This window comes from Plectrocnemia conspersa, unplaced genomic scaffold (assembly GCF_051122295.1).
Source record: "Plectrocnemia conspersa isolate PC_06_02 unplaced genomic scaffold, ASM5112229v1 ptg000008l, whole genome shotgun sequence".
NCBI lineage: Eukaryota > Metazoa > Arthropoda > Insecta > Trichoptera > Polycentropodidae > Plectrocnemia > Plectrocnemia conspersa.
Window position 1 is genome coordinate 83,306 of NW_028277172.1, and position 282,226 is coordinate 365,531.

The 282,226-nt window shown below is 29.7% G+C and overlaps 3 protein-coding genes and 1 long non-coding RNA gene across 5 annotated transcripts; 3 read left to right on the forward strand and 1 right to left on the reverse strand.

Moving 5' to 3' along the window:
* Positions 1–8,295: 8,295 nt before the first annotated feature.
* Positions 8,296–9,291, forward strand: LOC148232634 (uncharacterized). Its single transcript, XM_088190656.1, has one exon. It carries the CDS (start codon positions 8,296–8,298, stop codon positions 9,289–9,291), a length of 996 nt encoding a protein of 331 aa, XP_088046782.1.
* A 924-nt stretch (positions 9,292–10,215) lies between these two features.
* LOC148232635 (uncharacterized) lies at positions 10,216–12,087 on the forward strand. Its single transcript, XM_088190657.1, has one exon. It carries the CDS (start codon positions 10,216–10,218, stop codon positions 12,085–12,087), a length of 1,872 nt encoding a protein of 623 aa, XP_088046783.1.
* A 4,466-nt stretch (positions 12,088–16,553) lies between these two features.
* Positions 16,554–225,637, reverse strand: Nrx-1 (Neurexin 1). Of its 2 annotated transcripts, XM_088189849.1 has the most exons (27): positions 225,396–225,637; positions 185,045–185,571; positions 175,922–176,055; positions 162,222–162,366; positions 123,209–123,344; positions 84,470–84,619; positions 81,022–81,182; positions 71,799–71,825; positions 41,862–42,020; positions 35,834–35,986; positions 32,507–32,614; positions 29,010–29,202; positions 28,713–28,904; positions 27,416–27,559; positions 27,132–27,349; positions 26,950–27,058; positions 24,313–24,906; positions 24,048–24,248; positions 23,194–23,310; positions 22,937–23,115; positions 22,649–22,820; positions 22,310–22,536; positions 22,057–22,248; positions 19,695–19,810; positions 19,215–19,624; positions 18,995–19,137; positions 16,554–18,348 (listed from the first exon to the last, which is right to left on the reverse strand). In XM_088189849.1, the coding sequence occupies exons 2-27, from the start codon at positions 185,363–185,365 to the stop codon at positions 18,205–18,207; spliced, it is 4,845 nt and encodes a 1,614-aa protein (XP_088045975.1). In that variant the 5' UTR covers positions 185,366–185,571; positions 225,396–225,637; the 3' UTR covers positions 16,554–18,204. The 2 variants fall into 2 exon arrangements, with proteins under 2 accessions (XP_088045975.1, XP_088045974.1); XM_088189848.1 differs by lacking the exon at positions 225,396–225,637 and having other exon boundaries at positions 26,941–27,058; positions 185,045–185,514.
* On the forward strand, positions 171,839–175,417 carry LOC148232637 (uncharacterized). The gene is made up of 2 exons (XR_015810393.1): positions 171,839–172,033; positions 172,099–175,417. It is a non-coding gene; the product is annotated as an uncharacterized LOC148232637 (long non-coding RNA).
* Positions 225,638–282,226: the final 56,589 nt, after the last annotated feature.

Genomic DNA, 282,226 nt, shown 5'->3' on the forward strand with positions numbered 1-282,226 from the left:
CGAGTTTTTTGGTATATTGACAGGGACCCCAAACGAGCTTCAATGCGACTCTGCATCAAAAAAAGGTTTTGTAGGTCACCCATGTAGGTTTTTATTAGCTACTAAATTGTACAAATTACGTGACAACGATTTATTTAAATTATTGGCCGTAATTCTGGAGAGAAGTTCACAGATAGTGCTGGATGGCCAAAATATCAGCTGTTCGGCTCGCGTTCCAAAAGGGTTGATCTTAGCTCGGCTCTTGCTGTGGTGGATGCTCTTTGCGGACGTCCAGGGGTTCTGCGACAGGATGAAGTTCCAGGCAGGCGTCTCGTAAGTCTTCGCTGGCGTAGGGTGGACTTCAGTGAGGCTGCTTGTTCCCGTGCCGATGGCAAGAGTGATATGTCTTTGTCTGGAAACTCCAACCCCTTATATAGTAGACTTCCGTTAATATTATTGCGCAATATCGTCCTGTTTCCCACGGTTTTTGGTCCTCACGCAAGTGTAATTTTTCTCACGATCGTCTTCCTTGCAAGGTGCAATATTCGTCATCCTGGATTTTATTATAAAATAATCCGTGACATATTAAAATTAAGATGTCGTTTCCCTTTTTTAGTGGGATTGTCGGTTTCACACTAGTTTGTTTATTTTTAATCCAGGAAGACGTAAAATGTTATTGCTCTGTTTGCAGATTCCCCTAATTTTGGTCGCACTTGATTAGCAGATCCGTGTGTGGGCGAGGGGTCGATTAGACATAGGAAACTGTTTCATCGCCTTGTCTGAAGAATATTTTAATTAAGACGACTTAAAATAACGGTTGTTAATTTTTATATCGCTGTTCCCGAAAGCTCCCCTATTTCTTTGTCGCGCTTGATTAGTACATCCGCGACGCGTCGGCGAGGGGTTGATTCGATATGGGAAGCTATTTTATTCTTCGATTCCATATCTGTATGTGACCGTAAATATGTGGTCCCCACAGTTTTTTTCTTCAAAACACGTTTAGTGTTATAAGTCGATTGACCCACAATACATACGCTTATAAAATTGGCAATATAGTTAAGGTCAGTGTGAGCTTATTTATACATATTTAAATTTAAATTTTTGTGACAGTATAGAATTCTTAAGCATCCTGTGTATGTTTGTTAGCAAAATCCATTGTGTCAATTTTTTGCAAAATAGCGACAAGTATGAAAATTCAATCACTCATACCTCAGTATTGGTATATTTTAACAAAAAGGTATCTATACATGAAACGTTGAGAAGCCTAAAATACATCAAAATAAAATATAAAAAATATAGATTTTTGCTTCAAAACAAGCGATGTATCAGTTCGATCGTACCCCCATACTAGCCATATTGAGACTTATAGAAGAGTAAACGCTCTTAACTGCTTGGTTTTCAAGAATTAAAATTAAATTTTTAGTACAGCATAGAACTACCCTGCACCCCCTATACGTTATGTTTTAAAAAAATATATAAATTTGTTTTACAAAATGGCAGCTAATGTAAAAATTAAAAGTGTCACAACTTTGCAAAATAATATTCTACTGAAAAATGTCTTACGCAATAAGTGTTTAGAAACCTAATTTGCATTTAAAAACAATTTTTAATTATTATTTTTTTTGATAAAAACCGAGTTTTTTTGTATATTGACAGGGACCCCAAACGAGCTACAATGCGACTCTGCATATAGTTTACTCTCGTATTTATTTACGATACAGTTTAGAAAAATTAAAAAATAATCAAAAAAAGGTTTTTTTCTTTAAAACACGTTTAGTGTTATAAGTCGATCGACCCACCATACATACGCTTATAAGATTGGCAATATAGTTAAGGTCAGTGTGAGCTTATTTATACATATTTAAATTTGAATTTTTGTGACAGTATAGAATTCTTAAGCATCCTGTGTATGTTTGTTAGCAAAATCCATTGTGTCAATTTTTTGCAAAATGGCGACAAGTATAAAAATTCAATCACTCATACCTCAGTAGTAGTATATTTTAACAAAAAGGTCGCTATACATGAAACGTTGAGAAGCCTAAAATACATCAAAATAAAATATAAAAAATATAGATTTTTGCTTCAAAACAAGCGATGTATCAGTTCGATCGTACTTCCATACTAGCCATTTTGAGACTTATATAAGAGTAAACGCTCTCAACTGCTTGGTTTTCAAGAATAAAAATCAATTTTTAGTATCGCATTGAACTACCCTGCACCCCCTATACGTTATGTTTTAAAAAAATATATAAATTTGTTTTTCAAAATGGCAGTTAATGTAAAAATTAAAAGTGTCATAACTTCGCAAAATAATAATCTACTAAAAAATGTCTAATGCAAAAAGTGTTTAGAAACTTAATTTGCATGTAAAACCAATTTTTAATTATTTTTTTTTTGATAAAAACCGAGTTTTTTGGTATATTGACAGGGACCCCAAACGAGCGTTAATGCGACTCTGCATATAGTTAACGCTCGTAGTTATTTTCTATTTAAGATATTGAATAGAATTTTTTAACAAAAATAAAGCTTTTGAATATACTAACGATACAGTTTAAAAAAATTAATAAATAATCAAAAAAAGGTTTTTTTCTTCAAAACACGTTTGGTGTTATAAGTCGATCGACCTACCATACATACGCTTATAAGATTGGCAATATAGTTAAGGTCAGTGTTAGATTATTTATACATATTTAAATTTGAATTTTTGTGACAGTATAAAATTCGTAAGCACCCTCTGTATGTTTGTTAGCAAAATCTATTGTGTCAATTTTTTGCAAAATGGCGACAAGTATAAAAATTCAATCACTTATACCTCAGTAGTGGTATATTTTAACAAAAAGGTCGCTATACATGAAACGTTGAGAAGCCTAAAATACATCAAAATAAAATATAAAAAATATAGATTTTTGCTTCAAAACAAGCGATGTATCAGTTCGATCGTACCCCCATACTAGCCATTTTGAGACTTATAAAGAGTAAACGCTCTTAACTGCTTGGTTTTCAAGATTAAAAATTAAATTTTTAGAATCGCAAAGAACTACCCTGCACCCCCTATACGTTATGTATTAAAAAAATATATAAATTTATTTTTCAAAATGGCAGCTAATGTAAAAATTAAAAGTGTCATAACTTTGCAAAATAAAATTCTACTAAAAAATTTCTTATGCATTAAGTGTTTAGAAACCTAATTTGCATTTAAAAACAATTTTTAATTATTATTTTTTTTGATAAAAACCGAGTTTTTTTGTATATTGACAGGGACCCCAAACGAGCTACAATGCGACTCTGCATATAGTTTACTCTCGTATTTATTTACGATACAGTTTAGAAAAATTAAAAAATAATCAAAAAAAGGTTTTTTTCTTTAAAACACGTTTAGTGTTATAAGTCGATCGACCCACCATACATACGCTTATAAGATTGGCAATATAGTTAAGGTCAGTGTGAGCTTATTTATACATATTTAAATTTGAATTTTTGTGACATTATAGAATTCTTAAGCACCCTGTGTATGTTTGTTAGCAAAATCCATTGTGTCAATTTTTTGCAAAATGGCGACAAGTATAAAAATTCAATCACTCATACCTCAGTAGTGGTATATTTTAACAAAAAGGTCACTATACATGAAACGTTGAGAAGCCTAAAATACATCAAAATAAATATAAAAAATATAGATTTTTGCTTTAAAACTAGCGATGTATCAGTTCGATCGTACCCCCATACCAGCCATTTTGAGACTTATAGAAGAGTAAACGCTCTTAACTGCTTGGTTTTCAAGATTAAAAATTAAATTTTTAGTATCGCATAGAACTACCCTGCACCCCCTATACGTTATGTATTAAAAAAATATATAAATTTATTTTTTAAAATATCAGCTAATGTAAAAATTAAAAGTGTCATAACTTTGCAAAATAAATTTTAACTAAAAAATAGTAAATGCAAAAAGTGTTTAGAAACTCAATTTGCATTTAAAAACAATTTTTAATTATTTTTTTTTTGATAAAAACCGAGTTTTTTTATTATATTGACAGGTACCCCAAACGAGCTTTAATGCGACTCTGCATATAGTTAACGCTTGTAGATATTTCCTATTTAAGGTATTGACTAGAATTTTTTAACAAAAATAGAGCTTTTATATATACTAACGATACAGTTTAGAAAAATTAAAAAATAATCAAAAAAAGGTTTTTTTCTTTAAAACACGTTTAGTGTTATAAGTCGATTGACCCACCATACATACGCTTATAAGATTATCAATATGGTAAAGGTCAGTGTGAGCTTATTTATACATATTTAAATTTGAATTTTTGTGACAGTATAGAATTCTTAAGCATCCTGTGTATGTTTGTTAGCAAAATCCATTGTGTCAATTTTATGCAAAATAGCGACAAGTATAAAAATTCAATTACTCATACCTCGGTAGTGGTAAATGTGAACTAAAAGGTCGCTATACATAAAACGTTGAGAAGCTTAAAATACATCAAAATAAAATATAAAAAATATAGATTTTTGCTTCAAAAAAAGCGATGTATCAGTTCGATCATACCCCCATACTAGCCATTTTAAGACTTATAGAAGAGTAAACGATCTTAACTGCTTGGTTTTTAAGATTAAAAATTATATTTTTAGTATCGCATAGAACTACCCTGCAACCCCTATACGTTATGTTTTAAAAAAATATATAAATTTGTTTTTCAAAATGGCAGCTAATGTAAAAATTAAAAGTGTCATAACTTTGCAAAATAAAATTCTACCGATAAATGTCTTATGCAAAAAGCGTTTAGAAACCTAATTTGCATTTAAAACCAATTTTTAATTATTTTTTTTGATAAAAACCGAGTTTTTTGGTATATTGACAGGGACCCTAAACGAGCTTTAATACGACTCTGCATATAGTTAACGCTGGTATTTATTTACGATACAGTTTAGAAAAATTAAAAAATAATCAAAAAAAGGTTTTTTTCTTAAAAACACGTTTAGTGTTATCAGTCGATCGACCCACCATACATACGCTTAATGGTTGGCAATATAGTTAAGGTCAGTGTGTGCTTATTTATACATATTTAAATTTGAATTTTTGTGACAGTATAGAATTCTTAAGCATCCTGTGTATGTTTGTTAGCAAAATCCATTGTGTTAATTTTTTGCAAAATGGCGACAAATATAAAAATTCAATCACTCATACCTCAGTAGTGGTATATTTTAACAAAAAGGTTGCTATACATGAAACGTTGAGAAGCCTAAAATACATCAAAATAAAATATAAAAAATATAGATTTTTGCTTTAAAACAAGCGATGTATCAGTTTGATCGTACCCCCATACTAGCCATTTTGAGACTTATAGAAGAGTAAACGCTCTTAACTGCTTGATTTTTAAGATTAAAAATTAAATTTTTAGTATCGCATAGAACTACCCTGCACCCCTTATACGTTATGTATTAAAAAAATATATAAATTTATTTTTCAAAATGGCAGCTTATGTAAAAACTAAAAATGTCATAACTTTGCAAAATAATATTCTACTGAAAAATGTTTAATGCAAAAAGTGTTTAGAAACTTAATTTTCATTTAAAACCAATTTTTAAATTTTTTTTTGATAAAAACCGAGTTTCTTGGTATATTGAAAGGGACCCCAAACGAGCTTTAATGCGACTCTGCATATAGTTAACGCTCGTATTTATTTCCTATAAAGATATTGACTAGAATTTTCGAACAAAAATAGAGCTTTCAAATATACTAACGATACAGTTTAGAAAAATTAAAAAATAATCAAAATAAGGTTTTTTTCTTCAAAACACGTTTAGTGTTATAAGTCGATCGACCCACCATACATACGCTTATAAGATTTGCAATATAGTTAAGGTTAGTGTGAGCTTATTTATACATATTTAAATTAAAATTTTTGTAACAGTATAGAATTTTCAAACATCCTGTGTATGTTTGTTAGCAAATTCCATTGTGTCAATTTTTTGCAAAATGGCGACAAATATAAAAATTTAATCACTTATAACTCAGTAGTGTTGTATTTTTACAAAAAGGTCGCTAAACATGAAACGTTGAGAAGCCTAAAATACATCAAAATAAAATATTAAAAATATAGATTTTTGCTTCAAAACAAGCGAAGTATCAGTTCGATCGGACTCCCATACTAGCCATTTTGAGACTTTCAGAAGAGTTAACGCATTTAACTGCTTGGTTTAAAAAATTTAAAATTAATTTATGATTATCGCATAGAACTACAGTGCACCCCCTATACGTTATATATTAAAAAAATATATATATTTTTTTTAAATGGCGGCAAATTTAAAAATTTAAAGTGTCATAACTTTGCAAAAAAAATCCTATAAAAAAATTTTTGAGGCAAATAGTGTTTAGAAACCTAATTTGCATTTAAAAACAATTTTTTATTTTGTTTTTAATAAAAACCGAGTTTTACGGTATATTGACCGGGACCCCGAACGAGCTTTTATGCGACTCTGCATATAGTTAACGCTCGTATTTGGTTCCTATTTTAAATTTTGACTTGAATTTTTAATACAAAATAGCGCTTTCGAATATACTTACGATATCGTTTAAAAAAATTAATAAAAAAAGGTTTTTTTTAAAACACGGTTAGTGTTATGAGTCGATCGACCCACCATACATACGCTGTTAAGACTTGCAATATAGTTAAGGTTAGTGTGAGCTTATTTATACATATTTAAAGTGCAATTTTTGTGACAGTATAGAATTCTTAAGCATCCTGTGTATGTTTGTTAGCAAAATCCAGTGTGTAAATTATTTGCAAAATGGCGACAAATATAAAAATTTAAACACTTTTTTTAAATTGTAACGAAAGATGGTTATAGATGAAACGTTTGAAAGCCTTAACTACATCCAAATAAAATATATAAAAAAAATAGTTTAATGCTTCAAAACAAGCGATGTATCAGTTTATTTGGAACCCCACACGAACCATTTTGAGACTCCCAGAAGAGTTAACGCCTATAATTGCTCGGTTTTAAATATTTAAAATTAGCTTTTAGTATTAAATCGAACTTCTGAGCAGCCCCTATACATTCTGTATGAGAAAAATATATAAAATTTTGACAAAATGGTGATAAATGTAAAATTTATAATTAATATAACTTTTTAAAATAAAATTCTATTAAAAAATATTGTATTAAAAAGTGTTTAGAAGCTTAATTTGTATAAAAAAAATAAAAAATAGTTTTTTTAAAAACAAGATTTATGGTAAATTGACTGGGTCCCCATACGTGTTTTTATGTGACTTGACGTATAGTGGATGCAAGTATTTGTTTCTCTTAAAGATATGGACTTGAATTATTGATTTTAAATGATGCTTTCGAACACTCTTATTATATTGTTTAAAAAAAATTCAAATTAAAAAAAATAGTTTTTTTTCTAAAACACGGTCCGTGTTATGAGTCGATCGACTCACCATACATACCCTTATTAGCATCGCAATATAAATAAGTAAGGTCAGTATAGGTATTTTTATAACGATTTAAAGTTGACTTATGGTGATAGGGTAGAATTCTTAAGCAGCCTGTATATAATATGTTTGCTAGAAAAATCCAATGTGTCAATTTCTTGCAAAATGGCGACAGTAGGTTAAAATTTAAACGAGAAGATTGCTAGATATGAAGCTTTAAGAATTCGTAACTTAATCTAAATTAAATAAAAAAAAAAAATAGTTTTTTGCTTTAAAACAAGCGATGTATCAGATGTATCGAATCTCTATACAGTTTAAATTTTTATATATTAATTTAATTTTGGGTATTAATATGTAATTTTAAAAGTTATGAATGGGTTAAGATTCTGTTAATAAATAATCTTAATTTTTAGAGGTTGTAAAATCATTGTTCCGACAATTTTACATATATTTATGCATGGCCGAATAAAAGTGTGTTATGGCCGTGCGTGGTTTTTTGTGTATAAATAACCTGAAGACGCCTCAGCTGTCACGGCGTGTGGTCGTGCGTCAGCAAGGATTCTGAGGATGTAAACTCTGATAATAAAGCATTTCTATGGTTAGAGGCGTTTAATTCCGTCGAGAGACGGTGGTCCTTCGAAAAGAAAAGACGGCCATCTCCAAAGGGGAGAGGTCGCAACATTTGGTCCTACGAGCCGGATGGACCACCAGCGCTTCGCTGAGGAAGCATTCGGGGCAGCAGCAGCTGAGCAACTGCGGGGCATCATAGGGAAGCCGCCGGGTCGAGAAGCTGCGCAGACGGACGAGATGACATTTAGGTTAGTGGTTAGCCGTTCCCCACTTGTTATTTCCTAACCTCAAACTTTTCCCTCGAGTCAATATGTCGAAACGCGACATACTGAAGCGTTCTAGGCTGCAGTCGCAGCTTAAGCGATTTGCCGACGCTGTTGAGGGCTGCGTGTCGAGAGGAGACGCGTCGGGTCTTCAAGTACATCTTGATGACGTTGTGGATGTCTTAAGGACCTTTAGGCAGCTCCAGGAGGACATCGAATACACCATAGGTAAGGTGGATGATGAAGCTACCTCGGCGTTCGAAAGGGATTATTACAAAGCCATTTACGCCGCGAAAGAGTTAATAGTGCGATATGCACGGGGGCAACCCCCCCTTCCAACAGTCGCACCGCCTACTAATGTCTCATTACCTGCTCTTCGGTTGCCTTCATTTGAAGGTAACTACAAAGATTGGCCTCATTTCTCTAGCCTTTTTCTAAATATTGTTTGCCGAAAGGCAAACATATCAGATCAAGAGAAAGTCCATTATTTGTTGACTTCGGTCAAGGGAGAAGCCGCTGAGGTCCTTCGCGGTATAGAGTCCGCAGGTCAGTCATTTGACTTCGCATGGGAGTTGTTGCGATCACGGTTTGACAACCCGAAAATTTTGGCCACTGAGCACTGGAGAGCACTGCTCAGTATTTCGACGGTTAGCGCCAGCTCCCATGTGGGGTTAAGGAAGCTGATCGATGCGGCTACGTTGCACGTAAGAGCACTGGAAGGTCTTGGGCTGCCAGTGCAGCATTGGGATTTTGTCCTAGTGCAGGTCATCGTGTCAAAATTGGCAGTGGTGCTGGCCCGCGAATGGGAAGCGACAGCACTAACAATCAAATTGACAACGTTCGAGGCGTTGTTAACATTCCTAAAAACGAAACAGCAAGTGTTGGAAAACACAATTATCCCGACTCAGGTTCCTATTAAGGAGCCTAAAGTTGTTCACCAAGTGAGCCATCAGCCGTTGCGCGAGGTATGTCCTCAGTGCAAGGGGACTCACAAGTTGGGTGAGTGCCACAGTTTCAAACAATTACATGTCCATAAAAGGTGAGTCATCGTGAAACGAAACGCACTATGTTTTAATTGCCTGCGGAAAGGTCATAGTGCTGGTAATTGCAGGGGCAGTTGCTGCTCAGTGTGTGCAAAAAGGCATCACTTTCTGCTCCATGAAGATAGGGATCGAGCAGAAGCTCCAAAAGCGACAATGTCCGCTGTAATGGCCTGCCGGCCAGGTCAAACCGGTAAGGTAGTATCGCAAATAGCTTTACTTTCGACGGTAAAATTATCCATCCGGGGTCGAAATGATTCCACGCAAGTCTGCCGTGCCCTTCTTGACACTGGCGCTGAGACGAACCTTGTATCATGTGCACTGGTTGACAGGCTGGGTTTGAACATCCGCAAATCCAGCGCCAACATAGTGGGTGTAGCAGAGTTTGTGGCTGCTAGTCAAGGCTCTGTAAAGCTAAAAATAGCGTCGAGGAAGGAAAAGCAGTGGTCGGTAATTGACGCTATGGTCATGCCGAAATTGACTGCAAAAATTCCAAGCATGGCCATCAGCAATGTACGTAGGGCCATCCCTAGATATATCCAACTGGCAGACAATGAATTTGACTTGCCGGGAGAGGTGGATGTCATCCTTAACGCAAGTTGGTTCTTTGAATCAATGCGCAATGGGCGCAAAAGAATCAAACTTGAGGATGGGTCAGTAGTAATTCTGGAAAATTCCACATTTGGGTGGATAGTGTCAGGTAGAATCTTAGCACCGGCCTCTAAAGATCCTGCCTGCAATCTTAGCTTGGTGCAGATGGACAGGCAGTTAAAAAAGGTCTGGGAGCTCGAAGAGGTCCGCACTTTGGGTGTATCATACGAGCCAGCGCTTAAGCGTTTCCTTGCTTTAGAAAGAAAGCTGGCGAAGTCTGTAAAGATTCGGGATGAGTATACTGACTTTCTTAAAGAGTATATCTCTCTTGGTCACATGTCTGAGCTTCCCACCGATCCGTCCATAAGGGACGAGGGTTACTACATTCCACACCATGCTGTGATAAAGGAAAGTAGCCTCACAACCAAGCTCCGAGTGGTTTTCGATGCATCGTTCAAGTACAGCAACGGTGCCTCGCTCAATGATCTACTAATGGTTGGTCCAAAACTACAGCAGAATATTTTTGTCGTGTTGATTCGTTTTCGTCGGTTCACGTATGTCATTACGGCTGGCATAGAGAAAATGTACCGGCAGGTTCAGGTTCACGCCTCCCATAGGAGATTTCAAAAAATCTTGTGGCGATCTGACCCACGGGACGACGTGAAATCGTTCCAGCTGAACACATTAACGTACGGGACAGCTCCAGCTTCATTTTTGTCGGTGCGTTGCCTGCATCAACTTGCAGCTGAGGCAGAGGTTGATTTTCCTGCAGCCTCTGCAGTCATAAAAAATGATTTCTATGTTGATGACCTGCTCACCGGAGCAGATTCCATTGTGGCCCTTAAGGCATTACGGTCTCAAATTGACGTCATATTGAGAAAGGGTTGTTTCACCCTGAGAAAATGGCTGTCAAACGAGCCAAGGGTGATAAGCGATCTCAAGGAGGACGCAAAGGTACAGATCTCTCACCATATCATTGAGACGAATGAGTCAACGACACTGGGAATGGGCTGGGAAACGAGAACAGATAGGTTCTTTTTTATGGCAGCGTTCCCGGAGACAGTCCCAGTGACCAAAAGGGAGATCCTCAAGTCGATCGCACAAATTTTTGCTCCGCTGGGTCTAGTCAGTCTCGTTGTTGTAATATTAAAAATATACATGCAGCAGTTGTGGAAGGAGAAGCTTGGCTGGGATGATAAAATCCCCAGCTCTTTATTCAGCTCCTGGCAATTGTTGTACGGGGGTTTAAATGGCCTAAAGGCAATAGTTGTCCCACGCCATGGGTTTGCGCAGTGTCTGTCTAAGATCAAATTGGTCGGATTCTGCGATGCGTCCATCAAGGCATATTGGAACCGATCAATGGTGAAGGGCTATGTGTGTGTCTTTGTGTGCTTTGCGACAAAGGCAGTGCACCTGGAGGTTGTCACGGGACTCACTACAAATGAGTTCATGAACACCTTGAGACGATTTATCGCGAGGAGGGGCAAACCTGCCGAGTTGCACTCCGATAATGCCACGAACTTTGTGGGAGCCTCTCGTCAGCTAGGAAGGCTTCTAAGATCTGCCGACTTCAAGGAAGTTCCGGCTTCGTTAGCTGAACAAGGGATTAAATGGAGATTCATACCACCACGGTCACCGCATTTTGGCGGTCTGTGGGAAGCGGCTGTCAAATCAGCCAAGCGACATCTGGTAAAGGTAGTGGGAAACGCGTTCTTGACATATAAAGCCTTCAGTACCGTCGTTGCGCAGATCGAGTCAGTATTAAATTCGCGTCCGCTCACTCCAAGTTCCAATGATCCAAATGACCTCGTTCCATTGACTCCTGGTCATTTCCTTATCGGCGAGCCACTAACTGCTTGTCCCCAGGAAAACGTGCACGACGTGCCGGAGTCACGGCTGTCTCAGTACAGACGTTTACAGCAGCTGGTGCAGCACTTCTGGGCCAGGTGGTCCAAGGAGTATGTGACATTGATGCAGCAGCGCAGCTTCAGATCGGGTTCCTCCAATCCTGACATTGGCGACATGGTGTTGTTGAGGGAGGACAATCTGCCTCCTCTTCAATGGCAACTTGGACGGGTGATCGGGTTGCAGCAAGGAGAAGATGGAGTTGTACGCGTTGTCTCGGTAAAAACGCCTAGCGGCATCACCAAACGTGCAGTCAGCAGGCTAGCATTCTTACCAGTGGAGCAGCAACAGGACACAGTGTAATAAAACAAATGTGCGTAAACATCGCTCAGGCGATGAAATTAGAAAATAGTGAGTTTACAAGTATCGTTTCAAAATAAGATACAAAGCTACTTGAAGCGTAGGGAGGAAAAAATGTTCCAAACATAAGTTTTTGCAATGTTCATATGTTACGATGTTTGTACGTGTTATCTGTTCTGTATACTTGTGTATTATAATTTTTGTTGTGTATACTTTGGTATTGTTTTTCGGTTGGGAATACTCATGTGTTATAATTTCTGCGCCTATGTGGCAGAGTTTTTATTTAGCCGAGTGGCTAACCTTTTTTATTGGTTTTTATAATTGCGTTCAGCCAACTGTTTTTCAATAAGTTTGTTCAACTAGTGTTTTGAAAGAACAATACTTCTCCCTTGTTCAAAGTATGTACGTTCCTTCAAGGGGGGAGAATGTTCCGACAATTTTACATATATTTATGCATGGCCGAATAAAAGTGTGTTATGGCCGTGCGTGGTTTTTTGTGTATAAATAACCTGAAGACGCCTCAGCTGTCACGGCGTGTGGTCGTGCGTCAGCAAGGATTCTGAGGATGTAAACTCTGATAATAAAGCATTTCTATGGTTAGAGGCGTTTAATTCCGTCGAGAGACGGTGGTCCTTCGAAAAGAAAAGACGGCCATCTCCAAAGGGGAGAGGTCGCAACAATCATCAAGGATTATAAAGTAAATTTTTAATTTCTTTTGCTTACCGACGTCAAATAGTAAATTTATATGCATGCTTTAAATTAACCTTAATGATTTTGCTGTACTATTTTCACCTGGTTCAAAAAATGAATAATGAATCTTTTTCCAAAACACTACACAACAGGAACCATGATTTTTGATGTTGAAACTCGGTATTTAGTATGTTTTGCAACTTGTCTACGGTGTAACCTTTATTCTGATCTCTACTTAGTATCGCAGAGAAATAATTTTCTTGTCGCAGGTAAAGATTTCTTTATAAATGGTTTTCTATTGTTTTTGAAAATTAATATAGAACAGACTTTAAAACATTGCCTTGGGGATTGTCCATTTTTTCACCTCCTTAATGGCATCCAAACAGTGGCGCAGCTACGGTATGTGCCGCCCAGGGCGATCCCTAAAATGGCCGCCCCCCCCCCCCCCATACATTTTTTGCAGGGTCATAAAATCAGCATTTCTTAAAATAATAAATTGATTATTATTAAGCTGTTGGTATTCGTGGATTTATATATGTTTTAGTGTATTCAGGGCTAAGAACCGCACTAGACGATTCCATCGCGAATATGCCGCCCCCATGCAAGTGCCGCCTGGGGCGGCCCGCCCCCTCCGCCCCACCATAGCTACGCCACTGCATCCAGACACTTTCACTGACTTATTTTTAGGATTAATATTGCAATTACATAATTTTTTGAACAAACGACTCAAAGTTAAACGATTGCCCTCGCCAAATTGCAAACCGATTTTTTTTATTTTTAACTTGTACCAAAAGGAATATGTCTTTTGTCGTAATTAAAATGCATGAGTGCCTAGAAAAAGAAAAAAAAAAAATCTGTTGGCTAGTGTTAAATAAAATTAGAAACATAACACTCTTTGTAAAATAAATTAAAAATATGGTTACTTACTACAAACGTATTGTATCAATCATAATCCGTTCCAACTGATTAAAATTCTGCTACTTATGTAGGTTGTTTTTAAAATCTTCGGTACTTGTCCTCGAGCGTGTGTCATGTTTAATAAAGATGATAAGGCGTAAGTCCTTGTAGCGAAGTAGTAGTCCAAGCATGGAGGCGTATAGGTTCAAGTGTGTCTAGTCGTTCGAGTAAGCCGTATCGCCACCCGTGCGTTAAAGGGTATTGTAATAATGCGGGTGTACTATTCGATGGCTGCTATGTCCGCGGGCACCCTGACGAGACTTCAGACGCGTAAGTGCAGTGTCTTTCAACTTGTGTTACATATAAGGTGCTACATATAAACAACTTAATATTATAAGAATAATACTCTTATATCAAATTGTATTTTTTTTATTTTCTCTTTTTGCGTCCAAATAAAATAATAATTGCAACAATAGTAATCGTAACATTAAAATCTATCAGAATAATTGATTTATTAAATTAATTGATCATCATCATATATATTATCATCATTATTGCGATAATTTCAGACAATAATAACGATAAAAAATGCAAATCCTCTTCCCTTGAAACAACGGTATACACGCACACATATATACGTCCACTCGCATATATACGTTATTATAAATTTTTACCTGTATATAACTACAAATTCAGCTATGCTACAGTTTGTTCGATCTGTGTGTGTGTTTTTCATTTATATATTATGTATGTATATATACATATATATGTATATATATATATGTATATATACATATATATATATATATATATATATATATATATATATATATATATATATATATATATATATATATATATATATATATATATATATATATATATATATATATATATACATACATATACATATATATATATACATATATAAATATATTTATATACATATATAAATATATATATATATATATATATATATATATATATATATATATTTATATATAAATATATATATACATATATATATATATATATATATATATATATATATATATATATATATATATATATATATATATATATATATATATATATATATATATATATATATATATATATATATATATATATATATATATATATATATATATATATATATATATATATATATATATATATATAACTATATATAGTATAAATTTATACTTATCAGTTAGGTATTTACGAATACAGTAACATTTTTTAAGTTATGTTTTACAGTTTATAGTTAAATAGTGCAAGCACGTATCTACATCGTTAACACGTTAACAAGTCTCAAATATTGCACAATGAATCGTGTGAAGGCAAAGATTTACATATTACGACGACATATGGAACTAAACATTTTTTTTGTATAATATTAGTTGTGTTAGATGTATATATACAGAGTTAATTCATGTTTATATATTATATACAAATATATATAATACATTTAAATGACCGCAAATCAGATGTATATATCTAAATTTTATTATAATATAAGATCACAATTTAATTGAAAAACGTCGAAGGAAATACAGATTGAATATTACATTTCAAATCATTCAATTAGCCTGTAAGGGAATTTTTATCAATATTTAAATACTTTGAAAGAATATAACAATCAATATATAAAGTATTTTACTATTTGATATATATTATATTAGAAGTACGTAAAGATCTGAGATGGAAACGAGAAATATAAAAAAGATTCTATATAACGTATTGATTAGGCTTCTAGGATGAAATGTGATTGTTTTATGATACAAGGCAGACCAAAAGATTGTAATTTCTTATGTTTAAAAATTATCATCTCCTGGTTTGCTCATATGTATATTAAATATATGTATTATTTAGAACAATGATTTGTGCATATTTTAGATAGACTAATATATATGTATATATAAATATATATATATATATATATATATATATATATATATATATATATATATATATATATATATATATATATATATATATATATATATATATATATATATATATATATATATATATATATAAGAACTAGTCAAAAGTTTATACATACAATTGTAAACGAGTCTTATGTACATCGATATGCATTTTTACAGTTGGCAAGCGCTTCGTTTAACCCCTTAAGCGCCTCGCAGCTCTCATAGGAGTCAATCGCTTTAAATTACATTTAAATTATATTTAGAAATATTGCAAATGCAGAGAAACGTTTTAGAAACTCCGATATTCTAACAGATAACATAATCAATAATTGAAAAATTATATCATTACGTCCTTTTTATGTGATTAGTTTATAATCACTACACGAAAATACCACAAATGCTTCGTTACCTATGATTTGTAATTTTTAAATTTTAGAATCAAACTACTCGTTATAGAGGGACCATCTAAAATCATATATTTGCACAAGGCTCGATAAGAATACAATGAAATGCACAATCGGGATGTACTTGAAATGTATTGTTAAGAAATAATAAATTATTACTTTCATTTAACGGATCACAACCATGTGTTAAGTATATTAGGTTATGTTTTTTAAAATCTACAACCCTGATACAAAGGTAATAATAGATCATGACATTGTAGCGGTGTGGGAAAATTCACTCTAATTAGACTATGGCAACACTCTGTTCCATCCCGCGTGTGAATGACTTCGTCTTCTTAACAATCATTTTTATGCATATTACATTTTTGGATATGTTAAAAAATTAATTAATTACAATTATAGCTCTTTTCAGTCAATATATTCAATAATATTAGAAGTAAACATAAACCTAATAATCATTGACTCTTAATTGCACGCATCAAGTGATTTATTAAAAATAAACATGGTAGTAAATTAGTTTAATTAATTGGTTAAGTTCACAAACTTTTTGATTTTTTTCTGTGATTCGTCGCTCAGACTATATATTTTTAATATTATAACCAGCGCATTTCTCATCATCAATGCATATTGCATCAAAGCTAGCGCGATCGACAGTTTCTCATTTTTTTCTGTTTAAATTAGCCTTTGAATTATTGTATATTACTTCTACATATATTGCTGATTTTACCAGTAAAATAAAAGAGTCACATGCCTGATGAGACGTGATTCAATATAAACACATACCAAATAGCATAAAATACGATGCATAAAAGAAAATTGCATTAGCTATAAAGTAGTTTAGAATTCCAAACTCAATAACCTTGGCAACATTACAATGAAAAAGTAAGAATGCCAAGTTCTTGTACAAGGTAAACTCTTTTGTTACTTCAAACGTTACCATGCCATATTTTTACAATCGTCTTGTAAAGAACATTAAGCAAAAGTTCCGAATGAGACTTTCAAAGCAGTCATTGGCAGCGCCGATACTTGAGTTGTATTAAAAGCATGCTGTCAAAAGCAAGCAAACAAGTATAACGGGAATTTTTAATACTTGGCATGATTATATATTACCTAGTTATTAGTCGCATTAAAACATATTTTAAAGTAAAAAGTAAAGAAACCTTGTTATCTGCTTTTTTAAGTACTTGTGATGGATCGTTAACAGGAAAGAATCAATTTCTTAGTGTAAAAATAATAATATTAATAAAAACACATTTCCATGTATATTACATCATATTTCCAGACATACTAATGCATTTGCTAAAACATATAACTCATATTTTATAGTTGTACATGTTCTAAAAGTTACTAAAAGAGTAGAGCAAAATATTGAAAGTTGACCAATATTAAATGTGTTTAAATAACATGTGCTAATAAATAATCACTAAAACATATGTAGATGTATATAAAAATATAAAAATTAAAAAATGTGTTGGAAGCACCCATTTAAATAAAATCCACAGAGAAAAGCATTAATCTTTCATATACACTTCCATTTTAAATATACAAACATATACAAAAATACCACATTTGTATATTTATTTGATCGACACGTACATAATTTAGGTTTATGAGTATCAATTGTAATATAATTTTGCAAATGCATTGGAAATTAGCTCTACAGTGTTTCTTCATTGATTCTCTAAGTTCACATACTATTCATTTTTCTATAAAAAATATATAACACTCACTTTTCTATAGTCACGTAACACAACTCAAAACAAAACTCATTTTTTAAACATACAAACTAATTACTCTTCTTCGTCCATATAATTCCCTGTTTAATGAATTGACGAGTCCTAAATAATCACAATTTTTGGGATTTCGGAACAGTAGTAAAATAACTTTTTTTCAACACCGTTCTCGTGACGTTTACGATACATGGCTCGGAGGTACGCTACGTCCTTACTTACTAACTGCCGTGCTTACTTAAACTAAACAAACGTTACAAGTGTCCACTTAACAACTGATTTTTTTACTAATTATTATTATTATTATTACAATTTCACTAATGTTATTATTAATTATATAAAAAGCGTTTTTGTTGTTATATTCACTCGCACCAATGACGATCTGGTCCGAATACAAAAACTATCACACCTATATATTTTATTATATTGTACGACTGTTAATGATTGTTTATTCACTTTTTTTATTTACACGTACCACTCCTTAATATCTTTACTGTCTCTTTTTTTTCCGTTGGCACCGTTTCTCGGTAACGGTGCCGGAGCCATATTGTTTCGTTGCATCGCTGCACCGTTCATTTGATATCCTAAATTAGCTTGACTTGACTGCACCTAAAACAATCATTATCATTATATAAAATATCTATATTTACCTATATGGCACATAAGCTGTAATATATTTATTTTATTAATTTATTTTGTTATAGTTTTATTTTTGCGGATTGTCCTAGGAATATTATTATATAAATTAACACCGTATATAATTTCCCTAGCCGTACTCGTTTTCTTATACCTAACTATCCTTAAATTTTCTCTATTTCTAATAATAAATTTATGTACATCTTTATTTCTTATTAAATACTTATTAAAATATTTTGATAACATATTATTTTCTAATTTATATATAAATACTAAAACATTGATCTTTAATACTTCTTGAACATTTAACCATTCCAATCTAACAATTATACTTTTACAACTAGTAAATCTATTTTATTTAAGACTACCCTCACTGCCCCATTTTGTACTTTTGCAGCATTTGTTTATCTAATTTATTTAACATATCTAATATTGTCGCACAATAAGTAAAATAGCTTACTAATGAGAAAGATTAGCTCTGTAGACAATTTTTTGTATGTTGTTTATAAAAATCAAATGACAAAAAAATAAATTAAATACACATGTTTGGTCCATATAGTAAAAATGCCATACCTCTCTTGTAAGAAATAAATAACTTCAATAAAAAATAATAAATTACCTGATTGCCTAACAAAGCAGCACTAGCACCTTGTTGAAACGACTTATCGTCTTCTACTTTGTACGACGGGTCCGTACTTGACTTTAACTTAAGTATGAGCAATATTACTAAAATTATGGCAATCAAAGCACTAGCCACGATTCCTAAAATCAAAACAGTACAAACATATGATATAATACATAATTTAAAATATTAATATCTTGACAAACACCAATCAAACCTATGATCATCGCTGTATATTCAGACGCTTCCGAATTGATCCTCTCCCTGTGTTTATTCCTGGGCGGGAACGGCGTTGGTGGATACGCCTCAATGGGTGGCAGTTGAACCGGTGGCAATCTCTCCGGTATGTGAGGATACATCGGCGAAGACTCTTCAACCGGACCCCAAGTGAATATTTCCGGACTTGTGTGCGTCGTTTGCGCCGGAGACGTCTTCTCATCTTCTTCCTTTGCCGTAGTCTCCAGTTTGGTTGTGGAGGATTGATCGGTTCTGGTGTGAGTAGGCGTATTCCAAGGAGTGACCGAATGACCCAAAGTTGTAGTTCCAGCAGAACTAGAACCGAACGTGCTACTCGGTACATGAGATAAAGACGTTTCGGTATCGGCCGTGCTCGTTCCAACACCGATACTACAATTTATAATAGTTTTATATAAACACATATGATAGCAAACTAGTTATAAATACAAAAAAATCATACCTTGGTGTTATAGTGTGATCTACTTCAGTAACAATTTCACCTGTGGATCCAGATCCTTCCAAACAATCTTCATCGTCACACGGTTTCTCCAGTTTACCGCTCTTTCTTCCTTTGTCCTGTAAAATGATATTAGTTTCTGTTTATATGAAACAATACTCGTAAGTAATATATTATTCTTTAGTAAGAAAGATTGACATAAATAACATAATGCTATAAATATTGGTAAAACCATTAAGTTGTCGCTACATCCTACAGTTACTATTTACAGACCTATTTTATGTTTGTATGTTTAAAAGCGGTTTTAAAATTCAGCGCATAGAATAAATCTTCCCTAACTCCTATTCTAAGTAATAACAAGCAATCCCTTTCGTAGTATATGTATATTAATTTGATATTTTCACTTAAGTAGCTATGAATTTTTTTAAATCAAGTTAACCAATCAATTGAAAACCTAATATAATATGAAAAAGTTCCAATGTCCACTTTTTTATTACCGAAATGAATAGTACTGAGCATTCTATACAAGCTCCGTTATGGAAAAAAATCGTAGAACAACCATTCTCACAAAAAATGGAGTCAAAAATATCACTACTATTGGAAAAACAACCAATTTCCAAACATTTTGTGTGAAGAACTACCAATGTCCAGAACATTAGTGGTTCTTTATATCAAACTGACTAAGCAATGCGTGTATAAATTTTTAAACTTTGAATGATAATTAATATATAACTCCTTCCTTAAAATTAAAAAAGGTTAAAATAAGCAATAAAATATTTTTTCTCATTTTTCATATAGTTTCGTTTCAAAAGTATTATATTACTCGTTTTTATCAAAAGTTAGTTGTTTACAAAAAAAAGAATGATATATGTATATCTAATTCTAGAAACTGTCGACACTTCGTGACCCTTTTTTACACATGAGGAATGAGCAGCTTATATTACAAAAACGCCGCAAAAACACAAGAGCATATGCATCACGTGCATACACAGAACATGCATATTATGTTTATTTAACATAAACAAAATTCCGTTTTCTTAAATGTCGAAGGAATACTAATTTATTACAGCACTCAAAAAAATAAAAAAAATGTGCAACATGTACAAATAATCTCTGATATTTGTATTTTAAATTTAAAAAATACATACAAAGTTATTCGATTAATATATTTAATAAATTAAAAAAACGCATTATAAATAAAAGTAAACGAGAGTTAATTCAAATAGCAAGGGTGAAAGTAAGTTCTCATAATAATCATGTGGGTGAGAATATTCTGACAAAAAAAATTGCAAGTGATTGCAGGTATTCAAGTAACATTCATATTTAAACAGTGAAAATCTATTATTATGAAATATGAAACCATGATGTTGAAATGTTTTTTTAGGTTAAACTATTGGTAATTTTGCAATAAAATCTGAAAAGTTAAGATAGAAAGTTGTAAAGAAAATAGCATAACTTTCGTAATGAAGGTATTTTATAGAATAATTGATTATCACTTGATTTTAAATCATTACCTGACTGAAGGAACAAACACAAAAACATACCTTTCATTCTAGAAAAAGCTGATATTAAACATTTTTTCCAATGAAAAATATTCTAAAACCATATTTTAAAGCTTCTGTAGTTAAATATTTCAAACTTAGTCAAATTCAAATGTACAAAATTGATCATTCATTAAAAGGGAGTAACTACGTCGATACAATGTTTTTAGGCTTTGTGATCAATTTAAATTACTAAAAGTATTAACCTTCCTACTATAATAAACTTTTTGCTAATGGACCTATTCCATCGAAAGCTAAAATAAATGTGATTTATTAAGCTTAACAAAATACTTCCAAGATCCTGCCAATTCATATTTCTATGAAAATTACTGTAAGATAATAATACAGTTACTATATATTTATAAAATTGTTATTGTATCATTTTCTGCTAATATTAATATTTTTTATTTTTTCCTATTTTACATACACTTTTCTTATTTGTTTTAGTATTTTTAATGTATGCATGCATGTAAATATATATTCAATAATGTTAAGCTTAAGCTATACATATGAGCAAATTAAAAAAAATACAAAAAAAATAAAGTTTTATTGGAAAAACAGCTAATGTAAAAAAATGCCACAAAAAGGAATAATGTCCAAGTTGATTTTTATTTTTTATCTTTTTTTTGTGTGTATTATTTTATTTCTAATATAAATTTATTATGTTTTAATATTTAATATTTATTTTTAAAACGTATTAATCAAAGTATTTCCTTGTAATCAAATATTAAAATTAGTTTTTACTCTCCTGTAAAAAAATATTTTTGCGACAATGATTGTTCTTCAAATAAGGTCTTTAATTTTTATTTAACTATTTAACAAACCTTATCCTTTGTACTAGAAGTCGGTCTGGGTTGTGGTGGAACATACACCGGAGTAATTAAATCATCTCCTCCAGAGCCAGCTTCTGGCGCTGGTAAACATTCATCTTCATCGTCATCACGACATCCAGATCCGGCTCCGGAGAATACTAACTCATCCAATACTCCTACACCTCCATATCCTGATGCCGGAGTCTGCAAGTTCAATATTCACATCACAACCAATAATAATAATAGCTTGTCATAAATAAATTACTTGTTGCATCCTATGTAGCTCGTTACGATCCAATATTCCAGTCATCAATTGAGCGTCTCCTCTGACTGATGCTCCTGAATCCTTCTCTGCGGCCAAATCTAAGACTCTAATAGCATTCACTACTAAACCAGCTATCACTCCGGTGAATCCTCGCTCGATTCTCGATTTGGCTTTGTTCCATTTACCGCCAACATATATGGCAGATTGGGTGTTGAAATAATCGGAACCTATATTACAACATATATTTAATTACATACATATTCTTAAGAAATAAATTAGAAATAATATTTTAAAAAAATATTTGTATACAATTAAGCCTAAATATAAGGGATTAACCACCTTGGGGATAATTGACTTGTACGTTGAAGTCGTCGACTTGTAAAGTCGAATTGGCTCCGTGTCTCGTGAATCTCACAACGTGATAAGCATTATCGTTGACTTTGACGTTGATATCGCCGAGAGGATGATCGATGCCTCCAATGTTGTATACCATAAAAACGTTTCCTTCAACCTAAAAGAATTCCATTGTTAAGAATCAATCAAAGTAAATTATTTGTAAGCCTTTTATAAAATCAAAAATCCGAATTATCACTTGATTTAAGGCTTTATATTAGAGAACAAACTAACAATTTCCATTTCCATATAGTTTTGCGTTGTTGAAGATTCAACTCTAAGTAACACAGCATCAGAGTGGGATGTCACAAAACCTAAAGCAACGAGATCTTGTTTGGTATCGCCAATCCTCGACGCCGGGAATACGTATTGAACCATTCCTCTATTTGGACCGAACTCATAAGCAATTGATTCTGTAATTTATATTATTGCTTAATATATTACATGCTGTAAATATATGTATATCAGTAGTAAAATATAAGGATATATACCGTCATAACAAGTCGGTCCTGTGAACGACGTCATATCGCAATCACAAGCGTAGGTATTCCACTGTTGAACACAAACTCCTCTGTTTGCACATGCATTGTGACTACATTTTGTTGGACCTGTTATAAATAAATAGAATACTATAATATATCCTGAGGTTTTGAAGATTTTTATTTATTGGTTAGTTGCTTTGAGAGGTTTATGAGTTTGTAACACAACTATGCTTTTAAAGCTGTAATTAGAACAGATATTCTTAATTATGAAACAAACATATTAGTGAAAAATTATGTTACTAAAATATATGAAATTGCTGCTCTATAGTAACACTTAGGGCATCCAAATACCGTCCAAAATCATTATCCGGTTCTCGGGTATTTATCTTTAAAGGAACTGGGTAACCGGTTCGGATCCGGGTAATTTTTGTCCACTACTATATACTGAACTAGAGCTCAAATTTACGAATATTATATGTCTTGGATTTTGAATTGTATCTTGAATTATCATGAATTTTAATCATAATTTATTTAACCTTTTCGATACCCCGATTATCACTACCTACTCTGTATGCAGCTGTGATTTTAACGGAATTTTTGACAGCACCGAATATCGTTGCCCGGAAAGGTTTAACTAATCTCAAAATTCGTTTTGAAAAATAGAAAAAAAAATTGGAGAATTTTGCTTCTTTAAAATCGTGTGACAACAGATGTTTAATTTAAAAAAATGAAACATTATATTGAAATGAAAAGAACCGGGTACCCGTTAAATTTATCCGGTTCTCGATTCCTATAAAAAACACGCAGGTACCCGCGTGCCTTAGTAACACCCCATTCCAGCCTGCGGTTGAATGTTCACATACCTTCACAACCAGTCAATAATGAACTGCTTGGCACAACGGCATCGTCGATCAATGAAGGGCTCTCTCCGGGAAGATCTAAGCTAGCTAAGCATCCTTCAAAGCCTTGTCTTGATACAATACCAACTCCTAATCCAGCATACATATCTTTCATCACACCTCCAATATACAAAATACTGTCTAACTCAAATGTCAACACAGAACCTAAAAAAAATATGATGTATTATAGCACAACTTTACATAGAACATATTATCAAGAATAGCCTACCTGTACTACTAAATACTTCAAACGTATCGTCTACTGTTAAAGTATGGATCTTAGGAGCTGGTCTTCTTACTGAGATTGAATGCCATCTATTATCGTTTAACGGTGCCTTAGCTTTATCTTTGATAGTGACGACGCCGTCTCCCAAATTAAACACGTAGTGAACGTGTCCGCTGACCAGCTCAATAGCGATAAAATCTTGTTTCTTACCACCGTTGTACAATAATATACCGTTCGGCTCCAAAGTTTTGAAGTAAAAGTCTATGTAAACGTTCGAGTATGCTTTCAAAAGCGGCAGTCCCACATACGTGTGTTTCGATCTGAACGTGACGGACTTGTAAATGTTTGGATGATCTAATTTGGTAAACTTTCCGGTGACTTTGATCTGTGGATACGTAGGTATTAGATTGTTCGAGCCCAACCCCATCGTCTTGGCTAAGTCGATGAATCTATGTCCGTTAAATACAAATCCTTGAAGGTATCCGAAAAAGTTGGGTAACGTAGTAGTCATCTGGATTTCTTCTTCAGCGTGGAACAATCCTCCCAGATGAATGGTGGTAATCTCCAACGTGGACGCTTTCCCCAGAATAGTCTCAGCTAAATTTTACAATAACAAAACTCAATCAATATAATGCAATGATAACGTTTCAAACAGAGTTACGACATCAAGAATGATAATGGCAAATAAAAATCAATCATGATAGATCGTTTTAGAAAAATAAGGAGACAGTAAATGAAAAAGACTCGAAAGCGTAAAGCGTCATCAATTTATAATCCATGAATCGTTTCATCTCACTTATTTTTTATCAATTTACTTTATATTTTAATTAAATCACATGTTATTTTATAAAAATGTTATGTAAAATTTAATAATAAAATCAAGCACTATTCACTAACATCTAAGAGGCTCAATGTTTCATTATTACACCGTTTATGTTTATTTAGCTCACACCTAAGTTCACTTTTAAGATCGTTCGTTTTATTATTTATTTAATATGAAAAAAATACAATAGAAACATTCACATACACTAGTTAGGAGCAGGCACAGTGAAAAATCACTCTATGTAGAATGAAAACGAAATCATAATGAGAAATTGAAGAAAAATAAAGCAAAACTCAAAATGGGTAACCAAAAATATAAAGTGCCCACTAGTAATGAAAACAAAATTTTTAACATATGGAAATATGATCAGATAATTAAATTTGCTTATATATTATTTTTTGTAACTATAACTTGAATATTCTGTTTTATTTATTAAATGTATTTTTCATATATGCAAATTTATTTAAATCTAATTTGTCACACCGCAGCATATATTATAAAATATTTAACTGTGTTAAAATAGTTTGGTTTAGAATTAAGTTAATCTACATAGAAATAATTATAATGGCTATAAATATTCAATAAAAAATCATTTTTTTTATTATGAACAATATTACTAAATTTCATAGAAAAATTATTGTACTATATTATCTATGGCATTAATTATATTATATGCTGCAGTATTTTATATGTACTATCATTTGGATTTACTTAAAAAAAATTGCTATGGTTTATTTACTTATGAAACCAATTAACAAAAGTTGATTGAATTTAATTATTTATCCACTTAAATATTATTTCTTATTCAAAAATATTTTGGGTTTTAGAAAAAATCAATTATAAAATTAGGTAAAAATCAAATATATTATTTAATACTTTTTAAATTATTAACTGACAAATTATAAAATTAATTTGTGCGAGTTTTTTTGCAGTGCAAATTGGATTCTAAAACCATATCTTTATTTTCTCAAAATAAAAAATAATAGCACCATCTATTGGCGACTAACGATATTAAATACTTTTGACAGGTTAATTGACTACTTTGTGAATGAGTCAAATTTTAATTGCTGTTAAATTGCAACACTAAGAATCTTAAAGTTAAAATTTGTTTGCATTAAAATCGTTTTCATAAAAGCATTTAAATTTATTGTATCTTTTTAAAAAACATTTTTTTTAAGATCTAATGTGTGCAGAGAATAGAAAGATGTTTTTTATTTAGATAGGCACATATTGATCCTCTCATATAAAAATAAATCGAAAGCTATAACACAAATGTACATGTTCTAAACAAGTGTTAAGACATGAATAATGATTGTTCAATTTGTTTGCAAATCATTTTAAAAGAATAGTAAAAAAATAATCCAGATAGGCAATAGTTTTGTTAAAGAATGTCAAATAGGAGAAGGTACACATAGATACTTATATTACTAATTTTTACATTATTTATTAATTATTACACTCTTGTTTTTTAGTAACATAAATTATTACAACGTAGTGTTTAATTAGATAAGTTAATTTCAACCAACATACACTTAGTCTCCTTGTATTATTACTAGTTCATATCTTTGTTTTTGTAAAGAAGGTAATAGTGACTTTAAGTTCAATCCAAATAAAAACATATATTTTTATTGATAATGTTACAATCATTGATGACGTTCCTCTTTTGAAATGAATATTTTTATTTACTTATTTAGTTTATTTAATTATTTTATTCTTTGTCACCAATCAGTGCACATGATCTTTGTAAATCATACAACATTTAAGGTAATACAAATATAAGTGTGCGCGGTGGTGTGCCCAATACATACATAACATACCCCTCACGGGCACAGCCGAGTCCACCTGAAGCTTCAAGTTTGATGCCCTTCGCGAGAACCTCACTGTGTGCCACTCGTTATCGTTGACATTTTGACCGGCTAATAAGTTCTGGGAATCGAATTATCATTAAGACAAACATTCGGGTGCCATTATGGTATAAGACCAAACCAAACGAGCAAACCTTTTCTCGGTCACCGAGACGGACGCTGGCCCTCACCCTTCCGGCAACTACAGCCAGCTCCAGACGATCGGCAGCACTTGAAGCAGTTGTCAACAACAGCAAACCTAAAGGTCTCAGAGTGCGGAATCTAAGTGCCAGCTCTTCAGTTTGGGTCAGATGTTCTGGACCAAGGGATATTGATATGTGTTGACTTCCGTTGAGTAGGACAGTAGCAGATTCTAAAATTGTGTATAAAATGGATTTTAATTTTGATGCTTATACATACAATAATTTGATAGTCTTACCTCTTCCACACGTTGGTCCGGTATAGCTGGTTGCTGAACAATCGCATAATGGCCGATTCCAGCCTTCCGAACAAGTTCCACCGTGCTGGCATGTCGTTGGTGTACATTGTGGTGATAATATGTGACAAGATGGTCTTACTGATCCTGGAGTTAAAATTTGTATAAGGCGAAATAAAGGCTAAATCTCGGAATGAAAGTAATAAAGTTGAAATTTTGCATAAACCTTTGATTTGACGTTTTAAAGACAGGCTCAAGATATCAAAGGTATCGTATTTTTGCAAATATCTCGTTTCCTACACGACGCATGTCATTAGATGTTTTACAATACTTATAGAGCATATAATTTTCTACAGGTTTGGTAAAATGCAATTCTTTGTATGATTAATGGTTTTTGAGATATAAGCGCGAATCCGATTATGGGATAACGCTATATAAACTACTGCGGTAAAAAAAATGCTTCCGTATCACGCAAGTGGTTGCTTTCTTTGTACCAAATCGACACATTTATACCTTCAATATATGATTTAATTGAAAGAAACAATGGATAAAAAGACTTTTGAGAACTTTGAAAACGGATTCTTCATAGAAAGTGCTACTTTTTCAGAGAATAACCGTAAACAAATAGTTTGACGATCATCTTAAGGAATATCTACAAAATGAATTAAAATTTTATTTAATATTGTCTCATAAATATGTTATTTATCAATAATAATGAATTAATAATATTTTTATTATATAATTAACTTTGTAAAGTGTACTATGTACTAATAGCGTTATCCTATAAACGGGTGCGCGCATTGTGCGCGCTTCCCGCTCTCCGCGCTATATTTCGAAAACAGTTAATCATATAAAGAAATGTACTTCTCAAAACTTGTAGAAAATTTCATTCTCTACAAGAATTGTGAAACATCTAATGATACCCAACGTATAGGAAGCGAGATATTTGCAAAAAAATACGATTTTTATGACCTTTGACTAGCGGACACTCGATCTTATGAGACTATTTAGCACGTCTTAAGAACGTCAAAACAAATATCTGTTTTATCTTTCATTCCAAGGTTAAATCCGTATTTGACTGGACTATAATAATATTTATTATTAGACGTATGAACTAAAATCCTGCTACACCACTACGATTCATCCGTAATAGACAACGGCGCCTGACACTAATACCTGATCTATATATTATTATTCCCCAAAAACATATACAAGAAAGATTCATAAAGGGACTGACAAGTCACACACACTGAACATCATAAACATGAATTGTATATTGCATTTCATCTTTTAACGATACCTGTATCTTGCAGTCTTGAATAACTCGTCAAATCAATCGGTTTACTGTTCATCACTAGATCCCGAATGCAACCGACGAATCCTTGTTTTAGAGCTGCTGTCCATAAAGCAGGTGGAGTATTTACAGAAGAATGTGTAGGTCCAAGACCTCCGAGATACAACGGTCCATCCAACTCCAATTGATTTGATTCTCCTTAAAATATCAAATAATTTTTATAATATCATTACAGTACTACTAAGTTTTTTCGACAGTATTTAAGATACGTTCTAAAAAGCATTATATAAACTTGATATAAACCTGGAGTTCTAAACTCAGCTGAAGCACCGTCAACAGTGATACGTCCATCTCTACCACTTCTCCTTAATGTGATATCGTGCCACTGTGCGTCATCAACTCTTCTTCTAGACGCACGAACTCTGACACCACCAGATCCTAGATCCACGTGTAGGTATATATGGCCGTTGAGCAATTCCACGGCAAATAGATCAGACTGTTGAATCAAAAGATATCAATTAGTTTATTTAATAAAATACATTGAATTATAACTGCAACAGTTAACGAAAACCAATCAACTAAGCGTTAAAACACACAAGGAATAAGTTCATTGAAATATTTAATGGGTAGCTTAAACCTTAATTAACTTAATGAGTCAAAAGTTATTAATATATTTCTATGAAAATATATGAGTATGACTTTGCTATTAAAATGTACATGTGCTGATTGTGCAAAAGCAAAATTATTAAAGCATACAAGTGATTTGTGAAAGCTTCTACTTTCAGTGTTAAGTGATGTATTCTAAAGGCCAAATAAAATATTTGCTGTAAGCTTGAGTATAATATTTTTAAGTATAATATTAAAAAATAAATCAATCAATACAAAATACACGGACGACAACACTCTGAAACGCAATTATTTGTAACTTTACATTTACATAGTTTTAATGTCATGAATACACAATATTTTTAACTGTAGTTTTATAATAGTCGTACTTACAGCATTTTGTTGTAATAAAAATTTTGATTTCCTAACACTGAATCGATGAACTCGTCTTCGGCATCGCAAAATGATTAAGATTAAATTGTAGTGAATTATGATCTATACATATGTATATAATATACATAGAGATGCATCAAGTTAATAAGTCACAAAATCGAATAGATTAAAGAGCAGTAATGAAACTATTTTATGTATACAAAATAATGTCAAACTTGATACAACTCTAGTTGAAAAAACAGAATAGGTCAATAAAAATTATGAGATTTTTATTTTATTAAAATATAAATTGTATTTTAATTTATTTGTTGCATCATAACATACATTAACCTAATGCGTTACAACGAAGTAAACACAATCAACAACTACTTAGTAAGTAGTGAGATATCAGACTAAAATCAAAGTCTGTCAATTAGTGACATATTTATACAGCTTACAGTCAATAAATTTCACTATGCACGAACTAGCTCGGTTTTATCTTTTTTATTCTTTACAATACTCATTCGTAAGATTGGGAAAATCTAAAAAAACGTGTACTGTAATGGTCGATCGGAATAATACTTATATAATAATAATTAATTCTAATTGTAAAACACTAGAATTTATAATATGGAATTTGAACCTAGATCTTTTAAGTATATTTTAGGCAGAAGTATAGGAAGCTGAAATACTATATTACTATAATACTAATTGTCCGGGGCGAAGTATTTATTGTTTTTGCAGATCCAAATACAAACAGAATTTCTGAGATATTTGTATAAGAAGAGAGTATCCGTATTTGTATCCCAGTACTTTTTGTTAGGAGTATAAGGATACAATTCATTGCATTTTGGCAGTAGCATCTTCTTAAAGAATCACTTTTTGAAGTTTCTAAGGAGCGCTCTCGATAATCTGTCAATGGTCGGTGACTCGGTTGCAAGCTTTAGAGTGCATTAGAGAGTCGCAATCGCGTCCCTTATTCTTGACCGTTGCGGCCAGAACGTGAGCGCTTCTTTCACGAGTCATTTAGCTTTTCAACGAGCTTGCCAAGCACAAAGATGCTTTAGAGTTGGAAAAAATATGTGGGTTTGTACTCATATATTTTAGATGTGCACCATAGCTGTTTATTATTGTTTTATATAATAGCCATCATGAGCCATTGGGAAAATATGTCTAATGATGCTCAGATTTATAATGAAATATAAAAAAATAAATAAAGTATTACGCATTATATTTATTATTAGATTAAATGTACAAATTTATATATTTGTAATAATAAATGTAATGGTAATAATATTTATATAATAAATGTAATAATAATTGTACAAATTTGTATTTAATTATTTCAACATTTTGAAAAAATAGCATAAAAAAAAATCGAACTTAAAAGAATTAAAATAGTATTATGTACATATTATATAATAAATTAAAATAAAAAATATCTTTTAAGAAAAAAAATAATAAAATTTGAAGAAAAGAAAATAACATAAATTTCGAGTAAAAATTAAAATAAATCCAGTAAAATAGTTTTTCAAATATTATCACAAAATAAATTATGTACTTTATTATAATTCTTATTTTTAGGTAAATATTTGCTTATGGAAAATTAAAGTAAGCAATTTATCGAATTAGAATGGTTTGTAGTTTCGTAAAAAATAATTAATTTTACTATTTTATAATTATTTAGCAAATTAAGTACATATGTTAGACTTTTTATGAGATTGTTTTTTTATATAAAAAAATCTATACATTTTTTACCTTTATCTACGAGATTAGACAATTAGAACATTCTTTAATTTTTCAATGTAATTTCCAGAGAATTGTATGCCTTTAAATCACTAATTTTGTCCTGAATGTTGATAGTAACCTTAAGTATGCAAATATAAATTCCCTTCTAAGTTGCACCAAAATTTTAAATTTAAAATATTACTTAAAATTTCAATCATATGAAGTAGCTGATTCGTAGAGTTTAAAAACAAAACGACCGTTAAATTAGTAAATATTTTTTTATCACTTATAACTCACAAGGGTGTTCCTGATTTTTTAAATTATTAATAAAACATTAAAATGTTTTTCTTATTTTTTTAAACCATAATACAATACGCTGCTAAGATAAGATTTAAATTGAAACGCAACAAGAAATATCAATTTAGTTTTTGGAGAAGTTAATGCTAGCCATAGAATAGTTTGGCGTTGGCTTAAGGAATTTAGCAGGGGCGACATTAATCTTGAAAATGAACCCCGAGGAAGACCTCCATTTGTTGTTAATGAAGAGCAATTGAGAGACATTGCTGAAACTAATCCACAAACAACTGTCCGGACATTCGCAATTGACTACAAAAGTTTCACTAAATTCGTATGTCATCAGTAAAGTACCTAAATGAAAAATATATATACTGATGCAAAAAGTGCATCGTATGGAATTATTAAGAACTTACTGTCGATTCTAAACCAACTTAATTACATCCCCCATGAATCGCTAACCGATAACTATTTTATAAGCAGGACGAACATATGGTAGAGCCCAATACATTATCAATGATGATATTCTAAAATAAATTTCCAATTCTCACTATCAAGTCTCAATATGAAGAAACCTAATATAACATATAATAGTAATACAAATAATTTTACAAATTTACAACATTTTTTTATTGACGTGTAAGTGATTACCTCCAGCTTCTTCTATAAAAATGACTTAACATAAATGTGAAAAAAATGATTCAGATTTCAAAATGTATGTATATTCATTATAAATGTATACCTTGTTTTTGTTTTGGCAAATGATTGCGTTTCTAAGCGTTGCTTACCGTACAACCTACCCTTGGCGGTTTAGCTCCTGTGTTGAAAGCAATCAATCCGTTCGGTTCATTGGTTCTGAACTTGAAGGATATCGTTCCCATCTTCACAGCCTCCCACGGCGGAAGCACCTGAGATTCGACAATAATTAAACGTTAGGCAACAAAATGACTTGATCGAAATTCGTTAACGTACTGTTTGTCGAATTTGCGGTCGGTGTAGGTATTTAATGAAAGCCGGATCGACTGAGCTGTGTGTTGCTGCCCAAAGGGCTTAATAAAGGTCTTGTAAGTTAGCCGCAAACAATAACTCTAAAACTTTGCTTTGCCGTTAAATACTATTGTAGTTTATAAATTAAAACGTTATGTAAATGTCAAGAAAATTATGAACAATTGAATAATTTATTTAACAAATTTTAAATTAATTCAAATAGTCGTTGATTTTTAATTATTAATCAAGTTATTTAATTAATATAATCTTACTATTTTACAAATTATTTTCAATACCTCAATAATCAGGTAATCGAGGTATATGTTAAATTACAAGGTATCGTATTGTTTTAATTTGCTCTTATTTTATAATATTGATTTTTTTCCACATCACTCAGTTTTTAACCTTTGTTTTCATATTTTTAAATTCAAAAAAAAGATAATGTTCTATATTATATGGTACAATTTTAACTTATTTAGGTCAAACTTTATAGAAAAAATAATTCATATTAATATTTTTTTTAAAAATAGTAACTCGCAAAGTAGGTTTTAAATTAGCTTGATTCACATATAAATTGAGTCAGTTTTAAAAAAACAATACAAACAAATTGCTTAAAAAGTATGCTAAAAATATGGATCAAAAAAGATTTTAAAATTAACTTATAAAATATAAAAAGTCAGTAACTCAAGAGCACGTACAAGAAAAATGCGAATATGACATACCCTAATAAACCATACATAAGAAGCAAAAATATGATATTAAAACTTGTTTTATAAATTAAAAAATAATTTTAAGTAACATTCTTAAAATAATGAAATATTCACAGCTTTATTTTTTATTAGCTACTACAAAAAATATTTTATAAATAATTAAAACCTCTTGTATATGATTTATTGTTGTCCTTAAAATTCCTCACAATCAAGATAAGAAAATTCCTGAAATATGAAAGATAGAATAGGGCTACAGGGCCGCAGGTGGACCAAGAAAATCTGAAATTGGACGCTGCAGGAGCACTCTAAGATGGGGTGATTTATCACTGAAGGGGCGAATTGCGAGTGCCATTAAGGTATATGAGTGATAGGGTAATATATTGCAATATTAACATTAATAGATGGTTAGTTACCTATGAAATTCTAGTACACGTTAGGCAGATAATTAATTTAATGATTATAATGGTAATTAATCATTTCAAATAGGTATATATAATATATTAATACATACAAGTCTATTAATATTGAATCAGGTTTTGCTAGCTCCCTACGACACATTACCGTAGATTTGCGTATTTTCTTCTTACTGTATAATATATTATGTATATTATTTATAATAATAGTAAGCGTACTATAAACATTGAGGCCAAGGGTTCTTAATCTGCGCAGTACGTCATCCCTTGGGAGAAATGGACAATTTTCATGTCCTCTTGATTTTAAATGGTTATATCTGTATATACTAATACAACTAAATGGCAAAAAATTAATATTATATATATACTTAAATTTTAGTTTAACGTTTTTTTTTTAAATATAATCAAAAGACTTCAACGATTTTTTATTAAGAAAAAAGCTTTCGGTACAACTCCACTCATTAGGTTGTTTTATAAAATTATTAAAAACTCATTCAGGCCTTTCTCTTGCATGTATGTATATTAAAAAAATAAAGGTTAAACTTTTCGCGTCCTTTTTGAACTAGGCGTTCCTCTTAGTTTGGAAACCGCTGAACTAAGATAACCATGTTTTAACCATGAAAATTTTCATTTTTTAATAATAGTATAACATCAAAAATATCCAGACACCCTAAAATTTTCGAGGCGTACATTGTAAGTTCTTTCCAAAAAATAGGTTAGAAAGCAAACAGTTAAATAGCTACTATTATAGGTGAATAGTAATTAATGGTATGAAATTTATCACATTGATAATTTTTATATTGCTACGCAGCATAATTGGACATTAGAGCAAATCTAATGCTTGCACTACACTCTCTGGAAGTTGTCCGAACCGAAGTTCAACTGAAGTCGGCCAAGGTCGACGTACGTAATGACGTCCGGACGGCGGCTTCCGTCACGTACAGCTGGCATATTTGCGCGCGTTCGAAAAATGTGCCAAATAATCGCAATTTTTAAATTGTCATATTAATAAAATTACGCTACTGATAATTATAAAAGTTTGTGTGGGCACTCACCAATACAATATCAGTGAAAACTTTTCGGTCGTAAATATTCAATTTACGTAAAATCTTTATCGGCTTTTGCAAAATGCCATAAGGCATAAAAATGATACTTCAGAATACGAACACCACATCTGTGACTATCCTAGAATTTGTCGCCATCGATTCTAAATAAGAATTCGTTATGGTGTGGCATTTATATAAACCGATCTAGGAAAATACACAAGAATATTCGAAACGATTTTTTTTAACAAAATCAAGTGTCACTAATTATTTTTTAATTATTTAATTTTATATGAAAAAAAATATAATAACGATATCTTTAAGAAGAATATACTATCAAAAATATAATTAATCCCTTTTGGTGCGCTAAAATATTCAAAGATGTCAGTAAGAGTCTGTTGAAGTCCCCGATAAGCATAACTTGACCACGTGACCACGATGCAGCGCTCGACGTGCGTGTTAACCATAGGACGCCTGTGCGCATACTGAAATTGAACCGAGCTACACGTTCTTTCTCAGTTTTCGAAAAACCATATCATTATCTCTCTCACTCTCGTCACTTAACACGCGAGAGAGCGAAAGAGGAAGTATCTCACCGCTCGCGCTCGAAAGAGCAGCTCCGACTTCGGTCCTTTTGCCGACAATGTTCGGAAGCGTTCGAAGTTGGCCACGTCCACTGAATTCCCCTCACTTTACCTCCCGTTCTCGGTAACCTCGGACAACTTTCGAGAGATTTTAGAGCGGGCCGAACCGAACTCGACCGAAGTAAGCCACTATATTCTCCGTCCTTGGCCAACCTTGGCCAACTTCCAGAGAGTGTAGAGAGTGATTTATGCTATTAATCGTTTGTATTGTTATCTGTTGCATTGTACCACTCAATTCAATATGTATGTAGAAATATAAATGTATATAAAAAGGAGTTAGGAGTACCTTAAAGTAAAAGTATGTAAGTAATACAAAAAAATATATAGTACCAAATGAGAGTCCCTGGTGGTGAATGAGACAGGATCGGCAGTGTCTCCAGAAGAACACGCGTATTCTACGGCTCCGGTGACGCTGATCAATTTGCTTCCAGTCCTCGCCAAGTCTATCAGATTCAGCCTCAGGGTGTCAGCCGAAAACTCCACCTGGAAAATCACCAATTGGTAACAATTGTAATTGCGAAATTGGTTAATCCGGGCCATTAAGGCCGGTACGAGGCATTAATTATGAGAGTATAATCGCACTCGGGCTTTGGATACCATGTGGTGCTTAGCCCGGTTGTTCTCAACCTATTAAGTTGCTAATTAAATTCAGTTTTTATGTGTTATTTTTTAATCAGTTAAGAAATCATTTTTTATAACACTGTTCCACGGTCGTAAAAAAATCATTTATAAAAAATGTATATATCAGTGATGTGCGATGTAACGCATGCCTTAGGTTTGTAATACTGATCTAAAAAATACATATTTTTATATATTAAAAATATATTATTCTACATAATCAAATTCATGTAATTTTAATTAAATACATTAATTGATATCAAACTCAATTGTATTTATATAATTCATATATGTACATTTAGCAATAGCAAAGCATTGTCGGATCCGCTAGTATAATAATAAAAGTTACCTATCCCCATCCACAAGACGTACACCTCGTGTCAAATTCTATCAGCAAAGTCACAGGGTTACATAATCGATAATGCCATTTTTTTTAGCTCCAACTTGCCCAGAGAGAGTCCCAGCTGTCTGCCGAGGTTAAGAACTTGGACATAATATCCGCATCGCTCAAGCTTACAACAAAGGGCTTTTGGGAGATCGCGCACTCCCCGAAGGCTCGAATCTTCCGGATGCGGAGCTTATACCGTCATATTTTTATCCGCATAAAGTTACACCCATGACCGGGATGCGAAAACGGGAATCACCTGCGAAACAAAACCTTGAACATCACACACGCACAGCGTACAACTTCCGGATCGATTTTGAGAACGTTTCGTTTAGGATTAGGCCGCAAATCCGAAACTGATGAAATTCACTCTCGGTTTCCATCGGAATTCAGTTAGGAGAATTAATATTTATAAACGGATCGTTGGCTCGGGTATCCTAGTTGCTTTGTATGTATAAAGGGTGTCTTAGATGTACATAACTTTGAAAAAGTAAGAAGGCATGTCTTATATTATAGATATAACAAATATAGAGACAGAGGCAATTCTTGTGGAGACTTAGCAGCTCTGAGTCTAGAAAATAAAGGCTGTGAAGAAGAAAACGAAATACGTACTGAAACAACTTTTAATAATTAAAAAAATCGCTTAGTTTTAATAATAATAAAAAAATATGTGTTGATATTTAAGATCATCGAGAGCGAACTTGGGCACTGAGAAAACAATGATTCCGGGGCTCATGACGAAAATGGCATTTAATATATTTTTTAACGTCGTAATATAATTTCTTGAATATATAATAATAGGTACGATCATTAGTAAGCTACAAATAAATATAAAAAAATATCCACTTCACTTTAAAATCATACTTTATGCGAATTATTTTAATTAAGCAATAAAAATATCTACTCAAATTATTTTTCTGATCATTATTCGTTTTTTTATTGCTGCTCAAAGTTGCCACATAGTGAACTTCTCGTCCAGGCCAAAAGCAATAAAATTGTGTCATCGCTGTGAAAACATGTTTATATTAAGACTTTTTAAAACAATATTATAAGTGAGAATCAAATAAAGCATATTTAAACCGAACTTTGCCCAATAGGAGAGCGCAAAAACAATTATCCCTTGTCTCAGTGGGAACGATCGTTACCGAGCGTTCCCACTGCGACAGCACCGACACGATTTTATTGCTTTTGACGTGAATTTTTACCTTCTGAGAAGTAATAATTGTTTTTGCGCTCTCCTATTGATCAAAATTTGGTTTGAATATATTCCAATATAGTTTTACTCATATAATATATTTTAAAAATTATTTTTGGGATGGATTCGAGACAGTTTTTTAAAGATTTTATTTTAGGAATAAACACATAAAACTGAATGTAATATATATTTATTTTTTGCATTGAATCTAGCTGTCAATTTACTGATATTAAAATATATAAAAACATTTAATATGTATAATTTAGATGGTACTGTTGTGGATTTTTCGTTATTTCTTTGCTTCTTCCTTAGTTATTCGATCTGAAAATTCAGATCGAATACTTAAATTAACTGCTACTAATTTACATTTCTTGAAAATTTTCTTCATGTCTAATATTTTTAAACGTTCAAAAATAATTTGCAAACAAATTTTAACATAAACAGAGCTGCGTCAAAAAACTACAATCTATCCCTTTGAATAATAATTATGTTTATTGTGAAGGTACTATCTAGAAAGTAAAAGAAAACTTTTGAAGGCAATGTTCCTCTCCTTTTATTTAATATATAATATTTTTAAAAATGGCTTAATGAACTTATATCTGAAATATATCAGTATATATGTATATCTCAAAGGGCCTCCCCCCTTTTGGTGTACCTGGATGTATGATTATGATATCGAAATAAGAGTCCATTTATATTAGTATAGTACGTTACAATTTTTTTACAATGAATATTATTTTCCAGTTTCATGCAATTTTTGCGAGGCATTCCAAAATCAACGACTAGAATTGTATGCAACTAACTTTTGGATTTTACAGCACGATAGCGTAAAAGTTCACACTTTACTAAAAATACGTGAATTTTTTCAAAATAGAAGCACTGTCGTGACACAGATAAAAAGGACATTAAAAGGACGTTTTGATACCTCAAAAATCGCAAAGACAATGATTTACGAATTGTTGTTCTAACGTTGTTATATATGTACATATGTTATGGGAATATTTAAATAGAGAATATCAATATTTAAGCTAAAATAAAAAAAAATATAGCAGTTATAAAAAATAAATAATCTGGCTTTAATATTTATTTTAATGAAAAGCCTAATTCGCAAATAACGAGTAAGATAATTGAAGATTTACAATAAAAATATATTTTTGTAATATCGTCTTACATCACCCACTCTTCGTTTTAAATTTACATATTACATTTTAATGACCAAATAAAATATAACGTTACATAAGCTGTCTTTATAATATCAAATTTTGTTAAATATTAAATTATGTATCTTTCAAAATAAATTTATACGTCAAAATATTACATAATGTCTCTCAGAACGTTCAGTATATATACTCTTGGATAGGCATTTCATATTGTAACGAAATACTAAATAAAAATATCAAATCAGCTTGAGTAAATATTATATAATAATATATAATATACTATAGCTAAATATATTACCAAGTGAAATGTATTGGTTTATGGCAAATTTATTATATATATAGTATGTGCGTAATTGAGGCGAAATTGCTACTCGCGCGGCATGTACAATAATAACATAAACAATATACGTATTGCGTTACCAACGGAATTTATCTTTCGTATAATCAAATAACTCTGATCATTTCCTCGTTAGAAATTGATTTTCCTGCGAGTAATACTTGAAGAAACAAAAGGTTCCAGAAACGAAAAACAAATTTACTCAAGCGTTAATCTTTGCTAATACTCAGATAAAGAGGTCACTTTCGGTATATAAGAAACGATATAAAACGTATTATGAAGATGTAATAACATTGAATGCATAAAAATTAGCTGTTGAAGCCTTTAAATTAACCAAATATTTTTTCTTAATTCGCTCCCTCACTGCTGAGACAGGATAATTTTATTTTGCGCTCTTCTATTAAGCAAAATTCAGTTTAGATGTGCTTTAATTTATTCTCACTAGTAATATTGTTATAAAAAGTCTTAATATATATAATTCTTAATAAAGCTTATAATCGAGCGTTTTCACCGCAATGGCACGATTTTACTGCTTTTGCCCTAGACTGGTTATTCACTATATGGCAACACTGAGCAGCATAAAAAACCACGAATTATTATCTCATAATAATTTTTAAAGCCTAATTAAAATATTTCGCATTATATATGATTTCAGAAAATATTTTATTTCCATAGTTTGATATTATACTATGTATTAAAACTATCTTTACCGATACTACTATGAACTTCTAATATAAGTGGGCTGATCAAAGTATATTCAAACCGAATTTTGATCAATAAGAGAGCGCAAAAACAATTATTACTTCTCAGAAGGCAAAAATTCATGTCAAAAACAATAAAATCGTGTAGGTGCCGTCGCAGTGGGACGGTGACGGCACGATTTTATTGCTTTTGCCGTGTATTTTTGACTTCTGAGAAGGGATAATTGTTTTTGCGCTCTCCTATCGGGCAAAATTCGGTTTAAATATGCTTTATTTGATTCTCATTCGTAATATTGTTTTAAAAAGTCTTAATATAAACGCTTGAGCAACAAATAAAACACGACTAATTATCAGGTAAATATTTTGATTAGATAATTTTAATAATTTTTAATGCCTAATAAAAATATTTCGCATAAAATATGTCGCAGCGATGGCTAATTTTTATATTTATTTATTGCATAGAAGGGGTTAACTTCTACCTATTATTATTTATTTAAGAAATTATATTACGAAATAAAAAATATATAAAATGTCATTTTTGTCATGAGGTCCGGAATCATTGTTTTCTCAGGGCCCTGGTTCGCTCTCGGCGGTCCTGCATACACCAAGATTTCATATTATTCATTTAAAGCGATTATAACTCGACAGTAACTTTTTCATGTTGCTATTCTTGTTTAAAAAAATAACAATATTAGATTTGTGGCGACCACATTTAAAAGGGCAATTGTCTCATTGTTATTGACTATGACCAAAAACGTTTATTCATTAACAATGAGACAAATATCATGGCACAAGAGGGACTTATTTTGACCACACAACACGAGTCGTGAAGAGAATCGCTTTGTGACAAAACTAACCCAATAAATCACCACATTGCAAACCCTTTCCGAAGAATTCGAAAGTCTGGACAAGCAAAAACTTGCTTTCGAAAAGGCACATCCGAAGCGACTGCAGCGATTGGTTAGGAAATCGATGTACAATCGCGATTGGCCAGTAAGCGTGCAACTTCTAAAGGATGAGGAGAGGACAGACGGTCTGAGACACCAGACAAGAGACGGGCAGAGAGCCAGTGACGCAGACGATCCACCTAGCCAGAGAGATAGAGACGATCTACCAGCAGCCATAAAGAGAAACTAGCCACGCGCTCTCACTGATAGACCAGAAGATCACATCTGACACTCACCGCACGCAGCCACAAGAACCCTGAGAATCATCTACGTACATCACCACCTGCGCCACATTCACGGCAGTCGGAAGAAACGTCACGCCGTTAATCGTCCATTTGTCACATGTAAATATAATTTAATAAAGAGTTCATCTAGATTCACACAAGTCAACCACCCCTAGGGCTGCGCCCCCTAAAGCTTCGGGCCTAAAATATCAGTTGAAAGTGCTTCGAGTTATTCGCATAAGTTGCAATTTCCCTAATAAAAAAATTGCATAATTTTTGCTAATTGCTTGATATGCTAGGCAGAAAATCTTGTTTTCTTTCCATTTTCACAGCAGAATTTAGGGTTTGAGACAGTGACTCTTTGTGTGTGGTTGCTACAGTTTCTTTACCAATTCGCTCTCTGAAAAATTTGATAACCTGCAATTGTTACTCAGATTGATTAGATTGGCTTTGAAAACAGACAAATCCAGATTTTAGTTGTTGCAACTACCTTTTCTTTATTTTAAAATTAATTGAATAATTAATTAATTAAAAAAAAATAAAAATATTATCCGTTAATATTTTAAGAGATTTTGCATTGAATCTTTCCTTGAAGCAATTTTATTTTTCAAAATTTTTTAATTGTCATGAAGTTTCAACACAACCGTTGACTTTATCTCCTAGTCATAAAAATCATTAGCTCCAATTAAGATTTAACATTTTACTTTCATAATGAGTTCCATTCTTAATTAAAAAATGCGGTACGTGTAACTAAGAGTTATTATATACGATGTAGTGTGTTTATTTTTTACCTTTTTGAGACATCCAATGAAATTATTGTGCACTCGAGATCCCCGCAAAGCTCTGGGATTCAACGAGCCGGCAACGTTTGCCCTGCTGGATGCCAGCATGCTAAATTGACCTGCCACGTGAGAGTGTTCTGCGTATACATCATCCACCACAACCGAGACCTGTAACAAAGAGAAACATCGTTATTGTCATGGCACACATAGCTATGGTAATAATCTTCCATAGTTTTAGAACGATCTTCGACAAGACAACGAGGCCCGACAGATTAATTCACGGCTAATACATTAACGCAAGACAGCTCCTGAATGATTACCGAGGTAATCACTCTCGGCGAGCATCTGTTGTTTTGAGCAATGCGCTAAATACAGCGCCCCTTTTCGCAGTCTCGTGTTTATTAGCTTAAAATTTCAAGGATTTCTTCGTTAATCAACTGGCAACATTTGTCACGGACGCAGAGTAATTATTGTAATTTTTTAATCTCACTTTATCTTCATTTATAATACAACTATAATTGCTAAAATCACATGATCGATGTTCGACTTTATGATGAAAAAATATTATTTAATAAAAATGTATTTATATTTGGGGTTACGAATATTTTTTATATCAACACATGTTTCATTGTAATGTTTTGCGCGTCTTTTAGCGTTCTCAAACTCCGCCCGTTTCGCGTCCAAGGCTTCGTGTTTATTAGCTTAAAATTTCTCTGCGAATCCCTTCGTTAATTAACTTCCAACATTTGTCACCGGCGCTAAGTAATTCCCAGCCTTTTTTTATCAGCCGCCCAGCGCGAGTTGGCAATAATTTAAGTTTTATAACCGCCGCGCCGTTTCTCCGCGTGAAACCTTAAAACTTTTCGTGTTTTGTACAATTTACGAGCGCCTGCCCCTCTTCGGACTTGAAACTTTTCATTTTGTTTACACACTCACACATTAAAGTATGTGTGTTTTTATGTTTCAAAAAAATATAAACCCTTTACGGGCGACCTAATTTTTGAGACCGCTAGAGTGTCATATGCCTTAATTAAGACGTCGCTTCTGGCGTTTAAATTTAACGAATGTTTTAACTTAAATTATTACACACTGTATATCTACGCTGCGGTGAATTTATGACTTTAGTAACGCAGAGTGTAAAGTGTCGCGTTAAAATCTCATTTTATATTAGCTTCTATATGTATGTAGTTCAATTAATATATATTTAAGGTTCGCCTTTTTATTGCGTCAGATTCAATTCAATATCATGGGATGACGCACGAAAATTACTACGAAATTAAAGGCTTTTCTTAGATTTACACAGTAATACACACTTAATAACGCAAAAGCAGTGCAAATTTAATGAGCTGAAGTCTTAAAAGTTCAGTAAAGATATAATAGAAATAAATCACGATCTTTTCTGTTTGACTCATAAGCAGTAAACAAAAATCTTTGTTAACATAATAACATATAAATTGTGATTCACATAGAAATTTTATGAAAAAAGAAAAATCCAGATAAATTCGCAGTCAAAGAATTTGACGCTTTTAGAATTGCCTATACAGTCACCAGACCTTATTGCAATAGAGCATTCATGGGCAAAATTAAACTAAAAGGCTGCTCAACACAATTGCAAATCAAAAATTACGCTGCAAGAAAAGTTGTATATGGAATGGGGAAAATTGTCTCCATATACCTGCAATTCATTAGTTGATAGTATGCCATAAAGGGTTGCAGCTCTAATTAAAGCTAAGGGTAGGCCTACTAAATATTACAAATAAATTTAAGCCTTGATCAGATTTTTATTTATATTTTCACTATTTTTTAAGATATAAAACATTTATTGGGATACCCCATTATTGTGGCCAAGCCTGTATTGATGTTGTAAGTATAATATATCCCAAAAAAAAATATTTCAAAAGCATTTATTTGTTAAAACGTACTGTTGTCCGACGAATAAAAAATATAGCAGATCACTACACTTTCTGGAAGTTGGCCAAGGTTGGCCAAGGACGGAGAATATAGTGTGTTACTTCGGTCGAGTTCGGTTTTTCCCGCTCTAAATTCTTTCGGAAGTTGTGCAAAGTTACTGAGAACGAGAGGTAAAGTGGGGATAATTCAGTCAACTTGGCCAGCTTCGAAAGCTTCTGAATATTCTCGGCAAAAGGACCGAAGTCGGAGCTGCTCTTTCGAGCGCGAGCATTGAGATAATTCCTCTTTCGCTCTCTCGCGTGTTAAGTGACGTGAGTGAGAAAGATAATAATATGGTGTTTCGCAAACTGAGATAGAACGAGTAACTCGGTTCAATTTCAGTATGCGCGTAGGCGTCTTATGATCAACACGCATGTCGAGCGCTGCATTGTGGTCAAGTGGTCAAGTTATGCTTATCGGGTACTTCAACAGACTCTTACCGATATCTTTGCATATTTTAGGGCAGCAAAATGGATTAATTATATTATTGATAGTATATATGTCTAAGAGATATCGTTTTTATATTTTTTTTATATGAAATTAAATAATTAAAAAATAATTAGTGGTACTTGATTTTGTTAAAAAAAATCGTTTCGAATATCCTTATGTATTTTCCTGGATCGGTTTATATAAATGTCACACCATAACGAATTCTTATTTAGAATCGATGGCGACCAATTCTAGGATAGTCACAGATTCTGAAGTACCTTTTTTATGCCTTAAGACATTTTGCAAAAGCCGACAAAGATTTTGCGTAAATTTAATATATACGACCGAAAAGTTTTCATTAATATTGCATTGGTGAGTGTCCACGTATACTTTTTTAATTATCAGTAACGTGATTTTAATAATATGATAATTTAAAAATTGCGATTATTTGGCACGTTTTTCGATCGCGCGCAAATATGCCGGCTGTACGTGACAGAAGCCGCCGTCCGGACGGCATATGAAATTTGCGACAGTGTGGTCGCTTACTCGTAGTCGTAGTTCTCGGCCGACTTCAGTTTTTATTTAGTTCGAACCACTTCCAGAGAGTATAGTACAGGCATAAAAACAGTTTCAATTGCTTTAGATAAAAGTACGGATGCGTCAGATACTGCACAATTAGTGATTTTATATCTTACAACAAAATCTGTGTTAAAATTAAATAAAAACATTAATAAGTCGCGTGCATCTTATCACCTCCAAATTAAACAGTATCTGTCAGATCTGTTTTTGGAATATAAAAGTGTTACTGTGAAGTAAGATGGAGGCGATATATTGAAACATTTGTATGATTTAAAGAAAGACATTGCATTTATGTAAATTAAGGGATAGATAATCGAGGATTATAAAAGTGATCAGTGAATATGCGATTTAGCATTTTTTGTAGAATTACAAAAATAGGGACAATTATTGCAACAGTTGTATAATATATATATATATATATATATATATATATATATATATATATATATATATATATATATATATATATATATATATATATATATATATATATATATATATATATATATATATATATATATATATATATATATATATATATATATATATATATATATATATATATATATATATATATATATATATATATATATATATATATATATATATATATATATATATATATATATATATATATATATATATATATATATATATATTAAATATGTAAATGTAACACAGTACTTTATTTAATTTAAATATTTTCTCCTTCATAGTATTGAGTTGCGGTTTATGACTTTCCGCACAAAGGAAAATATGTACTGTGAGACTATGAGCAGCGAAACGAAAAACATAACCGTGATCGTAACTAAACTTTGCTGCAGTAACCGCTGTAACATTTTCTACCTGTATTTTTGACGCTATATATCTAAAACTTTACTAGTATTAAATATGCACAAAACATATATAATATTTTGCTAACTTTTTGTCGTTTTCCATATATAATATTTGCGCTGACGGATTTTTTGCCACGTAAAAAGTATATACTATGATTAAGTCAGTAGACTTTCATTGTCCAATCAAGACATTAGCATAGAATTAATTTTTTATCTATAAAAAAAATCGTATGCATTTAACTGTATTAATCTAATTTATAATAATCAATATAATTATTAATTCAGATGTAATTAAATTGTTTTAAAAGCTACATGTAAAATAAGTGCTTTCATAGATCTCTGTGTTTTTTTAATATCCATAGACGTTTTTAACTACAACTAAATTAGTGTATCTTCAAAAACATTTTCTACAGTATGTTTTTAGAATGAAGCTCTTAAGTAATTTAAATATTAATACTAGGACCTTTTTTTTTAAAAACTACGGCAAATTTGATTTTTTAGAAAATAATGTAAATGGTCGTGCGTTGCCAAAAAAAGTACCCTGATTTTTTTTTAATTTTGCATTCTGGGTGCAATATAAATATGAGTACCCATCTAAAGTATATTTACTACAAAACCAGTGATTCAAAACGTGCAGCACGTCTGACATTCGATTCGTACGTACAGAAATTCTGAACAGGATTTCCCACTCCCCGCCGGATTCCGGGAGCATTGTTAAGGTCTCGCCAGTGGAACTCGTTAAACAAGCTTAGTTATGTGTTCAATTAAAACTTGGCGCCTGAGACGCGTTGCTGCACACCGAACTGAGGGGTCCGTTTGACCTCAATTTGGCGACCACCGACATATTTACCGAGGCTCTATTATGAGCTTTTCCGTTTATAATGGCGAGCCGAGCCAACGGGAAATTTTTACGCGGCCGTAAAGCTTCGAAAAGAAAATGAGCAAAAGCTCGACTGCTGTGTGTGTGCTTTTTTACGGTCGACGTGAAAAAATACGCAAAGCTCGGATTAAAAATGGTCCACGATCCCGTCGACGGGGAGCTTTTACGCGAGGACTACGCGTGTTGTGACAGTGTAAAATTATCTTATGTCTTTATTCACCGCGGAATAGTGCCTTCTGAGTACGAATCTCGAGGATATATTAAAAGATATAAGACACTTGAGATATCTCTATAAAAAAGCTTTCGAGTTTTTGTTGTTGCACTGCCACTATAGCACTACAACACAGATGCCATTCGTACTATTTTATACTTATATTTTCTAAGCAGGTATCTTCATCTACCACACTAATGTCTCTTAAATGCAATATTTTATATGTACATTTTAAAATAACTGCTTTTTTCTGCGCAGCAATAAATATTTAAATAATTATTGAATGCAAAAGTTTTCCCTCTATTTAAAATTTATAATAAACTAAACATATTTAAAATCTATACTAAATTTAAAATATTTGAAGTCCATAATAAAATAAAATTTAATTTTTACACTTTGGGAAACACTGCTCTACGATAACGTTAATTTTGTTCTTAAGTTGTTTAAATTTCATTTATGGATTATATTAGTAGTATAATGTGTTCATTGTTTAAGTCTTTATAAGATCTTATTGTTTTTAATTATTTTTCATAAGTAATAATAAAACAATTTAATGACCTAAATGGCGACAAAGAATAGAATTGGTATATATAAACAAAAAGTGAATCATCTCAAGTCAGCAAGTATTATCTATTTAAGAAGAACATTCTACATAAACTTAATGTAACTGAATATCCTGAATTTTTCTGTTCCAAAAAAAAAAAAAAGATTGCACAGGCGAAAATTCGATAAAAAACTATGACGTAGATATCTATTTTGCCACATCAAAATTAAAAATAACCCACTTTTAAATATTTTGACTATCAAATATTGCAGGTATCGATTAGGAAACTACACATTTAGAAGCTGGCTATTGGCTGATATACATATTGCGAATCGTCGTTCGGAACGGAACGATCTAGGTGAATGTTTCTTGATGCAATAATGCTTTTAATTAATTTTGTTTATATACCTTGGTGTAAATAACAACTCAATCACTGTTCTAAATTTTATCACCGATTATTAAATTAATTTAAAAATGCAAATATTTGAATCCTCGCCAATATATTATGTCATACCAAATTATTATATTGTGTTTAGTTTTTAATTATTATACATTATTTAAAAATAATTTTTAGAAGCCATGAGCAAGCAATAAGATGACCACGCAAAAATGAAAGCAATCTTTTTTAGTTAATAACTAGTCGCGAAAGATAGTATCCCCAAATATTAATAAATAAAAATATGTTTTATGAGCATGTTTTAATTGATATTAACCTCAATCCTGAGCATTCGAGTAATTATATTTAGACAAATCTAACGAATATGTACATTAAATCAGAAGCAATGATAGTGTTCATGTATTGTAAAATGAAAAACTTACTTTTCGGCCTCGGTGCTCCAAATTTGACGATTTCAACACGAAGATTGTTTAATGATTCTTTATATAAATTAATTAATGTATTCTTCTAATCCTCACACACATTTTTTATATATTTAATTTGCAATTTTAATGTTTATATTCAGTTAAATCGAACAACGCACAAAACAAAATAAAGAAAATTATTGTTGCTTAGCAAAATTATTTAATACGGTTGTCAGGTTACTGTGAGCCATTTTGTTTTATATTTGAATGTTTATTTTTTATTGGTCGAAACAACAGAATCGAAAATAAATTTTTATTAGTATTCAAATATAATATTATAATTAAATATGTTTCCTTTGTTTACGCGTATTATATATACACCGTTCATACAAAGCGATACGATTTATAAATAAAGTAAAAAGGGTTGAGCTGATTAAAAATCGATTTAGTGTCTAGTTAATAGTGTGGATGCTGAAAGATATTATAGTAAAAACTAATCGTCGTAATAATCCAAAAGAAGCATATGTGAAAACATGCTACATGGTTAGTTTTAATAAATTTTAATTTGAACTTCAATTTTTATTTTAATGTCTTTTGTCTTTGCCATTTTTAAAAAACGCATTTCAAAGGTTCAGATGATGAATGTGTGTATAGTACTTAAAGTAGTTAATTGCTGTGTAATTTGTAAATTGTTTGTATGTATATATTAATTATGTTACAATTTATTAAAATTTTCTGTTTTTTTAAATTAACGTTATCGGTACAAAGGTAAAATTTTATATTTAAGCGTTTCTAATTATATCCATATCTAATTAGCAAGATTTCGAAAGCAATTTGGTCCACTATTTGTATATTACTTTGATCATGCTTAAAATAAACACATTAAACTTTTTTTGTATTTATCCGCCTGAGGTCTTACAGAACCATTTGAATTCACAAAGCTTGTTTAAATATATACTTTTACTTAAACGTTAAATGTTAAGGTAGGTTATATTTAGAATTTAATTTAATAGCAAATCAAGCTGTCAGTTTATCCGGCGTCAAATTTAGATTTTAAGACACTCTGTAATTGATTTATTGTTCTACCGTAACGCTAATAAATTCAATTGGATGTTTTGAACGAAGAGTGGTGTAAATTGGTGCTCGATCACATTTTTTGTTGTTGTTTGTTTGTTGTTTTCGGTTTTTATATACGTATTAATAAAAATCATGTGATGAAAAGGCATATGTTCTTCCCGCCCCGTGGCCATTAATTTTGAATGAGCCATAAATTTCAATTGCTATCGAAAATAAAAACGTCCCTAAAAACTCAAAAAGTATAATCTGATCATCCAGGCGATATATCATTTTTTTGGGCGCGACGTTGACAGAGTGATAACGGAACTGCGTACAATCCAAATTTGGATTGGGGCAATGGAAAAAATAACTAATTTCCCTTCGGAAAAACGATCGCTAAAGGACGGCGATGCAAAGGGGTTGAATCATTTATGTGCCGGAACGATTTGTTATTGGAATCGACTAACGACGATAGAGACTTTTCGCACTCGTTTTCCGTTGTAGATTGTCACAAAAACGTAAATTATAGCGCGTTTTTATAGCATGTATAATAAAACAAATCTACAATCTAAATTCTTTCTCTTTCTAGTCCCTCGCTCATTGATGAAAGCCGTGATTTATTCATGTATATTGGTAAATGACTAACTTCAGATGTTTTATATTATTTTTTTATTTGATTCGACCATCAGTGATTTGTTAACTACAAGCCTTTTTGCTCTAATTGTATAAATATCAAAGACATTGTTTTTATACAAACAGTCGACAGTTGTTTTTTAAATAGTCACTGAGCCATTTTTCTAGACACTCATTAAACTTATTTTAAGTTAACTCTGAGACGTCTTTCTTAATTAGGTATAAATTAAATTGCATTATTTGAATGTTATATTTAATTATTTTAAATACCATTTATTTTAATTATACATTTTTTTTAGTTAAAGAACACTTATTACTATTGAAAATTAGTAAATGAATAATATACTATTTATTTTTTATTAAAATGTTTAAATTTCTAATATTAGTTGTATAAGCATTATAGTCAATAAAACAGCAAAGACGGTAAATAAATCATTATTATAGAAACAAATTGATTTATTTAATATAAAAAGTATCACTTAAAAATAATAGTGCTCTTCGAATTAATCCTTTTAATCGCAGCAATATTGGATTGCAATTTCTATTTGTTAGTGCTTTCCGTTTAAAGCAGCGATTAAGATATAGAATGACCGGAAAATTGCTTTGTGTAATGGCAAGGCACATTTAATCCGAACAATTAATTACTTCTTGCAAGAGTTTTAAATGATACTTTTTTTCGAAGAGCGAGGGTTGAATTAGTATACGTTAAACTTACCGTTCGTATTATATAAATACTGCTACACTTAAAGCACGATCTAATTAAAATTATGTAAGTAATTAGGTAGGTACCTTCATATATAAAATTGTATTAGTTTAATATATGCAATGACTCATAAATAAAGCTTTTAAAATTATACATTTTGCATATAAACCAACCCGAATAAATTGCGACAGATACTTCTGTTTATGTCTAAAATCTTTGATTCATTTCTAAAATATATACAATATTAAAATATTATATAACTGAGCCAAATTCATATATATATATATATATATATATATCTAATCAATAACCAAAATTTTGTATACTGATAAATATAGAGTTCCATCAAGCGTATACTTTATACATATACGTGACTAACGTTATTGACAAAGTTTGCAGACGCGTAAATTCAAAACTAATTGCACCTTACCAAAATTAACTTTACGGTTTAGGAGTTAACGCAGGCGTGTAAGTGCGTATTCAAAAATTTTGTTCGTGTGTAACTTTTTATACGGTTCGATAGTGTGCGTGTAATTAATTAGCCGCAAAAGTCAAAGTCCAACAACGTAGCAAAGTCTCGTAATAAATTCAATTCCCAATCGATGAGTAGCAGAGGCTATAACTTTTCGTTAGATTATTCAGTCGCTTTGTTAGAATCTTATCTGATTATTACGGCTGTGAAAAATGTATAATTAAATGTGTTTAGGACATAAAAAACATAAATCAACAAGTGTCACAGTGGACAATAATAATTTATTATTGAATCGTAGATCATTATCTAGCTCAAAAATATACAAAACCAAAACAATTACACGGTGTATCAAAACCTTAGATACTGTTCCATATATAATTTACAATGAATACGTATTACCAGTGAAAATATATGTTTGTATATTATATCGAAATACATTTTCACTAGTAGATATATATTTTTACTATTCAAAATATAGTTTATCCGTAAAATTATACGCTGCTCTAAGCTGCCGTTTGACAGGCGTTAAGTGAAAAATTTTCGCTGACATTAAATTAGCTTGATACATTTTAACTGGCTGGTTAGTAAAATTATATTTATACTAGTAAAAATATAACATCACTGAAAAATAAAAATTCAAACTGTTTAAATATTTTTGAGAACATTTTCTAGTACGTATGTATATTGAATGAGGCAAAGTGTTTTTTGTCGATGTATTGCTAATAAAGTTTCGCTAGTAGTAATAAAATAGTAGTGGATTATATATAGCACAAACCACAAACACTCTTTATAATTTTCTGTAGCCGTAATATCGGTTTCGTGAAATGCTTTAGAGATTTATTTTTGTAAAGCCATTGTGTAGACTGCTTTTGTCATTTATATAAAGGATCGAATTTTTATTGTACTTTACAATACGATGAAAAAATAAATCGTTTCTGTTGCATAAAATAAGCGTAGAACAAACTTCGTAAAGCATCCATTTTTCAAATATTTTAGGATTTTCTAGCTGTTAAAGTGATACAGAAATGTTCTGATTCAACTAACGCTTTAAGTTCATCATTGTAACTGAAGAAGGACACCTAGTTTCTCATATGCTCGTCCCCAACACGTTTTTATTGGGCAACCGTTGCACTTTACGTTGTTTAAAAGTACTCACAATAAAAAAATTACAAACAGTTTTAAATGCTTCACTATAGCTGTTTTCAACATAGTAATGCCTGCACTACTCTCTGAAAGTTGTCCGAACCGAAGTTACAACTGAAGTCGGCCGAGACTTCAGTTGTAACTTCGAGTAAGCGACCACACTGCCACAAATTTCATATGCCGTCCAGACGGCGGCTTGTGTCACGTACAGCGCGCGATCGATAAATGTGCCAAATAATCGCAATTTTTAAATTGTCATATTATTAAAATCACGCTACTGATAATTATTAAAGTTTGTGTGGGCCCTCACCAATACAATATCAGTGAAAACTTTTCGGTCGTAAATATTCAATTTACGCAAAATCTTTGTTGGCTTTTGAAAAATGCCATAAGGCATAAAAATGATACTTCAGAATACGAACACCACATCTGTGACTATCCTAGAATTTGTCGCCATCGATTCTAAATAAGAATTCGTTATGGTGTGACATTTATATAAACCGATCTTAGAACATACATAAGAATATTCGAAACGATTTTTTTCAACAAAATCAAGTACCAATAATTATTTTTTAATTATTTAATTCTATATGAAAAAAAATATAATAACGATATCTGTTAGAAGAATATACTATCAAAAATATAATTTATCCCTTTTCGTGCCCTAAAATATGCAAAGATGTCAATAAGAGTCTGTTGAAGTCCCCGATAAGCATGTGGTATTATAACTTGACCACATGACTACGATGCAGCGGTCAACATGCGTGTTAACCATGGGACACCTACGCGCATACTGAAATTGAACTGAGTTAGTCGTTCTATCTCAGATTTCCAAACACCATATCATTATCTCTCTCACTCTCGTCACTTAACACGCGAGAGAGCGAAAGTATTTTACCGCTCGCGAACGAAAGAGCAGCTCCGACTTCGGTCCTTTTGCTGACAATGTTCGGAAGCGCTCGAAGCTGGCCAAGTCGACTGAATTACTCTTACTTTACCTTCTGTTCTCGGTAACCTCGGACAACTTCTGAGAGATTTTAGAACGGGCAGAACCGAACTCGACCATAGTAACCCACTATATTCTCCGTTCTTGGCCAACCTTGACCACCTTCCAGAGAGTGTAGTGCAGGTATAAAGATTTAAGATAAAATATTATAAAAACTGATAAAGCTGGTATTGCGTTAAACCAAAACCGATAAATAATAATAAAATTATGCTACCATAATAATAATACATATATAATATTATATATAATTCTAGATATGTTGTCGCTTAGGAAACATCCTGTAATATTATATTTTTTTTATAAAAAATGTCTGACATACTTATCAAACATTACGACAATGTCAACAATCTCGCTACCTTCATGCAACAATTTTGAAAATTCTTTTCTGAGATAAGTCGCTCTAATATATTTGTTCCTATATTATTCACATCCAAGACGTAGAAGTCGTATTTGCAGACAATTAAAAATTTACACTTATTTACATTTAGCGCTCCTGAGGGTGCACTCACCACTTTGACCCCTTTGCCCTTGTGCGCCAAATCTCACATTCGCAAATATAAAACCTCGCAATTTTACACACGGCGCACGCGGTTCAGATTCGCCGTAATCTTCGGAATGGATTACGGCGTCGACGTGTGTATATATGTATATACATATATACATACATATAAGTATTTATAGCGGAAATTTTTATTATTTCGCTTAGCGGGCTTAACCCTCCGTTAGTCGCTGTGCTTAGATTACAACGCATTTGGTTGGCTTATTTCAGTTTTGAATATTGTAAATATGAGGCTTATAAAAGCAGTGGTTTTCTTAAAAAACATTGATACATATAGATTTAATATTTTTAGCTAAAAACCGCCTAAAAGTATTGAAAGTTTATTAATGGCAAGTGATTATGTTAAAAGCATTGACTATAGATTTTAATGTTTTTTTGGAATATATAATAGTTTAAATCCGTTTTTATTTTAAAAAAACATTAGGGTATTAATTATATTATTTTTTTCTTGAGTGACTCTTATTTTTTAGAGACAATCATAATTGGACAATAGAAAGCTTATTTGTATTTATTCCTAACTTCCATAATTCTCTATATTAGCATAGACCGCATAGAACACGAGTTTATAGTAAATATTCTCTGTCGTTATGACAATCCTTTTGTGGTGAAGCGGTTACGAATATCATGAATCACCACATCCGTGTCATTTCCGAAAAGTACAATACGACCTTGGATGAGCGAACGTCGCTTTCTAAAGGCGTAGACGTGTTTCGCCGTTCTACAAAGCGACTGCAGGCTGAAAGATCATTGCACATATGCAATTGCCCAGCAATCGTTATGGCGCTAAAGTATATAAGCACTTAAATTTATGGATTACAGCTTGTCATTTAAATATAAAATGTTTTAATATTTAAAAATTATGTAACATATTGCGACTAACGAAGGGTTAACCTTTGGGTTACAGGGTGGTTACGAGCATCTTGCAGCAAACCCACCGACCCCCCGAAAATTTCTTCGGTCACATTTCACGGCAACCGACCTTTGTAACGCCCCGTTGTAAATATTACGCGGTGCGATCGAAAAGTTTCCGGATTAATTAGCGGCGTCGGCGAGCATGCATAAACATCGATCGATACCTTTAATGTCGTAGTTGTTTGGTGTCAGTTTTATTTTATGTGTAATATAATGATGATAATCGTAAAGGCGATTATGGTGCGGCGAAGGATCAATAAACGTTTTTATGGTGGAACTTTTTTTTAATGTACTTTTATTATGTTTACGTTATGGTCTCGTACCAGATCGTAAACGCTGTGAATATAATATTATAAATTAGAATATGCCATTACCTTGGACCATTATACAAATTACTATTTTCATATTAAAATAAGTGAGGTATGGTTATTATTGAAAAAACTAATCACATGTACACACTTATATCTAATGCTGCATAGTCAGTTCGATTACTAAATTGCCACACAGTCTACGACTATCATAATTTGTAATAAAAGCGTTTTTATCGATATTTTATAGTGTCATTTTTTCTTTAGCATCAATTCCACATACATTCTTTAACTCTATCGGCGAGCGGTAAAACTAGCAATAATATATTTTATCGACCCACTCACGCAACTTTATGGCCGCGCCGTGCCTAATCGGCCGCGGTCGAAAGAATCGCCTATCGATCGGTTCGAACGCAAACACGTACATACATATATGTGGATATATACAAGACGTGGTAAATTTTAAATCCAAACGCCGACGCTTAACTCACCTGTGTGTATAGGTCAATGTTTACCTATATATTACTCACGTTTTCCAAAAACCTCTAACTATAGCTATACCGGCGTGTAAACCGTCGTTGGGGTTCAATGAGGCGTGTCGCCTTACGTTCAAACCAACGACGATCGAACCACTCTGATAAGTTGGCTAAGGTGAAAAAATTACAATAATCGCGAATATAATGGAGCGAATAAGGTCGGGATTATTAAACGTGCAGTTAAATCGACAATCTTGAAAAAATATCTAAGTAGTATAACTCTGATAAGATTGATGTTGTGTTGATTTATGTGTACGACAAGGATACGACTTTTTGCTAATGTGTAAAGAAAAGGATCTTTATATATTTATAAAGTCGATGAACCAAATAAATTATTTAATACTAATGTATAAAACAATAGAATATAAATACTTAATGCAATCATTTAAAAGCTCTAGGACAATATATCAAAAAAAAGATAAACCAGTTTTAGTGAGTACCAAAAAAGAAGGCAATACAGATTATTTGGCAACGGTCTTGACACGTATGTATCTTCTATAATTAAAAAAAATATATGCTCAGCTTTCTTTTTATTCAAGAAATACATATTGGATTATTATGTGCTATGATAAAATCAATAATTCTAAGGAATGAAATATGATGTAAAAAATCCATCTTTATATTAATTACAGATTTTAAAATATGTGTTATATGTAGATTAAACTACCTAATATAATAGATTTGAGCGTTAAATAATTAGTTATTAATTTGGACTTCAAGCTCAATTCACTAAACATAATACTTAAGCAGATCGGTAATAGACAAAAAACATTAACAAAGAAAAATAAAATTTTACTGTATAAACAGCAATAGCATACGCTTGCTCGGTGTGGAGTAACACATTTTTTTTAACTTAGTTATTTAAAAAAAAATTTTTAAATAAATATTTTAAAATTAACCTTAAAATTTAATACTAACAATTAAAAGACATTTGCATAAACATACCAAAAAATACTATTAAAATATTACGTGAGAGCAGTGAAGAAAATAAAATAAAAGAATAACATTAAAACTTTGGTGTTTTTAAAATTAAAACAATTAAAAAAGTGCGAATTAAAAATATTGCCCTGCGCGATGTAAAAAGAAAGTGTAATCTATAAAAATAAAGTGAAAACTCCTAAGGAAGCTGGGACAATCTCCGGCGAAATATAGAGAGACACTCATTCAAAAAAAGATAAACGCAAACAAAACACGTAAATACAATTTTTTTTTAAATGTAATATCGCGTAAAATATAAACAATTTAATAATATATATATATATGGATTTTTAGATTTTTGCGAGAAAATCTAAAAATCCACAATATCCATAATCCATAATCCATATATATATATATATATATATATATATATATATATATATATATATATATATATATATATATATATATATATATATATATATATATATATATATATATATATATATATATATATATATATATATATATATTTTTTTATTTTTTTAGTATTTTTATTTTTTTCATACACTTATTCATATTTTATTTTTATAATTTTCACTTATAAAGCAACAATTTGTACTTAATTTAAATATATAGAATATTTTGTAATCTTAAATTTATAAAAAAAAGTATTTAGAAAAAATAAATACAGTTGATAAATAAAAATAGATCAGCTTTATAGCAAATTTGAAATGATTTTAATAGCTACGACTTTGAAATGATTTTAATAGCTACCATTTTAAAACAAGAAAATAGATCAATCTTATTATATTTATTCGAGATGCTAATTTTCATGAAAATCAACTTTAAAAATCTCATCAGGGATATATAAATATATATTTTAAATATTAACGGTTTTTAAGACTCCCTGTTATATTTTAAAGAAAAGTTTAAAATGGTACCTTATATAAAAAAATATAATACATAATATCTTAGCTTTCTTAAAGCAAAAAAAATGTTTACAAATTTTTCTGGTATTGATAGTTTTAATAAAAACAACAGTGTGTTCCAATTTTTTTATATATAAACTTATTTTATGGATTAGAGATTAAAAAGAAAAACTAAATCTCAAATTTTGAGGTTTTTTTAAAGGTCTTAAGATAGAACAGAGAACTTCCTGATATTCTTAATTTTAATTTTTCGAATGAAAATCACGTGTATTTAGAATACAATTTACTGTTTAAGCCCCCGCATTAAAATATATGGCAGGTAAAATAATTTTTTTCGTAAATCTTAAATAAGCTTATAAATTTTAGTAATGAAAATTATGATATTTTTACTGTATTTTTTAATGAAAAAAATATTTTTTAAAGCTAACAACTTTGATACAAGGTTTTGTTATATTGTACAAAAACATGTAAATTTTCAATATACAATATTTTTATTGCTGAATCATGCATATTGAAAAGCCTAAAAAATCGCTCAAAGCATTTCGTATAAAAAAGCTGTTGGTTCTCAAACCTCAAATTATGCAAATTTCATAAATCTGACTTCCTAAACTTGCCTTTACGATAACTATTCGCGCGTTTACTTTGTGTCAGTTAACACAAAGCATTCTATTTTGTATTTCAAGATTTATAAAATGAAAGAATGTGATATATAATAACTTGAACATCTATTTTCATTAAATATTAAAATTATATTGACTAGCGAGATATAAGTGATATTTAAAATCAGCTAATTAAAAAATAATGGATTTAAACAGATTTTAATATAAAGACTGATATTTTTAGATTAACCGTTGTGTATGTATAATACGTGTGCTTCGAATGAAAAATTATTTGTATAGACTTTTGACTCAGCACTTTGGCTTAGGAATAAAAACGCGGACGTGGTTAAAACTAACGAGTATCATTTTGCAAGTATTATATAGCAAAACCGACTATCAATAAAGCCGTAAATCACAGTGTTTATTTCAATAGAATCAATGACTGTATTATGTGCTGTAAAAATCATATATTCTTGTGTGTGAAAAAGCATAAAAAAATACGTGAAATATAAGGGTCGGTGTGAAATTAATGGTTTCAATTTAATCCGCGAATTGAACGGGAAAGTTTCGATTTCGCGCGTGGTGGGATAAAAAAAATGGTATGAATCGGTTATGATGGATTTAAAAGTTTAAAGAGCGCATCGAGCTTTGTGAAATGAAATTGGGTTTCTGTCAAAGCTTAAAAGCGAAGGAAAATTCGATTTCAAGACTTGCTTTGGAAATTGTCAGTGGCTTAGGATTACATTTTATCTCGCTTCTATTAAATATAATACTTATTAGCTTTCGTTACTGACTTCGATAGACCTTGCTTTATGTTAAGTTACTTGTATACGTTTTAAAAATTAAAATTTTTAAAGACTTTCCTAATATATATCATAATATAAGGATCAGAATTTAAATAGTATTTAATTAAAATTCGGTTATACCACATAAATATATCATGATGAATTATTGAATAGATTTTTTTTACCTTAGTACAGTTAAAGTATTATTATAAAATTGTTAGGTTGTACTCAAAAATTACCTCAAGAATATTGATAATAAACATGAAGGCCACATTCCAAATCTTAGATAGAATAAAATATAATTATTACTATTAATATGTTAAATTATTTTTAATAGTATTTTCAAATATTTTTGACATAATCGTCTGGTTATTTTTTTGGTTTCAAAAAAAATTGAGCATCCTTCCATTGGGTCGAAAAAATTAATTACTGATTTAATCTGATGAATTTTACCATCAATTTTTTTATTATTTTTCCGTTTATTAAGTCATATCCTTGCCATTAATATATTTTTTCTATTTTATTATTTATTTTATTGTCACTAAGTGTCTTCTTTGGGAAATGATTTAAATCGTCAGTATATAATGTGGATATATAACAATGTATTCCCACAATCTCTCACATGCAAACGGTACAGGGCGACCCGTATCCTCGTGACAAATTCGGACCGTGAGATAATTACAGAATTAATTGGACCCGGCGCCCTTCGCCGGATTTCGCCGGGTTTATATCCGCGTTTGCCAAAACTATTACCGGGGCTTAAGTCGGAGCGTGTGTGGGGTAGCGCACATTGAATATAACGCGGGACCGTTAGTAATGAGTGGGATAATATTTTATATGGCGGTCGTTACGAGGGTTATTGTTTGATAATGCCGCTTCGACGGGCGATATTGTGCGCTGGATTTTTTATTCGATTGTAGTACCCGTATGCTAAAAACGAGCATTATAAGCTATCTGGTTAAAACATATTAGAGGCGGAAAAGTTCAATCTTTATTTGCAAAAGGTTTTGTAATATCCTTAAACTTGAACTTAATTTAAAAAAATGTATTTTACTCATCTGTGTAACTGACAGGCTTGGCCGTAATTATTGGACGTTATATGCATGTGATGCAATTGGTCAACCAATTTCTATATCTATAATTCGCCGGATACGACTCGAATTAGGAGTATAAAAAAATTGATACTTTGTCATATCGACAAACGATTAAGTGATTCGAGTCGAGAGGATCAGAGACGATCAAACGCATCGGAAGAAACGATGAAACGATTCGAGACGATCGACAACCAGACCGAGACCGACGTTAACAACTAACACGAGAATCAATGCATAGCTTTGATCGATCGAATCAATTTATAAACAAAAAAAACATTGTTTTTGAAAAAATCATAATTAAAACCATGTGTTAATATATATTTTTAAATAAAAAATTACAAAATTTTAATGATAGTTTGGCATCTAATTATTATTTAGCAACAAAATAATCATATTAATAAAAGTATTTTTTAATTTTAAGCGTAACATACAATTTATTTTTAACATAATTTGTTGCCTTTAAAAATATACTCGTCTTGTGTTCACCCTTCTATTTCCTTTAAAATGAGAACTTTGACACCGTGTTCATCATTGATCGCACTGGAGGGGTCATAACCGCTCCGCAATATATGCCATAATTCACTCGTCGAGTCAGTTTGCATTTCTACGTTGTCTTCTTACGTGAAATATGCAGCAAGCCGTAGATTTTGCTACGCCAGGGTCTTACTATAAGTACGTTGTAAGCTCCTTACCTAGCCGATTTTCAGCATTGTCTGCCCCCCACACCACGACCAACCGATAAGTTACCTGCTTAATATTACAATGAGTAAAAACAATATTTATTTTTCATTCCTCTTCTTTGAGATGTAATCTGCGGCGAATTATGTTCGATCGGCTCGCGTGATTTTTCGCCCGCGAAATTGATAAAAGTTTTCCTATTACTGGCGGATGGCGGTTACGCGTTATTGATAAAACTTTTATCACGCCCGACGCATTATGGAGATTGAAAATTGTTGTCATTCAATGTATGTATATTGTTGCTCGTTTGCATTGAAGTTTAGATAAACTAAATCTATCGCTGAATCTTAATATTCTTCCGTAATTTTTTTAATGCAATAACAATATAAATATTTTGACAAAAAATACAATAAACGTTAGTTGACCCGTGCTACTGAATTAAAATAACATTATGTCTATATTGGTGGGCACCACTAAACTACACTTTAACACTTTGATACAACCTGATAATTTGCATTACACTAATGAAAATATTAGAAACAAACGTTTATGCTAATTTAGATAAAAAAAATTGTTGCTTCAAATAAAATTTTAGCTTACATATTTTTTTTTTAATATATCACTTCAAGGAATAAATACACTTTATCTTAATGAGATAAATTATAATGATAATTTATTAACCCTGTGTATGTCAAGTCATTTGCGGCTACTATCTAAATTTTGATTTAAAAATATATGCTTGAAAAAATTTATTTGTTCCCTGAAGGGTACAATATTCTAAATGTATAAGATTATTTTTTAACGGTGACTCAATTTGTTATTATTTTGATAATAAATATTTTATTACAGAATATTTTTTCTATAAAAACCGGGTTGTGGAGTTGGTGTTTAGGGCATTCGAACCGGGTAGAACCAAAACCGGGTACCCGGGTACCCGCCATGTTTTTCATGGAACCGAAAACCGAGTAATTTTTGACGGATATCCGGTCGGTTTCATTTAAATATTTTTTTTCATTATTTAAAATTAAATGGAAGAGCAAAATCGGCGTTCTTAAGCGACTAACGTCTTTGAACGACAAAAAAAAGGGACAGCACTTAACCTAACCTACCGATAGAATGTAAAAATATTTCGATTGAGTAAAGTATTAATAATTACATAATATATTGATTTTATTTCAATACCTTATTTTTTTTTATTATATCAATTATTACAATAAAATTAAATATATCACGTCATATTTAATCATAGATTCAAATATAAAAAAAATGGACTACTAACTACTTACAAAAGTAGTTTATTTATAGCTTACAAAAATTACCCGGAACCAAACCGGGTACCCGGTTCTTCTTCAAATTCAATACCCGTTGAACCGGGTAATGAATTTGGATGGGTATTTGGATGCCCTAGTTTGTGTTAGAGTTGGAGTTGGAGTCACAAGGCAGGCACAAGAGCGGTGCAACATGTGCAAGAAACCCAGACTCCATACTATGGAGATTTCCCCATTTTAATTTTAAATGAAACAAAAAATTCAACCTAACCAACTTTAAATATTTAATGTTCCAAAAAATACAAAAAAACGCAACCTAGCTAACAAATTTGATAAAAATATTTACAAGATTTGTTTTTTAAATAAGTTTTTTAAACTGTGGCAGTTATCGTGTCTTCAAAAAACTGAATAAATTACAGTAATGTTAAAAAAAATATTTTTTACATTAACATTTGAAAAGGTCTTGTCTTATAACTTGTGTTAATTTATTTTGACGAAAAAGATCAACCATCAACAAGGAAACAACACAATAACCACACAGACCTCGTTACAATCCTATAAATAACACGAATTCTTCCGTTTCGCAACAAAGAAGGATTCGAAAGAATACGTCACGAATATAATAAATCACCGGATCGACACATTCCCGTTGCAATGCAATACGACCTTGGGCAATGCCCATCAAGCGAACGTCGCTCTCTAAAGGCGTATACATATTTCGCCGTTCTAAGAAGCAACTGCATCGTTTGACTGGATGGTCGCTGGATATTATAGCCCGGACTCCGATAAGGAGAGAGCAGTCACAAGTCACCTACAGCCACTTAAAGAGACCAGCAGATTCACCCCGTCTAACGCGACGATACGACCTGAAACTCCCGACCACAATCATCGCAGCAAAATAAACTGCCTCCTGACACTCGCTGCAGAACTCTAAGGATCATCCACTGACATGATCCATCCGCCAGCTTCTCCACCACCGCGTGGAGAAAACAAAACGCCATTTATTATCTGTCGCAACATACATTTATAAATATATTCTAACAAAACTCCAACTAGATTCCATTAAGCATATCTAAACGAATATCTATATATTATTTAAATCCATTTTAAACAAAATAAAAATTATGTTTATATAATAAAATCCTTAATTTTCGTTAAATTTCATATTTAAACCTATTATTTATTAAACTCAATGTCGTTTTATAAAAAAACAGCACCCAAGCATTTATTGGTTTTATTCTAATATTGTATTAGTCATGATAAGGAATAAAAAAAGTTGTATTCAAATGTCATCTAGACTATTAACTATTGATTCGACACTAATCTTGGTAATTTTTGACAGTTTATTTTTCACCCTTTCCCATTACCCATACCGATTAGGGATTAATTTGGACTTGAACGACTTCCAGAGTGACCCCGAAAATTATAAATTCAACACCAATATCAGTCGTTTTTGAAAGTTTATTTTTCTTGTCTTTTCATCCATTATTCCGATGGAGGATTACCTTACACTTGAGCGGCTTTCCAAGTGTCAGTATTTATTTCAGTGATCCCGAAAACTTCATAGTTTTTAGGGTTGTATATAGTTTATAATTAATAAAATTAATTTCACAAATTTACTGACTGATTATATTGTAGTGTATCATTATTAACAATTTTTATTATAAATTCGATACTACCTATGAGCTGAAGTAGCTTATTAAAACAGATTATTTTATTACCCAATGTATGTACGATTTAGTTCAATTTTATCATCACAATCCGTGAGATTAGGAAAATATAGGTAAACTTAATCTGTGATTTTGGGTACTTCTTAACAATTTGGAAAACCGCTAAAATTCATCCGATAAGGATCATATAATTTCGGTTTGTTAGCGTTTTTGTACTTAATAATGATTTAATAAGTACAAATAAGAAATTTTAATGTTGAATTATTGTCTTTTAGACAAAGTTAACGAAATATTTAAGGATCTTATTTTACACCGCTTAGTATGTCTTAATTATATATTCCTAAAGAATAATAACTTAAAATTTTTATAGCTGGGTTAAGCAGTTAAAAACTGAACTGTTTATTAAAACGTTGCTTTAAAATTTCACAGATATTTAAGGTATGTTGTAACATCGGCAAGTCACAAGCCAGCAAATGAAGCGTCTCAGTGGCAAACTGTCAAGGACCCTCGAACTGAGTCAACAGCTCGCTGCGACCTCCACTACTGAACAATGAGCGCAAGGAAATCTTGAAAATTTTCACGAGATTTTCGCAACAGCCGCCACTTTCCGACAGTACCTAGCCCACTTCGAGTGCGAAAACACATGCTATACATTCACCGTTAGTGAAATTCATGGACTTTAAAATATAATTTGCACTCACCAAATTTTTTGGTAGTCTTTTTTCTGCTTACAACTGTCACGGACACGTTTATTTTCATCATTATATTTATAAACCGCACTATAACCTAATTTATATTTATTTTTATTATTAACATTTTTGATACGTATAAAAATATTTTCTTCTCACATATTTTTCCTCACTTTTTATTTTTACTAGCTCATGATTTTCAGCTAATCTGAAAGCCTTTCTGATAGATCGACAGCACGGCAAGTTATGGTAGAAACTAGTCTTTAGAATCGATAGTTTGCACTGAATTCTGCATCCATCTTTTAGTAAACTTTCGTATTTAATTTTTCAGTTACGATTCAAATTTTGATAGACACGAAACGAATTAAACAATGCACATTGAAATAAACACCATAACAACCATTTTTGTTTATTTGTTTTGTTTTTCAAAATATTTGGTAACTAGGTATTGATCGTCGCTATCAACACATTGCATATATTTATCACAGTACATTTTACATTGAGGCTTATATATTGTAAGGCCGATCGTTCTGGTTTTTATCCCGTGTCTATCATCTGACTGTTGTGAAAAGTATGTATCATTTTGCTATTTCGTTTACTAAATTTGGGTAAGCGTTTTACCTTTTCTGCAATGTTTCATCTGCAGGGGCCTTAATTTTATATTTTTGAGATTTTTTCGGATTGTTCCACAAAGTCCTGTTTTCCGTGAAAATTAATATTTTGCGAGTAAAACGCTATTTAGAAAATTATCAGCATAAATACTTTCATCTTTCTTCACTAATCTTCCTGTATTTCTGGTGTATACTTTGAAATTAAAAATATAACCAGTATCTAATTCTATTCAACATTCCATATTTGATTGAGGACTGAATACCCGAAAAATAAATCTACCTAACAATGGAATTATTATCTCATCCAGGGAAAGGTTATGCTTTGACTTGTAAACATTATTGAATTTGCCTAAAAAGTACTTTTATGTGGTTATATTTATAGCAAACTGTATATAATAATAATTACAAATTAATAAAATATATGGTTCCACTATTTAATAGTTGATAATAATTGTGTTTATCCCATTATACTATGACAATAAAATATCTATATTAAATAAATAAATTTATAATTGTCATTTAATAAGAGTGATTTTAATCGCATTGTTAACTAGAAAATTTGTAATTACAAGTATTTTTTTATGTAATAATTTTTTTTTTATTTGTATTATATGTAAAAGATCACACACTAATAAAATAAAATTATAGGATAACCGTAGACTTTAACTATATTAAAAAAATATTTTTAAAATACAAACCATATACCTGAAAAATTCACATACGAGGAAATAATATAAATAAACCGAGAAACTCGTAAAATTTTATGTATCGCTTTACGGTATCCCAACGCGGCAAAACTTGACTATTGAAAGAGGGGCAAATTTTTTTATCCAACTTATCTTGAACCTCTTTTCAACGGTTACCACCTGAACAAAGAGAGTCCTTCCCTACTATAATATAGATATCTGGACACCATCAAAACGTGAATAATATACAATACACACAGGGTAACCTACTACAAATTTTATATTTAAAAAAAATATCTTTTAATAATTATAAAAAATTTGCAAAGCAAATATTTATCTAGTAATATGTTTTTAAAACAACTGGCGCATATATTACTATTTATATTTATTAGTAATTCGGTCTCTCACTATAAAACAAGCAAAAAAATTTCGTCATTAGTTTATTAAATACAAAACCAAAATCACTAATAAATTGGTGTGTTTTATTTAATTCTTTATACAACTCTAATATTTTTTTATTGACTTTTGTAACTTAAAAATTAAAAAAGTAGATCAACCTGTATTTTAAAAACATTTTATAAATATTCACGTAATTAAAGCACGTACTGCTGCTTAATTTTATCGTATGTGCAAAAATAAACCCAAGTTTTGTATATTTTAGATCTGGAGCAAACAATAACCTGGACCATGAAACGAGCTCCGCAGTTTACCCTTGGGACATTTCAGGGGTGAAAAGGGGTTTGCTCATATTTAAATATACTTATGTAGGATATCTGCATTTTTTTGTATAGTATAAAGCACGCAGATTATGCCGAGATAGTGGGAGGTGACATGCAAATTTATACAGATCCTCTGGGAGGTTTGCTGTCAGATAGAAAAGGGCAAAATGTTTCGTTGCTCCGATAATTAAAAAAAATGTGAATTGCACCAAAAGAACAAGCTGAACGAAACTGTATTGCTTTAATTAAAATATTCTTAGAATTTGACGAAAAATATTTATACATATATATATATATATATATATATATATATATATATATATATATATATATATATATATATATATATTTACAGATATTACTTATTATATTGCATATAATATTTTTTGATGTATATATTCTTAATGTATACGACAAACAAAAAAAATGTAACATTATTACCACCTGTGTTTTATTTATTTTCCAACACGTGCCTAATTATTTTTTTCCTATTGAGTATTGAGAAAAACATTATGCAATAAAATATGTATTATATACAAATTTTACTGTTAAATATGTTTATTATTTTCACAGAAAGACTCTCAATGTGTATTGAATTTCATTGCTTTTCCAGCAATGAAAAACAGCCCTTCGCTTTTTAACAGCTAAGAAAAATAATAAACTTGTTTACAAATTTCTGAAAAATACGCATTATTCATACAAACTCGTTAATTTCCAAATCAAAGTAAGCCATTATTTTCAATATTATATCGTCACGTTTTTTATTATGTTTATGAGTGAATTGGTAAATTAATTTGTCGTCTATTTCATTGCATAAAACGCGAGTTCTTTATTTTAATATACATTTATTTTCGTATTTAAATTGGTTTAACGTGGCATATTCTGTTACGTAAAAAAATGACAAAAACCCACCATGACCGTAACGTGAAAATTCAATTTAGACAAGCAATAATTGGTCATCTTTTATTCATTAAACGCAACGGCAGACGTATAATTGTCACGTCCTTGGCGATACATTTCATTAATTTACTTTAACGTTATAAAGGCTTTACATAACTGTTTTACGTAAATATGATGACACAACAGTTTTTTATAATTAAAAAACACAATAAAAGTCGAATAAAATTCTTGGATGCATTCAAAACTACCAGCTGTCGGTCTTTCACTATCGTGAGGTACCGCAGCTAGTTTAAATCCTATGAGGTTAATTCTGTAATTTTGGTTGCAATTCGCCACACGTGTGCCTGACTATTTAGATAAGAACAAACTGTATAAGGATATTATTTTTAATTATAATTTAAATAGATAGTAGAAAAGCTTAAACGTATAAACTTTTTCAAATGACTACCAGCATTTTAAAAATTATTTAATATATGTATTTGCTTTACATATACATATATAATGATTGTCTTAAGCTAAAAAAATAAAATATTCATATACTATAACATAAGTTAATATAAATTTAAACCGCATATTTACAAAAAAATGTGTTTTTATTAGTGACTTAATCTGTGATGTACACAGAATGTACATATCATCTTATTATGAGAATATTTAAAAATATATATTCTAATCCAATGTATATTTTAACAATATATTTACATATTTAATTATTATATGAAAAAAAAACAGTATATAAGTGATTATCAAAGGTAACTAAAATAAATATTTCGTCACCAAAATCAGGTATCAATTTACAATTTTTGCTTCGTACGAGATTAATGTTTGCTTACAGGGGTTTTAAATATTATTTTCGTAATTAAATATTTGATCTATCTAATTTTTATGTATTTATTCTTTACTCACCTAATTTATATTACAGTAATTATTACAACTTTGACTAAATTAATAATATTTTTTTTAAATATTACTGTTTTTTTCTTGTTTAAATCATATTTTTTGTGACACATTTTTACGTGTACACTGAGTATACATCACCGGAACAAACCGATTTTTTTATCTTAAATGAAAGGTAAAAATTGTTTTGCAGGTGGTTGCACAACATTGACTAGATGGAAAAAATGCAGACGCACTCTTGACATATGCTTGTGTACCTCAGTTAGAATGTATGAATGTCTCAAAAGTTTGAGTTATGTAATACTTTATTTCCTCTATCATACATTAATCTCGATTGCAATATTTAAAAACCTTCGCATTAAATCTTTCACATAAGCTTTATATTTCAAAGAATATAATATACATATGTATAGTTTTAAAGAAGCGATACTTGAAATATGGATATTTTTAAGGAATACTAAGAAATAATATTTAATATAATAATACAATTTAATATCTTTAATCTACTTGAATGCCAGAAATATTTTTTATTGCCATTAATTAAAAACGAGCCTGAAAATCTAATATAATTTTTATTGCTCGTTAATTTAAAAGGGATTTTATTAATCTTTGTATTTTAATTGCTATTTAAGCGATAGTTCATGTCAGCAAAAAATAAGAAATTAATATGTTTAGTTAAGTTTTTTGAACTTTCGTTTTTAGCATTTCAAACTTAGTATTTCAAGTACAGCTTGTGCATGTTTTTTATACTCCTGATCTTTTAAGATTGCGTGTAAATTTATAGGGCTTACCAAATCTCAGTCGCTTCTAGTGTGTTTATAAAATAGACGTATTTTATACGACATGTGGGAGAAATTGCTGCTAATATTCATCGACTACTTGCTTTGCTATTAACAATTATTAATGTAGATAAAAGCATAAATAAGTTACTTTCATTATGATAAAAGGAGTGAAAATCTATCTACTATCACTGAAATGAGTTTTGATAAGCGTACGACGAACTTTATGAACAATGTCAAGAAGTGTCTACTCTTCTTTGTGAAACGATTATCTTAGTATTAGTCTTTCGGAAAGTCTTCGTGGGCGTTGGATAAAAATATAAAGAGCAAACGCAAAAAATTAAGTCAATTCCAGACTAACCAATCTATGTTAAAAAGTATTATAAGTTAATATAAAAATAGAACGCCTTTAAAAAACCACTTTTAGCTTTGTATCCTTATTTTTCAAATATCTTTTATATTTTTATCTTACACGTACTGTTGATTTTAAATTAAAATTCAGGCAGTTAATATAAAATATATTTGCATTATTCAATTATTTTTGTGTTTTTATAAAAATACATGAATTCCAAGAATGTTTATCATGTTTATTGCTCCAAAGGTTGAGTATAAAGTATGTGTTTTTATATTTTATGCATATATATACCATAAAAACCTCTTTGCACCCACTCCCCTAAAACAAGTTAAGCAAATTCGACACAAATAAGAATTAAATTGATACACCCATTGATCAAATTGAGTCGGAACCATTATGTTAATTCGCCCATTAGGAAAATTGGATGCGCGCACTTGGCAGGTTCTCCCTCGCTCCCTCCTCCTCTCGACTGCCAGAGATGAACGGGAACGAACAAGGAGTGAAAGGAGAAGGCATCTTTGGGAGAAGGGAGTGCTATTTTTTTTGTCGAGGGTGGCTTCTAAAACATTTCGTGTATATAAGGTGGCTCGGACGTGCGCCGATTTTCCCAATGTAACTACGTCGTAAAAGACGACGCCGGAAATTTCATGTAAAACGGCGACGTAAAAATGCGACGCCAGATCTACTACCGTTCTACCATTGCTCTTTTCGACGAGTAGACCCATTCTTGTGAGCACGGGCTGTAAATCCGGTAATGAAAATGGCTAGTTGACGCCGGAGAGACGCTGTCACATTCTTGTGACGAGTTTTACGTCTGATTGAACGAAACTCAGACCTCAGTTGACGTCCACAATGATCGTAATTTAGACTAATTTTAATTTTTAAGCTTGTATGAAGTTGAAGTAAAAAGTAATTTTAGAGCTACAAAAGCGCAGCACTAAGAATGGGGATTTTTATACAATTTTTTTTTGTCTTGAGTTTAGTGTCAGGGAGTTTATTTTGAATACATAAAGTTTAATGTGTTGTGCAAAATTTAAATAATGTTTTATTGTAGGTACATCTGAAAGCTTTAGACATTGAGCTGGACCAGAGGATGCGAAGAAAGAAGTAGCGACTTCTGCAATCCTAGCTGGGCTTTAATTAAGTAAGCATTTTAATACCTGGACACCAAAATATATGGTTTAATCCTCATACAAAGTGCTTAAGGTGCATATTTTCAACACAACGACGATAAGCGATGACATCTTGAATGCACTATATACACCATTTAAAGCGATGTCCCATTATTAAAGCAAGGCACACAGGCTCTATATTATAAGAGGGGTCGCAATTTGCATTTAAAAAAAGAAAAAAAACTGACATGATTAGTAGACCAAGCATAAATTATTTAAAAATTTTATTTTAGAAAAAACTAAAATGTTTAAGACAACGGCAGTGATCGTGTCTTAAAAACAAATAATTGACAAGAATGTAAAAAAAATATTTTTTTAATTTTTATTTTGTTTTATTTTTGATATAAAACATTTTTACTCTCCTTATTTTTTTTTCTAAAATGATTTCTAACAAAAATACAATTTTTTTTATTTTTTGAATAACCACCATTTTGAAACGAAATTGTGGATATAGCTAGTTAACAACTATATCTTAAATGTGTACAAGGTCTATTTTTTGGCAAAAACATTATGCCAATACAATAAAAGCAGCGAAATTTAGCGTATCCTTTATTTTCATTAAATCCCATATATAAACCTATTATTTTCAGGAAAAATATGTTTTTATAAGAAATTGAGTTAGGCTGAGTTAGGTTAGGCTACGATTTTTCGTTCCCCAACATAGCCTAACTCGAAAGATTTTTGTTTAAGAGAAAATATAAATTTATGTACATAAGTTCTTAATTTTATATGGAGGCAATCATGAGGGCGGTACAACGTGTGCAAGACACTCAGGCTGCATATTATGAGGGGTTTCAATTTTTTTACATAATTATTTTTTTATGAAAGTTAATAATTTGACGCAATAATCCGAAACATAAACAAAAATAAAGAACGATATTTTTGCTCTTTAAAATACAAATATAAATTAATAATATTAAGTTTTCACGCATACAAATTACATTCCAATTTTTTATATGATAAAATATATTTCTTTACTGCTTCAATAGCTAATTTTAATCCATTTTTACAATATGTTTTTTATACCCAAAGTAACCTCTTTCTCTAAGTACAAGCAAACATTAACGCTCGAGTGAATTTTTATTTCGTTTCGGTAACCTTTCTTTCTTAGAATTTGCTCAGGGAAAAATCAATTACTCGCGAAGAGTTATTTGATAATCTAAAAAAATATTAATGGATAAAATTTTAATATTATTTATAAATCTTATTGACTTAATATTCATACATTTAAGTCTTTATATATCCTCTCTTACCCAAATCTCCTCTATACATGTTCGTTCGTACCCTAGTGCAATCATATTCCAAAATCCTTTCGTAATAGGTCTAAAGCGGATCTCCGTCACGTCTGCCGTTTTATTTACGATTTTGCGACGAAAACGAAGGGAGCGCGAATATGTGTAGGAAAACCGACGGTGGCGGAAAATCGCGATGCAGAGAAATGAAAAGTGATATAAGCTATATACTGAGATTGAAAATGCGTCGGAGAAAATCCGACCGAATCGCGGGATAACCAAACCCTTTGTCGATGAGATGCAAATTAAGGGGCAGCTCTAAAGTTGGACCGTATCGAGAAACATATTGATTAAATTATGAGAACGAAAAAAAATATTTTTATTGACATTTGAAATGTACTTACCCTGCAAAAGCTCGTTATCGGTGATATCTGTAAAAATAAAAATAAATTAGTTATTACGTTCTATTAATAAATTAATATATAAATTATTGTTCACAAAAATAATTATTTAAAATAATAATATAAAAAAAATATTGCTACATGCTTAAATAAATAACTAACGTGTAAAACTAAATATTTCCCAATGTGGATATTCAAAGGGGTCTTATTATAGATAAACCCACACATTTGCAGAATTTTTCGTTAACCGTTATCATTGTAAGCTATGTTTTATATTACATATTTATAAATACACTTCTATTTGTGATTTAATAATCAATTAAATATTATTTTTATATGTATGTGAATACTCAATTAACATTCATAATATCAATCTAGCATCCATAAACCATTTTATTTAACATATATTTATTAAAATAAAATAATATATACCCAATATCTTTCTTTGTAAATCATAATGATTTGTACAAACAGTGTATAATAAACACACGTAAACAAAGGAAATAAAATTAATTTTATTTAAAAAAATAAAAATAGATTAACGATGATTTTCGAAATTCCGCTAATGTATTCTTTTGTTGTCGACCAATGAAAAATAAGCATTCAAATATAAAACAAAATGGTCGACAGTGCCATGACAACAGTTTTAAATAATTATTATTTATTAATAAAATTTTGCTACGCGACAATAATCGTCAGGTGTCATGTTCGATTTGACTGAATATAAATATTTGGATTGCAAATTAACTAGGTATGTTATAACTATGGAAATAAAATATATACATAATGTGTATAAGTAATATAATAATACTTTGATTAAACTAGATAAACATCACAAAACAATCTTCGTAATGAAATCTTAAAATTTTGAATTCCTGTCAACGGGCTCCGAGGCCGAAAAGTGAGTTTTTTCTTATATATTACATTAGCATTATCATTGCTTCTGATTTAATGCACATATGCGTTAGATTTGACTGAACCTGGTACATTTTAATCGTGAACATGTAATTTATACTAAGTACGTAATAAGATTGAAGTTATTGTCGATCAAACCGTATAAATGCTAATTAAACGTATGTTTTTATCTATTGATATTTGAGGATATTTCACGACGATCGCGTGTCAATGATTGTAATGCAGTTGGTTATTTAGCAAAATAAATTAAAACCATTATTGCAGCAAAAAATATCATCGAGATCGTTTCGTTCCGAGCGACGACTCGCAATATATGTGTAGTTTTTTTGATGTTATCTAATAGACGACATTTTAAAATGATTATAAATATGTGATCGCATACCTGGAATAATCGACAGTCAAAATATCTAAGAGTGGGTTTTTTTTAATTTCAATGAGGCAAATGTGTATATATCATGCTTTTAAATCAATTTTTGCTCTGTGCCATTATTCCTCTTTTGGAATAGCCAAATTCAAGATTTTCAGTTACATAAAAATTATGTAGTATGTCGTTTATTAAAATAGATAATACTGGCTGACAGTGTTTTTATTTATAAACATATATTAACTCTACTTTGTCGCCATATAGGTCATCAAATTTTTTTTTTATTGCTTCTGAAAATTATTTAAAAACAATAAGACCTTAATCAAAATTAAGTATTGAACCCATTATTACTACTAATAAAATCCATAAATTAAATTTAAACGACAATCGAATTAAAAAATTGACAAAAGTTACTGTAGAAGATTCAACACATAGATTGGCATCTCTTCATCTTCTTAAAAATTGTCGCAATATGTCATATTTTAATTGTTTGCCATACGTAAATGTTAATAGATCTATCATTGCTTCTGAAAATTAACTGTAAACGAAACTATATAGTGGGTAAAATGTAACTTTTTTTCTACACTAATACGATATGTTTCATTAATACTAGCATTGTAATATGTTTAATTACATTTGTTATGTATATATTTAATTGCCAAATTACCACTGTGTCTTTTAATATTTGATCATAAAAAGTCAATAGTAGTTTTGTTAGAATAACCGTGATATATTATTCATATTTTCAAACACTTACTGGCACATTCATAATTCATAATTTCGATTATATTGTCTATAATTTCAATAGCTACATTACTTTGAATCATCTTCAATTGACACTTTGTAAGAAAAACGCCGTGATTATAACATATTTCACTGTTTATTTAATTGCATAGAACTGCGCTCAGCGAGCACTTGCCAGATGACAGAAGAGCTGTCACATGTAAGCAAATTTAAAAATGAAATCCCGGTTTTGGGCGCGCTTGAAAACGAACTACGAAATTATTTTAATCGATTTAAATTGTAAAACACAAAAAAATATTTTTTAAATATGTTTAATTTATACGGGATTTAAAATAAAATATGAATTTGCGCCGGGTCTTAATAACCGTGGTTGTGTCTAACGACAGCCTAGGTAGGAAATCGAGCTGAGCATTTATTTTTGCACAGTGCTTCGATATGAAATTCAGTGAGATAAATATGTATATTTATTTATGGATGCAAAAAAATTCTTGAATTCGAGAGTGGATTACCATAGGTTAGAGCTTTTGTACATAACTAGCAATTTTTGCATAACTGAGTTATTGATAAGCTCAAATACGTCCCGTTACTCGTCGTCGTTCAGTGAATAATATTATTGTTTTTTTAATGAGGTTTTAATTCCCTACACATGTATTTTAATATATAAATAAATAGAAAACTCGTTTATTAGTTGCTCAAAATCTTTGATAAATTTAACTTAAACGTCATCTTTTCCTTTTAATACTAATATTAACATAGTTGTATATGTATATAAGTATTAAATTCATATTAAAAGGCAGTGAAAAGAACCATAAAAGTATCATTTATTATTGTATAGCAACCTTAACATCTATCGCAATACTTTTATATTATTCTCAGCTCTAAATGCACCCAAGCGACCTCAAATACCAGAGCAGCCTCACAAAGTTCGAAAAATAACTCTGAATGAAAATTTTCGGTGGAATCTCGGTCAAAGAAGAAAAATGTATATATTAAACAAGTCGTTTACACACGGAGAGAGAGCGAGAGAGAAAGAGAATGGATGCGGTTTTATCGTTCCCACGCAATTCCGCCCCGAAAACAAAGGTGCGCACCATCCGCCCTTTCCTACTGTCTGTCTATCTCTCTCTCTCTTTTGATAAAAGTAGGGCTGCATCACGATAACGCGAGACCCCCGAAAGAACGAAACGGCTCTGGGTTCAGACCTCGGAATTACATAAATAAATTACGGCCGTAAACGTCTCGGAGCAATCTCGGTGGCGGTGCAATGATGCGCACACACCAATGACCCAGTTGCCTGGGGATGAAAGTTACCCAGTTTTGGGACACCGAGGGGTTAAGGGTCAGGTGCCTACCCTCCTCTTTGTTCCTAATCTACCATTGTTTATCGGAAGGTGGCCGTTTTGTGGAGCTCCAATATCGAAACACGTGGGACCTTTTGGTTTTTGACACGCGTCGATAGCTCGGAAAGAGAAATAGTAAATACCAATATTGTACTAATGGAGTGTTCCATCATATCAAAATATGTGATCGAAAACTTAATGGGGTTGCTTTATATATATAATAGTTTAGATTTATATATCTTATAAATATATATGCATTATATATAATTTTTTTCGGTAAAGCTTAGTGATTTTAAAGGGCAGTCAAAGATGTTTTAATTGTTCCAAAATCGATTACTGACGTCAATGATGATATTTAATTAGAATCAATCTATTTTTTTGAAATATTTATGATAATTTAAATGAGTAACTCTTTCCCAAGTTTTTTTCCAAATTTTAGCGAGCACTTATATACATATATGAACAATCTTAATATATTATGTTATAAAAACTGCGATAAAAATAACATTAGATTTTAAAATAAGCACAAAATGCCAAAGCACACAGGTTTGAAGCAAAGATCAACTCAATTTTAAGCGAGTTTCAGTACACCTAATCATTAATTATACAAGCTATTTTGCAAATTTGACTTGTGAAAATTTGTTTTTTGCAAGGGCGTTGAGAGCCGAAAAATATAAACTTAATAAAGCCAAATAAAATGATTTTCTCTGCTATTAAATTGGCTATTGATGTATCTGGCAATGTCCTCAACACATCTAACAACCGTTCTTATTAAAAGTCAGATAGATTGAAATAAAGTTGCAATAATTATACACGACTTAATTGATTCATCTTTATTCCATTAGTTAATAAATGAGCTACTCGTGAAATAAATTTTGTAAAAAAATACGTTGTGATAAAATAAATTGAATTTTTTGCAATTTGTGAATATCATCTAGCAATGACGACGTATATTATATTATTTTATTACATACTTAATGTCAATAATAAATAATTTAAATACTTAGACTTATAACGAAAATACAAATATCTATGAATATTAAAAACTGCAATAAGCGTTACACTTAAAACTCTCAAATTATAACTATATAACGTCACAGCAGAAAGCGAAGCAATAGGAGCACCACATACGACCAAACCTCTCAACTTTTTAGTTTTATGCTTATCCGTTCCATTATAGCACATACTCTTAATTTTAAAGGGTTTGAAAATATAAAATATATTAAAATAGACAGCGAGCCGGTTTCGGCCCGGGGGCCGTAGTTTTCTGACCTCTAATTTAGTGGTATTAAAACACATTTGAATGGTTGCATATACTTTAATAAGTACTTGCTTCATTATTAATATATTTATAATTAAAAAATAAGTGTAATATATAGTTAATATATAAAAAATACATTCTTGCTTTTGCTGTTGTTGAACTTTGCTATGTAACGACACCATTCCACATGACTCTTAGTGAAAGCTTTCTTTAGAAAATGTTGTTAATGTAAAGCCTATTATTTACTAAGATTCTTTACATAAAAAACTTTCAATGGATCCTTCAAAAGTCAAATTATTTGCTTTTAAGTTTCACATATGGCAGACAAACTGTATTTTATTTACACTGAATATGCTTCAAGACAAGTCTTTGAAACTAATTAGCGCATATAAGCAATATGTGCTTTTAATCTGAGACAAACTAACAAGGTGCTTGCTACTAAAACTTTATATCTACAACAGCATCTGTGTCGCAAAGCCAGATTATCAGAATTAAACGTTTGGCAGTCTATTGTGCGTGCATCTTACAATGCCTGATAAATAGCACAAGAGAGAAATTCCTGCCGTAAAGCAGCGGAGCTCAACCTTTTGTCCCGTATATGTATTGTACTAAAGCTATTAAAACTAATACGTAAATTCATTCCATTAGATATAACATAAAAAAGTGCTGTTGAAATATTTAAAAATCATATCATTTTTGTCGGTTATATATTTGTTAACGCTTCTACATTTTATGTTTGTTTATTATTTAATTATATAAAACCAGAAGACTCATTAAATATAAGTCTCATCTCAGTTTGCATATAATCATGCAATAAATCATTGCATTGTCTTTTAAACCCTCGTAACTATACGCAATTTTATCTGAATGAGATAACGGAAGTGAGAAACTGTCGGTTTTTGAGGAGTTGATCGACGATAGGCGGAAGCACTCCTTTCGGGCAATTTAACAAGACTCGGTCGGGGCTTTGTCTCTTCTAAACAATGGATAATAACCAATGCTTTGGAAATATCGCGGTTTATCCAAGTGTCCTACCTCTGCCGGGCTACGATTTTCCACATGGACCACTCCGCAGTTATTGTTCGTTCCGAGTTTCTCTCCAATCGGTGGATGATCAGCGTAGGTTGCTTTTCATTCAAGTATGCTATGCTCACACATTCAGATGTATACTTAATATTAAGATACAGAATTCCATGCTACCAGTATTGAATAAAATAAATCAATTTATTTTTATTCTTGGGGAAAAATACTAATTGCGAAATATAAAAATAATATCTCAAGAATAAAATACTATTTTTAGTATTTTATTATAATTTATGATTTAAAAATAGTTTTCTCAAAATATTTATTCGTTACATATTTACCAGCATTACTTAGTAATAGTTATTAGTACGTTTGTTTGTAATACTAGACAGCTCCCAGACACACTATTTGTAAATGAAGGTTCTGCGGTTAGTTGATAGCATTCACAGACCGCTACATCTAATATTAGGTCAAAAGATTTGCGATAACTGCGTTTGATACTCTTAAAACATTACTTCTAGTTACGTGGCCATGCCACTAAATTAAAGATAGCATTACGATCTCTGCTCCAAATTTATTACAGCATCATCGATCTTTTATTTTGCTCGGTTTGTTTTCGCCATTCAATGAATTACATCTAGTCTTCTATTTTCCAAATCCAATTTTGCAAGTTGAAATAAAAAATATTTATTTATGATTTTGGGTATTGTAAACATATATAAAGCTAAAAAAATTTTAGCATGCAACATTAACTTTGAAAACCAATTTATAATAGGATTTTTTCATGACATTGCTACATATGTTAAATATCTGCAACAAAATATTTATGCTCATTTTTTATTTTATTTTAAAGCTTATAAATACACTATATATATATATATATATATATATATATATATATATATATATATATATATATATATATATATATATATATATATATATATATATATATATATATATATATATATATATATATATATATATATATATATATATATATATATATATATATATATATATATATATATATATATATATATATATATATGTATATATATATATATATATATATATATATATAATATATTTAAAAAAATTAAGTATCACAATATAACTTATTTAAATAAACTTGAACCCTTTAAATGCATGATTTTTCTAAATTCAAAATAAAATATTTTTGTACTAAAATTAGGCTGAAAATAATTTAAAAAATATTAAGACTGATTTGTGGATTATATTTATAATAAAAATGCAACATCATTTGAAACGAGAACTAAGTATATTAAAATTAAAAATATACATGTGGAAATTCTTAAAACAATTTTCCTTCTTATTAAAACATAGGACCACACCACATTTTTCACACATTGTTTGTGAAATTCCATTTTATTTCAGCATTTTGCATCTGTTCTTCTTGGTCAATATGGGCCAGTGTCTACAGCTTATTTTATGCAACTATTATAAAAAATATAAACCTTTTTGGAGTATATAAATTAATTTTATTTCGTTTTATATTCACTGTGTGACACATTTGCACCCAATGACTTTTTTTGGAAAATTATCACGGGTACAGAGACATCTATCGGAATAATTTAAAAACACAATGGCTCGGCGTTTGTTACACATATGTAACATTATGCAATAGAGCTCCTTTATTGAACGTAGACTAAGTTATAAACGCTTAAATAAATTGTTGCATATTTGCAAGAGTTAAATTAATATTTTGTTTAACATTAAGCAGATTTTAAAATGCTAATCTATGACAAATATTACAATTTTATTCGAAAATAAAAATTAGGACATTAAAAGCATATTTGAAATAATTAATAAAATATTAAACAGATAAAACACTTCTGAATGGAATTTTAATTTCTATTAATAGTATTTGACGATCATAATAACAGCTTAACATTTTTCAGATTAATATTTCACATAATATTATCAATAAATATTAAATAAAAAATATTTTTTTGTATATCAAATACCCTAGATCTCATTAAAAATATTTTTTATTCATGCTGTTTGATTTAGTAGTTTTCGCTTTAGTTTCAAAAGCTTCGTAGTCAGATTTTATTAGTAATTTTAGTTATTTCTTTGAGATAAAAAACTCAAAATTTATGATTTTTATTAGTAATATTTATAGAACAAATATTAAATAGTATATTAAAAAACAAAATAAACATAAAAAACTAAACAATTACTTATATTATATATATAATTTAAATAAAGTGTCTAGTATATACTATTTCCTCAATTATTTAAATGTGAAATTAGTTATAGTTATGTTTTAAAGTCTGCTATTAATATTTAGATCGAGAAAAAGTTTACAAAAATATTTAATTTTATTATCAGCAAAGATACAAAATTATTATTTTTTATAAATATTTTTAAAGAAAAAAAAATAAGTGATTAACTTTTAAATTTTAGAATGCTACTCGAAAGTGAAAAGCTTCATAAAACTTAATCGAAATAATTGTAATTTTAATAATTTATGTCAAAACTCGTATATATATATATATATATATTGTATATATATATATATATATATATATATATATATATATATATATATATATATATATATATATATATATATATATATATATATATATATATATATATATATATATATTTATAAAAGTATGTAGCGTGTAACGTGAGCAATGTTCTCGTGTTAATTTATTATTTGGTTGAAAGAAGAGAATCGAACTGAAAGGGGTCATTACGCCTGTCTGCCCCTGAATTGGATCGATAAAAGCCCTTAAAATAGATTTTGCATATTATTAATACCAGAATGACTAGAAAGCAGCAGCTTCGATCGAAAGTTGCTACATTATAACATTTCCACACTATTTTTGTCCCATATGTATTTTATAAATTTACAATTCACGCTCTCAGCTCACACAATGAATGTTTGAACACATCTCAAAAGTTTTCTGTTAAATTTTAGTTTCAAGGCAATTAGATGAAATTTTTTTCCTTTGAAATACTGCTATATTAGATTTAATTATTAAGTAACCGTCGGAGTCCTTTTATCTAGTTGAAACTATCCTTTTTATACGGTACGTGTCTGCCAGTCTTTATTCTAGAGGCATTATCTCAGTGTACTTTTTAATTAAATTTCCAAGTTCGTTCTAGATAGTCGTTTTGTATGTTTTACTCTTGAAAATATTTTTTTTGTGGAGCAGTCTGTGGATAGTTGCAAACTTCCGTGATTATTGATTTAATGTTTGATTCTAAATCTTATGAATAAAATAATCAAACCTCCTTGTATTAAAAAATAAAAAATATGACGTGTATATTAATAAACACTTCATATATATTTTGCATTCTAGACGATAAACCTTTTTTTTATTATTTTAAAAATATTAATTTAATGTTTAAAATCTTTAGATACAATTAAATACTTATTTTTCAAAAAAATTGACTGCTATTATCAAACATACATTAACAATCAAACATACACAAAAGTGCAAATACCATATTAATTTAAATACTAACCACTTGCATACTTTCACAGAAACACTAAATTAGACTATTTTTATCAAACATTTGTAATATGACAATAAAACATACCTCTTGTATTCTACGATGTACAGTCACCCTGTGCCATTGATGATCGTCAAATCTGACTTTAGCCGGTTTGATATGCATTTCTTGTTTTCCATTAGAAAGTGACATAATCAGCAACACCCCGCCATCTCTTACAGCCAAATTTAGATAATCTTCTCCGTGTCCTAAAAAAATAATTAATATTGTTTACCAAATGTATACACAAATTCGTTCACATATATTATGAATGCGGGTTAAATCCTTTTACATAATCGCCAAAGTTCAACTTGAGCGAATCCAAGAGTTAACAAATAAGGGTTGAGTTTCTCATAGTTGTAATTAAATATTACCCAAGTACTTATTATTTACTAAATACATGTATTTACACTGAAATATGAACTTTATTAATAGTAGTAATATATATATATTAAAATATTTTAATAATAAAAAAGTTGATAATATAGCAACCGTTTCAAAATTCGTGATAATAAACCACTCTTCTGTTAAAATGTTTTTGCAACCTCTGAAAACACATTGGTTATGTGAAATGTTGCTTTTTATATATTACATTTTCCATGAATTTTCGCTGTTCGCTATTTTCGTGTTTGAAATTTTTGTTTGAGTCACCACTTTTTATCAGCGAAAATATTTTTAAGACACAAGGTTGCCTTTATTGAAAAAAAAACAAGTATGTTTAATTTTTCATGACAATTTTGAACTGTTTTTGATGTTTTAAATATAATATAAAATACTATTATTTTTTTAATTGATAATAATAAAATTACAGTACTAAAAAATCTTCAGTATTAAAAGCCCAACAAAAAGCCGTTAATTATGAAAGTGGGACAAGTCCATTTCTTTAAAAAAGAAAGAGTTATATTTTTGTTTTGAATCAATTTACAATAATATCTATAAATAAAAGTGTAAATTTTTTTACTAATATTTTTTGGTGATTTTAAAAGTAAGGCAAGTTTACTCAAAATAAATAATTTTAATAAAAAATAAGTGCTATGTTTGTAAGTTTTCATAGTAATGAGGAAAGCCACTAGTCAGACTAATAGTTTGTATGTTATGTATATAAAAATTAAATTGTTCTGTCCTTTACTTAAAATAAAATTTGCCTTTTTGCGTAATATACCTATTCAAAAAAAGTATGAGGTGTTGAAATAAAATAGAAAAGTAGAATACAAAATTATTTTATTTTTATAAAGTAGTCTTGTATTAAGCAATTTTTTTTTATCATTTTTTAGATTGATTGGTATAAGTATTGCTCTTATTTAAAGCTATTTGTACTTAAAATGTGCTTATCTGCATAATGCTGTTTTAAAAAAAATGCTTTAGTTCGAAATTTGAAGCAGAATATTCTAAAATTTTCTTAAAACTAAACAGTTTTACAGAATAAAGAAGAATAAAGCGTATAAATTTATACATCCATAAGAAAACATATAAACATATGAGCCGTTCATTTTAAAAGTAAGTCAAGTCTATATTTTGTTATTGTTGGATAATTAATGGTTTGCGTTTGAACTGATTTAAAAATATTAGTAAGCAAAAATATACTTATTTTATATTTTTAACTGTCTTTCTTTGAAAAATCTCATATGCAATAATTATATTAGTGTTATCAAAACTTAAGACATGTTTTTAATAGAGACCAATGAACTTGCCTCACTTTCAAAAACAATGATTTTATGAAAATAGTGATTTTCTGTTTTCAAAAATGAATAATTTATTTCTTTAAATTTCCATTTTATTTCAACACTTTATACTTTTTTTGAATAGGTACATAAAACAAAAAGCTTAATAATATTTTATAGAAAAAAAGAGAACAACAAAAAAAAATTTTTATATAAATAACACACAAACTATAAGTCTGTAAGACTAATCTTTTTTTTCTTTTTTAACAACTAACTAACATAGCACTTATTTTTAATTTAAATTATTTTATTTTGAGTAAGCGTGCCTTACTTTTAAAATAACAAAAAAAATACTAGTAAAAAATTAACACTGTTATTTATAGATATGATTGTGAATTGATTCAAAACAAAGAAAATGGACTTGTCCCATTTTCAAAATTAACGGCTCATATGTTGGGCTTTTAATACTGAAGATTTTTTCAGTACTGTCATTTTATTATCGATTAAAAAAATAGTGTTTTATATTAAATTTAAAACGTCAAAAACAGTGCTAAAAATTGTCGCGAATAAATTAAACATACTTGTTTTCTGTTAAATAGATGCAGATTTAGAATTTTATTTAAAAAATAAACACAAAATTTTAATTAACATATGATGTTTTCGGTCACTTATTTGATGGTCGTATAAAAAAATATTTCATATAATACAACGAATAAATTTAAAGCAAAATAATGTAAAAATTTATAATATTTATATATTGATTAGGAATATTTATTTACTTAGGATAATAGACAAAAATCAAGCATCTTTTTAGTTTATAAATTCTCTAAGTACGCTTGAATTAATACAGGTTAAATTAACATATGACTGAAAATAATCTATTATTATGCTTATTAGGAAATATGTCGATTAAAACTGATAAATTTCGTTGATTTAAATACATACAATATAAAAAAGCAACGGTTTGTTAATATTTATTTTACCATGACAATACATGATAACAAATAAATATTAATTAATATTACATACCTATGGTGAAATCTAGTCCTAACCATTTTATAATTTCCAGTATTTTACTAACAAATATAATACATATATATTTATAAAATATATTTTATTATACTAGTATATATTCCTGTTATTTATCTATTAATATAATAACTAATTCATTCAAATATCAAATAGTCACGGACGGCCGCCGCAAACATCTCGAGCATCGCTCGATGTCATCCCACTGAATCCTACGGGAAGTGAGTAATCCTACAGACTCCGCTAAACTCTCATAATAGAATGCGGCATCTATGCATTCAAAACGTTTATGGTTAAGTGAATCGAGAGCATTCTCACACAAAAGCCCTCTCTCTCTCTCTGTCACTACGGTTGCATTCATTTTCACTTTACTAAGCATTGTTGTATTAGTTTATATCATAAATGCCAACGTCAAATGATGTAAGCTTACTATTAATTTAAATGCGGAAATTAACAAAGCAAGCATTAGCTGAGAAAATAAACTAAGTTTGCCTGATAGTTGTCTGATACATGTGTGTACATACATATATTATCAAAAGCAAACTTACAAAACATATTTTTTTCAATATCACAGATTAACATATTATATTAAATTGCTAGACCGCGTATTAAAAAAATTGTCGGATTTGAGTTACTAATGTAACCTATGGCGTATGCATATATATATATATATACTTTCCGTAGGTTTCAGCGGAAATATATACATTTATTATTTTAGTAATTATTTAATTACGTCAACAAGGTCATAAGGGTCACAGTTACGCTAGTATTACGTGTGTTATAATAAAATATAAATATTTAGTCACCTGTATAGAACAATAGGGCGCTGGATTGTCTCGTTTTGAAGTAGATGGAGATGGCATCTTGAGTGCTGACGATGGGCTCTCCACCAGTCTGGGTCAGGTCGTAAGACAAATACTCTGTCCCTTTGAAGGTAGCCTCCGATGGCGCTTTGTCTGTAACAATTTTAAAATAATACATTAAAAAAATATTCATATTAGGCCGAAAATGCTGAAACAATAATTTATTGCAAAAGGTTTTATTTTAATTTTTTAAAATATAAACCGAATTTAGCTGCACACATTTGAACCCCAGAAATATTTCGCGTAACCAAATTAACCAACTTATCTCGTGTATCAAAAACAACAATAGAAACAACATTATATTTTAATATAGGGGCAATATGACAAAGCATATTGTTTAAAGGCTCGTGGTAATATACTTAGATTGACATTTAGTACATTATTTTTTCAATAAACTGAAATCACTAACGTTTTATTTAATATTTATATTTTTATTTAATTATAACTAAGCAAATTGATAACATAATAATAGTTATGAACCAGTAACTTGTATTGTATATAATGTTTATATAATAGTATTGACATAAACGTTTGATAAGAAATTAAAAAATAATAATTATTACTTTATTTATTTATATATTAAATATTAATAGTTTTACCTAATGCCTAAACGTAGCTTTTGATTGTTGTACCACTGTAATGCCTGCACTTTAAGTAAGCGACCACACTGTCGCAAATTTTATATGTCGTCCGGACGGTGGCTTCTGTCACGTACAGTCTGCATATTTGCGAGCGATAAAAAAATGTGCCAAATAATCGCAATTTTTAAATTCTCATATTATTAAAATCACGCTACTGATAATTATAAAAGTTTGTGTGCGCACTTACCAATACAATATCAGTGAAAACTTTACGGTCGTAAATATTCAATTTACGCAAAATCTATGTCGGCTTTTGCAACATGCCATAAGGCATAAAAATTATACTTCTAAATACGAACACCACATCTGTGACTATCATAGAATATGTCGCCATCGATTCTAAATAAGAATTGGTTATGGTGTGACATTTACATAAACCAATCTAGGAAAATACATTAGGATTTTCGAAATGTTTTTTTTTATCAAAATCAAGTACCACTAATTATTTTTTAATTATTCAATTTTATATGAAAAACTTTAATTAAACATATTAATATACTATCAAAAATATAAAAAATCCTTTTTAGTGCCATATAATATTCAAAGATGTCAGTGAGAGTCTGTTGAAGTCCCCGATAAACATGTGGTATTATAAATTGACCACGTGACTACGATGTAGAGCTCGACGTGCGTGTTAACCATAGGACGCCTATGCGCATACTGAAATTGAACCGATTTACTCGTTCTATCTCAGTTTGCGAAAAACCATATCATTATCTCTCTCACAGTCGTCACTTAACGCGCGAGAGAGTGAAAGCGGAAGTATCTCACCGCTCGCGCCCAAAAGAGCAGCTTCGACTTCGGTCCCTTTGACTCGGAAAATAATGCCGACAATGTTCGGAAGCGCTCGAAGCTGGCCAAGTCAACTAAATTACCTCTATTTTACCTTATGTTTTTGGTTACAGCTTCTGAGAGATTTTAGAGCGGGCAGAACCGAACTCGACCGAAGTAACCCACTATATTCTCCGTCCTTGGGCTACCTTGGCCAACTTCCAGAGAGTGTAGTGCAAGCATAACACATAATTAAATCATTTTAAATTTTAATAATATTAATATTATTTATAAGCAAAATGCTACAGTTTTGCTATTCAATTAAATTACACGCCGCAATTCGTGTCCATCACGTTGCATTGGCCAACGATGTTTCAACCGCAAATTTTACGGTTCAACGATCATAAACCGCGACGTTGAGTGCTAATAATAATGATCGTTCGTTTGTAAAATCTACTCGGCTATGTGAGCAATGTGAAAATGTTCGGTTTTAGTTATTGTGCGAAAACGTTGAAAGCGTTTGTTGCGAAAGCCACAGGTTTCGCTTGTGGACGATGTTTAATTTGGAGATAATTTCGCGTTAAATATTTATTTTCAAAGGACGAGCGAGTTGTTAAATTATGTAGTATACATATATACCTCAATTTATAAATTGCTTTAAAATTATTAAAAATTAGATTGGTTTGTTATTTACCCACTTTTTATTAAAGCTAGATAATATATACTATTAAGTATTTCTTAAGCTATTCGCTCAGCTTTTTTTCTTGTACTTGCCGTTAAGTACAGACTATTAACCCGCCGTTGGTCGCGCGTATGTTGCATACGCCGTTGGTCGCGCCTGAGCGAATAGCCGCCTCTCAGTTCTTTCTGTTTTTAAGTTTAAATATCGAATATTTATTATTTTTTTTATTTTTGGTTTATTTTAGTGTTGTACATATAAAATAAATAAATTCTTTAAAACTTTTATCTACATAACGAAAGAAGAAAAATAAAATAATAAATATTTTAAAAGTAAAATATATTTTTTTTAGATATATGCTTAAAACTTTAAAAATAACATGAAAAAATATATATTATTTTTGAACTTGACTACTTGAATACTTAGTTATGCAATCTGGACATAATGCCGATGAATGTTCTTTGCATATTGGGTTATAGCACATGTGGCATTTGATAGTGATTTTGCGATTTTTTTCCTAGGACAAAAATTACATTTTGGACGATTCTATTCACTTGGTTCTGGGTAATGAATTATCGTAGTGTCAGGTTTCTCTCCTAAATACTGCTATATTTTTATTTGCAAACTTTGCGATAAATTTGTTTAATTTTTTTAAATTATCTAAGGAATCGAAAAAAAAAATTCAAAATACTTTTTTATACTATGTATCAAAAGAGTTAAATAAAATATATTTATAAAATAAATTAAAAACATAATAATAACAACAAAAAAGTAAATAATAATAAAAAGAAACTACCAAAAAATAAAATTTCCAGCACGAATCTAACCCGCGTAAATAACGTTCTCTCTCGATCCTTGATATAACACAACTAATACGCAAAACCAAATGTATATCAAATTAGTAAACACGTGTTTAAGCCTGCAATATTGAAGAAAACATAATTCTTGAAAAGTAGAGGAACCCGCAAGTTAATATGTTTCATACAAAAAAAACGGCATCAAAAAAACCGATAGGGTGAGCGCTGCGCCGCCGTGCGACCAACGGCGGGTTAAGGAAACTAAACGGTTAGATTTTAAATACGACTTTAAAAAGTTGAATCAGTTATATTATTTAATGTAAATTACATACATTAAAAAAATAGGAATTTACTTAGAAAAATAAAATCATGAATTTTTTGTAGAGAAAATTGCAAGCATAGAGCACGCGGTAAGTGCTTGATAATTTCCTGTCATCGCAATTACTACAAAAGTTGCTAAAAATAAATAAAGCGTTCTGAAAATTCATCAACACTAAACTCGCTACCCAGTGATGAACTAGAACGATAAAACAAAACATTAGACGGTTCCAGCCTAAAGTGATGAACTAGAACGATAAAACATTAGACGGTTCACAAATTATTCCTGATGGTTTTACGCAATATTTTCGATATGCTATCGAGGAATTCAGGTTTGTTTTTAATTCTAGTTTTGAGTTCCAAAGCCTTTTCGAAAATCATATTTTTTTATGGCCGTTTGGGCTAGGACATAAGGTCGCTAATGTGCCCAACTCGGCTCACACGCGAGCTGAGGAAGCGGGTGGGAGCACCCGGGAACCATTGTCAATGGCTGTGGTCATCCGACTTCTTAATACGCTGACGTTACACAATGACCTATTTCAAGTTAGCTACGAGAAGCTAGTCTAGTTGGTTATATTTAACTCTGATATTTTATTTTATTATTTTTTGTGTTTTGAAATAATACAATTATTGTTATAGACCATCGCGACGGATTAATATAAATAAATAAATATATTACATACCTAAAAAACACATAAAGAGAATGGTTGTATAGTCCTTAAATATGCAACTAGGGTATCTAAAATCCTCAGTAACTTATTTAAATATTGTATAGCTCCTTAGTATTCATAGTATCCATTCTTCGCTGCGTAAAAGGCAAAAGCGGAGCAACTACGGTTTAATTTACTCTTCAGTAAGTTTGCTATGTAAATCTTGTATTACGGTTACAAAAAATAAACTACTGCCAACCACCTGGAAATAGTAACTTTCGCGTTACAAAGCGCGCATCACTAGCGCCACCGTTAACCGCCTTTCATAACGTAATTTGAAAGTTTTCCATCTCGCAAATGTGCTTTTAAGTGCGGCAACCGGTCGGGCGTTCGCGTTTAATAGCCTTATTGCGACCTTAAGGTCCAATTTCCCAACGGCGACAATTTCCACGGGCTTCTCCGCATCGGACTCGGACGGAAAACTCTCTTATACATAGACGAATCGATTCGCGCTCGTTCCGGATGGAAAATGGGCTCCGGATGAAAATCTTCCGCTCGATCGGAAACGAACGTCTTTACCTTATTTGTTAAACGAAACACTTTGCACGGGAAATATTTGCGCATCTATCAGGCCACTACAAATACTGCTTACGTAGGTCATGCCAAGAGCCTTAAAGTATTCAGATATCAATTCTACGCAAAAATCATCTGAACCATATATAAATTCTTCTACACTATTATTCTTAACGTTTTTCTGTTAAACTAAGAACATAATTTTTATACAGATAATTTTTATTCAAGTGGATTACCATAACACTAAATAACTATATGGTTAGTAGCTTTGTTATGTTTTTGAATGAATAAACAGTAAAGAATGGTTTGAGTTAAATATTGCAACAATTCTGATTTATACAATTTAAAAATAGACTGTTTTAATTTGGTCAGTTTCTTAATTAATTTGATATTAAAAAGATTATTATATAATATATTTTTATAATATATATAACAGTTATTTTTATCTTAAACGACAGTAAATATTATGTTCTCTGCTAGACATTATGTATTATGCTATATTTATTAAAAATTGATTATAAAATATATATATTAATTTATTCTTCTTAATAGTATTTATGGTGTTTCAATTTATTTTCAATATAAGGATCGCATATTCTTAAAAAATTCTTTCATAAAGTCAAATAGACTAACTTAATATAATAGAAATTCACTGTAAAATGATGAACGCTTAGTTCATAATTTATTTTATGTCGTAATGTTAATATCTTTAGATTTTTAATATCTATTTGTAATAGCATATACAAATGATATAGTGTTTATGGATATCTTAAATATAGATACTACACTAATAAACCATGAACAGTAATATTTTTCGCATAATAAATGTTAATTTATATAAATTTATGTTTATCTATAAAAAATAAACATTAAAAAAAACAACCCTTTGCTTCACTTTAATTATGAACCGGTTCATTCCATAGTGTTTGTTGCATCTTAGTAGCTTTTTTATATTTACTTGAGTGAAAAAACAGCGAGAGTAATAAAATTTTAGTCCAGTAAAGAGAAAATTGTATCGTTAAACGAGCCTATTTTGTAGGCTCCTAAATACTTAGTTTGTAGCATTTTAAATATGTTTTAGAGCATTACACTGCGTTTAAAATTTAATGCAAATATTCTTAAAAAACATAATATGTGTGTTTTAATGTAATTTTTTTTATAAAGTTAGGCTACACTTTTCAGTTACGTTAGGTTAGGTTAGGTTAGGTTATGCTACGATTTGCGTACCCTAACCTAGCCTAACCTAAATTGAATTATTGCTTTTTATATAATAAAATATGGCTGTATGTTTTTTTTATTTTAAACATAAATAATTAACGCTTTATTAAAATTATTTTAATGTTTCTCAATTTAAAAAAAAATATTTAGTTAAAAAATATAATTTTATCTTAAAATCAATTGAAAGCGAAATATGATATTATATAAATAAAAATATATAATTCTTAATTTTGTAAAATTATTTAGGAGTTCCTAAAAGATAATTGAATTGTTAATTCGAGCTTAATAATGCAGAAAACAAAGCCTTAACCTTATGACGTTAGCTGAATATTATTATACAATATAATAGAATATCATATTAAGACATTCTACGTCGGAAGACGAATTCTAGTGTTCGTATTTAACTTCCTGCAGCAGCGTTATATAACACAAAACTATAAAATTATATATTCTTATACCAACTTATACATTTTAGTTTAATAATATAGCACATACAATAAAGACCTTCATGAAATATAATAAAAAAATATTGTACCATAAAAAATAGTGTTATAGATAAATACCATAACGATTCTACTTTTGCACGTCTTAATTTGATTTCACTGCTTAATACTCATTGTTAAAATAATCATGTAAAAATATCTGCAAATACTGTCAAGAAATGGTGCTTTATATTTATTTTTTATTTGTATTATTTTCATGTGTGTTTACACAAGTCAAGTAGGATACGGTCAAACAACTTCATCGAGTGCTTATTTACTATTCAGTTATATTCGTTGTTGAATATTTCGGAATTCGCTAAGCAATCGCTAACTTTACTCGAAATACATTTATTTGCACTGTGTCAAAAACACGCTTCAGACATTTCAAGATCTTACAATTTGTATACATTTTATTTGCTCTCTATCCTGTTGTTGTTTCACTGACATTCGCTACTTTAAATTTCGGAAAAGCAATACGTGCCGCGTGTAAACAAACGCTCGTTACTACAGAGAGAAAACTTTACAATTGCGCCTTTACATCTACTGAATTAGTTAAGTTGTAGTGCGAGCTCTAATAATGTTTCTATTTGAACAACCCTTTCGAAAGTTCATATACATACGTACATATTATTATACGAATACTAGGGATAATACAAGTAAGAACTTGGTGCCATTTCTAATAAGCTTTCGCATATTTGATAACGAAAAAAACCTGTACCATCTGAAACAAATACATTAAAATCTTTAAAGTTTATCGTTCATAAAAGTTGACAAAATTTAACTTATTAAAACACTATTTATTTTTAACCCATTTTGCTTTCACTGCTTTATGTAAACTGTGTTATTTTATGGGCATTGTTTAAATACACTAATTGGATGTTTTTGTTATTTTAATTCTTTTAAATAAGGGGTATAGCGTTTGTATATTTTATTATTAAAAGTTCATATTTTTATTGTACTAAGCACAATTTAAATAAAAATAGAGTGAAAATAATTTATACCAATATATTTTTTAAATAATGAAATTCTTACAAATCCTATAAAAACAAGCGTAAAAATATGTTTTTTATAGAATACCTTGTGCTAACACACGCTATAACCTTGTTTTTGAAACGATACAGAAATCTTGCTCGTGTTTGCCCAGTAACCCTTTCTGCTGCGGTTTGATCGTGTCGTACTTTCGTATTCACTCCGCAAATTTACTCTAGGATATTCGAAACACACATACTCACACATACACACCTGATTTTTAATAAGTCAATGATGTAGCAAAAACGTGTCTAAACCCAAAAAAAACCTTCTAGCGAATCGTCGATAAATCACTCGACGATTTGCATATGCTTTTTTCTCTTATCCTCCTCTCCGTGTCGCCGTGTTATTTATTCGCCATGATCTCGCATATGCGATATCGAGATGTCGCCCTCTGGGAAACTTTGTTTCGCCGGCGGATGAAATTGGTTTTGTATCTCTTATTTACAGATGAAAAGTCCTTTTCTCGGGGACCGGTGACGGTTCATATCAATAATTAAATACGCTCGCAAGGTTAACGGCGTAAAAGGATTGATTGCTGGAATAATGATTTAGGTAGTTGAGTTTGAGTTATAAATTGTTTCATATGGACTTTGAGAAAGTGTTGCTGCATAATGTAGCAGCTAAAATATGCTTGACATAAACCATACATAAATAATCTTGTTTTACATTAAAATTTAAACCTAATAAATAAAGAGATTAACTTATTTTCTACTACCTTGTTTTTTTAAATATTCAACTAAAGCTTTATTTAATTTAAATCTACCGACCTTAGTATACTCATAAAGTCTCCAATGTGTTCGAAAATCTATTTTAAAGATATAAATTAAGTATTGCTCCATCTCGCTTTTGACTTAAGCAACTATAAAAATCACTGAATCGTATATTCATATTATAATATAACTTATGATGGTAATCGATAATAATATCACGCATTACATTATGACCCATAAATATAATAATTTATACATCCGTATTACACATAAAATATGGTATTATATAATATTCATAAAATATAATACGAGTCGTATGAGCGAGAGAGAAATTCACGCGAAAAATCGCGTTTCACGCAATTTTCGGCCATTCGTATTTCATTCAGATTAAACTGTTTATTGGAACGAATCGTTTTCGGCAACAAATTAAATTAAATTTTCCTCTTTGGTTAGAATAAAAACGCAACAGCCGAAAACACGCGCCGTTAGATTAAATCTGTGGAAATGATAAATTTATTATTTTTATACGCGATAGGTACAAATAAATACGGAAAAATAATTAATTTTAAAGATTTAAACAAATATTGCTGAAAAAACAGTATAAATTTAATTAAAAATTGTGTCGAAATATAAACGAAGCTATAGTTATTAAAAAAACTTTTTGTTGCTAATTTGATTTGGAGTTTCATACAAAAATATTATTATTATTGTAAAGGTTTTTATAGCCAGTTGTTAAATAAATATTAGAATATGTTGATTTTTGGTTAACATTTAATATAAAAATAATGTAATTTTTATTTTTAGTTTAAATCATATTTTTCGAGACATTGATGTTCCTAAATGTATGTACATCTATTTATGCATATAATAATTTTATTTTTAAAAATACTTTTTTATTTCTAAAATTTTTACACAACTACCTTAAAATATTATTTTATATACATAGGTGCCATCTACAATGATCTTAAAAATACTTTTAATAAAAATGTTAATGCTTTGATTTTGACAAAAAATTAAATTCTCTGGTCCTTCGACCATTTGCGTCCCTCAAACAAATTATCAAACTATTAAAATTTGTCATCTTAAACGATCATCTATTTCACTGTTCATTCATAATATAAAAATATCTACAATAATAATCTGTATTAATTTAATCACATACTGCATATTTTTAATTTATTATTAATAATTTAAATTTCTTGAGAAAATCGAAAAGTGAAAATTAAATTTAAAAAATTTGTTTAAAAAAAAAATTTAAAACTTAAGACGCGTTGACAAATTTACTTGGAGAAGTATCTGTTCAAGCTGTTAGTAAAAAATAAACAATAAATTGCATTTAAAAGTTTTTTTGAAGTATCGTATGCAAGTGCAGAAGTATTAAACAATTTCCAAACAAATTTCTCACAGCTATGAGATCGAAATAAATGTATTTTGATCTAGCTATTAATTTTAATATTTTAAATATTTGCACATTTTTTTTTTTAATGTGCAAGCTCAATTAGTACAGAGCTGTTTGCACTAACGTAAAGCTGTGATAAATAAATAAATAAATATATTAAATAAAAGTATAAATGTTTCTTTAATCGACAATGGCATATAATGCATATTGCATTGCAGCTTTTATAGCGATGCTGTTTTGTTTTTAGACTATTGGATCTGTTGGACTTTTAAACAAATTTACTCTCCACAATTAACTTATAGTTCACTGGCTGGCAACAATGCGATTTTAACGCTCTCTGAACTAAAAGTGGAGATTCGTGCTTGCATTACTCTCAACCTATTAATTTTTATTCAGATATTTATCTTAAATATATTTATGATATTAGGATTTCTTCTAGCATTAATATTATATAGACTAAGAACATTTTGTTACTTCGTATTAAAATTCAATACAATTTATGATTCAGTTGCTTTGTAATGGACCGGAAAACATTTAATCGAAAGCTGGATTTTTTTTTTATATTTAATTTTAATTAATTGCTAATCTATTCAGATTTTGCTGTCAAAGCATTTTTGTGTTACATGCTTTAAAAAATACTTAAATTTATATTCAGATTAAAATAAATCAAGATTCGCCATTAAACACAATAATATGTTTGCAAATAAACTTTCTGTAATAGCAAATCTTGTCTTATCCCATTTACATGTCGCAGAAAATTGTATAATATACGGTAAATCATCGCTTTGGCTTTGATGTGTCATGTAAGAATAATAAATTAACTGGGTGAGATAAATCTCATCATACAATATTCTTTTGACAGTTTTATTATTATTTTTTAATAGTTGTTTTGTATAGCTAACTAAGCAAAAATATTACCCTTAAAATAAAAATAAATGTGTTCGTAAAAATAATAATATTTAATAAAAATAAATTTACTCATAAATGTTTGATTTTGTAAAATTATGTGCCATGTATTATATTTTACGTCGCATGTTGTCTGATTAAATTAAAAATTTGCAGGTCTCATTTTATCATCATGTTATATACCAAATTTCTAGGAAGGGTCTCAAGCGAAATTCTAAAATTCATAAAATAAAAGCAATGTACGTACAAAGAATTGTAAATAATTTTGATTAAGCTGAAAAATATATTAATTTTAATTAGTTTGCTAATGGTTTAAAAAGATTTTTTTTAATAATTTCAAGATTTAGAAAATAAAATGAAGGTTTTCTATATTTTAAGACGTTTTGACGGGAAATAAATAAAGCATATTAGTTTAAGATTAATTTTGTGAATTTGAGTAAAGGTAATTCGAAAGATTATTAGGTAATAAAGATATTTTTGTATCCAATGAACTGATAATATAAATCGAAAAAAATTGTGTTTTTAAGTATAATTTGCATTTATATTTTTTTTTAATAAAAAACGAGTCTTATGGAAAATTGACCGGGCCCCCATAAGAGCTTTTATGCGACTTGGCTTATAGTTAACGCTAGTATCTGGTTCCTTTAAATGATATAGACTTGAATTTTTTATACAAAATACAGCTTTCGAATATACTTATGATACTGTTTAAAAAAATTGAAAATTAAAAAAAAACATTTTTTTTTTAAAACACGTTTAGTATGAGCCGATCGATCCACCATACATACGCTCATAAGACTCGCAATATACTTAAGGTCAGTGTGAGCTTATTTATACATATTTTAAATTGAATTTTAGTGACAGTATAGAATTTTTCAGCATCCTGTATATGCCTGTTAGCAAAATCCAATGTGTCAATTTTTTGCAAAATGGCGACAAGTATAAAAATTCAAACACTCGTAACTCAGTAGCTTTAAATTTTAACAAAAAGATTGCTATACATGAAACGTTTAGAAGCCTAAACTACATCTAAATAAAATATAAAAAAAATAGTTTTTTGCTTGAAAACAAGCGATGTATCAGTTCAATCGGACCCCCATACGAGCCATTTTGAGACTTCCAGAAGAGTTAACGCTCTTAGCTTATTGGTATTAAAAATTAAAAATTACATTTTTAGCATTGTATAGAACTATCGAGCCCCCCTATACGTTCTGTATAAAAAAAATATAATTTTTTACAGAATAAAAAAAATATAATTTTTTTTTTACAAAATGGCGGTCAATATAAAAATTAAAACTGTCATAATTTTGCAAAATAAAATCTTACAAAAAAATGTCTTATGCAAAAGTTTTTTTTGCATTTAATTTTTTTTTTTTTTTTGGCCCAGACAGCAGAGCCAGTGACGCAGTCAATCAGAGAGCCAAGATCTACCAGCAGCCATCTAGAGGAACCAGCTACGCGCCCTCACCGACAGATTTGAATATCACACCTGACACTCGCTGCACGCAGCCATAAAAGCCCAGAGCATCATCTACGGCTACTTTCTCATCTTCATCGCGAGAAATAAGAATAGTCCATGAGTCACATGTAATTATAACTCAATAATAAGATTCACCGAAAAGTCTAATTGGCCACGAGGTCAACCACTCCTAGGGCTACGTTCACTAAAATTCTTTAAATTGTTAACAATAAAAAAAGATATATTGAGAAAGATGCAAATGTTATTATATAGTACATTTATTGAATACAATTTGCTACTTCAGTTTAAGTGATAACTACATAATACTATCCTTAGTGAATGAAGTAAAAATAAAAATATTTTTGCAGATCTTTGATTCTAGGTTAAAAAACGTTACTCCTTATAATCGAATTTAAATCTTGAAAGCATTCATATACTCCACTACGTTCAATATGCGCTAATTCAGCCCGGAAACTGAATACATCGCATAACCCATCCCGATCCGTTCGAGAGGTTTGTTTAGCGCCACTGTCACTGGCTTCCGGTTTTTTGTTGTGTCAACATGTCTCGCCCGGCAAGCGTCCGGGCGGAAAACCCACCCCGATCGAAGCCACCCCCGACGGTCCACAAATTTATGTCCCTCGCATCCCCCTTCTACTACATATCCGTTATTATTATGGCCGACATTATTTCGCATCCAATATATACGGGATGAAGCCTCACTCTGGTCGCCGGGAGAGATGTTTCGTTATTGTGCGATTTTCCCCTTTGCATTATGCCACTTTTCGATTTTCCACAAAATAATTTTTCTCGGCAGAGACGACGTTACTTTTTACGACTTCCACGGAATCGCGTTTTTTCTCTTTCATATCTTATGGTATGTATGTATATATGTATGTGTGTGTATCGAATGCGTATAATGCCTTTTTATGGTGACGACTTTGCGGAAAAAATAACGATTTTAATAACGCGAGAGAAAACGGCCCGCCACACCCATGTTTGTGAAGAAGTTAAATTTTTTATCGATATCTCTAAAGACAAGATAAAATAAAAATGACAGGAAGAAGCACAGGAAAAATACATAATGGACGTAATGCTATGTTGAGAAATTTTAAAATTGTAACTTTTTATTAAAATGGTAGTTTGCCACCCCTTAATATTTGTTTACAAAAACAAATATAATAAACATTTAATATGTGACAATGTTACTTTACAATCTTCTAATTTTATTTATACAACTAAGATAATTATATCTAATATCGCTTCAATTAAAAAATGTTATGTTTTAAAAATTAAAAAAATTATAATTTGCTAAATTTAATTTTTAAATTAATTAAGTTATGCTAAAAATAGTTTTAAGATAGACTTATTTTTTATGTTAAAAAAATGCATTGCATTTATATAAGATTTCCTTAAAAATTAATAATATAACTATTTAAAGGCAATAAATCGGTTAAAAATATATCGTTGTACGTTCTTAACTGCATTACTCTATTAATGTGTTAAAAGTTATAAACAATACCATAAACCACTAAATGACCAACCGTTATTCAAAAATAGCAACTTAATTTTTTTATTAAAAGTAAATATTTTATTTTTGTATTTTAAAAGTATTTTTTTCTCTAGTGTGAATTTATAAAAACGGAAGATTGTGTTTCGTTCTTTAACTAATTAAATAAAGTGGCAAATAAAGTGGAGGTAAAAATATTTTATATTACTAAATACTTGGTTTATAATTTTTTTAAATTTACACTCAAAAAGGATATTTTTTTATTTGTATATTGTCAGAAAATCCATAGTGCTAACGAATATAGTCTAACACAAATTAAATTTGAAGTATGACAGAAAATTTAAAGCGTTTGTTAAAACACTATTCCCAACATTTTCTAAGCAAATATTTCAAAATACATATCGAATATATTATTAATCTTTATTACATAATTTTTTTTAATAAAAAAATAATAATTGTTGTAACCCTATAAATAAAATTTAAATAAACTAATAGTCAAAACAAATTTATTCCAGTTTTTATAAAATATAAAAGAGCAACAAAAAAACTTAAATAATGCGTTACCGTCAACTATATACAAGCTTAAGTTATTTTTTATTACTAAAGTTCTAGAAAACAAGTAAGCCAAAACTGCTTCTCATCTTGTGATACCCTTACGTCTATTCTGTCTCCCGCGGGATAGCCATTTCTCACGTTAAAACTATATTCCCCACCAGTCACATAAAGACATTTTCAAAGTTGAAATGCACTTTCACCTTTGTTAAAATTCAATAAAATATGTATTATATAAAATACACATTAAATTTATATGTATATATTATATTATATTTAGTATATATTAAAAGTAAAGACAGACTTTTATTTTATTATTATTTCTGAAGTCTTGAATTATAAAATAGTTAAACAATGCTGCTTTTTACAAAATGCCAAACCATAGAAACAAATTTGCTTTTGAGTTTAAATTTGCTCGAACACAGAAGTCACTGGTTGAAAATAATTAGAGCTAAAAGATTTTGTGTCAGGCGAAAATTTTACAACTTAAATATTTAAATCAAAATATAAGCTGAAATTTTTTATATATAAATAATGAATAATCCAAACATAAACCAGTAAAAATTTAGATCTAAAATATAAGTCAATTAAAAATTAGCACTCTTAATTGGTTGGCGTAAGGAGTAATTTCCCGTCAGCCTATATCTGACATTCGACATTTTCACGCGTCAACAATTCATTGACGCCTTCAAACAAAAAAAATCAAGACTGTAAAATGTAAAGAATTAACACAAAAATACAGTATTATTTTATTGTCATATGATAACTTATTCTTTACTTCAAAAACATGCTGCTCAAGTGTTGTGCACGCATTTCATTAAAGCATTCATATCACTATCCTTACATTAATTTTTTGATTTTTGATTTGCTTCTTCTCAACTACAATTGCAATTTTTTGTATTGAATCGTGTATAGAAGATGTTAATTTTTGCAAATCACTCGGCCTACTTTGTCATGTTTTTTAGTGTGAACAGTGCTAGGTTAGGTTAGGTTAGGTAAGGTTTTTTTTGTGTGAACTTTTATTTTTTTAGTTTATTAATAATTTATTTCTATAGATAAATGTACACATCAGCATTAATTGTTTTGGGTAGTAAGCTGTAGTTTGAAATGTTTGAAATTGTTCATGTTTGAATTTGCAACACAACTCTAAAGTTCCATATGTCGATCTTTACTTTAGAATTCGCTTAAATAAAGACATGATATTGCACACTGACTAGCAAAGTTTAGTATCTAATATTAGAATACTTTACTGTGTCTACATATTTGCCTATGATACTATTTCTTGAATTATTACTGTTAAAAGATCATCGTAAATTGAATTGTGTGCGATTTTTTAAAGTTAATATTTATTTGGTACGTGATTTGGTACCTAATGCAATAAGCAGTACTAGGCTGAAATATAAATTAATTTAATTCTGTTTTATTAATTATATTTTTTTATTTAAAACGTATTTAAAAAAATATCCGCTGGATATATTATATTTAAGTAAAGGTCGAAGAGGCGTCACTGACTCTCATTAAAAGACTAAGATTAACGATGTTAGAATTAAGCTATATGATTCAGACAATAATTCTTAATTCATGCCAGACTTTATCGAGAGCTTTGTGTTACATAAAAGCGCAAACTTTATTTTATTTAACCTTTTTACCGAGTCAGGATTATTTTTTTATATTATGAGTTTTTAATCTAAAAATAGTATTAAGGCCAATGAGAGTAAAGATATTAGTCGATATGACAGTTTTTTGTTTTTTTATGTTGACACAAATATTCGATTGAAGAGGGTCTGTCACACTTGCCTATTTATTGTACATATGTAAGTTTATCGGTAAAATAATTGAAGGCAATGTTTCTCATATTGAATTTAAAATTTTTCACAATTTATTATTATTATTATAAATCAAATTTAATTATATATTGCGCTCTAAACTTCCTGAACGAATTAATATCGCACGAGCAGGGCTAGGCGGTCGTTATCTAATGCATTTATTTCATCTCGGGACGATAAGAATCGTTAGGACTTTATCCACGTGAAGTTTAAATCGTCCTCTCGAGGCCGGATGGGAATATTTGCATACTGTGAATGTTTTCGTCGGACTTAGAGACACTAGAGTGCGGCAAAGCTCCGCGGAATTACCACATCTAACTCGATTAGCCAACCCCTGTTCGTTGGACGATGAAATCGTTGCTTATTTTCAAGTTTACCTATTTCATGAGTGGCATAAAACATACTAATTATAGAATGTTTGCTATTAAAAAGTTAAATTTAAATAAATATTTTATAAAATAGTATAAGAAAATATTTATGCATAATATAAAATCAATATTCAATCGAGGAAAGCTTATTGAAAAAAAATAATAAGTATCCTTACATTTTAAAATAAGAGAGGATCGAGTTCGAGTCGCGTAAATTGAAATATGCCCGAATCGTCAAAAATAATATCGAGAAATCAATCACCGATTCTCAACATTTTACACAGATTAATTTTTGTGTGGTAGCACTTTTTTATATTACGTTTCTTTTGAATAGGAAAGTGTATATTTATTAAAAAAAATAAAGACATTTTTAATGTTTTTGAAAACATATTTTGCGCAATGAATCGTTAAGATTTAATAAATACGGAGTGATCATTATTGCGACCCCTTCTCTCTCCATGAGCGTTAGGGGAAATTTACCGTAGAGTTTTTGGTTTAATTGCGTTATTTAAATACACCGAGATGTAAGGGTAGGAATATCGAAGCTCTGACGTAGATCAACTATAAGTTAGAAATAGTGTGCTAAATCTGCTGTTTCAATTTTAAATGCTAAAGGGTGGTTTCAAAACTGTTGTTTCCAAAACAACATATACTATTTATAAATATAACATATGATACAAAATATCAAAATAATTAAATAACTTTAAGCTCTCACAAAAAATATGCGGTAAAACATAATATTTCAACTGGTGGTCAGTTTCATTGTCATTATCATTAGAGCTCTAGTAGTTGATATTTTCATCAGATATCATGCACATTACAAACTTGTTTTGAAGCAAAAAGCTATTTTTATGACATATTTAATTTTTTTAGCAAACAATATAAGGGTTATTAAGAGCTCTATTCTATAACAAAAAAATAAGTTTTAATCTTAAAAATAAAGGAATTAGCAGCTTTAAATAAATTGCAAGTCTCATAAAAGCTTATATGGGGGTCCGAGCAATTTTATATAAAACTTGTTTCAAAGCAAAAAAAAATATTTTTATTTATTTTATTTCGATGCAAATTTATCTACTGAACATTTTTTATGAGGTATTTTAAATTTTAATTTTTTATTTAGATTTTATTTATTGTATTTTTATTATATTTATCAACTATCGCTTATAAGCATTTTCGTGTCGCTTCTAATAATCTTACTTATTTATCTGATATGTCTAGTATTTTCAGAATATATTATATAACATTTATTTTCTATGAACGTTATCGAAAGCTTGCTCAAAGTCTATATATATGTATTACAGTGTTAAATCATATCCGTAGGCTTTTTCCGGTGTCTGTTTCATTGTGCAAATATGATCTATAATAGACCTGTTGGCTCGGAATCCACATTGATATGCTTTCAGTATTTCATTGGCATATTTTTCTAGATTTTAAAAAATATTCTGAATGTGGTGCCCAATAGTGACATCCCTCAATAGTTATAATAATTTAGTTTATTTTACTTTTATTTTTTTTCAGGCGTTATATATTACTTTATCTATTATTGTAACAAGAGCATTACTTCCATACTTAACCAGTTCTCCAGTTTTTTTTACTACCCCTGGTGTTTTATAATTTTTCAAGTCTTTCATAGCTGATGTTACTACTTAAATTGCGCCGTCATAAATTTTTATCTCTGCGCTTCTATCGTATGATTTTGTCTTGATCTATTAGGATTTTCTCTCCTTATTTTTGCATGCATTTTGCTGTAGTTAAAAGTATTTTGTATGATCTCTGAGTAATTTATAAGAACTTCTAGGGTTGAGTGCTTTATTTTTCATTAGTCGCAGCTCATCATATATCATCTAAGTTTTTTCTTTCTATGCAATTTTGTGGCAATTTTTATATATTTTTTGTATATTTATGTGTTGTTTCTTGTGCTTCTTTGTAGTAGTCTCAACATTAATATTTAAATATTCGTCCGTTTTTCACTACTTGAAACTAAAATATTTTGGTCCAAAAATTCGGACATAAGCCCAACATCGAGAAGAAGTAAAATGACTATATTCTGATCAATTTTGATGAATGATAATACTATCCGAAAATAAAAGTACATAAAATCAGATTTAGAGGAAGTTCTCGAACAACTTTAGCAAGTATGTATTATTTTACATTTAAATGTATGAATTACTCGTCTATAATGTAAAACTATGGAAAAAATTAAATTGATTTAAATTGATACCATAGATCACAGAAAATAAAATAATGACTATGTCAGCTAAGCTTTCACACGAAGCGCATACACCGTTGTATCCGATTCGCCGTTAGCGAATTAGCGGTGCTCAAATTTCAATATTCACCCGTCGTTAGCGATTATACGGTCCATTAAAAAGGGGCCCCTTTCTCTCTACGGCCCCGGGCGTATTGTGTATGTGTGTGTGCTGAAAAAAGTAGGCGCAATGCAGGCGGGCACAGACCGTAATGGAGGTGCAAAAATTTTATTGGAGCGTTAAAAATTCAGGTTACGGTCATCTCGCCGCCGACGAACAGGTGTTTTTATGCAAAAGCGAATTATGCAAATCGCATCGGCATTAGGCGGTGCTTTTATTTCGAGGGCCTTTTCTCGATGTATATATTATATTATGCCTATGTATCGATCCAAAGCCGAGCCGGCCAGATGTGCCGATAGGATAAGGATTTTACGATTTCTGCACGCCGGTCGTAATATCGTATTAATAACGTATAAAAATATACAAGGTGGCTCAAATATAACTAGACCAAATCTCAAAAGCTAATATATTACAATTTTTCAAGAAGCAATTTTTAAAGTTTGTTGGTCTTACTAAAACAACGAACATGAATGATATGAATACTTGAAAAAGCATGTTACTGCATTTTTAAATATTATTTATCATAAATTGGTATATATAATACAAATAAACTTATAATATTTATTTGGTCGCCTTTTTTATTTTCCTTTGCACTAATTTATACCAACACGATTTATCAGTAACTGGGTTTGAATCCTATTTAAACCCTAGTATTTTTCAATTTCTATTGTGTCTGGGGGATCGGAATTAGCGATTATTATATCAATTTTATTTTAATAAACTATCACAAATTAGGTTTTCCTAGATTTTCCTTATTTTACAGATGAATAAATAAAATATATTCGAGTTAGGTCGTGCATTAATAGTGATATGTTATAATAATTTGCAATTAATATTATTTATAACATTTTGTGACGAATGTTATAAATAAAATAATTAATAAATAAATCCGTTACTCTTCTAATAATATTTTTGCAGATTATTAAATGTAAAAATAAAATTGTTGGTTAACTATTAAAACAGATGTTAGTCAAAACGAGCAATATAAAAAATTTTAGGATGCTAAAAACTTTTTTTTTTCTGTCTTTGTAACCGTTAAGTTACAACAGGGTAAATATGTACCAACTTGGTCTGGGAGTCAATGATATTTATATATTTAATTATAAATTATTATGTGTATTCTTTATAATATACTGCAGCTGAAGTCAGTGGCGTAGTCAGGATTTTGTCAATGGGGGGGGGGGGGTAAGAAAAAAGGCAAGAAAATGTTTGTAATTTATATTTAATTAACATAAAATTACCGGCTGCCCTCCACCAAGGGGGGCAGACCCCCCCCCTGGACCCCCCTCACCCTCCTTCGCTACGCCACTGGTTGGGGTTAATTCTTAATAATAGCGCATATTTATAAATAAAAATTCGAGTCCGCTGCCGTGGCTCGAACCCGTGACTTTTGGATTACTAGTCCATACCTTACTAAACTACGCTATTCCGATCTTAATGAATATTCTTGGTAGCTAACAATATGGTAGTTAATTATCTCATATTGGTAATTTGATCTTCCTTGAAAAACGGATTATAATAACTGTTTAATTTATTAGCAGTTTTTGTTTAATTATTATCAAGCAATTACCAGTAAATTAATATTTTTATTTAACTTCATCAAACTTAACGAATCATTTATATAAAATTATTTATAACAATGCCAAGCATTTTAAATGAATTCTCAAACACAGATCTTATTTTTCGACACTAATCGAAAGCACATCTTCACGGAAAATATAAGTTACTTCTTACAATGAAAAAGTGCAACAAATTAAAGGCATCTAAATTTTAATTATTTACATACAAAATAATACTAGAATTTTCAACTGCAGTATTTTTTTTAATTAATAATTATAAAAAAAAGAGGGCCTATGGTAAATCCTTAAAGAACTCCCGTAGGAGTGAATTTTTTAATGGAATCAAACCCCATAAGTTAGTAATTGTCTATAGTCACACAAAAAACTACAATACATACTTATAACTAATGGCAAAGGCTTTTTCAAAATCATATATAAGACGCCTAGTTATATTCCTGCATCAATAAATTTTGTCCCCGTTTTGCTAAAATACAGGAAAATCTACTGTAGGTTTAAACAAAAGCGATTCAAAACAATAAAAAAGATAATTAATATACTAATTTTGCAGGAGACTACACTGCGACTCGTCTGTAGTTTTTTTGCTACATTTTTAATGACTTAAGTGCATTTTCAAATATCAGGAAAAGCACTAAAGTAATATACGCTTTAAAGGAGCAGATACTGACTTAATAAATCGTCAATACTAATCATACAGGTACAAAAAAAAATTTACTCAAAAATATAACTAAAATAATATATAAAATTTTTAGAAAAGCCTTAAAAAAACAATAGTTGTAAAATACCTCTCACACATACCTTTACTTAAAAGCACTAAAACATTAGTATTTGCATTGAAATATGTAAGCTTATATAGCAATATACTGGCAATAAAATTTGATACATGCATTTAATTTCACTGAGCTTAAACTTATTACCATTTATAACAAAAGTGCAAATAAAAGTTGGAACGAGAAAAATATGGCACATATAAGTTAGCATGGCGAAAAATATATTTTTCTTCCGTAGTCAAAATTGAAACTTTTTCTTTGATCCCCGACTATTTTCATGTGAAAACTGCAAATTTCCCACAAACGTTATTCAACGGGAATATGAGAAACGTGAGCAAACTGAAACGTCCTTCTGTCACCGAAAAAGCATTCTCACGCCGTAATAATGAAGTCTGAAATGTTGGCATTGGAATTTATCCTAAAAAGGCAAAACCGAATGAAATTCTTACCTAGCTCGAAAAATATACAATTGCCCGTTTAGGTTATTCCGACAGAGATGTATCGCGTGCACTTCACCTATTTTTATCCCAATTTGAATATCACATTTTGGCAGTTTCCCGTTTTCCTACATGTATTGCTTTTATATTCATCACGCCCCGTGTGCGTATATCACGTATTATGTTCCATCTGAATCGCCTGGGTCAACGCTTTTCCCATTGAAGCCCGATGATATAAATTTAGATTTTATAACCCAATATGAAAATGCTGGACAGAAAAATACGGCAAAGTGTGCTATAAATTAACTTGCGGAGATTGCGAAGAGGTAAAATAAACATAAAATTATTATAAATGTGTTTTTCTTATTCCATATGGCTTATTTGTGAGAGCTTTATTTTACTTATAGTCCGGTAAAATAGGATTTTGTATGATTACATATCTGAACCGGAACCGGGGCTTCGGTTCTTTTTATTTCAATACAATGTTTAATTTTTTTTAATTAAACATCTGTTATCACACGATTTTAAAGAAGCAAAATTCTCCGCCTCTTTTTTCTATTTTGTAAAACTGATTAAGAGATTAGTTAAACCCTTCCAGGCAACGATATTCGGTGCTTCCAAGAAGTCCGTTAAAATCACAGCTGCATACAGAGTAGGTAGTGATAAGCGGGGTATCCAAAAGGTAAAATGAATTATGCTTAAAATTAAAGATAATTCCAGATTAAATTCAAACTATAAAAAACATGATATTTTTCAATTTGAACTCGGGGTCAGTATATAATAGATGACAAAAATTACCCGGAAACGAACCAGGTACCCGTTTTTTTATAAAAAATACCCGAGAACCGGGTATTTGAATGCCCTAATTACATATAGTCATATTGACATCTTTTTTACTTTAAAAAATTACGGCAAAAAAAACTTTATGCCTGCACTATACTTTCTGGAAGTTGGGCAAGGTTGGCCAAGAACGAAAAATAGAATTACTTTGATCGAGTTCGGTTCTGCACGCGCTAAAATCTCTAAATTGATCTAAATCTAAATTAATATTTTCTATTTGTAAAATATATAAGCTTGACAATGTTAAGCGCGAAATATTTTGTATTTAAGTATATTGAAAAATAAACCATAAAACAAATCTATATGTATTGCTTATTGTTGTGGTAGAAAATGGACCATTTCTCGTATGTATTTTACATAGGATTAACGAATTAAATATATATGTATTGTTTATGGTTTTATATTATATATCCGAATTTGTTTCATCAAGGTTATTATTTATCATAATCAAAGCAACCCTTTGTGCAGCTTTGTTATACACTGCTCATATTTTATATCATTCCGTTTATAAGCTTTCGTAAACATTGGCCCGTAGCAACCTAAACCCGTAATTTGGGAATTTATTACTTTGTGTATACACATTGTGATGTGCGGAGACACATGTGTGCGGATACATATAAAAATAATATTACAATATGCTTAGAATGAATTAGCAAAAAAATATTACAATCAAAAATACAATGGGTCATAATTGTGGGTCAAAAATCATTTATTCTTTAACCTGTAAATTGTCAATATTGTTACTTATAAATGCAAATAGTAACAATATCGAAACAACAGTATGAAAATAATTATTCACTAAAGAGAAACAACGTTTAAAAATATATTTTTAAGTAATAAAAAGCATTGAATAAGAAACCCAAAACATCTTTAATTTTGAAATACTCTCACTGATTGTGTCATATAGAAATTAGTATTTTACAGTACTTTACATATATCAACTAACATTCAATTTTTATTTTCCAAAGATTTCTATTTATAAAAAAATATCAAAAGGTGGGTTAACGCAAACTGAGATAGAACGAGTAACTCGGTTCAATTTCAGTATGCGCGTAGGCATCCTATGGTCAACACGCATGTCAAGCGCTGCATCGTAGTCACGTGGTCAATTTATAATACCACATGCTTATCGGGGACTTCAACAGACTCTTATTGACATCTTTGCATATTTTAGGGCATCAGAAGAGATTAATTATACTTTTGATAGTATATTCTTCTAACAGATATAGTTATTATATTTTTTTCATATAAAATTAAATAATTAAAAAATAATTAGTGGTACTTGATTTTGTTAAAAAAAATCGTTTCGAATATCCTTATGTATTTTCCTAGATCAGTTTATAGAAATGTCACACCATAACGAATTCTTTTTTAGAATCGATGGTAATAAATTCAAGGACTGTCAAAGATGTGTTGTTCGTATTCTGAAGTATATTTTTATGCCTCAAGGCATTTTGCAAAAGCCGACCAAGATTTTGCGTAAATTGAATATTTATGACTGAAAAGTTTTCACTGATATTGTATTTGTGAGTGCTTACACAAACATTTATAATTAATAGTAGCGTAATTTTATTAATACTACAATATAAAAATTGCGATTATTTGGCACATTTTTCGATCGCGCGCAAATATGCGAGCTGTACGTGACAGAAGCCGCCGTGCGGACGACATATGTGGTCGCTTACTCGAAGTCGTAGATCTCGGCCGACTTCAGTTGTAACTTCGGTTCAGACAACTTTCAGAGAGTGTAGTGCAGGCATAATAAAGTAGCGCATAATATAAAACATTTATAAAATTTTTCAGACTACCCTTTGATATTTCACATGATTATAAAATGAGTCTGATCGAGTTGAAATAAATCAAACAATAAAAAATGTGGCACTCGGATATAAACAATAGTTAATAAATAGTTTTATCACAAAGATAAGATAGATCTGTATATATAGAAAGTATATTTTTCCTATTAGATTGTATCAAAAAATTTTAACTAATTATTTTTTTTAGCATATTATACTTAAATGCTAGTAGCTAACAAATAAAACATTTTGTACTGACTTAATCTACTGAAACTACTAATCAGCGATTCCTTTTTTGCTTTAAAAAAATATGTAGGAGAGCAATTTTAGCCAACAGGTGTGTTTTTTGTCTTCATAGACATTTTGAAAGCATCCGTATATTTGAAAGAAAAAACACGTTTATATAAGACTCAGGTAAGATCAGTCATGTATGATTGTGAGACGAAGATACTGAGCTCTAGCGACTTAAAACGGTTGCATGATTTTGAACAAAGGATTATGAGGGAAATTTTTAACATATATTCAAGGATGGCACTTTTCATCGTCAGTACAATATCAAATTGTATCAGGAGCCTGACGTCATCAAGTATATTAAAATCACCATTAAAGCTTTGTTTTGGATTTATTTAAAAATAAAAATTAGGCTCTCTTTTTTTAAATATTGGTTCGAGGGCCGCAATTGTAGCAACCCCTTTAAAAAAATATTTTTATTGTTTATGCGATTTTTAGTATGTAGAAATTATATATATTTATCAACATATAATAATTAATTATTTCGACAAGGTAAATCTAAAAAATTAAATATAAATTGTTGTGTATATTAAATGTTTAAATAAAAAATTGCAACTGGTTTTTGATATAAGTGCAGTTTTATAAATAAAAATACAACTCTGCTGCAGTGGCTCGAACCCACAGCCTATGATTTAATAGTCTGGACCTTACAGACTACACATAATTTCAACTTAATATTATGTCTAAAATCTGGTGATCCATAACATTATTATTTAAGTTTAAAATATAATTCTTTTTTAGAGAATTTGAGTCTGATTTGTTAGGTTTTATATGTTCCTGAGAAAATTAATAATTTTATATTATCATTTATAATTTAAATAATATTTATTTGGCTGACTTATTTAAAACATAATAAAAATATTATCAAACCTATATTGAAGTGAATTGCGGGTTGCGTGATGAACGGATAAACCTTTTATATACAAACATATCTATACACATACACACTATATGGACAGATATGTATATACGAATATAAATCCTGAACGTTTACACATATGCAATAAAAAGAAATTCTCCACCGACGAAAGTTTGTATAAAGCCCGCCTCGGAAATAACGTAACGCACGTCTTGCTGTAGAACGAAAAAAATGTAGATATGTACACATATACAGGTAGGCCAAAAGTATTTGACTTTATATATATATAAATTAATTTAGCATATTTTCAAATAATGTGATAAATAGTTTATTAAGTTTAAGAGAAATGCCTTATAATATATGTATACATATGCATGTGTTAGCAAAAGTGCAATACTTTAAAGTCTACCCGTAAATACGCTTAAAGAAAATCATCTCACTTCTTTCCAGCGTAGAAATTTTCCAGCTTAAAATCTCTACGCCGACCATAAAAATATTTAACGATATCCCCGAACTTCTTTCGGCTGGTGTCTCACAGATAAGAGAAGCACAACTGCGAAACCCGTAGGTGTCGTTCCAATTGGATGGGCGGTTTTATTACCCACTATTTTATCGCATGAATATATTATGTTTATTGTAAAATCCGCACATTTAGGATCCCTTAAGTAATTGCATTTTTATCGCCATCTGCATTAATTGCTATATTTAAGATTCGTTTATCATCACCGTCAATCTATCTAGCCCTTTATTTTAGACTTAAAAATAATTTGAAGAGTTAACTATTTTATTTTTTGGTGAAACAAAATGGCGAATCTTGGCATGAATACGGCAGAATAAACACTCGTGCTCCGAGGATTATCTCCGCTCCTCTTGCTGCTTCTTATCTCTCGTCGGCAAGTTTTTTGCTATTTAGCATAATGTCATGCGAAAGCGTCATCGTTTGCCATCTTCACAGTCCGATACGATGTAAAATACGAGTGCGGCCCTACGATATCGTCGTCGCTTATCGGACGGATGCTGCGTGCACGAGCGGAAAAATCATACGCATGTATGTATGTTTTGAATAAAAATATGTATATAGGGGTGACCAAACGGCGGTTAGCGAGACTATCTGCGGCGTAATCCGTGCGTTATCGTTTTTTTTTTTTTGTAAGCTAATGCTATGAGAATTTTTTGGTCAAATATATATTGTAACTTAAATACGAAAACGTATAATTGCTTTGGGTGTAATTTACAATATTTTTTTTACTGCATCTCGCGATCGCGATCCAGAATCCGCGACTTTAATGCCAACAAAATATATCAAATAAATCCACGAGTTTTAGGATTAATAAATAATATACAAATTTAGTATGTTGTTCGTGTCACATTCCTGAGTTACATTTTATTTTTTCCAGTTAAAAATATTAAAATATTTCACTACTAAATAAACCTAGTGCTCATTGCAACTTGTACAGTCAGCCAAATAAAAATAATGCGTCCAATTATGTGCGTCTTTACTTGAGTTCGTTTACATATATTCTACTAATTATTTACTGTAGCCGTAGTAATGTTTTTGACAAATAAGTAGCTTCAACATTCATATTAAAAAAAGGAATTAAATTTTTAACAGTCCTCAAACCTGGCAGTGTCAGAAAAACCAGGAAACGTATTTTGTGGCAACGTCACAAATGAGTGCGGACAAATGGGCGTGCGTCAAAAAAGCACTGCGTCATAAGAGCATTTACCAAAGTAGCGCTGTAACATAATAGCGTGCGTCAAATGTGCAGAGAGTCATATAAGCGCATTAAAAAAGAGCGCAAAAATACTTGGAGAATATTAAGTAATGAATATTTTAGGAATTTTCAATATAATTATTTGTCAATTTAATGAAACATTACAGAACAAATCTAACGATAAATTTAAAATCAGCGTTTTATTTTAGTAAAAATATATGTATATCGTACGTATGGGGATGGGGAGCCATACTTTCATATGTACCTAATAATTTATGTACCTAATCATTTTAATCGTCATTACTCTCTGGCACATAAAATACTAATTTTACCGCCTATATCTCGTGAAATTTATTCTTTGTAAATTTCTCACAATATATTTTGTATACCTATTTCTTAAAATATTCATTACTTGATTTTCTCCAAGTATTTTTGCGCTCTTATGACGTGCTATCTTTTGTCAAACGCTCATATGACTGTCTGCGCATTTGACGCACGCTATTTTGTTACAGCGCTACTTTGGTAAGCGCTCTTATGACGCAGCGCTCATATGACGGCGCTCATTTGACGCACGCTCTTTTGTCCGGCTGCTCTATTTTGTATATAAAAATGTATGCAAAATCTATTCTGCTCCATAGGCAATATTTTGATTGGCAAAGTACGCAAACTCAATCTAGTATTTGAATTTATTAATCACATCGGATTTGTATCAATTAGGGAAAGATGCAGCTGAAATTATACAATCCAAACAAACAAACTCGAACAAAGCAGAGTTAAAGCAACAAAACCTCGCTCAGGCGATCGCTCTACTCAGATTGCTCAATTACCAAAGAAAATATTTGATCGGTTCCAACTGCGTGCTGAGTCTCCCAGATTCGAAATTATTCAACTTTCAGACTCCAATAAGCGCCAGTTGGTTTTCGGCAACTGTGTGCAAAATTTTCAAAATTGGACCATCTCCAAGAATTCATCCCTGTTCGCACGTGACTTATTGATTTGGCAGATGCCGGCTGGTTGGCATGGGAGCGACACAATTTTCCGGGAAATTGCTCAAATTTGCACTACTGCTGCGCCGCTATCCATAATTTGAGAAAATCTTGGCGAGAGTGTTTCGCTATACAATTTATATTTTTAAGCTTCTTTGAAAATAAACGAGTAATAAATAACATTTACAACTTTTTCAGACAAAAATACAATAATCAAAATAATTGTTAATAGTTTGAAAAGATTTTAAAAATCAGTTCGTTACTAAAATTTGGTTTGAATCAGCCGTCTTATATTATTACAATATTGGTGAAGATATTTATCATATTTTTGAAACATCGCTCGATTATCAAGCGTTTATATTAGGACTTTTTAAAACAATATTACGAGTAAGAATCAAATAAAGCATATTTAAATCGAATTTTGCCCAATAGGAGAGCACAAAAACAATTATCCCTTCTCAGAAGTCAAAAATTCACGTCAAAAGCCATAAAATCGTGTCGGTGCCGTCGCAGTGGAAACGCTCGTTAACGAGCGTTCCCACTGCGACGGCACCGACACGATTTTATTGCTTTTGACGTGAATTTTTGCCTTCTGAGAAGTGATAATTGTTCTTCCGCTCTCCTATTGATCAAACTTCGGTTTAAATATACTTTAATCAGCCCTCTTATATTAGAAGTCCATAGTAATATCAGTGAAGATAGCTATCATATTTTTTTAATGTATCGAAATGCAGACTAACTGTAGAGCAATATGTGAGATGCGTCTGTACTTATTCTTCCACTTATTTTCTCCTGAGAGGTTAATTGGCTTAGTTTATATTTTGGACATGACCTAATAAAAATTCTAAAAATATAATTTATCTTAGAACTTTCATTAGGTTAGGTTTGGATTTGAACAGAAAATGGACGTTTCGCAACTGTCAAATTAAGTTTCAAAGTCATTTTAGAGCAGCATTTTAGCGCCTTTCTATTAAATTATAATTTTGCTATTAAAAATACATATCTACTAGTGAAAATGTATTTGGACCTAACTAGTGAATATATAACCTAACAAAAAAAATACACATTCGCTACAACATAAGAATGATAAGTATGTAAATATATATATTACTACATATATAATAGAAAAGTTGAAATCATTTTAGCACCTACTAGAACCTGCCAGGTAATTTATATTTACACTAGTAAAAATATATATCTACTGGTGAAAATGTATTCCGATATCATGTTAATGATATGATATATTTTAAAAGATATTTTTGGGATAACTAAATATTTCTGGAAGCTAAATATATTATTTATTTATTTTCCTGTATTAAATTCAGTCGTCAAATTACCGATAGTAAAATCTATAAAAGCATTAAATTTATAATAATTCAGCTGATGCTGTTATTGATTTTTCGCTATAAGTTTTTAGATCAAATACCTTAATTTATTGCTACTAATTTCCTCTCATGTCTAAAATTTTTTAAACGTTAAAAAAGCAATTAAATCAACAATAATTTGCAAATAAATTTTAACACAAACGGAGCCGCGTCAAAAAAATACAATCTGTCCCTTTGAATAATAATGTTCATTGTGAAAGTACTACTTAGAAATGGGTGCTTTTGAAGGCAATGTTCCGCTCCTTTTATTTATTGTATAATATGTATAAAAATATCTGAAATACATCAGTTTTTAAACTAGTTCAGATTCATTATTTAAGGTCGGTTTTTACTTTTTTTATAAATATATTTTTGCTATGATTTTTCCAGAGTTGGGTCCTGGGAATTTGTCCCCTCTCCCCCTTTCTCTCGGTAAGCCTGGGCGGGAGTATGGGATATCATGCGTTGCGTGTTGAGTTAACATTGTTTTCTCTAAAACGTTTGTCATATTTTTTCATATATGTATATTCGAAAGAGTATTTGAATGGCGATTTTTTATAGATTCATTGTAGAACTTTATAAAATATTTTTCATATATATTTTAAAGATATTATTATTGTGCAATTTACATATCGCCTTATTAGTTAAAATTAAAATATTGAACATATTATATTGAACTAAATTTTTATGGTATAATATTGCAACCTAAGTACTGATTTAAGATAAAAAGTGATTCTAATATAAAATAATTTATTTATGCTATTTTATTTGATAGCTTAAAAATTACTACACAAATAATTTTTTCTTACAAAATATTATATTTCATTGTGTATTTTCTATGTAATAATTATAAAAATTATAAAAGTCTATCAACTATAATATCTATGTATTGTGCATCAAAATTTATACCCAAATTTTAAATAAATGTAATTCTTGTAAGGAATTTACGATTTAATTGCTTTGTATGCATGTACTTATACATATGTATATAATTCTGTCTGTATTCTCAGTAAAAGTAATGGCATAAAATTCAGCAATATTAAGTTCCATGTTATTAATTACATGGATGGCAAAATAGAAATATTTTCTTAAAATAAAAAAAAAAGTGTAATAATAAAAATTACTTTGACTATTAATTTCTAAACTTAAAATAAATAGTACTTTTTAATTAATATACAAAAAAAAATTTTGCTAAAACTTTTAAGTTGATGCTTTTCAAAAATCATTATAGGGGTTTTTAGAAAAGGTGTGATAAACCAGAAATATCTTAAGTTTTCTTTGTTTAAATTTGTATATTTTACTTAATAATGATAGTGCACATTATTGATTTAGATAATAGTGTTGACCGAATGTTTAAGAACTGGATCTGCTAAGCAATATTTAATGTAAAAGTAGGTCAGATTACTATAGTAGATAAAAAAGGGTTCTAAACTGGCGACTTTGAACGTCTGAAAAAACTGGTTACGAAAAGGAAAGACGCGATTTCCCGAGAAGAGAACACCCATTGTTCAGCGTTGTGTATTAAAGCTAAAAAGATACTAAGCCGATAAGAAAATCGTCGAAAATATAATGAGCCAGACAAGGGTCCGTATACACAGAATGGGATTTAAAACATAACGACTTGATTCTGGTAGCGTGGATTATTCGCAAATCCCTTGTGTTTTATGTATATATTTTTTTTGCGCTCTTATTTTCAATTATATATTTATTTTATTATTGCGTTTCTTTTTTATTGCAATAAAACATAATTTAATATACAAGCGTTAGAGGCGAAGGTCCTAGGAATATTGCGGTTTTTGCGGTTAGGCGGGCTCTACTCTCAAACGGTCTTAAAACGACATTTTTGCCTTGTTGAACAATAATTATTATTAGGGAGGTTTCTTTGTTCAAAGGAATTGTTTCGCGTTAAAAGTAACAACGCATAGAGGCTTAGGAGAGACGAATAAAATCTGGGACACTTTCAACGGCATTTTTCAACGATTTTAGCTTTACTCTCAAAACATCTCATTTACTACCTATTAATATAATAAAAAATGCTATCAAATACTAATGAGTTTTCTAATTGTATTTTTAATAATTCAACATACGCATATAAAAATATACACAAAATAAAATGAAATATGAAATACTTTTATTACTGAGACAATTTATTTTTGCTTGGTATATGTCAAAAGCAACGCTGTCTATATATTTTTTTTTTATTTTCTATATTGGGCTAAATATATTTAATACATTAATCTTATCTATAATAAATATATTAATTATTTTGCTACAAATTAATTTTTTTCTCTTGACCAATGTGTATTTAGTCCACTAATTATATTTTCCGACAATAGCATACAATATACACATGAATATATGAACCTATCACCGCCGTTACGTTTGATGGATTATTCTGATTTCCGACAAGCAGATCCATCAAACTGGAAGTCAGACATCAGATTACGAGTTGCTCTATTCCGTGTCAATTTGGAAGCCCATTCACTGAGGCGCCAGTGAATGTGGAATAAGTCCTAATACGTACCATTGTGCCAACGAATGAGATGTTTGATTGATGCGACATGTATGTATATATAAAGAAAATGATCTAGTTTTGTTACTTTGATTTGAAAACATAAACAAGCTAACAATTTTTTGGCAAGATATAATACTTTATTCGTATGTCATGACTTTATAACAAATTTACCAATTTTATTAGACAAAAAATATTCTGACTTCTGTGTTGCATTTTTTAAGTTAAAGTTTATATTTAAAAGTAGCACTAATTTAATGTAAATAAATACTTATAAATTAAAACCTTTATATAAGAAATAATATATATAAAAAAATAAATATTTATTTATATAATTAAATTATGACCATCATGACCTAACAAAATAAAATTGAGATCCTCCTGCAGGTCAAGAAAATCCGAAATCGACTGCTCTTGAAAATTTTCAAGTCGTCTGCATACAATAAAAAAAAATTTAATGATGCATTGCTGTTTCTATGTCATTAATAAGCAATAAAAACAGTAATGGACCCGAACTGGATCATTTAAATACACCAGTCTTATATCGTTCTGAAAAAGAATTTTTATACTTGAACTATTGGTCAAGTAATTTGAGAATATGTTTATAAGACCTTTAGAAAACCCAAAATTAGATTTTTTCACAAGTAAAGCATGATTAACTTTATCGAATGCCTTTTCAATATCTGTGTATATGACGTCAACTTGTACACCAGAGTTAAATGATCTTGAAAAAAAATTGTTTGGTTTATTTTATGCATCTATTACAAAAAATAGAAATCAAAAATTAATAAAAAATGGTAGCATAACCATTTTGGAGTATTTAAAATAATTTTATTTAATTTTTTATCCACTAGCACCAATGAAAACAAATGTTGAAATTCCTAAAAATGTGACACATCTGCACCCAACGATTTTTTTTTTAATGGCATTATCATGCGTACAGAGACATCTATCAAAATGATTTGAAAACACAACGGCTCGGCGTTTATTACACATATGAAACACTATGCAATTGAGTTATTTTATTGAACGTAGACCGAGTTATAAGCGCTTAAATAAATTGTTGCAGATTTGCAACACCATGCATTTAAGGGTTAATTAAGTTGATGACCTAATTTTTTTTTAAGTAATAAAGGTGAATAATACAAGTTGAGCATTTTTATTTAAAAATCAAAATAATTAAAAATATCCTTTATAAATCTATATTTACTATTTGCACATTTTTATTTAACCTATCGGTAAAATTATTAATATTAAATTAAGTTTTTTTTTATTTAGTTAATGTAATATATATTATTATTTAAAAATATTTAATATTTATTTTCTGGTAAACAATCACTGATACAATAAAAGGTACATCTGCTAACATATATATTTTATATATAATATATCTATTTTATTATAAATCATATTTATTGCAATCATTAAAATTAAATTAATAAAACAATAATTTAATGATTGCTGTAATTATATCAGGTGTTAATAAAAGTAATGCTTTATTTTAACTATAGCCTGATAATATTATAAAAGCTTAAAACCTTTTAATAAAATTAGATTTAATTGTAAAATTATGCCTAGCCGATTTAGCATAATAATGATAATAATGTATTCCTATTTTTATATAACAATTTAATACGTTACAGATCCTAATATAATTTATTAATAATATTTAAAAATATATTATTAAATTTTTCAGAAAGCATATTCAGGTTAACTCATAAGATTAATAAAATATTTAATTATAATGTAAGCATTTCATTTAAATTTTAATATTTTTTAAAAATAATGTAAATTTAGCATTTTTATTTAATTTTTATACTTGACGAAATACATATTAAAAAATATGTAATACGTATATAATGAGAAAATATGTAGAAAATGAACATAGCTTTCCTAGAAGTTTCTTATAAAATAATAATTACATAAATCTGACAAACTAAATTAAATAAAAATCACATTAAAACATATACAATAAAAATTCTATTTATATGATGTCATATTAACAGTTGATATTCGAAAAATAAACAACCATTACATATCCCATTATATTCATAACAAAAGCTTTTTTGGCGTTGTACCTATATGCTTTCCTAAAGGTTCAGGTGTAACCTTTTTTTAACAGCAAAGTGTTTCCTCAATTTTGACACTTTTCCAATACTTTTTTTCGGTGTGTCAAGTGACAGGAAAATTTCAATATGGTTTTCACAAAATTGACCAAATTCACAGATACACAATTTAATAAAGCTAGATAGATCAAATCATAAAACATATATTTTTACTAATGTCCTAATAAATTAGACAATATATTTTTTTTCAAATTCATAAGAAAAAATATTACACTAAATATGTTTTTCACCTTATACAACCCAAAAAGGGTAAAAAACGATCATTGCTCGAGCGTGACGGTATCTGGGATGCGATAAAAAATATGAAAAAGTTATTGGACTCGAATAAATTTGATAAAAAGTTTAATAGTGTATGCGCGTGTCTCCTTTAATATAATAGTTTGGCGCTGAATTTGTATGAACGTGTATGGGTATGAAAACACGAATAAAATTTTTTATATAGCTCAGTTAAAACCTAACCATTTTATTTCTTATATTGCACAATTTATTCGTGCGATATTTATTACAGTAATTAATTTAGACGTAATTGGTTCACGGTCGCTCTTGTACAATGTCGCAAGTGATTGAACGATTTTTTTCTAGCTTTAGTTACTTTTCGTGTAAGATTATCGCCGGAGATTTAACCCTTATTTATCCAACCTATTTTGCGAATTTTGACTTAATATATCAGGTCAGTACATATTAACATAATATATATTGTGAAACATACTTTCACCTGTATTTTATAAATAAAATTAATAATCATAATATAAACATCGATGTTTATAATTATAATATCACCTTTATTATAAGATTAACTCTAACTTTTATTATTGCTACATTTCTTTAACAATAATCTTACATATACAAAGTGAAAAAGTATAAAAATGTGTCTGAGTTTTGTAGAACAATGAGTATATTATTTATACTGCACTTTCTACATGGATCTAGAGGTTTTTCATATACTTGAATTTGTAGTTAAAATTAAATTATGTAAAAGTTTATAAATTAACTTTTTAGATAAAAAAATGATCATTAATATATCTATACTCGAAATGTACTTATACTAAAATATTTTTAGAAAAACATTATAGTCTATAATTTTTCATCGTTATCGCGTGCTATATCGATCTCTTAAAGTCTTTAGGGCAGCTTGGAGTCTTATGGGGCAACGACCTTAATCGAATTTTCAGAGGTGCAATGCACCAAATGACCCTAAGTGAACTTTTGGGCAAACAGAGACGGGGCGTGGATCATAGGGTAGATCAATAATAAACATTCCGTAGTGGGAAGTAAGCAGCGGACGGAGAAAAAATACGCCAATCATGTCGAATGCGAAAGTTGCTTTATCAAAGTTAAATACGGAGAAACTCGGCGTCGGGAACAAAAGTAGCAATCATTGATTTTTCAATGCAGCGTGTGCTACAGAGTGTGCATGAAGCAATTTTCACTTGGCTTTATGCCGCGCGATACTATGGAATCCATTTTTAGATAAGACTGCTCGTTTGTGTAAAAATATATTTTTCACAATACAACACGAAAAATGACACTATTCTGAAAAAACTATTTTAATTTAAATTACTTGCTTTTTAGGTATCACATGTATCCTGTGAGTTGCAGATATCAAAACGGTCTGAGAAACATCGCTGAAGAACTTCAGCTGGGATTATTCGCAATATTGAGTGTTTTTTAATTAGATAAACAACATTAGGTAACAGTAAAAAATAAAAGGATATATTAATAAGTTTTTCATCAAGCTTTTATGTTTAATTAAAAAATTATACCAAAATAAACAAGAAGTATTAGATAAGGGTTGAGAATATTAAATATATCATTGTTTTCCTCTTTCTACATAATTAAAAATTGTTAAGAAAGTAAAAACACGCTAAATTAAATTGTATTGCTAGTTTTTTACATAAGGTCTTGTTTTTAAATACATTGAATTTTTTAAACACCGTTTAAATATCAGAAAAATAATAGCAAAACATTTTTTTTTTGATAAAATTAAAGTCTTGTAAATGTATTTAATGCTAAATAGTGCGATTTCTATATTTTAATAGCAAAACAAATAATATTTAGTAATATATATTTTAATTTAGAACTAGAATTTTGAGCTTTTTGTATTGTTATTGATTTTTTTTATTATTCAAAAATAATATTTAACCTTAGCGATCACTATGGGGCAACACTTAAAATGGTGTGTAACTCTTTACAAGTGTAAAGTCTAACAGAAATATTTAAACAGTTAGTTTTAACCGTAATTTTGAAAAATAAACAAAGTAGTTTGTCGTAATTTATTGCTCACCAGAGTTTTAAAATGGGATTGAAAATCTAATTGCTGAATCTCGCCAATGAGACCTGTTTGTCTAATTGCGTAATTTCAGTACAATTTTTTTATTTAATAATTTATTTTAAATTTAAAATTTTTATAAAAACGCGATTTATGTGAAGTTAAAATAGCGAAAATAACTGTATTATATATTATTGACACAATTCGCTATTTCGCACATTTAAAAAAAACATTTTTTAAATTTTAAATTTAAAAAATAAAATGAATATTATATACATGAATGAGAAACGGCAAAACTTTAGTTTTAATATGAACAAAACAAATCAAGGACTCACAAGATTCGAGACAAAGATGGAAATTTATTAGATGTTCTGATAGCAGTGAATCTTTTGCTTCAATCGTACGCTCGTATGATACAAACAGGTCCACGATATATTCAATTTTGCAAAATAAAAATATAATTAAGGAATACGTTTAAAATTGTATAAATTAAAAATATGTTTCCACAGTCTTTAAAGACATGTCTCCAAAAAAACACGGCAAAAAAAAAACATGGATGAAATGGAAAAATCTTTGTCATCAAGGATCGATGACCAACATCAAAAAGTCCCTCAAAATATAGTAAACAAAGTATTTCAAAAATTCATGCAAAAGCTCTTAGTTTACACAAAAATTGAAAGGATAGATTAAAAAAAAATTTAACATGGTTTTTCAAGCAAGTAACGGCTGGTTTTATAATTTTAAAATGAAATTAAATTTACTGGAAAATCGGCTGATGCGGATAAAGATGCTGCAAAATATTTTATTTCCTAATTATTCAAAATTATTGAAGATGGAGAATATTTATCTACCCAAATATTTAATGTAGATGAGACAGGTTTATTTTGGAAAACTCTTTAACAATGAAAAATATTAATGAAGCCTTCACGCATCTTGACAATTTTTTAAATATTATGAAAGATTGTGATCCCAATGGAGAACGCATATCTCAAGTGCGTAGGGCGATCAATAAAGACATGGCATGTTATAAAATACTATATGAAGAAAATAAAAAGAGTGTGGAAAACAATTAACTCTTGATAACTTTTCAAAGGAAACACCCGCAAACCCCACTTAAACATGTCTCTTAAACGCCTCTTAAACATCTTATATTTACATGATAAATAAATATTTAAAATAACACATAATTTTAATTTATTTTTACTTCCCTCTACTTTCGAACATTCAACATTCGCACACATTTTCAGGAACCAATTATATGCGAAAGTCGAGGGCCGCCTGTATATCATAATTTAGAAAACACATATTTTGTTCAAGATACACTTTTGGTTCTTACAAATCAAATTCAAAAACTGAAAGAAAACGAAAGACAACTGCCCAGAAAGTCTCTCAAAAATCGTCGAAAAAGTCTTCAAAGCTGCTGAAGTCTCTGCAAGTCAATAGCCATCTATGTAAGACTCAGAGGTTGTAAAGCCTGACACAAATAGTGGCTTTCAGAAATAAATAAAACTCAAAAGTCAGAATGGGCCCGAAAGCATCGAGATTGGACATCTGAGGATTGGGTGAATGTCATTTGCTTTAACGAATCTAAGTTTGAGGTAATCTTAAATTTTTTATAAATATTAATTTTTAATATGAAATATTTGTTAATATAATATTTTTTTTAAAACTCAGTTTAATTTAAATTTTATTAATCAATCATTTTTTAAAATAATCAAACATTTTATCAAGTTTTTGGGATGCAATTGTACTATAATTGTGTCAAAGAGTCAGAGAAGAATATATAGCAAATTTCGTAGCACCCAAAGTCAAATATCGTGGCGGAAGCGGTTGCATAGTAGCAGCAGGGGTAGGAAGCCTGTACACTGTAACATTAAATTTCAATGTTAAAATTAACTTTAATGGATTCCTACAAAAAAATATTTACAAGCACAGACCAAGTACTATCCTTCGCAAAAAAGCAGGGGTTGGTTTGCGTCAAAAAGTTTGACGCTTTTAGAATAGCCTACTCATTTACCAGACCTAAATCTTATAAAGCATTTATGGACAAAAATAAAATCAAAGCTTTCCGAAAACAATTGCAAATTTAAAATTGCGCTGCGAGAAAAATTGTAGATGGAATAGAAAAAATTGTCCCCGTCTATCTGCAAGTCATTAGTTGACATTGTAGCAAAAAGTGTGACATCTATAATTAAATCTAAGGATGAGCCTACTTAACATTAAAAATAAGCTCAAAATAAACTTTTTTTACGACTTTTTAAAATATAAAAAAAATTATTGGAGTGCTCCATTATTATGGCTGTAACATGTATATTTTTATTTTTACTAGTTTTTCGATTCTATTCATATCTATGTGTAATAAAAACTAAACTATTTAAAAATACCATTATAATATATTTTTTTAAACTACTTGTTCGTGAAGAATCAATTAAGTTAAAACTATAGTAAATTATAATAAAAATAAACTGATAAATAAAAAATATTATCAATATATTTATTTAATGTATCTTAAGAAACGCGTAAAAGTAATTAGCTATAATTAGAATTTTAAATATACATACATATCAATTTTTATAATCAGTGTATGTGTCGGCCATAATACGCAGGCAGAGGCACAAAAGACCTTTTTCATTTGCATGAAAATAAGCCTTCATAATACGATAAAAGAGCCTCCGTTTAACCACTTTATGTATTATTATTTTTTTCTCTGACAACTTTCAAATTTGTCCCGCACGCCTCCGATTAATACTCCGAACAGTTATTTTCCTACTCCGAGCATGAAAAGCGAAGACTTTTCAAGAAAAACTTTTTGCGGACGATTTTTTTACACACCCACACACCAAAAACTTTGCCCACGTGTAGAAAAATAGATTCACCAACCTTTTTCGCAGAAAGCGCCTTCGTATTCCAAATTTCTGCACTCGCAAATGGGCCCTGAATCAGTGCTGATGCATATTCCTCCATGCTGACACGGATCCAGTCTTTCGCAAGCGTCCGTCTGATTGCCTCGAAGGTTCTGTCAAAAAAAAACAACGTTTAAAATTAGCACAAGAATAATTAAAACATTAACTAGAGTTTTGCAGCACTTATGTTTAGTTTCAACGCTAAGTTCAACTGTGCCCGAGGTTAATGGAAATGCAAAAGATTTATGTTGTAATAGTTTCGCGCTGAAAGTTTACACAGTTTGCTTAATTAGAGCAAGTGTTGTATATCAATTTAATACATAATAAAACTTAATGCCAGTAATAAGTAGATGTAGAAGTAAAATACTACTAATTAATATTAATAGTTGAGCAGACCAAATAGCATAGGATGTTTTTATTTATAAATATTTTATTTTGCGTTTGTGAGAATGAAAAAAAATATATTTTAATTATATTTGAAACGATCTCCTCAGCTTATTATTTTTCTAAACTCAAGGATGAATATCAAATAATCAACTTTCACTATGATTTTTTTTCTTTCGTGTAACATAAACGTATATATTTTATGGATCTAATACGTTTAAGTGGACATTTGAAATTTTCAGCAGTCCACTAAGTCCTGACACGGTTACTGGGCACCATGACCAATAACCCGCTCGGGGATATCCGACTTCGGACTGAATAATGTATGTCCGTATATCACTCTATGTGGCAGTTGTTGTGTGTAGAGAGGGAAAAAAAGAAAAACCTCAGACTTTGATCGATCTCGTACAATCTCCAAATATTTACTGCTTGCTCGATCGTAGGTATACTCTAAATCGTATACCGTATATTCGGATAATGCTTTTAGACTCGATACACTGCACATAATATGTTGTACGAAAAAAAATGAAAAGATCTGTGTTGTGCTTAAAATTTATTAAATCAAAAATAACTTATATATTAATTTTATACGTGTAGTTGTACATTTTTAAAATAAATCGTATAAAAGCGAACCATCTCGCTTCGTCTAAATCAGGGATAAGGAAACTTTTTAGTTTTCCGCCCATTTTTCATCCATTCAATTTGTTGCGACCCTACTTTCCTCGTATTAATCCGGATTTAGACTGAACTTTTGTTAGTAAAAATAAACCAGATTTACATCAGTGTTTTAACCGAGTGGATCGACATTATTTATTTTATAAAATATTTAAAAACATATTTTTAAAAATAAATTATTTAGCTGTAAAATTATTTACATATTCAATCTCTTTAAATAATTAAAAATATGATGCTGTTAAAATCTGTAAAATATATTAAATAATTTATTTATTTTTTAGTTCAATTTTTTACATTTTCAGATCAATCATTATAATTGTGTCACTAATTTATTTTATTAAAAAAAATAGTATGTCTTATAATTTTATTGATTAACTATTAAACAATATTTTTTTTATATTTATATAATCATCTTCTATTTTTTTATTATACACAATATAAATAAACAAGTATTAATAAGCATAGTATGCTTAGCATACGCTAAATTATAAATACTTAGAAGAAAAAGAGCGCATATTTATTTATTGCACTCAAAGAAACATCTAATAAAATTACAAGAAAAATAAAAGTCATGTCCTAGGACCATTGAAATGTAATTTAAATGGTTAATTTTCTTTCCGTTTTGGTATTTTAATGTGGTTAAGCATAATTATTGAGTCTTGTTATTTTAATCCGACAAGAGTCCATGGTAATAAAAACTGCTTGGATCCTGCCAAACTAATTTTTTTAGCAGCATTACAATTCAAGTTAATTAAATTAAACTATTATAGTTAGCAAACTATTTATCTAGTTCAAAGCTCATAAGACAATAAATAGAATTTTATTTTAAATTATTTTGATTGTTCTTTATACATAGTTAATTTTTTTTTAAATATAATATAAGACTTATTCCTATTTCTTACTATACTTTGGCGTTCTGATAAAAATATATGGTTATAGAAAAATGGTTGTAATAGCTTACGTGAATTAAATGGAGTGAAATAACTGTGATATATAACTTTGACTGTCAGGCTGAAATATCGTTTAATTTATTGAGTTACATAAATCTAACCTTTTTGGTTACTATATATTTTATTTGTTTGACTCATGGATTGTTTAAAAATATCAGTTTTTTTTTACCACATTAGCATAAATTGTATTAGATGTTTTAACATATTAAATAATAACCACAATCAATATATGTACAAACTAAATTCACGTAACCTAACATAACCTCAAAAAAAATAATCATAATAAACTTTGTTATGCCACAAATTTATTTAAATCTCAGATGCTTTATTAAAAAGAACTTACGTATTAAAATATTCACTATTTGTGTATAGCATACATTGCATATCCCATTTATTATAAATATGCTTTTTAATATAAATTAAAATCAGTTTTATTTAATTTTAAATAATTAGTAATTATGTGGCGTTTTTATATACATTATTTGTTTTTAAAAAATATTTAATAACTATTTGCTTATTTATTTGGGCCATTTAGCTCAAACCAAGCGGGAAATTCTCGTCCGATCATCTTTGCACTACTGGCTTTCGTACTGTGCGGATGCAATAATAATAAATAGTAGATAATAAACAGTTAAATACAAATTTATTTTTATGGTCAATCGATCCCTAGATCGCACGCGTAAGACAGTATACCACTGACTTATCATCGAGGAGAGCAGTTAAACCAATTAAAAGAAGCATTCCAAATAAGGTTAATGATTTTGATGTTAAGATTTTGTTATCATGTTTTTTTTAATACGTAACAATTTATTTATATGATAATTAATATCACAAATCTCCGTTTTTTTAAGCTATATTAGTTAAGTATACCAACTTAAATTTGTAATAATAATCAATACTAATTTGTGGTACTAAATATTATTTCTAATTAAATCACAATTTGGTGTATATATTTTTTTTACGTTAATTAAATGCGTAACAATAAAAAATACAATTAAAAAATACTGAGTTAGTAGTATGTACAATTTTTATATATAATAATATTCATCTTTAAGATTATAAAAATATTAATATAATAACTACAAGACACTAAGGTTCACATAAGATTCAAACTCAGGTCTTTGAGGTACATATGTGTCACGGGCGTATACCACTTATCTATCATGCTAGTATTTATCTTTCTACTATTTGGAAAGATCCCTTAATGCTCTATTTTGCATCACATGAAGGTAAACCATGCATAATTTGGGATTATATCTTCAGACACATACTATAGATATGCAAGGAGACTGTGAACTTAAGCGGTATAATAAATATGGACTTAAACATAGCACTATATAGTGTATTTAATAGTTTTAAGTTCATATTATTACGTATTAAATTTTAAGCTTAATTTGTTTTGCAAATAAAAATTATAAAGAAAAAGGTTCTTAATAAAAATTGCACATTAGTTTGGATATCTGTCTATCTATATAAAATAATATGTAGTGTATTTTCTACTATATAAAAATAAAAGAAGTGGCAAAATTCACCTTTCAATACTGCAAACAATGTACTCTAAATACTGTAAAATTCTAGCTGTATCATTATTTTATTATTTGCTAGTTAAATGTGTCAAATTCCTTATCGATATCAATACATTTTATGATTATGTGTCTACCTGAATAATGATATAATATTGTATTATAAGGTCTATGTGTTTTGAACAAAGAGGCACGTGAAAGAACCGCGTCCCAATCTATTGTAACCTGGTTACTATTCACAGTTACGTAACTCAACTTCATTATTAGGGATTTATGCTTGTTCTGAGAGCGCATAATATTCGGGTACTAAACGAGGAATGCATTGCGGATATCGAACGTTTCGCCAAGAATGCATCCGCGCCGTTTAATGGCGCTCCAACTGCGTTCCAGGTTTGGAATAGTTAGTGAGAATTCAAAGCATTGTGGGGAGTTAAACTGCTTCGAATGACCATTATGGATATTTGAGAGGTATGGTCGTATAATGCCATTTTCAATATATCCTTTATTATGGAAATAAAAGGAGCATTAATTAAGTTCAATTGAATTGCTTTTCAGTGCGGCATTATTATCAAATTGGTTTTGCAGACATATGAGAAATCACTACAGGTATTTATTTTATATTGGGTTTATAACAGCTGGCTCATATGTTTTAAGAAACTGTTATAGATATGTTACAATTCTATCTATATTGTATATCTGAAACAAATAAGATGTATTAAATGAAATATAATTCGAGAAAGGTATCGGTTAGGATTTTAGTTAAAATAACCATTTAATGATTATATGATTTATTTATAATATATATATATATATATATATATATATATATATATATATATATATATATATATATATATATATATATATATATATATATATAATAGTTACGTGACAAAGATAGCTTAATATGACACAGTGTCTCTCTGATATTTTAGAATTGCATTCTCTGGTGTATTTTGCTCATATAACAAACGTCAAGTTGACAGATTATCATTTAGCTCGTGTAGAAATAACAGCATACTGAACCGAGAAATTATTGTTAATATTAAAAGAAAATAGTCAGTAAAATTATAGACAAATAAAAATTAATGACAACACATAAAATTTGATATTAAGTTAGTTTCTGAAAAAGTCTTGCACTAATTTATTTTTTTATTTCATTGTAAACTATATAAAACTTGAATTCGAAATTCATACTACTTTTCAGCTTTAAATCTGTACTTGAAAACTAATAATAAGCTCTGAAAAAGAAAACTATTAGTTTTAAGTAATATTCGAAACATTTATCAAACAAATTTCTATCAAACGTGTAAATTTATTAAAATAATTACCTATTTAAATTTATATAAAAAATGAAATCTGATATTTTAAGTATAATTAATAACTTAAAAAATGTAATGCATAAAATTTAACACTCTGGTTCTTTAAATTTAATTAATTAAAAAAACTTCATTATAATTATATATTTGTATAATAATTAATAATAACCCTATTCGATTATACTCTAAAATTATGTTTTTGATAGCTGTCGGTACCTCACTGTCGTGAGGTACCAGAGCTAGCGAGTGTGCGGATCCCGGGCATTAAATATTTTTTTTTTTAATTTAATGGTTGAATTTAGATATTAAAGCCATTGTTTAGCTGTGCGTTCTAGAAATATGCGATTGATCCTATTGTATTTTTAACTGTTACCTCGTTACTGCGTAAATTTGCGCACTACATAGACGAATATTTAAGATTTTGCAACTATTGGCCAAAAAAGTTCAATCTATAAAAAAACTACCTAACATTTTCAACTCATTACAAAATAGATTTATTAATAAAAAAACATTTTATATTATTCAAAGCTAGGTTTAAAACTTAGATATTTCATGATAAAACTAAATATTGTATATCATTTAAGATTATGTTTAAAGCTTAGCTAGAAAATAATAAAACTAATCATTGTATTACAATAAATCATAGGTTTGCAATTAAAACAAAAAAAATATAAAACGTATTATTTTGTATTATTTAAAAATAGATTTGCAGTTTATATAAATTATAATAATAAATAGCAACTGCTACATATCCGCTCAGAAATATGACTGCTAATAAAAAAAATTGTTATACTGACGGTACAACAATGTGAGCGATTATAAGTCATTGATTGTGTTTAAGCGCATTTAAGGTGTTTGAGTGCCCGTTTTTTTTGTTTAAATAACTATCAATATAAAAAAATCTATGTTACTATGTGATATATGTATATATATACAAAATTCAAACTTAAGTAATAAGAACGATTTTTAGTGACACGAAACAGTTACACCATAAGTATCTTTATATTTAAGAAAAAATTTGTTTATATGTTTTATATCTTGATATAAAAACAATTATTTAATTACATGTATCAATTAGAAAAAAATAAATTAAATATATTGCCCACCTACTCTGCTGCTTTATATGCATCAGTGACTAAGTTTCCTATAATTTATAAAACTCAGGTGAATCGCAGATTAAGATGTTTGCAGGGAACTGCACCACTTCTTAAACACAACCACGAAATTCTTTTACGCCTTAAAATAAAAACAATTTGATTGCCATTTCGGCGATCAATATTGAATAGATAAAACGTATTGTATAGCAAGCATCCTTTCCAAACAAAGTGTAGTTTTGATCAGTACTAATGGGTGATTACCGTTTCGGGACGGATATGCTATTTTGATGTCAGTGCAATATTACAAAAAAAAACCGCAATTATTTAGGTTTATTGTTGAGAAAAAATTGTGTAATTTTTATTTGTTCAAAATGGTTGTTAAAATGACATAAAAATCAAACGCCAAAAAAAACTGAAACATTTTTTTTATTGAATGGCCAAATTAATTATGATATTGTATTTCAGTAATATGACATTATTGTGTCTGAAAAATATCGTAGCATAATCTCACGTGTATTTGCTTACGGATTCATTGATTATTTCTAGCTATGCCTATGCTTTTCTTCTTTTTTATCGAGAGACATAATAAATTCAATTCAGATGTAAAAACGGGTCGGAAGGTCAAAATCCCGGATTGGCCTATTCGACCGTCGAGTGATGAAGTTAAATTCTCGGTTAAGCCCTCAAACGCAGAAATCAAAAGTTTTCTTTATGGAACATATTTGGTTAAATAAATTTAACAAGGAAAAGTAAAATCAAAACTTTGAACATTGTTCGCATAGTTGTTCATTAGTTCGAAACACATTTTTCACAATATTTTTTCCATTGTCTCTTCAGAGTAACTTTGAAAGACAAAAATTTTATTGCTTAGAGATGAAAACTTACTGCTACTTTTATATAATATATATGATAGTGATAGAAAAGCAGCACTACCTTTTTTGTAGATAAATTTCTATAAGTGATTATTAATTCTTAACTGATACAAAACAAATAATATATAGCCATTTCAAATTAACCATGAATACATATTGTATATTACTAACGCATAAAATTGTCATTTTTTTCAAAGTAAAACTTGAGTGAAAAAAATATCCGGTAAGTGTTCCACCCCATCCCTTAAGCCTTAATGGCCATCGGTAGAAGCGACAGCCTCGAAAATGACGAAAAACTCATTATTGTCTTAATTATATTCTTTTGTCGTGTCCGTGGATTTTTTCGGAAGCATGAAAAAGAGAGAGAGAGAGAGTCGCCAGGAAAATTTACATCCGGTGAAATTTTCCACTTCTAAAAAATTCTCGTTGTTTTCCTCCCCAGTGTCTTCTTCCTACACCTTTGGCAAAGGGAAACGAACCACTTTTAATTAAATACGCGCAGACGAATGGTTCGCCAGTCTTATATTATATTTTTTTATTATTATTAATTAGTCCGTTTTTAATTAAACCACAATCTCTGTGCGGGGCATAAAACATGAAAGATGAAAATTGGACAACAAATAGAGATTTTCCTCTCCGCCGCCTCAGAACCGATGGAGTGCATCGCTGATACACCGGATGATTCTGAATTAATTAATTCGTTTAAGAAATAATTGGCTAAATTCTTGGAATACTTAATTTATTTGCTTAGTATTTCATGTAAAACACTGATTTTCATTAGCATTTAAATAAATTAATTAAAAAACAATTAACGCTGCTTTATTCTGCATGAATAATAAACGAAATATTTTTGGAAGATAATAAATCATGAACCATTAGCGGTATAAAATTATTTAGTTATAGTTTAATACACGACATTTATTTTAATAAAGGAATATAATAACGCAGTTTTAATTGGCCGCTTAAAAAATTAACCACAAAAAAGCTTTCAGATATAAAACTTGACGCTGAATTATAATGAAATTTTAGTTTAAGTCCTATTATTTCTGTATCATAGATTTTTAGATTAAAATAATATGTTGTAGAAAAAATTATTAAGCAATAATAACGAAATTTTTAATTTTACATAAATAATATGTAAAATCCATATTTATTAAATAAAGAATTGCTTAGATCAAATAATCTTAATAAGAATAAAAATCGCTCAAATCAAATAATATTTTTAGAGTAATAATTTAAATCACAATATCTTGTTAACCATAAATGTTAATGAATAAATAAATAAAAATAATATTACAAAATATTGCACTAAACATGGCAGCCTTAAACATAATTTGCTTGAGACAACTACATTTTTTATTTATGTTATTACAGTTACTCGTGCTATAGCTATGAATATCTTGTTATCTCTATGTTGAACCACATCTAGACTTCATATTTTAAAACTCGAAAAAAGTTGGGCCTTAAAATTTACCGTGGCAGATTTTTTACCAAGTGAACAATTTTTACAAAAATGCATGTTACACGAATTTCTTTAAAAACATGTGCAACTACAGCTACTAAAAACATTTGTAACGTTGTAGGTTATTCATTAAATATCAGTGAATGTCAAAGACAGTTTAAAAAATCTCTAACGTGAATTTAAGATATTAAAACATTTTTTTTTTAACATAAAACTAATCTATATGACTGCTATGTTAAATAATGTGTTTAAAACATCATAAAAAAAATAACTGTATATTTTTTTTATTGACTATATATATTTTTTAGACTTTTAGTATTTGCTAACAATATTGTTTTAAAAGTAATCGCTTTCGTAGTTCTACTTTTAAATATGCAATATAAATATATAAATTTTAAAGTTTTTCAATACTGGTTAAAATTTTACACACATATATTATATTAAAATATTTATAAAACTTCTATAGTGAAGATCGCATAATTCATATGTTGCGTATATAAACTTTGTTAATAACAAAGTTTGGCAACTTTACAAAAATAATAAACTATAGCAAACAAACTTTTGTAGGTTTTTTGTATGATACTATCGTACGATATTTTTTGTGTTTATTAGCCATAAATGTATTATTTTCGGCATTAAAAACACAGGGTCTGCACATTCAGACTAAGCCATATATAAGACATGATTTTTTTGTAAATAGTTTGAAAACAAAACCTATTACTAAACTTCGTCGAATAAGATTTAAAAAGAATTAATATGACTTGCTCTAAAAATAAGTTTATTATATTTTATTCGCTCACTTAAGAATTATATATTTTTACTTTAATATAATAACACATCGTGTGTATGTGTATAAATAATTTTTTTATTTAAAAACTAATATGTCTTTACATAATTCAGTATTTATTGCCCTATACTTAAAAATGTATCATATAAACAAGCTCACTTAAGTTTTACCTTAAGTATAAATTGTTGAGATACTGAATAATAATATTGTATACTATGTATCCATATACATGCGAAACACGCAAAAATACCTGCAAAACAAAGTCATTCCTTTAAGTGAACTAATTTTAACAGAAACAGCTCTCAAAAATATGTACAAGTAAAACGTGTAAAATGCAAAGATTTTATTATTTATTTTAAACCGTGCTATATTTTTATTTATAATATGTTGTTAAACAATTTAAGATAATTTTCTCGCTGTTTTTAAATTAAATTATCACCACGATAGAATAGTCAGTGACTATTACCTAAAATACCTGGGTTCAAATCCCTTATGAATCCTAATATTCGTTAATTACTATCGTGTTAGGAGTTTCGCATACTATTAATTTTTACTATATTTATCTGTTTTTTTTAATATATTTATAATTTTGTGTACAATTTTTTTAGTTAAAATGCGATTTTTATTATTTCGAGGGCGAATTGAGCGTTTTAATAATTGAGGCAAACCATATGGGACTTCACTACTGTATTAAATTAACATTTATATTTAAAATTAACATATTCATACTGCAGAAGCAATTGAACCTTAAAGTTTTTTTTACATAAAAATACAAATAATTATAAAATACATTTGAAAACACCTTATGAAAAAAACTGTTTCAAGAATCTTTACTACATATTTTTATTGTTATTTTTTTATACATTATAAAATTGTTATTTTTATTAATATATTTTTTAATAGAGGATCAAGAAAAAAATTTAATTTAAATGAAAATTTAAAAATATATTTGTTAATTATTTGTATTTTTATGTAGAGAAAACTTTGAGATTCGATTGCTTCTGAAATATTAATGTGTTAATTTAAATATAAATGGTAATTTAATACAGTAGTCAGTGATCAATCGAAAATAAAATTATACAACTAACTAATATCTCTCAGAAACAAGAAAAAATTGAAAACACTGAGGTTTCTATGCATTTGAGCTTAACGCCCGAGGACTCGTATACGAGTTTTAAAAGAACATATTTTAATGGCCGTGAACTTAAGCATGAGTCCTGCATCATTTATTAAAAAATACTGGGATACCATTAAGTTTGTCTTTATATGATAATCAGAGATGGTAGTATACTATTTCTACGTACCATCAAATGAAAAATAAATTATATTTTACTGCAAGTTTTTGTAAAAAGATTCATTTTATATCATTGTGACGCAATACAATGAGGCGTCGCCTTTCCGATTTTTTTTATGTAATGTATGAACCATAATTATTTATCTTATGGTACATTTCTTAAACAAAAATCAGTTCAGAGTCAAACTGTCTGGCTAGATAAACATAAAACCAATCAAATCAAAACAAATCGAATTGCTGCAATATACAACATTTTTCAACCTAAAATTCTGTATGTTATTGCAAAATTATAAAGTATATGTAGATAAATGAGATAACACATTAAGCAAAGAACTTCTAAAACCGGGTGTTTGTTATTTTCAAATTTTTTCACCATTTGTAAATACAAAATGATTCACAGATTAACAGCTTAACGACCGAGGACTCACCCACGAGTCCTGAGAGTACCTTCTGTAGTGGCCGAGGACTCGCCCATGCGTTCTGCGTTATGCGTCTTGTTTTATTAAAAATACACTATGATACAATACAGTTTACCCCTATATTATTATGCGAGATGGTAGTATACTATTTCTACCTAATATAAAATAAATTATATTTTACTTTAATTTTTCGTAAAAGGAGTCGTTTTATCCCACTGCGTCGCAATGCAACGAGTCGTCGCCTATTTTAGTTTGTTATATTCTAATATTTTTGGGCTAGTGTGTTGTTTGGTAACGGTTCTCCAAGCCGCTCCCACTTACAGTGACCATATTTTTTGCATTATAGAATTTTATATTTTTATTTATTGTTGTCGTTAATAATAAGTGATAATTTATAGTAAAAGTTAGTTAATAATAATAAAAACAGTGAATGGCGTATTTACAAAAATAGTTAAATAATCATTAATGAAATTTTTACTAAATATACTAAATATACTGTATTACTTCGATTATAAAATGCATTTTTTTATCTGTGTGGAATTCGCGAATTTGGGAATTCCACAATAAAAAAAGTGTCATATACCCTAATAGATGAATTCTTAAAAGGTATGCACAAGGTAAGCTGATAAGACGGGACAGGTAGTGGCAATTTACCCTTTTAGAATAACATTGATTGTAATTTATAGTAAATATTTAATATTATATTTGTAAACAAGCTTTTTTTCGTTATATCACTTAATTATGCGGCCCACAGATTTAGAAACACTGGTTAAATGACGTACTTGACAGGTATTTATAAATTAAATGACGTAATTACAATATATTTATGCAAAAAATCATAAGGAAGCTATAGATTAAATTTCGATAAAATATATTATTTGGTTTATAGGGAATTTACTAAAAAAAGGTGATTTTTGCTATTATTCCGCGAAATCTCCCGGCCACCAAGAAAAGTTTGGCAAAAAACACCGGGCGTTAAGCTGGTAAAACATATAGTGCTTAGATCTGTTATAAGATTAGGAATAATAAATTAACAATAACATTAGATAAAATCGTAAACTATTTTTTTTAATAATAATTTCCTAAATAAAATATTATCATAATATTTTTGTGAACTGCTAAACACCTTGTAGTGTATGCGAATATTGTGGGCTGATCTAACTTGTGTTTCATGTAAATAACCAATTCAAAATTAAGTAGAAAATATCTTTCCTAAGATTAGAGCCAATCTATCTATCGCAAGTGCAGGTAGTAAATTGTCAACAATGAACCTTTTAGAAATGGGTGTTGGCCTTCGCTCAAAGCATACAATATAATTAGAAAGAAGCTGTTCTGAGAATTTATGTTTGATTTTTTGTTTATATCACCTATATAATACCAAATTATTATTATGGAAAAAATGAAAATGATGAATATAAAATATATTGAAAGCATACATGTTACCTTTAATTTATTTAAGTGCAATAAGCAAAATATTTTTAGTGAAGTGTACCGTAAATTTATTTAATGAGTATGGGCATACAAATGGCTAGACATGGTGGCCCAGAAATAACAAATCAAAATTTTTATTTTTAAATTTAAAAAGTGATAAAAAATCAGGTAATTAATACTAATCTATTGAAGAGTCTCACTTACTTTGTATTTGTAAGATGTTTGCCAATGATATAAATTTGTTTTCGAAACTATTATTTCAAACAAATTGGATCCACAGGTTTAGAAACACTGGTTAAATGACGTACTTGACAGGTATTTATGCGAAAAATCATAAGGAAGCTACATATTAAATTTGAATACAATATCTTAATTGGTTTACAAGTTATAGGGAATTTACTGAAAAAGATAATTGTTAGCCATTTTTCCGTGAGATCGCCCGGCCACCAAGCAAAGTTCGGCAAATAAATACCGGTCGTTAAGCTGTTAAGAAGCCTGGAAGAAAAGCCACAATACAGATTAATTATCAACATATTAGTTTATTGTAAAATAATTGAAAAAAAAAATATTATTGCATTTAAAAGAATCTCTGAGGAATAAAATCATAAACGAATAATTGTGTATTTTTCTTTACTAATATTTTGTGTAAATTGAAAATCGTTGCAATGGTTACAAACCAGTTATTTATAATTTAATAATATGTATGTTTAAATGCTTCTAAATGTTTTTGTATAAACGATTTATAAAAAAAATATCCGTTTATAATACAATATAATTTGCACTCACCAAATTTTTCGGCGTCCTTTTTCTGCTTACAACTGTCACGCACGCATTTATTTTCGCAATTACACTATTACACAATCACATTTATTTTCACTACATTATATCATTATTGATATTTATTTTCATCATTACACTTATATACCACATTATATCACTATTTATTATAGTTTCTACGTACTGACACATAATTACACCGTCACGGACACATTTATTTTTACAATTGCACTAATAAATTAAACTATATCTTTCAATTTTGCGGTTACGATTCAAATTTTGATAGACACTGAACGAATATAACAATGCGCATTAAAATAAATAAACAAAAAATTCTTTTGTTTATTCCATTGTTTTTTGAAATATTATGTAACTATGTATGTATTGATCGGCGCGATCAACGCCATATATATTTATTACAGTCTCGATTATGTAGTTTGTTAAACTTATGAAATATACCCAATATTTTCAGTTCACTTACTGTCACATCGTTTCATTGTGCAGTTTTTCTATATTTTTGTATTTGTGAGATATTTGCCCATGATATAAATTTGTTTCTGTAACTTTTATTTAAAACAAATCATCGCCAATAAATAAATTAGCCACTTCTTTGATACTTTCACTATTATTGGGAAAAACTTGTTCCCCTGGAATACCTTCGAAATCTTGATTATCGCTTGTTGGATCAAATTCATTTCAGTTTTCTGGGATAATATCACAATCACTGAATGAAAGTAAATTCATCACACGCGGTTTATGTTCACGTACACTTGAATTAAAATCACTTTTGCATATATCACTATATTTACAATCACTTGGAGTGTTGGACAATGCGTTTTAAAAAATTCAATTTTTATTCGCACTATTTTTATTGGTTTTAATGTTAAAAACTGATTAGTTTGAATATCATTACCCTCACTGCTTCGCGGATAGGAGCATACTAAAAAAATTTTAATCGATCGCTTGTTGTATTATTACAATTTTTCGATCGTTAACGATATACTATTATTATTATTAAATTGTTTATATTTTACGCGATATTAAATTTAAAAAAAAAAATATTCACGTGTTTTTTTCGCGTTTTTTTTTAATGAGTCTATATTTCGCCAAGATTGTCCCAGCATCATTTTTGAGTACACTTTTATTTACATCGCGTATATATATAAACTCACACACCATAAATGTAAAATACATACGCGAAATTACGAGTGGGCTTAGCAGATCTCGCGAGGGCCATAAGCGAATGAGAAATGTAAACACACACGTACCCAGTTTTTATTTTATTTTCCATCAATATTTCCATACAGTCATAAAATATTATGCACAACATCATTGCTTGCGTTTTGTCGCTCCGGATATGTGTAGTCGAAGCTCAATAAGGCTTTCACTGCTCGCAAAAACTCACACCTTGCAGCCTCCTACGCAAAGGGGTCCGTAAGCCATCTGCGTCTGATACGGTGGTTATTTAGTAAATTAGAACGGTTTCAATTTTGGTTAGGCTGCCGACGCCATTTTTCGGTAACCGTTTTCGGATTCAAGCCGCGTACTTTATGGCAATTTCGCATAACGGCCGCCTGACGACAAATAAATGATTTGTGGTCGTTAACGCCGAATTTTCATTTGCTGCGTATTTTATGTAAAAGGTGCTCCATAAAAAAATGATTTTTATTTCAAATGTGTTTATTAACTACAATCGACGGACGCAATTTTAGCATTTATCGTCCCTCAAATACAACATTACCTGTTGAATCTGAAATGTTTCCGGATAAACTGATGTCAAAGAGAAGTGACGTTAATTACACTGATTTAACCTTAATGGGTTTTGTCCAATTGCATTACTTTAAACCGGGGGTCATTAAACTAACAAGTAGCAGCAGAATAATTTAAAAGCGTCATATTAAATCAAGTTAATTCACTATTCTAACATATATTTCAGTTATATATTATTTAGCTCTTTCAATATTTTATCCTATTTTTAATAAAACACCTAGTATTATATATTTATATTTTACATTCGTTCAAAGACATAATTCGGTTTTGGGTAACGAGCGGCGCTAATTAGTAACAACGGCATGATCGAGTTACAAAAGTGCAACGCGAAACGTTTCACTGCGCGTATTTCAATTTTGTGACGTGAAATATGACCACTTAAAATATAATTAACGTAAATAATGTTATTTCAGAACTAAACTACATTAATATACAGTCAATATTTATTTGTAAATTTTATTTTATTGTGCAAACTAGCGCTAAACTTTATTTTATTAGTTTCATTTTAATTTGATCCAATATTTTTAGTGCTCACAAATTACATAGATTTTTTAAGAAAAACTATTAATTACCACTATTTTATTATACCTTATAGTATTTGTATTTACCAACATATGATTATTTATTATATACACACTTTTCTATTATATATTGGTCTGAAGGACAATGACAGTCAGTTTTTTTGTAGTATATTTATTAAATAGATATATAAATATATATTAAAAAAACATTAAGCTGAAATTTCATGCGGTATTGAGTATTCATTATTTAGCGAATAACATGAACCTTAAAAATATAAGCGTATTATGTGGAGAAAATAATCGGAGGCTTTGTACTTAAATAATTTATTTACTGTAAGGTCGTGCCATACAGTATCAAATGTTTTTTTAACGTCGAGCAATAATAATCCTGGGCTTTATTCTTATATTGAAATTGGCAGCAATGTTTTGTTCCATTATTTCACAACCCGTACACTATTTGTGAATCATTACAATCACTTGACAATGCAAACAATATATAATATGTATCACAGTCGCGCATGCCGCAAATATTGCAATTTACGATTTCTATCACATTTTTAATACGGTCCATTGCAATGGAGAGCGCCGCAGAAAGCAATCAGCGTAGCAATCGGCCCATAAATAATTTTTGCACATTCCAATCGAGCGGCGCTGTGTGGCCATAGGCGAAAAGTGCGATTCGGGTGTAAAAGATCGTTAAAAATGGCGCGGATGGAGAATATCAATACGAATGGCGAATGAGCACTGGACAATTGCCAGATGCGCAATTAATTGTTTATTTTATAAAATAAAATAATTATTCAACTACACAAAAAGTAGGCAAGAAGCAAAAGCATTTCAGATAGTCTACTGGTGTAGACTGAAAAAAGCTCAAAGTAATATTGAAAAATAAAAAAATAAAACGCAAATACGAATTTCTAATTCAATATATTTTCAATAAAAAATCTAATTATTTATCCGAATATTTTTTTTATTAGTGTGTAGCGATTCATTCATAACACCAGTCAAGAGACGCGGCACACGCGTATCTGAATTTTCGTGAGTGGTGCCCGCGGTACGCCTAATCAACAGGAAAAGCTACCATTATATAAATATTGCCAACTAGCTAAAAATTGACACAAAATGTAACAATCTTTTTATTGTATAAAATGTTTTTTTACAAGTAAAAATCACTTCGCCAATAATTAAGGGTATAAATTTTCTTATTTAATAATAAAATTCTAGAATAAAATGTTTATTTAAAAATAACTGCATGCAATTTTATTACACTTATAACAAAACTAATGCAGAATGTGAACTACTGAAAGCTGTGGAAACCTGCAACCTCACTTATCTTTCTCCTAAGTAACCGACATATTGGCCTTTTAATAGAAGTCATGACAGTATCAAATTTTGCGTTATAAAATGAATCTCAAAAATGTATCTTAGAGCAAAATTTTTATAAGACCTGTCATCAGAGCATTCTCTGATTATAATTACGTGTGTACAAAAGTGAAAAATAAGACGAAAACACTATTCTTTTACATTAAAAGAACAAATTGCGCAGCATTTTAGGAATTATTTAAAGACTTGATATTTTTTGAGATGTCATTAAAAACTGAAGAACTTGCAACTAAACGCTTTATCAAAAATATAAATAAAGCAGCGCTGCAAACAACTCTGGGACTCAGTAAACATACATACAATAAAAAAATATTCGATTATAACAAAATTAATAATAATCCCAAACAGGTCCAGGGGGCACAAACAAAAATTTAAGTTAATCATTAAACAAATCAAATGAGCTCATAGAAAAATTCTAAAAATTTATATGCGACAGAATCAACACACTATCTGCTCTGGAAAGCGACAAGAAAAACAAATCATCCTCAATTAAATTACCCATCAGTAAGAAATACTAAGAGGAATAGAGCAAGAAGTGATATGCCTGCACTACACTTTCTGGAAGTTGGCCAAGGTCGGCCAAGGACGGAGAATATAGTTAGTTACTTCGGTCGAGTTCGGTTCTGCCCGCTCTAAAATCTCTCGGAATTTGTCCGAGGTTGGTGGGGGTAATTCAGTCGACTTTGCCAGCTTCGAGTGCTTCTGAACATTGTCGGCAAACGGACCGAAGTTGGAGCTGCTCTTTCGAGCGCGAGTGGTGAAATACTTCCCCTTTCGCTCTCTCGCGTGTTAAGTGACGAGAGTGAAAGAGATACTGACATGGTGTTTCACAAACTGAGATAGAACGAGTAACTGGGTTAAATTTCAGTATGCGCGTAAGCGTCCTATGGTTAACACGCACGTCGAGCGCTGCATCGTAGTAACGTGTTCAAGTTATAATACCACATGCTTATCGAGGACTTCAACAGACTCTTACTGACATCTTTGCATATTTTAGGGCAGCAAAATGGATTAATTATATTATTGATAGTATATTTTTTTAACAGATATCGTTATTTTATTTTTTTTTCATATAAAATTTAATAATTAAAAAATAATTAGTGTTACTTGATTTTGTTAAAAAAAATCGTTTCGAATATCCTTATGTATTTTTCTAGATCGGTTTAGATAAATGTCACACCATAACGAATTCTTATTTAGAATCGATGGCGACAAATTCTAGAATAGTCACAGATGTGGTGTTCCTATTCTGAAGTATCATTTTATGTCTTATGGCAAAAGCCGACAAAGATTTTGCGTAAATTGAATATTTACGACCGAAAAGTTTTCACTGATATTGTATTGGTGAGTGCCCACACAAACTTTTATAATTATCAGTAGCGTAATTTTATTAATATGACAATTTAAATTGCGATTTTTTGGCACATTTTTCGATCGCGCGCAAATATGCCAGCTGTACGCGACAGAAGCCGCAGTCCGGACGACATTTGTGGCAGTGTGGTCGCTTACTCAAAGTCATATGTCTCAGCCGACTTCAGTTGTAACTTTGGTTCGGACAACTTCTAGAGAGTGTAGTGCAGGCAATAAAGAAAAATCTTTTACTTTTGCTAAACTTCTGGATATTGTTTTTCAACCACTCTCTGAACTCCCAGATTTTTTATATTTTATTAAATAATAAAGTCCATATTGTTTTTACTATTATTATTGATATAAAATAAAATTATCCGAAAAATAAAATTGGGTTTGTGAAATATAAAGCTTAAATCCTGAAAAATTAGAGTGATACTTGAATCTTTTTATATTATATATTCGATAACTTTTTCATTAAACTTTGATTATCTCGATTATGCTTTTTTTATTTCCGGCTCAAATTCACCGTTATTGAACAAATTTGACCCATGTTTTTTTAATATATTCATGTTATATTTATATTAAAGTATCTTTTTTCTGCTGAGTCGCTGTAATGTTCCGCATATTTTTTTCGCGTCCGTTATCTGCGCAAAAAAGGAAACCCCTGATTTTCCGATCGTTCAGCAAATCCTCGTCGGCGTCGGAGCGATTTGATAGCCTCCCTTTTTGAGATATGCCGGCGTCGCGACGCTAATGACTTGGCAAAACTTTCACGTTTCCCCATTAATGTAAATTTATACGAATCGTGGTCGGATTCGAACCGATTACAAATTTATGCGCGAGTCCGGCGATTCGTAAATCTCTTTGGCGCTCTCTGTGTCTAAGCCGCCACAGTCGATTATTATCGATATATTTATGTTATGAAAACAATAAAAAATAGTTTAAGAACCACTACTTTGATTTTAATTAAAAATTTAATTTTTATAAGCATATAAGTATTTAAATAGCTTATTATTGTGATTACTTTTTGCAAGTATGTATAGTTTTTTATGGCATTTATTTTTGCTGTAAAATGTAAATGCCACAAAAACATGCTCTTTTACTTTATAAACCGAGCTATCTTATAATGTAGCAAACATATTTGGATTAGTTCAAAAACAAACTTCTATTTTTTGTAACCTAAAATGACGTTTCAACCATATTTGTCGAGTGCGTAGTCAAATGCGAAACATTTTCCTATTCGTTCCAGTCCACTTTTAGCGGCTTTGTGACTTTCACACGCAACACACCATTTTAACCGACACGAAAGTCTTAACTTAACATAATAAACATGCAATTCACGAATGTACAATATAAATAGCATATAAACGGGCACACAATCCTAGTGTTTGAATCGCAATTAGCGTTTAAGCTTACACTCTATCCGTCCATTCCCGGGCATTCGATCCTAGGGACAAAACTTTCCTGGCACGTCACCAGATTATGAAATTAATTTACAAAGGACACGACAGGGTCTTAGCGAATCGTGGGATCTTCGGTGTATCCTTTAATAATCTAGACCTATCCTTATACAGTTCGTGGATTACATTTTCATTCGGAGCCAAAGGCGAAATTTGTTTATAAAATTAACGCGTTTGTTATTCAGACAAGGGAACAATCCTTACTGTTTGTTATTATTATAACTTATTTTTTTGATTGGTACACAAAAGTGGAAGGTGACTTTGTACTCTATAAATTACACGTTCAAGTGTTGCACGCCATGTCATAAAACCGAACACGAATATGCAACTTAAATATAGTCTGAATGGCGTTATCAAGTACTTGATTTTTTTGCTATTTGTACGTTGAGTAAAATATTATTTGCTGCATTAAACTTTATGAGCGAAAAAAAACTGTTCCAATTAAATTTATCAATTGATTTATATTATGATAAAAAATAAGTTATAACATAAGTTACAAAATCGCAACCATAAAAATATTTCTTGGCTAGAAATAATTTTTATTTGTAACTCCTTTAATTTAATTGAGGCACTAAGTCAATTAAAAATAGGGTTGTACAGAGGTTCGTAGAATTTAAGGACGTGATTCGCCTTAATGAGACACACAAGTGGTATTCAACTTCCCACGGCTTTCGAAACCTTTTAAGCTGGTTATATTATTACAGGAACCCCAACTTTTGGCGAATGGTTAAAAACTTTCACTGATTACTTTTTAGTTTTAATAAATGTACTAAAATTAAAAATAAATCATTTAAATTATTTTCAATATTTTATTTTAAAAATATTTGGTTTTGATTATTCTCAATATAACAAAATTGTTTTTAATACTATTATTTCATTTTATTTATTCACTAGCTTCGGTACCTCACTATCGCGAGGTACCGAAGCTAGCGAGTGTGCGATTACCGGACCCCAACTTTTTGGGCTTTAAATATTATTTTTGCTTCGTTCTGATTTTTAAAAATTGAATAATTCAAATTAGACATTAATATTTAAAAATTTTAATAATAGTCTAAATGTTTTAATCTATAAAAAACTACTTAAACATTTTCAGTTTTAGTTTTTATTTGTGTACTAATTTATTGTAAGTGTAAGAACTATTTCTTTCCTGGCACTATGATAAAATAAATTAATATTTTTTATTTATTTAATATCAAACATTCTGAACATCCTGTGGCAATCACTATTTACCTCCACTAGCTCTACTATAAAGTTGCACGGAGGCACATACATGTGTATAATACATACGTGGAAGTCATGAAAATTTGATATTGGGATTGATAAGCCTCCGCCGCCTAATACATGTTGTCAGGTCGTTAATCTTGATTATATTATTTCATTCAATATTGACTTTGAGGGTCGTCCTGCTCAAAGGACGCGTTTGAGCTTTTAGCTCGGCGAGCTTTTGAAACGACATACGTAATAATAATTGGCGCACGTTTAATGTGCGATAAGACCTTTCAGTTTTGAGCACAAGGTTATTAACGTGTATGTCATAATTCATTGAGTGATTGATATGCAATTAATTACTGCTCAATTAAATAATAAATATGATTACTGCATTAATAATTTTTGATCAAATATATATAAACACAAAAAAAATACATTAATTATATACAGTCCAAATGTAATGTAAAAATTAGCTAACATATACTATTATAATATTAGAATAACACAAAATTTGATACATACTACATAAAAACGTTTTAGTAAAAGAAGTATACATACTAAAATAAAGTTAAATTGATTTTTAAACATGGTTTAGACTTTATACATTTATAAAATACTTTCGATCTCGTAATTATACAAACAGGAAACGGACTAGACTTCACAAGTAGCTAATATTAATTTATGAGATTGTAAAAGTGTGGGGAATTAAATAAATAATAGGGGCTGTGTCAAACGGCTGTTGTGAATAAAATTATACTGAATAAAATAGTGTTGATGGTATCAGAAAAAATCAAAGAATAATTATTTCATTAAAAAAAATTGATAGAACTGAATTTTTGATAAATTAATATATTTTTTTTTCAATCGCTTTTTAAGTCTTTTAGTAGATTTATGAAATATCTTATTTTCCAAATATCACCATAATTTTATATATGCACTGGAGCTCAATCAATTGTTCTCTCTTAATAAAGAAATCTTTGTTTTGAAATAATATTTTTTCTCAATACTCTAAGCAGTGCCCAGTAAACTTTATAGCATTCCAAATATTTTTTTAATATAATTATCAAAAATTTCCCTCTTATATTTAATCTTGGATGTACATTGTACGCTTGAACAATAGCCATAGTGCTTCGAATGATTCTTATCATACGCTATTTTCAACAATTCATTTCCGGCTGATGCTTCGGATCTCATCCGTCCAACGAGCATTGTGTCTTCTTTTCGATATCCTATTTCCTCTTGGGTATCACTTCATTATTTTCTTTATACGTTGATATTCTGCTCTGCTTTTTTCGACTGAAAATCTTTTTATAGACATCTTTAAATGCTTAAAAAAGATTACTTGTAATTTTGCTTAAAATATATATTGACGTTCATGTCATTATGCTTAGCAAATATTTAAAAAATAATATTGCTATCTAAAATTTTATATAAATTACATGCTTAATTTCACAATAATGTTACATAAAAGTTCAATATTATATATTTACATTCACATATATCAGGAAAATGTCAACCGCTCGGGCGCAGGCACTTATTAATCGTTTATCAAGTTAAAATTTAAAATACGCATCGATCATATGGATTTGTCATAGCTTTGTTATTTAGCTAAATGTATTATTTATTGCTACTTTCTAATAAAATATTATTTAAACCAATGGAATATATTTATTCCCTTAAAACATGGTTCTTGATGTACATATTAAAAAATGTTTGAATTATTATTTTAAATGCGTTTGCTATATTTTAAAATAATTATTTAAAAATGCACAATGTTGTGTAAGTTCATATTTTAAGAATAGCTTTGAAAATAACGCTATATAGTTTTTAAATGGTTCTCTAAATGAAAAATTGAATTTCGTGAGTATAGCAATAATTCCTGCACTATACTCTCTGGAAGTTGTCCAAGGTTGGCCAAGGACGGAGAATATAGTGGGTTACTTCGGTATAGTTCGGTTCTGCCCGCTCTAAATCTCTCGGAAGTTGTCCGAGGTTACCGAGAACGGGAGCAAAAGTGGGGTTAATTCAGTCTACTTGGCCATCTTCGAGCGCTTCCAAACGTTGACAAAAGGACCGAAGTCGGAGCTCCTCTTTTAAGCGCGAGCGGTAAGATACTTCCCCTTTCGCTTTCTCGCGTGTTAATTGATGAAAGTGAGAGAGATAATGATATGGTTTTTCGCAAATTGAGATAGAACAAGTAACTCGGTTCAATTTCAGTATGCGCGTAGGCGTCCTATGGTCAACACGCATGCCGAGCGCTGCATCGTAGTCACGTGGTCAAGTTATAATACCACATGCTTATTGGGAACTTCAACAGACTCTTACTGACATCTTTGAATATTTTATGGCACCAAAAGAAATTAATTATATTTTTGATAGTATGTTCTTCTAACAGATATCGTTATTAATTTTTTTTTTTTAAATTAAATAATTAAAAAATAATTAGTGGTACTTGATTTTGTTAAAAATAATTGTTTCGAATATCCCTATGTATTTTACTAGATCGGTTTATATAAATGTCACACCATAACGAATTCTTATTTAGAATCGATGGCGACAAATTCGTGGATAGTCACAGATGTGGCGTTTGTATTCTGAAGTATCATTTTTATGCCTTATGGCATTTTGCAAAAGCCGACAAAGATTCTGCGTAAATTGAATTTTTACGACCGAAATGTTTTTACTGATATTATATTGGTGAGTGCCCACATAAACTTTTATAATTATCAGTAGCGTAATTTTAATAATATGACAATTAAAAAATTGCGATTATTTGGCACATTTTTCGATCGCGCGCAAATATTCCAGCTGTACGTGACAGAAGCCGCCGTCCGGACGGCATATGAAATTTGCGACAGTGTGGTCGCTTACTCGAAGTCAGACTTCAGTTGTAGCTTCGGTTCAGACAACTTCCAGAGAGTGTTGTGCAGGCATAACAGTTCCATGCCTATCGACCATTACAATTACCAAAATTACACTCACTTTGTGTGTTAAAACACACACACGCATTATCTCCCGCTACACACATACGTGTGGCAAAAGTTAGCAATAACGCCCGCTTCGAAGTTTACAGCTTGTACACAACAAGCGTTCGCCGCATATTCACCGGCGAACGTTCAAAGTTTCACGGGATTGCATTTTATATACAAAGTACCTACATTATGATACTTTTTACCCACATAGGATGCTACGGTGACGTTATTGCATTTGTCGCTCGTCACGTAGTTGCGTTACGTAACGCCGTAGACGTTTTTCACGCGGCGCGGCGACCCTTAGACTATGTGACCTCGACCTTTTGCCTTAAACAAACACGTCTAGTATCGATTGATTCGATAAGGTGTTCAGATCTAATTCAGATAAAGAATAGCAATGAAAATCGATCGGCTGAAATGTGGCTTACATATTGTTTTGCGTGTATAGTATTGGTGTATGACCTCCGTAACCTTAAATGGATTGAGTAGAAAATAATCTAAACTAAAATCAATCAATCTAAGCCATTCCCACAATCTTTACTAAAATTTGGGTATATTGAAAGTAAATTAAAGTGAAGGAGTTTTTTAAAGATTGGCATAAATAAATATGCCATTATAAACATATTTCAGTTAATTAAAAATAAAATATACCACAATAAAGTCAATATTTTTTTTCTAATTTTTTTATGATCTAACGAATACCACTGAATTTTTGTGGTGTATGTATAAAAAACGTAATATAATATGTCGTTAAATACAGTATTTTACATATGACAATAAAAAAATCATAATTTAAACTGAACTTTAATTATCTTTTTGCGATTTATTTCATAAGGCACATAAATCAACTATAGTGATTTTAATATCAATGATTTAATACGATTTATTTGTAAGATCAATAATGATCTATCGAAATATTCATATATTATCAGGTAATGCATATTTAGGGTAAATTTATTATCGAAAATATATTTTTCTTTTCGTTAAAAATAAATGGTATATACACATTAATTTCAGACAGAGCTTTAAAATAAAACTCTTGTTTAAAACTTCGTAATTGTCAGCAGTCAGATTTATTCCCACGCACATATGTACTATGTAAAGTTAAGATGTAATTTTTAACTTTGTTTAAATTTTAGGTGGATAATATGAAAAATATACGTATTTCGGGTTTCAAGCTCAAATCTCACCTATTTTATAATGCTGGTTTGAGACAGCTCTAGCGAATCACAGATGAAGGTATTTGCATGACAATTGCATCGCTTCTTGGACGCACCCGCAAAATATGTTTACGGATTAAAATAAAAATGCTCTGTAGAAGCCCAGATAAAAGCGAAGATGGCCACTTTAAAGATCGATATTCAAAAGATATAAAAACAATAGGTAAAACGTATTGTATAGCGGGCATCCTTTCCAAACAAAGTGTAGCTTTTATCGGTACTAATGGGTGATTAATGTTTTAAAACAGATGTGCTATTCGGTGGTCCATGATTTTTTTTTCAATTGTTGATAAAATGCTTTTTGGTCTGAATTTCGAGACTAATATTTTTATGTTTCTTCAGTAGGTCACTGAAATGACCTTTTAATTGTAAAAAAATAAGTAGGTGATAAAAACCGCTACACATATTTTATAATAAAAGCGTTTATTTATTAAATTTAAAATAATGTGTTTTATATTATCACTGCCTTTAATAAATAAAAACTTTCATGGACAACTATATTGATGTACAAGGGTGAGAGAATATATTCATATAAATATATGTATTAGTTTAATATATTAGACAAAAATAAATTATTTTCTATAACTGCATATTTTGTGTTTCCCTTTTATGAATTTGGTAGTAATTGAAATGCAGTTTAAAAACATTAATTTTATATACATACATATGTATTATTTTATGAGCTAAACACAATAGTAAGTTTAATATATAGCTTAGGCTAAACTGATATTCATAAACATTATGTCCTGGGTTGGCGTTGAATCTCGAAAAATTATTTTTTTAGTCATATGCCACATAATTACAATAAAATCTGCAGTAGATATATGCCTTGAGGATTAGACTTTTCTATTACGATTTAATTCTATTTTTAAGTATGACAGATACGTAATTCTTTATATGCTAATTTGATTGTTAAATTATGAGCTTTTTTCTGAGAATATGGCGTCTTAAAGCTAGTTTGTATATGCTTAAAAACATTAATATTCTTCTACCATTAGCATAATATATTAATGGTAGAAGTTTACGATCCAAAAGACCTGTATATGAATCCCATATATTTTTTTTTAACAAATATTATTGAATTTTTTTTTTTTTAATAATTTAATTTTTTATCCAAATCTCACGAAACAATCGTGACGTATAATATAATATATAAAGATCCTCATTTACATAATAGCAGAAAAAAATAATACACAATACATTGAGAGTAAATAGGAGATTGTGAATTCAATACCTCATTTTAATAATTTAGTACAATGCGACAAAATTTAGTGAATTTAAATCAATATTTTTAGAAGAAATTATCAACATAATTTTAAAATTAAATAATTGAGCCAGTACTGATGAATTAGATGTGAATATAATTAAAGAAACTTGAGAAATAATAGAAATTAAATTTAGTGAATAAATACTTGATAATTTGAACTACACCTAAAATAAAAAATAAGATCAATTAACATGTTACCTTGTATAGAAAATGTGATGAAAGAAGTAGTGATCTAACCATTCAAGGATCTCATTATTTCTCAAAATGTGAACAACAATCGGGACTTAGAGGTAAAAATATTTCACTGACACTGCATAACAAGTAGTTATAAATGATTGGTTATTAGCCAAGAATACAAAAAAAATCTTGGATTTCAAGAGAGCTTCTAATCAATAGACAGAAAAATTGCATCTAATTGCATTTGCAATTTGTATTGATTGACGGTGCAACAAATTAAATCTCCATAGTTTTGCCACGTGTAAAAAAAATTGATACATAAAGAAAGGCACCAGTTCGATTACAGCATCAAGAACTTCAACCAAAGCTCTACACTTCCACTCACTGATTTTTTCCAAACTCGAAACCAAAAAGAGATGCCGAAAACAATAGATGGATAAGATCAAAGAACCGCTTCGTTTTTTGACGCCAATCCTTTGACGTCTAAAATCCAGAGTTCAACCCGTTTCAAATACGACTGGATTTTTTGGACGCAAATACAGAAAAAGACATAAATATACAAATTTACGACCGTCGATATTAACATGGGTTATATTCCTATATGGACCAAATTGTTTTTAAATTATGTCGTGTTCAAGAGATCGGATTGATGATTAATATATAATTACAATTCCGATCGATTATCACAGATTCGGTTTTTCTAGATTTACTAATCTGATCTAGTCATTTATTAAAATCAATTATATATGTTATACATACACATTATTTTATAATTTAATTTTCAGTGTTTTGTGATATTTTTGGGTTCTGCATTGTGTCCCAGTCAATATCCGTTCAGAGCAGACTCACCAATTCTACGCAATTGACATCAAAATTTAATTTATTAAAAAAACAATCGAACCTTATTTTTAACTACCTGAAAAAATAATCAGAATTCAATTAATCGGCGGCACCGGGGGTCGACACACAATGGTACCAACCGCACGGCGACAATCCCACAAAAGCTCCGCGGGCTGACAAAGGGAGTTCAGCTCCAAGACGAAGATTTTATTATTTATACCAAGTCTGCTGTAAAACGAACACAGAGCTGAAGGATACAAAAGACCGGGCAAATTAGTTTCTTTGCAGAAAAACTGCGATTGTTGGCTAAAATACGCGCGCGAGCAAATTTTCCAAGATTGTGCAAACCTGTAAGTCTGAGACGACTTTTTGTAAATATGAATAATTTAATTCAATTACCGACGACCGTGTCTTAAAAAAATATTACTAAGTATATAATACATAAATTAAAATGTTTTACAAGTATTAATATATTAGTCTGGACCTCTAGACTATTAAATATTTGATGAAGTTATTTTATCTTTTTTAACCCATGTCTAAAAATTATTAGAGTATATCAATATTAAAAAATATAATAATAATGACATGTAGCTAAATTATCTTAATGATCAAATAAATACATTAAAAATAAATACGGTTCAATTTATTGAATCCCACAAAAAACCATAGCATATAAAACTTTCTATAATAAATCAATTTCTAAAACGACAAATTTTTAAGTCGTGCTTCAAAGCAATTTTTTCCGACGGCCGTGAAAAAAACGGCAACGATTAATGGCAATTAAAAAAATATTTTTTCATGAAACGCCGGGTGTTCGGAAAGAAGGTGGAGGCGAAACGATTTAATCTGAATATTTATCATTTTCGCGTTAGATATAAAAGAAAATTGGGGGAGACATTCGCCCGAAAATTCTATTTCGCTACCAACATAATAGACGCTCTAAAAAAAATCCGCTCAACAAGTGATTTTGGCGTGATTTGCCAATCCCAAAATAATTCTGGAAAACAACCCTTTTTATAGCGAAACTTGTGTGATTTATTCCTGCGTCGGGGTGAAATCTGGGTTATCGCTATTTGGCACTAATAAATCGGGACAATTCGACGGTGAAAAATTAAGCGCGTCAACGTTAAAATTGAAATAGAATCGAGGAAGGGAGTAAAATAAGGTTTCGTTAGTTAAACCTGAGGCTTAATTACAACTCGGGTGTTAAAAGCGAAGGCTTAAATTATAAAACTAATTAAAACGATTCTATCGGGATTATTATTAGTATGATTTATTATGATTTTTTAAGTGAAAATATGTTTATAATTTAAACGGTTATTTAAACTTCTTAAATGATTGACATAATGACTCTATTTTTTTCTAAATAAATATTCTCAATGATCTGAAATAGCTCATTATAAAAGAATTGTCAATACAATAGCTCGGTATAGGAAAATCTAGATAAACCAAATCTGAGTTGATCTATCGGAATTATAAATAAATTTTAATCACTAATTCTGATCTTCCAGACACGATAGAAATTTGGTAAAACATCAATAGATCAATAGTCAGAGACTTATACCAATGGTTTATTATGCTGGTAAATTAAGAAAAATAAATTATTATATTAGGTGCACTTTATTAAACATTTACAAAGAGATACGTATTTACAAAGAAATATTGCTACTTAAAAGGATTGTTAATATCAGAGCAATTTTTTAAAACAGCTATTTATATTTATTTTAAGTTTATTACCGAAATTAAAGTATCGGATTATTCGAAGTAAATATTAAGTTTAACATAAAAAAAACAATATATATATATATATATATATATATATATATATATATATATATATATATATATATATATATATATATATATATATATATATATATATATATATATATATATATATATATATATATATATATATATATATATATATATATATATATATATATATATATATATATATATATATATATATATATATATACACTTTACTTTACATAATGATAATATATACACAAGAAATTAAATTATAATCCTATAAAAACAATATATACCTAACTCATGTGTTATTATGATAGTTCAAAAAATTTTTAGCAAAAAACTACTTTTGAATATCAGTCATGCAGACAAATTAAATTTTTCAAAATTGCAAATAAATTATTTTTTCTTATAATTGTATATAAAAGTGTGGCGACCACACATATAGGCACATTTAAAAGGGCGATTGTCTCATTGTTGATGACAGTGACCAAAAGCGTTCATTCATTAACAATGATACAAACATCGTGGCACAAGAGGGATTTCTTTTGACCACAAGAGAATCTCTTTTGTGACGATCGTCCTGCTTATCCATTAATTTCACCGCCCGTTTCAAAGGCTTTGTCGAAATCCGCAAAGCATTTTTTTAGCTTGAACAAATTTAAATTTTCGCCATCGTTTAACCGCGTGACAAGATCGATTTGACTGAAACGGTAACGTAAATTGCGAACGTGCATTTGTGAATCGGGAACGAAGCGAATGGCAGTTCCGAAGCCCAGAGAGGGTCAAAAGCGTATTTCAAGCGAGAAAAACCAATCTCAATTTTCGATGCGATACGTAATGTATGCATGCGGTTTTCAGTCTGTATGCATCGGCATAGTATAAATACAGAGCGATCCATAAAAATGAGCACACAATTTTATGAAATGGGTCATGTATGCATTGCATACTTTATAATTAATAAATTAATTTTTATGTGCATGTGTTAATTGTTACCGCAATGTAACGCATTGGGCTATCGCTTGCTCAAAATAATATATTAATTTTAATAGGCAAATATTAAAAGCCTAAAAAGCATTAATCTAGGGTTGATATATACGTATAAAATAAACATTAAACCTCAACTATTTAACTGTTTAATTTTTAAGAATTTTATCTTCGTAAATTTAATGCTATATATTTTTATTTTAAACTTAATAACAATAATAATAATTTGCTAATTTGAGATGACATTCTAAATAATCATTATAATTATACAAACAGTGTAAATACGCAACATTCTTTGACTAAATGAGAAAGCTATAAATATACATTGTATATTTTTAATTATTTAATATATTTACACATGTGTGAAAGAAAGTACGTGAAAATATAAAATTTAAGCTGAATGTATGTGTATGGATATTGCATGAATAAAATAAGACACACGGATCGTTCCTTGAACTCGTACTGTGTGGTCTCTTTTTAAAATTGTAATATTCATATCTAGAAATGATGACTATCTAATATTTGATTCGTATCACGAACGTTTGTTATGGTGTTATTCAACATGTAACAGAAGATCCATTAATGGAGAAAAAATCCATTAAAAACTCTCCCTGGAGTTTTTCGTATAAAAATATGTTATAGATAATTTAGATGAACGTTAAAAAAAAAACGAAATAATATTTCGAAGCATTTAATTTTTAAAATACGCTACATATTTGTTAAGAAACTTGTGAAAGAAAATATATATTTTATTAAATTTTAAAATATATATTATTGTATGATTAAATATGAATTTACTTATACAATAATCAACAAAAATCAAATACAGATCCCTAAAATTTTAAAGTAAAATATGGTAACTCAAATGGGCAACATTTAACAGAGTGACAATAAAGTAATCGATGAAAGCTCAAAACGCGTTAGAAGTTAAATAAAATATATAGAACAAATACTTAAATTTTTTACAATAAAACATATTTTATTATATATATCACATTATTCCTAAATATATAGAAACATTTTAAATATTATTTATTTGATTACTATAAAACACAGAATGTTTCGAAAATGTTTTAAAAAAAAATTGGAGATGCTAAATTTCATAAAAAAAATAAAACAATTTCAATAGAGTTCGAAAATTAAAAATACAGGAGCAACTTTAAAATTGTTAAATTAATAAAATATTTATTATTTTGACGTGTGCTTTTTTTTCATATATGCTATAACTATTAAAAATAAATTCATATAAATTAGGTATTTTACATAATATATGTAGTCAAAATAAACCTCAAATATATTATATATTATATTATTTTATAAATTTAACATATTTATTTATTTGTTTATATTCCAAAAACCCAAGATGGGTCTTCGCCTTCTCCTAGAAATTTTCCAGTTATCGACCATTGAAGCCTTGGTCTTTCTTAGTATGTTGTTATTATTCTCTTTGAGCTTTGCCATCTCATTTAGAGTATTTTTTTATGTAATAGTTTAAAGAATATATATATATATATAAATATAAAATATATTTTTTTGAATTCAATAAATAATTACAACTAATTAAATAAATTAAACAAATATTTATTTTAGAAAAAAATTGCTATTTATCAGATTTAGTGTTAGATATTATATATTTTTGTTGCTGATAATAATATATATAAAGTATAAGGACCACCTAAACAGGTACAAAGTACGAATTTCAAATATGCATTGACCGTGAGAAAATAACTTATTGCATACACGTGTTAAAGACGCAATAAAAAAATTGTACGTGAAGATAAGAAATTAATAGAGATTGGCATCCCTAAAGGCACCTCTGGAGCTTTTACGAATGCTTTTATATCGAAAACAATGCAAAAAAGACAAGTAAACGCCTAACAAGTGCCTAACATATCAGATAGCCCTCTTTTATTTCTTATCATGACCGTCATTTATTTCTGCTTAATTAAAATCACGACACCATTTTGTCACATTTTGCCTATTCATATCGTCACTATTGTAAACAAAAATAATTTGTTATTACATAATTGACATTGTAAACTCAACCCTTTGAGTCCGTACACGTACGGCGGTCAATTTTTCACCACAGAAAGCTACATATTTACATACATATATAACTGAAAAAATAATAAAAAAAAAACATTATAATTTATAATATTTTTTTAATTTGATCAAATGATTTCTATAGTAAATAATAGCAAAAATAATACAAAAAATATTTTGTATTAATTTTATAAAAATATAGAAAGTCTCTATATTAATATAAAAAAATCCACAAAAGCAAAATAATATATAATAAATATGTAAAATAAACACTAGAAAAAATATATAATTAAGCAAATAAACGTTAAAAATCACTAATGTTTTCTATAATTTAATATAAATGCAACATAAAATACTAATAAATAAATAATTAGAAAATACGTAAAGGTGTATATCAATAAATTAATAAATGTTTATAAATTAATTCTCTACTCAAAGGATTTAAACGTTTAATACTCTTGTTTTTCCAAACATCCTTCGTGTTAGTTTAAATTAGATTAAATCATATTAAGGTTTATAAAAATATTAAATTTAAATTTATAGTTTATTCATTTATTAAAAATTTATTAATGTATAAAATGAGGTTCAAGATATTCGAACAAATTTCTTGATACTATAACTTAAATATTGATTGCTAATTTTGCCGTACGGTAAACATCTTAAGAAATCGGATTGGGAAGACCCTTTTACCGCTCGGCCTTGGGAAAAGAGTCCTTTGACACTCCAGGAAGCTTCCAGGGACCTATCCGTCAATCCTGTACGATAAACCGACCGGTTATTCCTCATGAAATATGATTTCGATTCCTTTTGATGTCTCTTTGAACTCTCGTACGGGGGAACGATTATTTATACAGATTTACCGACGTCATTTTTGCACAAAATTTTCTCTTTCTCTCTCTCTCTCTCTCTCTACTCTACGTCCCCGTATTTTTTTCAGAATCCGTCTCGGTTAACAATTCTGTCTGGACGTCCTTTGAGAGCCGAGTCCCGAAGCATTAAATTATAAAGGGAGCTCAGATTGGCGAATAAAAAATTCCGATTCGAAAGTGTCCTCCGAAGGGCCTTTTTTACAAGCGACCATTAAATAAGGCGCCATGGGCGAAATTAAGTGCAAAATATATATGTTTTATTATTACTCAAAATTCACTATTTATTAGCGAAATTATTAAATTAAATAAAACATACATAAATATTTTTTTTATTATTTTATACAAATATACTAAACATGATTGTGCTATTTAACTGTAATGCCATGAATTAAAAAGTTCGTATTTTGTATTGTATGACCAGTGCTATGAGTCTATGACCAATAATAATAATAAAAAAATTAAAAAGCAATGATTTTTTCATTATATGTAACGAGCGCTACACGCATTTTTGACTTCACTGTTATGTATTGTGTGCCACATGCTTAAGAGCTTGCGATACGTAGTGTTTTTTCGATATTATGTAAGTTATTGAGAATACAGTGAGCAAAAATATATTTAACGCTTCATCAAATCAGTATCTTATTTATTATATAGAAACAAAATAGCTTAAGTAGAATTTTTTTGCAAAGAAACATAAGATACATTGGCCAATTATGCGTAAATTTACAATATGATGTCGCTAGCAACGATGTTAAAAATAAAACTAAGTGGAAGTAATTTTCTTTGATGAAAAATAAAGTTTCGATCGGGTGTGCCAAATTTAAAGTAAATAATAATAATATATATTTCTCTCTATTAAGTCTTCATTGTTATTTTTGCCATATTGTAATTAAAGTTAATTTGAAACAATAATTTGCCTCATGATGGCCTAGTTAAAATTTAAAGCGAATATTATATCTGACCAAGAACGTTAAACTGTGTTGTGTAACTGTAGTATGTGTTTTTAATTAACTGGAGTTTTTACAAGTTAAATAAATGGCATATTTCATAGCCGTACAAGTGCAATTTATTCATTTCGTTCCGACAGTAATTTGTACAAGTTGAACGAAATAAATAAAACTTTAACTCCAAGCAAACTGTAGAACGATACGTCCCTTGCTGGAAAAGTCGTTTAGTAATTAAATAAAACATTTACAAAGAACATACACACGTGGGATAATTCTAACTTTTTCACTTGGTATGTTTTCTATTGAAACAAATACAACTTTATTCATTTTTGTTATTTTGATTATTATGGTATTATGAATACAAAAAATATAAATACATTACATATTTATTGGGTTTTCTTATCTACGTCTTTCAATAGACCTTTTGCGAACGACATCAGACCCTTTTAGGTCAAAAGGATTAACCCCAAGTTTTTTTTATAAACATGTGTGTTTTATTCACAGTGCCATTATTGAACAAATAAACCGCCTTTTTACAAAAGCGCCGATTTATATCTGTCGATGTACATATGATAAAAAATTGCAATAATGCAAAAAGTATATTATACAAAAAAGTAATGCTCTAATTGAAAAAAATAGCATATAATTAAAGACCAGAGATGCCACTCACACCACCTCAATGATAGAATTTCGCTGTTTAGAAGCAAGATCTATGAATTTTGAAAGTTTACTGTCACGAAAGCCGGAAAATTCATTGTGTGTCGCTGCATTTGCGACGCGGAAAGCGCGAAAGCTCGTGTCTCAAAGTTTCGTTCTCACGCTCGACTTTCATTATTGAAGGCTCCTCGGTTCGAATTTTCACACACACACATACATAGACTTTTGCTCTAAAGTGCCGTTGCCGATCTCTCAATAACCGCGAGACGAACCCCAACCCCAAACCGGTACGTGACGCACGAGTCAAAGTGACGCTTTTAAAAAGTTCTTAATCTTCGACTGTCGCGGAAGAAAGATACCTGAATTTGCAACGACAAAGGAAAGGTACCCTGGTGAGACATTTTTAATGAGGCTATTTTATAATGCCCACGCGAATTTCGTTTGTGTATGTGGGAGGCTGTGTTTTCTTTGTTCGAAACCGAATATGAGCTTTTAAAAGAATGATGTTGCGTGGGTGAAAATGTCGCCTGAAAATTGAATATGTCTACAATAAAGTGACATTATAATATTTTGTTACAAATTTAAGAAAATGAACATTTTATAAAAGTGTGTTTTATTTTAATTATTTAAAGTATTTTTTTAATAAACTTAAATAAACATGGTTGTCTTAATGCTACTATGTAAAACATTACACTGTATGTAAAAAGCAGTCAAGTAAGGAAGTTTGCTATTTTCCATAATATATTATCTGAACAACAGTCGAGCTTTCAAAACAATTTTTTTGTGAAAATACATATTACGCTTGATGTTGCAGATAAAAAAATACTAAAAAAATAGGGTGATCAGATCGGTTTTAAAAATAAATGGATTTACTTATTGTAGTATTTTATGAGTATGCTTGATCAATTAAAATGATGAGATAACATACTAAAATAATATTGCACCAGAATATTTTATTTATTATTAAATACTAAATATATGTGCATATTTTATATTCCATATTAGGAATAGATTTAAAAGTAGCTATGTAGGTCCACGAAATTGAGTACGCCTTAGGGTTGTGGGTTTATATAATAACTTCCCAAGATAAATCTGTATTACTAAATGTTTCGACGAAAACAAAGAAACATTTATGCTATGAGATATACTTTTATTAAATTAAAATATTTACACTAAGTTTTCTTCGGGTTTTAAGGCTGAAGGAGTGTAACTTTTCAGTCAAAATAGTCACTGAAAAAGCTTGTAACAGGTTATATTAAAATTGCGTATATATGAAAATATAGCTTCCGCTATCAGGTGCTGACTTTAATTAATTATTGCCGGCTATAATGTGTTGTGATGATGCTGGACCATCCATCTGTCTGCCTTTCTCTATCTCAATGACCAAATGTCGCATTTTTATATTTTTGGTTTGAGACAGTTTTATCGAATCGCAGATGAGGATGTTGATGGGCCAATTGCATTGCTTCATTCACACATTTACAAAAAGTTTTCAAAGTGAAGCTGTCACGTAGTAGTTTGCAGTGATCGTTTACAAAGAAGTAAGAATAACAATAATTCTTTGACGCAGTGAAAAGGGTATTTTCTGTTGAGCACTCTTTTCACACAAAAGAGTGTTTTTTTTTTCGGAACTCACTGATATAAAATATGCTAATAGATCTTCCGTGTAATATTTTCAATTATCAAATCCTAAGATCTTTTTTCCATTGATAAGCCTTACTTTCGAAACAGAATAGTATTCATTTTTATTTGTTTGAAATGGTAAAAATCGTTTCGCAATCATTTAATGCATCATGTAAAAAATGTGGATATTATAATAAAAGACCATTAAAGATTTCATTGTTTGTTGATAATGAACTAGGTCATTGCACTACACTCTCTGGAAGTTGTCCAAACTGAAGTTACAACTGAAGTCAGCCGAGACCTACGACTTGGAGAAAGCTACCACACTTGCAAATTTTATATGCCGTCCGGACGGTGGCCGTGAATGACGTACGGACGGCGGCTTCTGTCACGTACAGCCGGCATATTTGCGCGCGATCGAAAAATGTGCCAAATAATCGTAATTTTTAAATTGTCATATTATTAAAATTACGCTACTGATAGTTATAAAAGTTTTGTGGGAACTCACCAATATAATATCAGTGAAAGCTTTTCGGTCGTAAATATTTAATTTACGCAAAATCTTTGTCGGCTTTTGCAAAATGTCATAAGGCATAAAAATGATACTTCAGAATACGAACACCACATCTGTGACTATTCTAGAATTTGTAGCCATCGTTTCTAAATAAGAATTCGTTATGGTGTAACATTTATATAAACCGATCTAGGAAAATACATAAGGATATTCGAAACGATTTTTTTTAACAAAATCAAGTACCACTAATTATTTTTTAATTATTTAATTTTATATGAAAAAAAAATATAATAACGATATCTGTTAGAAGAATATACTATCAAAAATATAATTAATCCCTTTTGGTGCCCTAAAATATTCAAAGATGTCAGTAAGAGTCTGTTGAAGTCCCCGATAAGCATGTGGTATTATAACTTGAACACGCAACTACGATGCAGCGCTCGACGTGCGTGTTAACCATAGGACGCCTACGCGCATACTGAAATTGAACTGAGTTACTCGTTCTATCTCAGTTTGCGAAAAACCATATCTTTATCTCTCTCACTCTCGTCACTTAACACGCGAGAGAGCGAAAGGGGAAGTATCTCACCGCTTGCGCTCGAAAGAGCAGCTCCGACTTCGGTCTGTTTGCCGACAATGTTCGGAAGCGCTCGAAGCTGGCCAAGTCGACTGAATTACCCCCACTTTCTCGGTAACCTCGGACAACTTTCGAGAGAGCTTAGAGCGAGCAAAACCGAACTCGACCGAAGTAACCTACTATATTCTCCGTCCTTGGCCAACCTTGGCCAACTTTCAGAGAGTGTAGTGCAGTATATGTAAACTGAAGAAATTCAAGATATTATTTTAAAATCTCTAATAAATTGAATCTGAGGATTTAGTTTTTAACGGTAATGAGCAAAAAAAGTTGTGATGTAACTTGAGGATATTTTTTTAGAATATGAGCAATTAAAAAAATTGTTCCAAGAAGATGACTAATTATTTATATAAATAAGATTGAGAACGATTTCTAAAAACAGTGAATGTTGCTATCGAATGCAATAAATTAAATTATATAGAGCAAAAAAAATCTAGTACGAACTATATATTTTAAAAGATAAATATATGTACATATGTTTCTTTTATAATATATATATATATATAATAACTACGTATTTGAAAAAATATTTTTTTACGTTTTCTGTTGTTAGGAATATGTACATATGTAGGACATTTATAATGTTATCAATCTATTAAAAGTACCCATATTATATCAAACAGTGCTCGAACTAAGGTTTTGTTCGACTTAGACAAAAACTTTCGGAACCAATTAATCAAGTAAGGACTTACTGTATTACTATTAGCTTATATTTCAATAAATATGTGTAATTTATATTAAATCTCTAATAATGTATTTCAATATATCATATAGCTTTTTATAGCTTATAAATAGTTTTATATATGCATACTCTTTCTACCTCTAATATTTTTCTAACATAAATTTAGCTTACCTATATGTTGATTGTTTTATTTCTGTAAACATTTCAGTTAAAAACGTTCAACGAATTACTAAAATATATAAGCCTACCGCACGTTTTCAGCTCAATAGGATTATAGCCGTCAAACACCGAAACGTGACGTAATCGAATAATCCGATTAATAAATTAACTCTTATCGTTTAATTTGCTCTGAAAATATTTAATCCTGTAAATTTTGTAGATCTTATATATTAATATTTGAGTTTAAAATAGAATATATGAAATCCGTATAAAAAAACAATTGATTGCCTTTTTAGAATGGTAAAATTTTGTGCTTAAATTTTTTTACAGTGGCAGAAAATATACTTTTTTATTGTCATAGTAAAAAATATATGACAGCTCAAAAAATCGATGATGAAAAAAAAGTGGCAATAAATATTACTCTTTTCCCATATTAATTAATAATTTTATACTAAGAATTGAAAAAAACATGACAATGCACCGGCACACACCACAGCACGCTCAAAATATTTTTTGTATCTAAAGTTTGCTTATTTGCTAACACTATATAATAATATTGTAACGATTGTGTGGATTCATGGTTGGAAGGATTCTCTATTTGATTTAAACGTACATATATACGTATGAAACTGTCAATATATAATTGGTTAAAGGGAAATACCTAAATCAAATATATCTGGACTTGATATATGTTTCTCAATGAATTTAACTCTGGCCTGTACAACATAACCGTTGAACATAATTTTTATGATCTCTTAATTTACACAAAACGCCTGCGTCACAGACTTTGACCCTCGTCAAGGGATACGTCAAGGGCTTCCTTTTCCGCCTACTTTCTCGGCAAACTTCCGACAAATGCGAAATGACTTTTTGTTTCCTATTAGCATAAACTAAGGAACACACATAAACTTGCACCGGGTAAAGTTTTCCGCGACTATATAGTTAATCGATTGCGAATTACCTTTATGTCCCGAGGCTGCCTCGCCTCCTGTCTCCTTGGAGCAGCTCCTGGCTGATCTGCATAAACTAAATTCCTCACCGATCCTCTGTAACGAGGCTCGAAAACGACGCTGGGAAGTGCCAACTGAGTCAACTTGGAGTTGTACCTGTGGACAAAAAAATAATTTTAACTAAATAATATATTTTTTGTGCTAATTTAATTTTTTTAATTTGTTATATTTATCTAGTTTAATATTGTAAATTGCGTATTTTTGATTATTTTTTCTTAAAATTTACAGCCAATAATTTGTTCGTAACAAAAAAATCGAAATATGATAAATAATAGTTGACAACTGTTTGCAACTTAAAACAACTTTTTTCATTTCTACCATTATCGTTTGTTTTTAATATAATTAATAGTTTTTTACTAATATCCTGAAATAAAATATACTGCAGAAAAAGTTTATTAATTTATTAAATATTCATTGTATGCTTACGCATTTTAAAAAAATAACTCAAAAAACTTTTGCGATTGACTCTCCTGGCACTCGCAAAATCAATGACACAAATCAAAAACAATATGCAATAAGAACATAGTTTTGCTTGCACCTTGTTTACAAACTAAATATTAGTTCATTTATTATATAAAAATGAGAAAAAAAAAATATTTGCTGATTTCGTTAAATTCAAAAAATACAGTTAAAATAACCTAATCTAAAATGTTGTATGCGTGCCTAATTCCCCTATAACGTAGTATTCCTATAACGAAGTCCCAATCAATCCCCCGGGGTCAGCCTATTTAGGGTAATGCTTACAATTTTTTACAATTTTTGTTATAGTATTTTTATTATTGTATACAATAGTATATACAACGCACTTTTTATATTAAATTAAAGTCTTAATTTATAAGTATAAATATATCATACTACAAAACATATTTTTTTGCTGTTTTTTTTTTTGATGATTTCCCACAAAAAAAAATATTATTTCTTAAATCATAACATTTTTTTTGTGTTAAACTTGTATTTTTGGCAAATTGATTTTCTTGTTACACATTATATATTTTTTTGCTACAATCTACTTTTCATTAAATATATGATTAACCAGTCTCTGTCATTATTTATTCAGTTGAAGGACATTGACTGTTTTCCAGAAAGAACAATGGATCAAGAGGGGATTTCACAAAGGATAATAAAACGGAAGGCAAAAGTGGACACGTAGAAAAGGCAAAGTAATAAAAAAAGAGTGATTGGTAAAGAGTATAGGTTTCAGGAAGGTCAGTGATAAATATGTACAAGATATTTCAAAACCTTCAAGGAAAACAAAGTTGCCATGTTCGTTTCAGCGTTCTATTGTTAGCACAGTATTTTCTTGTAATATTTTTACAGAAGACATTCGATAATAAATATTTGAGGACTTTTGGGCAATGTCTTAGAGTAATGTGCTGACTTTAATTGGCGTAAAACTAACTAACTAACTAACTAACTTTAATTGGCAAAATATGTTTTTGGGAACTCTTGATATTAAGGAATAGACAATCAGGTATTGGTTAGGTGATGGAAGAGAGACGGAAACCCATGAACGTTCTATAGAATCAACAATAAATAAGCTCTGAACAAATTACGTAATTAATCTCGGTATTGAATTTTCTCCATGCATTCCCAAAACTACCTTTACACTATTGTAGTAAATCCAGTCAAATGCTACAAGCTAGTTACTACTTATGCAACTTTTAAATTCAAACCTAAATGTAGTTTAATAATCTATAATCTAAATACAGTAACAAAAATCGTTTTATTGACCACATGATTAATCTCGAAACATCTCTCTAAAAAAGAAATCTTTATTATTTATATCATTCCATTTATATGCATATAGCATTTTTTTGAATAATACGTTTTATTCTTGCACAACCTGTATGGGCTTTATGTCGTTTTCTCAATGTGCCTCATCTATTTATGTGAGATGGGATATAAGGTATTTAATACCGGATTTTTAGTTCATTTAAGCTCAAGTTGATGATAAATTATTAAAGCAAAAATTCTGAAAAGGGTATACATAAACAAAATGGCCGCTGGAACATATTGATAGCGGGTGAAAGTAGAAAAAATGGTCATAACGACCCTTTTCGCGAAAGTTTACAAGGCTCTGTGGGGTATGCCCATCACGTTCTAACGATCCGTCTAGCCTTCTCCAGACATCAAAGGTATATAGAGAACGAGAGAGTGAGAGAAAGAGAAAGAGGTTCCTTTTTCAAAGTTGTTATTTTTATGATGGCGTCGGAATGCCAGTAATTAAAAACTCTGTTTTTTCTGAAAGAGCTTTACTTTTGCACTTATTATTTTCAGTATTTCGAGAAACGAAATTGTGCCACTTTGAATGTTTGCCTTTTGTTAAAGTGTATACTTTTATACTTGCTAACTAGTATAAACATTTAAAGTATTTGGTCATTGCATAAATTCATAAGATTTTTTTTAGGACATTATTATTCATTATTCTAATTTGATTCTTTTAAGTTTGTAAGCAATATATAATAATTTTTAAGCATCGTCGTTTTGAAAATAAAACAGAAAAGTTAAAGGTCTAAAACTTTGCGTACGCCACGTAGATTTACATATTCGTTTGGGGGCGAGCGTTGGCCTAGGCCACAGGGCGATGATATCGTATATCAGATATATAATAGGAAAAGTTTAATTGGACTTGTTTGCTATGTACTCACACTTTTGTGTGCAAGGGAACATAATTGAGTTTAATGAGAACACTGGGAAAGAGAAAGAGAGATTGGAACTAGTCCACTCTTTAAAAACAGACCGGCTTTTTGTGACCTTTTATCCTTACCTTTAAAACATATTGACTATAAAAGTTTTATTGAATAAAAAATATAATACATTTAATTAAAAATGTAACTGTATTAAAAATTGAAAATAAATATATTTTTCATTTTATTTTAATAAAATAAATAAATTGATGACTAATAAATTTAAAAAAAATGTGTCGAAATTTTTAGTATCGAAATAGTAATTTGTTTTATAATTAAAGTTTAATACTTGTATTATTATCATTGGTAACTATTAATAGTGACATTTGATCTAAAATTTGGTTATAATATAGTATTAATTAATATATAAAATGGTTGTATTAGTTAGTCGCACTAATTGACTAAAACAAAACCGCAGCCTTAATATGGAATTTGCGGTATATAATCAAAGTAGGCGTACGCGCACAGAAATTCCTTTTGAAATATATAATGAATGTTAAGAAAATATAAAGCCACGAAGTGTGTGTATGTGCACATGTGTGTGTGTGTGTGTGTGTGTGTATTTGGAGTATAATAAACGCAAAAGTACGTAATTAAGTTAAGAGTATTTTCGACGCGTGTTGCGCTTTCTGGAGCCTTTGCCTAAAATTATTATAATTTATGAGCGTTTGATGAATTATTCAAAAGGCTAGTAAAATAATATAATATATTTAATGATATACTTTTCATAAATATTTGAAAACCACTTTTCAAATTTTCAATCTATACACTAAAGATTTAATCACGATACTCTGTGCTTAAATTTGTTATGATTTATGTAAAAAAAAAACATGCAATAATAAATATAGAGATGTCCCTCTATTGACATTCGCCAAAATGTTAAGGTTTATAAAGAATAAGTATATGCTATAATGATTTTAACCTAACTCTACATTTTAATACAAGTAAAATATACCAATAGTATAATCAATGACTAAAAATAGAAAGCCTGCATACAAATTCCATATATTTTTTCAATTTTTATTGTTTTTGTGAGATTGGAATAAGCGATTATTTTAATTTTTTAATTCCGATTGAACATTTGAGATTAATTTTTATAGATCTGTTTTACAGATAAATATCGTAATACACAATCAATATGTATGCTATAATAATAGCTTATAATTAATAAAATAGGTCACTGATTTACTGACATTTATTTCAGTCTAACTTCTCACTACTTGATAGTTTTTTATTGTGTTAACCCCGTTATAACACATAAGGCAAACGCTTTAAACAATAAATAAATGTCGTAAACATCGACCTATAACTTAGAAAACATGTAATTTATTTTAATATGAAGTTTGTCGACCTAATAGTTTTAACATAATATTTATATTCATCTAGGCTTTTATTGATTCAAGTAAATTTATTAAATATTTGTGCCACACCGAATCGAATTTATTTTCGATTTCCAGTAGCAAAATTCTGCTGTATTTTTATTTAATTTTAATTGACGGAAATTATGTTCTGTAATTAAATTGAGTTGGTAAATAAATTGTTAAGTGCTTTTCGCGAAAACCGAATTGTTCATTAATCATTTAAAATCCAAGTGATTAATACGTAGAACTCTCATTGAAATAAAACTTATTTTATTAAAATGTAGACAAAGCTGATTTTTGTTTAAATATCAAGTTGCTTTTGCTGGAGCTGAAAAAATATTATGCTTGTATAATTTTGAGAATTGCTAGTTAGATATAGTCTATATATGAATAAGTAATATATTAAGTAATTCAAAAATATCTTTAAATATAGAGCGTGAATTCGTATTTTTAAAACATATATTCAAAGGGAAAAACCAATAAAGTCTGATTTTTATCGCGTAAGTTAATATCGCGTTGATTTTATTCATCTATGACAAAAAAAATATTTATTTAAAACATTTTACTAACACGATAGACTAGTCGTAAGTGAGTGACTAATAATTGTTACGAATCACTAATATACTTTTTAAATTTATTTTTGAAAGCTAACAATTTCACAAATTTAAATCACTTTCTTAACATATATTTTTCAGGTTAATATGTACGGAAAATGAAAGAGCAAGGGGAATTATGTACGGAGGTGTGAATTTGGATAATAATGTTCCTATGACAACCCGCAAAAATAAAATTGTAGCGAGATGAACTAAAGAATCGTCTTCATGCATTATGAAAAAAATTATAATATTTTATTTTCTGTTCATGTCTATAATATAATATGTACATATGTTATGTATGTTTATTGTAAAAATTACCTATATTAAGCTAAATAAAAAATTATATTTATTTTGAATAATTATATCTGATTTTTTATTCCAAACATATACTATTATCTTAAAATTATATTTTGCCTTAGTACAAAGTTTATTGCCAAAGTTATTAACTTTTTTGCGATTTTTTTATTATTGATTTTGGCAATATATTAAAAGTTTTAAAGGCATATTTAAATAAATTTGCATCAAAACCTACAGTATATGGTATGATATGTAAATCTAGTTTTATATTTATACATTTCTATATTTAATATTATTTTTTTAGCAAATATTATAATTTTTTGTATTTTTACTAATAAACTTTGTGTTTGAAGAGTAATGTAATTCTAACAATTATTTTATACAGCGTAAATTGTTTTAAATATTGAACAACTTTGATCTATCTAAATTACTGCATATTATATGTACATATATTTATTACATTTGATAATATATTTCTTAAGTCGTATTGTGATGAAATATGAAATTCAGTTTTTATTTTATAGTGTCGCCAATACATCATACCCTTGTAGGAAGGAGACTAAAAATTTATTTTTGTGTTCACTTTTGGTACCCAGATAAACACGGTTTTTAATAAGAATAAACAATATATAAGATAAAATAACATATTACTTAAACTATAAGATAAAAAAATTATAAACATATAAGATAAAATAACATATTACTTAAACTATTCATTACAAAAAGTATTTAGGAGAATCTAAAAATCTAGGTAAGCCTTTTTCGTGATAATCGATCAAAATTATAATGTTTATCTTATATACATGATAGAAATGTCCATGTAAGATTTAAAATCAGACTTATCAGTGCAATAATCAGCAACCTATACCACTCGTCTATCGATAAGTTATTTCAATCTACGATTTTTTTTAAATTTGAGCTGAGTCAAAGAGTGACAGTTTGAGTCGTCGTCGATAAGGAATGTAACCTCCACAAAAAACTTTTAAAACAGACCATTACAAATCCCTTTTACAATTGACGCAGGGGCTTAGCTGGTCTAACCCGGAAAAGGAACCCCATTTAGATACCCCTGAGACTGTAGCCTTATCTCTTTTGACACCCAAGCACATCCAAAATTGTGTTAATTTTATGAAAATTTGAATGAAATGTATTATATTTATAGTAATTTATACATTTGTAGAAAAAACGCAAAATGGCCATGTTTAAAATGGTCCTGGTCTCAAACCCCTAAACTCACGTTAATTACTGTGACCAAAAATTATAATTTATTACCAATGGAGACAAATACCATAATGGCGTAAAAGAGAATCCCTTCGAAGCGAAACGGTCACGGATATCATAAATCACCACATCTATGGCGAGCGAACGTCGCTTTCTAAAGGCGTAGACGTATTTCCCCGTTCTACGAAGCAACTGCAGCGATTGTCTGGAATATCGCTGCACTTATGCAATTGGCCAGCAAGTCTCAACCCCTAAAGGATAAGCCCGGACTGAAGTGCAGAGACAAACTAATGTCAGAGAGTACGACAGGAGACGGCCAGAGGCAGACGGAGTGAAAGACAGCCAGAGGGACAGACGACCAGCAAACGCGCGCTCCCCGACAGACAATAAAATCACACTTGGAACTCCTGCACGACCAGACGCAAGAAGAATTACCTCCTACTCGCTGCAGACAGCCACAAGAAACCTGAGAAAACGTTTCGCCGATAATCGTCCGTCACTCTCATGTAAATATATCAATAAAAAGTCCTACTCTATTCACACCAGAGTCTCGTTGACCGCGTGGTCAACCACCCCTAGGGCCGTAAACCCCTAAACATTTATAAAATATTTTATTTAGACTTGAAGTATATTAATGGAGATCTATGATTTTTTTTCTTTGTAGTATTTATATAACTATTGTTAATTGGGATTTGTTCAATTAAAAATAGCCTCTGGTTGTTTACCTCTGCCGGACTACCTTTCAGCGCGTTCCAATTACGGCGCTCGTTTTGCGATCGCAGTCCAATTTGCAGCGGTGGTGCATCGCGAGGCCGCGACCCACATTCGGCCCGCTCCCCTTTGTCCTAACATAAATTAGTACTTATCATTCGGGCCGCACGCCCGGCTATGCAATTGGTTCTAGGAACGTTTTAATTGTAGTGTTTGGTTCGAGTTTCGGGCGTTGTTATCTCAATTACGGCCCGCGAAATTGCCGTTAAAACACGACGCGGAAACGTGGGCCAAATCCGTAATAATAAAATCAGAATGCCATTCTAAGGATTTCGTTTGATGCACCATTTCAAAATCTGATGTAACTGAATTAAATCGAATGCGGCAAAATCGTCCCACAAAGCAGGTGTTTGATTTTGAAAAGGCTTTTAACAAAGTATGTCATGCCATGTCTTCGTTATTAATTTTAGTAATAAAGCATAACAATAAACATGATTTTTTTTATCTAACGGTACATGGGTCGTAAATCTCTGTAATACTTCGATAAACAAAATCTGACGGCCAGCAGGGGTTACGAACGCGCGGTCCGCTTAACGAGCTACTTGGAAAATGCGTCCGGTTCGCACCCTCGTTACGCGTTTCTATCGTGTGTGTTTGTGTTTCTTTTTCAGTCGGATAACGGAAAATTTCACATGGACCATTTCCGTCACGGAATTCTGTCGTTAAACGGACAATGGGATAAGTTATACAACGGAAGTACAGCGTTCTATGTGTTTTTGTCACTACATTTTTCCGAGACTCAATGCCTACATGATACGTCCTGATATATTACAACATTTTAAGCGATCATAATTATGAATCTGAAACAGTCTCTATTCAGTTTATTATATTTAATCACACTACAATAAAAAGTCTAAAACTAATGAATATGTTAAATAATATAAATAAATCAATTTTTGAAAATTATTTGTTACAATATCTCTAAAATAGTATGTCAAGGCATATTAAAATCTACCATGGCTTATATAAAAACAGGAACATATAAAAGGGAGCCACTGTAAGCTCCGAATATTACAAGGGCGCACTGCAACGTTTGTGAAACGATGTACGGGGAAAGAGACCACAAAAATGGGTCAACGGCTTCTCCCTTCATCACCACAACGCGCCGTGCTTCTGATCCGCGAATTTTTGGCAAAAAAAAGGTTCCTGTCTGTCCACATCCACCTTTCTCTCCGGATCTAGCACCATGCGACTTCTGGCTCTTTTCAAAAATAAAAACCGTACTAAAAAGAAAACATTTTGCCACCATTTGCAACATTGAGAGTGCCACGACAAAGCAACTGAAGGCCGTTGCTTTGTCAAAAGAAAGAAGCCTTCCAGAAATGCGTTCAATCATGGAATCAATGTTGGGAATAAGTGCATCGCTTGAGTACTTAATTTGAAGAAAATAAATTAGTGAGCCTATTACTTTGTTCGTAATAAAATTATTCGCTTTAATTTTTGATTACACCGGCCGAAATAAATATAAGACGGTCAGAACTTATTTTATTAAGCGGAATTTATATTAAATGGTGGGAATAATTTTGACAGATGGTCATAATCATTATTTTCAGTGGGCAATAGTGTTATCGTACAGCTTTGTTACTGCTGTAACGCTGAATATTGGTACAACTTGTCAATCTGGTATTCGCATATCGACAGTTCGGACGCACCCACGCAGAAACAACAGTTCCTGTCAACAGTACCAACTTTAGACTTTAACTACAACTATAACTACGACTGAATTACCGCTGATATTCATGGCCTTAGACATTCTTTAATTATTTCTCTGAATACATACAATTAAATAGACTCGTTGCAGATTTGTTGGGAGTTATTCATGGGGTGTTCGCTGTTCTGACCAACGCTCGTTCGCTACCGCTTATTCGCACCTAACCCGTTTAACGGATTATGTGCAAGCGAGATATTGTGTAAGATATTTAAAAAATAAATAATTTATCGCCTAATTATAGTTATAAATGTTTGAATATTTTTTTAAATTCACTTGATCATCCTATATTTTTAATTAATTAATTAATTCTGACTCTAAATAATATTAAAATAACCATATATTATTGTAGTTCTGATAGTCCTGATTTTTTATGATTTTTTAAATTAAGCTCTACTACTCACTACACTGCACATTTCTGTTGTTATTTACTGGTTAAAATAATTTTAAAAATATTGAAATAAAATGGTTGTTTAAGTTGCTACTTAAGACCAAATTTCAATTTATTCTCTACTGTTATTTTGCATATGCGGTTGATCCAAGTAGATTTTCGACAGTTCCCGCGTTACTATGTAAATTTGCGCATGCCAAGAAAGACTAATTTAGATATTCGCGCTTTAACATGTTGTTAAAAGAGGTGCATCAGTATATATGTATATCATATAACACGATATGCATCGTGAAATTGCTATATGTGACGCTTGTGCAAACTCACATTATAAGTTACTTTTTAATCAGTGATAATTAGCGTAAATGTAGTATTTTATATCTTTATGTAGAAAAATACATAATTTTAATATAAATACTATTTTTTAAAACTTTTATGATTTTTAAAAATCAGAAAATAAACATTTCTTATTTGTAAATATTAAAATAATATTGCAATTGAGTTATAATCCGCAAATGCTAGCCGCTAAGTCAGATGCTAGGGCCAAAAAATCTAACCTATCTGTCAACGCAGATCTGTCAGCGCAGATCGATAAGATCGATCTGTCAGTGTAAATACACAATCATTACTTTGATAAAATCACTTGTGATAAGTTTAAATAAACTCAGAGTTTAATATATCACCATATAATATCAGAATTGCATTCATTTTGAAATTGAGAAACAAAACTACATGTTAGGATATCGTTATATGAAAATATACAAATTTGTCCGTAACAAAACTAATATTATTGTTTTAGGTCCAAATATTAGAGGAGAAACGTCGGCATATACAAGTTCATAATGCAACATGTTCTATGACCCCAAAGATACATATAAAAGCTGCGAGTGGACCCAAAAAGAGAAATGTACAACGAGGTGATCCACTCGGTCCTTCTCTACGGCGCCCTATATGGGCACAAGCCACAAAAGTAGAGAGGACCAGGTGTTAAGGACCCGGGAGGAGGAATCGGCTGGACGAACGATTTGTTTTAAATGAGTACGCTTTTGTATTGGCTCTGACCGTCACTCTCTCTCTCTCTCCGAGATCAAGATCAAGTGTCTTCTCTTTGTTTGATTCCCATATTTATATACATTGCACACGTGACGCATTTCCTTATGACACATTCCATAAGGTAACATGTACACCATCGATTTGTCCCTTCGATCGACCCTGTGATATAACATGTGACGCATCATCTCTTTGTGACAAAGAGAACAAGTGTAATACTGTTTCCAGTTTCAAGTGTCCCATCGATTTATCGTTTCGTTCAAACGAATGATACTGAATCGATCCCTTGTTTGCTCTAATTGCCTTAGTATAAACAAACGTACATATAACACGATTTTAGGGCGATGAACTAATAACGTTGCAATTGCGTCGCAATCTTATTGAATTATATAATAATAGGAATACATAGATTCAAAATCAGAGTATATAACACAGGCTCACGCTGGCGAGAGTCCAACGCAGAAGCGCCCTTAGGGTAGCTCCGCTTATAGAACTGTGTCCGTACACGCCATACTTTCCCTGTGCGCCATCCTCGCACTAGAAAGTCAGGCAATATATTACGGGCAGGAGAAATAAGCTGCCAGAAAGGTGACAACCGCACAGTGGCAGCGCAGATGGGACAAGTCCACCAAGGGTAGGTGGACTCACAGACTCGTCGGTGACCTATCCCTCTGGACGGGAAGGACACATGGCGGCGAGCTATCATACCATCTGACTCAAGTGATGACCGGGCACGGCTGCTTCGGTCAATACACTATGAGGATCGGTAAGACAGCAAGTGCCGCGTGCCTCCACTGCGACACCACTGAAGACGACGACGCAGAGCATACCGTCTTCAAGTGCACAGCGTGGTTGGCAAACAGAACGACGCTGGAGTCATAGGAAGGCCTGCATCAACAGACACTATGGCTCAATCCATGCTGGAGAGCCGGCGTAGCTGGGAGGCATAGACGAACTACGTGTCTAATATCTTAAAAATCAAAAAAGAAGCTAAAAGATAGCGGCCCTAACGGGACAGAGTCTCTAAACTGGACGAGCTGACGTGCAATATCAGAAATATAGTACCGGCCATTTAGGAGAGGGATGGGGAGAGGTTTCTGGAAGCTGATGAAGTCTTTCGAAGATACCCTTTCATAACAAAAAAAAAAAAAAAAGGATATATATAATCAACATAGTAACAGATGTTCCATGTATATACATTAATACTAATCTCAAATGAAAGGGTGCTTCTGGACAATTCGTTGGTTGCTACTTCAACTGTGTTCCTAATATCTAATCAATATATACTACACTTCAGTTCTCATATTACTTGCAAGTATTTTGTTTAATAAGAAATATAATTATGTTTGCTAAGTGAATAGCTTTAATTCGGCAATTCTTTAAGAAAAATGATCGTAAAGAACAAAAGTTGATAAAATACCTTAACATTGATATGATATTTTGATACACACGGGATGAAACTAATGAATTTTTTTTATAACACGATATTAGGGTTTATTAATTTAAACTATATATGCAACAGTATACTATTTTCTTATGACTTTTGCCTACTTCGTAGTATGTTATTCGCTTACGACACTTTATCACTATGGGCACTTTCAACGTCTTGCGACAATAATAAACAAGAATATAATATTTCGTAATGTTAATAATAACTTTTGTATATAGCTTCTACTATTTTTAATGATTTTTAAGAAGCAATGATAATTTTGATGTATTGCAAATAGAAAAACTCACTTTTCGATCTCGGAGCGCCTTCGACGAAACTCAAAATTTGAAGACTTCATTACGAAAACTGTTTTATGATTGTTTATATAGATTAATCAATGTATTCTTCTAATCCTTGCACACGTTATGTATATATTTAATTTCCACTGTTAAAACGTATCTAGTTAATTACTCAACTTGAATAACACACATGAAAAATAAACGAAAATTATGTCTATAAACAACTGCATTGCTAACGGCCATTTTGTTTTATATTTAAATGCTTATTTTTCATTGGTCGACAGTTAGAGTTTCCGTTCAAAAACAAACGAATTTATTACTGCAAAAATTAATCAAGAAAACTCAATTTTTATTTTTTAAATTATAATCAAATATATTTATTTTGTTTACGTGTATTATTTATACACCGTTCATAGTAAGCGGTACGACTGACAGAGTAATAAATTGTTTCATTTTAAAGCGAGCGCGTCCGGAAGCGGCTTAGAACAATTACATATATATATGTAAGATAAGTCAATCTATTTTAATACAACTAATCACCATAGGCTAGCATAATAACCTGTCCTTTGTCTATGTAATCTGTATATATGTTGACAATGTGTATATATAATATATGTAAAAGCTAAATTTTCATTGGGCTTCTCTGGTAAAATTAAAAAAAACATGAACGGACCAAGACATTTCGATAAGTTTTAATGTTTTTTTATTGCTATACACATGTTGTTGACATATGTATGTATTGCATGTTGTCACATGCAATACAATACATATGACAACAACACACTTAAAATGTAAATAAGAGTGCGAATGACAGCACAGTGGCAATGACTAAAAATCTTAAATCGTGAACGTGGCCTGCCGAAACGTACGTAAAAACTTTCTCTTAATTTTTAATCATGTTAAGTCATGTCTTTGTTATAAACCCATATTTTTAAAATGCCGCCACGTATAAAATAGTAGCAGTTATAAAATACGATTATAATTTATTGGTTTCTCAAATAAGAAAACAGTTAAAATATTTTTTTTGAGAATATATTAAAATTATGTGTTAATAGCAACATTGTGATGAATCTTAATTATTTTAATTTTTATTTACAAATATAAATTTATATTGCTGCATTTACTTAATGGCATAGACTACGATTTTTTAAATTAATTAATAAATCTATAATAGATAGTGTTATCCTTTAATCTACAAATACTTATTGAAAAATAATTTCATTTTAAATAACTCGACTTCAATTTAAATACGATTATCTGATATTATCTACATACAAAAAAGAAATACTTGGAAACTTAACTACCATGTTCATATTCATTATTAAAATCCAAAAAATAAATTGATACCAGGAATATTTGTAATGCACGCGAAGCTTTTATTAATTGCGCGTACGATGACATTATTGAAATTATTTTCTATGAAGCGTATGAAACGTTCATTAATTAATTGAACACAATTTTAACATTTTCCATGTGCTTTGTTTGACGTATTTTTTTTATAGAAAATACACACGAACGTAAATATGATATGATCGATTTTTTCAATTCACCATTGTTGCTTCAGATAACACTATAACCATTATAATTTACGTATATAATTTTTTTCAATCAAAATTGCGTGTTTAATATCGCATTCACCATTTCACGTAACTCGTTCTCGTTGTTATTGTCGAAGGTAATAAAATGCCAGCATATTTTACGTATTACGTTATGAATAAACGTTCTTCAAACCCGTATCCATTAAAAAACTATTATACCATATTTTGGAATACGAAGCGGGTTTTTCGCCTATTCATGAATAGTAATAAAGAATATTTTTCTTGTAAATGGAATGTAAAACTCACCATGGAGGCATTCCGCCGATGAAGACGTCGGAGTTCGACGAAAACTTTCCGAAGTCGAACTCTTTACCTCGGCTCGTTTTCAATTGGGAAGTCCCATCGACGCTCAATGTTGTATGCTCATCTTTTCTTGATACCTGTCGTGATATAAATAAAATGTGTTAGTTTTCGTTTAAAAACATGTCAAAAAAATATCAAGTATTAATATACTAAGAACACTTATACAAAAATATATAAAGTAAACAAATAATTTATTTGTAGTTAAAATCATATTTCGTATTTAAAAATTTAAAAAAAATATTTTCCTGATCAGGGGTGAGTAAGAAACTCGACCTTTAATCCCTTAAGGTATTTTTCGAGAAGTTCAAGCTGCGCCGCCAAACGTTCTTGACCTTCCTCGAGTCTTTCTCAACCAATAACGATTTTATTTTATATACATATATGGTTAATTTTTAGTTCCATGGGAGTTACTGTACTAAATATGTTGGTTTATGATGTAGACCTTATAGTTTATTTATATACTGTATTTGCAGTACTTTACCAGTGGAAAAGCAGAGCGGTTTTAAAAACACTTTTTTTAAGATTGACGCACTGACCGTAAGAATCCATTTTGTTATGCTGGCCAGTGCGGACCTTATGTGACAATAGACGAAATTTATCAAAAGTATGATAATAGCTATTTAAGACTTTTTGTGCTACAGAGGTATAAATACATGTAATCCATTGCGTGTACCGCTGCCCTTACCGGAAATAAGGCCCAACCCTTCGGGTGGGCACCCAGCTTGTAACAGCCGGAAGAGCGGTTCCCTACCCCCCCCCCGTACTACTAAATATGTTATTGGAGATATATTAATTTTTCTTCCGAGCATTAAAGACGACGGGCTCTTGATGGCTAGCCGGCGCTGTAATTGCATTGCATGCATTGCGTATCATTCTAGTAATAGCACCACCTCTCAGGTCTACGCAGTGGCGGGCCGCCCCAGGCGGCACTTGCTTGGGGGCGGCATAATCGCGATGGGATCGTCTAGTGTGGTTCTTAACCCTGAATGCACTAAAACATATATAAATTCACGAATAACAAGATCTTAATAATAAGCAATTTATTATTTTAAGACCCTGCAAAAAATGTATGGGGGGGGCGGCAATTTTATGGATCGCCCTAGGCGGCACGTGCCCTAGACACGCCACTGGGTCTACGAGAGGTGTTATGCTACCTCAGTCGCACCCTCCGGAACTCCCGTAGGGGCCGAGCCCTTTGACCTGCTTGTGTTAATTTGCTATACTTTGTTCTTCCTAGGTAGTGCCTCGCGCTCTATCTTAGACGGTCAGCCCGAGAGTTCCCTTGCTCTCCCACACTGATAGATGGCGGGAGTCCAGCGTGTGGTGAACTGGCGCTCAAATAAAAGTGTTACTATCATATAACAAATGAACCGTGGATTTGTGGGTGAGCATTCAAGCTCATACGTTGTCAAAATAATAGGAACCGCCAATTATAACAGCTGCTTCCCTCTTCACGTCAATCTTGATCCAGCTTGACACTTTACAGATGATCATTTGGACAAATAGCAATTAAATACAAAAATAATTTGATTCCTAATACGTAGATTTAAAAATCACTGACACAATATAATTTTTTTATAATTAATATATCTACGATTATTTATTATATTATGATTTTTTTATTAAAAAGCGTCCATGAATAAAATTATTGTATGAAATCACAGAGAATATTAGAACACATTGTTATTAATAAAGCACATAAGTCTACTTATAAATATAATTTTTATTTACCTTCGCCAAAAATTATATATTTATAATTAAAATTAACAGCTAAAAGTGGGCTGCGGGGATAAAAAGTTTACAAACTTCTTCTCTAGGTTAACCATAGCATAGTAGGGTTCTCATTAAAACTGGATACCTGATTTATAAAATTAAAATAAATATGAATATAGCTTATACGCTTATGAATAAAAGTAATTTAATTTTAATCCTCACTTTATTATATATTTTTGTAACAAACTTATAATTAATAAACTTTTGTAATTAAATGTGTTTGTAACTTAAACGATCAATATTTAATTATATTAGTGGATTAATTTAACTTTTTTATGAAACATTTATGAAAATATAAAATCTCACTATTAACGCTATTAAGAAGATTTATATTTTAAATAAAAATACACTATAGCTATTAAATTAATTAATATAAAATATATATTATATAGGATTTAGATTCGTAAAATGACGATATGTACAAAAACACTAGATAGATTTAGTATGTATAATTGTTTCTGAGGTGATTATCCTATGAGAAAGTCATATAATTACAAGTCATTTCAAATACTCTATTTTATATTATAATGTTACAGGAACGTGCTCTTTGGGTCTCCTAGGTCGAAATCAAATTGGCAATGAATAGCGTAATTTGGAAGTTGGCCAAATTAATGTGTGGATCGGCCGAATGGGACCCTTGTGGCAAGCATGGTGTAATGCAATAATTTTTACTGACACTCCGGTTTGATTATATTGTAACAATGTGACCAGTTTTGTTTCAGTGGCTTTTGTGCGGATGTCATGGAAACTTTGACAGCAGCTTTAGCATGACAAGCGGCCGGATTTAACAGGACTTGACAGGTGGTTTACCAATGTTTCAATTCGGAGTCTATTCAATAGAGACCTAAGCGTATACACTGTAATATAGAATTCCCGTTGACAATTAAAATATAATTATATGATTTATTTTAACAGTTTTCTATAGCAATAATCATATATTGTACAACAAATTACATTATCTCCAAGATGTGCCTTAATAAATATATTTTGACAAACAAATTCAGTGAAGAAGTCAACGAAAAACCACTTTATCTAATACGCAAATACTCGTATACGTAAGCATCTGAAATACGAGGAATTTTATGTATGTAATATACATAGCAGTGGTTGTGCGTCGATCTTGATTAAAGCAAGCTGATATAATAATATAGAAGTGTTACATTTAAATCAATTTAAGGCAAGCGCCAATGTGGTGTTTGCTGCGTTTGCAAAATTAATTATTCACGCTTTGATAATAATATTTATATCAAAGAAACTGTTTTTATTCTAAATTTTATCTTGAGTAAATAATAAACAAAGCCAGTAATCACATTAACATTAATGCGTAGCGAGTTAATATTTTTGTATAATATATAGTTGGTAATAAATATGTATTATATATGGTGTATTTATTCTTTATAAATATTTTGTTGCGACAATGCGTTATAGCTAAGTTAAGACACGCAACAACTACTAAATAAATCGTAAGACACTAGACTAAAATTAAATCAGTAATATCCAATTTATAAATTTACCAATTATTAAAGTTCAAATTTAATCTAAGAATGAGCCCGATTGGACATCTGTAGATTGGGTGAAAGTTAAGGTGATTTTAAACTAAAATTGGTTAATATAAAAAAATATTAAAAACTTAATTTATTAAAAAAATTCTAAAGCAATAACTTTTTTAACATTTATTTATATTATATTAAACTAAAATAAATTTATAAAATTAAATTTTATTTAATATATTTTACATTTTAAAATTTATTAACTGGAAGTTGCCTTGAAATTGAATCAAGTTGTAGTTGCTGTATGTTTTATTTTAGATTCTCAGGTCGGAAAAAGAGACCTTATCGTGCTAAATAAATTATCACCTTTTGTCCGGTGGGAGATAGCGATCCGTCTGGGGGGAAATTGTGGTAGATTACATTTTTAATTTTTACTACGAAAAGCTTTTTTATAGCCGCAAAAAGCGCAGAATAAGACACATTAAATTAGTGAATAATTGATGATGGCGCGATATCAAGCTCTGTTTAATTACGCAATTAGGCACACTGGCATATTGCCTCTTTATTTCGAATATAAAAATAATAGTAGAAAATTCAATAAAAAATGAACAATGTTTATTTTGTATTATTGGTTAGCAAAACTCATGAAAATGTAATAATATTTATAACTCTGACCTTTCGTTTTGTGTGTTTTGTTTTAGCATATCGTATTTATTTACATTAAATTATGTATATTGTAATGTTTTTTACGTGATTTATTTTATAAAGATCTAATAAATATTTAATTTTATAATAATAACTGGCGATCCAATATCAAGCGAAGTTTATTGTGGCAAAGAAAATGTAGGGATCACATATAGAATAGTCATATTTTACAAGATAATATTCAACCTACAATGTATGTAATAGTAAATAATGTATATATTAAAATAGGGGTTTTGCATGTTCTCCTATCTACACAAAATAAACGTTGAAGAAAGAATAAGACATGTGATCTTTTCGATTATTTTTTTTAATTTTACCATTTATATTTTAGATCAGTAAATAATATATGAGATACCTTGGATCAAATTTCACATTGACCTCAGTGTTTTATGGTATCTGAAAGATCATAATAAATAATAATTATTTTACTACAGTTTCGATTGATTAATACATATTACTTAACAGATTTTCCTAATCACACTAATAAATTATTAAAATAAAATTCGGTAGTTGTAATATTATTTTAATTATTAATATATATCACTGATTTACAGTTTATTGTGCTAATCTCGTCTAGAGGTGCAATTAAAGATTAACAATTAATACATAAATTAGAAATTGTCATTTTTGATAATCATATTTAAAGTCTAAGCTATTAATCTAATACCTTCTACCGATTAATAAATATAATATATTTCTTAAGTAAATACATTTATATAACACTATTACTTTAAATATATAAAACACGAACTTCAAAGTAATTTGAAATTTAATAAGAAATTTACGTTTTCAATTAACTTACGTTTCATTGAACAACGTGGAACTATGTAAATTCGATTAAAAAATGAAATATTACATTCCATCGCATGGTTGAAGTCATTTACCCTATTCAATAAAAGAGTTTTAATGGAACTATTATATTAAATACTACGTTGTATAAAAAGACACGTATTTAAGATTTTTTTAATAAAATGCAACATACAATAATAAAAACTTTAAATGTTTTAATTGAGCAAACTAATTTTTATTTTTTATAACAATATTATTATTTAAAGTCTGTTTTATTAGTCTAATTACAAAAATAAATTTATGTGTTTGTCCATATAAATATAAAATAAGATGAATAATATTATTTTTAAAGCTTTATCGAGAAAAAGTATTGTATCACATATTAAATGGATATACATATTTAAAACTATGATAATCTAAATGAGTTTTATTTTGTGATAGTAATTTGTGAAAAATGTATTAATTTAACGTTCCTTATGGCTTCATAGGTGAATTTAAGCCACGGTTCCAATGTGTCAATTTTTTTAACGGTATCATAAGGATATTTGAAAGCTCTATTTCGTATCAAAAATTCAAGTCTATATCTTTAAAAGGAACCAAATACTAGCGTTAACTATATGCCAAGTCACATAAAAGCTCGTATGGGGGCCCGGTCAATATACCGTAAGACGCGTTTTTTATTTAAAAAAATAATTAAAAATTGTTTTTGAATGCCAATTAAATTTTTAAACACTTTTTGCAAACGATATTTTTCGGTAAGATTTTATTTTGCAAAGTTATGACACTTTTAATTTTCACATTGTCCGCCATTTTGTATTTTTGTATAAAAGTTTATATTTTTTTCATATAGAACATATAAGGGGTGCTCAGTTGTTCTATACGATACTAAAAATTTAATTTTTAATCTTTAAAACCAAGCAGTTAAGAGCGTTAACTCTTCTGAAGGTCTCAAAATGGCTCGTATGGGGGTCCGATCGAACTGATACATCGCTTGTTTTGAAGCAAAAAACTATTTTTTTTTTATATTTTATTTAGATGTAGTTTAGGCTTTTTAACGTTTCATGTTAAGCAAACTTTCTGTTAAAATTTAAACCTACTGAGTTATGAGTGTTTGAATTTTTATACTTGTCGCAATTTTGCAAAAAATTGACACATTGGATTTTGCACATTGAGACCTTAAAGGAATAATATATACATTCATGAAAAAGTTGTTTGAAATATAATTTGTTAGGCCATGTGATCGTCGTTATTATAGAGCAAGAGCCAGAGGCGTGTTTTAGCCTTATCTAAGAATATTACCCAGAATGCTCTATCCTGGGTCACACAGCGCCAGTCACTGATGTCGAGCATTTGTAGAAAATTTACATAATATTAATAAAACGGGACTGTTTTACAACGCTGATCTTACAAATTAATGCAAACATGGAAAGTAAAACCCAGGGTGTGAAAAGTATCTAAAAAAAATAGTATTCTGAAAAGATACATGCGTGTGACGCAATACATTGCTTTACTGATAAGGATAGGAGGCAAGCGCTGACGACAACAGATATTTTATGTTAGTTGAAAATAACAAAAGTCAAGTTTTAAAAAAACACAAGCATTTCATTAACGACAAAAGCGAAAGGCGAAAAACTAAATGTCAAAAGCCATTTTATGGTTAGATTGCCCACGCCCCGCCGTTTTAACAAATTCTATTGCCATTTCTCTGCGTAACGACAGAGCCGTAGGCAGGTTTAAAAAAATAAAATTAAAATAATATTACGAGTTTATTTATCTTGTTTATAAAAGCGAGTCGCGTCAAAGACGCTCGGCGTGAAAATTAAATTATCACCCAATCCGACCCCTTTTTATGCAGATTAACTTTTATGTATGCTGAGCGTGTATAGGGTGTGTGTATTTTGATCGAAATTAATATTTCATATGGAGATGACGATGTTTGAGAAGCGCAAATACATATTACGGGATCGAGTAAAGTTCGCGTGCGGGTCGTTTTTCAAAAAATAATGTGTATTGGAAAAAAATCGTTTTATTTTTTCAGATAAATTATGTTGGAATATCTAAACGACTTTGTCCGACCTTAGTATTATAAAGATGTATAAGTGTCAGATATAAAATTCGTTTTAAATTTGAGCTCTGTTATCTTGACGTAAAATATTGCTTAAATTAAATTTGTACATTAGATTGATACAAAAGATGTACTTGATCGTTCATTTTAAATTTAAAGCTAACGATAAATTATATTAATAAACAGCCTTAGCTATAGCTTTAAATATCAAACATTTTTTAGATAATAAAAAATCAGTCAAAAATGTATGTATGATTTAATATATTTTTTTAAGCTTCCTAAAAGCACAATTTAATATTATTTTTAAGCCTTATGATGTTTTATGTCTTTCTTCGTTATTAAATATAAATGTTGTTGCAAGTGCAAATTATATGTTATCTTTTTAATATTGAATTTTAATTTATATAATGTTTGTTTAAATAGCGCCAGAGATAAAACGTATTAATATATCACCTAATGAGACACATCTCTGTCAAATTCACTATAGAACAATGGCTAATATTGAATTAAAAAAATTGAATACTCATGTCGTATAATGGCATTTCATCACACGTCTTATCCGTGATTTTATTGTGCTGGTTTTACATCGTATATTCACGACACGAATAATATGAGAAAGCTCTAAAAAACTTCACGTTCCCCACGAAATAACTGATTGTCTAACACGTACGAGGGACGAAACAACCCAGCCGCATTTTCTTAAATCATAAAATCTTCATACATCCCATAAACCGTCTGCATGTACAGATTGTTGATTGCGAAGTCACGTCCCACTTGACTTTAATATATTAAAGGTTAGTTTTATGGAATTTGTTTCGTCTTTGTTCTGTATGTCTTTGGCAATTTCCACATTTGACTGTCTGATTTTTACGCGATTTTCTCTATTGAATTCTAAATTTATTTTTATAGAATAAGTATAAAAAGACGCGGCCTAGCTCAAACATCTTACATCTAAGCATGTAAGCAACTGTCAAACATGAGTTGTGTCTATACACTACATTTTCCATTGTAATGTGCAAAGTATCGAGCTTCAAACTTGAATTATTTCTTATAGGTATTTCCCTATATCTAAGGCAAAATTAGACCGCAAGACCTTGTTTATTTTCCAACTAAAAGTACCCCACACACTATCAATACAATTCGGGCGCGTTGGCATAGGCGTGGAAACCGCATCGTCGATAATCTAATCGAAATATAATTATTTCTACATCACACACACAATGCGCTATGTTTAACTACGGTTTAATTAATTACGAATTATTAGTTCGGTGTTAATGGTAAAACAGAAGTTATTCGCAATGCGTAAATGCTAATAATAATTACCAACAATAACGTTAACAATGATGAATTGTTTATTTAGCTCAAGTGCATGTAAATGGGTAAGCGTTAATGTACGAATCGATTTGGGGTCGGTCCATTTAAAAATATAAATCGTGACTGTTTACCAGTTATGCATACTGATTAGGGTCGTTAGTGTTCATTTTGGTAAATATCAAGTCATAATCGTCGTTGTTGGTATTAGAAAATTGCGTACACCATTAAAATTAATTATTTTGATCCAAGTGATTAAGCGCTCTTGTGGTTAAACTATTTCCGAATAAAACTAATTAATGTATATCGTCGGGAATGTGTAGTGAAGAGAAAGTATAAACCTGTTGTAAAAAATTCCAACAAGAATTTATTAAATATAAATTTAACATTCCAATAACTTAGCAAGCCGGATTTGGCCCGTGGGCCGTAGATTTTCTACCTTTTCTCTAGTATAGCCACACTTTTTGACTCATGTTATTAGTAATATTAATGTAGTGTTATTGAATAATGTTTATTGTAGAGAAATATATATCATTTCTAAGTAATAAAATAATTTAATAATACGTTTTAAAAAAAACAATCTTTCGGTTACCAGGAACGTCAAAGAAAAAAGATAACATGAAAGATAATCTTCCTTAAGAACGTATAAAGTAAAAAAATACCAAAGGCTTCAAAACATTTTCTGAAAAATGTAGATAAATACATACATGCAAACTATGATTATATTAATATGTGTTATATGTAGTACTAAACCATTAATAACATGTTAGCATGTATATATAAGTGTATTTATAATTTAATCATATGTTTGCATGTATCGTATAAGTGTAACGATGAAGCGATAGATGTAAATAAATAAATATAGCTCGAGCTTATAAGATGTGTTCACGTTAACACAAGTCTTTATGGTGTAGTAAATCAGAGTGCCCTTACCAAAACTTTGTGCCAATGACTGTCGTTGAGGTCCCTTCCGACCGTAATAATCTGAGCACCTCCTCCGAGGTTGTATCTCAACCTCAGCGCACCCTCCACAAGCTTCAACTCGAAAAAGTCGTAAGTACCACCATCGTCAGTGTACAGCAGCAGCCCGTTAGGCTGGTCAGTCTTGAACTCCAACTCCAAACTACCGTTGGCCGCGGCATTCCACTTCCTGAACTGCGAATAGGAGTTCTGCCCTCCGTCCAGGACGAAACAGGATGCCAGGTGAGCGAACAGCACAAGCACAATCACCAGCATCTTGGACGCGGCCATCATGAGATCCGATTGATTTATCTGATGGAACCAAAGTCGTTTTCCATCTCAGTCAATCTGATCCAAATCGTATCAACTGCACTTTTTCTTGATCATTGTCTTTTATTATTTTTTCTCCTTGACGATCGATCTCATAGTACCACTGATCATAGTATCAAAGTTTAAACTTTGCTTTCACTGTTTCGTTCATATTTGACACCGAACTGCATCTGAAACAAAAATATAAATAAATCGTTAGTGAAGAGTAACAGTTAAAACAAAAGTTAACTTATATACATATATATAGCATTTAAAATATTAAAAAAAAACTAATAAAATGCATGTTTTTATTATTATTATGTTTGATATTATGGATAATGGAATATAGACATGTAGGTTTAGACACCCTCAAGGTCATAATAGTAAGTAATAGAAATTGCATTATTTTTTATTTTTTTTCGTATGTCACAGTAATGAAATATTATTTATGCGTTTAGAGACATATTCTGATATTGACTTTTTAATATTTTACTCTCTGGCACTTATTAGGTAAAATAATTATTAAATACAAAAATAATAATATGTAAGTTATTAAACAAATTTTATAATACTAATATCGCACCGGTAGGAAAAATAAGAGTACATATGTAAATCTAATATGAATTATGTTTCTTTTTATATTATTAAGCTTTAAAAATATAAAGTACTAAACTAATTTATTTAATGTTGTGACGACTATTAACATACAGATTTCATTTAAGAATTTCATATTGTAACCAAAATTCAATTCTTGGTCATTAAAGCAAAAGAATTAAGAGCGTAACTTTATTGCAAGTCTCAAAAGGCTCGCATGGGGATCCGATCAATCTGATACATCGCTTGTTTTGAAACAAAAAACTATTGTTTTTATATTTTATTTCGATAAAAGTTAAGCTTCTAAACTAAAAAAAACAATTTAAGTTAAGCTTCTAAACTTCTCAAAAATTTAAAAATTTAAATTTTTTTAAACGGTATCATAAGGATATTTGAAAGCTCTATTTTGTATAAAAAAATCAAGTCTATATCTTTAAAAGGAACCAAATACTAACGTTAACTATATGCCAAGTCGCATAAAAGCTCGAATGGGGGCCCGGTCAATACACCATAAAACTTGTTTTTAAGTAAAAAAAAATATTTTTTTATTTTTTTTAAATGCAAATTAAGATTTTGAACACTTTTGGCTTATAACATTTTTCAGTAAGATTCAATTTCGCGAAGTTATAACACTTTTAATTTTTACATTGGCCGCCATTTAGTAAAGAAAATTATATATTTTTTCATATAAAATGTATAGGGGGTGCTTAGTAATTCTATACAATACTAAAAATTTAATTTTAAATCTTCAAAACCAAGCAATTAAGAGCGTTAACTCTTCTGTAAGTCTTAAAATTGCTCGTATGGGGGTCCGATCGAACTGATACATCGCTTGTTTTGAAGCAAAAAACTATTATTTTATTTTTTATTAAGATAAAGTTTAAGCTTATAATCGTTTAATATACTCCGATCTTTTCGTTTAAATTTAAACCTACTGAGTTACGAGTGCTTAAGTTTTTAGACTTGTCGCCATTTTGCAAAAAATTGACACATTGGATTTTGCTAACAAAAATACACAGGGTGCTTAAGAATTCTATACTGTCACAAAAATTGCAATTTTAATATGTATAAATAAGCTCACACTGACCTTAACTTGATTGCAAATCTTATGAGCGTATGTATGGTGGGTCGATCGACTCATAACACTAAATTATCACATTTTCGCTAGCAAAAATATACGTTCGTATGGTGGGCCGATGGACTCATAATACTTAACTTGTTTCGGAGCAAAAAACTATTATTTTTTTTTATATAATATATATTTTTAGACAGTATCATAAAGGTTTTTGAAAGCTCTATTCTGTATCTAAAATTGAAATTTTAATTTTCAAAACGAACAAAATAACAGAGTTAGCTATGTGGCAAGTCGCACAAAAGCTCGTAAGGGGGTCCAATAAATTTAACATAAAATTTGTTTGAAAGCAAAAAACACTTTTTTTATATAATATTTCGATGCAGATTAAGCTTTTAAACACTTTTTATGAGGAACATTTTTAATAGGATTTTATCCCACGAAGTTATGATACTATAATTTTTTTTTGTCATTTTGAAAAATATGTATAAATTTTTTTATATCAAATATCAAGGCGTGCTTAAGAATTCTACAATATATCATACCCAAAATTCAATTTTTAGTCAATAAAACAAAGGAATTACCAGCCTTAAGAAAATTGCAAGTCTTATAAAAGTTTGTAAGGAGGTCCGGTCAACATTGCTTGTTTTAAAGCAAAAAACTATATTTTTTATATTTATTTCGATACAGATTTAGCTTCTCAATGTTTTTTATAAAGCAAACTTTTTTATAGGATTTTATATAACGGAGCTATGAATTTTTAAGTTTTCAAATTTTCCACCCTTTTGCAAAAAAGTGACATATATTAATTTTTTAGCAAATATTATAGCTTAACGCTTAAAACAAACAATCATATTGAAAAATAATTATAACGATTTTTTTAGTATTTTAATTAAAGAAATACTAGAAAACATATTTTTACCACATAGATAAAGTAATACAATTTTTATATAGAATTAAATGTTAGACACAGAAAAGTATTGTTTATTACATATAATCCATTTTTTTAATAATTTTTTAATAAGGTCTTACTGTGTTTTTTCTTAATTACATTGTCTACTAATATAACTATAACTATGTGCATTGATTTTGAACCTACATTTTAATTATAAACCTATTATTTTAATTTACTGTTTATTATTGTCTTAAATATAAAATTGCTCGATTTAAGTTTTAAATTTAGGAGCAGAATATTTTTATCTATTTATATTACAAATAGATATACCAAAAATCATTGTTTAAATTTTTTTGCTTTGACAAAAAAACCCTAAAGCCTAAACCCTGTATATATTAGGTTTAATTAAATATGCTTAATGTACAAAATGTACAGTTTAAGTGTTTCAGTACTGATTTCTCATATATAAAACAGTGAATGGGTATAGCAGTGAAAATATATGTTGACTGCCATATCAGTAAAATTATATCGGAATACATTCTACTAGTGAAAATATAATTTCGCTAGCAAGTGCCGTTAAAATTATATTCTACACTTAACTTTTATTTGACCGTTTGTTTTTGCGTTTGAATTATTGAATTAAAAAAAATCTACTATTACAAAAACAAGGAAGGTGCTACGAAAAGTAGAAATAAGAATCAGATCGATTTTTTAAAAATATTTTAAGTTATTATCTTATTAGCGAAAACTTGTTGTACATCATTAAGATAGAAATCCAATGTTAACTACCAGATATTGCGCTCTTATATTTAATGACATAAAATTTTCAGCGATTTCAGCACATCGTCCAGGTACTAATAATTGGACATTCGCTTTTATGTGTGCGTTCGGCGCCATTGGGACAAATGAAAAAGCCCATAAAGTCCAATTAAAAAGTCGATTTAGCCAACCTGCGAGATTACTACATCTGGTCCGCGCCGGGTGATTCTGTGGATTTTTTTCATTTTGCTTATCCGGCAGTGTGAAGCGATTAATCACCGCGACACCAAAAATGTGTTTCGAGCTATGGCAGCATATTTCGATATCGAAAAGTACACCGAGATCGATTCTCATATGCGATATCTACATATGAACGTATGGTAACGTATGTTTATGGCAGACATTATGCTATGCGATATGTTTATATCCCGATCCCGGGACTGACAACGCGATCACCATAAACCTCCGTTGAGATATCTTGGCGTGGAAATTTATGTCACTGCAGCGGGATATGTTCGACAAATATTCAAAAACGTACACGCTTTCTATATGTTGTACTCGATCTGCGAAAGTTCGTAATTGACGACACTGGAATTTTTCCATCGAAAAAATCTGAAGGTTAAACATATCGTATTCATAAAAATATGAAGAAGCTGAACTCAAAAATATGAGGTTTTAAAAATATTATAAAAGTTTTTTTAATTATATTGTTGTTTGAGAATATTAACGGCCAACTAAAAAATTGATGAAATCACATACTTTAAGATCGAGTTTTAGAGTAGTTAGATTTATATAAAAATACAGCGCAAATCTAGATATTTTATTTAATACTTTTTTTGGTATTTGGAAAAGATATTTAAACAGTCATCAGTAAGTGAATTAGAACACAAAAATATAACCAGAGCAATTTTTTTTAATATCCATTTATAAAAATAGATAGATTTATATCATATAATATATTTTTAATTTCTCTGAATTATTAGATATACTAAATGTTTCTTATAAATTTCCTAAAATACTTAAATAATTATATAAAGCATTTTTTCATTTTTAAAATCAACTTTGATCATATAAATATGCGTATTTGATAATTTTGCAGTATATAAAAATAAGATTAATTTATTAATTTATTCATAAAAAATTGACTATATATATATAACATACATTTAAAAATGGAGAAAACTTGAAAGATAAATTAAAATGGTATTTTTAAAGCCAGGTGTCTGCCATTAGCTTAATGACAGGGTTAAACCTATTTTTCATTTCAAAGCACACTTTTTTCTTGGAACCTTATATTTTAAATATATAGGACTGAGATATTCCCAAAACAAGTTTAAAATCTCCGGTTCTAATGAGTATTATGTTTCACCACATGAAAAAAAATTGATTTTTACAACGGCTAATATTGTATAATACTGCTACGACTTATTTTTTAGATAAATTTGTATCGCTGTTGATTTAGTGGATATCGGAACTTTAAGTTATCTAAATATACTCAAAACTTAATGTTACAAACTAATAGCTTATTATTTTGTTTAAGAAATGATTTATGTATGCAGTGGCGTAGCTACGGGGGGTGGGGGCGCCCCGGGCGGCATATTCGCGATGGGATCGTCTAGTGTGATTTTTAACCCTGAATGCACTAAAACATACATAAATCCACAAATAACAAGACCTTAATAATAACCAATTTATTATTTTGAGAAATGCTGATTTTATGATCCTGCAAAAAATGTATGGGGGGGGGGCGGCAATTTTAAGGATCGCCCTGGGCGGCACATACGCTACTATATGTATGTGTTAGGCCCTACGTGATCTCGAAGAATTGTATAATATATTTGTGTTATGATTTTTTTACAGGTTATTTTATTTTAAATACATTTTGACCTGCTTTAAAAGTTATTTTTTTATGTATATGTATAGTATGTTTTGGATAGTTTAGATACGCAGTCCAGGGCGTGGCAAATACGTCGCATAGTTCAAGGAATTCCGATCCAGATAGCAGCCTCCGTGAAAGGGGGAGTTCAAAGGAACGCATTCGTGGTCGCTCCCGAATGGCCCCCTAATGATCCATCAATCTCTGTGATTCCGGAGCCTTCCCGGCGCCTTTTTATCTAACCAGATAATCGAGAAACATTATGACGAATAAAAGGCGCCGCAATGCCTGCCGGGAAATTCCCAACGAATTAATGTAGGGTATTTATCAATGGTCTTGATTTGTTCAACGGTGATTCACTAACTGTCATAATCTGCGCTAGAACTCCATTATGTTATATCTGAGTAATAAAGTCAACATTAAGATTCTTTTGATTTATACAATCGTTTCTAGAAAATTTGTTTTATTACCTTAATCTTAAAATTAAGAGTTCAAACTTTTGTGGTACAGTAAGATTTTATTTACAACGCTTACGATTTATTTTGAAAAATAATCGATTTCAATAGAAAAAAAATTCTGTAATTTTAATAGAAAAAAAATAATGGAAAATTGCGTTAAATATGCTTGAGGGGGTGAAGTTTTTACGTGTGACTCACAATCAAACATAATTTACATCTGCTGAATGCAACCACTCGGCCGAGTGCTCACTTAGCCTAAACGCACAGTAGTACTCGGCCGAGTAATTCAACTACTTAAAGTCAAGTGTAAACTATGCATTACTGTGCCTAGCCTAATATATTAAATCAATACAATTTCAGATCAGATTTTAATCAAATTGTTTTGTGTTTTATAAAAACATAATTTTGCAATAAAAAACATATTATTTTAATATTTAAGTATATGTAGCCAAATAAAATTTTGTCTGCCTGTATTAAAAATGTCTTTCTTAATGATAGACAAACAGTACTAATAATATAAATAGCAGTATTATATAGAGATAATATAAATTCATTGTGATTCATTATCACTCTATGATATTTCGGGCACCATTTATAAGTAAGAAATTTTAAATTAATTAATTTTGCACAAAAACTAAATAAAGTGACCCAGTTTATTTTGAGTGAAGGTCAACTAAAGTCAAATAAAAATATATTTAGAAATATTTCATAAAAACAAAGTAATGATAAAACATTTTTTTATAATGAAGTAGCTATTGAAAAATATTAAAAGAGGATATTAATCTTTAATTAAAAAAATTATATTAAATAAACCGCTTATGGATATAATTACCCTTTAAGCTAATAAATATGATAATTAAGAGTTAATTTATAATATAAATTAATATATAATAAAAGCTATAAAAAAATCAGAAATCTTATATATAATTGTTCTAAGCCGCTTCCGCTTCCGGACGCGCATAACTTAAAATGAAACATTCCCCGTTCAATTATCTACTCTGTAAATCGTATCGCTTTGTATGAACGGTGTGTAACAATACACGTAAACAAAGGAAATATATTTAATTAAAATATTAAATAATAATAAAAATAAAAATTGAATTTGCTCCGACTGATTTTCGAGCCGCCGGCAATGCGTTCTGTTGTTTCGACCAATCAAAAATAAGCATTCAAATATTCAAATAGCTTCGACCAATGAAAAATAAGCATTCAAATTCAAATAGACAGTACCGTGACAACACTTTTAAATAATTATTATTTAATAATAAAATTTTGCTACGCGACAATAATTTTCATTAATTCGTCATTTGACTGAATAAAAATTAAATATATACATAATGCGTTGAGGATTAGAAGAATACATTGATTAAACTAGATAAACAATCATAAAATAATCTTCGTAATGAAATTTTCAAATTTTGAATTCCCGGCGACGGGCTCCGAGGCCTAAAAGTGAGTTTTTGCTTTTATAAATAATCGGATTGCAAATTAACTAGGTGTGTTATAACTATGAAAATTAAATATATACATAATGTGTTGAGGATAAGAAGAATACATTGATTAAATTAGATAAACGATCATAAAACAATCTTTGTAATGAAATCTTCAAATTTTGAAATCCCGTCGCCGGGCTCCGAGGCCGAAAAGTGAGTTTTACTTTTATATTACATTAACATTATCATTGCTTGCTGATTTAATACACATATACGTTAGATTTTAAGAATTTTAAATTAACCAGTTATGTTTTAAACATGAACGTGTAATATATCCTTAGTATGTGAGGATTGAAAGTTAATGTCGATCAAATCGGCGCTGTCGGACAGCTTATAAATGTGTAGTTTCTTGGATGTTATCTAATAAACGACATTTTACAATGATTATAAATATGTGATTGCATACCTGGAATAATCGATAGCCAAAATATCTAAGAGTGGGTTATTTTTAATTCTGATGTGGCAAAATAGGTACAATTTTTGTTCTGTGCCATCATTCCTCTTTCTGAATAGCCAAATTTAAGATATTCAGTTACATCAAACTTATGTAGTATGTTCTTTATAAAAAGATAATACTTGCTGACAGTGACTTGAACATGAGAAGATTAACTCTTTGTTTATATATACCAATTCTACGTTGTAGCCATATAGGTCATCAAATTGTTCCATCATTGCTTCTGAAAAATAATTAAAAAACAATAAGACACATTATTACTACTAATATAATCCATAAATTAAATTTAAACGACAACCAAAGAACACAATTGATGGATGTACTGTAGAGGATTAAACACGTAGATTGGCATCTTTTCATCTTCTACAAAATTGTCACAATATGTCATATATTTTTTATTATTACTAGCATTGTAATATGTTTAATTAACTTCGGTATGTATACCTTTAATTGCCAAATCACCGCTGTTTGTCTTTTAATATTAGATCCTGGAAAGTCAATAGTAATTTTGTTAGAATAACCGTGTTATATTATTCATTTATAACTAAACATTTACTGGCACAACCGCAGTTTATAGTTTTGTCTATAATTTCAAATGCTGCATCACTTGAATCATCTTCAATTGTCACTTTGTAACAAATATGCCGCGATTATAACATATTTCTTGCCAGATGTGACAGAGAACTGTCAAAGCAAATTTGGGAAGTCCCGCGCTTGAGTACGAACTAAATTGATTTTAACGAGCGAAATTGATTTTAACGAGCGAAATTTATTTTAACGATTTAAATTGTATAAAATTTATTAAAATATGTATAAAAATCATCAAATACAAAAAAAAATGTTTTTTAAAATATTTTTTTAGTTTATAGATTTAAAATATAATATAAATAATGTGGATATGTATTAGCTTCTCTATACAGAAAAAATATGTACCTAAATTTTGGCGAACGTTGGCAATTTAAAGTTTTAGTTTTTAGAGAATTTTTAAAACTTTGCTTTAAAAAATATTTTCAATAAAAAGGGGCAAAATTTCAAAATAAGTACTATTCATTACCAACCAACAACTAAGCGCACAGTATTGCAAAAATCCCTCTTACTGACGCCTTTGAAAGTAAACTACACAAAAATGTATAACACTAATTTAAATATTTTTTAAATTAAAAGTTTCAGAATAAAATTTCAAGATTTATTCAAAATATTTTTTTCAACATTAAAAATATTTTTTATTTTATTATGGATTTTAAATATTAATAATTTATTATAGATTTTAAATATCATTAGTTTATTATTAATTTTAAATATAGTGAAAACTTTTTACACTCATTAATTATTAAAATATATAATGCTGCGCAGAAAAACATTTACTTTAAAAGAGATGTAAATCAAAATATTTTTTAATCAAAAAAGACAAAGTTTTCAAAATTATTAATATTTTTAAAACGCACTTTTGGTCTAAAGTAACAGATTAGGTGCTTGATATCTTTAGTTTATTGGTTCTTTCTCATTAGTAAATGTAATTAAAAACTGACTTTTATATTTACACATAAAACATAGAAATATTTTTTTTAAATTATAAAGTAACTTATGGTGTCACCAAAAAACTTTTTTATTACGAAAATTTAAATTTATGATAAAAATGTGTTATGCAGCGTTGAAACTGGCACTCAAACACCTAAAATACGCTAAAACACAATCAATGACTTATAATCACTCGCATTGCACCAACTACAATATATATGATCGATTGTGTTGTTGCGTTAGTAAGGTGTAACAAAATATTTTTTCATATCAGTAATATTTTTGAGCGGATATGTAGCCGATGCTATTTATTATTATTATTTATTAAACTGTAAACCTACTTTTAAATGATACAAAATGTTACGTTTCAATAATATTTTTTATGTTGAAAACATTTTGATATTTTTTGTTTTATTAATATTTAGTAAAGCTACAAACCTATTTTAAAAAATAATACAACGAAATCTCTTTGTAACAAATACCGAAATAACAAAATTCCCAGTATAACGAATCTTTAATTTGTCCCCTAAAAACTTGCATACAAAATGTTTTCATTATAACGAAGACTAATCTCAGTATAACGAAATATTTTGATCCGAATTTAAGAATGACGTTGCAACTTTACACAATATTTCTCCACATTCAGTTCGTTCTTGACTTGGTGTGTGACAGATGTGTTCAAAAGCAATATTTACAGGTGTTTCGCTGACCCTCAAACTTTTTTTATAAAACATTTTTTTCACAAATTTTATTGTGTTTCATACATTTTCCTTAAACAAGGACAAAAAACGATCTGTCAACCTTATAAGAGATTATTTTGATGCTGTAGTAATATAGTAATTTAAAATAAAATAAAAATATATGATCTTCCCTACATTCAATATAACGAATTTTCAGTACACCAAAATTTATTCATTGGTTTCGTGAGCTTCGCTGTATTGAAATTTCATAGTACAATTTTTAATTTATTATTATCTAGCCAAGTTTTAAACCTATTCATAAATGATATACAATATTTAGATTTATCATTAAATATCTAAGTTTCAATATAACGATAAAATCTAACGTTGTAAATCTAATAAATAATATAAAATGTTTTCTTCTGGAAATATTTAGTCAAGTTGTAAACCTATGTTCAAATGAATTGAAAATGTTAAGTAGTTTTTTATAGATTGAACTATTTTGTCTATCATTGAAAATCCTAAATAGTAATGTCCAATTTGAACCATTAAATTTAAAAAAATATTTTAAAAAATCAGAACGAAGCAAAAATTATATTTAAAACCCAAAAAGTTGAGGGTCCGGTATTCGCACACTCGCTAGCTATCGGTACCTCACGATAGTGAGGTACCGACAGCTAGTCCTTTATAAATATTGTAATTAATTTTATAGTTTTAAAGTGATTGTGATGCTTGCAAAAACTTGCACAATTTTTATAAGGCCACTCTAATGACCATTTGAACAAACGAAAAGAGAAATCAACCTGTTTCGAAAGTGGGTCATACACACCACAACTTAATAATTGAGGAGATTTTAATAATTAATAATTAGAAAGGTTGCACAGATGAGCTTATAGCACTTTTATCCTGAGACGTTAATCACCCATAAGTATCACTTAAAATACTACCCTTTGTTTGGAAAGGACGCGCACTAAACAATACATTTTACCCTGTGCACATCTGTGCCTTTTTTAAAGCGTGAACATATTCAGGAGTTTGAATAAAAAGTGATGCAATTTTCACGGAAATATTCTCATCTGCAATTTTCCAGATATGTATCAAACTAGCGTTATAAAAAATGTGACACTTGATCACAGAGAAGAGACATGCTACTGAGTCACAGCACCAGAGACCAGAAGACTGCATCAACATGAAAGATATAGCGGATCATCACGAGAACACATCACGAAATTACAGTCGACAATAATACAACTCGACACGACAGCCATAATTCTGCGACTTCCAATACGTGCCATTTTAACTCTACATTTTTCTGTATATGTGAAAACTTATATACATATGTTTATAAAATAAACTGTTATTGGCTTTTTTGGTATCTATTTGGTCGGTTTAGTTTACCCGTGTCACAGGAATTTTAAAAGTCCAGGTATATAAAAATCTTAGTCTAGAATAAATTAATTATTGTCAATGTTTTTTGTTTCTTAATGAACTGAGACACTTTGTGCGTTAGATGCATAAATAATGAGCTATGACGTTGGAATAAATAAACATGATTTTAAATACACAAAATCGTGACAATATAAGTGAATCGAAAAATAAATTGCTTTAGAAATATTTTCTACGCTAGACCAATAAATCTTGTCTGCTTAAATGATATATTATAATTTATTTTAATATGTAACTTTTAACTGACTCATAAATAATTATTAGACAATGTATTTATAAACTTTTTAGTAAAAAATACAATACTCATTTCGCGACCGCAAATTACATTAAAATCCTAAGCCCGACGACCGCTTACAAAAGGGAGATTCAAGATTGCGAGAAAAATTCAACCAAACGACGAAAAGGCACGATCCTTTGTGTTATGTTTGAGTTCGAGGGTCATCGTATAATAGTACATAGGACACGGCAAATGCATATTCATCAACCGCGAAGCTCTCGTCTAGGATTCTCGTATTGTAAGGGTAGAACAGGATGTTAAGTAGCATACGTGGTACCTTAACCACTTACCGGCTAAGCTGGAAAGGAGATAAAACCGCCATTACATTCTACGAACCCACCACCCAAGTCTGAGAGGGAGAGATGTCCACCCACGTCATCTCTAATAAATGCTAAACAAACTCACCCACGAGCGAAATCGTACCCATGAAGCATTTGAAACATAATATTTCATTGGAGTGCGTGTCTACAATGATGGCCCTTATTTTTTGAGACATGACCTAAAAAAGGTACTACTTAATGAACAATAATAATGAGATCAATCGCTTTTTATGCTTCATTAAAAAACGATCCTTTACCGTTTGTTAAATAACAAGTAGAATGCAGTTCACAAAAGTTTGACCATATATGATATACAATATAATACACAAATCAAATTTATATACATATATGCATATATTAATAATATTTTATCTAAAGCAATCTAAAGTAAAGACACATGTCGAAAGAGTAACGTTTGTTGTTGTTATTGTTATTGTAATATACTGCTATTTGATCGCTACATTTTTATATGAACATAAATAAATATATAAAAAATCGATCTTCACACTAACCAAGATAAAAAAGGACATTAATAAATTTCGGCGTCTACCGCAGTTTTACCATCGATATCGACCCTTAAGGCGGGTAGCCGCAAGGTCGTAAATCGAGGCCTTTTCAGCTAGATATCCGTTCACTTTTTCCACCAATCCACCCTTTTTCATCATCGCCCCCTTCAGGAGTCCGTCGATACCTATTCCGATTGAACGCCGAGGGCTGCGACGCAATTAAATCAGACAAACCCAACGACGGACCTTAAGGGCACTCAAGTGAGCCGATTGCAATTAATATCTGCGATAAAATATTATTGGAGATGTTTTGCGATCTTTATAATAAATAAAAATGTGAAAAAATCGATGTTGCACTACTATACATAATTGGTACTAAGAATACTCGTATTAAGCAGAAATAGTCTTTATTAATATAATATGTGATATTGTAGAGCAATGATTCCCAAAGTGGGTAGAAGCAATCGGCAATCAAATCTACTGACAGATTTGAACTTGAAGATATTTGAAGTCTGTCATGCATCGTCAATAATATATACATATGATGTTACAGTATTAAAAAATATATTAGTTTTCAAAACAGCTTGATGATTTAACTTTGCAAGGAAATAATGCCTTACTTTTACCATATGTAAGACGAAAAAGATAGCAAAAGTTATTATTTGCTAAAAAATTGAAAACTGCCACTAAAAAAAATTAATATTTAATAAATTAAAAGAGTTTTGTCATTTTTTTTATACATATATATAAGAAGCGGTGCTGAATGTATTAGCTATATATTTATCGTCAATATTTAGTTTCAAAAAATCTGTGTGAAAGACTACATGTGTCGTTATGTAATTTAAGCAACCATCAAAATCAAAAGCAATTTATTAAATTAGTTGTTAGTACAATGACTTTGTAAATATTAACAACGATTAATAAATCAATCGCTTCTTGTTTCATTAAGAAGTTCATTGACTATCACAAAATGTATGTTTGGATCAGTTTAATAAACAGTTTGAGTCAGTTCTGTAGTTCTTTAAAAATAAAGATGATGCATTAGAAGCTAACTTATAAATAACATTGCCTATTTGCCAGACTTTTATAAAAAAATTAATGTTACAAATCCAGGCGTTAAATTAAATTGAATCAAAACAATCACTGTTATTTCTGCGTTCATGAAAAAACTACCGTTGTTGAAACTTAATTTTCAAATAAAAAATTCAGATAAATTTCTAATTTAATAATAGTAAAAAACATGACAAAAACTTGCTTATCTACTTGCTTTTATACTTGGAGGCTCTTAGTTCTGATTTAAAAAAAAAACATTTAAAGATATTTTTAAAATCAACGTCATTGATTGAGTTTTGGACCTATAAGGTATTATTCTTAAAACTCGCGTTAATTTACTGTGACCAAAATGATCATCCACAACAAAGAAACAATACAATAGCATAAAGGATGGCACACAAAAGCCCTCGTTACGATCAGAAAGAATCACATAAATAACACGCAAGTGTTTTTATTGTATATATTTTCCGTCATTGAATGAATATTTCTTTGTTGCGAAACGGTCACAGAAAATAATAAATCAACGGATGCACAAGACCTTGGACAATACCCATCAAGCAAATATCACTTTTTGTATACCTATTTCGCTGTTCTAAGAAACGAGTACATCTATTAGCTAGACGATCGCTGCATGTATGTAATTTGTTAGCAATATAGTATTTAAAGCTTGTCTCTACGGTTGAGAGCGTTACTGACGGACCCTAAGACATTTATAGACTCCGGCAGATTGGCCCCCGACACTCGCCCATGGACGCACATGTCACGCCGCCAGCTTCTACACCACCACTCGGCAAAAATAGTTTGTCGCAACATAGGTAATATAACTAGTTTCCACCTGCGTCTTACTAGCTGCGAAGTCAAAGTTCAAATCCCGAAAGACCCTTGTTTGTTTAATCACAAAATAATAAATAAGTTACAGGAAAAACTAACAAACTTATCTATAAATAAGGAATTAAAATTAAAATATATAAATGACTACCAGCATTTTTGGATGCAAAATCAGATATCTATATTATACCCTGAATTATGTCTATAGAACAAAAATGAATTCCATTTCGTTCGTCATATTTATTAAAACTTGGTTTTAGTATAGACATTAATATGCTAATCTGCTATAAGAAACTAAATTTAAATAATTAATAGTGGCGTTTTAAGAATATTTCTGAACAAATTCTGAACAAATCAAAAAAAATAATAGCAGCGCATTAGATTCGTTTTTCTCGTTAGTTTTATTTTTAATTATATGTGTATTGTTTTGTATGCTTATTAGAATGACACTTATTTAAACGTATTAATAAGAAATAACAACTTATTTGGGCAAGAGCTTAAATTTAAATCTAGCATGCTCGTTAAACGTTCGTAATATCAAGAAAAAATGCTCTTTGTGCATCAAGAATGCAGTAGACAATGCGTCTTTTCAGCATAAAAACCACCATCATGATTTACTCCTTTGCATTAATGACCTTCGGAATGTATTAATCTTGCAGACTTCACTTGAACAGACACAAAACACTTGAAAAAGTGTGCATTATCTCATACGAATTTAACTAAAACTCTATATGTGCAAGAGAAATGTCAATATCTGTATGCACCGTATTGAGCAGGCGAACGGCCTTTGCTAGAGAAAAGTTGGCAAGTGCTACTTTACAGGCAAGAACAGTGGACGCGACCGAGAACTATAACTGTTTTACGGAGATAAATGCTGTATTGGAAGAAAAGCTTGTTCTGATTTAAGAACTAATATACAAAATAACATACAAAAATATGATTGATTGATTGATAAAAGCGCAAAACGAATATTTGTAGTGAAAAGTCATCAAGTATGAAACAAACATGACAAAAAAACAGCATAAAAAATGTTTATATTTATGATTCGTTGCACTCTGAGATTTTTACGTACATAATATGGTAATTAATACAAAATTTCGATAGAATCAGCATATTCTTAATATATTACCATAGCACTTCAAGTTTCCAAAGTTTTACTTCCTTTAGCATTTTTACATGCATATGTATATATCACACAGTTTTCCAAGTTAAAGTAGTTACTTCTTCTAGTTAGATTTTCCGCTAGTTAAAATTATAATAAATTGTCTACTTTTCTCGAGTGCTAAGTAAACAATATTTTAATATGTATATACAATTCGCAAGACAGAAATCCGATTGAAATTCAAAACAACCCTCATGTCTAGTATCGGAGAGCTCTCTTATAGGAGAGCTGATAAGGGCAACGTGGGCGTTGGGTCGTTAACCTCGTTAAACGCCTGTCACACGCTCCGACGCTAATCAATGGGTGTCGGATATCCGGTCATTACCGGAACTGCTTCACTTTGAACGTCTCTCGTCCGTTTTTTTTATGCTATGTTAATCCAAATACCGTTTAGTATTAAATAATGCTTATAAATTGTTCCGCATAATATAAAAAAAATCACATTTTTTAGGACAATTGGACGATTGGAAATATAAATATATGACCTTCGCTTAACTGTAACCGTTTAAAAATATTTCATAAGAAATGGGAAGAGAGGTCAAAAGTTGTCTTTATTTCAATTGAATACTGTTCTGAATTAAATGCTTAATGATACTTAACTAAAAGCATTGTTAGGCAAGAACTTTAATAGCTCTGTAAAAATTTGCCATAAAATATAAATAAATTTACAGTAGAACCTCTATTATCCGAATTTTTTTTGACATAAAAAATAATAAAAATTTGTTATGTTACACATGGTTAAAGTGAACAGATGTGTTAGGTTGGAATGAGGGGCGCTGGTGGGAGCTAAATAATAATGTGGACATTTTTATATATAAAATATATAAAAATCTTTAAAAAATATTTGCTTGAAAAACATTATTAAAAATAAATAAAAATTACCATTCGTAATAAGTCTCAATATAAATATGAGTACATAATTAGAATATTAATACCAAAAATAATTATCAACTATATATAAATAATAAATTATTTATACATATTTCTCCGTAAAGTGTATTTTTTTAATCGATTATCCGGATTTTTAGTTATGTGGATTCTACTGTGTGTATGTATAATTTATATATATATACATATATAAATCACTTAAAAGCTTAAGATTAGTTATGCTAAAATAAACTATTTATATTATTGTCGCTATGACATTTTAATCAGAGCTTTACTTATCGTTTAATAAAAAAATATAACCGTTCGTTACATTTACAAATTATCTTTTTTTATATTGCATAGCTGTTTTAGCATGGATATTTTTTTAATATACAGATTAAACTATTAGATTTGTTTATTAAGTTAAGCGTTTCTTTTAAATCTCTTATTTGATTATTTTTAACACGTGTAGTTTTTTATTAACAGCGATTTTATTAGATGATTGCATATATAGTGCCGCACACTAGTAGTAAATTATAAAATAAAACAACTGTACCGAGTAATATACGCGTTAAAAATAAACGAGACAGTTTTGAAATTATAGTATAATTTTAATTAAGTGTTAAAAATGTAATAAAATTTAAACTCGACGAAATAAGTAAATTTCGTAAAAAAAGTGCCACTCATACAAAAAAAAAATAGTATGCTAGCTAAGAACTGATCATAGAAATAAATTTGACAAACAAATATAATAACAAAAATATTAATACTAATATAATAAAAAAAACATGATCATGCTTAAACAACGATTTACATGCCAAAATTTAGTTTTTCACTAAAAATTTTATAAAAATAATAATTTTTAATATATTTAAATACAAAATTAAAGTTAAAAATAATTATGTTATCAAATTTATATATGCTTTTAATAAAAACGTTTTAAATATAAAATTCAAACCATACTGTAAAAAAGTAATATTAATGTTAGCGTAAAATAACCAAGAGCCAAAATTATGTTAATTACTTTAAAAACTCACTACTAATAATAAATAATGATTTAGATTATACAGTTTATTTAACTATAAGATTTATGATAAAATGATTTTTTTGTATGTTGTTGATTTTCGATACCTTGCAAAAACCAAATCTTCGAAATTTATAAAACTCAAACCTCATTGGAAAAAAATTAAGCTACGATTAGTATGGATGGCAATTGCCTATTGAATTATTTTATTGTGGCGACCACACAAATAGACGCATTCAAAAGGGCGATTGTCTCATTGTTAATGACCTTGACCAAAAACGATCATTCATTAACAATGAGACAAACACCATGGCACAAGAGGAATTTATTTTGACCACACACAACACGGGTCGTTAAGAGAATCTCTTTTGTGACAAAACGGTACGGACGCAATCAATCACCACAATGCAAACCCTTTCTGAAGAATTCGAATGTCTGGAGCCAAGCAAAAAATACAAAAACATAAAAATTCGAAAATACACATCCGATTTATCGAATTCTAAAAAGCGAGATCGATGCCCAATCGCGACTGGCCAACTAGCGTGCATCCCCCTAAAGGATATAAGCCCGGACTCCGACGAGGAGAGGGCAGACGGTCAAGAGACGATCGGAGGCACCACAAGAGACGGCCCAGAAAGCAGAGCCAGCGACGCAGACAACCAGAGAGCCAAGATCTACATCCGGAGGAACCAGCTACGCGCCCACACCGACAGATTTGAATATCACACCTGACACTCGCCGCACGCAGCCACAAGAGCCCAGAGCATCATCTACCACCTTCACCTTCATCGCGAGAAACGTCGCGCCGTTAATATTCCATAGTCAAAATTGTAATTATAACTAAATAAACAATCTAGGTCAGGCATGGCGAACCTAGGGCACGCGTGCCCGAGGTGGCACGTTTGAGAATTTGGATTGCACGCAAACGATTTCCAAGTTCAAAAATATTTTTTAATTTGAAACTTAAAAATGAAAATTTTGATTAAATAACCCGTGAATTATTAATTTATTTCATTTTATTAATTATCAAATGTTTTCTAAGATAAACGACAATCGTTTTAAAAAAAAAATTATTTATTTTTTCTATCTTGGTAATTTTTTTACTCCTTGGGCACGCCACACAATCGAGGAATAATATTTTTTTTTTTGGAGGATTTTTGGCACGCGAACCCAAAAAGGTTCGCCATGCCTGATCTAGGTCAACCACCCCTAAGGGCTAAGCTCCCTAAATTATCATCCCGTTAAAATTTTAAAACGTCACAATAATTAAAAATAAATAAATAAGCTCCCTGCTCCTTTTTGATGGAAACGTTTTTTTAAGCCAAATTTTAAAGTTCTCTAAAAAATAAAACCTCATCAAACCTGAGTTTTTATTTTGAGTACAAAAAATATATTTGTTAAATTATTTTATTAAGTACTTACATTAAAGATTAAAGGAACATGAAAAATATTTATTTATATTTTTAAATAATATGGTGAATAACACTGTGACGTACGATGAAAATAAATCAAAAATGGCTTCAAAAACAAGCAATAAATTATTGTACATTGCAATGTGCACTGGGTCTGAGGAGGTTAAAACACGTATATGTATTTGATCGACATTAACCTCATACGTATGATACTAACTAAATATTTTCGATTCGAGTAATTATATTTAATCAAATGCATCAAATCAGAAGCAATGATAATGTGTATGTATTGTAAAAGGAAACACTCACTTTTTGCCTTAGAAATTCAAAATTTGAAGATTGCAACACGAAGATTGTTTTATGATTATATAGTTTAATCAATGTATTCTTCTAATCCTCACATACTATGTATATATTTAATTTTTATGGTTATAGCACATCTAGTTAGTTTGTAATTTAAATATTTATATTCAGTCGCACAAATTATTGTCGCGTAGTAAAATTATTTATAACTGTTGTCAGGGGACTGTCGGCCATTTTGTTTTATATTTGAATGCTTATTTTTCATTGGTCGAAACAATAGAATTAATTACGGGAGGATTTGAATCAGCGATGGCTTAGAACAAATAAAAATATTTAAAAAAATAGGAATGCAAGTTTGAATATTAATAAAAGTTTATCTTAATAAATGGCAATTGAATATTGCTTTTTTGCGATCATATTTTTTTTATTTTTAAATATATGTAAATTTTTCGAATTCTAGATTTTGCAAAAGTATGATAACATTGCTGAACGATTGCCATTATATCGAGATTGAGACTATAAAGAAAGATTTAGTCTTTGAGCGTTAAAAAATGAGCAACGCTACCCGCATCAATAATTATACTCGTTGGTATAAATTGTCAAGGTAATGGGAAGTCGTTGATGAAACGATAGACAGTGAACGTTAAGTGACTTTTGACTTATTGGCTTCTGCATTTTATAATATATAAAACCTTCCAAAGCAGTAAAATGTTAAAACCCCCTCAAGTGCGAAGGTTGAAATTGAGATAACAATGTGGAGAGCTGTAGGCGGCCGCGAGACAGGGGCGTGGGTAAATTGTGGCCACAATTGGTCTATTTTATGGCTTGGATATGAAAAATGTCCTATTTGAACCGTAAAACCGTCAGCCTTTGTGAGAGAAACCAACAACGGCCGAAATAACTTCACTCGGTGTACACGAGAGCTTTATGGTCTTCTTATCTGCGACCTCAAAAGACTGAGCTTTCAAATCAAGCTCGCTGCGAAAAGCACGAAAATTGACTATACATTATAAAGCATGTAAGATAACATTTTCTTTATTAATAGCGTATTTTAAAGGAATAAATTATATATAAGTACCGAAAAGTTTGCGCAAACTTTTTTATCTTGAGAACGCGAAAAGTGACGGGGAGTGAATGAAATTTGTGATTAATGAAGAAGAATCTGAGTTTACGTATTTTTTTCTTAGTGCTCAAAAATAATCATTATATTTGATTTCAAAATTCGGTGAATAAAATTAATTGCGTAATATTCGTAATTAGATTTTTTAATATTATTATATTTTATCATAACAACCTCTTTTGCCGTGATATATTTCGCTCTATTCCTACAGATGTTTCACATAAAAAAAAGAACCACATACGTCCGACATGTATAAACTACCTATTTTGATATGTCGCCAAGTCGTACCGAGTTTTACTTTTATTGCCCGCTGAATATTTGATGCGGTCTGCGTACCTACTGTACGCTCGGCCAGTTGTTGCCAATCGATTTCTCGATTTGCATTTCGGGCTCACGCTCGCCGACCTTTGCGTGCCGTCGCTGCCGGTGGGTACACGTAATAAAAACATAAATTTTCGACACAATCATCAGACGGGGGGCGGATTATGTAATTGGTTACAGTTTACTCGAAACACAGTTTGAGAACCCCTGCAAACGAAGTAGGCCTATGCCTTAGAAATACTGCGTATAACGGCGGTCGTTAATCAAAAACGATTCGTTTATTGCATAATTGTGATTGATACCATGCGAATCGACTGTGAAACGAATTTTTCGGTCACTGAAATAATAGAGTTCGCAAAAACGTGAATTAAGAATGTTTTTTGAATCAGGAAACGGAAGTAAAGCATAAAAATAAAATATCAAGATAGAGGTAGCACAAAAAAATACGTTCTAAGACTCAAACCATATAAAAAACAATCTTATTCAAACTATTTGTATCAATGAAAGATCTTAAAGTCAAAGCTCATATTAGTTTTAAATAAGTATGTAAAAGATAAAATAAATTGAATAATTCAAACCATACTTTTTATCAAGGTATAATTTTAATTTTATTATCTTTGATTATAAATGATAATACTCGTTCTCATCACGCGAATCACCATCAAATCATCGACGACTACAGCGTAGACTCTCAATCTGCCTACCAATCGACGGATACTCAAGATTTCGTAATTCGAGTTAGCTGACCGATACATATACTTCATTTTATCTGTACACATTTTCGGTGAATTGAATGCTCTGTACATAAACTAACTGCAAAAGTTACTCCACTAGACAAACAACCCCGAAATAAAATATTAGCATTTGAAAAGTATCAAGATTTTGTTTTGTCCACACTGTATCTTCCGTAAATTTTGCCTTTTACATTTTTATAAAACGACAGGCTAGACTATATTTAGAAATAAACATAAAAAATGATTTTGATTGATGACTTGATCCCGTCAACCCTCCTTTTGTGCATATGTGTGCAAATTGATGCAAGTTGGCTACACTAAATAGCCAGATGCCGTGTTGTCGTTAAGCTTCATTGAAAAATTAATTTTAACAATATTCATATATAATACATATGGTTATTTGCAAGCAATGAACAGAGAAAAAAAGAGGTAAAATCATACCACAGATAATATATATTTTACCATCATAGTGTCTATTGCTTATTTCATCTAAATTACATCATAAATGTCACATTTACTTACTTGGAATTTTCATTAAGCAAACATTGCATTGTACAATATATAATACATATATTAAAATTTAAGAGAAGATAGACAGAAATATTTTTAAAATACAATTTCAGTTCAGTTTTAGTTTAGTCAAATAATATGTAGTTATTTAATTTCTGTTTTATTATTATTATTTTTTCTGTATAAAAAAAAAATTAAAATCGAGATAACAACCAGTGGCATTAATAAATCAACTAAATCAATTTATTTTATCTTTTTGTCATAGGAAAATTCGTGAAAAAAAGATTTTTTTTTATTTAGTATTTTGCTATTCCAGATTTTTTAATAATAGAAAGTCGAAAAAAAATTGTTGTTAATACAACGCCATTTTAATAAATACAGATCTATAAACTGCGCATCACAGTTTGTATTGTACATCATTGTATACTATATAATTGAATAGTGATTCTGTTTTTAAAACTCAACGGCTTCAATATTGTTTATTGATAACATTATCAACAATAAATACGCCTTTTCGCCTTGAAAAACGCTGATCCAATTTTAACCATGACTTAAAATCTTCTTGCACGGACCCACCCTTTCTTATGCAGCGGTATAAAAATACGCAGCCGTTGTAACACATTTAAATTTAAACTTTAACATAAAAGCCTATGAAAATTTTTTCGAGAAATTTGCTGATTTTTGAGATAAGAACTCGGGCATGACCGGGAAGGGGTTAACAGAGCTGAAAAATAGTTTTTTAACTAAGTTAAACACAATATAAATTTAAATGAATTTTATTCTTAGGTCTTTCTGGTATCCACTTATACCACTTTTATATTATAGTGGTTAAAGTTATAGTGAAAGCTTAAAAGAAAATTATTAGGAGTTAGTGATACATCATTAAAACAACTAGATAAATAGCATTTTATTATTATGACAAATACCTAGATTGAGTGAAGCGCAAGTCCGATTTTATATTATACAACAATATTATTATCGAACAACTTAATTAATTTTGCATATTCCTAACAAGATTTTTTTATTCAGCAGTTAATAATTGCTTGAAAGATTATTATATATTTTTAATTTAAATAAATAATCAATTATAATTTTTATTTTTTATGGACAGTAAAAAAGCTTACTGTTTATTTATATGACTTGTATGTTTCATATTATAGTATGCAGTGTACAATTAATTAGTATTATCTTATCTCTCAAGATCTCAATCGATTGCTTCCTGTATTTTATATTTTAATTAATGAAATACTTCTAAATTTTAAAATCTGCATGGATCAAATAATGTTTTATCATTAAAATTATACGAGAAAAAATATGCACAGTATATTTAATAAAATGTATATATGCCAACGATACGCATCCCAAGAGCGTGTCCTTTATTTACATAGTTGCCCTAGTTTTCAGCGCACTTGGTCCAGGGTTGCGCAACCTTTAATGTGCTTTCAGAGGAAATTATAATATAATTCAAGTTGCTTAGACCCTTTGTTGGAGCTTGTTTTCATGAATTATAATATAACGACTACTAGAGCATTTACCAACTTGAGAAAATAATAGTATTTATTTTACAGAAAATACTGTTTGCTTCGCTTAAGATTTTCTTTATCGATTTTAATATTATAGCTGCCATCGTAAGCGTCATTATCTAATCAAAATTCGTATATCTACTATCACAACATGATTCTGGCTGATAAAACTCCATTCAAGACATTCAACACTGCCAGTCTAAAAATATTTAGGATGAAAAAAGAAACTCTCTCGAGAAAGGTTAAGTGCATGTTTTCGCATCGTCGTGATATCTTAAACGGAATCGATCCGCGAGATCAATACCTCGGGCAAAAGTGAAAGCCTTTCACCAGTTCAGCTCGGATAGTAGTCAGGATAGAATGCAAACATAAGACCCCTAAGGCACATTACGACAAAAACCTTTCAAATATGGCCCCCGCCTCGTACAAACACGCGCAGTTTGGGGTGAGTCTGGGGTGGAAATAACAAGCAAACGAACCTAGTCAGCAGGAGTGGGGTGGGAAAGTACCACCTAACATGTGCGAGCCACCTAGGCGTCTTAATACGCTTTTCCTAGGAAAATTCGCTTATTTTCTATTGCTCGACACTGTCTGAGAAAACAAGCAATTGTCATAGAGCTTTTGAATATTAATAAATTTATATTGCTTTGTTTTACTGTTTAAAAAAAAAACGACTTGGAAATTAACACTTTTTTTGTTGCCATCGCGTATTTCTAATTTAGTATGAATGTATTATACTGTGCATGTTTAAATATAATAAGTAGTACTCTTCACTGCTATCATAGTCAAATTTGGCATTTTAATGTGCATCGAAAACCAAGTTTTCATCGGATATATGAATTTTACGACACGTCATCGAATCGACTCATAACGGCATTCGAACTAAAATTATGACACAATGCTCTACATTCAAAACGTCGCACAGTGTGTATTTAAAAAATGCAATTTAAAAAAATATTTAATTACTATACTAGCTAAATAATTATTTACCTTTCAATTTAGTTGCATACTATTATATTTATAATATCTTGAACCAAAAGCTTTTAAAATGTAATATGCATAGAAAATAAAATGTACATAGTACATATTTTAATTTTTAAAATAATAACATTTTAGATAATAGACGTGTGGTCACTGTAAAATATACAGATTCTCAGAATCAGATAATAACTGCCCTCAAGAAAAGTAAATGAGGCTTGCTGATGAAAATGATGGTGAGTCATATTAATTTAAAGCAGATTCGAGTCATCATCAAAGAAAAAATTCACACCACAAAGATAATCTACGTCCTTATGCTTATACTACACTCTCTGAAAGTTGTCTGAACCGAAGTTCAACTGAAGTCGGCCGAGGTCACCGACTTCCAAGTAGCGGACACACTGTCACAAATTTCATATGCCGTCCGGACGGCGGGCGTGAATGGGCGCGATCGAAAAATGTGCCAAATAATCGCAATTTTTAAATTGTCATATTATTAAAATTACGCTACTGATAATTATAAAAGTTTGTGTGGGCACTCACAGATACAATATCAGTGAAAACTTTTCGGTCGTAAATATTCAATTTACGCAAAATCTTTGTCGGCTTTTGCAAAATGCCATAAGGCATATAAATGATACTTCAGAATACAAACACCACATTTGTGACATTCCTAGAATTTGTCGCCATCGATTCTAAATAAGAATTCGTTATGGTGTGACATTTATATAAACCGATCTAGGAAAATACATAAGGATATTCGGAATGATTTTTTTAACAAAATCAAGTACCACTAATTATTTTTTAATTATTTAATTTTATAAGAAAAAAGTATAATAACGATATCTGTTAGAAGAATATACTATCAATCGTCACTTAAGATGCAAGAGAGCGAAAGGGGAAGTATCTCACCGCTCGCACTCGAAAGAGCAGCTCCGACTTCGGTCCGTTTGCCGACAATATTCGGGAGCGCTCGAAGCTGGCCAAGTCGACTGAATTACCCCCACTTTACCTTCCGTTCTCGGTAACCTCGGACAACTTCCGAGAGATTTAAGAGCGGGCAGAACCGAACTCGACCGAAGTAACCCACTATATTCTACGTCCTTTGCCAACCTTGGCCAACTTCCAGAGAGTGTAGTGCAGGCGTTAAGCTTGATACCGAGGCTTAGCCTTTGTCATTTTTTATATACGTTTATATCAATAACATAAATAATTTTACAAACATACTGACACTATACATGTCACTGACTTGTAACCATTTTCATGTTAACAATTTTTTATGAGCTACAATTTGATAAAACATAATATTATTAAATAAATCGTTAGAAATTATATTCTAAAGAAAAGAAATAAGATTTTTTTGCAATTTGAAACAAAAAAAATGAAAAGATCTGGAACTAACCTAAAATCTGTATAATAATGAATTATCTTGTTTGCTTACGTCTGATAGTAGCACATTTTTTGCAATAGAATTTGATCATAGAATATCGTTACTTAAGACTCTGTTAACAAAACTAAAACGAAGTTAAGCTTCTCTTTTACCTGTTTGTCGATGATTATCACAAAAATAATATTTTGTTATAATAAAGAAGGCTTATAGCCATCTAAATTATATTTTAGATGCGTGAATTTAAACTTGAGAAAATATGTCTTAAATATTTATTTTATTATTTTCTGCTTAAAAGTTGCTTTTGCCCCACTGTGCGTCATCTGCTCTATGGGTTGTGTATCATAAAAATTTATATTCGCATTTGGATCCGGCGACGTTCGCCTGACTGATTTCTGTCATTTATTTTGCAAGGCATGCCAGGGCACCCACCCAGGGCTCGGCAGAGCACGAGGCGATCAATTTTTAACGACGCCCCTGCATTATGTAACGGAATTATGTACAATCTATGCGTTTCCACCTTTGTTGTTTCATTTTCGTGCGCCATTCGTAAGTTTCCAAGAATTTTATTTAAAAAAAATCTAAACCCTTGTATACCCTCTTCCGTATGCATGTTCTCGGTCATTAAGCCGCGAGTTTCGTGATCCGTCACACGATAGCGCCGAAAGTGTTGTGTGACGTAACACTCGTAGGTTTTCGTGACGTCAGCGGTTTCATAGAGCGTCGAACTTTTGAATGGTGACGAGATTTGTTTTGAAATTGTCAAAATCTACCGAAAATCGATGCCAGATGTGACCTTTCGGTTTTACGGCTCACATGAAACAACAGATGGTGTCACAGTGACATTACAGACTTGGCAAACTTTGGGAATTGCTCAATTGAATTATTCATGAAGTTATTTTACACTGTTTCATAAAAGCAACTTTGTAACATTAAACGAATGTAAAAATTTATTTAGATTGTAAAGGCATTTATATATTTTTACAATTGCATACGTATTAATAGTAAGAGGTTATGAATTATTCATAATGATTACTCTAGAGGTTCTCTGAGTCTTACTAAAGAAAGTGTTTTATATGTAAAGAAATGACATATATAGTTAATTATAGGTTAAATCACATATAGCACAATGCTATTATTTTTAAATAATAAAATAATTATAAAACCTGTTAGATACTTATATTTTTTTAGAGATAAAATTTGTATGTGCAAAGTGTGTTGAAATTCATTGAACGCAGATTCGGTACACGTCAACAAATTTAAAATTTTATTTTTAAAAATCCACCAAAAAAAAAAAAAACTAGCCCCATGATTCGTTATAGGAATACTACGTTATAGGGAACTAGGCACCCATATAAAATTTGAGGTTAGGGTCTTTCAACTGTATTTTGTGAATTTAACAAAATCAGCAAATCAAACTTTTTTTCTATTTTTCATGTATTAAATTACCTTATATTTCGTTTGTAAATAGTAGCATGTGCCCTATGTTTTTATTGCAACTCGCGCGCGAAGAATGTTCTTGATTTTGTGAGTGCCAGGGGAGGTGAACGCAAAAGTTTTTTTAGTTATTTTTTTTAAATGCATAAATATAAATTAATAAACTTTTCTATAATATGTTTTATTTTAGGATATTAATAAAAATTGGAGACACCTTTACATCCACAATTGGTGTTCTGATGAAATCTTTGGTCCATATTTATTCGAAAATAATGCTGGCCAGAACGTTACAGTCAATAGAGAGCGCTATAGATCTATGATTACTTTATTTTTCTTTCCCCAATTGAATGATATAAATGCGGAAGAGCTTTGGTTTTAACAAAACAGCGCCGCATTTTGCACAGTGCGCTTCAGTCAATTTATTGAATAAAATTGGATGAGCGCATAATTTTGCATAATAGACCTGTGAATTGGATTTTAAGATTATGATTCAACACTTTCAGATGATTTCTGTAGGGATATATGAAGTCGTTAGTCTACATCGATAAACCAGAGACGATGGACGACTTGGAAGCCAACATTCGCCGCGTTATTGACGATGTACTGACCCAGCTGCTCGAAAAATGGACATACGGAAACATATTTAAACACTAATTGCATAACCAATACCATGTTCATTGTCACGATTTTTATGTGTTTTATTTCATTTTATAGTTATATACCTCTAAAAAGAACAATTCATAAACTTTAAGTTTCGACATGCTTTATCATCCTTGTCAAATGTCTTTTGCAATATTTGCACCACTGCGCATGACAAAATGCGTCGTCAATATTTACATTTCAAACACAAACTATGCATCAAATATTACAGACAGTTGTCTGATAAAAAAAATGACGAGCCCAACCGAAAACGAAATCCAAAAATTGTTTTATCACACCTCGTATACAGTTACATTATATGCCTTGCGGTGTACGGATAGACATGGAAGAATGCAGACAGCTAACTGTGACGGAATTAGAAAATTATCTAAGTTTATAATTGCCAACCCTACTTATACCGCTGATCTGTCGTGCCGGTCTTGATAATTTTGGAATAACTAATCGGGTATTCTCAATTACCCCACTCTCCCCTATAGCCTCACAAAAAGGTCTGAAATTCCACGCGATAAATAATCAGACAAGAGGTCAAAGCGGCGCTCGCAGCGTTAAGGCCGGGTTAATTCGGATGCGGGCCGGATAAGTCTGGCGCTTCGATATAAAAGAGTGGGAAAGGAGTGAGAGGAGGGGAAATGCCGAAGCGAAAAAAAAACTTATCGCAGATTTGTGGACGCAGCATAATCGACGCTGTTTTCTTTAATTAAAAACAAGCTAGGCGGGCCGATTAAAATAATAACTTTCCATGTGGTAACACCGGCCGTTTGTTTTTTATGGTCGGTCGGTGGTGCGAAACAAAATGGCCGCCCGCAAAATTAGATATCCGATCTCTGTTGCGGAGCGGGACTCGTGTCACGGCTGTAAGCCGTTATCGTCGATGGGCTGTCTCGTTATAAATCTCCCGATGGTTTCGCCGTTTTCTCGTCCGTGGAGGAAAATGTCGCATTCCAAGATGGCGCGCCTCCGACGAAATTGAATTAAATGTGTTTCTTTTTAGGCTAGCTTCGCTCATAAACGTCGTTCGGCTGCTACGATTCGACAAACATTTGGCACATACCCGGGAAATGTTATTTACTCGAGAGACATATAAGAGATGCGAGAGTCAAGTTGAGACACTCGAAGGGTTAAAAAAAACCTATGTGTATTTTTAATCCTGTACGGTATTTTCGTATAAATACTCAGCATAGCTGTATTCAAATAACGTTAAGTGTGGAGAAAGATCGACACGATAGACGAATGGTATAAGTCGCTGAAAAACTATAAGGACCTACTAAGTATTATTTAATTTTTATTATGTCTGGAAGATCAAAATTACAGATAAAAAATGTCATTTCTCAAAAAAAAAATTATTTTATAAAATAAATTAATACGAATATTTTTTAAATGATTCATGCATTATATGCATACTTTTTGGAAGACAAAATTGTTCACTAAATATTAACACTTGAACTCGCCATATTTTTGCCTAAGTAATAAAAAAAGACACTCAGATATCAATCACCTTTTCGAATGTGTTCGTGTCAGGTGTTTGAAAATATGCATACTATAAATATTTGCATGACCATCATTTTTTTGTGATTTTATATTACTCTAACCGGCCCGCGGCTTTATCTTTGCTTTGGTGATCTAAGAACCCGCCCCGATAAAAATAAATTACGCATGGAAATCGGCAAAACGCAAAACTATTTAGGACTATTTTTTTTTTCGATAATCCAACAAGTTTTTTTTATATTGTTTTTCTGAAGTAGCAACAGCTGTTATTGACAATTTTCTCACGATTATTATTGACAACCGAAGCGGCCTAAAATTTTTATTAAAACAATTGATCTGAACTAAGCTCAAAGTTTCAACGGGCAATTAAAGAAAAATCATTAATTAAATATTTTAAAAATCCAGAATCTTTCACAAAACAAAAAATAATGACTTCTTTGGCTATTCTACAAGAGCAGAAATATGTAAAATAAGGAATTAAATTATTCGCAGATTATTTATTGGCTCGAAGAATTCTAAGGATCTTTGCGACTTCACTAAATCATTAAAATCCATTGAAAAATGTAAAAAAATATTGACCCAACAATTAGAGAAAGAAATTTATTTCATCTTTACAGAGAGTACTGTAAAAAAACCAACATTTTACCGATTATTTGAGATAGAAATCAAAATATTTGATTTGAAGGGCAAGGGTATAAATAATTTACAGTCCAAAAATCAACACAAAACGAGAGGAATTTTTTTACAACCGAATTTTTTTAACAAAAAAAGAACGAGTATGTTGGATTTCACTTTAGATGGGATGTGTTTTTTAAAGAGTTATTTTAACAGCTTACCGCCCGGGGTTTTTTTTACCGAACTTTGCTGGTGGCTGGGCGATCAGCAAAAAATTATATTTTTTAATAAATTCATTGAAATTTAATATGTAGCTTCCTTATAATTTTTTAAATAAATATATTGAGACATTCCTTTTAAGTTTATAACGCACCCCAAATCCGGAAATTCCACACAAAAAACGCATTTTATAATCGAAGATGATGATAGACACGGAAATAAATCAGAACGACCGGCCTAAGGCCAGTTTCACACGTGTTGGATGGATTCACCCGGCGCCGTGTAGTGAGGATGGTGTTGTATGTGCTAGTACCTACCATTTCAGACGTGCCGGATGAATCCATCCGGTGCCGGCCCGACGCTGCCCATACAACATCACCCCCACTACACGCCGCCAGCCCGGTGCCGGGCAAATCCATCCGGCACATGTGAAACCGGCCTTACAATATATTAGCGTCAATGTGTAACGCACTTTAATAAATATTTAAATAGCGTTGATCACGCCGATCAGTACATAGTTACGTAATATTTTGAAAAACAATGGAATGAACAAAAGAAGTTGTTGTTTATTTATTTTAATGCGCGTTGTTATATTCGTTCAGTGTCTATCAAAATTTGAATCGTAACGGTAAAATTATATTCAAAGATTTTCTTTTGAGTAAGGCTAAATTATGGTTGCGAAATTGAGTGAAATCTATCGATTCTTAAGAGATTTCACCAGTTTCTATCACATCTTGTCGTGCCCGTGTTATCGTTCCACTAGAAAAGCTTTCAGACAAGCTTAAATATCGTGAGCAAATTAAAATAAAAAGTGAGAAAAAATATGTAAGAGGAAAATATGTTTGTGTAGTAGTGAAATTCCTCTTCATATTTACGAGTGTTTTTATACGTATCAAAATTTATTGTAATAGATAAAAAGTGTAAAAAATAAAAATAAATATCAATAATGATATAGTGTAGTGAAAATAAATGTGATTGTGTAATAGTGTAATTGTGAAAGTGCAACTGTGAAAATAAATGTGTCCGTGACAGTTGTACGCAGAAAATGGACGCCGAAAAATTTGGTGAGTGCAAATTATATTATATTATAAATAGATATTTTTTATAAATCGTTTTTACAAAAACCTATAAAAGGATTTAAACCTACATAATATTAAATTACAAATTACGCGTAAAAATGACTAAGTTAATACATGATATTTTTCTGAAGTTCTTTGATTAGTGTTATCTAGTTTATCTGTATATACCGTACCATTTTTACTTTTAAATTTTGCAATAATATACAGAATTTTGGTTTGAAAAACTGCCAATTGATGTACTATCAATTGCGGATTTTTCGATTTCTTTGGATTGGATCGATTTTATGTTTACCTAGCCAAACAATTTTGATCTTGAAATCTTTTTCTGTTCAAGTAGTGTAACATAAAATATTATTTTTGAGATGAAATAAATAGGACCTAAGTATTATTTAATTTCTATTATGTCTGGAAGCTCAAAATTAGCAATTATAATATAGTGATATAATTAGCGTTTCTCAAAGCTTGATAGATACTATACCAAAAGATAATTATGGTAGTTGGTAATAATCTACGCTCGGTAGAGTCTACTACATTTATTTTAATCCTGTCAATACCATTACAATCAAAAGTTATTGTTAATAATATAAAAATGCAGTAGAAGCTTGGACAAGTCTGATTCTTGCATTAGTCAATCTTAAAGGCCTAACCCTCTTGCACAATAATGTGCTAATTTACATCGCACGATTGATCCTCAAAAGGTTAAGTGAGTTGGGCTTTAAATATATTTATATATTCACCTCACCAACATATTATTATTAATTTAAGCATTTCGAGAAGTTCTTTTTTCATTTATAAAGTAAATTTTTAGCTTAGAAAATTTGAGCTTAAAACTAAAAATAGATACGCAGTACAGAGCGTCTTTAAAAGTTTTTTGCGTTCAAAACCATGCCATGTTTCATACGGTATAACTTTTTGTTGATTAATATCAGTAGCAGATCAGCTCTTCTATTTTTTAAATTATATTATTAAATTTAAACGTCACATCTTGGTCCACTTGCTATTTATTTATTATTAATAAATTACTTTGCAGCATGACAGATGTCATAGTGCTATATCATACTTAAGTTAAAGTCTGTAAATCAATATTTTCTTAATTTAAAAATATTAATACAGCTTACAATTACTAGATATATCGATTTTATTTTAATTATTTATTGCGCTATTAAACTGTGAGACTAGAAAAATCTAAGAAAACCCACTCTCGTATGCTCGATCATATATTATTAATGACTGATTATAGCACGCATTTATTTAAAGTTGTATTACCTTTATTATACAGATTAGCCGACCTACAGCCTTATCTTAAGGTGTTGACTTGGCACATTATTTTTTTAATAAATATATTCAGCGTATGTTAGCAAAATTAGTCTATGAAGTCGTTTAGCCATTAAATTGACCCAAATATGTTGAGCATTGTTATTTTCAATATTTAATAACACACCTGATTTATAATATTATACTGCTGGATAATATTATGTATGGACTAACCATTATCGTCACGAATGGGCAGTAACTCCCTTTTTTCTTAAACGACATCTAATAAAAACATTAAAAACAATTAGCGCCTTGTTTATACATTTTTTACAAGTATAAAGTACATCAGATTACTTTATATTATTAGCCTTACAATAGTTTTAATCTCCTGCGCAATCTATCCGGTTATCGGCCGTTTCGATCCGGATTCGTGTCGCGGTTCTCCCTCAACTAATTTCGGTACCCGGTGTGAGACAGCACTTTTATTCTGTTCCTTACCAACAAAAAAAAGAGACCTACTTTTTTATTTCGACACGTTTTTAATCTTTCATCGGCGAGTTTATTGGATCATAACGCGAACGGCGCCATTGTGCGAGCTGAACGCAGGTCGTAAAATGGCTGTAAAATTTCTAGTCTGAAATTTTTGCCGATCGAAATTTGTGTGTATTTGTATTTTACGAAGGGTTAGTGTTTAGAATGTATAAAAGGAAAATTTTAATAAAGTCGTAAAGTTTATATTAAATGCCTAGCAATATTTTTTAAATTATTATAATGCACTCCCGAAAAATATAATTCACAAGTCTTAGTTAACTGATAAAGAAATGTTTAATACATTTAAGATTAGAATAGATTTGAGCATCTGTATTATTTATATTTTACATGCATATGTACATATATCAATATTTTATACATAAAAAAATTGTAAATTTGACTGACATAACAATTCTAAAATATCAAACTACAACACAATTGCAACTGTCATCTGTCAGCGGCAGCTGAGTGCATTTGCTTTTTTTTTGTATAAAAAATGTCACGTCAATGTCAAGCCCAATCTCAAGCTTTTTTTGAGAACGCTGTACAAAGTCGGGGCTAATGGGTTAGGTGGCGTGGCACGAGCGTGTTATTATAGAAACAGGTCAAGGATCGTAACGTAGGAAAATGCACTGAATTTTTTATAAGCCATGAACATTTTTGTAATCTACTTTCAATCGAACGTTATTTATACATATGTACATATACACAAATATCTGATTGTTGATTTTCGTTGACTGTGTACATATATATGTAATTATTTATAAATTTTAGTACAGAATCATTAAATATATATTTTTTTCTTGATATAAAAAACACACTTTTTACTGATTTTATACAATTATTGTGTAAATGAGATAATCCTAAATTATTATTTAGACTTATAAAAACTGCTATCAAAAACGTTTTAATGAAATATTTTTTTTATTAAAAGCATATAATTTAAAATAGTTTTAGTGGTAAAAACGTTACAAATATATTTTAGTATTTTTGAGCTATTGGATTGATGCAAAATATTTATAATTATAAATATTATTTAAATAAACAGTAATGTTCATAAAAGTATTTTAAACCGTAGTTATTGTGTTGATGTAAAATTTGACACCGATTTAAATTTAATTATTCCCCAAAAATATAAATGCCAGAACTGTTTTTTTATCTAAAAAACAGTAACAACTTAAAATTAAGCAAAATTTATTTTTATATTTTTGACATTCTGCATGTTAAATAAAATAAAAAAGGAAGTAGTGCAACTACAGAGATCGAAAATATAATTTTGTGTAAAGGTGTAGAAAATCGTGACATGTTTGGTTTGACTAGTTTAATTTCTAAAATATTTATTCAACCACTTAAGCGCCAGCGACTCACCGGTGCGTAATTTGATGATTATTTTTTTTGATCAAATTTTTTTAATTTTAATTTTTTTTTATTTAATAATTATTAAAGATTATTGTACTAGCTTTATAATACAGTAAACCAAGTATTTTATATTTATTTAAAGAAATATATACAAACGCATTAAAAGAAATAACAGGTGACACACTCTCTGGTGTTTAAAGTAAAGGCCGCAGAAAAAATATATTTTTATCAAGCCTCACAACAACTTTCAAAATAGTTAAATATTCACCATTTAAACGTTATAAGCTAGGAATTGTGTAAATAGGTACCTCATAATTTTATGGATAGTTTGAATACGCCTTATAAAATCGGTCACCATTTTTAGACCACGTTTGGGGTTGTATAATATGCTGGAATAACGTAGTAAAGTACAGACCTTCAGTAAGAAAATATTTTTTTTGTGAAAATTTATTCATATTTAATAAATAAAATATATTTATCCATTGACATAATTGTTTGTGAAAATGCAAAATGGTTCGCTTTTAGTATTTATCTAGTATTAAACCATTAAAAAAAGAAGCTTTGGTGCTCAAGCGTATTATGAGAACAATCGTTCTGTAATAATGATACATTAAGCGTTACGTATATGTTGCTCATTTAATCAAAATGCATATGTACCAAATTAGTAAATTATTTTGCTATTGATTTCTAATCTCATGGCAGCTGAATCTATACTGCAAAATCAATTGCAGCAGTAAGTGCATTTATTCATTAAAAGTCAATGCGTTTTGCTCATAAGCATACTATGATGATAAATATATTAAGTTAAAGCTTAGAAAATGATGTTGGGTTGAGAATTAAATAAAATAGATCATGACAACCACATAAGGATTCCTCTACAGCTGTTCTGAGTAGCAATAAGGGTTACTTCTATATTGTTCAATTCAAAAAAGAGCAAAAAATCAGCTATGGCGCTAAATATATTTTATTAAAGATGATCTTTGCTTTCTTAGCGATTTAAAGAAAAGGATCAGACAGGAAATTAATAGCATTCCACCCATATTTATAAAACCCAATTAAACTTTAGGGTCCTTTAATTAAACCACTATTTTATTTACAATTAAAGGGATTATCGTGTAGTAATAAATTATCGTTTAAACCATCTAACAAAAAATATGTTTCTTCGGTAAAACCGGACACCACCGTGAGATTTTTTTTTACAACTTAAGTTGCAAAGTACACGCGAAAATATCCATCACCTTGAGAAGAGATGACGCGTGTATTTAGTTTTGCCCTCGAAACGTCCGTTAATATCGGCAATTTGTCTCATAAACCTCACCCTTCTGTAATTAGTCATCTTACCAAAAAGGGGCGGACAATAAAATCTTCTATGAAAGGGGCCATAGATATAAGTACATATATATTATCAAATATAATATATGTATGAAATCAATTGGGAGAGAAACGAAAAACTCCTCTGTTTTCTTTCCGTCAATATAGTACAAAAAAAATTTGACAAAAGGCTCATTTAAGACTTTAAGAATATCGCTAGCTTATCATGTCTAAGTGGATAATCTTATTGTCACACTTCCTCGCCATAAAAGGAGATACTTATGTAAGACGAAAGACAATATGGACAGGCATGACTTCAAGGTTTTCCCCTTCTCTAAAACACGCCATACAAGAATTGTTAGAAAATGGGGATTTTCCCAGCCGTTTGTTTTTCCCACCATTTTTCATCGTCGGCCTACAATTTTCGCGTGATTGATGACAGAGCTAGCGCCCGGGGCCCCCGAAATTAATGGCCGACGTGAACGTAAACAAGGGCTCCGATGTGCTTGATGACGAGAATGCGTGCCATTCCTAATTGGCGCATACTAAAAAAATAACACTAGATTATTAGATTAGCAATATTCATAGCTACACTATGCTTGTTTTAGACTGGACTTTTGGCCAGAGGTTTGCTGTATAATCGGTTATGAAATACGACGTGACACGTCATAAAGTTTGCTCAAAGCGTATGTTAAACCATCGGCTTATGTGGTATGAGTATTGATAAAGGGCAAGGAATATCTATTTTAAACCGTGCGGTGAACTAAACCGATAATAGCATGTGTTTAATAATATATCAATACATAAATTAATGTAAGATTTTAAGCTGAATAGAGATTCCATCCCAGCATGGGAAATGATATTAGTGGCATTATATAAAATTTCATAATAATAATATTTAGCCTTCTAAGTGTAACATTGATTTTACAATACTTAACCAAAGGTTTGAGTATGTTTATTTTTTTTATTGACATGCATGTGCAGAGCATAGCAGCTAATGCACCCTGCACAAAAAAATATATCAATTTTTAATTGAGTTTCTGTTCATTTTACCGCTAATTTTTTTATATAGAAAAATTATTAATTAGTGTAGCATTATTGTTAACTTCTGAAAAAAATATAAAGGTATATTTTTAGATTCAAGAATGTTATTTTATTAATGATGATATTATGTTCTATATCTTTTATTAAATGAAGCTAAAGGCTTATGCTACGTTAATTAATATTATAAAATATACACTTTACTATATAATTTAAACATTAAAAAATATAATATTAGTTAAATTAATTATTTACGATGCGCCATATTTTACCCAATGGTGTATTAAATTAAACAATAACACGTCCCTTATTGATAATTTTATTATCATAGATATTTAATGTAGTTAACACGGAAATTCCAATGGAGCAACGCATTAGTTTGATTTATAGCATTTGAGTACGCGATACAAGGACACTGATAACATTCGACGTATTAATTATTTTGAACATAAGGTCATATTGAATTTGTAACTATTCATAGATACAATGGTTATGATTTACATACATCCACATATACCTACGTATGGTACTACAATTTACAATAGATCAGACGGACAATCGAAAACTTTGCTTTCGCACGAGATACTCGACTTATCCCGTGTAGGAATTTCACGCCTGTGTTTAGGAAACAATGGAAATCCAAGAGCACAATGCAGCCTTTGGATTGTCCCGTTTCTAGGGATAGAAGTTTTCCTTTTTTCTAGTATGGTGAGATTACTGTTTTGGACGTTGATTTATTATTTGTATATCTGTGTTAAGCGTTGTTTGTAAACAATCGATAGTTTTCCCTTAAAGTAGCTTTGTTTTATATTTTTTTTTAAATAATACTATTTTAAATTATCCAAAAAGTCATATTGTAATATATTTTTAAAGGTACATGGGTATGTTAAGATTACAAAAGATTCAGTGATTACATCGAATTAAAACAGCACATTGGAGAGGAACTGAAACAGGATATTTTGAACAAATTTCAAGCTTACAACTTTGACATTTAATATTTCAGACCTCAGTATTATGACAATGGCGCAAATATGACTGATAAATATAAAGAAACAATCTTGAATTATTAAGTGAATGTTCCTCACTCTTTGAATTTGTTTGAGTTAACGCTGCCATTGTTTTGCCAAAAATTGTGACATCCTTATTATAGTCCAATATTATTTTTGTCAAATAAAAATACTTGTATCAAACTTACCTGTGTCTTTAAAAAAATATTGCAACAGTCAATAATCATCCATATATATGTAGTTCTTAAAGAGCTTAAATTTTTATGAGGATCTTGTAACAATAAAAGTTTCTATTGATTGTAAGCCAATGAAAATCTAATAAATATATTAATCACAGATGCTAAATTTCACACTTTTCAATAAGTCGTTAAATGGTTCAAATAAAATATTTAAACGATTTAGATTCATTCAAATAAAATATTTATAAAAACTTTGGCGGAAAGATCCTTTAGTAAACTTAAACTGGTCAAAAACTTTAATAGCTCATGAGACTTAGTAATTTGCGTAAACTTTAGATTGACAACAAAGTTATACAATTATTAGCTAATGATAAAAGTAACTACGACTTTGGCTTTCTAACAGGCGACTATCAAAATTTAAAAAAATGATTATCACTCAGTAAATATTAGTCATAGAGTAAAACTAAGAGAAATAATTTTATAAAGAAAAGTGGATTTTCGGTTTTTAGTGATATTGTATTATTTTTTTTCTGAAGTCATAATAAAAAGCACAATAGATAAATTATAAAAAAAAATTTATATTAAATTACAGAAATCATAATTTTAGTGTCATATTTTTTTAGGTTTAACATTTTAATTGGCATATTTTTCAGAAGCTTTATATTTAATTTTAGTTTATTTTTTCATGACAATTAAATTTTATCTACTTAACAATCAACGAAAATTAGAATTTGATGTATTTATCCCAATTTTTAAACATATATTAAAACATTTATAAACACTACTATTAGCCCATTACAAAATTAACAGAAAATATTTTTATTGTAATTATTTAAAAACATTAGTTATTAATATTTTAATTGCACATTAATTTATTATAAATTATCAACAAATAAAAGATAAAATCAATTTCTATTTTTTCTGTAAGAGGTCGATTTTTTTGATTTTTTTTTTAAGAATATATGTTGAACTTTTCAAGAAATAGTGTCTTGCACAAAAAATAATAAGTGTAATTACTAATTTGATATTCATATAAGTTATACATTGGACATAATGATTTTTAAGAATTAAAGAATCAACCAAATTATATTAATTGCTAATGTGAAATTACAAATTCGTTAAGCACTTTGTTAAATAACTGTAAAATATTTGAGATTTTGCTTTTTTATTTAATAATGGTGCAATAACTACTAAAATAAAAATACAGTAACCAAATTTTTTTTTAAACTTTATTTAAGAAATATATTTATTAAAAAATGGTTTAATTAAATCCATACATATAATAGAATAGCAGAATTTCTGAAAAATGCTAATTTAATTTTTTTATTATAAATATTTTATTCTTAATTTTTGAGAAAAATTATTTATTAAAGCATTGATTACAATCTTGAAAATCAAGATTGTATTTAACAAATTGTATCCTTTATAACAACATGTTTTCTTAGAGCAATTAACAGAAACCTTAAAATAATTATGAACGGTTATTTATTGTACTATTAAACTTATGCTCACAAAAAAATTAACGCAATTTTCTCTATCCCAAAAAAGACAAATTACAATATTTACTTATTATACCATATACTTATTTTATAAATTATGTTTAGCAATAGAAACCATTAAAAAAATTCATAACTATTTTTTTATTGTTGTAAATAAATATATGCCAATATCAATATTTATTTAAAAAATATAGTATGAAATTTTTACTTACAATAATTAATCGATAATTCTCGAAAAATAAAATTGTAAGTCTCCTACCATTTGAAAAAGTGAAAGTATCTTAAAAATAAAAACATTCAATTAAAGAATGTGAGTCTAAAGCAGGAAAAATTTAGGTAAAAATAATTGGATAGCCATCCGTTGCCACTGATGAACTTATTTTTTTTTTTAGATTTATGCATAGTAAAAATAATTATGTAAAATTGTTCTTGTAATGATTGTGAAATATTAAACGATCAAAAGTTATACATGCGTTGGGTGCAAAAAAGAGCAAGCGCGAAATTTCCATGAAATAAAAACACGATCTTAGATTAACCAAATGCATTAAGGTTCATAGTGAGTTTTTAAAGTATTATTATGAATCAATCCCAAAATAGATTGCTTAATATATATAATACATATATACTAGACTCAAAATAATGACATGTGCCTTTTTAATTGATGTTAAACATGGTATGATATTATTTTGATAAATTCATATGGAGGATAACATGCATTGACTTAAAGCTACGAATAGCAGTAAATAGAAAAGTGAAAGGGTCCACTTACAAAAAAATAGTGTGAATCGCCCGTAGCTGTCACTGTGGTAGCACACAAGCCTACTTGCTAAGCACTGCGGCAGAGGGTGGTGTACGTACGCTGGTCACAAAACACAAAACACTGTCGAGTCGGTCTCTAGGAGCCGAAAGCGGCTCGGACCGCCGTAGACTGCGTCTGACCTGAACCCACGGTCGGTCTCATGACGAGGAGACCGCACGGCGACACTCGGCACTAGCGACCTTCTGATCCATAATGGTGGTTGTACGCGAAGCGCTCCAGGGGTAGGGTCGTTCGTGCGCAGAGGGAAGAGTTAGTGCGCATGCGCGCTCTGTGCAATGGCGGACTATGGGGTGGCGCCACCCCGACCACCGTGCCACCGACTTTTAGGTGGCAAGGGCGGAGGCTTAAGCGCGGGTTACACGTAGCGACTTTTGCGTTTGAATGTTTAATGTATGTGAAAATGTAAAAGGCGGTCGGTCGGTCGGTCGGTGTGGTAGAGTTGTGTCTGGATAATAAAATATAATCTGATTCTTTTTTTTTAGTTTCAACCCATTGTACGTGAATATGAAAGCAATTATTTTCCGATTCACCATAGTGATAATTGAAACATCGTTATGTATTTATAATACGTTAAAACTGTATTCATACTAGTACTGGGTAGTGGGAGAGATCAGCGTGCTTGTTAAAAAGCTTCACTGCTGGTATTATATATATTACTCGCACACGCTTGTGCACGCACGCTGTGCTATCGCATTTTTCGCTAAACTATACAGCCCATCAAGATAGATTGTATCTTAGTGTCAGAGCATTTTTTTGGTGCTTTAATTAATTCAACAACGTATTAAATTAATCGGACAAAAATTAAATGTGGCAGGGCTAAGTCTTATTTCTTGTAACACAGGTGTGGAGTTCTATTCTTTTTTAACAGCCTTTGACATATCACTCAATCTTTAATGAGATCTTTTCTCCACACCATCCAAAACATTAATCCTTTCTAAATCGCTTTGCTCTCTTCTGACAATACGGCAATCATATAGCTAAATAAAATGAAACGTTTTCCCTCTAGCAGTAGAGAGACGTTTACAAACGTTAATCTCTTATATTATATCCATAACTGACAGATCCATTTCTCGAAGGAGTCAATCTTTGTTTCCACTGTGTCACACTTACACAGTGTCACTTAAACTTCGTATAGAGGCACCAATCTTTCCAATTACTATCCTCTTCGGTGACCTCAATATTGGTTTTAGGTGTATTTAGATCGAGGTTACAAGTAAGAAATTTTCTGACAAATAAACTTTTCTTACTAGCAAAAAAATAAAAAGCAAGCAATGCAGAAAATGAAAAAAAAACAAGTTTTTTATTACTGCATTACTTGTCGCAATAAGAATTTATCAGCATTTCCATCAGCATAGTTTCTCCGGATAATATATGCACAATATTAAAGAGATAGAGTAATAGAATGCATTCTAGAGTTACTTATTTTTCTACTTGTTCGGATTTTGGTGGCTGGGGGTTTAATTTGTGAGACAAAGATGCGAAGAGAGAAGCGGCTGCTTCTGTTTTCTTCGCTAGTCTCTTACTTACTATATTTATAAATTGCATTTTTTATTTTTTTAAGAAACAAATAATAATTATAAATACCATATATTTACTTTGAGTTGCAAATTAAAGTAAATATTTGCTACAAATAAACAAATTTTGACTTTAATACGAGTAGTAAATATTTAATATGAAAAGCAAATTTTTATATAAATATCATATCATAATCAAAAACATTTTTTTTTTATTTTGAAAGTTTCACTGTTTAAATATCAAAAAAATATATTTTAATAGCAAAAAAAACATAAACTTTTCTTGATATTAGTCAATAATATTGTTGAAAATTTTATTAAATATTTTTTTAATTTTAATTTTAGTTTCTTTATTTTTAAACTTGCTATTTGAAATTCTAAAATTGCACAAACTACATGACTATTTTGATGAAATTTAAAAAATATATGAGCATATTTTTATGCTGAAAAGTGTGCAATGAGTCAATTAGGTTCAAGACTATATGAACTATATGAAAAGTATTAATCTCTTAATATTTTATGCAGAGCGCTCTACAGTTTTAAGCAGTATTTATTTTAGAGAATTTTTCTAGAAAAATTCCAAATCGAGAATTTTAATTTCTCGATAAATTTTATGATTCCTCAAAAATTTTTAATGAGCCTTTTTTTGTTTAAAATTAAATTTGTACGAATATTTTTAAATATTGTACAACCACTGCATAAAAAAATGGGTACGTGCGAAATGTTTAAAAATATGTATGCTTATTAGAAGCTTTTAATGAATCTCTAAATTTATATTTGAATAGCAAAAACTACTTCTTAGTTCGACCTTATCTTTGCATTGCTAATCTAATAACTACATTATTAATTAGATAATAAAAAACCGCTCTACATGGAAATTGGCAGATTGCACAAATGTATGATGGCTATATTTAATTCACTTGTTAGTAAACTCAAATCTTGTTGTTTCAATAACCCAAAGAGATTTTTAATCTTTATCTTGTTCGATATATATAAAAAAAATGTTAAGTAGCAACTGCTGTTATTGACAATTTTCTCCCAAATTTTTTCGCAATTCAACACTTCGTGATCAATCCGATTTTCTCTTTAACAACCGTTCAGTTCTTTGTTAATCAATTATATAAATATATCTAGAATAATTTACTGTGTTAATATAATCACATACTATTTTTAACATATTTTTTTATATCTATCAAAATTTCTGATTTTTTTATGTGAATATGAAATCCTACACTTTAATCGACTAATGATTCTAATAATTTTGTTCTCTATTATCTGCGTACATTAGCATTATTTTCACACTACCTTTATGCTGATGTATTTATAACAAATATTTATCACACTGATGATATTCATTTTTAACGCTATTTTTGTGGATTTGGACCAAAATAAAATGACAGTCGGTGCCTATGCAAATAAATTACATAGAATGCGATGCTGATGACAAAATAAATAAATGCACTATCCATACAATTGCTACAAAAGTCAGTGAATTTTGCCTAACAGGTACTCAAATGCCAAAAGTTGCTAAATATCCATCTGTTTGAATGCCATAAATTAGGTCTATTCTTTTTAGATAATAGTTTGTTTCCACCCCGAAGTATCGCATTGGTCAAACGGTTGAGAATAGAAAAGAGAGAAGCTTCAAAATAATATATCAACATTTTCACCCAGATATTTTTTCTTGATTTTTCATTTGTCAGAACTTGACTTTTCTACTATTTTACTTTTGGTTTGTGTCACAAAAATTTATCTAAGACATTTTCCACTTTACGTCAAACCTGAGCTTGCTACGAAGTCCGAAATCTAAGAGTTCAAGTGCAATCTTTTGAGATGAATTGGAGACAATACAATGTATAAAATTGCGTTTATACAAAGTTGTAGCAAATATAATAATAATTTATAAATTAATAACTTAAGATTCTATATATATAAACGTGCGACTACCGTAAAGCTCATACAATTTAATATGTATGTGATTAAATATTTTAGTCACATATAAGATATGTATGTTCACTCGATAATCATTACATTTAGCTAGAAAACCCCTTTTTGTAATGAAATAAACATAGATTTCATTTCATTATTAATCGTGTACCGGTTACGAAAATTCCAGAGAGCCTTAACTCCATAGTTTCAGATATTTTTATATGCTATCGGTTTTTAAAAGTATTCTTGACTTCATACTTCATATTTTCTGCTTTCAAAAGGTTTTGTTATTTAGGTTGTAATTTGTGCTACGTTAATGCCTGCACTACACTCTCTGGAAGTTGGCCAAGGTTGGCCAAGGACGGAGAATATAGTGGGTTATTTCGGTCGAGTTCGGTTCTGCCCGCTCTAAAATCTCTCGGAAGTTGTCCGAGATTACCGAGAACGGGAGGTAAAGCGGGGGTAATTCAGTCAACTTGGCCAGCTTCGAGCGCTTCTGAACATTGTCGGCAAACGGACCGAAGTCGGAGCTGCTATTTTGAGCGCGAGCGGTGAGATACTTCCCCTTTCGCTCTCTCACGTGTTAAGTGACGAAAGTGAGAAAGATAATGATATGGTTTTTTGCAAACTGAGATAGAACGAGTAACTCGGTTCAATTTCAGTATGCGCGTAGGCGTCCTATGGTTAACACGCACGTCGAGCGCTGCATCGTAGTCAGGCGGTCAAGTTATAATACCACATGCTTATCGGGGACTTTTACAGACTCTTACTGACATCTTTGAATATTTTAAGGCACCAGAAGGGATTAATTATATTTTTGATAGTATATTATTCTAACATATATCGTTATTATATTTTTTTCATATAAAATTAAATAATTGAAAAATAATTAGTGGTAGTTGATTATGTTAAAAAAAATCGTTTCGAATATCCTTATGTATTTTCCTAGATCGGTTTATATAAATGTCACACAATAACGAATTCTTATTTAGAATCGATGGCGACAAATTCTAGGATAGTCACAGATGTGGTGCTCGTATTCTTAAGTATCATTTTTATGCCTTATGGCATTTTGCAAAAGCCGACAAAGATTTTGCGTAAATTGAATATTTACGACCGAAAATTTTTCACTGATATTGTATTGGTGAGTGCCCACACAAACTTTTATAATTATTAGTAGCGTAAGTTTAATAATATGACAATTTAAAAATTGCGATTATTTGGCACATTTTTCGATGGCGCGCAAATATGCCAGCTGTACGTGACAGAAGCCGCCGTCCGGACGGCATATGAAATTTGCGGCAGTATGGTCGCTTACTCAAAGTCGTAGGTTTCGGCCGACTTCAGTTGTATCTTCGGTTCGGACAACTTCCAGAGAGTGTAGTGCAGGCATAAAGATCTGCATAGTATTTTTTAATATGCGTTCAACTTGAATTAGTTGAATAAAAGGTTTTTATTATATTCGGTAAAAGAAAAACGCGGATTAAAAAATAATCTCACATATCCAGACAGTTATTATATCGAAATTAAAAGCCAATACTCTGCTTCAGAGATGACATTTGAATCGCAAAGACTATCCGGGAGGATGTTTTTATAAAAAAATAAATATTTGTTAACCTTTAAACATAATAATTTCGCACTAAAAAAATCTTTTTAAAATTTAATAATTCCCCATTATGCCCACTATGTTCTACGAACTTAACCCTCTCCGTGTAAGCCAACCTTAAGACCGCGCTAGTACAAAATCTGACCGCCAGATCAAATTTGAACCCCCGTTGCGGACATTTATATACAAATGTACACCTACACACACATACGCGCTGGTGTTGCCGTTATATTTTTAAGACTTATTCTACAGTGCCCCACGGCTTTTTGGACCTCGCAATATTATTTACGGCCCCCGGCATACACGCCGCCGTAAATAAAATTAGTTTTTTTTACTTCCCGACTCACATACCCAGGTATGCAACCTACCCGCAAATTAATTCAGGACGAGGAAAAAGTCTCGATTTTTTAATTGTTAATTAATTATTTTGATCAAAGCGCAAACAGCGCGATTTGTGTCGTTTAACGGCTTGCGCTTGTTAAATTGAAACGGTATTTGTTTATTGACACAGCGTCCGTGAACGAAGATAGTTAATTATTTTGCAGGAGTAAGTAAGGAGCGACGCGCGTGCGAGAAAAACTCCTTTGGGGATTATTGAAAAATACCGCCGCTGCAGGGTTGGCGAAATTCTTGTAAATTTCTGGAATACATATCTCCTTTTTTTCTACACTCACATTACGATAATCTGAAACAATATCAATACAGATTTTTGCATATATCTTATGCATTTAAATTATAAATGATTGGTTATTGTAGCAGTTTTCTTTGATTTCAAGAGAGCTTTCGAAAAAATAGACAGATTAATAATGTTGAATAAATTAGAGAATATCGGTATAAATAAAATAGTTTTAAGATGGTTTATTAATTATTTAAATAAAAATTATGCGTATTCCAAAGAGAAAATATAATATCAGGTAGATAACAGATTTTAATGACAGTTTATATTTCCTTGTAAGTTCTTAATAACCCTTACTTATTTATTGTAAATTTTTCATTGTAATATAACAGGCGTTAGTCCAATTCTGTACAACAAAGTAAACACAATCAGCAACCATTAATTAATTATTATGACACTAGATCTGTAAATCAGTAATATCTATTTTAATAATTTAACTATTGTAGCTTGATTTGATTTTAATTATTTATTACAATATTAATTTGTGATTTAAAATTAATAAATTTAATTAAAAATCTTTTAGTCCTTTTATTATATAATTTTTAATGAATAACAATGCATTTTGAAAGACCTTTTTTATAATCAAATTTCCTAATGATTTTTTTTAATAATAAAAACTTTTGCTAGGTGTGTGTTAGCCCTGCTACTAAAACGTAATGCAGGTTGTTTAGTGGAAGCTTGCAACAGCGATTTCCCAGCGCTGTGAAAATAGTTTTTCTTTGTTATTATATAAATTTATAACGCCATTGAATATATGTAGTTAATTGCATAAGCAAATGTGTTGTTGCGTTAGTGCAATATATTTTAGCATAATGTGAACTACATAAAAATAATAAATCAATAAATAGAAACAGCGTAAAGTGGTATTTCATTCGATTACATAACAATCTGGTTTGTTTTATCGAATTTATTCTTACGTGTTTGAAGAAATGCCAAGAATCGATTAGACTAACATAGGCTGGTTCTGTTTGTTAAAATATTAATTTGATTGAATTCACAAGAAATAAAGTTTACTCTTAATAAATAATTGATACAAATGTACTAAGCTTTTTAATTTATTTATTTAGTAAATATATAATATAAATAATCACTATAGATATATCTAGTAATTAGTTTTAAACAATAGCTCACAAAAACATATATAATAAAAGCTTTTTTTGCGACTTTCTGACAATTTCTATTATAATGTAAATGACACATAAAATAACGCTGTCATGAACTCATGAACAATGTCATGATATAATTCGAAGTTATTTATATTATGCTCTCATACGAGAGATTATTATCGCATTGCGACATGTGTTTAATATTTTTATTATATAACATAATAACATCAACAAATTAAATATAGGAGCGAATAAAAGTAAGATTTTTTTATACATAAAATATTAAAATCTATAGTTAATAAATTTTTATATTTATATATATATATAACATATTTAATACATATAAATAACAATGCTCCCAATTTAAACCCCTGTGGTACACCGTGAGATATAAATTTATCTTTGGAATATGCATAATTTATTTTAATTTTTTTTTTAATAATTATTAAACTATCTTAAAACTATTTTACTTATACCGATGTTCTCTAATTTCTTCAATATTATTGTTTCGAAAGCTCTCTTTAAATCCGGACTAACAACCAATCATTTATCACTACTTGTAATGCAGTCTCAGTGGAATGATTTTCTTTGAATCGCGATTGTTGTTCACATATGTTTTGAAAAATAATAAAACCCTTTACTTGTTTAATTACTACTTCTTCCATCACTTTTTTTATAAAAGGCAAATTGTTAATTAGTCTCATTTCCTCGACCAGTTTACTATTTTTAATTTTAGATATAAGTATAATAGTAATAATCTTCAAATTATCAGGTATTTCTCCTTCGGAGAGTGCTTTATTTAATAAATAATTTAATTTAGTTATTTCCCGAGTTTCTATAATTACATTTACAACAAATTTATCAGTACTGGTTTGTTTATAGCAAAGCAAAATAGAGCTTTTCAATATCCTTATGATACCGTTTAAAAAAATTAAAAATTAAAAAAAAAAGTTTTTTTTTTCCAAAACGCGGTTAGTGTTATGAGTCGATCGACCCACCATACATACGCTTATAAGACTTGCAATATAGTTAAGGTCAGTGTGAGCTTATTTATACATATTAAAATTGAAATTTCTGTGAAAGTATAGAATTCTTGAGCACCCTGTATATGTTTGTTAGCAAAATTCAATGGGTCAATTTTTTTGCAAAATAACCACAAGTATAAAAATTTAAACACTCGTAACTCAGTAGGTTTGAATTTTAACGAAAAGATTGCTATAAATGAAACGTTTAAAAGCCTAAATTTTATCTAAATAAAATATTAAAAAAATAGTTTTTTGCTTCCAAACAAGCGATGTATCAGTTCAATCGGACCCCCATACGAGCCATTTTGAGACTTTCAGAAGTGTTAACGCTCTTAACTGTTTAGTTTTAAAGATTAAAAATTCAATTTTTAGTATCGTATAGAACTACCAAGCACCCCTTATACGTTCTGTATGAAAAAAATATATAAATTTTTTTTACAAAATGGCGGCCAATGTAAAATATAAAAGTGTCATAACTTTGCAAAATAAAACCCTAACGAAAAATCTCGTATGCAAAAAGTGTTTAAAAGCTTACTTTGCATTAAAAAAATATTTTTAACTATTTTTTTTTTAATAAAAAACGAGTCTTACGGTAGATTGACCGGGCCCCCGAACGAGCTTTTATGTGACTTGGCATATAGTTAACGCTAGTATTTGGTTCCTTTTCAAGGTATATACTTGAATTTTTGATACAAAATAGAGATTTTTAGTATACTTATGATACCGTTTAAAAAAATTAAAAATTAAAAAAAAAAGTTTTTATTCTAAAACACGGTTAGTGTTATGAGTCGATCGGCCCATCATACATACGCTTATAAGACTTGCAATATAGTTAAGGTCAGTGTAAGTTTATTTATACAGATTTAAAGTTGAATTTTTGTGACAGTATAGAATTTTTAAGCAACCTGTATATGTTTGCTAGCAAAATCCAATGTGTCAATGTTTTGCAAAATGGCAACAAGTATAAAAACTTAAACACTCGTAACTCAATAGGTTTAAATTTTAACGAAAAGTTTGCTATACATGAAACGTTTAAAAGCCTAAACTACATCCAAATAAAATATATAAAAAAAAGTTTTTTGCTTCAAAACAAGCGATGTATCAGTTCGATCGGACCCCCATACGAGCCATTTTGAGACTTGCAGAAGAGTTAACGCTCTTAATTGCTTGGTTTTGAAGATTTAAAATTAAATTTTTAGGTTCGTATAGAACTATTGAGCACCCTCTATTCATTCTGTATGAAAAAAAAATATAATTATACCTTAACTATTTTTAATGCTTTAACTGCCATATTTCTACATTGTTAGTATGTTTTCCATTTTTCATTTAAAACTTCGTGCTTTTATTATTCGAAATATTTTGTATGATTTGTCTCTCCTTTAAAGCATTTTTTACATCATTATTAAACCGCAGTTTTGGGTTGTAACGATATTCCGTTTTAAAATTATATTGACTTTTTATTTTACAATCTACCATATTATTATAAATATTGTTCCATATCATATTAACATTCATGTTATATACATTGCTGACACATGTTTGTAATAATAATCTTAATTTGTTAAAAAAAATATTAATTACACCTTTACAATTTTTTTTAACTTAATTACATTATGTTTTTCTATATAAATATATACAATAAAATGATTAGTAATTCTTGGAGTTGATTTTAAACCAAATAGATTTGCTATTTTTTTTATTTTTGGTGTGTAGAAATCCTCACATTTGTTTTGATTGATGTATTTTATTTCATATACCGAAAATCCTAAATTTATTTTTTAGTGTTACCATCGAGTCTTTGATATATATAAAAAATATTAAATGCAATTAAATTTGCGTTGTGATAGTATAGCGTTATTTTTGGCTAATGGTACATTTATTTTAAATAATGCTCCTTTATCGTTGAATTTGTCACAATAACGTTATTATTGTTCTTACTTACTTAACGGTTGTATTATGGTTACTAAATAAAAATATTTACTACGCTCTTCAGCTGACCAAATACTAAAATATCATGTTAAATTTTGCTCTTAGATTGTTTATTGTAGTGTATAAAAATAAAAAGCACTCTTGGCAAATTATCACTAGTTATTCACTCGATGTAAACGCTACTGTTTCTATTACTATTATTTTTTTACAATTGAAATCTTCGATCGTAAATAGAACAGTCTTAAAATAATGTTACATCGCCCAAGAATATCCTCGATTTTTTTCTATCGCACAGAGAAAAAAAATCAATAGCACTCAGTTTTATCGCTTGAGGCGGTGAGATTTTTTCTGCTCGGATAAATTTCGCTCCAGATCATAAATCACGTCGCAAACGTGTCACCAACGATGGTGCTGAAACGTGTGCTGCTGCGAATGTGTGCAATTTGCTCGGTAATGCAAGGACGATGTGTACTGGCCGCAATCTGCGGCCAAGGTGTATGCGACCTTTTGGCCAGCTGAATACAGTTATCCTGGAGATTAAATTTGGTCCATGTTAATCGGGACGTAATTCACGATTATTATCTATGATATAAAGTAAAATGAAAATTGATAAATTAGGAAGTTTAAGAATATTAATAAATATTTATTGGAGCTATTAAAAATTAATATATGACTCTAAAGCAAAATGAACATGGTAAATTTATGTCTAACTTAAATTTAAGTTTGGTCGTGTTATAGTCACTGATTCTGGAGAAAAGTGGGTCAATGTGGTCTCGCGGAATATATTTTCCAGTATATTTATACCATTGTTCTTTAATTATTGTTATTATTAATTTAATTCGGTATAGAAATGTGTGCTATGTATTATTTTGAATGACAAGTCAAAAAAATGGATTACTAGTTTTAATTTACAACAGGCAATCATATGGTAGTGCAGTTTTAATTATTTTCTGGTTTTCCACAATTTCGTTAAATATCGGTTTTAGGGCCGCAATGGCAGCAAACCTTATCGACCTGATTTTAGTTATACGTTATATTTCAAGTAGTAAAGGCATGTGTTTTTTGCGTGTTGTATATAATAATGCTGTAATTTCTTTCAGTGAATTTAATTTTTAATTTAAGTTTTGTTAATATTTTCATAACTTAATTGCAAATAATTTTAGACCATAATAACTAGGCCCTAACAAGCATTATTAATCTAAACAACATAGCTGTGACAACACAGGTATAAGCATATTTTATGTATAGGATAATGAGGAGCTTCATAATTAGATGATTTATAGTAATAGATGGATTGTTTAATAGCGAGAGTGAATCCGGTGAATCGATCGAGAGTAAGGTTCGCGTAAATTTATAAACTTTTAAATGTGTTTTGTATACATAGCAAAGCTCACATCAAAAAATATATGAAACTTGTGCAATTTTACAATTTTAAATAGCAAGTTTTTAAGTAAAACTACTTAGAATTAAAATTATAAAATCATTAAATAAAATAAAACTAAAAATGCAAACTTTTAAACAATATTTTTAGCAACATTAAGGATAGAGAAAATAATATAAATGGTATTTTAATTAATATTTGCTATTTATATTAAATATTTATAAATTAATAAATGCTATGTATAAAAATATTTTTTGCACTTTAAAACAAATCAATAATGGTACATAGAAAAACAATTACAGCGGCCACTTTTAAATATCTTAAAAATCTTGAAACGCATTTTAATTTATGCAAAAGATATTTACTTTATTATAAATATAAAATGACTAAAATATTTTTGCGCAACATTATTTTTTGCATAATTAACTTTATTTCCACTTTTCTATCGCCCTCCACGGCTCTTTAATCGCCCGCAGAGATTCGTCTATCGTCCATCGGTGGGCGATATTGCTCATTTTGAGAACCTATGCGCTAATAATTCTCGAATAAAAAAATAATTTTATCGCGTAAGTTCAAGTTGAACATTTTACACAACGACAAATGACGAATAAGTTTTATAGGGTTTACTTATTTTTACGATAAAAGTTACTTTCTCGGTAATTTAAATAATGATTTTTAACATTAATACTTGTTGATTTTTAAAATAATAATAAACGTAGCATAGTTGTAAATAATTAAAATGCATGATTACTTTCACAAATAAAATATTTATAAATATTTAAAAAAAATTGTATCACAGACATAATTTTTTTTAATAGAAACGTATGTTAAAAATAGTTTCATTTTAAAAAAAATAGTGAGAGTGTATGTTTTTTATTTTAATACGAGCTCATAATTTATATAAATATTAGGCGAGGGCGGTGAGATACTTTCTCTCTCGATCAGGGCCGGCCCGAGGGGCAGGCAGTACAGGCGATCGCCTGGGGCGCTAGATTTTTTGGGGCGCCGTGATACCAAATAAAGGCGCAATATTCACTTAAAATTATCAAACAATATTGTTAAGGAATATAATCTGATATTAGTTTTTATACACTATTGTGTACTCTTTAAATTATTTCACACGTAAAAAATCACAACAAAAAATAAATTATAAATTCTTAAATACCTACAATCGTAAAAAAGAGCATGTTGTCAAAAATAATATATTATTTATTTAATTTGAATTATATTTTTGCGCTCATCAAGTATTATTGGGGGGGGGGGGGGGGCGCAAATTTAGTTTTTGCCTGGGGCGCCAAATAACCTAGGGCCGGCCCTGCTCTCGATCGCTCACGTGTTAAGTGATGAGAGTGAATGAGAGATAAGGGCATGTTGACCGCATGCTCTTATCTATAGGTACGTTATTAATTTTTATAAGATATAATTATGCAAATTAATATAATTTAAGAGTTGCGAGTTAAAATAAAATAGCTGTGTGGATTTATATATATTTGTTTATTAGGAAATATTGAAAAGTTTTTTTAAACAGACTTTAGATGAGTCTTATTTTATAAGATAAAAATTATAAATAATAGCTACATTTTTTTATTCTTTTTTTTAAATTAGAAGCTAATATCAATTAAAAATATATATTTGTGGTGACTTTAAATATATATTTGTGGTGTGGTGAGTTTAAATTAGAAGCTAATATCAATTAAAAATATATAAAAAATAAAAAATAAATGATATTATAATTTTTATCTATCACTGAATTAAGAAAATATTACGTTTTACTTTGATACACCGCGACAGCAATTAAATGCATTTTTTTCCTTTTTCACAGAAAGGAGACTAGCTTATTCATTATTAATATCATAAAATATATCTTACGTTTTAATTAAATAATGGCTATATAAGTATTCGCTCAAGTTTTGCACCTCTGTTTGACCGGCAATGTACGCTTAATTTATAAAATTATACCTTTTGTTTGTTCTCGTTACAAGTTAGTTGTGTTTCTGCAAGCCCCCAAAGAGTAGACAATTATAATTAAACCTAGAAAGTTAACCCCGTTAGACCTTGATAACTAAGGTCACTGCTTCGAAAGCGACCACGTGTAAAATTTAACGCACCATTTTGGAGGGTGTATAGATTTTTTTAGTACAAATGTACTAAGAAATTGGTAAAAGTTGGCCTATAATGATGTCGTCTTGGCGAATGTGCTTAAATTAACTTCGAAAGCTTCTCAAATCGCGCATATCGATCAAATCACGATAGTATATAGCGAGTTTGTGAAAGTCACGCGACATTCCTAAAATAATTGTAGTAGATGCTGACACGCCAATTTCTACGTTTCTAGTCTAGACATGATGAAATATTTGCGAAGTAATCAAGTCGATTACTGGAACGTTTATAAATATTTCGCTTTTCTACGAAATAGCGGTTCATTTTTTGTGGATCAGATTCGAGTGAAGTGACCTTTACGTGAGGACTAGCATTAAATAAATATTTGCTTTACCGGGTAGACTATATTAGTTATTCAAAATAAATCAGATGAATTATAATTTAATATTTAAAAATAAGTTATTATTTAATATCAAAAAAGGTAGTCATATGTTTTTCTTTTGGGTAAATGGTTTAAAACTTAGATAAATTTTATTTTCAATATGAATCAACAGATGACTCTCGAGAGCGTAGAAGTTTTAAGTTTGCAAAGTTTTTCACTTCTGCCTAAGAGTGTCGCTAATTTAAATATAAATTATGTTTAGCTGAAAATTGAATCCAAAAATAAAAATATAGCTGTTTTTAAGAATAAAAACACTTTTTTTATAAATTTATTTTAGGCTAATACAAACAAGAAAGACATGCTTTTCATGAGAAATGCATTTAAGGCAATTCCTGTCACATTTGCCTTTTATTAAATATTCAGAATATATTACTATATAGATTATATACCTGCTTTACTCATAAGTTTGTTCCTAGTTTTTAATATTATTGAACATCCGATTTTAGACGTTTACTTATTTAGATTCTCATTTCATCGCAACATTAAATTATTTATGGAAATAATTTAACGTCGCCACGACATGAGTATCAAAATAAGTAATTAAATACTACATCAAAAAAATACATACAAGAAACTAAGAACAAACTGTGAGTAAAGCTAGGTACATAATCTAGTAATATATTTTGTATACTTATTAAAAAGTCAAAGGATGTGTGTTTATTATTGAATATATTTTAAGTATTAAGTTTAAAACAAGTATCATTGGAACCAGAAATTATTCGAGTAAAATTTCATTGATCTAAATTTGTAACACCTCGAAATTTACTTTGGTTGTTCAATACTCAAATAAATTGTCAAAATGTATGGATGAATAGCAGTATTTCGTATCAAATCTAATATAAATCTTGTACAGTGTGTAGATATAATAGTTGTAAGAACATTAGCTTTCTTTTTTTAAATGCTTCTGTTTCTTAATATTTTACTATGTTGCAAAAAATGTGGAAAGTTATACCATTATATATTTTTGGTGTACTTTATTTTTTGTAATTCTCATACATCTACTGTCTACTTTTCATTGCACGTTTTATTACGATCGACAAATGGATCATTACTATTACGTACAAGAATCGCAATACATATGTTTCTTTTCATGCTCGTGCGGCACCCTTGTGTCAAGTTTTTTAAGTGGTCCATAACTGTTGGATTCAATCGTCAAAATTACATGGCACGTTTCTTAACAGTACCCGTTGCAAAAAATGCTTGTCCTTTTGTAAAAGTATCTTAAAAACCGTTTTTGAATTTTGTTTCACTGAAAGGGAATATTTGGCTATTCAGGGATTCCAAATTATAGATCCCGATTCAAGAATGCTAGAGGATGCGAATAACTGATGGATCGTCGAAGTGAAAGGCGTTCCTCGTAACAAAGCCGAACATCTTGGAAGATTTATCACAGACGTCGTGTATGTGTAGAGAGAACCTGCACTTGCTCTCAAAAGTGATTCTGAGATCTTTAGTGGAAGTTTCTTTAGTCAAAACGTTCCTACCGAGATCGAAGGAATAAACTGATGGCGAACAGGATCGAGAAAATGACACAGTATGACACTTTTTGACACTAAAAGGCAGACGGTTAATGGAAGCCCATCTCCATAGAGAGTAGTCCGCAACAGATCGAATGCATTTATAAAATTTTAAATCATCTGCGTACAGAAGAAAACTTGAATTTGTAGCTGCCGTATTTATGTCATTAATAAATAACATAAAGAGCAGAGGGCCCAGGTTGGATCCTTGAGGAACCCCCGAAGGGGTGAAATATTCTTTTGACAATCGGCCGCCATAGATTAAAAACAGTCTACAATCGCTCAAATAAATTAAATGAGTTAAATTATCCGAGCAACCGAAGTTCAAGAATTTTTTTTAATAATAACCCATGACAAACCTTGTCGAAGGCCTTCTCAAAATCTGTATATATGACGTCTACTTGAATTCCCGCATCGAGAGATTTTGTCACCGTTTTGGTGAAAGACAGAAGGTTAGTAACAGTGAAACGGGCGGGATTGACGCACAAACGAAGCTAAATCCTAAATTTGGATTGTTTCCAATTTTTTAAGCTTTATCGAAAGACCAGTATAAAGAACACTTGTCACAGCATTTTTTCCAACATGAACTCATTCTCAGTGGGCACTAAATCTCTAATCGACGAAGACTCTCATTGAAAGACGGATTTATTCTCAAACATTCAAGTTATGCTGAAGCCAGCGACCATGAACCAGAGACCAGAGAAACTTTATTTTTATAAATGTGAGGCTCTATGCTTCTTGCTTATGAGCTATTGTATATTTTCACAATAAAATATATAACAAGTATCTCTTCAAGCGACTATCAAGTTAAATAAATCGTACTACATAATATTTTTTGAGGTCTTAAATGATAAAAGAATATTTGTATTTAAATAATTTTTACCCAAATGCTCATTCAGCTAATTTATAATCACTTCTATCGATATGTAAATTTATTATAATACATTATTGGTTAGCTTTTCAGATATTTTTTTAATCAAAAAAAAATTTATTAAATACACAAATTTATTTTTTAAATTAATTAATGTTATTAGCTGACTTGCAACATAAAGTGGATAAGCAATGTATGTTATGTATTATGAACATTTATTTGAAAGGCGCACTTTCTTGAAGAGGGTAAAGGGTTGGTTGGCAGAGAAAGCTAAGTACGGCTTGACTGTATCAGGAGCGCAGAAACCGTGCAAGAAGGAGTAAACACATTTTGCATACATTGCGACATACATAAAGCGAAGACGCGTGCCTCCTGCCGCCTGGAAGGGGTATGGATGGGCTACATTACATAGAAAGCTCTAAAACGCTGAATGAAACATTTATTTATATGATGTAATTATGTGACGTGTTTTTTTTAAATAAGTGTTTTAAATAAAATGAGATGAAAATATAATGCATGTCGATTACAATTTATTTTATTATTATTAATATATTATTAGTTCCTATTATATAATATTATTAACATCAGTGGTGTAGTGCTAAAAAAATGCCAGAGCGCTAAGCTTAAGCACACCCCATCCCAATTTTTTTCTTGTAATTTTTTAAATTACCCAATATTGATATTTCAAAACATTTTTATTTTTTTAAATGTTTTTTTTTTGTTAGTGGGTTACTTCGGGGCTACTTCGGTCGAGTTCGGTTCTGCCCGCTCTAAAATCTCTCGGAAGTTGTCCGAGGTTACCGAGAACGGGAGGTAAAGTGGGCGTAATTCAGTCGACTTGGCCAGCTTTGAGCGCTTCTGAACATTGTCGGCAAACGGACCAAAGTCGGAGCTGCTCTTCCGAGCGTGAGCGGTGAGATACTTACCCTTTCGCTCTCTTACGTGTTAAGTGACGAAAGTGAGAGAGATAATGATATGGTGTTGCGCAAACTGAGATAGAACGAGTAACTCGGTTCAATTTCAATATGCGCGTAGGCGTCCTATGGTCAACACGCATGTCGAACGCTGCATCATAGTCACGTGGTCAGCTTATAGTACCAAATGCTTATCGGGGACTTCAACAGACTCTTACTGACATCTTTGAATTTTTTAGGGCACCAAAAGGGATTAATTATATTTTTGATAGTATATTCTTCTAACATATATCGTTATTATATTTTTTTCATATAGAATTAAATAATTAAAAAATAATTAGTGGTACTTGATTTTGTTAAAAAAAACGTATTTTCCTAGATCGGTTTATATAAATGTCACACCATAACGAATTCTTATTTAGAATCGATGGCGACAAATTCTAGGATATTCACAGATGTAGTGCTCGTATTCTGAAGTATAATTTTTATGCCTTATGGCATTTTGCAAAAGCCGACCAAGATTTTGCGTAAATTGAATATTTACGACCAAAACGTTTTTACTGATATTGTATTGGTGAGTGCCCACACAAACTTTTATAATTGTCAGTAGCGTAATTTTAATAATATGACAATTTAAAAATTGCGATTATTTGGCACATTTTTCGATCGCGCGCAAATATGCCAGCTGTACGTGACAGAAGCCGCCGTCCGGACGGCATATGAAATTTGCGGCAGTGTGGTCGCTTATTCGAAGTCGTAGGTCTCGGCCGACTTCAGTTGTAACTTCGGTTCGGACAACTTCCAGAGAGTGTAGTGCAGGCATTAGACAATAAGATGATGTTGCATTAAAATTTCAGTATAGTATTAGAGAATTTTCCTATTGGTGTAATATGCAGTATTTCTGAAGAAAAAACATTATTTTTAGTATAAATATCAAATATATTTTGAATATGCTCGTAACAGTCACACATTCAAGTTTTCTTCTGTACGCAGATGATTTGAAATTCTATATATGCATTCAATCTGTTGCGGACTCCATATCTTTACAGAGGGATTCACACTCTTAGTAGAGAAGGACTTCTGTTAACCGTCTGCATTTTAGTGTCGGAAAGTGCCATATTGTATGATTTTCTCGATTCCATTCGCCATCAGTTTATCCTTACAATTTCGGTGGAAACATTTTGAATAAATAAACTTCCACTAAAAATCTCAGAATCACTTTTTAGAGCAAGCAAATTTATTAGGAAAACGAAAAATATCAAATAAGAAACTAGAGCTTCTTAAAAATTCGTTTTAGTTTATTTTGAGCATATTTTTATTTTATTTAAAAAAGTACTTTCACAATATGATTTGTCATTTACATAATATCATAAACCTCTGTGTCGAGCCGATTAATTTGTCCACAAACAAGGTGTCATTGGCAACACTGACATGAGTAATTGATACTATAATTGCCACCCGACACCAGTTTGACGGACGGGTGGCAATTATTTATTGAATTGAAATAATAGACTTATAGTTACATGGTTATATAACTTAATTAATGAGATCGGTGAACGAGGCCCCGCTGGTCATCCTACTCCTACCGCGGTCCACCAAAGAATTAATGTTCCCTTCGCCGCCGTAATATTAATTTGCCAGAGTGCCGCTTAGTTTGTAGCCATATAAATCGCCCCCTCTCTCTTCCATTTTATTTTTTATTCAAAATGGTGTACGTGCATGTACCAGAATATAAAAAATATAAGTAATAAATGGTTTTTGTCATGTTTGACTTACTTATTAAATGTATTTATTTTATTATTGACCTCCTAAACTTAAAAAAATATCAAATGGCTAAATTATTTATTTATTATAATTATTTTTTTGCCCTTTTTATTACAAATTCATTTCAATAATTGAATAATTAAGTTAATCTCAACTTTTAACGTTGAACTTAAAAGTTTAAAATAGCACTGGTGGTCTAAAAATGGCAGCTACAACAACATGTGCAAATGTCACGTCACAACTGTTTTTGTGACAGACATTTGTCATAAAATCATATTTTCTGTCATATAGTATAAATTAAATATGTAACAATATTTTATTGTATCTCTCTGCAAATTTATTTGCTACTAAAAACATCCCAATCATTATTTGATGGTGGCCCATCTGATAGTTGCACTATGAATTTATACATATGTCTCTATTTTATTTGTTGTCATTATATATTGTAAGGTTGAAATAGCGTAATTCGAAAGGTCTAGACTGGTATCCCAGAAGTCGCAGGCGCAAGCCACTACAGAGACTTGAATTTGTATTTATAAAAAATGTGCTGTGACACATAATAATTTAAGATTAAATTCATTGTTTTCCGATTTCTCAGATTAAAAAAGTTTAGTGGTTAAACTTACATGTAAGCATCTTTTATGTCTGATCGACTTATCTCATTGGCACAGAATTGCCCTATTATAATATCGTAACCTGACAGTTTAATAAATAAATATGTATGTATAACATAAATAATTTTTATTTTTTAATTATTGTAATAGAATTTAGTAGAAAATACATATTGATAAATTATTATAGATGTTCGATTTTTATTTTATAAAATACCATAAATCAACCAGAAACTATTGGTTATTTTATTATTGTTTTATTGCTCTTTAAGTTTGGAAGTATCCATATAACTTAGTAAATTTTGCTAATAATTCCTTAGCTATATTCAATAAAAGCTCTGACCAATTTAGTATTATCCTTATAATGACGTTTTAACATTTAAATATATATTCACACAATCTCCATTTTCTCGATTGAGACTCTACATGAATGTGCTCCTTCACATATGAAATCCCTGTTCCTACAAAGCCTACCTCCTCGCCGATGTTGTGTCCCTAGCATGTCGGACCAGTTATGTATGTGACATATACACACGTGTGTGGTGAATATTGTGAAATATAAACCGTGGAGAGAAACCTGAAAGCTGAGCGAACTTTTGTTCTCGACACACAAATACGCCCTTTTGTACGCAATAAACCTTACAATCGAATATTTTGCACAATATAATAAACCAGTACCGCACCCGTTGAAACAAATACTACATTAATAATAAATTAACTGGTTTAACTGATAACTTCTCGTTTAGCTTTTTCAAACGCGTCAATTAAATCAAAAAAATCTGGGGTGTAACATAAAAAAATATTGGATATATATTTGTTCTAACTGTACTATATTTGCGTTAACACAGTCAGTTCGACAACTATCCATTTCATCATTATTCATAATTTGTATATTATGTATATTAGGTAATTAAACTTGCTTCAATTTCTTTAATAAACTATGACATTGATTGATGCTAATAATACTTGGTTGCCTACCTTCTTTGCAAAGTTGCATTGAACCCGAAAATCGTGAAAAAAAAATTTTGCCAGAGTGTTCTATTCGCAGTTTTAAGTGAGTTCCGAAAACTCTGAGAATCATAATATACATTGATATAAATGTATTTAGACATAATACATTACAATCATAAAGTTTCTTCGCAAACTTCTAGCCGGTCAACCGCTCTATCCATTTTACTTTGCTTACTTTTTCTTCTTTCTTTAAGAATTAAAAATCGAATCGGTACACACAAAACCGATCGCAGTCTTATAACTTTATATTAGGAAAGTTTTACTAGAACGAAAGTACGTCAACTCTGAGCGTAAGAGCGCTATCATACTATTTTGCATACTGCGGCGGCCATTTTAAGCTACTGCTATGCTATAGTGTTCCATGACTGATTTACACTGCTACATGTTAGTCACTTTTTGAACTATTAGTAACACTGTTACTAATTTTTAGGGCAATAAATAAGTATAGTAATTTTTTTATTTCAATTTTAAAATCACACAATTTTTAATTCGGATTTACTTATGTATTTCATATTTAGACCATACCAAAATTACAAATTAAATTGAAGAATATATTTAGAATTATAATAAAAAATTATACAAATAGTTTTTTTAATTATATAAAGATTTTTACTAGGAACTATAATGTTATTAGTTGAAATATAATATTATTATTAATAAATATTTATTTTATGTGGTCTATTCTTATTAAAAGTAAGTAATAAATAAATTGTTTTGTGGCATTAAACTCAATTAAAATAGAAAAGCTCCAAAGCCAAGCCGCAGGCGCCCAAGGCGTCTGGTCAACAGTCTAGTTTATTGCAGAAAATTCATCTTTTATTCTATAAAATAGACATTGAGACGATAAGTTCGTTATTTTTACCTACGTAAAAAATACGATAAAACACAAGTCTTTAAAATTAAAAATAGCTCTGTCATTATTAATATATTTTAATTGGGCTTTTTAATTAAAGCTCATGGCTTAACTCGATTATTTAATATGTATTGATGCACAGAGAGATCAAATTACTAAGCTCAAAAATAAACAGCATTTTAAATGAATATTAAAAAAATATACTCCTATAAAAAACGTTAGGAATATTTGTAAGCTTTGTTATGAACAGACCGACTGTTCTTCTTGTTATTTTTAAATATATAAGTGGAATATTAAATAAAGCTTTTTTTTCTACCACTTATTTTGAACATTTTTATTTCCTAAATAATAAACATAAAATCTAAACTGCGATTTTTTCGACAAAAGTTATGTTTAACAAAGCTGTATTAGGATTTTTATTAATTTATAATATGTAATGTTTTACTGCGTTTAACTAAAAGATATATACATTAGCTTTTGAGTTTTTAAGGTGCGGATTATATGAGTTAAAAATTAATAGTAACATATTCTCCTTCTTTTATGACAATTATTTTTTTATATCTAATTCAAAAAATAATTTATTTTTAGAAGCAATAATTTTTTTAATGTCGTTTTTTTTATCTGTTTTTGCAAAATATTTTTTAACACCTTAAAATTGTTTCAGGGATCTAAATATATGATAATCATTTGTAGCAATGTCTAAAAAATATGATAGATCAGAAAGAAGTTCCCTAGAAAATCCATTGATTTTTTCAGTCATCTTCTTAAATACATCTTGGTGTAAAATTACCCTTCTTTAATTCATAAATACAGGTTTTTCATGGTCTAAGTCGCTTTTAATTAAAATAGGTGAGCACACTATGTATCTATCGCAATTTTCTATCTATAATTCAATAATTCATAATAAATTATCGCCTTTACATGAAATTGATTGCTGCCTAATCACTGCCTTTTATGTCGGGTGTTACAGTAAATGATCTACTTCCCATCTTCAGTAACAATCCGACTTAAAAATAAATATTTATAAAATTATGAAATACTCATATCCTGCAAACTAACATATATCCTAATTTCTGTGAGTTGTAGGCGTTATGTTGAGCTTTTGTGCTAGCTTCTGTATTATTAATCTCGGACCTGCTTTGATGACAGCCCTACTATCCTCACTAACAACCCTCAAGTACTACCTGCTCTTAAATAGATACTCAATGTCGAAATTCCAGAACGATATTTTTAGAACCACATTTGCTACTTTATTAATTTAATCATAATTATTGTCTTACAGGTGTTTTTAATTGTAACTGTCGCAGTATAACCGGGTTGAAACTCTTAAAGCATAATATAGCTGAACTGAGATTATTTTATTTCCACGGCCATTGTTGATTTAGGGTTGAAAAACTAACAATAACATTAAATATCCCGTTACTTAATAGAATTATTGATACATGAAATATATAATACGCTTTTTTATACTAATCTTAAAAAATGCATATTAGACGTAAAAAATCAACAATTAATAGACACTCTTATTTTCATACCAAAAAATATTATAAAAATATTTTGCGATACCACATAAAATTAAATTAAAATACAAAGCTTCTTCTTTCATATCAATAATTCCAGTTCACCAATGAAATGTACTTAAATTATCACTTATTTTTGTGCCACTTGTATTTTTCATTATTTTCACTTAAATTGTTAAAGGTTTTTTAATTTTGTACCTTAAATTATAAGCACAAACATTTTGTTTTATATCAAATTGTAGCTAATAATTAATTGTAAACATGAAAATGTTTATAAACCACTAATTTATTATTATATATAATTTATATGGTAAATTATTTATATTATCGAAATAGGCGTATTTAAAAATATAGTTAATTTATAAAAAGTCCTAAATTTTTACCAATATAAGGGAAAAAACGCAAAGACTTCGGGATTTATAGATTTTCTTATTAGTAAGTTTTTACGTTATTTAATATAAATGTGAAAAAGCTTCCATGTATTGGTAAACATATTTTCTGCCTTGTGGTTTTAAAAGATTTTTTTATTGGCTTCAAGAAATTATTAGGCTGTTCAATATTAATTTTCAACCATTTTTTCAGTCGCAAATAGTCATAGTAAAACATCTTGAAAAATCTCATTTTCATAAGTTGTTTTAAAATGCCTATTTTACTGACATATTTCTGAATGTTTTTAGCATATTACATTGACAATTTAACATTATGATTATGTTTTTCTGTATCATTAATAATTACGGCATGAATTTTGCTGTTTTTCTATGTTTTAATAAGATTGCAAATAATATTTCATGAGCATTAAAGATTGCTTATTTTATCTAGATTTAACTTTAATACCATCACTAAAAACTCTTAATATATTTTTTTATACTATTATAGTTTAATATAAAAAATATATTTTTCAGTCCAGATATTATTTTTATTATATATCACCTATTTTGATTTTTCTGTAAAGTTTTTACAAAAGTAGTTACAAATGAAATAATATTGTTGCAATATTTAATTAAATCGATTTTAAACAATTTAACACTAATACATTAATATTTCAACTGATACGATATTATTATAATATTAATTGAAACACACAAACAAATTTAATACAAAAGCAACTAATGAAATATCACTTTTAGTAATTGTATCATTGTTAGAGATGATGATATCATACAATACATATACCTAAGGTACTAGCATATTATCTTTGAATGAATACAGCCGAATAAAAACGAAGCCATGTTATTTTATTAATTATTAAAATCTAGCCCAAATAAAAATATTGTTTTATTGTATATATTTATATAAGCATTATTGATTAGACCGAGGTTTATATAATATGAATTTACTGTAATTTGTACACGCAGTTAAGTTTACGCAAATCGGATATGTTGTACCTCGGGTTAACGCACTTAAAGTTACGACGGGTAATAAAGCAATTAATTTTAGTACGCGTACATAATAAACAAGTAATATATATTTTTTTATATTAAAAAAATAATTTTATGCTAATGATTTTTTATAGTGAAAGTTGGAGGCGTAATTTTCGCTTTAGAATTATTCTCATTTTATAACGCGAACTTTCTAAGCTCAAGCATTGTCTTTTCTCTTGGGAGTTTAAAATTATATTTTAAAACTTTTTATGTCTTTCATTGTTGTGGTTGTATTTTTTTGTAATTTACGGTATTATAAGTTATAATCTAGGGGTATTTGTCGTAGACGCGGAGCGTACCGTAGAACCCGTCGAGACGAAACAGTACGAACACTCCCGACCCTCCCAATTCCAGAGGTTTACAACTATGTTTAAATTTGAATTTGAATTAAACGTTTTTTTAATTATATGTTCCAAATATAATTTTATAAATTTTTAAAAAACTGAGAGCTAACCATAATATTATATATATAATAGTACATAAATTAAAATTTCTGACCTTGTTCTTCAGCTCCTATTGCTTTTTTGTATTTAAAAAAAAACAATATTATTTGTCAGAAAGACATTAAATCAATGATTGATCTCACAATCTCAGATGATACTGTATTGCACGCACTGCTGACTTCACTATTATGGGTTGTGTGGCACTTTCTTTAGCTGCTGATATGTAATTATTATTAAGTCGATTAAAATAGTGCAGAAAAGTAATTTTAAACTCAGTGAACAAACAAATACAGATTTATCATAGTACCTAAATACTTGATCTTTCCAAAGTTTTCCAATTCAGATATAGAAACGCGATAATATATTACTTATCTGATGCTTAAACTGCCTATCTACAGCGTGAAAAGAGTCTGGATAAAATCGCTTAATTACATTTTATATGTAGATTGTAAGCGACCTATCTTTCTTAAATCATTCTGCTATTTATGATGTATATATACATATATTTATAAAACAACAATTGTTGTAATAAAAAAGTCTGTTGTAAATAAGTGTAAAATTAAAGCAACCAAAATATGATCAGAGCTTCTGAAATATTATAAAAAAAAACATAATTAAACATGAAAGCATGTACATACGACATATTTTTTGCATTTTACTTTTTACAAAGGTTCATAGTATTTTTAAATCGGACAAAAATCTGCACCAAAAATAAGAATATACAAAATCTTTTGCTGGAGTTAACAGCTACTCATGCATAGTCTGCTTCTTCTCTTTGTCGGATCTTAATGATTTTTGTCTATTTGGCCATAAGCTAGGCATCATTGACATTGCGTCAAAATAACAATGCGATTTATCTGGCGACTACGACCATGACGCGATCACCGGTGTCGCCTCGTCTACCAATTGCATTCATAACATTCAATAACTTTATAACTATTATAAATATACTTTAATATTCTACTGAAATGGCCCATTTTTTTATTTGCAATTGAAAATTTATTATGTTTGAAACATACATTTTACTTTTAAAAATATAAATCATAATTTTTTCAGTTTTTACGCTGCGTTTTAATTTAATTTATTGAATATTTTATACACCTACATATAAAATACGTTAACTTAAACATACACTTATATTTCTAATAAAACTATTAAATATTAAAAAATGTATATTACCGTACACCATAAACATAAATCCCCCATACATCATAAATTGCTCCAGTTCCTCATAGCTATAGCTGAAAACATCCTTGACTTCTTTCTTGTAGACAAATTAGTAAAATTTATTCTTAATTGTATTTAACAAGTAAGAATATTTTTTTCTGTTTTATTATATTATATACAAAACGCAAATCCCCATTACTTTTTTATGCATAAATGGGTCTTTAAATTAAAGATTTTTGTCACTGTTTCTAAGATGTGTGTTGCTAGTACAATTTAGTGATAATTAGTGTTTATTTTTAAGAATTTTTTCAAAAAAATGGCAATTCATGAATTATAAATTTTCCGAATTCTCTAGAATTTTCATAGAGCCCTTTTTTGTTAAAAAATAAATTAAGATTACTATTTTTAAATGTTTTTTCACTGCTGCATTTTTTAAACCAGTACATAAAAAAGGGTGGGTCCGTACTAGATGCTTTAAAATGTGCATGCTTTCTGATAAGCTTTTATTTTATATTTGAATGGCAAAAAATTGTTCTAAAAAATCTAAATTGCTAACTATAAGCAGTTTGAATATCATTAAAAATTTTAATCGATAAAAAATTTATGGAAGTGTTTGTACAAGTACCAGTTAATCTTAAATACTTGTTATTTTGCCAGAAAAATGACCTGTAATTAAATGGTCAGAATTTAAATCAAATTTTTGTCAGAATAAAAATCAATTTTCGGTCAGAATTTTATTAGCAAAATGGTCAAAATAGATATTAAATGGCCAAAATAAAAATAAAAAACGGTCAGAATAAAAATAGTATACAGTCAGAATAAAAATAACACATGGTCATAATAAAGTAACTTGCTGCCATAGTCACATATTTTACGCAGGAAATTGAAGTTAACTTATTTTATTATCTCATTCCAACTGTGGTACTCACATATCTTTGCTTTTTTAACAGTTAGTCATAGATTGGATGATGCTGGACAATTACAAGATATACCAAAATGAGAACAAATCAATACAATATCATTAAAAAAGGTTAGGTTGTCTGCTTCTACAGTGAAGTCGGCGCGAGCGGTAGCGAGACGCCTCCCTTTTCCTATATAAATTTGTAATTATTAAAAAATTATGAATTAATGTTACACTTTGATTATCATTCACCGTAGTGGAGGTCGTAGCGAAAGTCTAGTAGAAATCTTACCATTTTATATTAATTCTGACCGATCCGATTTCAGTTCTGATTAATTAATATAAATTATGACATTCTAATTTTTATTTTGACTGCTAGTATTCTGACCATTTAATATAAATTCTGACCCATGCAATATAAATTCTGACCAAAACCATGTTAAAATTCTGACCCGAAAAATACGAACCCAGAAAAATTATCTTAGGTATGTAAATATCTTTACTTAAGTAATCAAAAGTATAAAATAAACTTATTTTGCGCGCTAATGTCGACGCGCTAACGTCGGGGTTGTACTGCGCGCTAATATCCCACGCACTAACGTTGGCGCGTTTATGTCGGGGTGCCAATTTTTTCAATTACTTTATTTGGTCTTATCTTCGCTTTGGTAATCAAAGAAGTGCAATATTAATCAAACAATTAGAAACCGCTCCGCGTAGGAATTGGCAGATTGCAAAAATGTATAAAGGCTTTTCACAGAATTACGCCATAAATTTTATTAAAATTATGGTTATAATTACATAATGTATGTTACATATATTTTTATCGAGAAAATTAAGAAGTGAAACTGAAAACTGTCATTTTTCAAGAAATAAAAAGCATCGAAAAACCAGAATGCTTGGTAATAATGGATATATTTTTAACAGCCTGGCAAATACTCCAGAAAATAAAGCTGAATTCGAGGACGCTGCAAAATAATGTATCGTAGATAACAGGAATCTGCAATAAATTGTTAGTGACACGCGCTCCGCATGATGAATCCGAGGATCTTTGATACATTGACGCAAATTTATGCGATGTATATACATACAATTTGTATAGCTGAATAACATTTTATTAAAATTATTCTTCTCAAACAATTCTCAAGAAATCTGCCAAAAGAAGAGATCAAAAAAATGTAAAAAATTACGACTCCAGATATTTTATTCATTCATGCTAAAAAGGCAGCGAATCCGCATCTATGCTAATTAGAAGTCATCAGCATTTAATAAATATTCTGTTTTCAATTGCCACATGTGTCATTGATGAAGATAATAATCAGATGCGGTACTTCAAAACAAGTGAAATACTCGACGAGTACCGCAACTCACATAACTCAAGAAACCAAATTCAGATTCTCACTTTTTGCTATAAATCAGTGCAAATATAAATAATGAGCATTTTTTTAATTCTAATGATACAAATATTTATAGTAAATTTGTATTTAAATTACACGATAATAAAAACGGAACAATATTGTTTGCCTAAAATAGAATCATATTTCTATTTTCGTATTTAGAAGATTATATAAGCATAAGCCATTTATATAGTAATAAAAATAAGCCCGCAATTGGCAAAAGCACTCTCACAGAGATTACGGATTATGATTGGGCAGAATAAAAAATTCGGCAATTGTCGAAAGAGAAAAAAATGTCATAGTTGCGAAACTTCACCACCCCTGCCCGGGAGCGAGCACACGTCTTTCGCAAAATTCGCCAGAGCTGGAAATTGGAATTCAGTGAAAAGGGGACAGCGGCAGGGGTCGCACTCGTTCAACCGCGCTCGCACGAAACATAATAATTTATATATTTATTTACACACCCCCTATACAATTTATTTGTTTATGTGATCGCTTAACAAAACATTTACACACGCCTGCACATATGAGCAATTGTATAAATTTTATTTTTCCACATCACATTTATGTATACAGCCGATTTTTACACAAAATTCGCAAACACCACTCTAAGCCCCTGCCACACGATACGCAATGTATCGCACGATAAGATCAGTTTTTTCACTCGGACAACGAAAGATCTGAAAAAGTTCAAACACAAAACGATGATCACGTTTTGATCGCTCGAGTGCTTTCAAATTTGTTTTTGCGACGTTTTGTTACTTTTGTAACGGTTTGCTTTCGGCAGGTAATGATCTTTGATTTTTTTATTAGTGTAATTTCAAAGTTGTGAAACTCTAGATTTATAATAAAATAATACTTTTAAGCATTTCCATTAATTCGCTACATATATTATTTAAAGTTCTGTAAGTAATATAAACATTACTTACACAACTTTATTAACTAAGTATTGTGCGGAAATTTCTAAGCCTCGTTTTTTGTTATAATCGACTATTTTTTTAATCACTGTTAAATGTCTTTTTTCAATTAAAAATACTAAAATATCAATTTTATTATTTTTATAAATTAATCGTGATTTACACTAATTTTTAGTACGCAAATTTATCAAAACATTTAAGAATCGTGTATTTTAATTAGTTAAAAACAAACGTTTTTATAATAAAACATGTTTGATTTCATAAATATCTATTTACAATACTTACTTTTCTTCTTCAGGGAAAACTTGATATATGTATAAAATATCGCGCTATTTGCAAATATGATTCTAACACACACTTATTCTCATCATTTAGATGATATTCATTTTGTAACATTTTTGCTTCAAAATAAACAAACCTTATTATTAAATTTTAATTCTACAAAAATATTGCTATTTATTTTACTGCGTAAATATTTATCTTATTAAAACATAAATCTTTTAAGCCATTGGTTAAGATTTCATTTAAGGATCTGTAAAAAAAATAGACTATTTTTTAAATCATGCTTTAATTTTTATGCTAGCGAATACAGCTTTTAAAATATTTATAACTGATGCGTAGTTTTGCAATGTGTTGCTATTTTATAATATTATATTATAACAACATTACTATTGTAAATATGGATATATATTAGTCAGGATATAGTATATATTAAATTAGTTGCATATATAATTATTTTGAACATGCACTTAAAAAAAAGTTGTACTTCTGTTAAATCACAATATATCTTATATGTAAATATTTTGTCAATAGTATACAATCAAAACTAATTCTTATTTTAAAGTATCATATATTAAACTAATTATCCATTTATTATAAAATAAATATTTTTGTGTTAATATGCAGTAGCACGATAGACCATTGATTAATACCTACAAAACCTAGGTTCGAATCCCATATAGACCATAATGTTTCTTAGTTTCTAACATGTCTGGGAGTTTTGCTATATTTTTTAAATCTTTAAAATATTTTTAATTGGGTTGTATATATAATTATTTTTAATACGCATCTATAAAATAAATTGCTTCTGTTAAGTAACACTTATTTGTAAATATTTTATTTATGTGACTCGTTTATTTGTCAAAAGTTTATGATTAAATATTATATTTTATAAAATACCATATGTTTTTAAATTGATATTAAGTCTAGTTAATCATATCTAGTAGATAATATATAATTTTTATCGTATAGATCATCACATATAAAATTTTATTTGATGGACCAAGTTTCTAAAATATTTTTAATTAAACTATAAATATAAATATTTTAAATACGCACTGATAAATAATTAGTGCTTTAAAATTAAAAGAGCATACTTATTAATATTTTGAACTGATTTTTAATTTTTTGTAAAATTGATATTGTATTGATATATATTTGCACGATAGAACAATAAGGGACCTGAGTTCGAATCTCATATAAATCTTAGTGTCTTTTTAATTTACATCATATATGGGAGATCATAATATAAATATAATTTCGATAGCTAGTCATAAGTTTGTTTCAATAGATTTTCTTATACTCTAAAATATTTTTAATTAAATTGTATATATAATTATTTTATAAACGCACTTATGTTGAATCACTAAATAATTTATTAATGTGACACGTTTATTATTAAAAAGTATACAAATAGATACAATATTGCACTAATTATTAATGTAATATACAATAAATATGTTTTTGTTGATATGTATTATCTCAATAGATCAGTGACTAATTCCTGAAAGACTTGAGTTCCAATACCATATAGATCCAAGTGTTTTTCATTTTTTTTCTGTATCTTGGAGATTATAATTAGAGATTATTTTAACATTTTAATTTTGATGGATCATTACAGAGGTTCACTGTATTTATTTAATCTCTTATATATTTTAATTTAGTTCTATATTTATACATATTGACAAACAAATGTAAATAAAATAATAGGTGCGTATTTAAAATAATATATAAACTTAATTAAAATTATTTTCTAGATTAGAAAAAAATAATAAAACTTAACCTGTGACGATTCATCGGAATTACAAATATATAGTAATCATTAATTATATTCTCCCAGATACGATGTAAAATAAAAAACACAATATAGAATTCGAACCCGGATCTTTCATGTCTTAGTCTATCGTGCTAGTATATATCAACACAAATATTTATTTCGTAATAAATTTATAATGAGTTTTATATTTAATCGTATAGGTAAATTTAACGAATAAATGTGACATATAAATAAAATAAAGTGAGATTCAAGAGAAGTATGTATTTAAAATAATTATTTATTTTAATGACTAATACCTGAAAGACTTTCATAAAAAAGTTGTGTTTCTGCTGAAACATATTTGTATTTAAATATTTTATTTATATTTATTTGCCAAGAGTATACAATTTAATATGATACTTATTTAAGCTGTTTATGTATTTATTGAAATATATAAATATGTAGTAGTGAATAATTCTTAAAATACTTCGTATTGAATTCTATATAAACCCTAATGTTTTTCAATTTCTATCGTGTCAGGGAGATTATGCTGATTATTATATAATTTTCACAGATTAATTTATAGTAGATTATTATAATCTTATATATAATAATCGAGCATATTGATTGTTAGCAGTTTGTAAAAATGATAAGAATTATTTTATTTAATATAAAAAAAACTGCCATTTCTAGTAGAGTCCGCGTGACGTGTCAGTTGTTAAGTTTATGAGCTAAAAGCAAGAATAAGTGACTTATAATTAAAATAAAAAATAAATGGAACACATAAAAATTTTCATTAAAAATATATTTATTATCTATGAAAGCTATAGTTGCGTTAGATGCTAAAATAAAAAGCATACTTTTGACTGATACCTGGAGATTTGGATTCCATTCTTATATGAACCATGGTGTTTGAGAAACTAATATTAGTGATATTATATATTTTATGTTTTTGATCGATTATCACGAATTAGTTTTTTTATATATTTTCTTGATCTCGCGAATAAATATCGTGATGAATAATTAAAATAAAATCGATTTTTATTTATAACAGTAATAACAATTTATAATTAATAAAATATATAATATATCACTCAGATATTAATTTTAGTATAGTGTCAGTTTTATTATATACCTGGTTTTTTAATTTAATTATTTAATTTTAAAAAATTACAGTGATGCTTTGAATTGGTAATTTATTAAATTAAAAGTAAAATCAACAGTGGGTTGTATCATAGCTAATAGAGTCTTGAAAGTCCATTAAAATCCTAAATTAATTCTTAGAAACGTAAAGAAATTTACAAAAGGCCACATCAAGAGTTGAGACTAATTCTCATGTTGATCCATCATACATAATACACACAATAAAAAATTCCTTTGCTCGCCATAATTTTATTTCTTTTCAGGAGCTAAACAAATTTATGTCCCGCTTTTTGTTCTTCGCTTTTACTCCGTGCCATATAATATTTTTTTCACCGAAGAAAAAAAGTTTCTCGTTTCTTCTGTCCTATGACAGATTTTAACGATGATGAAGAGCAGCGTCGAGAGCGCCGACGCAAATTAAATACAAACGCAAAGATATATACAACAATCTTGTATAATTAATTTAATAAGGCGCCTCAAGGTTGACGTTGTAAATTATAATAGTTTACTTATGCTGGGATTATTTTTTAAACGCGCAGTTAAATTTAACAGCTACCTTTAAATGAGCTAGCGCGCTTTGCATTGCGTTAAATTATCAATGATTCTTAAAATATTTTATTGATATTTTTATCAAGATGGTTATGAAAATATGGGTCGTGAACACAAGCATCACGCGAGTTATATATTGTATAATACTAGACACGCAAACATTTTTGTAATGATTTTTTGTGGAAAGTACATAATGTGTTGGGAACGGTAGAATATATCAAAAAAATGTAAGTCATAGTACAAGTAAATTTAAATTATTTATGATCAAAAAAATGATACTAATATTTAATAATAGTGATTTAAAGATCTGATTTTTATACATTTATTTAAAATTAACTGCTTTATTATTGTTGTATTTTATAATATTGCTACAAACATTTAAAATTGTTTTATAAGTATACACAAATCTGGACGTTTCTCATATTTTCTTAGCTCTATATTTAAGTTAAATTTACCAACCATTTTTTAAGCTAATCATGTTGTATTAAAAATAATTAAATCCTGTCTATTTATATTTTTTGTTAAAATCCTTGAAAGTGTTAAAATAAAGTGCGCTGTTATCCTATTCACAGTATAACCTTCTATCTTAAAAATTACAGTACATAGCTGCTCTTAAATTACAGGTAAACAAAAGCTCAATTACACGGCTTAACCCGAAAAATATTAAACTACCCTGAAAACGAAATTTTAATAGCTTATGCATGTTGTACATAAAGGAATATTACTTATGATGTAAATGCTTATATATGTGGAGGTTGTTATTGTATATAATATAGTATTTAGATAAAATAAAAATTATTGCAAATGTGTAAAAAGTTTTTATTATGATTTTTAACTGGTACACTGTATATATATGAGTATTTCAATGCTTTAATTAATTTAATCAATCTGCAGTTTAATTACCAAATACTATGGAAATTGTCAATAAAGCAATTAAAAACAATATTATCTTTTAAAGAGAGACAAAATATTTTAGCTGTACTGTACAGTATAAATTGTGAATTTAGGAGTATATTTTGTAATTGCTCTTGTCGTAGACTCGTCTCGAAGATTGTGTTGAACTCGTGGGATTCAGATGACTGCCTATTTTAATATATTATTTATTTAATAATTATATTACGATGTTAAAAAATACATAAAATGCTATTTTTGTCATCATCCATAGTATAAATAATTAGTTTTTTTTTATAAAATAATTTATATTATAAAAATAAACTTATCAAAAAATTTTTTTTTTATTGTTTCTATTTTTTGCGTATTTAAATAATACTATGATTTGTTTTCTGTCTTAATTTATTTATAATAAATATCATAGTATACATTAGAGTATATTATATTGGGTAGAATATGGGTATTTCAAATATGGATATAACCATAAATTAAGGAAATATTTTACGTGTTCCTCTATAATCAATAGGATTCCGTTGTAGGTTCACCTGGCTGCGAAGGTTCAAAGTTTCATGACTTGCAAAGCAGGCGAAGGGCAAGAATTATTATTATGCGTGCTCGGAATTTGAATACAATTTAGGGTCAATTGCATATTATTCTCCTACGTCTTTGTTATGGGAAACGTTAGCGTACGCGTTGTGGACAAAGACGATAATTTGATGAATTGCTTCATTGTGAATTCGCTTCTTATTCAACAACAATATTCGCGAAGATTTGATTATGCCCCAAAGTTTATAAAATCATGTGATGAAAGTCGCAATGGTACATTTCAAAGCTGAAAATCTTTATAAAACTTAATTTAACATATTATTATATGTAAAGATACAAGTAAAAGGTATTGTCGTATGAACCATAGTGTATTTTATCTATTTTTTCCATCGTATCTAGGAAATCAGAATTAGTGATAATTACTTATTATAATTCGAATCGATCACCACAGATTAGTAGTCACAATGCCACAAATTTCATATGCCGTCCAGACGGCAGCCGTGAATGACGTCCGCACGGCGGCTGCTGTCACGTACAGCTGACATATTTGCGCGCGATCGAAAAATGTGCCAAATAATCGCAATTTTTAAATTGTCATATTATTAAAATTACGCTACTGATAATTATAAAAGTTTGTGTGGGCACTCACCACACAATATCAGTGAAAACTTTTCGGTCGTAAATATTCAATTTACGCAAAATCTTTGTCGGCTTTTGCAAAATGCCATAAGGCATAAAAATAATACTTCAGAATACGAACACCACATCTGTGACTATCATAGAATTTGTCGCCATCGATTCTAAATAAGAATTCGCAATGGTGTGACATTTATATAAACCAATCTAGGAATATAGATAAGGATATTCGAAACGATTTTTTTAACAAAATCAAGTACCACTAATTATTTTTTAATTATTTAATTTTATATGAAAATAAATATGATAACGATATCTGTTAGAAGAATATACTATTAAAAATATAATTAATCCCTTTTGGTGCCCTAAAATATTCAAAGATGTCAGTAAGAGTCTGTTGAAGTGTTATTATAAATTGACCACGTAAGCACGATGCAGTGCTCGACATGCGTGTTGACCATAGGACGCCTACGCGCATACTGAAATTGAACCGAGTTACTCGTTCTATCTCAGTTTGCGAAAAACCATATCATTATCTCTCTCACTCTCGTCACTTAGCACGCGAGAGAGCGAAAGGAGAAATATCTCACCGCTCGCGCTAGAAGAACAGCTCCGACTTCGGTCTGTTTGCCGACAATGTTCGGAAGCGCTCGAAACTGGCCAAGTCGACTGAATTACCCTCACTTTACCTCCCGTTTTAGAGCGGGCAGAACCGAACTCGACCGAAGTAACCCACTATATTCTCCGTCCTTGGCCAACCTTAGCCAACTTCCAGAGAGTGTTGTGCAAGCATTAGGCTTAGATTTATCATGTTTCTATTGACGATTTACAATAAAAAAATCATTAGATATTGAGATTCATAGTGTAATACTTACAGTTTGAATGTCTTCTATTCGGATATCTTTCCTATATGTAATGATACTATATGGATTTGAAGAGTTGTTTAAAGTGTTGCTATAAAATATATAGTTTACGCCTGTCGAGTTGCAGTAGTATTTTATTATTATTATTATATATCTATAGATTTGTTTCTGAGATAAACGTTTAAAGTTTCAGCTAAAAGCAAAACTAAACACGTCTCGACAGCCAACTTAGACGATAAGTCGACGTTAAATGTTAAAACCTCTCGCGCAAGATACGGAATCGCATCTTCAAAGGATAATTTATTCTCTACGCATCACTTCAAAGAAAATTTCCTCTCTATATATAGGGCATATTTCAGTCTAATCAGTTGGCTTCCCTAAGGACTTAGCGCGCATTCAGTTTCCTCAACGATAAATCGCAAACGCCAACAAGTCAACACGCCAAACTTCTATATTGCGTTATATAAGCACACGAGGATAGAGTTAACCCAATTATTAGATTGATATATGTGCTATTTCATACGCTACGAAACGAATAAATAAATATACTGGTTGGTTGTAATTTTCTCCTTGTCTTACAGAGGGATTCTTATGGTGCGGCTAAGATAATATTGAAATATTAGACATATATAATAAAACTTTGTATTGCTTTTATCATAAATTACCATGTGTCAGGGGAAGATCGGGTTTAACTCACGTTAACGTAAAGAGGGAAGCAGCTGCTTTGTGATAGTTGGCGTAGCTCTATTTTATTTAGAGTTCATACGAACCCTCGCGTGTTCAAGCTGGATATTTAATATTAAAGTTCTTGAATTATTATCTGATGCGTTAGGTTTTGTGTTTAAGCTTTTATTTATTTGACTAGCCAAGGCAAACTTTTATGCTTGCATACTTTTCACTGTGATTTGCTATTCTCCATCTATTTTCCTATCGAAAAACTGAATTGTATTGTGTGAATTTTTAAATTTAAACAATTTACGATGAGGCACATTTGTGACTTGTTCGTTTTGAGTCTTATTATGCTTTTTTATATGATATAAATGTGCTGTCAATTTATCAATCGGTTACTCGTCGGACTCGTCGCACCGGCTGATTTATGCCGCTTTTAACGCTTAAGAAGTTTTGTCCCACGCTCCATAGCATTTGAAGGCTTTAGACTTGTGTTGTTTTAATTTTCTGATGTACGCTTAGGATTCTATTAAATCTCAATTATCAGTCATATTCGACGCGTAGTTTAACAGTGTTTAGGACTCAAATAAATAATAAATAGAGACGTCATTGATAGTGGGGTAAAAGAGGGGGTAATTCCCCCCTTTCTCACATTTGAACTTGCCCAGAAAAACGCATGTCATTTTAATCTAAAAAAACAATCTCTAATCTATCCAGAAAATTTTTGTTTCAGTGAAATCATATCGGAATATATTTTCAACAGTAAACATATATTTTTACCAGTGAAAATATAATTTATCTGGCAGGTGCCAGTAAAATTATATGATTTCAACTTTTCATACTTAGTAATATCATTTACATACGTATTATTATTTATTTACATGCGATAAATAAATGTTAATGTTACAGTGAATGTGTATTTTTAAGTAAATTTATATTTTCACTAGTAAAGTTCAGATACATATATATTTTTTTAATAACAAAAATATAATTGTACTAATAAGAGCTAATATGCTGCTCTAAAATGTCTATGAAACTCAATTTGACAGTTGCGAAACGTTCATTTACTGTTCAAACCCAAACCTAATTATAGTTTTAGAACTTTTATTAGGTCAAGTCTAAAATACGAACTAAGCCAACTCATCTCTTAGGGGAAAAATAAGCGGAAAAATGAGTACAGACAGATTTCGCTCCATAGTTGTCTGCATTTCGATATTATACTGTTTTAATATATGATAGCTATCCTTACAGATATTACTATGGACTTTTAAGGCTGGTCAAAGTGTTTTTAAACCGAATTTTGGTTAATAGGAGAACGCAAAAACAATTATCACTTCTCAGAAGGCAAAAATTCACGTCAAAAGCAATAAAATTGTGTCGGCGACGGCACGATTTTATTGCTTTTGACGTGGATTTTTGACTTCTGAGAAGTGATAATTGTTTTTTTCGCTCTCCTATTAACCAAAATTTGGTTCATATGCTTTTTATTTATTTTATAATATTATTAAAAAGTCGTAGTAGGAATGCTAGATTATCAGTTTTATTGCTTTTGACGTAAATTATTGACTTCTGAGAAGGGTTAATCGTTTTTTGTGCTCTCCTATTATTCAAAATTTAGTTTATATATGTTTCATTCGATTCTCACTTGTCGTAATATTGTTGTAAAAATATAATATGCACGCTAGATAACCGAGCGTTTTCACTGCGACGGCGACGGCACAATTTTATTGCTTTTGACGTGAATTTAAGCACTATGCAGAGATCCACTTTAATTTGACCAGAAAAATGCATGTCATTTAATGAAATGGAAATATTAAAAAAATAAATATTGACTTGCCAACTTTTGCTCTCCTTTTAAAAAATCTGAAATGTTGTTTTAAAGCTTAAAAAAATATATATAAGTTGCTTTGTTCAATTAGAGGGTTTGTGAATAGCTTATATGTTACAACCAGGAGAGAAAAATCAGTAACAGATGATGAATGATGAGTTTCTGATTATAAAATCACAATTCAACAAAGGGCCAATGGTCTCAATGGAAATGTTTTAAAAAAAAGTACCAAGAAAATCAGTTTTTCTTGTTTTCTTTGAATATGGCAATATGGCTTACTACAAGTTTTAAACACCCAGTTGTACAAGCAATAGTTTGTAGTATGATTTAGTTAAATAATATAGCAGTGTATTCTAGAAATATTTTGCGAATTAAATAATGAAAGATTTTACTTCAGTGATAAAATAATTCAAGAATCCAGTAATTTTAACTTATTTATCCCAACACCTATACATTTATATAATATATTAATAGGCATAGGAGCTTTCGAATTATTATTTTTTATTTTTACACCTTATCTGTGTATATTTTATGGGAAAATTTAGCCATCTTACTTTAGTTTATATATATACATAGGTATTACTGTGGTGTAATTTGCGATTCGAAACTGAATAATTTTCATTCACCTATTCAATAAGTAGATGAAAACTATTTTGGTTCTATTGCAACTCCGCTTTTCTACCCATCCAGTGATTTTCTCATTATATACCATATATTGAATAGAGTTGAAGATTATACAATCTCGTTTGAAATGCTTTTGAAATCTGAAAGGACTTTATTTTGTTTTACATTTGCATCGTTTTTAATTAAGAGGTTACAAATCACATTAATCATTTGTTGTTGATTTTATCCAAAACCCGCCATAACCTGTCCCAGTTTTTCACTTTACAAAAACGAGGATTCCTAACTTTTATATTAATAGCCTTATCTATAAAATATGTCCTTAAAAATGCCTTCTGTCTCTTACAAAGCTGGACTTAATTAAAACGATTAAGTAATAATATCATCTTTTCCAACTTGTTTCCAACAAAATTAAAATACTTTGCTCTATTTATAAAATGCAAACTAATAAAAAAGTATAATTTTAATTATTATTATAAATGATACGTTGTACATATTGTATTATTTTATGATAACTTTTTTTTATGAATCAGTAATGCAAATAATTATACATTAAAGTTTATTTTGCTTTAGTAAATGTTATCATGGTAACAGCTACTTGTGACGCGTATTTACATATTATATATAAATTATTTATCAGTAGCTGATCCAGAAGCATAAAAGAGTAATCATCTATTGTAGCTGTGGTGGACTCGATTTAAACTCCGAGCTGGTTCGTCCCTAGTCGATTGCCTGACACTGAATATACTGGAAATTAAACTTTTCTGAGTATCTACAAATCTAAAATAAAGCCATGCTTAGACCAGTGTCTCCTAAAATTCCAGATCTTCCCAAAGCACTTTATTTGAAATTTAACAAGTGTACTTTAAAAAAATAAAAAAAATAATAGCGACGCCTCTCTGAGGAAACCGCGGCGCATACTGCCTTAAAAAAAGCCTTTAAGCCTTTCGCCATCGTTTCTATCCAAGTGTAGTTCTAATATCCCAAGTCATAAAATAACGAGTTAACGGGATTTCTTAGAGTTCATTATCAGCGGTACTTTATGAGTCTGATAATATAATGTGGCCCTTTTACGACGAACGACCTTCCATATTTGCATAATTTTTCTTCTCTTCTGGAATTTTTAAGCGAATGTTTTACCTTACTGCGTAGCTGCTTTCATTATAAGAATAAGACATTAGCATAACTAATGAAATTATTTGGACTCGTTCCTTAAAACTTATGATAACCGTTAAAATGTTTTGAGAATACTGCATTAGAACAACTTTTGCACTGTTTAGTATAAATTAAATTTATACTTTTTAAATTTGTATGTTGTTACTTTTATTTTACCCAGATTAAATTGAATGACAAAATTATTAGTACACGCCTTATAACATTTATGTAATTTTTAACATAAATTTTGACAAAACGTGAATTGTAATTGAGCCTACTTTTTAAAGTACATATCAGACATGTCGGCCGACGGAAAGTATTTCGTACGCCAGCCGATCAAAATCTGGCTTGAAATTACAAATATTTTTTTGCTAAAAAAATTGCACTGTTTTGCTGTAAATTGCTAATGTAAAAGCTCTCGAGACAAACTTTTCATATTTATATGTGAAATAACATCAGTATTGTTCACACAAATAATTTTTGCTTTCATGAAAAATATAATATGTTTCTTTTTCTTTACGCGTGATGTAATATTTATGTTGGATTGCTATTTGTTATTTGTAATTGTGCTCTTTTATTAAAAAAATATGTCTATAAATTTATAAATAATTGGGCTTAGTACATATTTAACGCTTACAGTTATATTTATATCCACCCAAAACCTTAAATTTTAAATATAAAATATGTTTTTTTATATGCTTTATAGCTTCGTAAAATGCGGGTTTTTTTGGCGTACTTTTTTCTTCTTCAGTAGTTGTTAATTGTTATATAGCAATAAACTCTATTTATAATTTTGTTATCAGTCATAAAATAGGTGACAATTTATTACTGAAAGCTATATTAAATAGTTTTTTATTAAAAAATTATATCAAAATTACCAAACTTCATTATTAGTTTGATATTGTAACCATACCAAAAATATGATTTGTTTAAATATAAAAAAAAATATTTAGTTGATTTTTTTTTTAACAAATAAAAATATTTCCCACAAATTCTTTTTTAACTTTCGTAGTGCTGCAGAATATTTTAATTTATATATATATATATATATATATATATATATATATATATATATATATATATATATATATATAGGATTCAAGTCATATTAATTATTATAAAAAAATATTTTATGTATTGATGCGAAAGTTTTCATGTTTTTTTATGACGCTTACAATTTTTTTCTCTTAACTGATAAATAACATATGTTTTTATACTATATAAAGGACACTTCCTTGCAATTAAGGCTTAACAGTTTTTAAAAAAATATGCATTAAAAACTTTAATAGGATCGTTAACTTTGTAATTTTTATAAAATAACAAATATTTAAATGCAAAGTTGTAGAGTACATTGAGTTTTATAAAAAGTTTTTAGAAACGGTTGCTATGAGTCTAATTTTACCGCAGTTATTGGCGACGTAACTTTTTGCATAGAATCGATAACAAAATTAAATTTGTATAAAATGCAAATTTTTTTAATACAAAATTTTAAACCACATTGGGTTCTATAAAATGTTTTTCGAGAGTGTTTCTTAAACTTTTATTTTACTGTAGTTATTGGCGACTTTACCTTTTGAATAGAATTTTTTTGAAGATTATTTTCATATACTAGTCTACAGGAAAAAAGACAAAAAAAATAATCTTCTATTTGATGCTCTGAAAATTATTCAACTCACTTCATTACCCAGCGAAAGAGTAATTTTATTTCAGGAAATTTCATAACGAAATATAGGACATCTCTTAATGGTCAATCAATGGACGTTTTGTATTTTTTAAACCCATATTTCCTAAAGAAGTAACCTAAATATGTTTTTAAAAATACTAATTTCAGATTAATTTTTAATAAATTGCATAAATTACTTACTTAAGTTAGTTTTAAATAGTTTTTTAAACACTTATGTACTTATTACTTATAAAATACTGAAGTTCGAAAACCTCTTTTTTTAAATTTGTTTTTCTATAAATCCTACTTTCTATAATTTTTTGACATAGCCAACGAGCAGTAGAGAGCCATAATATTTTTTTAAATGTTCGTTGATAAAGTGCGTTTACATTATGAATTTTGTAAAGGTAATTTTGTGACTGTGGCAACCAAAATCATTTGCAATATGTACAGGAAGTATGGTACTAAAATTCCACTAACACAGACGTAAAAAATAATTGTTCTGGAGACATACCTGGCGGCCTTCAAAGCCTAATGGTGACAAGCTAAAAAACGTGACATTTTTACGTAAATAAATTGTCATTTTTTTCACGTCAAAATACGAATGCTTTTGCATTGAAGATGGTTCAAGATTTTGTATTTTATTTTCATCGCATGGGAATGATTTATTAATGAAATTTGATCCTCTACCAAATTATCAGCTGCCAATCAATTGGACTGTGTTTATTGTTTTACATCAATCGATAGCTGGAGATGAAATATGGGTTGTTTACAACAACGTGACATTGGACTATACCTAGGCATGTCTCATTCATTATTTATCGAAAAAGCTTAAATTAATATAAAAAATAATGCTTCATGTATTGCGGAATTGCAAGGGTTGTAAAGAATTGAAAAAGGTAAAAATAATGGGGGTAGCTTTTAACTATGACAATTCGTGACCCACCGTTCTCTCTAGACCAGAGGTGGCCAACCTTTTGTATACCATGCGCCAATTTTTTCACAGACAAGTTCAGATGCGCCATACAACTCAAACACTTTTTTTACCTTCTTAAGTTCACATTTGGTGTTGTAAAATAAAGATAGGAGTAGTAATTACTTCGCTTATAAGAGGAAAAGGAATAACTCAATCATTAAATGCAATCAATAAATTTACGTCACTTCAAAAGACACACGTTTATTAGAGTAGCAATCTACAATAGTCAGAAATAATCACATGGACAAGAGGGTGACCGCTGTTGTGGACCCAACTGATGCTACAGCTGCCGGAGAGTCTCGTTTAGTGAAGATAACTCTGAACTACAGTTGTTGGATTTGAACTGATAAACATGATTTACATTTTTAAATTATTTAATTATTGTATAAAAGCAACATATATTACAGCACATAAACATTTCCTACCTTTATTGAAACTTTTGAGCCTGTTTGGATTTCGCTAGTTTTTTAATGTTTGGTGTCAAATTTGTTGTTGAAAGCAGCAGAGAATTCTTAAAATTCGAATCAGTTATTCGCGACCTTGTTTTGCTTTTTATTAATTTCATTGATGAAAAGGCCTGTTCACACCTGTATGTGGTTCCAAAGCGACAAACATAACTTTTTGCGTACTTTCTTAGCTCTGGGAAATGTCCAGAAATTAATAATGTCAGATGCATTTTGATCCTGGAAAAGCTTATCATATTTCATTTTTAAAAAGGAATTGGTTTTTAAATCAATTAATTCCATTTGCATGTTACTTGGCATCTGCATTATATTTTGTTCACTAACTGAAAATGGGTTTATAAATGCGAGCATACAGTTTTCTTCTTTAACAAAGTCACGAAAACGACTTTCAAACGACTCTTGCAAAATCTTGATTTTGTCAATATATTTTGTTAAATTGCTATTACCCGCAGCACGTTCACTCTGCTCTTTCAAGTGTGGAAATTGACTTAAATCCTCATTTTCTAACTGGGAGACGAACAGTTTTAATTTCATTTTAAATGAACTGATGCTATTTACTAGGCTAGGAAATAATTTATTCTTGCCTTGTAGTTTTATGTTCAGATCATTGAGATGGCTGGTAATGTCAATTAAAAATGCCAAATCAAATAGCCAGTTGTTGTTAAATAATAAACTTCTTTCATCAGGTAGTTCATTTTCCTGTTCCAAAAAATTGGAAACGGCATTTTTTAATTTCCAAAATCTACTCAGAATCTGACCTCTAGAAAGCCAGCCCACTTCACAATGAAGGATAAGTTCACCATATTCCAAATCAAGCAATTCACAGTATTCTTTGAATTCTCGTCTGTTTAATGCTCTTGCTCTAATTTTATTCACACATTTCACAACCGGTAACATAACATGCTGCATATTTAAAGTTTTCCCACACAATGCCTCTTGGTGTATAATGCAGTGATATTTTAATACAGGACGTTTTAAAAAATTTTCAAGCAAAGTTGTAAAGCCATTGACTTTACCTATCATTGATGGTGCTCCATCAGTACAGACACTGATGAGTTTGCTATAATCTAATTTTAGATTTTCTAGGCATGATTTTACTTTTTCAAATATGTCTATTCCTCTTGTTTTACCATGCAATGACTCCAGACTAGCAAGTTCTTCAAATACATTAAAATTATCATCAATTCCTCTTATAAAAATGTTTAACTGGGCAACATCACATATGTCCGTTGATTCATCCAAAGCTAGAGAAAAGAAAGTACAAGAATGAACAAGATCTTCCAGTTGCTGAGATACATCCTGAGAGAGTTCCTCGATACGTCTCGTAACTGTCTGCCTTGATATAGAAATTTCGTCTGCCTTTCTTTCTAAAACTTTATTACCAAGATGGCGTGCAAATATTTGGAGACAAGGCTTAACAATTTCTTCTCCATCAGAAAAAGGCTTCTTTTTTTTCGCCAATGCTAAAGCAATTTCATATGACGCTTCTGTCATTGCCAAGTCTTCACAACTTACTTTAACAAATATATTTTGTCTTTTTCTGATTTCTTCCTTTTTCTTAGTTACATATTCTTTTCGTAATTCAGACCCAAGAACAAGCTTCATTTTTTCTTCTATATTAGTCTGATGCTGTGTTTTATAGTGTCTCTGAAGATCATGCTTTCTATTATGTGAAAGAGTACTTTCACAAACAATGCAAAACGGTTTTCCTGATGAATTTGCTATAAATAGCAATTCATTTTCCCACTGTTCGTTGAAATCGCGCTTACTATCACTATCTTGGCTTCTTTTCCTCATGTTCTTTTGCACTATAATAGATAACAGGAATTTAAAAAACAACGTAGAAAAGTATATAACTAGAAAAAAATTTAAAAAGAACAAATAGATCCAATGTACGTACGTCGTATTACACAGAATATCAAATACGTGGGATTCTAATTCTATATATTGCTCTGCTTCGACAATTGTAATATATATTTATTCTTGAATCTGTCTTTTAATCACTCAATACAAAAACCACGCTAGTACACCCAATACAACACTCGCAAAAACTCCGCTTCAAACTCTACGCCACGATGACTCACTCAGAATTAACTGACAAGCACGTTGTGTGTTGCTAGTGCGCAGTGTTTGCGAACGTCTGAGTGGGAGCGCGCAATGGGAACACCTATAGAAGTGATTCTTAGCCGATGCACCGCGAAAAAAATGACGAAAAACCAAAAAATCCGCGTAAACTTGAACATTACCGAAGGCTGAATTAATTGAACTAAGGGTACTTGAGTTGAAAATATGAATATATATTTAATTATGACGCCTATTTTAATAGAATAAGTGGGCGCAAGGATGCAATGCGCCACTTATGATCATCTAATGCGCCACGTTTGGCGCATGCGCCACGGTTTGGCCACCACTGCTCTAGACCTTGTTTTTTCTGACTATTATTTGTTTAGTGCATTACAATTAATTTTAGATAAAAATATTAGAACGGCAAGTAAAAAAGTTTCCGTTCGTTTTTTGCATCAAAGTCACATGAATTTTATTTTAATGGCATAAATAAGCTTTTACAAAGATGAAAGAAAATTTTAACGACTTATAATAAAAATGTAATTAATTAAATTAACAAGGAAATCTAAAAATAAATTTATGTATAAAAGATACGTCGAAACTTTTGCAATTTCAAATCAGTTTTATAACAAATTAAATTTGTTATAGCTACTTGCTTCCAATAAATAAACAAATGTTAAAAACATTCAGAAAAATTGTTCAGAAAAAATAATATTATCAGACCCTCAAGAATTTGTTATAAAATAATATCGCTTGACTGAAGATTCTCAATTGTTTTTAGTTTCAATCGATTCAAGCTCTCTCGTGTTTATGTGCCACAAAAAAAAAATTGTTTATAATTTTCGCTTGAAGGGACCGATTAAATCTAAATTTCCTCAGCGTTGGCTGCTTTCACCTCATTAGTTATTGTGTTTACTGTGTTTTGGAAACGAAACAAACTTAAGGCGTCGCCGAGTGGAAGTAAAGCGATATAAATTTGCTTACGTCCATTCGGGTCTTAATTTCGAGGTCGTTCAATTCGATATTTTGCACCTGCCCATAATTCGTTTTTTAATTCATGTATAATTATATTCAAAGCTTAGTTCTCGCAGGTAAAAAAATATACATACATATATATTCAAGGTTTTTTAATTTATTAAAAAATATTTCATTGTATGATTTATTATTAATATAGTATAATTGTAAATATACTTAATTTAGTTGTATTAAGAAATATATGATGTTTATTCAATTTTTAAATTACGCACACCCATATATGAAAGTAACTAAGCGCTTTAATCGAACCAATTTTCAAAAGCCCCCGCGGGAAATGTTTACTTAGGACCGAATAAATGCGTATTAATTTGGTTAGATATGTTTATTTATAACATCTTTTCGCGCTCGAACTCGTTAACGCCAACCACACGAGCTTTTGGCAAAAACCTCGTTAGTCAATCGACCGCTGGAGCTTTAATTACCTCTCGCCTGTGTGTGCGTGTCCGCACGTCAAAAAATTTGTAACCGACTGATTTAAACCTAATTACGAATACATATTCTAGAATACGTGATTCCAATGTAGTGTTGATTAAGCTCATTGCTTCTGAAAATATTTTATTAACATATACAATTTCCTCGTAGTTTTAGAGAATACATATGCTGCTATTCTTTATAATAGGTACTTATTTTTATAGCTATAAAATATTCAGAAGAAATTCCTTAGACATATATACGATAGGGAGTGCGGATCATATCCGTGCTTAAATTCTAAAACCTGTTTGTTAGGAGCTTTGAGATTCAATTCGATGCCCACGTAGCAACTATTCAATGAAGCGCTTTCTAAAGTTGTAAAGAGATTTAAGCTTGGACTCTATTTTGTATGTGCTTTATTATCATGTTTGTAATAAATTTTTATGTTGTATAAATATGTATATAAGGAAGATTATAACTTATTAGTAATTCTAATATTTACTTATATTTATTCAAAATAATTATATTTTTTAAATTAACCTTTCTTATAAATATGCACTTTTCCTAAAAAAAACAAGTTAATTTAGACCCTTTTAAAATATTTTTATAAAAACACACAGGCTCTCCGATCGTCACGTACGTCAACATAACAAAAATACACTTGCTGATTATATTAATATTGCATAACAAAAAACATTTAAATTTAATAAGTAATTTCTCATGATCGTCCCGTCATAATCTTTTTGTTATTTATATCAATGACACCGATTTAATGTTTATTGTATTTTTTCCGGTTCTTAATATTAACACATTTTTAGTTTGTTGCCGTGCTCGAACCTGTGGCCTCTGTGTTACTAGTCTAGACGTCATGAACTACGGTACCTTATAAATATATATATATATATATATATATATATATATATATATATATATATATATATATATATATATATATATATATATATATATATATATATATATATATATATATATATATATATATATATATATATATATATATATATATATATGGATTTTTAGATTTTCGAGAGTATAATTATTTTTGAAATCTCGGGATTCATCGCGATTTTTGCTTACTTGTATTCCATATTTCGGCCGTGATTTTCCGGCCATAATCACGAAAAATTGCAAATAATTAAAAAAAAGTTGCAAATAATTCGTGATCATGGCCGGAAAATCACGGCCGAAATATAGAATACAAGTAAGCAGAAATCACGATGAATCCCGAGATTTCAAAAAAAAAATATATATAAATTTTATTTATATATAAATTATTCATATGTATATATTTTGTTTTAAATTGTATTTACGTGTTTTCTCACGTTATCTTTTTTTGGATGTCTCTCAATATTTCGCTGAAGATTTTCTCAGCATCATCAGGAGGTTTTTCACATTATTTTTATAGAGTACACTTTTTTTACATCGCGCAGATCAGGATTTTTAATTCGCATTTTTTTAATTGGTTTTAAATGTTAAAAACACTGCTTAGTTAAAAACCTTCACTGCTCCGCAGATAGGAGCATACTGTTTAAAATTTTTTTTTTAATTTGGAGCAGTGAAGGTAATAACATCTAAACTTAAGTGTTTTTAACATTTAAAACTTATTAAAAAAGATCGAATTAAAAATCCTGATCTGAGCGATGTAAAAAAATTGTACTCTACAAAAATAATGTGAAAAACCTACTGATGATGCTGAGAAAATTTTCAGCGAAGTATTGAGAGACATCCAAAAATAGATAACGCGAGAAAACACGTGAATACATTTTTTTTTTAAATATAAAATCGCCTAAAAAAATATAAAAAAATTTAATAATATATAAAAAAATTTAATAATATATATATATATATATATATATATATATATATATATATATATATATATATATATATATATATATATATATATATATATATATATATATATATATATATATATATATATATATATATATATATATATATATACAAATAATTTCGAAAATACATTATTTTTAGTAAATATGGTAAAACCTTAAACTCACTGCGTTGTTTAAGTTATTCAGACAAAAAATGTTTTTTTTCGTTGCTCAAGGGGGAGTAAATTAAACTGAATTCAACAGTTTTAGTAGCAACATTTATTTGATCCTAGCATATAGACATAATTACTACTATTTTTTAACACCATACCATGTACAGCGTAGTCTCAAAATAATTAATTAAAAAAACATCTTAGACCTAAAGAATTTCGCTCAAACATTATATAAGATCTATCTACAACATCTTAATCTCTTGATTGTTATTCTCACCGTGATGAAATATATACATATATGCCTCATGTTTAGACATATTATCAAGTAGCACTGTAAGCGTCTTTCAGCCGTTTCTAAGTGGCGATGTATTACCTGTTTTCTTCCAGTTCCTTATTTGGCCTTGTTTGTACCATATTCATTGAGCCGTTTTAATGTATTTTGAACAGCGTAACGCAAACAATTAATTCTTATACTGAATTTACCTTGATTAAGTCTTTGTGAATCCAATTATATTACATTCGCTGTTTAACCTGAACATGAATCGTGGTTTTTCGGCATTTCTAAAATCTTTATATTTGTAAAACTCAATTTAATAAATTAACAATCACTTTTAAGCGATTTAATATATTTTATAGTCACTACACTATAAGATTATGATCGCGATATTTTAATTAAATATATATAGTTAGATTTTAGCAGTTGAATTGAAACACAAGTTATGATCTATTGCGTCAGGCATTTCATTAATATTCGCTCATTTTTTTATCGTACAATTCACTTTGCTCTTCCAATGCTCTTTGACTGTTAATAACTGTCAGATGAATTACAAACGTTTGCGTAAACTTTTTTCTCCTCTCACCAAATTAAACCTTGGGGCGGAACGTAGCAATTCACCCATACAGATTTAACTTAAACTCGATTACGAAAAACTCTGCAACTTTCCATCTCTTTATATTAATATTTTTTTATTAATCAAAAATCATTGACTTGTGACGTGTTTAATTAGCGCTAAATAATCCCAGAGCACGTGATAACCAACATATCGTTTCCATATTAATTTATTGTAATTTCCGCTTACACACCCCTATCTAATATCTCGTTCCCGTTATACTTACATACATACTAGTAACTCGCTAACGGTGAGATTAATGGAATTCGTGATTAGGCGACGTCACAGTTTGCTATCTGAATTTACATAAGCCAGACGCTTCTCAGCGAGAAACTTGTTAAACTTTACATTTAACGTTTAAAAATTACTCGTATGGTTATGCTGCTTAAAGCATATTTACCATTTAAAATGTGTATTTTATTATTACTTTATCTATACTTTAATTAGCTTTTAAGATTTCTAATGCTAAATAATATCATATAGGCTATATATTAAAATTTTATTATCTAATGATGAGCCAATGGAATTTTCGAAGCTGTCCCAATTGTTATATTTTATTCCAAAAACATTCTCCTTGTTAATCTTTTATCCAAATAGATTCCCAGATACTTCACGAAGCTCTCCTGTGGTATCCATTTCCCATTTAGGGATACAGGAAAACAGGTTTCTTTGCTTAGGATAAAAGTAACGTGAATCGATTTGTTTTCATTGTCTCTGATTCTCCATTTCGAGAGTCAAACTTGCACTTTAAACAAATGTTCTTACAGTTTATGTGATGCATTATTTGGGTTTGTATCAGACTCCATTATTCTAATATTGACGGCAAATGGTCCATGGTAATTATTATCGAATTTATTTGTGGAAGATCTATCGTGTATAATAGGTACAGAATTTTTCTTAATATACACGATAGATCTTTCATATAAGTTTGTGTACTCTTCTCCGATTTTAATTTAAAAATGCCTATATTTGAATTAAGATATAATTATAAAATAGATATGTATTGAAGCATTTTTTTAATTTTATATAATAGTCCAAGATATCATACTTTATCAAAGTCTTAAGATATATGCAGAAATATTTTTTTTAATGCGCTTTTTTAATAAACAATAATATTCAATCTTACTAGTGTTTTTGACATAAAAATCAAGTAAAAGTGCGAATTATAAAATTCTGTACGATGTAAAAAAAGTGTAGATAAAAAATAAATATCTCCTAATGATGCCAAAAATATTTTGGCGAAATATGGAGACTGAAACTCCGAAGAAAAACGCTATCTAAATCACGTAAATATAATTTTTTTTTAAATATATATGTAAATAAAAAAATACAGGAAACAATAAAATATATTAAAAAACAATAAATTTAGTAATAGTTTGCGTACATTTCATTAAAGAACTGGAATTATTGATATATTGTATTTAGCCTCTAAAAGTCTAAAGCAATATGTGCTTGTGTTTAAACTCAATTTTATTTTTATCGTAGACACCGATACACGAAATTAATGGGTTAGTGTGATTTCGTGAGATAATTTTAATGTGTAGTACATATTATTTTTATAGCTTTGTTTTGAATAACTTATAATCGATAAATATTAGTATTATTTGTGTTACTCTACACCTGACAGGTATATGTTAAAATTAATTTATTTATTCGTTTGTAAATTAAAAAAATATATTTATACGCGCTCTTTTCATTAAATATCGGTCTAAGAGCCGCAATGGCGGCTATCCCCTTAGAGCAAAGTTCAAAAATCTGTTTATTAAATTTAAGTCTAGGTGTAAGCCTATGTGTTTACCGCTTGTTTTACAGTCCATCCAAGATATGCACGCTTATCGTCACAGTAATGGTTAGAAAAAATAATAGGGTGACCATGTGAAATTACAAGTGCAATTAATTTTTACTTTTTTAATTTAATTTGTTGAGGAAGGTGTAAAATATCACTTTCTTACCTATTTTGTTTATTTATATACATATTTTACTAAAAAACATGAGAGCAGTTTTGGTATCACTCTTCACGTTGAATATCTTTTAAATATAATATTTTTTAAAATACCAATAGAATATTACAGGAATTGTTTTATTGATTACAAAATACCACAACATGACAATAATTTATAATAAAAATAAAACACATTATAATTTTTAATTTAATTTCCAACGTATAGTCACTCTACCCTTAAAAAAGCCCTGCTTTAGTATTGGTAACGTTCTCCTATCGGTGTAAATAAATTCGCAGAAAACTGTGTATGTATGCATGCATGCGTACACGCACCCTTATTTCCAACACAATCTTAGATGGACTAAACCTTTGATAATATATAGTATTGTAGCTTCATGGTTTTTGTGTCCTTTTTTATTATATATTTTACTTCACTTAATATTTTTTTATTTGTAACGGTACATCAAAAATTTAATTTTAAATATTATGGTAATTTTCATAAAAATATTCATTGTAAAAGGGTTTAAACGTAATATATAAATGTTTTCTGAAAGCTAAATAATTTTTTTCATTTAGCAAAAATTACCCATTTTCCATTGTTAAGTCTGATTGCGGGGAGTATTGTTAAGGTTTAGTTATGTTATTTTTGCTTTTCAGAAAAAATAATCAGTAGCAATTAGGATGTCTTAATATTCCTGGATTTCTTTTTTTTTTCTTTGTTTATTAGTTTCTTTAGTTATTTTTCTAGATATGTTATGAAAATAACGCGTATATTGACATTTTTGTCTCAGTCTCCTCTTTGCAAGGATTTTATTCCTAAAGTTTTATAAGCAAAATCAAGTTGATTAGTTTACTAAGTTGCATCATAAAAATATCAACAATGAATAATCAGACTTTAAACGATTATAATTAATTATTGTTTAAATAAAAAATATTATAACTACTCTTTGATTCATAAATTAATAGTGTATGCATATTATATATTAAAAAATTAAGTAGCTTGGTACAGTCAATTTGACAGAGAATTATTAACCGTTTATAAAAAAAATTCTAGTCGCTTAGGATAAAAATATTTATAATCTTTATATATATTAACTGACCATAGAGAATAAAAATATTATTAATCACTATTAAAAATATGTTTTAATAATCTTCAACCTTAAAAAACACCATTTTATTTGGGTTAATGTTACTATTTTAAATACTAAAATTAATTCAGCATTCAAGTACTTCTTTGACTTTAAAGGCGAAAAGGATAAATTATATAGCAATTTTATTTTTTAATATTTCGGTTTCAATGTTGGTTTTTATTTTGAGTGAATTTTAAGTTTTTCTAAAGCTTAAAGTTCAACATCTTAATTTTTTGTTTATGCACTTTATTAGGCACTCTTGTATCAAATGATTCTTTGTGCATTTAACGCATATAGTTGTTTTAAAGCAGTAATTTTATATGTAAATAATATTTTGACATCTTTGACATTGTGGGATATACTTTTTTTGTATGGTATTTGATCTTTATTGCTGTTCTTTAGTTCAATGTCAACAAAAACCATTGAAAGATTGCTTTTTGCTTTCGAGTTCTTAATGTTGAAGACTCGAGAAACTTTGTGTCCGAATCTTTAACTTTCTTTAGCTTCGTTTTTTGTATTAGAAGTACAGTAGAATTTTTTTTTAAGACCACTCTTTTTGTTTAAACTGTTTGTATATTTTTAGATGCGTTTGCTGACCTTTTATTTGCTTCTTATTTAGTTGTCTCACATGATTTGTTAACCGAAGAATAATATTCATAATAACCTTCGAATTTATTAGATGTTGTTATTGGTTTATTTAGCCAATTTGAGAGACGTGTGAATCTGGCGTCGCTTTTAGTATTTTTTTATTTATTTTAATAATATTATCCGAGTAGCAATATTATTTTTTAATAAACACTAATAGTAATAACGTACTCACACACGTGCACCCACTATAATCGTTATCTAACTTCGCGTTGGAACAACAATGTTACAATGCTAATTGCTAACTCATAATAAAAAATAAAAAAACTTTTTGAACCACCCACTTACTACATTATTTTGCCTCATAGGCATAAGCTCACTGAGCTTTACACCTTAGCGTACACATTTTATTCCTACCATTTTTCTACTAGAATTTTTCCTCAGGGATACGACAGCGGTTAAGCACCCCGGTGGTCGGGGTTTTCTCCACGGTCGACTCTCAATTTCCAACTACCCTCATTTAAGAGTCTGCGAATCTCACAAGATTTATATTCCCGGGCCAAGATACACAGCCTAAAGATCCTCTTTTCGAAATACTGTGTTTTTTTCACGTCGAACACCTAAACACGATCATTGCGCACCGCTTTGCGAAACTCGTTTGCCAAATTCTCGAATTAATTACCTCCGTCACGTCGTGACACTTGAACCGCTTCGCATCACTCGTTATATTATTGAATAAGTTTGTTGTTAGAGAAAAGTTTTAAATCTTTGCCAACTTTGGTAGAAAAGCGATTTTCACACTTCTTGTGCCACTTAAATATATTTTAATATAAAACAACAATCCACAGAGAAATACATTTTAATCGCAATAATTATTTTTTAAAAATATTTTTAATACCTTCTAAATAAAAAAAATAATATTAGGTTACTCGAAAGGTAGTTGAAACTGTATTTTATAAATAAAATATATTTTTTAAATCTGATTATTTTTAGATTCACTCTTTGGGTTACTTATTGCATGCGGTCTCTCTCAGAATACGATGTCTTTGCATGTATAAAAAAAGTCTAGCCACACTGCCTCGAGTGCCCAACAAAACACCAGTTGGGTCCAATAACTCGGCTTGCTTTTTTATATTTTGCTCTTCTACCCGAAAATCCCCTTTATGGATATGCGAGTGGAAGAAAGCGGCGCTTAATGAATTTTTCTCTCCAGGGGCACCATAGACGCAACACTTGTTGTTTAGCATACTTTACGCTTATGTAAGCTTATTTTTTTCAATATACACAGAAAACAAGCATTGTGTTGTACAAGGTACAAATAACAGGTCACGTTGAGGCACGTGACGTCTGTCGGACACGTGCAATTTTAATAACCGACGATTCTATATTTATTTTAGATTACACAGATGTTATTTGCTTTACATTTTTTAGACTATAGACTAAATTATCTAATAAGTGTACCCAAAATAATTTTAGTATCATAAGAAATATAAATGTGTAACATTGCTGAACTATAATAAAAATTATAATATTTTTAACAAATATTATTTTAATTTAAAACATTAACTTTTTGCTTTTAAAATGATTCATATTTGTCGGGGAATATTGAGAAATTTTAATTTCTAAGATCACCAACTAAATTTTTGCGTGTTAGCGCTGCATTATCTGTCACCCAATTGTGCCTTTTTTGTTCTGTGATATTTTTTTATATTCACGCTTTTCATAATAGCAATGTCTGTAATAAATAATTGCCGATACTGTGAATTTTCTCAATGGATATTATTATTTTTTTATCCAGTTTTGCCTCAATACAAATAATATTTAATGTTTAAGTCTATCTATAGTAAGTAATTGTGATATTATTTTATGATTAAACTATGTTGTAGTCCTCAGTAATAATTAATATAAAAATAAAGCGCAATATTAAATAGGAAGGAATAATTAAAATAAAGCTACAATTTTAAGCAGTTACTCTCTATCATTTTAAAAATTTTGGTACTCATTTTTTATAACATGTTTGTGTGTATTAAAATTTGTAAATACAAATATTTGTAAACTTCGATACGTACATCGGTGGCGTGCGGTTCATACATGTTGATTGTAAAATGATTCTAAAAATTAAAAATTCTAATCATTTATTTATTTTTTAATTTACGTAATTATGAAAGGTAATCGCTCAGAAAATCGGATACAGGCAACCATACCGAGGAAGCGGCTAAAGCTGACTGCAGCGCGAGCGGGCTGACTGACCAGCTCAGTCGATACGCGCGCGCCATGAATTGCTTATATAGGGAATTGAATTGGTCGTGCTTATAGTCGTCCATAATCAACCGTTCATGCGGTTGACATTTTGAATCTGTCTATTTCTCCAGCCTTACGGCCTTCGTGTCTCACAGTGAGAGCTGCCTGCTTCTCATGTCAATAGCCGGGCAGGTGTGAAATTTCTCGTACACTTGTTCTAAATCTAAGGAATACGAAAATAATTTTACAGAACTGCTTTTTATATCACTTCAACGCTCATATGGAGCTTTTTTTAATTTTATGAGGTTGAAAAGTAAACTTATTTATATATATTCGTCACTAGAATTCCGATTTAAAATCTAAAAATTGCATTAATAATATGATTATTAAAAATAAACTAAAAGATATTTTAACGAAAGTATTAAATTTAATAAGATTATTTTTTAACATACTGGCGACAAGTGCATCTGTAGAGATCATTTTCTACAATGAAAATAATAAATACATTCATTAGAAATAGTCAAAGTGAGAATAGATTGTCAGCTTTTGCATTAATATCAATCAAAAAAAAAATTAAAAATATAATATATGATGCGGTTATTGATGAATTTTGTATGAAGGAGCATCGAATAAAATTAATTTAAAAAAAATAAATACATAATATGTTTATCAAATAAAAAAAATATATTTGATAATATAGTTTTTGTTTCTCCCCCCCCCCCCGCATGCCCTATTTCAAAATACACATATAGATATTATATTTAATTTACATATAAATTATACCATATGAAAAAATAATTTGTTTAAAATAATTATTATTTAATATTTATTGTAAGCAATAAATATGAAAATTTAATTATCCATTTTTATGCAAAAAATCTTGTTGCATATATAATTATATTTATGCATATAAAATTGCCTAACCTAAGCGCACATTAGTCATTGCAGAAAACATAAAGCTAATGATAAAGATTAAATAGTTATATGTATGAAAATTTCATGAGAATTTTTGGTACAAATTAACTGTTCCGAAAATGATGGTCGGTTATCAATAACATTTAAAAAAAAAGTAAGTAAGAAATGTGTACTTATATATTATTATTACTATGAACGAAGTGTATGTGTTTTTTTCTAAATTCATCAGTCGCAAATATATAATCTATTTGGTTATTTTATTTTTTTGTAACACTAAAATTATTTTATATAAATTAACTTTTTATTATTGCGGCTTAATTAGTTCCCATTTATTCAAAAGAAGACAATCATTTCATAGAATATTACTTATATTATATACATATATATATATAATTTGCATAAAAAACTATATGAAAAACAGACACGTTGTTAGAAAAAAGTTTTAAATTTTTTTAATACAACTATTTTTACATTTGGTTGTAATCAA

Bases quoted from the DNA above. Each gene is read 5' to 3' on its own strand.
- Nrx-1 (XM_088189848.1), bottom strand. From the start codon at position 185,365: ATGATGGCCGCGTCCAAGATGCTGGTGATTGTGCTTGTGCTGTTCGCT. The intron at 23,311-24,047 runs GTATGTGAACAT...TATTTATAACAG, and splicing joins ATTATTGACTGGTTGTGAAG to GTCCAACAAAATGTAGTCAC. The intron at 19,138-19,214 runs GTTTGATTGGTG...TTTTGATTTTAG, and splicing joins ATATACAGCGATGATCATAG to GAATCGTGGCTAGTGCTTTG.
- LOC148232635 (XM_088190657.1), top strand. From the start codon at position 10,216: ATGTCTGAGCTTCCCACCGATCCGTCCATAAGGGACGAGGGTTACTAC.
- LOC148232634 (XM_088190656.1), top strand. From the start codon at position 8,296: ATGTCGAAACGCGACATACTGAAGCGTTCTAGGCTGCAGTCGCAGCTT.